Source organism: Schistocerca gregaria, chromosome 6, assembly GCF_023897955.1.
Source record: "Schistocerca gregaria isolate iqSchGreg1 chromosome 6, iqSchGreg1.2, whole genome shotgun sequence".
Taxonomy (NCBI): Eukaryota; Metazoa; Arthropoda; class Insecta; order Orthoptera; family Acrididae; genus Schistocerca; species Schistocerca gregaria.
Window position 1 is genome coordinate 253,770,875 of NC_064925.1, and position 243,228 is coordinate 254,014,102.

The window sequence follows — 243,228 nt, forward strand, 5'->3', positions numbered from 1 at the left end:
GCAGTCTTTAACACTGGTAGCATGCCGCGACAGCGTGGACGTGAACCGTATGTGCAGTTGACGGACTTTGAGCGAGGGCGTATAGTGGGCATGCGGGAGGGTGGGTGGACGTACCGCCGAATTGCTCAACACGTGGGGTGTGAGGTCTCCACAGTACATCGATGTTGTCGCCAGTGGTCGGTGGAAGGTGCATGTGCCCGTCGACCTGGGACCGGACCGCAGCGACGCACGGATGCACGCCAAGACCGTAGGATCCTACGCAGTGCCGTAGGGGACCGCACCGCCACTTCCCAGCAAATTAGGGACACTGTTGCTCCTGGGGTATCGGCGAGGACCATTCGCAACCGTCTCCATGAAGCTGGGCTACGGTCCCGCACACCGTTAGGCCGTCTTCCGCTCACGCCCCAACATCGTGCAGCCCGCCTCCAGTGGTGTCGCGACAGGCGTGAATGGAGGGACGAATGGAGACGTGTCGTCTTCAGCGATGAGAGTCGCTTCTGCCTTGGTGCCAATGATGGTCGTATGCGTGTTTGGCGCCGTGCAGGTGAGCGCCACAATCAGGACTGCATACGACCGAGGCACACAGGGCCAACACCTGGCATCATGGTGTGGAGAGCGATCTCCTACACTGGCTGTACACCTCTGGTGATCGTCGAGGGGACACTGAATAGTGCACGGTACCTCCAAACCGTCATAGAACCCATCGTTCTACCATTCCTAGACCGGCAAGGGAACTTCCTGTTCCAACAGGACAATGCACGTCCGCATGTATCCCGTGCCACCCAACGTGCTCTAGAAGGTGTAAGTCAACTACCCTGGCCAGCAAGATCTCCGGATCTGTCCCCCATTGAGCATGTTTGGGACTGGATGAAGCGTCGTCTCACGCGGTCTGCACGTCCAGCACGAACGCTGGTCCAACTGAGGCGCCAGGTGGAAATGGCATGGCACGCCGTTCCACAGGACTACATCCAGCATCTCTACGATCGTCTCCATGGGAGAATAGCAGCCTGCATTGCTGCGAAAGGTGGATATACACTGTACTAGTGCCGACATTGTGCATGCTCTGTTGCCTGTGTCTATGTGCCTGTGGTTCTGTGAGTGTGATCATGTGATGTATCTGACCCCAGGAATGTGTCAATAAAGTTTCCCCTTACTGGGACAATGAATTCACGGTGTTCTTATTTCAATTTCCAGGAGTGTATAAATAACAATAATGATTATAAAACGTCCAACATAACACTTTCACTTTGTTTTTTCCTTTCTCGAAATACTTACCCCCAAGCTATGCATAGCACAATACTAACACCGCTTCCTCTTTCTGAACTCAACATTTCATTCATTATGCAGGGATGCTGACTCAGTTTTTCAGGATAGCAAATGGGAAGTTGCGGTACAGAAAATGGCCCAGAGATCACTAGTGTGTGTGTGTGTGTGTGTGTGTGTGTGTGTGTGTGTGTGCAGTAGTGACTGATAGTGAGAATGAGTGAACGGTGTGGCATTACATTATTTAATATGTTATTTGTTATCTTATTTTAAATTGGTCTAAACTTGTAAATACTTTGACATGTCCTATATCCTTGTAAAAAGAGAACCACAGATGAATACAGCTACTTCTAAACCAAGGGAGCGACTAGGCTGTGCTCTGTCCACAAAGATGTGGCCACCTACAGATGCATTTAGCTGGTGCAATAGTCTCAGGAGTAAAATGTAAATGTTCTGCCTATAAAAGTTCAACTCCTAATGGATCAGTAAAGAGCCTCTTTCTAGTGACAGTGTCATGTACTAATTAGTGTAACCATGAACTTTACTTTATAAAGTTACATGCCAACCTGTTCTCTTCTTGCGTATGTATACCCAAATATCCCAACTCAAAAAGTGAAATAAATTAATTTCTCACTAATCTGAACATTACTGCATTTATATTCCAGTCCACATCTGAAGCATTTCTAAAAAATGTGATATACAACAAGAAAACCTGGTAGTAAATTGTATGATCAGAACGTCATTTCACATGAGTGCTCACAAACTTAAGAATTTTACAATTGCAACAAAAGAACGGTACTGTCGATGTCTTCCTAGCCACTATTTCCTTTCACTGGTTATTTTGCTGCCTAGGTATATGCATTGAGAGTAACGAGAAGTAGCAGAAATGAGAACAGCGAGAAACTTATCAGGCTTGATGGTCATGAAGTAGATGAAGTTAAGGAATTCTGCTACCTAAGTAGCAAAATAGCCAATGATGGACACAGCAAGGAGGACATAAAAAGCAGACTAGCAATGGCAAAAAGGACATTCCTGGCCCAAGAGAAGTTTGTTAGTATCAAACATAGGCCTTGCCTTAACACTTTGCCGTCCGCACATCTTGTACAAATTTATTCGTTTGGCGCCGGCTGTGCTACTTCGGATTACTTGGTATGTCACCGGCTGCTTGTCACCTTTCCGTTGATGACAAGAAGTGATGACAGACTTCAAATACATTGACTTTTGCACACTAATGTTTCCGGAAATCCTCTATTTTGCCGTATCATTCCACAAACTTGAATTTTCTTTTCAAGTAACTTCTCCGCAAGTTCTACACCATTATAATAATTATCCATGTAGAGTTGATGTCACTTTCCATAAGGTGTCAATAGTTCCACCACTGCTTTTGCTAAAGGTTGTCCAATGCCGGAATATATCTTGAATGAGGAAATGTGTCCCGTACTCGAACTGCACAACATCCAAATAAGTATGCCATATTTCATAATTTTTGATGGATTGCAAACTTTAAAATTTAACTGTCCATGCCACGGTATCATTCCTTCATCAACTGAGATGTTTTGACTTACATTAAACGTTCCTTTAAACTTTTTGGAAAAATAATAAATTACGAATTGCACTTTGAAAAGCCGGTCAGCATAATCCTGTTTATTGTTGTCGGAAAAATGTAAGAATGATAATATTTGTCTGAATCGGTTGCGGGACATCAATTTGCGAAATATCGGTGTGTGTATCAATGGATTCGTTGGCCAGTAAGCATCAATCCTTGCTTTTTTTTTTTTTTTTTTTTTTTTTTTTTTTTTTACAATTCCCATAAGGATAGCATGCCCAAACCATTTTCTAAGTTCGAGTGTCGTCGTCGTGTTTTTGTTGTTGTGTTCTTCTGTCCTGAGACTGGTTTGATGCAGCTCTCCATGATACTCTATCTTGTGCGAGCTTCTTCATCGCCTACTGCAACTTACATCCTTCTGAATATGCTTAGTGTATTCATCTCTTGGTCTCCCTCTACGATTTTTACCCTCCACGCTGCCCTCCAATACTAAATTGGTGATCCCTTGATGCCTCAGAATATGTCCTACCAACCGATCCCTTCTTCTGGTCAAGTTGGGCCACAAACTTCTCTTCTCCCCCAATCCTATTCAATACTTCCTCATTAGTTATGTGATCTACCCAGCTAATCTTCAGCATTCTTCTGTAGCACCACATTTCAAAAGCTTCTATTCTCTTTGTCGTAACGTCAAAAAATTAGGCTAAAAAAAATAAAATAAATTCCAGGTTCCTTCTATTGCAATTGTGACTGTAATGCTTGGTGGTTTCGTTGCTAATATATTCAAATAGATCATTCCCAATTCATAATTCTACAATATCCACGACGCTTTGTGTATCTTTGGGAAATGTGTGTGAACCTGCAGATCCTTCAAATTTATTATTGGTCCTCAGTAAATTGCAGCTTGTCTTCTTTGTCTGATTCATCCGAATCAGTTGGCAACCGTAGAGTTTGCCGACAATTCTGCTTCACTTTCATTTTTTTTATATCCAACGTCTTCTTCCCAATTGGCCAAGTTGTCTAGAACGTCAGACAAGACGTCTGTGCATTCACTGTCAATAATCGTGCGTTTCTTTCGCCTGCCATGATGAAAGTGCACAAGTACCTATAAAAACAAAAAACTTGTTGATGTGTGTGACTTATTGTTTGTTACCTAACAGAATGAAAAGATATTAAAGTTCTGTCACTGGCCACTGCGCGATACTATGCACACGATACCACTGTGGTGTCGCCGGCCGTTGACCACTATTTCGCGCATGACACCACTGTGGTGTCACTGGTTGGCAAAGTGTTAAGGCAGAAATTTCTGAGAATGTATGTCTGGAGTACATTTTATGGTGGTGAAGCATGGGCTGTGGGAAAACTGGAACAGAAGAGAATCAAAGCATTTGGGATGTGGTGCTACAGACGCATATTGAAAATTAGGTGGACTGATAAGATAAGGAATGTGGAGGTTTGTTGCGGAATTGGAGAGGAAAGGAGTATGTGGAAAACACTGGTAAGGAAAATGGACGGGATGATGGGACATCTGTGAAGACGTAATGGAATGACTTCCTTGGTACTAGAGGGAGCTGTAGAGGGCAAAAACTGTAGAGGAAGACAGAGATTGGAATACATGTAGCAAATAATTGAGGACATTGGTTGCACGTGCTGTTCTGAGATGAAGAGATTGGCACAGGAAGGGAATTCGTGGCGGGCTGCATCATAACAGTCAGAAGACTGATGACCCAAAAAAAAGTAAACAAATTCAAATCTGCTTGAGACGAAATGCTTGTGTGTGAGTAATGGCAGCTGGGGCCACTGGCATGGGCCATGTGTGGATGTGGCATGTACCTGACAGTGGGTAGCTGGCTGTGGTGAAGTGGCCTCCAGCATTTAATTTGGATCCCTGGCAAGGAAGCTACAGGTGGACTACAACATGGGAATAGTTGTGGATGGGTCGTGGCAGCAGGGTGGCAGTAATCTGTAGGGCTGGCAGGCCCAGCTATGGTGATAGACAGGTTGGCGTATCTGAGCAACAGGTTAGTGACATTCGTTGTATACAGTATACTTATGTACTTCACCTGTCTGAGGCAGGTGCTGGCAAGACCATGGGAGCAGCGCAAACTCGTAGTGTGGCTCACACACACCTACACATGGACAGTGGTGACAATGACACTTGAACTTGGCACTGACATCTGGCAATGGGGGCTCTAGGTGGCACTGGCTCACATGCAGCACGCACATGAACAGCACGCTGCTTCACGATGTGGTGCAGTGAACTTGTGGTGTGACTCTCCAGCTATGCTGGCTGGCAGGCAGCATGCTTGACTATTCCCCCACTGCTTTGGTGGAGCATTTGAGGCTGCACGATCAGCGGTGCTGCAGCAACCAGGTCTCGTAGTATGAGAAGTGCCAGCATAGTGCTCGAATTTCTCACCAACCACACAGCATCAAACATGAACTAAAATTTCACAGCCTCCCTTTACACTGTATGGTGAGGCATCCTCATTTCTGTCATCAACTTGTAGAGGTACCAGGATGGATGAGGGAGTTGGCATCTGATAAGGATACAATAAGAACAGGAGATTTGAGAGATAAACATGAAATACAGTATATCCAGTGTACAGCCTAGGGAGTGCTCGCTAGCCATCAACCATCAGGGGAGTCATCATAGCAAGCTTAAAATTGACCAAGGTCAAGAAAGTAGGACGGTGCAGAAGAGAGTGGAAATCCATCTTGCCAGTCCGAAAACAGAGTCCAGAGAGAGCAAGTGTCTTTACTGGCTGCTCTGGATGTGTGTCCGCAGGTTGCATGTGATTTTGTTCGCAAGTGCTCTATTGGTTGCCTACTGGTGTCATACAAGTGTCGGTAACTCTTATTAGAGTGAACTGCCTCTGTCCTGAAATGTAGATTGGCTTGGCACACAGAACACGTGAAAGAGTGCCAGTTATGTACAGCAGAACTGTCAACAAGAAAATGTAAATTATCAATAAAATACTCTCTTTAATCCTCTGGAACGGATGGTGGCCTGCACACTCATTTTGAGGAATGAGCAACTGTACTCATTTAAATTGTATTTGTGATTTGACTTTAAATGATTATAATTTTAACAAATGTTTGCCATTATATTATAAAGAACTGAAAAAGAAAGGGGGAAAACATTCTCATAATAGCACTACCTATCAGCTAGCACTTGGGTCACTGCAAAAAATAAATTTGAGGTAAGTTTTGGTCCTTTGCAGACTGATAATTTGTACCAAGCACCTCTCATTCTTACAGTCCCCTGATCTTGATTACAAATCCAATGATGGCAATAACTGAAACAACGTTATAAATAAAGTAATACATAACACGATTAGATTTTTTTCAAATTATTTGTTTCACAGACACATGTTTTGGCTTAATTGAAAACTCATATTGGCATTTACTTGAAGCAACATTTAACTCCATATCTAGCTGTTGTGATTTTAATTTTTGATAGGTCTTGGATACATGGAAATTCAAGACATGACAAGTTGAGACCCCATGCATCAGTAAAGAATCCATACAGGAACACAAAGTATGTGGACTGAACCAAGGATGTACTAAGTGCCCTCACAACCACAGCTCCCCTTCCACAGCTCCTCGGAGAGGGGCTAGGTGATGCTATGCTAGTAGGGAATTTGTGTCGGACGGCCAAGGCACTAAGGCAATGGCTTGCATTAAGCAGGAGATCCAGGTTGGAGTCCCACTCTGGCACAAATTTTCAGCTGCTACAATTGATTCATTTCAGTGCCCTTTCCTGGGATGAAAGGAGGAACCAACAGAAATCACTTCCTGCCCCATTGCACAGGCACATATCAGTTCAGTATCAGTTTGATGAGACAAAATGTGTAATGAATGCTGACTAGTAGCAAGTAAATCCAGAGCCATTTGTCATGAAATTTCAGACCTATATAACAATTTACTGTGGAAATTATACACTCAGTTACAGGGTCCATTCATGGCAAGAACTATGAAACATATTGATGCCATTTTGATGTTTGTGATCTAGCTCACTGAGAAAGCAATTGGATTGGAGTGAATCCAACTACACATTATGAAAACAAAATTGAAAATATCTTCTGAAAGGCATGTGATAAATCAGTGAATCCCTAGCACATACATTTCAGTTTTCTCTATATTTACATAAATATCAATGTTTAAATAAAGGTTTTCAGTGGTAACTTTATTGGGCATTGAAATGAATCAATGGCAACAGCTGAAAATTTGTGCCGGACCGGTATTCAAACCTGGTTCTCCTGCTTAACGCAACCTGTTGCCTTAAGTGCCTTCATTTGAGCACGCCTGCCATCCAACCCAGAGTCCCAGCCTATTATGCACTACTAGAATAGTGCAGCATAGCACAGCATAGCATCACTTACCCATGAACCCTTTACTCTATTTCAGATGCTCACTAGATATCAGGTTTGAACTCACAGGGACACTATGTCAGTTGGAAATTTGCTTCAGTCACGGACAAAATCCAGATGGCCAAAGCGGTTAAGGCGACCCTCATGAGATGTGGTAAATCTGGGTACAAACCTTGGTCCAGCATAAATTTTCACCTTTCTTCACTAATTTATTTCAGTGTCCACTAACAGCTGCAGTCTGTCTTTCCTTTGATTCATATTTATTTATTTATGTTAAAAATGAATCCTCTTAAGTAATGGCAAGCTGCATATAAGTGTTGGATTTCTTGTGCTAATTTCTGAGTGAAGGGAAGAGTCTTCTAAGTCAATAATTCTTGTCATTCTACTCTTTCTTAGTCTGTTTATTTTATCTTTAATAGATTCATTCTTCCAATGCAGTGTATTAAATATTGTTTCAAAACTGAAATAAAACTCATAAAATTATTTCAGGACTGTTCTGCAGTTCTTAAAACTGTCAGTGCCTTTATGTACACTTTTTGCTAGATCTTTCTCAATAATATGCACAACCATTTTCAAGTTTTCCTAATGAACATTGTTCTGCCGTCTTAATTGCCTATTCCTTATTGCATCACTTTGTGATTTCTAATTTTTTAACTAAGTATTCAAGTACCTATTATGCAAAACAATCTTTTTTAATACTGAGAATGAATTGTTATATTTTCAGCACCTGACAGGTAGTGTGGATTCAGTTACTGCACCTTATTTGGAAGTTTTTTATAGTACACTGACTTGATAAAAAAATGTTTTCAAATTAAATTTTTTACAATTAGTGAGAGAAGACACTCACTAGGCTAAACATATTGACACTATTTTAACGAATTATGTTTTTGAAGATGCACATTAATTTTCTTTGGTTTTAGGAGTTTCTGATCATTCAGCATAATTCATTGAGCTGAGATCAAGTAAGGAAATTTTGTGTGACTAAGTCTACATAAAAAGGAACATTATTCAGGAGAACATGATTTCATTTAATGACAAGCTGAATGAGACAGAATGGCACTTGGATCAAAATATTTCAAGCAGTGCAAATTTGGAAGCATTCTTAAGTAGTTTTTTAAAATGTTTTCAAGGAAACTTTTCCACCTAAAACTTGTTTTAATAAAGCAACAAAAATAAATAAATAAAAAATTAAGGTATAAAAACCTCTAGCGGCGCAAAAAGACGACTGCTTTATAAACTAAGATATAATAAAATACGAACTTTGTTGAATATGTTAGATGATACAAAATTACATTTAAGGAAGTTGTAAAGGCAGCAAAGCAAATGGCAAATAAAAGTTTAATGTTAAAGCATGAGAATGAATCAAAGACAGTGTGGTCAATTGTGAAAACTGAATTAGATATTAAAGCCTCTCTCTAGTCATGAAATTTGTAAAATCGAGCTTGGAGATGAGGTTATTGTAAATCCAGCTCAAATTTCAGAATGCTTCAGTGAATTCTTCATTAATGTGGTGATGTCATTGTTGCTGATTACCTTCAGACTATATCAAATGTCTGAAAGCCTCACAAAATTTGAAACTGTGTCAGAAGTAGAAGTAGAAAATATTACATTAACACTGAAAAATAAAATTTCTGCAGTTTGGGATGGTATACCCACAGAAGTTCTCAAATTTGTGCGTAAAATAATAGAACACCCACTATACATAATAATAAACCAATCTTTTGAACATTGACGTTTCCCAGATGTGCTAAAGTATGCAGAAGTAAAACCGCTGTTAAAAAAAGGGTCGAGACGATATGGGAAATTATCATCCCATATCTCCTCTTCCAGTCATGTCAAAAGTATCTGGAGACAATGCTGTCATCCAGATTCAAAATTCTATAGAAAGAGATGAGATTTTGAAAAATCAATTTGGATTCCAGTGTGACAAAAGCACTTTAGATGCAATTAACAAGATTGTTGACAAGATGAGCACATTGTTAGACAATAAAAATAAAGTTGCCAGGATATTTTGTGACCTCACAAAAGCCTTTGACTCAGTAAATCGTGCATTTCTTATACATAAACTTGACAGGTATGGAATTTGAGGTAGTATTCTACACTGACTTACTTCATACTTGTGCAATAGGAAACAAAGGGTGGTTGTTTCTACAAATGCAGCAAGTTATTCTTCCAAATGGAAGACAGTAAGGTTCTACCGTAGGACCTTTCTTGTTTCATTGTTTACCAAGTAAAATCACCCAACAGCTGTATGTTTTGAGGAAGTTTTTATTTAAACAAACAGTTTCAGCATCTCACTAATGCCATTGTCATGCACCTATGCACTCCATGTATAGACCATAAGATATATTGATACTTGCATAACCTGGAACCATGAATAATTGGATTCAGCAAATTGGTTTATGGAGTGTTTATTGCAAAGACTTGACAACAACAGAGCACACCCGCAGTCCGCAGGGACCACTTTCTTGGACTGTACGTGTGCTCAGTCGTTGTCAACTCTCCGAAATAAACACTCCTAAAGCAAATACACAGAATCCAGATATTGATGGCTCCAATTATGCAAGTATCAATACAGCTATTGTCTGTCTATATAGGGAGTGCACAGGGGCCAGAAGATGACATTAATGACATGCCAAAAATGGTTGTGTAAATAACATAACTTCTCAAAACATACAGTTGTTTGGGAATTTTCCTAGGTAAAAATTTGGCAGACTGCTGTCCCACATCATCAATGGATCAACAGAGATTATTTTGTTTCTATTTTATGTTCATGACCTATAATCAATATAAATGCCCCATTGACTTTATTTGCAGATGGCACATCTGTATTAACTGGGAAGCATGAGCCACAAACTGTCCTTTTCTGCATCATCAGTACAATAGACCATTTAGAAATATGGTTTCATCTCAATGGATTAACCCTGAATATCCCAAAAACAAATATGATCCAGTTCAGAACAAAACAGTCAACATCCCAGGAAATTAAAATAAACCATAAAATCAAAATATAGAAGAAGTAGATTCCGTGAAATTTTTTGGATCAAACTTAGACAAGAATTTAAACTCGAACCAACATGTGGAGTATCTAGTAAACAAACTATATAGTTTTGCATTTGCATTGCAAATATTGGCAAATGGCACTTAAATGGAGACAAGGAAAATTATGTAGCATAGCTATTTCCAGTCAGTTTTAAGGTACGTTATTGTTTTTGAGGGAAATTCAAGTAACTTAATGCACATACTGAAATTACACAAAATAATTACTAGAAATGTCTACTGTTCATCCAGGGAAGTCATGTTGCCCAGTATTTAAAAAAATTGAAATTATTAACAATACCCTCCCTATGGTATTGTCATTTGTTATGTGACTGTGTGGTGTCTGTTTTATTGGACAAATTTGTATTCATATAACTGATTCACCTAAATGGGCAACAAATCCACCTTTTTCAGTGTGGATGCACAAATACGCTTGACCTTCTATGGGAATCTCTGAGTAGCAAGCATGGAGAACATGGGCATGGACAGGGACTGTGAATAGGTGGCACTCGATGAAAGTGTAGGTTGGCCGAGAGACACACCGAGGTAGCCCATGCCATTGAGATTAACATTATGTTGTGGGTGGTGCAGTGGTTAACACAACTGCCTAGCAAGCAGGAGACCCTGGGTTTGAATCAGGTCCAGCACACATTTTCACGTGAATGTCCTGATGCAGCTGACATCAATAATCCCTCCCCTTTCCTTTCCCTTACCCCCCCTCCCCCTCCCCCGTCCACCTTCAATTTGGATATAATAAACGATGATGTCAAGGTTGGGCACTATCGTATTAGATATGATGTCGAACATGATTACCACAATGCTGGATATGTAACAGATACCTGCTGGCAATCACTCTGTGTATAGTAGCAACAATAAATATTTTCAACTATTAGAACTGTCCTTTGGACACAAAAAAGAATATTTAGAATAGAACATTATACAGAATATACTTAGGCATACACAATAGGTCCAAAACCATGAATCTGACACTATTCAAGAAAGAGGGTTAATTATAGCCTTTGATCAGTAAACACAAATCATAGCAAAACTTAACATTTATTTTACTCTTATGGACAGAGAGATGTGTACATAACTTCTGATACAGTAGCCAGTAATAAATATAGTCAAAGTTTCACAATTAAACTTAACTTTCCTAGCTATCACAGATTCTCATTACTCAATCTGTAAAATTTTTGTTTGGTAATATTTATCCAACTTGACCAATTCTGAACTTCTTGTTCATATGCCGACTATCGCTTCTGTGAATATGATGAAGTAGTTTCTCTTCAATATGATTCACTGCTGCCAATGTGAGCACAAGCGTGTTGTGTTTTAACATACTGTAAACGTTGAGACCTGAAATCAAGCAGACGATATACCAGCTATAGTTATAGAAATATATATTTTTAAAAACAATTAACTGAATGCAAGAAGTTCATGTGGCTCATGTGGAGGAAAAGATACAATTGAGGAACAATCTGTTCAGTATGTATATTGACTATAGTGTGCCATTCCAAACACTCATGCTTGATGGATTAATATTACAAAAACATTATTGTAACAACACAGCTCAATATTACGGATCTTTTAGAACAGAATATGTTTGGCACCTGCCATCTGGCCAGCCACAGCTTACAACATGAATCCTATTTCATTCTCACCTCTTCTTTAGTTTCCATAGTATCTCTCGTTTGCTGTGCCCATACCAACTCCATACAATATCTTTCCTATTTTTGTTTTGTTTTACATTTGTGATTTCTTGTTTTGCACATCTCTTCCTAGTTCTGCCCCAGTACTGTTTCTATTACAACCTCTGTCTTCCTTTTGTTCTTATCCACATTTCTCTTACCACTTTATTCTACTCTTTTCTTTGGCCACAATTATTATATTACTTTATTTCAGCTTTCTTGTCTATTTATTTCACAGTTAATGTTTCTTTCCAGCTTAACCTACAAATTGGAAATGGAATTTTCTCCCCTTGCATGTTTGTAGTGAAAATTGAATACTCCAATTTATAAATCACCAGATTTAAAATCATTTGGAAAACATGATATAGGTGCATAAAAAAAGAGTTGCATTATTAAGGATTCATGCTGAATCTGTCAAAATTCCATTTACAACACTACAATAAGCAAAAAAGAACAAAAATGCCACAAACCAACTCATTAAAAATAATAATTAATATAGTAGAATGTTAAGTAGGTATACAATTTTAACTTAACTACAACAATGATATATGACAATTACATCACGGTCAAGAGAAAAAAAATCCAGATAAGCATGAGTAGGATACATACACACACACACACACACACACACACACACACACAACACACACAACACACACACACACACACACAACACACACACACACACACACACCAAGGGTTCCAAAAAAATTAATTGTGTGCCTAGACAGTCCATCCATCCCAGTAATTACGAATTTCGACCATTGTTGCCTATTATTGGTATTGATACTTGCATGATATCAAAATATGACACAAATTCCATATATTTTGATTGCACTATTGTAGAAGTTTAAGTTGTTTACACCATCAAGGAATCGTGGACTTTGGTGCATGACATAACTTTCAACTTGATACAGCTGCCCATTCCTGAGAAAAAGGCTATTAACAACTGGACGGATGGACAGACAGACAGATAATACGATGCAAAATATATATTTTCTCATGTGATATAATTACAAATTAACAGTTTTTGGATCTTTTTCTTTACTTGTACTGTAAAACCTTCCTTTTTGCTAACTTTAATGATTCTAGGTCAGTCATTGTCAAACTTTGTTGCTCAAGAGCCAATACTGACACTGTGGGGTGGCACCTTGGGCCACGTAGATACAAACCCAATTATTAATTGGTGATGGTAGTGGTTGTTGTTGTTGTTGTTGTGGTCTTCAGTCCAAAGACTGGTCTGATGCAGCTCTCCATGCTGCTCTATCTGTGCAAGCCTCTTCACTTCCAAGTAACTACTGAAACCCACATACTTCTGAATCTGCTTAGTGTATTCATCTATTGGTGTGCCTCTACAATTTTTACCCTCCATGCTTCCCCCCAATACTAAATTTGTGATCCTTTGATGCCTCAGAATGTGTCCTACCAACTGATCTCTTCTTCTAGTCAAGTTGTGCCACAAATTCCTCTTCTCCACTTCTATTCTCTTCTTTATATACATTTGTCGTAAATTTTTGACTTCCACACATGGCTACACTCCATACAAATACTTTCAGAGAATACTTCATGACCCTCAAATCTATACTCAATGTTAACAAATTTCTCTTCTTCAGCAATGCTTTCCTTTCCATGACCAGTCTACTATTTAAATCCTCTCTACTTTGACCATTGTAAGTTATTTTGCTATCCAAATAGCAAAACTCATCTTCAGAGTCTCATTTCCTAATTCAGCATCACCTGATTTAATTCAACTACATTCTATTATCCTTGTTTTGCTTTTGTTGATGTTCACCTTATATCATCCTTTTAAGACAATGTCCATTCCATTCAACTGTTCTTCCAAGTCCTTTGCTGTCAGACAGAACTACAATTTCATTGGCAAACCTCAAGGTTTTTATTTCTTCTCCCTGGATTTTAATCCCTACTCCAAATTTCTCTTTTGTTTTCTTTACTGCTTATTCAATATACAGATTGAATAACTTCGAGAATAAGCTACAACCTTGTCTCACTCCCTTCTCAACCACTGCTTCCCTGTCGTGACCATAGACTCTTATAACTGTCATTTGGTTTCTATACGAATTGTAAATAGCCTTTCGCTACCTGCATTTTACTCCTGCCATCTTCAGAATTTGAAAGAGATTAGAATAATCAATATTGTCAAAAGCTCTCTACAAATGCTATGAATGTAGGTTTGCCTTTCCTTAATGTATCTTCTAAGAGAAGTTGTAGGGTCAATATTGCCTCGCGTGTTCCTATATTTTTACGGAATCCAAACTGATCTTCCCTGAGGTTGATTTCTACTAGTTTTACCACTCATCTGTAAAGAATCTGTGTTAGTATTTTGCAACTGTGACTTAGTAAACTGATAGTTCGGTAATTTTCACATCTGTCCGCACCTCCTTTCTTTGGAATTGGAATTATCATATTCTTCCCGAAGTCTGAAAGTATTTCGCCTGTCTCTTACATCTTGCTCACCAGGTGCAAGGCTATCAGTAGTTCTCACAGAATGTTGTCTACTCCTGAGGACTTGTTTTGGTTCTTTCAGTGTTCTGTCACATTCTTCAGACAGTATCATATCTCCCATCATCATTTACGACCTCCTCCATTTCTGTATTATTGTCCTAAAGTATACCTTCCTTGTATAGACCCTCTATACACTACTTCCACCTTTCTGTTTTACCTTCTTTGCTTAAGATTGGTTTTCAATCTGAGCTCTCGATATTCATACAGTGGGTTCTCTTTTCTCCCAAGGTCTCTCTAATTTTCCTGTAGGTGGCATCTATCTTACCCCTAGTGACATATCCTTCTACATCCTTACATGTGTCCTCTAGCCATTCAAGCTTTGGCGTTTCACTTCCTGTCGATCTCAGTTTTGTGACTTTTGCATTCCTTTTCACATGCTTTATTTATTGCATTTTTTATATTTTCTCCTTTCATTAATTAAATTCAATATTTTTTATGTTACCCAAGGATTTCTACTAGCCTTCGTCTTTTTACCTGGTTGATCCTCTACTCCCGTCACAATTTCATCTCTCAAAGCTACCTATTCTTCTTCAATTGTAATCCTTTCCCCTGTTCTTGTCAATCATTCCCTAATGCTTCCTCTGAAACTCCTTACAACTTCTGCTTCTTTCAGTTTGTCCAGGTTCCATCTCCTTGAATTCCTACCTTTTTGCAGTTTCTTCAGTTTTAATCTACACTTCATAACAATAAATTGTGATCAGAGGCCACATCTGCCCCTGCAAATGTCTTAGAATTTAAAACCTGGTTCCCAAACCTCTGCTTCACCATTACGTAATCAATCTGAAACTTTCTAGTGTCACCAGGTCTCTTTCACGTACACAACTCTCTTTCGCGGTTCTTAAACCAAGTGTTAGTGATGATTAAGTTATGCTCTGTGCAAAATTCCATCAGGTGGCTTCCTCTTTCATTCTTTATTCCCAATCCATATTCACCTACTACTTTTTCTTCTGTTCCTTTTCGTACTATGGGATTCCAGTTCCCCATGACCATTAAATTTTTGTCTCCCTTAACTATCTGAATAATTTCTTTTTTCTCATCATACGTTTCTTATAATCTCCTCAGCATCTGTGAGGCTAGTTGGCATATAAATGTGTACTACTGTGGCAGGTATGGGCTTCATGTCTATTTTGGCTACAATAATGCGTTCACTATGCTGTTCGTAGTAGCTTATCCACATTCCTATTTTTTTTTATTCATTGTTAAACCTACTCATGCATTACCCCTATTTGCTTAATTAGTGAACTACATAAATTAGTATTGTGTTGTACACTTTTTTTGAAAACAAATTTCTTTTTGTCAAGATTGTTATGTACACACAATTACTGTATTACCAGTTTCCGCAATATATATTGCCATCCTCAGGACCATAAAATTGGGTAGTGGTAGTTTCATCACAAAATGCTTACACCACTCTGTCACATGAGCACTATACAATATGCATAAAGAAGTAGAGGCATTAAAGTGACATGCTACATGTACAAACATGCCATACCATTCACACTCGAGAGTTGTACATACTTTATGATACAACATCTGACATGCCGTTGTAATGCCTCGACTTTTTTATGCATATTGCATAGTCCACATGTGACAGAGTCGTGTAAGCACTGTATGATGTAACTGCCACTATCCGCTTTCACGGAGCTGAGACTGCAACCAGTAAACCAGCAATTGTGATTACATAGTGATCTTGGCAAATAAACTGGTTTCCAAAAGAAGATTACAATACAAAATTATAGATCACCTCCTGCATTGACTAATATCTTCAGGTAACCATAAATTAGTATGTTATGTGCCTCGAATGGACTAGCTATAATAAGGGTGCAATAAATTGGCTGCCAGTTCTGATAATTAAAAGTTGGCACCATTCACAATACTTTATGATGACTGCTCTATTTCAAACTGCTGCCACTCTTAGTGACCCCAAAGTTGTGAAACTGTAATTGCCTGAGGAGTGCTGCTGCGTTATCTCTGTGAGTGAGTGATTAATTGAATAATAACAGTTGCTGTGCTTATATGTAAATGCATTATGCAATATGAGTCACAATCACAAATATTTACAAAATGTTTTCACTGTCACATTTCTCGTACTTATTGTGTTTTATTACAATAACATTAATTGCTACAAATAAGTAGCACATGTGAAGATTGCCATGTAATGAGCATTCACAAAGCCATATTACTTCTGTGTCCAAATTTAAACCATAGCAGCTGATCGGTATGAGCTGCGTACACTTGTGAGTTGTCAGTACTGGAATACAAACAATAAAACATTCCTCCCTCTCATCCTCTAACCCCGCAGTGGCTGACCACTTACCCGTTTGCACCTCAGATAAGTGGCCAACTTTATGTAGCTCACAAATTCACCAGTGTCAATTAAATACGCACATCTTAAAATATTAATGTCTTAGTAAGTACTTTTGCTTGTTACTGAGCAGGAAAACTACACTCTTCAAAAGCTCTTAACATTAGTTGACATTTTAGGATTTGGTCGTTAATGCTAGATGCATATTATTGTAAAAATACAGCTGAGAACCATCGGCCACATGAATACTTGATTCGCACCATAGTTTGACAACCGCTGTTCTAGGTCAATAGAAAGTATCCTATAGGTTTTGATGAGTGAGTTTGTGAGTATCATAATATGTGTCATAAATGGCTGTACCTTTTGATTGCTTTGTCTTGAACCTTTAATTTTTTACACCAAAAAAGGACTGTAGAGTTTAGCATGTGGTATAAATTTCAATTTGATACGTCTACATGTTCCTGAGAAACAGGGTTCTTAACTGGCTGGCAGACAGACAGACAGACAGACAGACAGACAGATGGGCAACAAAGCGGTTTGGCCAACTGAGGTTCGGAACCCGGAAAATAAAAGCAGGGGAGGACCTGAGCAGTATTGCATGGACAGTTGGTTTCCAAATCATACCAGAAAAGACAGAAGTGATGGAACTACGCTGGATGAACCACAAAATGCCTAGGGATTTGCAGGTGAGAGAGATGAAGTTGAAAGGGTGAGAACTTCAAATACGTTTGGCATCATACTTCACTCAGGGGAATAATGTCCAACCAGAAGTAAACCAACAAATCATTAGTGCTTCCATATCATACAACTGACAACCAATCATGAAATTGAGGGTAATCTTAATGAAATTTAAAATTAAGTGTGTAATGCAATAATTCAGTGCTGTTATATGGCATAGAAACATTTGCTATCACCAAGATTGACTCAGAAAAACTTATGGTGTGTGAGAAACAGATCATAAGGATTTTGGGCCACCACAGGAAGGATAAGGGTGAAGGAGACTGAACAATCAAGAAATATATGATGTGAACAATCAGTCCAATACTGTACTGAACAGGCAAAGATTAAGTGACTACAGTGGGCTGCAAAGGTATGAGGATAACTGATTATGCTACCGCAAAAGTAAAATTGGTAGGAAGGCCAGAGGAAAAGTGTCCCTCTAAGTGCCCCCCCCCCCCCCCCCCCCTCAGGGAAGGCCAAGAACAAGATGGGAGAATTGACTATGGAAAGACTTGCAACAACTAGGATTCACAGGAAACTGGATGAAGCTGCACAGGATAGTATACGGTGGAGATAGTCTGTAATGTCAGCATGTGATCCGTTGCATTCTGGCATATGTCCTATCATCATCTTTGGACCTGTGTGGCGCAATCAGGATGATGATAACTTCAACAGAATGAGATGGAGGAAGTCTCCTAGAATGTTTAGTACAAGTGATTTTGGAATGGAGAAGTTGTTGGCTTTGTAGGAAGGGAATAAGGATGTGAGCACTTAAGGACCACTTTAAGAACAATTTATTTCCAAATAGTTCAGCTTCACTCAGAGTGAACCTCACTCAGAGAGGTGTCTTACAGTGGTTTCATATCTTTGCAATTCAATGAGATACCCTATCACTCTATATGTTGGTCCTTTCCAGCAACTTCCTATTCCTAGGTTCTACCTTTCACTATCAGAGACGAGCTCTCTACTTGCAAACTCATTCTAGTAATATGCAATCAAATACTTTAATCACAATGGGAGACAACTGTGAAACATTACTTGTTCCTCTTTATATTCTGACACACAAGACGTATCATCTATTACTCGTTGCTACAACTGGAGACAAACTGTGCAGAGCCTATACTTTTCTAACAAGCAGAAAACTCAATATTGTAATTGCTGCTAGATATTTATCAGGAACTCAGTTGTCCTCCTTTGAATATGTACAGGCTTCTTGTAGTTTCTACTGCATCAGCATCAAAGTGTCATTCTATAGTGACAGCTCCCAATGACTCTGCTCTTTTACTGTTCCTAGCTGCTTCCTGATACCCCTTCTAACTCATGGTACTGACTGTTTTGGCCTCCATCACTAACTGTTCAAATACTGGTTTTGCAGGAACTTTAGTATGAGTTTCTGCCCTAGAGATGTTCCCACCTGACTCTTTCAAAGGTTTGCTAAAGATTCTTCCAGAAGACTCTCGAACATTGTGGCTGCATGCCAGCACCTGCTAATCATATTGGTGCCTGAGGTCATTGTCATTACTTTTTCTGCCACAAGCTGTCAACAACTCTACTTTATACAGTGCAGTGGCCCGCTTTTTGATGTCCATGACACTAGGCTTTGTGAGTTGTCTTACGATTGCTCTTAATAAAGTTTTCCCTTTCCTAAGCCATAACACTTCTTACAGTAATAAAATTCTATAGCCATGACTGATTTGCGAAGTCCATATTTGCCGTTAGTAAGTAAATATGTAAGTAAGTATGTAAAAAAGATGTTGAGGAATGATAAGAGAATGCACAACATACCGTAAGCAGGCATCAGATTGATATGATTAATTGCATCTGTTGCTGCTGTAATATTCCTGGGCATAATATCCAATCTGGAATGAAAACATCAAAATTTTGGTAATGTTATTGCGAAATTACTTAAATGATGGTAGCTGTAATTACAGAGAATGCACCAGAGACTTCAAATGAATATCAGTGTAAATAACATAAAATGCCAGTACAAGGAGAGTAGCATGCACTTTCCTGATGGAAAAACATATTAAAAACAAGACCAAGTGATAAATCATGAAGTGAGGCAGAATTGTTTGGTGGGTGATACTGGTGTTTACAATACTTGAATACAGAAATCTTATGTTGCACCAATATATACGAGGGGGGACCCAAAACAAACCGGATTGTTGTCATAAAAAATTTATTAACAAACCTTTTTACAAAATTACTTCAGTCACCTTCAAAATACTCTCCATTACATGCAATGCACTTGTCAAGTCTCTTTTCCCACTGTTGGAAGCATGTTTGGAACTCTTCAAGTTTGATATTGTCCAGTGCCCTTTGCGAAGCTCTTTTTACCGCCTCCACATCATCATAACGCTCCCCTTTTAGCATTTTTTTCATTCATGGAAATAGGAAAAAGTCGCATGGGGCTAGATCCGGGGAATACGGAGTGTGGGGAATGACAGACCACCTCTGAGATGCCAAATAGTGGGTCACTCGTAAGGCCGTGTGTGCTGGAGCGTTGTCGTGATGCAGAAATCAGTCACCTGATTGCCAAAGTTCCAGGCATTTCCTCCTCACATCCTCTCGTAGACACCTTAAAACATCCAAGTAAAAGTGCTGGTTAACAGTCTGGCCAGGGGGTATGAATTCCCGATGCACAATTCCACGAACATCAAAAAAGACAATGATCATCATCTTCACATTTGACCTCACTTGCCTTGCTTTTTTTGGTCTGGGAGAGTTGGGAGTCCTCCACAGGCTTGATGCTTGATTGGTTTCTGGGTCATACCTGTGTAACACCAACTCTCATCCCCTGTAATGACTTTGTTCACGAAGTTTGGATCACATGCAATCTCTGTTTTCAAGTCCTGACACACATTCATGCAGATGGTTTTTTGCTCCTGTGTGAGAAGGTGAGGAACAAATTTAGCAGCAACACGTCTCATGTGCAAATCGTCACTCAAAATCCGCTGGCACGAGCTCTAACTGATTCCTGTCTCTGCTGAAATTTGGTTGATCGTTTGGCGATGATACTTGTTGATCTTTTGGCAGACTTTTTCAATGTTCTCCTCATTTCGCAATGTTGAAGGGCGTCCAGAATGAGCTTGGTCTTCAACACACATCTCACCACGTTTAAAGCGCCCAAACCACTCGAAAACCTGTGTATGGCTCATAGCGTCCTCCTGGAAAGCTTCCTGAAGCATTTGGTGCGTCTCCGTTGCAGTTTTTTAAAGCAAGAAACAAAATTTCACACACACTCTTTGTTATTTTAAAGTTGCCATAACGACTTTGCAGAGGTAACCCGCCAACAGTCAGAGAAACACAATACCACACTCCCACGTTCAGCTCTACACTGACGCTGTCTGCACAACTGTTTCATGAAGGTCGCAACTAACACCATGTAGCGTGAGAACCCTGCACTACATCTACGAGTAGCTGCGCCCTCGGAGTCCGGTTTCTTTCGGGTCCCCCCTTGTATACCTCTTTTTACTATTTGTCTCATGTATGTACCAGTTCAGAATAGAAAGCTGTGAACACTCTCTCTCTCTCTCTCTCTCTCTCTCTCTCTCTCTCTCTCTCCCTCCCCCCTCCTCCCTCCATCCCCCTAAGATGTTTACAAATGAGCGATAGTTAACTGGTGTGTTAAAATTAGGAAACACAAAATAGTAAAAATAATTTCATTTTGAAGATTAGACCGCTTCAGCTGTAAGTCCTTTCTTTATAAGAATGACTGGTTTCACAGCATTTTAGCTGCATCATCAGGTACAATAAAGTCAAGTCATGTTCCCAATGAGATTCTGATGATGCAAGCAGCTAAAATGTTTTGAAACAGGTTGTGCTTATTAGTAAAGGACTTACAGCTGAAGCGGTCTTATCTTTAAAATGATATATCCTGGATGTGGCTGCCATGATTTTAAAGTCAGCTGCACAAAAATAATAAGCTACTGAAAAAGGTAAATGGGAAAAGTTTACTAAAGAGGGCAGTTCTACAATCTGCACTCATCATACCTAGTTAAATGTAATCAGAACAGGAGACCATGAAAAGATGTAGGAATGATTACAGATGAAGGCAAAGATTACTCACAGCATGATATATATTCCTCTTGATAAAGATGTTGTCTTCTCTCTAGGAAGTGATTCAAGCACTCTATTGGCAGTCTATCCCATTCCTGATAATGGTTTATGGCAAGTTTGGAAGAGTTATTGGTGGCAACTGAACACTGTAATTCATTGTTTCAATGTATCCCAGACATGCTGCATAGGACTGTGACATGGATATCTCACTGATCAGTCCATGTGGTGAATACTTTCAGCTGAGAGAAATCCATTCATCAGAGCAACTCAATGTGGATGAATATTATCCATGAAGAAGTAACCTGGACCAACTGCTACTCAGAAGTCACACTCATAGTTGTAAATGTCCAACATTATGCTTCCCAATAACAGTACATAACCAACACAAGCCAGGTCAATTTTCATGATGTTCCTGCAATTTTGTCACCTGCTGCATTGTCTCCTGATGAATATTCAAGAGCCTTCTGTTCTCAGATGTCCACCCGAGTGCAGCTATGGATGAAAGTTGAGATTTTGATAGTGTACCTTGTTATCATCTTTTCACTTTTGTTCAGTAATACCTCATTAAGTCTCCTGTAGCTATGCAGTATTTTGCAGCTGCAGATTTTCGGGGTAGGTTGATACTGGTTTGTCTCTTGTCCTCCTGAGACCAGGCTTGGCTGGATGCCTGGTTTATGGAACCCTGAGCCATGTTTCACTGCTCATGTTTTGGGAGTTGGACAAAAATGCATTTAATGTTATGCCAAGCCAGGAATCTGCTGATCTTATTCGAAACTTTGTCAGTGTGCAGTAGATAGGCCTTTGTTTAATTCTCCTCGTCATGTTCTGTTTAATGGGCCTGTACCTCCCACCTGAAAGCACAAACTGGATTTGAGATATCCATTTTTTTTAAATACGTCTTTAAAGTGGCTAAGCTGTGTTCTTAGTAAGATATTGCCTGGCTCTTGAGGACCAGTGTACATAGAACAGAATCATTCTGTGAACTGAAGTGGGATTCATCTGTGAAGATAACACTTTTCCATTCATTCATGGTTCAATCTCACTGTGACAGTCTATACAATTAATGATCCCATAGGTGCACTTCCCTGACTGGAGCACATACTTCTTTCCCTGGCTGGAGCACATACTTCTGGGCATCTGGCATACTATTTATATAGAGTGAAGGGAAACTGCAGCTCCTGAGATAGCTGCACATATGAACTTCGCTAACAATGTCTTTCTGGATTCATTGGATTTTTTTTGAACTGTTAAGACCAGATATTGCATTTGGTTGGCCTTGTACTGATCACTAACAACAATTTGCTCTAAGCTGTACCTGACACTGGATCCTTTATGGCACATTCAACACTACTGAGACTATGGTTTGACCCTGGCCTGCTTCAAGGCTTCTCAGAATTCTGCTAAGGAAACAGAGTCCAAATGGCATCTTTGATGGGCATCACATTGTTAACTTCACAAAGAGGCTACTCTCTGCTCCTGACAAAAGTACAAACTGACAGATGCCTAGTTAAACAGGAAATTATCCTTTACTACACATACTGAATTTTGGGGAAATGGTTATTTTTATTGAATGCATAATTTCCTATTTCTGTTTTCCATTTTCCTACAACTGGACTCGATTTTTGGGTGCATTTTTTAGCTGATTTGGCAGAGGCCTTTTTTTTAGGACAAATCATGACAATAGGTTTGCCTCCCTTAAAAGTATCTCAGCCAGTTAAGAGATTTCTTCATTGCATGTACAGAAGATAGAATGTAACATACAGGAGGGCACAAACACCATACAGCTGCCTGGAATTATCTGTTGTTCTTCATCAAAATGTGCAGTCCATTAAAAATTAAGTACAACAGCTTGAAACTGAATTAAAGTCATTGAACAGGATGGTGGTATGCATTAATAAGATCAATGGCATAGAGATAATGAAACACAGCATATTGTGCTACCATCATAGGAAGGTGCAAGCAAGTCGCTACTCTAAACATAACTTAAGGTGGGTAGGGAGGAAATGTTTGTTTATCTCAGAGGTGGCACACATTTTAAAGCTGGAGCAGATCTAATCACAATTAGTGTAGATAAACATTTTGAATTGGCAGCCATTAAACTGATGAAGCTAGATATCTACAAGAAGTTAATCATTCTATGTGCATACTGCTCACCTAGTGGTAATGTGGACACCTTCTTTACTAAATTAACTGAAGACCTGGCAAGAGGTTCAGCCCCCCAAAACAAACATAATACTGTGTGGGGCTGAATATGAACACAGGTGTTGAGGATGAAATTAGAACTAATTTCTACACATTTTGAGCCCCTTTAGCATGGCACAGGTTGTAAACAGAGGGCTATTAGGATATCAAAAAGTACAGCACCAATCTTAGACCATACATTTACAGATATCAACAGTGAAACTCTTAAAATTTTTATAAAATATCCTGGCCTTTCTGATCATTACTTCAGACAATAAAGCTAATGACAAGTTTGGTAAAACCCCCACAACTGCTGGCACAGCTACAAAAGAATCTTCTCCGAGAGTAATATACATAATTGCTCTAGTGCACTGGCAAATCAAACCTGGTGTATGAAAAACAATGTGGATAGTACACTACTGGCCATTAAAATTGCTACACCAAGAAGAAATGCAGATGATAAACAGGTATTCATTGGACAGATATATTATACTAGAACTGATATGTGATTACATTTTCACGCAATTCGGGTGCATAGATCCTGAGGAATCAGTACCCAGAGCCACCACCTCTGGCTGTAATAACGGCCTTGATATGCCTGGGCATTGAGTCAAACAGAGCTTGGATGGCGTGTACAGGTACAGCTGCTTATGCAGCTTCAACACGATACCACAATTCATCAAGAGTAGTAACTGGCGTATTGTGATGAGCCAGTTGCTCAGCCACCATTGACCAGACGTTTTCAATTGGTGAGAGATCTGGAGAATGTGCTGGCCAGGGCAGCAGTCGAACATTTTCTGTATCCAGAAAGGCCCGTACAGGACCTGCAACATGCGGTCATGCATTATCCTGCTGAAATGTAGGGTTTCGCAGGGATCAAATGAAGGGTAGAGCCACATCTGAAGGGTAACACATCTGAAATGTAACGTCCACTGTTCAAAGTGCCGTCAATGCAAACAAGAGGTGACCGAGACGTGTAACCAATGGCACCCCATACCATCACATCGGATGATACGGCAGTATGGCGATGACGAATACAAGCTTCCAATGTGCATTCACCGTGATGTCGCCAAACATAGATGTGACCATCATGATGCTGTAAACAGAACCTGGATTCATCAAAAAAATGAAGTTTCACCACTCGTGCACCCAGGTTCGTCATTGAGTACACCATCCCAGGCACTCCTGTCTGTGATGTAGCATCAAGGGTAACCGCAGCTATGGTCTCCGAGCTGATAGTCCATGCTGCTGCAAAACGTCGTCGAACTGTTTGTGCAGATAATTGTTGTCATGCAAACATCCCCATCTGTTGACTCAGGGATCGAGATGTGGCTGCAAGATCCGTTACAGCCATGCGGATAAGATGCCTGTCATATTGACTGCTAGTGATAAGAGGCTGTTGGGATCCAGAACCCACCAATTCCATATTCTGCTAACAGTCGTTGGATCTCGACCAATGCAAGCAGCAATGTCACGATACAATGAACCACAATCGCGATAGGCTACAATCCGACCTTTATCAAAGTCGAAAACATGAAGGTATGCATTTCTCCTCCTTACACGAGGCATCACAACAGCGTTTCACCAGGCAACGCTGGTCAACTGCTGTTTGCATATGAGAAATCGGTGGGAAACTTTCCTCATGTCAGCACATTGTAGGTGTCGCCACCGGTGCCAACCTTGTGTGAATCCTCTGGAAAGCTAATCATTTGCATATCACAGCATCTTCTTCCTGTCAGTTAAATTTCGCCTATGTAGCACATCGTCTTCATGACGTAGCAATTTTAATGGCCAGTAGCGTAAATTCTCTGAGTCCTGCACATGGTTTAAATTAATTTCTGAGCAGAAAATTCCAAAAGTAGCCACTTCTACAGCAGCAGCAAAAGAAAATAGATGGATAACTGGAGGTATAACAAAGCTCTCACAGACACTTAACTTTGTCAGTCTTTACAATTCCACTACACTAACCCACAGTCACTTGTTTACTATTAAAAGTATAAAAAATGTACAGGAGAGAGCTGCTTACTGGACAAAAAACAACATTCAATGACAAAATAATAAATAGTGCACAAAATAAAAGCAAAGTAATTTTGGGTGTCATAAAACAAGAAAATGGAAAAGACAGACACAAGTTTAATAACATACAAATAAAATATGAGGATAGAACAATAGAAAATCCTTAGAACTTGTCAAATTATATAAATGACTACTTCTCTGGTATTGCGGAGCAGTTGCAAAAAAATCTTTCTAAAACATATGTAGCACCCACAAGACTTACACAGCAAGCACATCCTGCGGATTTGATGGAAAAATTAGGTCAGGGTCATTTCTTTTCAAAAGCTGATCTCCAGGAGGCCTCCCTGCAGCTACCTTTAGATGGAGAGTCAATTCAGCAGTTCCCATTCAGTAGCGCTTTCGTCCCAGCTACTTTCTAAAGGATCCTTGAGCAACTCACACCACAAGAACCTTCTTGTTCTAACTATCTAGGTGATATAGTTGTCTCTGGTCGTACACCAGCAGGACAGTTACCAAATTTGGAGGCATTGTTTCAAGTACTGTTCAAAGAGAGACTGACGTGCAACTACGCCAAGTGTTCCTTCTTTCACACGGAAATTGAGTACCTTGGCCACGTGATTAATCTATCTGTCACACTAACACATAGTGGCTATTTGTGCCTTGTTTTCACCAACCAATCTATCAGAATTGCAAGCTGTAATGAGGAATCTAACCTATTACATCCATTTTATACTGAAAGTTGCTCAGATCACAGTACCTCTGAATATGGCATTGCACGAGCAGTCTGTTCATATGGTCATCCGAATGTCAGAATGCTTTCCAGTGGCTGGAAGAGGCACTACTAAGTGATCAATGTTTGGTTCGCTTTGACCCCAGCAAGCCTGTGATTCTTGCAGTAGATGCCTCATCTTATGGCACTGGTGGAGTGTTGTCAACCTGCATGGGCTCCAATGACAGACCAACCGCATTTGCGTCAAAGACACTGACTAAGGACCAATGCAACTACAGCCAATTTGAAAAGGAGGTTTTGGCTATCATTTATGGGGTCGGTCACACACTTCCATCAAAACCTGTGCAGCTACTGTTCTCTAGTCACGGACCACAGACAGCTCTGTTTAGATCCTCCCAGCCTGTCCAAGCACATACAGTACAGAAGTTACAACAGTGGGACCTTCTCTTGTGGGCATATTGGCCCACTATCAAACACCCTAATGCCTGTCGAGGCTCCCTATTGGCTCTGACGCTGCATTTGATTCCTCCAAGGACTCTTGTCATCACATTGATTCAGAAGAAATCCAGCTTTTGGAAGGTTTTCTGGTCACCTTCCAGTGTGTGGCACAGGAGACAATATTGGACCCAGTTTTGCAGGTGGTGCCCAAGTTTGTTCGTTGTGGGTGGCCGCGGAGTCTGAAGGAGATATGCCACCCAGTGGTTCATTGCTATTTTACTCATCGCATACCATCTCTGTACAGATCGGTACCTTCCTGAAGCACACTGAAAGTGGTGATGCAAGATTCATGGTCACTCAGTCCCTCCAGCGAATAGTTCTTCCATTGTTGTATCAAAGACTTTGGAGTATTGTCAGCACCAAGCAGCTGACAAAGTGCCACTGTACGACGCCAAGAATGGATGTACAATTAGAGGTCATGGCTTCACAGTGTGCAATGTGTGCAGGGTATCACTCTGCTCCCTCACGGCAGTACTTTGAGTGGCCATATCCTGACGGACCTTGGCAATGCCTGCTCATAGATTCTGCTGAGCCATACTGGAACATGCACTGGCTGATGGCTGTTAATACATATGGCAAGTTTCCCTACATTGTTCCACTGAAGTCTACTACTTCAGTCACCACAGTATCAGCTCTTACGTCAAATCTTCTGCACTGGAGGCTTACCTCAGGTGATAGTGTCAGATAATGGACCGCAGTTCATATTTTGGGAGTTGGAACAATTTGGTGCAGACAATGTCCTTATGGCACCCTTTCATTCACAGGTGAATGGTGAATCCAAACGCTTTGTAAGGACCTTTAAATCACACATAAACAAGTTATGAGCCATCCACTCACGGGACCAGTCTTTGACAGTTTTTCTGTTGTCATATCGCTCCCTGCCCAAAGATGAAAGTCATCAGCAGAGCTCCTGCATAGTCAACACCACAGGATTTCACTCCATTTGTTATGTCCATCACACAGACCTTATGTCTCTCCTTCTGATTCACAGTTTTGATCTCAGCAACCACTGTTATTTTGTGCATTTGGCAGGGGTTGGAAATGGGAATGGGGTGTGGTGTCTGAGGTGGTATCTCATTCGACCTACATAATCCATGGTCCAGCAGGCATCAGAACAAGCTTTGGCCAAATCCACTCAGCAGATTTTGCTGCTCTCTTTCTGTTCACAGATCCAACATGCAGCCAGGGCATGCAGCAGCCACTGTCATAGTTGCAGATGTCACTTCCAGCAGACAGTTGTCTCCGCAGTGCGAGACATCCATGGACACTGACCTGGCACTGCTGCCAGCATCATAGTTGTACTGGCTCCTCTTCACACAGCCAGCAACAGGGTCACATTCGGTTTCCTGGCCGGATGCCCTGGAGGGCGCAGATGTAATCGTTAGCAGCCTGCCTGTTGCGTCATCTACCTCTGTGCCTATGGCCACTGAAGCGCACCCTGTGACTGGTTTTCTGATCAGAATTTTCAGCCACAGGCAGTGAGTATACTGCATTGTGGGTGGGTGCTTGGCATCGACTGAAGATTTGTTGACACCTACCTCCTCAATTATCTTGGGGTTTTCACTTCTCTCCATTTTCGATGCCCCCCCCCCCCCCAAGCTCTTTCCCCTGCCGTCCACCTAACCTGCACCACTTCACTGTCCACCACCCCTACCATACTATTCCCCCCCCCCCCCCCAGCCTCCTCCATACCCCCACCCAGTCGCCACTCGTATCATACACTGATGCTGCTACTCGCGGTGTGGTTTCAGTTGCCTGAGACTGCAGTTGTTTGTGAGAGTTGTGTGTGTGTGTGTGTGTGTGTGTGTGTGTGTGTGTGTGTGTGAGAGAGAGAGAGAGAGAGAGAGAGAGAGAGAGAGAGAGAGAGAGAGAGAGTGAGTGAGTGAGTGAGTGAGTGAGTGAGAGAGAGAGAGAGAGAGAGAGAGAGAGAGAGAGATGAAGGTCTAAAGGACTGAAAGCATTATTTCTTTTTGTTGTGCCTACCTGTGACTCAGCATCTCTGCCATATGGTGAGTAGCAACTTTCCCTTTCATAACATTGTTACATTCCATCCTAAATTCTCTATTGTTTGATTTTTGCCTGACGGCTTTTCTTTGATCATAACCCAGTGCTGTTTTCCTATGTTACTATTTTCTTATGCATCACTATACTCAATGTTTGTTATTCTTTCTTTTCTTTCCTGTGTTCCTCTTGTTGCCTTACATACCACACTGCACACTCTACTTATGAGCCATACTGTTCAACCATCTCAGCCATGCACAAGAGACAGCTACAAGACAACACTGATTGTCGGTGCAACATCTTATGTGCCACATTACTCTTGCCAATATAATTAATCCTTTACTTTCAAACTGATCACTCTCCCTGTGTCACTCTTCCGTATTTCCACATTATTTCCCGCAGCTTTCAACAGGCTCTGAGCACTATGGGATTTAACATCTGAGGTCATCAGTCCCCCTCCCCCTCAGCTTTCAGTGACACATGACCTTGTATCTCATTCTATGAACCCCTCCCCAACCCCACTCTTTCTTTGTTGTATCCCAATTCGCACCCACTCATCCAGTCACATCCGCCGTCCCCCTTCTTCACACTTATCCACCTTTAGACCTGTACTGATACTAATAAATATTTTTTTATTATTTATTCTTTACTTTGATTCTTGTGACTTATCTCCAATTTTAGTGAGTTTTCGCCTTTCACTATCGTCGACTCCCTCAGATTTCATCTTGTTTCCTCCTTTTGCATTCATTTCATCATTTTCATGAATTTTCAGACATATTTGGGTTTATTTTTGCAAATTTTTTCTGATGTAATTCTATGTTATTTACTAATTTTTTGCATTTTTTCCACAAGCATGGATCCTTGCTCCTTCCATCTGCATTAATACAGAAAAGTTTCCTTATCCCTAACAGATCCAAGTCCCACATATTGTTCCGGCATTGTTGCTTGGCTCGTGGAATCCCCCCAAATGGCCTTAACCATCAAATTACCCATCTCTGGCTGCCACCCCTCCTCCCATAAAGACCTCCCTCCACCTGTTCAGATTCCGCCAATCCTTAGCCCTCATCAACATAGTCCTACAAAACTGTATCTACCAAGCACAAACCTCCTTGCAGTAACTTTTCTCCATCTGCAAAACTCTCCTGGCTATGCAATCCCAAATTCTTGGAACCCATAACACACACTGAAACTCTTGCTCTGCAGGAACTTGAGCAACATGCACAACAACTCCTCAAAAAGCTCTCCATCCTGATCACTTCCTACTCCTGCCTTGGAGTACCACTGTCCACCACCTCTACAACAACTTCCAAACCTCCCCCACGTCCCCTCATAGCTGACAAACCTTGTCTTGCAGACCCACTACACTTACCCCACCCTACAAAACTCCATCCCACCACCACACAGAATTCAGAACCTAAACAGACCCGTATAACAGTGATGATTATTTACTCCAGAAGCTTTAGCCCCATGGAAATTTCAGTCCTTTCCAAAGGATTCATCTTTGCCCCACTTCCAAATTCAATAATGCAGAACTTGTTAAAGACCTTCTCTCCTTCTCCTGGTCCCTACAGTTGAAACACTTTTTCGCCACCAACCCTAACAATCAGATTCAAACAAGGACCAATAATGAACCATGCCTAACTCAGTTCACTCCTCCATCCAGCTGTGATCCACCCCACTGTCACCAAATCACCCCTGTTAACTTTCCAGAATTTCTTAACCTCAATCCTTGCCTTGCCATCATTCCCCAAATTCCTCAACATGCAAACTAACCTTACATCCAGATAAAGCACTGCAGTCCACCACTTAAAAAATGATCTTGACAAAGGCTCCACCACTGTTGAATTGAACTGCAAGGATTACCTGGTGGAAGGATTCCACCAGCTGTCAGATACTTCCACATACAAACCTCGCTACAGTGACCCCATTCCAGAAATCCAGCAGGATCTCCAGTCACTACTCAAATCCTTAGACCCATCCCAAAGCTCGTGACAGAGTCCATCTCTCTACTCGCCTCTATCACTCCCTGCACTCCTACCTTCTACATGCTTTCTTAAGTCCATAAACTTAACCATTCAGGACATGGCCGGTTACTGTGCTCCCACTGTGAGAATCTCTGCTGTCATAAACCCACCTTCAACCTATTACCCAGAACGTACCATCCTGCATAAAAGATTGATGCCACCTCCCTTTGCACTAACATTCCTAATGCCCACATCCTAACTGCTATTGAACACTATCTTTCCCAATGCCCGACTGATTCCAAATCAACAACCTCCTTCCTTGTCGCCAAGGCCAACTATATCTGCACCCACAATTACTTCTCCTTTGAAGGCATTACCTACAAACAAATCCGGTGTAAGGCTGTTGGCACCCGCAGAGCACCATCCTATGCCAACCTATTCATGGACCATCTGAAGGAATCCTTCCTAAAAACCCAGAATCCTGAACCCCTCACCTGGTTTAGATTCACTGATGACATCTTTGCGATCTGGATTGAGGGTGAGGACATCCTGTTCACATTCCTCCAGAACCTCAACTACTTCTCCCACATTTGCTTCACCTGGTCCTACTCAACCCACATGTCACCTTCCTAGATGTTGACCTCCACCTCAAGGATGGCTACATCAGTACCTCCATCCATATCAAACCTACTAACCACCAACAATACCTTCACTTCAACTGCTGCCACCCATTCTATACCAAGAAGTCCCTACCGTACCGTCCGATCACAAACATAACCTATCCCATCAAACGCAGGGATACCTGTCATGTGATACCCGTCATGTGATCTACAAACTAAGCTGCAACCACATGCTGCATTCTATGTGGGCTTGACAACCAACAAGCTATCTGTCTGCATGAATGGCCACTGACAAACTGTGGCCAAGAAGCAAGTGGACCACCCTGTTGCTGAGTATGGTGCCAAACATCACATCCTTCATTTCAATGACTGCTTCATAGCCTGTGCCATATGGATACTTCCCACCGACATCAGCTTTTCTGATTTGTGCAGGTGGGGACTTTCCCTGCAATACATCCTACATTCCCATAACCCTCCTGGCCTCAATTTTTGTCACTGTCCTCACCCACCCAGCACTACACACCCGTCATTCCACCATCACACCCAGTCTTTATAATTCTCTCCTTTTTCGCTACTCCCCTCCCCCCTTTCCCCAACTCTCCCCTGCCCTCTGTCTAACCTGCAGCACTTCACTCTCCACCACCACTACCATTTTAGGTTGCCCCACACTTTTTTCCAGGTCAACGAATCCTGAATGTGTCTTGATTTTTTTTTTTCAGTCTTGCTTATGTTATCAACTGCAACATCAGAACTGCCTCCTTGGTGCCTTTACCTTCCCCAAAACCAAACTGAACATCATCTAACAAATCCTCAAATTCCTTTTCTATTCATTGTATACTATTCTTGTCATGGATGCATGAGCTTTTAAGCTGATCTTATGATAATTCTTGTACTTGTTGGCTTTTGCTATCTTTGGAACTGTGTGGATGACTTTGTCCAAAAGTAAGATGGTATAAGGCCAGTCTCATAAATTCTGCTTACATGAATATTGTTTTGTTGCCCCTTCTCCCAAATGACTTTAGAAATTCTGATGGAATTTATCTATTCTTTCTGCTTTATTTGATTTTAAGTCTTCCAATGCTCTTCTCAATTCTGATTCTAGTACTGGATCCCCTATCTCTTCTCTATTGCTTCCTGTTTCTTCTTCTGATAAGTCATCGGACAGTCTTCGCCCTCATAGATGCCTCCAATGTACCCTTTCCATCTATCCACTCCCTCCTCTGCATTTAACAAAGGAATTCTCATTGCACTCTTAATGCTACCACTCTTGCTTTGATTTTACGGAAGGTTGCTTTGACTTTTCTATGCACTGAGTCAGTCCTTCCAACAATCTTTTCTTTTGCAATTTCTTCACATTCTTCACGCAGTTAATTTGCCTTAGCTTCCCAGCACTTCCTATTTATGTCATTCCTAAGTGACTTGTATTCCTATATTCTTGTATTTCCCTCTACTGTTGATCAAGTGAAGTATTTCGGGTACTACCCACAGTTTCATGGCAGTTACCTTCTACTCATATTTTTTCTTTCCAACTTCCATGATTGGCCTTGTTAGAGATGTCTATTCCTCCTCAGTTGAACTGCCTACTGAGCTATTCGTTATTGCAGTTTCTATAGCCTCAGACAACTTCAAGCACATCTCTTCAATCATTCGTACTTCCATATACCACTTCTTTACCCACTGATTCTTCCTGACTAGTCTCTCAAACTTCAGCCTACTCTTCTTCATCACTGCCTTACTGTGGCATAACTTAACTCGAATCTTCTCGTATCTCCTAGCCTTTTCCAAGAATACCTCCTCCTCTAGTGATTCTTGAACGATTATTTGCTATTACTAACTGAAATTTAATGCAGAACTTAATTAGTCTTTGTCCCCTCTCATTCTTAATATCAAACCCATATTCACCTGTAACCCTTTCTTCTACTCCTGCCCGTACAACCGCATTCCAATCCACCAAGGCAATTCGATTTTCATCTCCCTCTATGTACTAAATTACCTGTTCAGTATCCTCATATAGTGTCCCTTTCTCTTCATCTTCTGCTTGCAATATTGGCACATATATCTGAACTAAAGTTGTCAGTGTTGGTTTTCTGTTGATTTTGACGAGAATGACACTTTTACTGAACTTTCCACAGTAACTCACTCTCAGCCCTACCTTCTTATTCACAACAAATCCTTCACCCATTATACTATTTTCTGTTGCTGTTGATATTACCCTATGCTCATCTGAGCAGAAATCCTTGTCTTCTTTCCACTTCACTTCCCTTATCCCCACTATATTAATATTGGGTCTTTGCATTTCCATTTTCAGACTGCCTAGCATCTTTGCTACATTCAAACTTCTGTCGTTTCATACTCTGATTCATAGAACATTATTCTTTTGTTGGTTATTCAATCTTTTTCTTGTGGCCACCTCCGCCTTGGGAATAACCCCCTTGGAGATCCAAAGGGGGGACTAGTCCGTAGTCTTTCGCCTATGGAGAGATCATCATGACACGTTTTCAATTACAGCCCCCATGTCCTGTGGATACACATCATGTCTTGAATGCTGTGGTTTCCTTTGCCCTCTGAATCCTTGTGCCACTGATCATTGCTGTTTCTTCTACCTCATATGGCCAATTTCCTACCCCAAGGGCTAGAAAATGCCCTGAACCTTTGTCTGCAACTCTGGCCACTTTGACAAGGCCGCTGGCAGAAAGAGAGTGATGTCTTATGCTGTAAGTCCTTGGTCACCATTGCTGATGATTTTTATTCAAAATTTTAGCAGTGGTGAGGTCTCAACCAGGGACCTATGATGTTTTGAGTACTAGTCAAAGAAGGTACTCTTTGGCTTGTTTATAATGTGTAAATCCTGTATTCGTATCTGTGGCTAAGTGTGTTCAGCGATGATTACGAAAAACAAGATATATGTTTCCAACAGTGCCTCATAAAAGTAATATACATCTAGAGAAAGTTTTAACTTGTGAAATTGTGAAAAACAAGAACAACAATTGTTTCAAAAATACGTCCTAAAAGAAATATATATACCTGCAGAAAGATTTATCTGTAAGTAACACCTCAAAACGTAAATTAAACTGTAAATATTTCGTGTAACTGTACCACATGTAGTGATTATTTGCTCTTATACGTTAAACATAAATTATGCTGTAAATATTTCGTGTTACTGTACCACATGTAGCGATTATTTGTTCTCGTTTCTGTCTAGCCACAGATACTCAACCACCCACACAATGGGTACAAAAAAGCACTAAATGTATATACCATCTGATGATGAGTTGCTAGGCAGCTCGAAACCGGTCATGGTTAAATAAAATACATCTACATAAAAGGCGACTGGTTGCAGTAATTTCTGAAAAACTTTCAGAAATGACTTCCTGACACTTAAATTTATACTCGATGTTAACAAATTTCTCTTCTTCAGAAACACTTTTCTTGCCATTGCCAGTCTACATTTTATATCCTCTCCACTTTGACCATTATCAGTTATGTTGCTCCCCAAATAGCAAAACTCCTTTACTACTTTAAGTGTCTGATTTCCTAATCTAATTCCCTCAGCATCACCTGACTTAATTCTACTGCATTCCATTATTCTCATTTTGCTTTTGTTGATGTTCATCTTATACCCTCCTTTCAAGACACTGTCCATTCTGTTCAACTGCTCTTACAAGTCCTTTGCTCTCTCTGACAGAATTACAATGTCATCGGCAAACCTCAAAGTTTTTATTTCTTCTCTATGGATTTTAATACCTACTCTGAATTTTTCTTTTGTTTCCTTTACTGCTTGATCAATATACAGATTGAATAACATCGGGGAGAGGCTACAACCCTGTCTCACTCCCTTTCCAACCACTGCTTCCTTTTGATGTCCCTCGACTCTTATAACTGCCATCTGGTTTCTGTACAAATTGTAAATAGCCTTTCACTCCCTGTATTTTACCCCTGCCACCTTTAGAATTTGAAAGAAAGTATTCCAGTCAACATTGTCAAAAGCTTTCTCTAAGTCTACAAATGCTAGAAAAGTAGGTTTGCCTTTCCTTAATCTTTCTTCTAAGATAAGTCGTGGAGTCAGTATTGGCTCACGTGTTCCAATATTTCTACGGAATCCAAACTGATATTCCCCGAGGTTGGCTTCTACCAGTTTTTCCACTCATCTGTAAAGAATTCACGTTAGTATTTTGTAGCTGTGACTTATTAAACTGATAGTTCAGTAATTTTCACATCTGTCAACAACTGCTTTCTTTGGGATTGGAATTATCATATTCTTCATGAAGTCTGAGGGTATTCCGCCCCTCTCATACATCTTGCTCACCAGATGGTAGAGTGTTGTCAGGACTGGCTCTCCCAAGGCCGTCAGTAGTTCCAATAGAATGTTGTCTACTCCCGGGGCCTTGTTTCGACACAGGTCTTTCAGAGCTCTGTCAAACTCTTCACGCAGTATTGTATCTCCCATTTCATCTTAATCTACATTCTCTTCCATTTCCATAATATTGTTCTCAAGTACATCACCCTTGTATCGACCCTCTATACACTCCTTCCACCTTTCTGCATTCCCTTCTTTGGTTAGGACTGGGTTTCCATCTGAGCTCTTGATATTCATACAAATGGTTCTCTTTTCTCCAAAGGTCCCTTTAATTTTCCTGTAGGCAGTATCTATCTTACCCCTAGTGAGATAAGCCTCTACAGCCTTACATTTGTCCTCTAGCCATCCCTGCTTAGCCATTTTGCACTTCCCGTCGATCTCATTTTTGAGACGTTTGTATTCCTTTTAGCCTGCTTCATTTGCTGCATTTTTATATTTTCTCCTTTCATCAATTAAATTCAATGTTTCTTCTGTTACCCAAGGATTTCTACTAGCCCACATCTTTTTACCTACTTGATCCTCTGCTCCTTCACTACTTCATCCCTCAGAGCTACCCATTTTTCTTCTACTGTATTTCTTTCCCCCATTCGTGACAATTGTTCCCCTATGCTCTCCCTGAAACTCTGTACAACCTCTGGTTTAGTCAGTTTATCCAGGTCCCACCTCCTTAAATTCCTACCTTTTTGCAGTTTCTTCAGTATTAATCTACAGTTCATAACCAATAGATTGTGGTCAGAGTCCACATCTGCCCCTGGAAATGTCTTACAATTTGAAACCTGGTTCCTAAATCTCTGTCTTACCATAGGTCCCAGTTAAAAACATAGCAGTGTATTCTAATCTCGGTCGATCCTTTATAATCGAGTCCCAATATAATGACACATGAGCAAAGGGCCTCATCTTTTCAAATATCTTGCATCCGTTCTCCTGGCAATGTTCCGCCAACCTCCCTTTCCTTGATGTGTCTTGTATTTTCAGCACAGCACCCAGCTACAGTGCTAATATCATGACCTATCTAGACACTGCTGCATTTGCAAGGGACACCATGCACATGGGGCACTCAAAGACCTCCTTCATCACAAGGTGTAACATATCTTGTGTCTTGGAGGTGGGCCTGAACACTTGTCTCATCCTACATCTCTGCAGCACGCATTCTGTCTTGCTGGTCACTGCGTCATACTATGGATGCATCCAGTTAGGGACTTTCCGCCAATTCAGGAGGCATACTTTGTTGGTGGTATTTGAAAGCAGTTTAAATGTCTCTCTTGATGCAACCATGGTCGGTAAACATGAGTCCCAAATCCTACAATTCAATGTGTAGATGGTTGTCATCAGAAATCATCTTTGCTCTTTGAATTAATATGTTCAGACCACTGTCTTGTGTACAGGGTGGAAAAAAACTATTTGTGTTCAAGTACCAGCCACTTTGGTTTCCCATACACTAAATGACCAAGCTGCTCAACTAAAACACCCAAGAATTTTATGTTGCTATGAATGTTTTTAATGTGATCAACAAACTGCTGCAGTGCATTTTCACAGTTAGGCCATATGAGGAATGTGTTATCAGCATACTTTAGAAAGAAAGATGGAAGCAATGTCACAAGAGTTCATGATCGATGGAGACAGTGATGATCCATTGCTGTGCCATCTGTCATCTCAGAATATTCATCATGGTACAGGTAGCACACTTTCATTACGGCATGGTGGAACAACTTGACAAGGTGCAAACTGTTGGTTCAAAATATCCAGCATATCTTTTACAAGCTCTCTCATAAAAAGTGACAAGACATCCAGATAATTATGGCGTTTTGCAATATTTTCATTTTCTAGTGTCTCACTGTTTGCGAGTTAACAACTTGCATTTGCAGTGCCCTTCTTTAAGCGCTAATAAGCCTACCAGTCTGTTGGTGGGTGAACTGACTGCATCAAAAATGGGCTTAAGTGGGATAACTTCCTTGTATATCTTCATCAATCTACAAAGCTGGGAATGTCTGGGGAATGTGGCATTAATTTCTTCATTCATCCTGGTAAACCAGAATCATCCTAGAACTTTCCTGCCTTCCTGACAAGGGCCTGTGTTGGATCAAAACTAAGCTACCAGCATGTATTGTCCTCTAAAAGTGTAGCACTTTATGGTGGCAGAATTCGTTGTTCATTGTTCAGAAATCCACAGTGGCATTTCCTTTATCAGCTGGCACAAAAGCTAAGCCTTTGAACACACATAAAAAGCATAACCCTTGTTGTTTCTCAAGGCTAATATTAAATTTGGGTGGCTCTGCTAGTGGTCAGGATGACATCCTCAGCTGTTTCGTGCAGAGATGCCTACCACAGTGCTGTATTCCACTAATAATATTCAATATTGGTCATTCCCAGTCGAATAGCAAGTTGATGATGGAAATAAATGACAATCAATGAGGTTTTGGAATTAGTATCACACTGATACTTCATGTGTCAGATCTACTATCTCATTGTGGCTTGACTAGCCTTCTTTAAAATTCTAACTGCAGCACTAACTTACCCAGGTAGCTTTGCAAAATCAACTGATATTACTTTCAACTTATTTCAGAATATATGAAACATCTTACCACGTACTTTAAGAGGAATCACTTGTAAAAACATACCCTCATGTTTTCATATATTTGACTTTTTTGTGAAATCTGGTTGAATTTCATATTATTTAGCTATCACTGAACTAAATGTTTATACATAAGCAGTCGCGGAAGGAAGAAGATATAGATGACTAAGCTGATTTTTTTTATTATCCTGGCTTGCCTAATCATAATTTTACTGTAACAAAATTAGAAAAGAAATAAAACAACCAAGAGACTCACTCATCCACAAACAGTACAGATGGGCCCCAATTTCTGCATTCCAGTAGATCTTCTATAAACTTAGGGTCATCATTTGGTATTTCCAAAGAGCTGACAACGTGAAGATCATCCTGAAAATAACAAAATGTAAATTCATAAAAAATTGAATATATGAAACCTCTAAAATTTTTATGTTAACAAAACTTTTAAATCAGATATCAATAAAAGAATACAATCATTTCATTGCCAAACTTAATGGAAACATAAGTAATTAATAAGAAGTGTGATAATACACGGAGTAATAATAACTGATGTTTCAGTTTTAAAATGCTGTAAAGAAAGAACCACTGCTCAGAATGACATCAAATTTGAACGGAATGTTGTTAAAGAAGCAGAGAATTTTACAAGGGGGGGGGGGGGGGGGGGAGGGGGCACTAATATAAATTTTCACACTGTATGGTGCTGTAAATGTTATAACAAATGGGTTTGGCTACAAATGACAGATGAATCACACAATACAATGACTATGGTGTGAGTTCCACATTAAACCAACCATAATGTGAAAAATATATCTAAAAACAAAGATGATGTGACTTACCCAACGAAAGTGCTGGCAGGTCGATAGACACACAAACAAACACAAACATACACACAAAATTCAAGCTTTCGCAACCAATGGTTGCTTCGTCAGGAAAGAGGGAAGGAGAGGGAAAGACGAAAGGATGTGGGTTTTCAGGGGGAGGGTAAGGAGTCATTCCAATCCCGGGAGCTTAAGACTTACCTTAGGGGGAAAAAAGGACAGGTATACACTCGCACAAACACACATATCCATCCGCACATACACAGACACAAGCAGACATTTGTAAAGGCAAAGAGTTAGGGCAGAGATGTCAGTCGAGGCAGAAGTACATAGGCAAAGATGTTGTTGAAAGACAGGTGAGGTATGAGCGGCGGCAACTTGAAATTAGCGGTGGTTGAGGCCTGGCGGATAACGAGAAGAGAGGATATACTGAAGGGCAAGTTCCCATCTCCGGAGTTCTGACAGGTTGGTGTTAGTGGGAAGTATCCAGATAACCCGGACGGTGTAACACTGTGCCAAGATGTGCTGGCCGTGCATCAAGGCATGTTTAACCACAGGGTGATCCTCATTACCAACAAACACTGTCTGCCTGTGTCCATTCATGCGAATGGACAGTTTGTTGCTGGTCATTCCCACATAGAAGGCTTCACAGTGTAGGCATATCAGTTCGTAAATCACGTGGGTGCTTTCACACATGGCTCTGCCTTTGATCGTGTACACCTTCCAGATTACAGGACTGGAGTAGGTGGTAGTGGGAGGGTGCATGGGACAGGTTTTACACCGGGGGTGGTTACAAGGGTAGGAGCCAGAGGGTAGGGAAGGTGGTTTCGGAATTTCATAGGGATGAACTAAGAGGTTACGAAGGTTAGGTGGGTGGCGGAAAGACACTCTTGGTGGAGTGGGGAGGATTTCATGAAGGATGGATCTCATTTCAGGGCAGGATTTGAGGACTTGGTGGAGTGGGGAGGATTTCATGAAGGATGGATCTCATTTCAGGGCAGGATTTGAGGAAGTCGTATCCCTGCTGGAGAGCCACATTCAGAGTCTGATCCAGTCCCGGAAAGTACCCTGTCACAAGTGGGGCCCTTTTGTGGTTCTTCTGTGGGAGGTTCTGGGTTTGAGGGGATGAGGAAGTGGCTCTGGTTATTTGCTTCTGTACCAAGTCAGGAGGGTAGTTGCGGGATGCGAAAGCTGTTTTCAGGTTATTGGTGTAATGGTTCAGGGATTCCGGACTGGAGCAGATTTGTTTGCCACGAAGACCTAGGCTGTAGGGAAGGGACCGTTTGATGTGGAATAGGTGGCAGCTGTCATAATGGAGGTACTGTTGCTTGTTGGTAGGTTTGATGTGGACGGACGTGTGAAGATGGCCATTGGTCAGATGGAGGTCAACGTCAAGGAAAGTGGCATGGGATTTGGAGTAGGACCAGGTGAATCTGATGGAACCAAAGGAGTTGAGGTTGGAGAGGAAATTCTGGAGTTCTTCTTCACCTTCTATGTGGGAACGACCAGCAACAAACTGTCCATTCGCATGAATGGACACAGGCAGACAGTGTTTGTTGGTAATGAGGATCACCCTGCCTTGATGCACGGCCAGCACATCTTGGCACAGTGTTACACCGTCCGGATTATCTGGATATTTCCCACTAACACCAACCTGTCAGAACTCTGGAGATGGGAACTTGCCCTTCAGTATATCCTCTCTTCTCGTTATCCGCCAGGCGTCAACCTCTGCTAATTTCAAGTTGCCGCCGCTCATACCTCACCTGTCTTTCAACAACATCTTTGCCTCTGTACTTCTGCCTCGACTGACATCTCTGCCCAAACTCTTTGCCTTTACAAATGTCTGCTTGTGTCTGTGTATGTGCGGACGGATATGTGTGTGTGTGTGTGTGTGTGTGTGTGTGTGTGTTTGTGTGTGTGTGTTTGTGTGTGTGTGAGCGTATACCTATCCTTTTTTCCCCTAAGGTAAGTCTTTCCACTCCCGGGATTGGAATGACCCCTTACCCTCTCTCTTAAAACCCACATCCTTTCGTCTTTCCCTCTCCTTCCCTCTTTCCTGACGAATTTTGTGTGTTTGTTTGTGTTTGTTTGTGTGTCTATCGACCTGCCAGTACTTTCGTTGGGTAAGTCACATCATCTTTGTTTTTAGATACATTTTTCCCACGTGGAATGTTTCCCTCTATTATATTCAACGATAATGTGATACGTGCATGATCACACATGATCAGCCTTCTACAGTAATGACACGGTTAGTTAAGTAAGCCCATACACCAAGGCAAGGCCATAATGCATCAAATGGGAAAAACCAGTTTTTAAGTTCCTGAAACAAAAACTGCATAAAAAGCAATAAGAAAATCAGTTTTTCATTGTTGTGCAACTGACGCAAAACATGCTTCAATACCCCGTCCACCATTTTCTGCCACAAAGTTAAGATTGAGAAACAACAAGCTCCACAACAGATCGGAGAGTCTCAGGGGTCACATTCAGAGTATGTTGCACAATGTGTGCCTTCAATTCAGCTACGTTTGGAATTAAAGCATTTAATACAGCACCTTTCAGATAAACACACAGCCAAAAGTCACATGGATAAAGATCAGATGGGCTCGAAGACTGTAGGGAAAAGATGATTGATAATTCTAGCATTTCCAAAACGCCAATGCAGCAACTGCTTCACTAGCTGTGCTATGTGCAAAGCAGTGCTATCTTGCATAAAAATGATCCTGCCCACTCATCCATAGCAGTTGAAGGGTTGGGATAATGTTGATGTGCAAAAGACTCTCATAGTATTTGCCAGTGATGATATAGGGGACAGGACCTGCAAAAATCATCTCCTCAAAAAAATGTGGCCCGAGGATAAACAATGCCATCAAGCCACAATGCATAGTTACAGGCTGATAAGCGAGCAGATTTTCTGTTGCCTGCAATTCTGTGAATTGTAATGTTCTTGGCAATGGAAATGGGGTTTGTCTGTCCACAGAATATTCCTTGGCCATTCATTGTTCACTCCCATTTGAGTAAGAAAGTTTAGAGTTAATGTTTGTCTTACTGGTAGGTCAGCATGAAGCAACTCTTCAATGTGGGTAATTCTGTATGCATAGCAGTGCAGGATGTTTCTAAGGAGCTGCACGTGAATGGACCTCAAGTACAGGTGGTAAAGGCAAGCACCCCACTTCAGACAGAAGAAACTGGAAACAAACTCCAATCCTAAGCCCTGACCTGGGCCGCCGATGCAGGAGATGAACCGCCATGGGTGCGAAAAGGAGACGCTAATTCAGATACTCAAAAGAACTATGAATGTGTGCAATGTAAGTGGCGAGCAGTTGTGCATGCCTAACCTTCAATGGAGGGACTCTGGCCTCCACCAGGACACTGGTCAATGGACTCATCCTAAAAGCTCCTGTTGCCAGTTGAAACCCACAGTGGTGCACTGGGTAGAGTAAACACAACACTGAGGATGCTGCCGAACTGTAAACCAGACTCCCATAGTCAAGATAGGATTGAACAAGGGCTCTGTAGAGCTGCAGCAGCGTAGAGCGATCTGCATGCCAGTTGGTGTTGCCCAGGCAGTAGAGGGCATTGAGATGCTGCCAGCACTTCCGCTTCAGCTGACGAAGATGATGAGGCCACATCAATCGGGCGTCAAAAACCAGTTCTAAGAATCAAAATGTCTACACTACAATGAGTGGTTAGTCATTAAGGAAAAGTTCTGGTTCCGGATAAATGGTACGACACCGACAGAAGTGCATGACACACGACTTCACGGACAAAAACTGGAAGCCGTGGGCTAGAGCCTATGACTGCGCCTTATGGATGGCTCCCTGTAGACGCCGATCAGCAACACCAGTACTGGAGGAGCAGTACAAAATGCAGAAGTCGTCTGCATACAGAGAAGGTGAGACAGATGGCCCAACAGCTGCTGCTAGACCGTTAATGGTCACTAGAAATAGAGAGACACTCAATACAGAGCCCTTCAGGACTTTTTATAAGCTGGCAAACACGGGCACGGAGCAATTTAAAAGCTATTAGGTGCTCTAGGGAAGAGTGCCACTGTAGGGCTTGCTGACGCTCTTTAATTTCCTCAGAAAATTCTGACGACCACTAAGGTACTGACTTTCGCTGGGGGCACTCTAAAGAAGAAGGGATTGTGTTTTCCGTTGCAGAAACTATTGTTCTGGTGACCCACTCAACCACAACATCGATGGTACCATGTGAGGGAGATTCAACGGTGGCAGCAGAGGTGAAAGCTTCTCAGTCTACCTTGTTTAAAGGTGTGTGTGTTTTTGAGGTTTACGAGCGCTAAACAGCGTGGTCAGCAGCGACCAAACGCATAGAAACAGGAACAGATGCAGTGAAGGGACTAAGATGGACAGCGAACAAGGAGAACGGCTAAAAGACGCAGACCTGACGCAGGTCCACATCCTCACAGACAGAAGCAAAACAAGAGGAGAAGAAACACACTAAAAAAGGAAAGGAAACACAAGGAAAAGAGAACAGAAACCGAAGGGAAACAAGGAGGTAATCGTGACTGGCGGACCTCTTACCTAAAACCTGGGTGATCCAGTCACCCAGCAGCACATTAAAAACCTCTCCCTAAAATCTGAGGCAACAAATTGGACGGGACAGAAAACCACAGTCCTTGCGTCGACTTGCAAAATAGAGGGCAAATCCGGTGGCAAATAAACCACCGCCCTCTGGTCAGAGAATAAAAGACAGTCAAGTAAAATGTGGCGGACAGTAATCTGGACGCCACAAGCACTGCAGATTGGGGGGTCCTTCTGCCGGAGTAAAAATCCACGCGTTAAGGGACTGTGCCCGATGCGGAGGCGAGTGAGGAGAACCTCATCCCACCTGCATGATTAGTAGGATGTACGCCATGGCCACGTGGTGCCCTTGACCAGATGCAGCTTATTTTCACTGACTGCCAACCACTCCTCTTCCCACTGACGCATAACACGAAAATGCGAAAGGGAGGTAACAGCATGGAGGGGGACAGCACATTCAACAACGTGAGGGAGGGAACATGCATCTTTGGCAGCCACATCTGCCAGTTTGTTTCCCCTAATATCCACATGCCCTGACAGCCAGCAGAAAGAAACCTCCTTCCCCTGCCGTTGCAGGTGAAGTAGGGCATCATGGATGTTCTGGACGACCGCATCCGCTGGGTACAGGTGTTGCATGGTCTGAAGGGCACTCAGGGAGTCAGAACAGATGAGAAACTTAAGACTGGGAACACATCTCATCTGCACCAATGACCGCAAGATTGCAAACAATTCGGCATCAAAGATGGTAAACGCCGCAGGAAGCCGTAGCTTGATGACTCGATCAGGGAAAACAACAGCACAACCAACAGAGTCCCCCTGTTTAGAGCCATCCGTAAATACTAGTGCATGGTCGGGGTGCTGGTGTAAAATATCGGAAAATAAGGAGGTAAAAACAAATGCAGGAGTGCAGCTCCGCCGGTACTCTGACAAGTCTAAAAGGACGCTGGGCCTCTGGAGCAACCAGGGAGGCAGGTGGGTAAAACCTTGAAGTTGGGGGGGGGGGGGGAGGGGGCACACGCCCCACACCAAGGGACTCAAGCAAATGCTTGGCACGAATCCCAAATGGTCTCGTTGCCCTGGGACGACTGGAAAAAGAGACATTCCATAGGCAGTCGGGCAATGGTAGGGTACGCAGGAGAGGTAGGACAGGCAAGGAATTGACACACCTGTCGCACCATGAGGACTTTCCACCAGATGGCGAGCGGCGGTTCCCCCGTCTCAGCACACAGGCTGGGGATGGGACTGGTACGGAAGGCACCAGTGGCCAGCCTGATACCCTCATGGTGTAATGCGTCAAGAATCTTCAGAGATGAAGGCCTTGCTGACCCATACACGGTGCAACCATAGTCAAGACATGATCGGACGAAAGCCCTATAAAACTGCAGCAGACATGCCCGATCTGCTCCCAGGACCGATGTCTCAGACACTTCAAAATATTCACTGCCTTCAGGGCCCGCACCTTGAAGTCTTTAAGGTGAGGCAACCACAACAACTTGGAATCAAAAGTGAGGCCCAGGAACCTAACAGTGTCTCTAAGGAAGAATGGTGTCCCTCAGACGCAATTCAGGGGAGGTAAAAAGATGTCGAGAATGATTAAAATGAACACACACACACACACACACACACACACACACACACACACACACACACTTGTCTGCAGAAAAGGTAAAACCCGTCTTCACAGTCCATGCCTCTAATCGCTTTATCGTAAGCTGCAACTGCCGACTAGCAGTGACAAGACTGGAGGAAGAACAGAAAACAGCAAAATCGTCCACAAACAAGGAGCATTGGGCAGGACTCCGGATAGTGGACGTGATACTGTTAATGGCGACGGCAAAGAGGGTGACACTTAAAATGCTTCCCTGAGGAACACCATTCTCCTGCACGTACAAATCAGATAGCACATTACCAACCCGATATCGAAAGAGGCGGTGGGAAAGAAAGGACCGAATGAAAATGGGGAGACGGCCACAAAAGCCCCACTGATGGAGTTGAGTGAGGATAAGGCGGCGCCAAGTAGTGTCATACGCCTTATGAATATCAAAGAATACACCTAGACAATGCTGGTTACGTAGGAAGGCCTGCTGGATGGCCACCTCAAGCAGCGTCAAGTTGTCTATAGTTGAAAGACATCTCCGAAAGCCACACTGAGAGGGGCTAAGGAGCTGCATGGTCTCGAACAGCCAAACCAGGCAACGGTTAACCATATGTTCCAACGTCTTCCTGACACAGCTTGTCAAAGCAATACTTTGATAACTACTGGGATGCGTTCGGTCCTTCCCCGGTTTGAGGAGGAGAATCAAAATCGCCTCCCTCCACGAGTCAGGGTACGTGCCGGATAACCATATCATATTAAAACAATTCAGGAGAACTTCCTTGGATGGCAGCAACAAGTGCTGCAGCATGCTGTACCAGATTTGATCATGACCAGACGCAGTATCATGAGCCACAGACAACGCTGAATCCAGTTCCCACTTTGTGAAGGGGCAGTTGTAGGGTTCAGAATTTGGAGACTGAAAGTCCAAGTGACCCCTCTCGATGGCAGTGCGGTAGCGGCAGAAATCTGGCTCACAGTTAATAGTGGCGGTAGATTCCGCAAAATGCATGGCCAGTGTATGGGCAATGTCTCTCGGCGCCATGAGGAGACATCCCCAATGCAGCAATGCCGTGACAGGTAGTTGGCTGAGTTTCCCGGAAATCCTCCTGATGGCTTCCTATACTTTCGTAGAACTAGTGGAACGGGAGATGGAGTTCAAGAACGATTGCCATGACCATCATTTGCTCTCTTTAATCACTCGCCACACTTTGGCCCTTGCCACCCGAAAGGCCACAAGATTGTCAGCTGAGGGACGGCACTTGAAGCGGCGCAGAGCTGCACGGCAGGCTCGGATGGCTGAGCAGCACTCAGTGGTCCACCAAGGGACAGGACGCCTCTTGGGATGACCGGATGACCGTGGGATTGACAATTCAGCAGCATGGGAGATCATGGCTGTAACATGGTCTACCCATTCGTGGACGCTGGCATGGTGTTCCAAAACAGCCACTTGGCTGAAAAGTGTCCAGTCAGCTCTGCAGAGGTGCCACCGGGGTGGCACTGGTAATGCCACAGCCTCATCCAGGAGGCGAATCCAAAGCGGGAAATGGTCACTAGAATGGAGGTCAGCAGCAACCTCCCACAGAGCAGAACCCGTGAGTGCTGGTGAGCAAAAGAAAAGGTAAATAGCCGATGATGACCCGGAAGCAGTACAGAAATTAGTGGGAGCACCAGAGTTGAGGATGCACAGTTCTTCAGACATCATGAGGCTTTCCAGAATGCGACCCTGGGGCAAGTAGTCGAAGAGCCTCATAAGATATTATGAGCATTCAAGTTCCCCAGAAGAAGAAATGGGCAGGGGAGTTGGCTAATAAGGTCTGTGAGAGCCTCAGAGTCTAATGCATCCTGCGGCGGTAAATAAACTAGACAGACTGTGAGCCTCCGACCCACAAGAAGGTCAACTGCAACTGCTTGCAAGTCTGTAATGAGAGGGAGCTCAGATGAGTGGTGCATGTTATGGACAAAAACTACAACACCACTATTTGCCCTTTCCCCCGTCAGATCATCTTTTCGATATACGGTATAGCCCCATAAAGAAGGAGCATCAGTGGCCCGAAAATGTGTCTCTTGGAGACATAAGCAAAAAGGGCACTCTCGTATCAGGAGTTGTAATTCAGCCACATGCGTCCTGAACCCATTCAGGTTCCACTGTAATATGGGAGCCAGTGATCAGGGTGGCTGAACTTTCACCCTGCCTCTGTGCTTTGGAGGAGGGACCGTAGTGGCCGGAGATTTATTCCTGGGGTGAGAAGATCACCCCCCGGTTGACATCAATGTCCATCAGCTCCGATGATGACCCACAGATGTCAGAAAGTATGATGGCCTCGTCATCGGACAGACCCTGACTAGGCTCCTCAGGTGGCAAAACCTTCACCTTCGGTGTCTTTGTCTTGGGGGGGGGGCCTTAGAGTGCAGAGCCTTGTCAACAGTTGGAGCTTTACTCGCCTGGGCAGAAGGCGCCATATGGGGAGAGGCAGGAAGTACCCCAATGTCAGCATCCACGGCCTTGTCTGACGTTGCGGGGAGAGCCGCAGGTTTCAAAACAACCGCAGCTGCACAAGTGCACTGGAAAACGCAGGTATTAGTGCTAACACTAGCAACCTCCGTTTGCGTAGCAACAGTGGCCATTTGTACCAGTTTTTTTAGAGTGGAAGCGAAAGATGTTGTAAACACAGGAGGTTGCATGGCCTTAAAGAGCTTCTTGGCCTCACCATAGGGGATGCACTTAGATGTTTTAATCTCCTGTATCTTCGGTTCTTCGAGATAGATGGGGCAGACCCGGCTGCAGACAGGGTGACTCCCAGAGCAATTCACGCACTTCACAGGCGATGAACAATCGGCTCCTTCATGGGCAGGCTGACCACATTTACCACAAGTTGCTAACCCATTGCACACCAAAGTAGTATGCCCAAAGTGCTGACATTTAAAACATCACATTGGGTTGGGGAAATATGGCCGTACCGACAAACGTAAGAACCCCGCTTTAACATGCTCTGGGAGTCTCGGGCAACTGAATGTGAGAATAAACGGGTCAGATTTGACTAGGTTCCCATCGACTCATTTCATAATATGCTGCACATCAACAATACCTTCGTCAGCCCACTCAGATTTTAACTTGTCTGTGGGCATATCCACCAAGTCCCTACATGTCACAACGCCCTTACTATAGTTCAAAGTGGAGTGGAGCTCGGTCTCGATAGCGTACTCTCCGAGACAGGTTGCTTTCCGAAGAGAAGCGACTTGACGGGAACTAGAAGTCTCAACTAACAGAGTCCCATTGCGCAGTCGCTTCACAGATTTCAGTGTACCTGCAATTCCCTCAAAACCCTTGTGGATGTAAAAGGGAGAAACCTTCTCAAAGCTACCCTCCTTCCGTTTAATAATCAAAAACACATTCTGATTGTCAGCATGTGCTCTGTTACGACAGTCTGATAAATCTCTAGCAACATCAGGCACTGGAGGACTCTCAGCACGAACTCGCTTTTTCGATGGGGTGTGTTTTCCTACCAGTGGCCCACCCAATCCACTGGTAGGGGGAAATGTAGAGATCGAAGGGTCCATTGCGGTCCCACAAACAGCTAGGGAACTAAAGGTCTGGTCAGACAGAGCCCCACGTGCCTGAGTAAGCCTTAAACAACTGGGGTGTGGCAGGTGCCCCAGAGGTTGCCCGCTTGTGACTGTTCCACCCCAACAGCCATGCATTTTATAGATGCGGAGCACACCGTAAGATTGAGGGGTTTTTATAGAGGTTGGCCTTCCTCACAATCCAGGTGGTCAAGCCCAGATTACCATTCCCCGCAGCTTACAACATTCCACTGTTGCGCCATACGGTGGTCGCTGAAGCATGTCCAGGGGTTACGGTGACAGGAGACTGGAGGCGCTGACCAGTCCCCAGCTCAGGACCCTGGGGTCGCCAAGCCTGTACTCAGCAAATGAATGCTGAGCCCCTGGGGGCACCTTGTTTAAAGGCCATATGTGTAGATGTCAGGGGGAATGGTACTGGGGGGATGACAGGAAGATGGGAAAATGGTCAATACCACCCAAGTCATTGTGGGCTCTCCCACGGACAGATGGGAGAAGTCCTGGGCTGCAGGGGGATAAATTGATGAGCCACAATGTAATGTGTGGGGCCCCCAGTATTTAAGAGGCAGAGGTTGAGTTGAGATAGCAAAGTTTCAACATCTCTACCTCTACCAGTAAGCACGGTGCCACCCCACAAGGGGTTATGGGCGTAAAAATCTCCAAAAAGTTGGAAAGGTTTAGGGAGTTGATGAATCAGTGCAGCCAATGTGTTCAGGGATACTGCACCATCTGGAAGAAGATATACATTGCAGACAGTTATTTCCTATCTCGTCCTTATCCTGACAGCCACAGCTTGAAGAGGGGTTTGAAGGGTTGCAGGTTCACTGTATACTGAGTACAGAACATAGACACAAATTCCACCTGACACTTTATTATAGTCGCTACAGTTCTTTTAACATCCCCTATAGCCATGGAGGGCAGGGGGCCACATTGCCGGCAACCAGGTTTCCTGGAGGGAAATGCAGAAAGCAGGTGTAAAGCTTAACAGTTGCTATGGCTCAGCCAAGTGGTGGAAAAAACTGCAGCAATTCCACTGGAGGAGGATGTTATTGTGAGGCTGGTAAGGCATGAAGTGTGCAGGGAGGCAGGTTATGCCTCAGGGTCACTTGCTGCCATTGATTATGAGTATCCATTCCTATTGTGGATGAGGCAGCAGTGAGATCCAGACCCTCAGGGGACACTACAATCCCCACATCTTCAGATGCAGAATTGGTAGGGAGTGGTGGTGTTTGGGCCACTGGAGGGTCCTTTTGCTTAGCAGACTTCTTCTTTGTTTGCTTGCCAACTCACTTCTCTTTAGGGGCTTGCTGGGAGGACTTCTCCAAAGTAGCTTCTCCAAAAAAGCTCTTTGTCTAGCAGCTTTTGGCTCCTTTAGCCACTACTGAGTATCCTCTGTGGCATTAATGGAAACCTTGGGAGAGTCTAGCAGCTTCTGGCTCCTTTAGCCACTACTGAGTATCCTCTGTGGCATTAATGGAGACCTTGGGAGAGACGATCCCAAGGGACCCCTTCCGCATGAGAGGAGCCGAAGGAGACTGTTGCTTCTCCAGCTAGGAGGAGGGGACCAATGTACCCTGCATTTGAGGGCGATCTTGCTCCAGAAGTAGGTTCTTTGGAAGCAACAGAAGGAGATTTGGTCCCTACCGCCAAAAGGGCAGACGTATTCTGGCGACCTGGATGGACCACTGTTCATGGCACAGAGTGTGGCACAAGTGTACCTGTGACAGTGATGATAATGTACCTGCAGCATATTGTGGACATCAACCCAACAGTGTGTAATCATTCACATTTACGTTTAGCCTCTTGGTAAATCAACTGGTCCAGGGTCTTGTACGCCATGATTTTCCACTCCTTGTGGAGTACTGTGCAGTCTGGCGAGCAGGGGGAGTGCTGCTCTCCACAGTTGATACAAGTGGGACGAGGCGCACATGGAGTATCTGGATGCATTGGACATCTGCAGCCCCGACATGTGGCACTGGAAGTGCAGCAGGAAGATGTGCCCGAATTTCCAGCACTTAAAGTGCCACATAGGGGCAGGGACGTATAGTTTAATGTCACAGTGGTAAACCATGACGACCTTTTCAGGCAATGAATCATCCAAAGGCCAAGATGAAGGAGGCACTGTTAGCAACCCTATAGTCTTTGGATCCCCAGTAAACATGCAGTATGAAATGAACAACCTGCCATTCTAGACTGGTGCGGAGCTCTTCATCAGACTGCAAGAGGAGGTCATGATGGAAAATAATCCCCTGGACCTTGTTGAGACTTTTATGGGGTGTGACAGAAACAGGAATATCACCCAACTGGTCACAAGTGAGAAACACCCGGGATTGGGCTGGGTATGCTGTCTAAATCAAGACTGCACCGCCTCTCATCTTGGACAGTGCTGTCACTTCCCCAAACTTATTCTCCAGATGTTCAACAAAACATTGAGGCTTCGTAGGCAGACAGGAGTCCCCGTCCATTCTGATACAGACTAAATACTGAGGTGAATAGGGCTCTCTTCTTTCTGTAGCCCTACATTCCTCCCATGGTGTGGTGAGGGAGGGAAACGATTTTGGGTCATACCTGTCAGCACTGTACTCGATCTTGCCCTTCTTAGCGACTGCTGGTGCCATTCGGTCACCAACAAGAGATGACTTAGTCTGCTTCATTGTGGGTCATCCACCCTGATGCCACCCACTCTGATCAGTGGTTCTTCCCCACAGGCTCCACCCAGCCACAGCAAAGGCCAACTGGCATGATGGCCGTTGCCGGGAGTCCTGATGCCCAGGGCATACGTGGGGAGTTTACAGCTCAGGCATCAGCAGTGCGATCCCTGTGTTGTCAGGGGGCTACCAACAAATGGGTACATGACAGCCCCACCACAATGGACTGGCTACCGTGCTGGATATTGGGCACAGAGAAATCCAATATTGTCATGGGAGTGAAAGAGGACAGGAGACAATGGAAGAAGATAACATGACCCGGGAAGTATCCTCACCCAAATAGTTGAATTGTAGGTGGAGGTGCAAAGCCATGATGATAAGAGGTTCAGGATATCGAATCTAAGGGCACTATGGATAACTCACGCACCACATAAGACGTCATTCTCCATATGACACGCATTTCTGAGATTTTGGGAAGTGGTAGGCCAAACCATGAAATGGGACCTGAATTTACAGACTCTGTTAGTCACTGTTAGTCACCTCTTACGACAGGCAGGAATACCTTGGGCCTATTCTAACCCCCGGACTCGCATGGTGCGGGCGGGAGGAGGGGTTTGCGATAGAAGAATGTTACAGATTTGATGCGTAAACTGAATAGTAAATGAAGTGGCACTAAAAGGAATTGGAAAAAAGAGAAATTTGATTTGTCACACAACTTGACTAAAAGAAGAGTTTGATTGATAGGACACAATCTAAAGCATCACAGTCATCAATTTGGCAACAGAAGGACATATGGGGGTAAAAATTGTAGAGGGAGCCCAAGGCTTGAATACAGTAAGCAGGTTTAAATGGATGCCACTTGTAGTACAGGGTGTCCATAAAAGAATGTCCTAGTTATAAATTTTAATAGTATCAACTGTATGCACAGTAGTGTATTCGTTCAAGGTAACAATTAAAGAGTACCTCAAAGTTTTAGATAAGCACATGTGAGAGTACTGATTTTTTGTTCCCCCACTTGCAGCACTAGTCACGCACAATGGCGGCTCATGAGCATAAAGCATTTTGTGTTCTGCAGTTTGCTACAAGAAATTTGTAATTTGTAATTCCAGTTCAACAAGTATTTCTTTTAAAGTTTCATTGGCTACCCTATGTGGCAAAAAAATTCCACTGATGGTATAGTCAATTTCAAATGATTGGGTGTGTGTGTAAAGGGAAAAGCACAAGACGACTGAAAGTTTCCGAAAGGGATGTGGATCGTGTCAGAGCAACATACCTTCGTAATCTTAAGAAATCTATTCGGAAATCAAGTGTTGAACTTAAGAAGCCAGAGATGATATTGAGGAAGGTTTTAAGAAAATGTATACAGGTGTGTCCATGCTGGTTACTGTTAGTGCATGCTTTAAAGCCACGTGACTATGGCACACACCGTCAGGTGGCTTGCGGAGTATGGATGTAGATGTAGATGTAGATTCGTTATAACTTTTCAGATGAAGTGTTGCAGTGAGAAGATGACTTTCTTGATCATGTGTGTTCACTGATGAGGCAACTTTTCATCTAAACAGAAGTTTGAATTGAGTGCAACAGTTGCAAATGTTTCTGTGTCACAAGGTACACCCATTGCTAATATAGTACCAACTAAACTGTGTACAAGCACATTAAAAGTTGTTTCGCATGACATACTACCAGCAGGTACAGAAAAGTTTATTTGTGTTATGATAGATATCAGTGTCCCACAACAAGCTTTATGTTTAATAGAACCATTGTCAGGTATAGCACATGCTAGGGAAATAAATGGCCAGGTTGTGAAGACGACATTGATGGATCAGAAATAGATTACAGTGTTGAGCAAACTGTCAGCACATCACTGTTACATCATGGAGTCATTGTTACTTTGGTACAGAGATGCGTTTAATTGAGGTCCTTTACCAGCCACAACCATAATGCTGCACTGCATTCCAGCAGGTAGCCCTGTAACAATGCACTGTAAGCAATATAGGCCATTAACTGAACATTTTGTAGATCAACAGCTTAAAGAAGGAATAATGGAACACAATGATAGTCCTTGGTCAGCAAGCACAGAAACCATGCCGAAAAATTCACCTGATGGAAGAAGAAAACATAAATTCTGTTGTGATTATAGTTTTTTAAATGAACATACAGTAAATGCAGATCCATTCCAAATATCGCTGAAATTTTTGATAACCTGGGAAATGTACAGTCTTTTCTATGATATATTTACGGAGTTGGTATCAACAACTGAACTGCATCCAGAAAATAGCCTGAACACAGCTTCTACAAAACCATATGGTCACTACCCACAGAATGCTTTTGGGTTAAAAAAAGCCACCTGCAACATTTCACCACTTGTTAGATTGAGTTCTTCGAGGTTTAAAACCAAAAACACACATCATCTACTTGGTTAAAGACACTTTTTTTTTTCTTTCTTTCTTTTTTTCAAAAGATCTAGATGAACATTCAGAGTGCCTAAGTGAACTATCTGATTAACTGCAAACACAAAAATGGATGGTCTATTTGGATGATGACCTTTCTTTCTCCCCCCCCCCCCCCCCCCAAAAAAAAAGATCTCGATGAAAATGCAAAGCATTAAGTGAAGTATTTGATACAATGCAAACAGCTCGTCTCACGTTAAGCTTTGATAAATTTTGTCCACCCACAAGTTACTTACCTGGAGCATATTATTAGGAAGATGGAGTGAGGACAGATCATCGTCTTACTTTAGCTGTGCATGATTTTTCAGATCCATTAACAGTTGAGCAATTGCAATCAGTTCTTGGATATCGCATATTATTACCGAAAATTCATAAAAGGCTTTGTGGAAATTGCACAACCACTGACTAGATTATTGAAAAAAGGGGTTGCGTTTCAGTGGACACCAGAATGCCAGGCAGTGTTTCAAAATTTGAATGATATACTGATTTCAGATCCTATATTAATTTTTCCTGATTTACTACAGGATTTATATTATTATGTGATGCAAGCAATACAGCTTTGGGCTAAATTTTAAGTCACTCTGTAGATGGAGAAGAGCATACAGTAGTTTATGTGTCTTACCAGCTGAATATGGCTTATTGAAATTATTCTACTACAGAAAACCAGATGTTAGCATTGAATTTCTGTTGCTGTCTATGTAGCCGTAAAGTTGAAGTAGTTACAGATCATACAACCTTGAAGTGGTTACGGAGACTAAAAGAACCTTTACATCATTTAACAAGACGGGCTGAAATTCAATGAGTTTTAGTATGATCTAGTTCATACGCCTGGTTCAAGCACACAAATGCGGATACGCTCAGTAGAAAAATTACAGTGTTTCAAGTAACAGGATTGAATTTGGTAGATTTGAAAAAGGCACAAGCAGTGGATACAGAATTCCAAGTGTACAGTAAACAACCACATATCTTATGCAAGAAGTTGTACTTTGTAAGTCAACTAAAACAGACCATACATTGTTCTCCTGCAGCACTATAAACCAATGTGTTATGAAAAGCACATAATCATGTACTATCAGGAGATGGATGTAGGAGTAATGGCAGATGATCACACACACATTTTGGTGGAAAACATGATGTAAAGATGAGGAACAAAATGTAAAAAGTTGCAGTTCATGTGCACAATGAACAAATTTGAGTCACCAAAAGATACAACTTAAATTTCAGAAATTACGAGACTTGGAAAAACCTTTTCAAATGATAGGAATCGATGTGTTAGGACCATTTAATAGGAGTTTATTGGTTAATAAGTATGTACTGACAATGATTAACCATTTTTCAAGATACCGTGTAATAACAGCAAAACCAGATCAGAAAGTGAGCACTATATCTCAAACCATGGCTAACAACTGATTAGGTTGGTGTACCAGAAACTACAGTCACAGATCCACAATCCAGTAATTGTGGGCTAGTCAGTTCCAATCACAAGCTAATGGTTTTACAGAATAAGTCCACTGTACCACAGTGAAGATGTTAAGTCACTATGTGAATAGTCAACTTTTAGACTGGAATGTCTATTTTGGCTAAGCAGTGAGTATGTAGAACTCAAAAATTCACATAGGGAAGGGTTTTCACCATACAAAGAGCAATGTATGTATGACAGATGTAAACATTTGTTGATTAAGTGTATCCAAAGGTAGGAATACAGAGCGAACATATGAAGCAATTTGCAAAAACATTAAAAAGGAGTTTGTCAATGAGTGAAATGTGCAAACACAAAGGCACTGGAGTGTCAAGAATGGATTGGGCAGGGTACAAATAGATTACCTCGGTAGAGAGTAGAACAATGAGTTCCACTAGCAAACCCATACATCCCAAAGGGTAAAAACCAAGAAATTCTTAACAAAGTTTTAAGGACCATACCAGGTAGTGGAGATGACTTCACTAGCAAATGTCATGAAATAACCGATGAAAACTTCAGTTGTACATGTTAGTTCAGCTAAACCTTCTAAGGGTACGGTTGACGTGTTACTGCAAATACCTGCACCATTATCACATAAAAAGAAATTACAACTTGGAATGAGAGTACCACAGAGCTTGTATGTTGTCTTTAATTTTGTGTTGGGTTACCTACATTAATATTATTGGAACATTGGAACAAGAGTAACACAGATTATACCTTAAGAGCTTAAGTCTAGGTATACTTGATAGGATAACTGTGTATTGTGTTTAATTTTGTGTTGGGTTATCTAGATTAATATGTTTTTAGTTTGCTATACTAAGTTTTTGTAGATACACTTTTTTTCTGAGGAGGGAGAGGATTCAAGGTAATTCCTTTCTGCTAAGTGGTGTTGGAGAGGTAATTAAAATCCAGCTGTTGGAAAATGGGATCTTGTTCTGATGACAACCAGATGTACTTCTCATGAACCACAAATGGTTCAATTAAAATTCACTCTGAAAGGTAAGAAATAAATTCATCGTTTACAGAATATGTTCATAAATATATCTACGGAAGTGGGAAGAGGGGAAATGCTAATATATCTACAGAAACTTCGGGCTCAGTTACAACAGATTACAGAGATAATCCCAGATATGCTAGAATAAAAGAAAAGAGGTTGGGTAGATGCTGGTGGGAAACTTTTAAAACTGATGTTAGAGACAGCAGATAATGATGACATCACAGATTTAAGTAGCACAATAGGGAAAGTGTAAGAAATAGCAAGGAACACAGAAATAACAGTTAGCTGGCATATGAGACAAAATACAAATATAGAACTGGGGGTGTTAAACATAATGAGAACAATGCACAAAATAACAAGAGTTTAGCAACAGTAAACGAAAATAACAATGGGAACATTGAGTGAAGACTTAAGTGCGGTACAGAATCAGTTAAGGACACTAGGTGAAAAGCCAATATCAGCCAGAGTGCAGCGTGAAGTAATGAACAGCTTGGGAGGTGCGAGAACAGAAACTGAAAGGGCACAAGAAGTGATACATCATTCCACACATGGAAGTTAAGTACAAATTGTTGACACCACAGCAGTTTCTAGTATGATTGCAGAAAGCAAAAACATAATTCCAACAGGGATACGGCACATTGTACCATAATGAAAAGCGATATAGCACTCTTCTTTCAAATTTCTACAATAAGTTTATTCAGATCAAGCTAGAGCATATATTAATGTATAGTTTCTAGTTGCAAATTTAAATTCTCTTACCAGTGTTTCACATTTCATCCAGATTTGGTCAAATTGAAAATTATTGATAAGTCGATACAAGTGCAAACTAATAAAGAGTTACTTGTGGCAGGGCAAAGAGATACACATGCTGTTATGTCAAAAGGAGATCTTAGCAACTGTGTCACAGAATTAGTCACCATTTGTCTAGCACAGGTAGTTCGAACAGACAAATGATTCAGTTGTTCCTAAGGAACATGGAAGCACAAGACTAAAAAAGTAGTATCAATGCTGTAGCGACATTTTCAGAGGACTGGCAATCGCTCGTTATATTCTATGATTTCACCAGACACTAACATTAAATTGCTAAAATAACATTCACGGGGATTACAAAATTAGAGTTAAAACAAAGTACATTATTAAGAAACGGAACCAAGTGTGAAACAATCAGAACAAAGTTTCATCTTCCCGCTTCAATTATAGGTACCATGATAAGTACAGGAACTCAACCAGTATTGTATTGGCCAGAGAAACCTTTTAGCATGTTACACATGCAAAACCTAACCTTCCTAAAAGCTACTTTAGAACGCCTTTTAATACGGACAATAGTGGATTAGTCATTGCATAAAAACGACAAATTTCACTAGATCTAATGTTACAGCATGTTTGAAGATATCAAGGAAAGCACAGAAAAAATATCTTGACAATCAGTGTATCAACCACCAGTTTTATGGTGATACTAGCTTTTATTTGAGCAGTCTACTTTTGCCTCACAAAGAGAGTAAATCGTGCAAGGGAACAATCATTACTGAAATTTCTTTGGAATGGATTCATACTAATATGTAAGAGACTTTAGAGTAAAGGGTAAAAAGAAGTAAGCCTTGAAAATAATGCTGAGGTAGGATTAGATTTTTTGTGATCAATTGAACAAAAGGTTCAAAGTGAATGTAAATATGTAAGACAGTTAACAAGACAGACAGAAAAAGGGGAGGAGAATGTTATGGACACAGTTAGTAAGAAATTCGAATAATCAGTGTTAATCATGTGGAAGTGTTGTCAGCTGTCAGCCAGGAAGTGTAAACATTTCAACACTGTTTCTGGGTCAGGAAGACAGTCACCTCGACACTCTTAAAACAAACCGAGGAGAAATTCAGCAGAAAATAGTTAGAACAGTGCAGACTGAACTGCCTTCACTACTCCTGTAACATTACTTTAGACAAACTATACTCTGTCCAAAATTACTTTAGCGAGTATGGAAGCGGTAAGGGGAGAGAACCATGTGGCAGACACAGGCCACTTTCTACCAATAGCATGCTACCTGCAGCTGCAGCAAATCCCCGAAGTTGCCAAATCTTTATCCCAAACAACACTTCCTGCTTGCAGTGGGCTTCATTTGCAGCCAACTTGCTGTCCTGTGTGATTGTTGCGCCCTGTAACTTTCTGTGTATTAGTTTTTAGGGTTGTAGGAATTGTTACTGTTATTTGTTGTTACTGTTGTCCATTGTGTGGTACTCAATAATGTCAGTGGGAAGTTTGTTGAAAGTTGTAAGTGCGAAATTTTAACGTTCTCTTGGCCAGAGGATTGCCAAAAGAGGACAGTCAAGAGTACTGATTTGTGCATTATGTGTCTACTTTGAGAATGATAAACTTAATGGTGGCACTCCATTACCAAAGTGATAAACAAAACTGCTGCAGATTTCAATATACACAAAAACACTGTTGTGAAGATTGGGAAGGAATTGTTCTACAAAGAAAAGTAAGCTGAAGAACCATCAAAAGTTAACACCCCTGGGAAAAAAACATAATATGGGTAATCAGATTATCAATATTGATTTATCTGCTGAGGATATGATTCATTGTTTTGTTTATGATTACTATCACAAGAAGGAACATCCAAAGTTCAGGAAGTTACTGATCACACTTTAAAAAATCAGGACTTTTTCAAGGCAGTCGCACATCCTCATCCACACTTTCACACAACCTTAGCCTTCACAATATGGACATTTCTGTGGGCATAAACTGCTGATGGAGAGGGAGTATATAGATGCATGGCGATGCCAATTTTCCTTGTATAAATATCGACGAAGTGATGTGGCTTGACAAAATGTGGGTCAGTTCTGGTCACGTTGTCAAGGAGGGTTGGACAGACGACACAGTTAGAGGAACAATGGCAATACCTTCTGGCAAAGATAGCAAACTTCATGCAGGCACTTTCCAGGGTCTTCTCCCAAACAGACCCCCTACTACCCTACTAAAAAAAAAAAAAAAAACCAGGAGCTTATCACAAAGAAACGAACCATATTACAGTTACACAGTGGTTTTAAGATTCACTAATACCCACTCTTAGAAACCAGTCAACAATTGTATGAGATAATGCACCTTATCATTCAATTGTTGTTGTTGATTTACTTTCAAATCTTTCAGTTATTTCTCTATTCCAGGTGTGGTTTTTACTATGATGGCCATATGGGAGTCTGTCCGATGGTCAAATGATGGTATGTTTGTACAATTCTCCCGTGTGAATGATTTCTTGAAAGTGAAATTTAAAAGTTCAGCTTTTGTTTTGCTATCTTCAACTGCCACACCTGACTGGTCAACAACAGTCTGAATAGAAGCCTTTGACCCACTTAGCGATTTTACATACAACCACAATTTTCCCGGGTTCTCTGCAGATCTTTTGCTAAGGTGTGACAGCGGTAGTTGTTGTATGCTTCACCCATAGACCTTCTCACAGACGCATGAATGTCTACTAACCACTGCTTGTCATCATTTATGCATTGCCTTTTGAACCGGCAGTGCAACAGTCTCTGTTCCCTCAGCAACCGCCTGACTTTGTGATTAAACCATGATGGATCTTTTCCATCCTTTATCCACTTACTAGGCATATAACTCTCCAGACCACTATTTACAATCTGCTTAAACTTTGGCCATAATTCCTCTACATCCATCTTACGGGAACTAAGTTATAGCAATTTACTGTCTAAGTGTGATGTTAATAACTGCTTATCTGCTCTATATAGCAGAAAAACACTCCTAGACTTCTTGACTGATATATATTATCTTTTGTAATCGTAATTGCTATAATGACATCATGATCGCTACAACCTGTTTCTATACTGACATTGCTGATGAGGTCCAGCCTATTTGCAGCTACAAGGTCTAAGGTGTTTCCATGACGTGGGCTGCTGTGCTAGCTTCTCAAGACAGTTTTCAGAAAACGTGTTGAAAAGTATTTCTGTAAGTCTGTCTATACCCCCTGCAATGAATCCATAGACATTACAGTAAATAAGGTCTAGCCTATTGGCAGCTACAAGGTCTAAGATATTTCCAGTGTGTGTGAACTCAACAAAATTTTCAGAAAACATGTTCAAAAGTATTTCATATGATCATCTGTCTGAACCCCATGCAATGAATCTATAGACATCCCAGTTCACACTTGGTCAGTTAAAGTCGTCTCCAAACAGTATTGTACGATCTGGGTGTTTATGGCTATTGACCGTAGGCCTCACAATTAACTTGGTTTCACCTACACCTCTTATACGTGATCAGATGACTTCACTGCCACACTCAACTTTGACCTTAATACAGACAATATCTTTGTGAACTGCAACGAACACTCCCACCTATGGCATGTAATCTGTCTTTTCTATATATGCTTCATGACTTGCTAAGTATCTCAGAGCTTTCCACTTTGAGTTCCAGCCAGCTCTCGGTCCTGAGAATAATTTGAGATCAAGAACTTACCTGGAGGGCAGTAAATTCTGGAACTTTATTAAAAATACTTCAACAGTTTACTGATAAATTGTGAAAGTCGAACTTTATTCTGAGCGCTGTTTTACTTCCCTTGCTGCATACCGACTGGCAAGTGTTCATCAGAGCAACTTATACTACTGCCTAGCCTAAAAACCCATCATGTCACCACCCCACAAGTACTCTTCTACCTGATTACCCGCTTCCTTTGTGCACTGTAGTGCACACCTGACTTGTCCATGGGAGTCCTACAAAGCCCCACACGATAACGCAGATCTAGAAATCTGCAGCCAAGACTGTCACAGAGTCGACGAAGCCTTTAGTTAAGACTCTCCACTTGGCTCCAAACCAAAGGACCCCTATCAAATCTGGGAACAACGCTGTTAATTGCGCTCTCTGCTAGCACCCCCTGCACAAGGCCAGCAGTCTTCACCACCTCCATCAGCCACCTGTGCGAACTGAGGATCACCTCATAATCCATGTGACAGGTGTCACTGGTGCTGACATGAGCCACAACATGCAGATGACTCCACCCTGCATGCTTGATAGCCACAGGCAAGGCTGCCTTCACATCTCAGATGATGCCCCACAGCAGACATACCAAGCACACATAGGCTTTCTTCCCAGCCCTGATTGCTATCTACCTAAGAGGCTCCATAACACATCCTATCTGCGTAAGAGGCTCCATAACACATCTAATTGGAGCTCCCAATAACTAGTAAATCACCCTCCCCCGTGTCCTCGCTTGGACCTTGCTGAAGGAGTGCACACCTGAGTAATTCCATGTCAAATCAACACACTTTAAATAAAAATTTCACCTCACCCTCTTTGATTTTGCTGAAAGTCGGTATACTTATGGTGGGTGCTGAAACTAAGAAAAATACCAAATTTCAAACCATTCCTGAAATATGGTGATGTAAACTTTTCAAAAACTGGCCAAAAATGTGTGAACGGACTTTTTTTAAATTGCCCTAGGAGCTGCCCTAATTGAGCTAGAGAACTGGGAAAGGTGTCATTTTGCAGCATTTTTCATGCTCTTTCCCGTGTTAGACAAAAAACATAGCTTCTAATTAAAAACCTTTTTCAAAATGGTAATTAATATTTTGATTTAATGTTTTTACAAAAAGTACATAACTGAAAATTTTAAAAATATTTCCATAACTACTTAATACTGTTGTAAATCACATGGCAAAATATAAATGTGGGATGATGATGGGTTCAATGTTAAAAAAAAAATTATTACGGACTCTTGTTTTTCACTAACGGCCCTAGTTTGACCAAACTGACCTTTAAAGTAGTACGTCAGTAGAGGACCGTATACATAGGGCTTGATGTCTGTACAATAATTCAGAGACTGGAGCCATTGTTGAGATGATGTAGTCTGCATTGTTACCTTCTAAGGCTTTGTGTGCCTACAGCATTATTGTGCACTGTGGTTTTAGTGCAAATCAGTTGTTACCTCTGTGTTGACCAGTCTGTATCTATTATATTTAATAGTTTATTTTCAAGTAAATCTATACATTGAAGGACAGTTTATAAGTGGTTTTTGTATAAATATGGAACCAAGTAAAAAGTGCAGTGCTGTAAGAGTGCAGTGTTGTAATCCATTGAAGAAGTCAAATAATTTTATTAGAGACGGGAAAAAAAACTGAGAAATGTCACAACATGGATGCCCAAATTATTTCCTCAAATACCAAGTGGTGCCAAGATTTGTAATAAATATAGGAAAGATGTAACCAAATTGAAAAATGCACCAGAGCCCATCAGTGATGAAAGTGTTGAAGAAGAAGCTTCTGGATCAGAGATAATCATCCGAGACCAAGACCCTGACTTCACTCCAACTTCAGTAGCTGTTAAAACATTTAACAAAACACTTCAAGAACTAGGTGAGTCCCCAATTGACAAGAGAAAATTAACATCTAGGCATTACGCCAAATCAAAAGTGAAGAAAATCTCATCAATGACTCACAAACTTTTTGTTGCTCCTGAAACTTCGTCAGATACTGATAATCTGTTCTTGAAAATCTTAAAAGAAACTTTAAAAATTCTCTAAGTAGAGCAAAAAACTAATGATTCTTACAAGTTTACCTGAAAAGTGGAGTGTCAGGAAAATAATGAGGAAATTTAATGCTCCTAATTACATTGTTCAGCAGCCCAGAAAAAATTTGAAAGAGAGAGGGTTCATGGAAGGTCCAAATCCAAAACCAGGGAAGTGTTTACCAACAGAAACTGTCAAAACTGTACATCCATTTTATGAAAATGATGAAGTTGGCAGGCAATGCCAGGTATTAAAGATTGTGTGACAGTTACAGAAAGAAGTGGAAATAAAACAAAAATATCAAAAAGATTTATTTTGTGTAACCTTCAAGAAGCTTACAGACATTTTAAAGACAAGTTTCCTAAGATAAATTTAGGTTTCTCTAAATTTGCTGAGTTGAGACCAAAAAATTGAGTATTAGCTGGCCGGAGTGGCACACACACTGTCTGCATGTGCACAACTCACCAAAACATAAAATTAATTATATAAAATGCCAAACTAGATACAGTAACAAATAGCAGCTTAAAACAATTATAAGCTGTGCATTGCAAAAATGCTTTGCAACACATCATCAGTTGATTGCAACATGGGAAACTGTGAATACTGCCCAAGAGAAACTGTCATACATAAAATTTTAAAAGACTCTTTTCATGAAAACTTAATTGAAAAAGTTCAGTTTCGACAGTGGATGTCAGTTGACTGATGTAATCTGGAAATTATTCAGAAATCTTCTGAAGAATTCATAGATTCATTTTGTAGTAAGATGTCGACTTTTATTTGGCATGACTTCATTGCCAAGCAACAACGAACATTCCTTTACTCCTCAAGAGAAAACCTTACGGAATCTGAATTTGTTGTCATATGTGATTTTTCAGAAAATTATAGTATAGTTCCACAGGATGAAGCTCAGTGTTTCCACTGGACAAGACAACAGATTACCATTCATCCTTTTGTTATATATTACAAACAAGAAGACAAAGTTGAGCATATGAGCTTTGTCATTGTTTCTGATTGCCTCGAGCACAATACAATTGCAGTTTACACCTTTCAAAAGAAGCTAATTTCATATCTAACAAATAAATTTCAAAAGATTCCAAAAAAGATATACTATTATTCTGACGGTTCTGCCACTCAGTATAAAAATAAGAAAAACTTCCTGAGCCTTTGCCTTCATGATGAAGACTTCAACATAAAAGCTGAGTGGCACTTTTCAGCCACACCACATGGGAAAGGATCTTGCGAAGGAGTAGGGGGTTCAGTAAAGAGACTGGCAGCTCGTGCAAGTTTGCAAAGACCATACCAAACTCAGGTCCAACCTGCACGAAATCTATTTGAGTGGGCAGTAGATAATATCACAAATGTTGATTTTGCATATTCCACTCAAGAAGACTACACTGCTTCAGAAATATTCTTAAAAAGCTGACTTGAAGAGGCATTGGCAATCAAAGGAACACAGCAATTTCATGCTTTCATTCCGAATACTACATCAAAATTAATAGTCAAATACTTCTCAGATGATATGCAGAATTGGGAGAGGGAAGTAACTACATCACCAGACAAACAGAAGTTGCAAGATGTATCAGGCTATGTCACCACTGTATATGGCAGAAACTGGTGGCTTGGGTACATTTTAGAAAAAGCGAAGAACTTGATGAAGTGAAAATTACTTTTCTTCATCCATGTGGACCAGCTAAGTCATTCTCTTATCCTACACGTGCAGATGTCCTGTGGGTGTCAGTTGTGGATGTTCTCACAAAAGTGAAAACATTTACTCCAACAGGGAGAACATAAATTCTTAATGAAAGTGATGTAAACCAAACCCAGTCAGCTTTATTAAAATGTAATATGTAAAGTTCCAAGACAATTTATTGGGAAACTGCTTTCAACTCAAAACTTAATTTTTGTCTCAGGTTAGTGTTAATGTATATTTTATAGAAAGTTGTTTCAAAATGATTGTTAGTACCTATTGTGTTAAATTTAGCTATGTACAAATACCTGTTACTCAAAAGCAAGCATTACATATTTAATTTGTTTAATAGTTCCATTTCAAACATCATGGACCAGGACTATTATGTAAATACTTGTACTTATTCATACTTTATTTCAGTTTGTAATTAAATGCTCAATTTCTTGTTTTTGTTATATTGGTTAATGTACTGTTAGTGAAGTTGTTATAAATTAAAATAAGCAATCAACTTAATAAGAAAGTATGATTAGTTTTGGTTTAATAAGGTGATGTTTTGACATTTCTAATACTTTTTTTACTTACCTTTCAGTATATTTTAAAGAAATTCCTGTTTGTTAAAGGTCAATTTTGTCGAACTAGGACCATTAGTGAAAAACAAGGGTCCGGAATAATTTTTTTAAACAATGAACCCATCATCATCCCACATTTATATTTTGCCATGTGATTTACAATAGTATGAAGTAGTTACGGAAATATCTCGAAAATTTTCAATTATGTACTTTTTGCAAAAAAAAATTAAAATTAAATCTAAATATTAATTAGTATTTTGAAAAAGGTTATTAATTAGAAGTTATGTTTTGTTGTATATCTCTGGAAAGAGCATGCAAAATGACACCTTTCCCAGTTATCTAGCTCAATTAGGGCAGCTCCTAGGACAATTTAAAAAAAGTCTGTTCACACATTTTTGGCTGGTTTTTGAAAAGTTTACATAGCCATATTTCAGGAATGGTTTGAGATAAAAAATTGAAATTTGATATTTTTCTTAGTCTCAGTGCCCACTATAAGTATACCAACTTTTAGCAAAATCTAAGAGGGTGAGGTAAAATAGGTGTGTTGATTTAACATGGACTGACTCACCTGCCCACTCACAGGGTGATTGGGCAAGGCCAGGTGACCAGTCTACACACTGGCCCACCTCAGTGAGCAACCATCTTCCACTCACCCTGCTGTGAGGGCAGATCCACTGTGTCTTGTGCACTAGGAAGTGCCTTGGAAGCATAGCCTGTGGGCAAAAGAAGTGACACCTCAGGTGCCTCATGTAATGCGCCAAATTCTCCACTACTGCTACACCATGAGGCAGCAGGCTGATGGTGACTGACCGTAGCCAAAAGTGCTTTCAGCTGTTCATGAACCACAGCCAGCTCCTCCTGCATCTGCACACTGTATGCACACATACTAGCCATCCTAGCAAGACTAACTGAAGAAATGAAGTACAAAAGCAGACAATCCTAGATATGCAACTTGCTACCTTCCTGATTTGTCACCAATGGAAGCTGGTGTGTTAATGAGCTACATAGCAGGCTGTTCAGTGAGCAACTACAGCGCTATACACTGAATAAATTTACACTTACAAAAACATGAGCTTAAACCTCTAAAGTAGAGAAACATGCACGAAATGCACTACATGGAAAACACAGGAAAAGATAAACACTTTACTTGCTGCTCTGTACATGTGTATCAGCTAAGAGCCGGAGCCTTATTTAACTCAAATTATTTGGGATCTCCAACACAGTTCCGCTTTTGAACATATGAAAATATGATGCATTCTTAAGATTTCACTCCCATAATGCATTCTCCTTACTTCAACAACAAAAAAGTTTCCCCAACCATCGAAAATTCGGTAACATCATGAGAAAATGTACTTTCCTAAATTGTCCGAATATCACCTCAGTAATGTGATGCTGCAGATGAAACTAAAATCAAAACATAGTGTAATTTTTTCAGAACACACTGATGCAAGTTCCATATTCATAAAGTGAACAGTTTTCCTGCTGGAGTGAGTTGAATGAAAAGTAAGATTGCATGTGTATTTCATGTGTGATGTGGCAAGTCTGTTCCATGGCTCCACACGTTCCCGCCGAAGTGTCAATTCAACAGTAATTTTGGTCAGACTAGAAGTAGGCTGCAACAACATCTAGCAAGTGTTTAATTAAGCAGTAAATATCCTGTAACAAATTGCGCGTAGTATATGTAGCAGAAATGAAGACAACTGATGACTTGGGAAGAGCAGAATTGATTCGGTCATTACAGATGATGTCAGAGCAGAACCTTTCCTCAATGACACAAATACTCCACCCCCACCACCCTTGGCACACAATCAGTGAAGTTCAAATCATTCACACTCAATTCTCAGGTTATGGTATGGTAACATATTGTTTGTGAGAATATTCTAGTGCTGGCCTTCCAGTGGTACCCTATGAGACAATCAGTGATCGGAAGTCACGGCTGATTAGAGTCCAGCATCTAGTACTGATGTCAACACAAATCTGGGGGTCTACGAACATTACTCTGGTCTAGGGCAGAAGATGGCCTTAACTACAGCCATCACATAGGTCTAAAGGCCTACAGGACCAGTGGGCCAGGTTCAGCATTCAGCATAACTACACAGCATCTGACATCGTCATCCACCTGTGAGGACAATGAAGGCAGTGATCTGGGAGAAATTGAGTATCCTCAAAATATAGTTTGACTCAAAACACACATAGTGGCCACTGTTATCGTCAAGCTGAGCTACCAATGGGGCCAGCCTATCTCACCAATAGCTGTCAAAACTGCCACATAAGGGTGTTACCAATTTCCACTATGAGCTGCTGCAGTGTCCTCAGCTACCATGAGTCCGATATTGGATTCTTCTCCGGTTTACATAACTGCCAGTTGACACAGGAGAAGCAACAACTTGTATTTTCAGCAATAAATGGAATAATTCTGACTGACTTCAGACTGCATCCTGATGGTTTCCACCCCCAGAGGATGGCCCTTACAATAAACAGGTCACATAACATTTGCAGAACCAGGTTTTGTAGTTATGTGTGGGTTCCTGGACTTACTTTGAAGTATATAGGTCAAGTAAAATTTCCGATACAAGTTGTTGTTGTTTTTTTTTCTTTCTTTCTTCTTTTTTTTCTGAGGATTTTATTTGCCTTATTTTTGCAATATTATTTGCACTGGTATGGCTTCATTGTTAGAATGTCTGTATTATTAGTTTCTTCTACACCCCAAACCATTTAATCCCTGCAGTTGTCCCTTTAGTTTTCATGTATCTCTGCAATTATTTGTTTCTTGGAATGAAACTTTGCAGGAGATTAGAACTGTATGCCGGGCTGGGACTCAAAACAGGGACCTTTGCCTTTCATGGGCAAATGCTCTAGCAACTGTGCTACCTGAGCACAATTCACAACACAACCCATCCTCATAGCTTTACTTCCACTAGTATATTGTCTCCTGCCTTCCAAACTTCACAGGAGGTCTCCTGTGTAACTTGCAGGAAAGGAACTCATTGAAGAAAGGATATTATGGAGACATGGCTTAGGCTCAGCTTGGGGGTTGAATGAATTTTCACTCTGCAGAGGAGTTTGAGCTGACATGAAACTTGTTGGCAGATTAAAACTGGGCAAGGCCTGGAACTTTTGCCTTTTGTGGGCAACTGAGATACCCGGGCATGACTCAAGGCACACAATTTTCCCACCAGGAAGTTTCACATCAGTGTACACTCTACTGCAGAGTGAAAATTCCTTGAATCAATCCCCCACACTGTGCCTATGCAATATCCCCACAATACCTTTTCTTTCAGGGGCGCTAGTCCCGCAAGCTATGCAGGAAAATTTCTCAGAAGTTTGGAAGGTAGGAGATCAGATATTGCTGCTGGGTAGCTCTGTTGGTAAAGCACTAGCCCACAATAGGCAAAGGTCCCTGGTTTGAGTCCCGTCTGGCACACAGTTTAAACCTGCCAGTAAGGTTCATATCATTGCACATTCTGCTGCAGAGTGAAAATGCATTCCAAAATGGCTTGCATCTGTTTGCATGTGCAATAACCAATACTTTAAAAAGGGGTGTCCACTATCTTGATGATGTCATGGGTCAAAGCTGACAGGTGGTACTGCAATCTTTGGTTTAGCTGTTCTGTCCTGCTTTGATAAAGAGTAATGGATTACTTCTGGAGTCTCTAACTGACTGCTGCGTTTGCCTGGTTCTGTAATGATAATGGTGGAGGGCATTTGGAAGGAAAATTAGGCAAAAGACTAATCTGCAATGCAGCTCTATGTCTTGGGTAGACTTTAAGGTGATAGACCTACTTCTCTGATTATGAATTTGTGAAGAAATTAACATGCAACAGGAAGTTGCTAGGAATATGACAGTTTGGTTGATTGTTTTTAAAATGAATGGAAGTGGTATAACATGAAGCCTGACTGAAGTATCTAAACAGCTTCAAAACTGATCAAAAAGAAGTCACTGGTGAAAGAATACTTAAGCCTCGAGGATAATTGCTATGTTCATGGGAAAATAGCCTGCACTTGTAACATTTATTTATTGGGCTATTCTATAATTCCTACATTATTTTCCTATTTGTGATAACGTGGCAGCAAGACTCGTGTAACAATACTATACTCATTATGTAAACTCAAATGCAGTAATCAGATCAGATCTCATATGTGTTCTTTTCCACTAAGGATTATCAAGCATGACATTTGTGCTTTCCTGGATGATGTCTATTTGAACTCATCCAGACTTGAACTAAAACAGATTAGGTCTACCACTGACATCAGGCTTGTTCTATGTGGTATGCAACACCTGCCCACAAAATTTAGTTACTGAATTAAATCACGGTTCAGTAGAAGAATATGTGTCAGAGACATTTACCTGTGCAAGTTTCACTGACAACATACTGATTAATCCATGTATTCTTGTGTAAAATGGTAACATATAAAAGTGTGGCGTCGGAGATCGTGGTCCATGTGCAACACCACCGCCTTTCCATATGGGTGATCGTATACTACCATGTCGAGCTCTTCCCAGTCCTTTCTGAGGCCACGGTTTCCGACCGCCTCCACGAACTTCTGCCCTAGTCTTCGTGTGTGCGTAGCTCTGCCAACCAAAAACAGAAATTTGTACAAAATTTCAAACTATGCGAATATTTGGAACGTCTGTTACATTCTACTAAACTTACAACAAATCTGTACATTCGCTGCCACCTTGCATTTTCATGTATGATATCTATCCTCGGTGGTGCACCAAAAACTTCTGGATGAAGGTTTATAATTCCCAATTTTCGTTCTTCAGCAGTGTCCATATTTTCCACCCATGCCTCTCTTGGCTTCTCAAAACGCGGTGGAAAATTCAGAGTTCTTGGCGTTACAATGGGAATTGTTCCGACAGTCTCGCTGCTCCGAACTACAACACACAAATAACTAACTTACTACAGAAGAATAAATCGGCCCGCAAGTTTCATTTTCAACTACAAATAAACAGACCATTATCTAATATACTACTAGCGTCTGAAGACAATGCACGAATGCCATTTATGCCTTTACACAGCAAAAACTGTGGCGTTATAACCCTCAAATACATTATAGCAACATACGGTGCGTACAAACTGAAATAATATAAACAAGGATGTAAATAAAAATAAGCACTCTGGCGTTCTCCAAAGTTATTGTATAGTACTGCGGTATGAAGATAAACCGAAAAGTTACTCAGATACTTCATGCCATTAAAGTGACGCCACAGCAGTGGCGGGTCGAGGTTCTGTTTCCATACGCTGCAGCAAGACCGACCTTAATATCTAGAAGTATTTGAATGAAGCGATTACTTTTTAATATACGTTCTGTTCTATAGGCTAATCGAACCACACAAATATTTCTAGACATCAAAGTAGGCTTGGAGTTACCGAAATCTTTACTGGAATGGATTTTATTGTCAAGTAGTTATAGTTTTGAAGTAAGCTCTTTGTGCGAACCGCTGTACCTGACAGAAGCGAAACAAAATGCTGTGACAGTCGGGTTAATGCGTACAGGGTTGAAAGATAGTTCGGCATAATGGCGAACAAAAAAATTGTCTTTCACCCTATAATTAGTCCCATACAGAAAATAGCACTGTATGAAACCAAGTCTGTGAGTTGCACTTTTTCAGATTGGTGTACGACACATAATAAAGCTCCTTATATGTTATAGACAGTATTGTATTCTGGCATAGGTGTTATTGTTATTCCTCAGTCATATGAAGTTGCACACACAGAACATAATATTACGGTATGGTTCATGATACTTGTCTGTTCTATCATCGACATGCACTGCGGGACAAAGACCTATTCTAGGTGTATCCATACGTTATATTATTCATCTTTGCGCATCCATCTAGTGTCATCTTGCATTAGGCCGTCGTCTCGATCATTTCTTACCTTTTGTAATTCACTCATTTCAATTTCATGACGTTTAAAATTTCGTCGTCTACTCGGTTCGTTTATTGCCTACCTGCCCTGTCGATTACAAACGTACCTTTCCAATCCTTGCCGAGGAACTCTCAGGCTTTGAATGTTTTTCGCCAGAAAAACTCATGTTTAACTTCAGCACTAATAAATTATAAACTTTAAACGATCAAAAATTTTGGATGAAATAATGAAAATATTGTCATTAAATTATAAGCTTTGAATTTAAACACAATGGAAACCTATTAGATGCAGGCCCTTGTATGCAAGCATTAATCATATACCAGCCTGAGATAAACAAATTCATCCAACTTATTTTAGCCAATTATATCCCGCCCAAGCTGGTGATAGGACTCTACTATTTATCATTGTTATGATGGAAATATGAACACAGTGATCAGTCACAATTTTGTCAAGTCAACAGTTCATTTTGGTGTTTCTAATCCTGAACTTGAGCTGGTCATAAGATACAGGCATAAATTTGTTATGCAAATGCCACTCCCGTGAAGAAAACTGTTGTACAATAGGCCTATGTTCAAAAAGGAATTAAATTTATGGAAAGATTACATTGGAGATATTCTATCTGCTGTAGGCCTATTTGTCACCGCTTACTGTTATGAATGAAAGTGATTAACAGAATGCTGCCTGTGTTTCATATCATTTCAAAGAAAGCCTACTTTCTTTGGTTTTAAGTGTCCCAAATTTCAGTTACATTTATTTTTATGTATATTGTGAAGCACCTTTAAATTTATGTGAAGCAGAAAAAATATGTTATGTACACAACTAAGGTGTGTTTGCTTATAACTTTCATATGAGTGCTTAACCTGTTACCCAACCATCGGTTTGCAAATTTGTTTGGACCCCAGTATCCAATTGTTGTATAGTGCTAAGCTAAAGCGTACTCCATGTGTGTCTTTCTAATGGAATTAGTATAGATAATCACCGATGTAGTAGGTACTGAGTATCACTTAGGCACACAAACAAGAACTGGAATATGGTAGCTCAACTTATGAATCTCTGTTTTTCATAAACACCTCCAGCCCCTCCCCCTCCCAGAGAGAGTAAGAGTGAGACTGTTAAAAAAGGTTCATTAGCTGGACTACCATGACCGAGTGCCTATGTGACTCTTAAGTCTCCAATATATGATGAGTGGCTAATTTTACTGATCCATTGTTTGTATTCCATCCTGAATGTTGTGCATTATATTAATTGTTCTTTCTGTTATTTGTACTCAGGATGTGTTTCTGGTATTCTGATTTTCTAAATCTGTTTTCAGAGATTCTATTTAATGGGGACAAATAATACACAAACACGATTCAGGGTCTTAAAGATTGATCGTATGGAGCCCAGAGAACTGATTGTTGTAGATGACAAAGTTGAATATTCTCAAGAAGAAATAAGAGATTTAGTAACAAGAATTGATGTTGGCAACAGAACACGTGTTGGACAGAGGCTGAGCAGTAATGGGGTAGCTCGTATAGTTTCAGCATTTGGGATTGTTGGTGAGTGATATCTTAATTAATAGTATTTTCATTTAAAAAGGAGCAGTTACTTTTCTATTAACTACACTGTCGTTTAGCTAGTGCTACACTTTGCATTAGCAACTAAATGAGAGATGAATAAGTAAGGCACTGGAATCTAAAAGTCTGCATTGAAAATTCTCTGTCATGTACAAGTTCAAAAGTTTCATAGTTGTAAATATGTTTGAAAGGAAGTAGCTGGATGAAATACAGCTAGTCACCTCATTATCTGCAAGTTTAGAGTATTTGGTTGATTCACTTTGAGTATTACTAAGGTTTCCATTGGACATTACAGCTTGTTCAAAAAATAATATTGCTGTGAAAAAAGTGTAAATAAATATGAGTAAATCTCAGTTTGTATTAGGGCCTACAACAAATTGATTAAGACTCAAAATACTTCAATGAATCTCATTACTTTGTTGGTGAGGCCGCCCTTCAACATATAAACTCACTGGACTGAAACGTAGAAATAATAGTAGCTTCATTCATCAGCAGATGGCATTGAACTGGATGGAATCAGGTGCAACTGCATAAGAGGAGTAGAATAGGGTCCATGATGTTATACTTTTTCCTTTTTTGGTATTGGGTGTGTTGAAATTTGATGGTGTAGACTTTTTGTAGATCTGATCATTTGCAGCTAAGATCAAATTATCATTGGTCTGTGCTGGTACAGTTATGAAGGATTTTGTCACCGATGCAGCCTTGCTTACACTGGAATTGAAATGCTTCAACAAATAGTGACTTTCTATAAATGAATTCAAAGTGTTTTTCCTGTAATAAACCTTGCATGTACAATAACTCAATTTAAAACATTACAGTATAGGGAACTTCACTTCTCCAGTCGTAGCAAGTTCATTTGAAAGAATGAAGTTAGTTAATGTTTCAGTCGATTTCCTCTGCTTTGCCCTGACATAAAAAAGTATTGTCACTGTGCCTGCTTTTACTTAGTGGCACACCATGATACTCCAACCTGGGATGACAACTAAACGAGAATACACAAAGCCCACACTAGTACAACGATTTGTGGTAAAACTGCAATCAACACCCAACCTTGAGGCCACATGGTGGCCCTCCCTGCATTTGTCACAAGCAAAACAGATAACAAAAACCCTCAAGCAGCTTCATAGTCTTAACCACTAAACTGTTATATGGTCTAAAAACATCATGTTTTGGCTAGGTAGACACAAGGCTACACATGTCACTACCTAAGTTGTGTGTAACACCACACCATTCACGAAGAGGGTAGAGTGGATTGCCTGTCTCATTTGCCATTTGGGATATTGGGTGCAAGTTCTGTGTGATGTAAGAGTTAAGCAAAGTGATTGTCTTGTGCCAGACCACACATCATTTTGAGGAAAAGCTGGCAGGTTTCAGAGATTTACAATTGCCTACTGTCCTATTGGTTACTGTTATATTTATATTGAAGTAATAAAGTGACTGAAAGCTACATTTTCACAGGCCAGCTACCATAGCTACAATCAATCAGAGAACTATTTTGGTCATGCTTTCCATTTGTTCATCATTTCATATCATTCTGTTACCTCAGGTGCAGTTGCCACAGTCAGTTGCGGATTATTCTTGTGACCGTTAATGTAACAGTTGTAATTAATTTTCATTGTTTCAAAATATGCAGAAAATTGATAAACTATTACCACCCTGCTAAGCATACTCAATACTGCTTATTAACAGGCAGGGTGTGAATGTATCCAAAATCGAAATACCCAGCTTTCCTGTCACAGCCGTATTCTGTGTGCAGATGAATGTGACCTGACATCACCCCCTCCCATGCTTGTCTTTGTCACTTTGTTACTTTAAGGAGATATCCTTGTAGACATCCTAGTCTCAAAAGAATGTGTATCAGAATTTTGACTGCAAAACAGTTGGACCCTTCTGGAGGACTACCACTGTGCTTCAGAGCTTTTGGCAAAAAATTATAACTGCGAAGTAGGAATCACTACAAAAGTCAACTCTTGTCTTTCCATACAACATCCATCCCACATGCAAGTAACTTTGGGCATAGCCCAAGGGAGTTTTGTAGGACCATCACTTTTCTCAGTATATATAAATAACATAGCACTTGGATAATGTCTAAAGTTCCATGAGACTTTTTGTTGATTATGCTACTGTATACAGAGAAGTTGCAATGCTCGAAAACTGTAGCAAAATGCAGGAAATCTGCAGAGGACAGACACCAGGTGCAGGGATTGGAAATTGACCCTCAATATAAACAGATATAATGTATTGTGCATAAATAGCCAGAAAATTCCATTATCCTATGAGTACATAATTACAAAACATACACTGGAAGCAGTGACATCCATAAAACACATGGGAATATGTGGTGAATTATAATTGAATAACAATATCCAACTAATCATAAGTAAGGCAGATACAGATTCTGATTCACTGGGAAGACATGTCAGGAAATGTATTCCATCCACTAAGAAAGTAGCTTCAAAACCCTCATTCAATCAGTTCTTGAATGGTGCTCATAAATCTGGTGACCCATATCAGGTAGGATTACTGGAGAAAATAGAGAAGATTCAAAGAACAGCATGTTTCATTACAGGTTCATGTAGTAAGGAAAAAAGTGTCGGGGATATGCTCTGCAATTGCAGTGGTAGATGCTTCAAGAGAAACATTCTGCATCATGATGTGGCATACTATAAAATTTCTGAGAGTGTATATTCTCAAAATTGTCGACCAATACACTGCTTCCTCCTATGTATATCTCATGAAAAGACTGTGAAGGTGGAATTAAAGAGATTTGAGCTCACACAAAGGCTTTCCAGCATTGTTCTTCCTGCAAACCATTCATGACTAGAGCAGGATATGGGGGAAGTGACAGTGGTACACAAAGTACCATCCGCCGTACACTGTAAGATGGCTTGTGTAGTATAGGTGTAGATGTAAATATACGAGGGTTGCCCAGAAAGTAATGCCTTGCATTTTTTTCTTCAACAATTCTTTGTTGAACATAATGAGAATTACACACATGACAGAATGGTGTTTTATCTACATGCCATATTTTTCCATGTAATCTCCATATTGTTCCATGGTCTTCCTCCAGTGCGAAGCAAGGGCATGTATGTCCTGTTGATATGAGTCCTTGTTCTGGTGGTACTTCACTGTGTGTGTCACTTCCTCATCACCCTCAAATTGTCTTCTACAAATGGCATCCTCACAAATGACAATATCAGCACACTGCAACATGTCAGGTGTGACAGCCATGGATGGTCTCCCCGGCCACTGCGAATCAGGAGCTCCACCAAACCTACTCCTGATGACCTCACACTCCGAGTCCTGTGATTAACTGTACTTCTTTCCACAGCGGACACTCCATAGACTTTGCACAAGTGTTTGTGATTATTCCCCACAGTGTTTTTCTCTGCAGTGAAAAGTTCAGTGGTGGCACATTTTCTTGTAATGTACATCACCTACAAATGCAATTTTGAAACTGTCCTGCAGGTACACTATCTGTCAGAAATGACTGAAACTTGGCATGCTCACTCAGGAGGCTTCAAATAGTACATATATAATGTTTTGTATTCATGGCATTGTTTTCTGGGCAACCCTTGTAGATGTGGATCTAGACTGCAAATAATGGTGCAGTATAAGAGAGACACACTGCTGCTGAGAGTGGTCTGTTGGCTGGAAGCTTAAATGTATAGCAATCTTTTTGTTGTGCCTGACTGTGAGTCGACATCTCCTGTATACAGTGAATGGCAATCTATCTTTTTCATAATATTATCATTATGGACTTTCGATTATCATCTGTTACACTTGTGTAATTAACTTCTTTTGTTACGTACTTTAGAAATAAATAAATCTTCTGTAACAATAAATTAAAATTTTCCGTTATTCCACAAAGCTAAACAATAATAGTACTTGATAGAAATTAATAAAAGCATGAGTTCCTGATTGAGTTTGATAAAAATCCAAGCACAACTACTTTGTTATTCATGCATATTAAAACTACATTACTGGCCTTTAAAATTGATACACCACGAAGATGATGTACTACAGATGCGAAATTTAACCAACAGGAAGAAATTGCTGTGTTGTGCAAATGATTAGCTTTTCAGAGCATTCTCACAAGTTTGGCCCCGGTGGCGACACCTACAGTGTGGTAGCAATGAATTGGGGTTTCCCCATATGACAATTTCACAAGTGAATATCAGGAATCCGATAAAACATCAAATCTCTAACATTGCTGTGGCCGGAAAAAGATCCTGCAAGGATGGTACAAAAAACGACTAAAGAGAATCGTTCAACATGACAGAAGTACACCCATTCCGTAAATTGCTGCAGATTTCACTGCTGGGCCATCAACAAGTGTCAGTTTGCAAACCATTCCACGAAACATCATCGATGTGGGCTTTTGGAGCCCAAGGCCCACTCATGTACCCTTGACGACTGCATGACACAAGGCTTTACACCTCGCCTGCGCCCGCCAACACTGACATTGGACTGTTTATGACTGGAAACATATTGCCTGGTCAGACAAGTCGTGTTTCAAGTTGTATCAAGCCTATGGATGTGTACAGGTATGGAGAAGACGTCATGAATCCATGGATCCTACATGTCAGTAGGAGACTATTCAAGCTGATGGAGGCTCTATAATGGTGTGAGACATGTACAGTCGATGTGATATGAGACCCCTGATACGTCTAGATACAACTCTGACAGGTAACACGTAAGTAAGCATCCTGTCTGATCACCTGCATCCATTCATGTCCATTGTGCATTCCGACGGACTTGGACAATTCCAGCAGGACAATGCAACACTCCACACATCCAGAATTGCTACAGAGTGGCTCCAGACATGAACATTATAGAGCATATTTGGATGCTATTCAGAAGAGATCTCCAGTCTCTTGCACATTTATGAACAGCCTTGCAAGATTCATGGTGTCATTCCCCTCCAGCACTACTCCAGACATTAGTAAAATCCATGCCACATTGTGTTGCAGCACTCTGTGTGCTTTTGGAGGCCCTACACAATATTATGCAGATGTACCAATTTCTGTGGCTCTTCAGTGTAGAACCATTTTGATATACCATTACAGACCACCAAAAATGTTGGCTATCGTAAATATTCAGTGTTGCAACATTAGTGATTATTACATGGTAGAGAGGGTGTTATAACTCAGTTCAGTTTATAAGTGTATACAGTGCCTGATTATTAAAAAAAGAGCTTCCAGTAGTGTGACACTCTGGAGGGATGTTTTTGAAATTTTGGCTTCTTAAAAAGTTATATTAACACTTTTCTGTGCATTTTGAAAGTGCGAATACAGTGTTTGCACTGATAAAAAAAAAAAAAGCTCCACCGTACCACATTTCAAAATCTGTGTTTTTTCCATCTGAAGTACTGGTATGGCGTACCAGTGTGTACTGTTACAAATCAAACATTGGTTCTATAAATCTGTGAACTATCCTCCACAAAGTTCTCTCCTACGTCTTCCACTTCTTCAGTTTTTATTGTGCACCCCCAACCCACAGTTCTTTTTTACGTGGTCATTTACTGATCAGTACTTCCACAATACAGCTGTTGATGATCTGTTTTGATAGTGTGTTTGTGAATTACATAACCAATTAAGGAATATTCTAGAGCCAAACACAAAACAAATTCAAGTGCCATATTAATTAAATGTGCTAAGTTATAATTAATTTGCCATATTTTGTCAGTGTTAACTTTCTACACTCTTTATCATGAAGAATTAATGTTACTTTATAGGCATGCTTCCCTAGATGCTAGTAAGTGCACTTGTATTTATGGTACCCATTCAATAATGCCAATGCTGTAAATTAGTAAAATGTCACACTTGATGTAACAAATTAAAAAAAATAGTAAATAGTTATCTCATGACTGCAAAGACCTTTAGCACTCCACCATACTAACAGTACATTTTGATCTGCATGTGTGTGTTAGTCATGTAGGTGCTAATGTGGTTAATTGTGGCAAACATACATGGTACTGAAGAATTAGTTGTTGGCACCTGCATTAAATTCCCCATAAAATTCTGTGTCTCTAAGTGTGACATTTCTCTTAGCTGTAGTGCTTTGCGTGTTGAAGAAGAAAGAGACACCATACAGTTTGTGGGATAACACTGTGTACACTTTCACTCATTGTTAGTATTATAGCTTTCCATGCTTTAAAATGTGCTGCACTACCACCTTTATTTGGTGGTCTTATTGATTGATTAGTGTGTAATTGATTAGTTATTGCTTGTATTATAAGTGTTATTTTGATGATCTGTTTATTGAGTTGTTGTTATTGTTGCACAACAGACTATAGCTGTACTTCTTATATTTTAAACTATTCTTCACAGCTGTCTCTTGTTGCATCCTTTTGTGTGTTACACTTCACTTTTATAAAAATCAGTTATTAATATTAATTCAGTTTTTATTGTACTGCAGGTCATGTTCAGATACAAGCCTGATTTTTTTGTCCACTGCCTACTTAACACAATACTACCACAAAATATAACACTAAATCAGATGTTATAGGGTGAAAAAACTTATTACTCATTTGCATCTGTTTCCTGTGTTGCTCCTGTTGGTAAATGATGAGCAAGAAAAAAGTATTTTTATCAGTATCTCTATTTCAGTTATGTTATTACACCTTCAGCATCCATGCACAAATATTGTCCCACAACACAGTATGTCTATGGTGTAAAACTTTTAATCTGCCTAGGCAGGAATTTGCAACATGTTATATCAAAGATTGCTTCTTCCACTTGGACCTCTATTTTCAAACAAGCGGTCACACCTTTTGGTACACAACTTTCTTATATTTACTTCAAGTCTTTCTCATTTTAGTGGCAGTAGCAGACACTTAGCTTTGAAGATTTGTATCAGGATGAAATTCTTTTCAGTTACTTGGATTTTTCTGTTATTGCATTTTGTTTACTTTGTGGATTAGGGAATAAAGTAAGTGAAGATGAAGTTGCAACAGAAGATGTAAACACAGACATTATAAAAGATTCCAGGACACATCAGTCAAAAGTTTCCCTTTGGCAGTCAGTTTGGAAGCGTGATGTTTTCCCACGACTAGTGCCAGCATTTGGGTTACTTGGTAAGGGTGAGAATTTCTACATCATGTAACATGCTTTGCAGAATTGCTTGTTTGCTTTTACAGCTCCCAGCTGTATACGCATCCTCTGCTGCTTGTTGGGTGAAGGGTATTTGTACAAATGCATTCTCATGTGTATTCATTGTAGGTGCTTGTAAAGTGTGGAAGACTTTTAGTAAATGGCTGCATACATTTCAAACATGTTACATTGATTTAAAAGAGAGTCTCTCCTCTTTTAACTCTTACAGAAACTTGAGTGGAAGCATTTTTATATACATTTGGTAGAGAATCGATAGGCAGTTTAGTTGTCTCATAAAATACAACCACATTATGTAACCAATATGGTCACTTATATTCATGAGTAATTTATTCTCCAAATTTACTTTGCAGATGTATCTCTTTTTTGAAATGATATGTTTCCATCATACTTTCTGCAGTAGTATTGTTACTTTGAGCAGTAATTGAAAAGCCTCAAAATATTTAGAAAGTGAGTGGTAGTGGTGAATATTTGTCAGCCTTCAGACATTATATTCTTTTCATAGTCATTTGTATTATGCTTTCATAATGCAGTTGTATGATGATTCAGATTTTTTAGCAATTTTGTGTTTCCAAAGAGTTTCAGAATTTTATACCAGTGTGAAATAAACTGAATAATTTAAGGTAGCTAATGTTCATTCTGTATGTCAAAAATCATACAAAGATATTATTCGGTTTACAAACAAACATACATGTATATTCAATTGTTTACCCAACTAGCTTATTTTGTGTACTTTTGTTCCCTATTGCCTAACAGAAGTATGCCGTGCTGTAGTGCAGTTATGAATATTAGGTGAAGTAGGCATCCTACAGAGAGCTCTACACTGTTTCCCACTACACTTTTATGTAATGGTGGCTGTGACTGATAGTATACACCAGCTTTGGATGAACATTGATATACAAAACCACAGTAATAACACAAATTTTATGTGCTTTTTGTTTGCCAAAAAGGAAACATTTATTTTGTATAGACAGGCTATCTACATATATCAAGCAAAAAATTGGGAATCTTTTTTAAATTCAGATGAGAATTTAATCAATGTCTTGTTCAATATATACTTTATAAATTTCAAAGACTGGAAAAAGAAATTGTAACCACTCATCATATTAGTCAGGCATCAACAACTGACACAATAGTCCCATAAACAAGACTGAAAAACGATTAACCTCTCATGGCTGACTGAATGTTGCTGAGCTTTTGAATAGTGTCCTTGTGAGTTAAATACTATAAAACACATGTATACATACAGATGATGCCACTGTAAACAATGCAATGTTCTTTATAGTATTTTGTTCATAGTTCCCCATCATTCAGAGGATACTAGTCTCAATTTTGGAAGGGCTAATTCCATGGAAGTGCAAAGGTAGCAATATCTGTTCTCACAGTATACTCCAGAAGCTGCTTTGGTCACTAGATGACAGGGAATCAAGCTCTTATGAGAACAAGAAAAATACATCTAGACCAGACAGTGCAAAATTGCATAATTTACCTGAAAGCCTCAGAAATGTTCACAGTCTTGTTTAATGTCTCAACTATATGAGGAGTAGTTACTTTTTCTCCTTTCACTGTTCATATTGTACACAGGACTCCTCACGAATTACCTTATTAAGTTAACTCCTAGATTGCAAGTTCACTTTAGTAGCGATGTTGCAATAATTTTCATTGCAGACAGGCATGCCATTTTTATGAGCATAAACAACTATTATTGTTTGACACTTATCACCATAGTCGTAAATGCAAAGCATGTGCTAGCCCATGAAAACTGATCGGTGTAACTGCAAAATCAACAACTTTTCCAAGGTAATGGCCTTGCTGCTAATGATGTAAGATGTTCAGTTATAACCTTTTTAAAAACAGACCAAAGAAGATTCTCATTAATGATAGTTAATTGTTATTAAAGCCTTCATAAGTGTTTTGTAATAATTTTTATGTTAGTTTGTTCTTTGTTCAAATTATGGATTTGGTAATGTACTTGAACATAGCTGCAACCTTATTACATGATTAGTGCATTTTTAAAAAGACTAATAAGTAAAGTGTCATGTGGTGCTGATGGAGTATAATGAAATCTACAACTGTCTTTGTATTCAAATCTTAAAAGAAAAATTCATTTGAGAAAGATATGAAATTACACAGAGAGAGAGAATGGCTGGGCCATACTTAATAAGAGGAGAGTGCCACTCCTTTCTAACCTTCTCCAACCCCCTTCTCTTTCCTCCCTGAGGAAGTTAACTAATAATTCCTAAAGGCAGGATTAGTATTTTCACTGTTAACTGTGTCTGTTGGCAGTACTAGAATTTTGCCCTCTTTATATTGAACGAAAAAGATAGGCTGCTACTTACCTTAACAAACTGAGTTGCAGAAAAATGCAATGAAAAGACTCTTACAGATTTAGCTTTCAACCAAATCTTTCTTCAGAAAAGAAATCACACACATTCATTCACACAAGCAAGCATATCTCTTGCACATCTGACTGCCATTCCAGCAGTTAAGCAAGCATGCATTTTTGTTAAAAGTTGTTATTTTTAATGTGTATGAGATGGTTCCTACCTATCTCACAACATTGTATTTTTATCGAATGATGGCAGAACCAAGAGCACAGTGTTACCAACAGAATTGCTTTCTTTTGATACCAGGAGGTCCTTCATTTGGTAAAATAAAGGTAAGAGGCAGATGAGACTCTGTGTGTGTGTGTGTGTGTGTGTGTGTGTGTGTGTGTGTGTGTGTCAACATCTCCGCTATATTGAAAGTAGCAATTTGGTCATTATTTCATCCTGGGTTTTACATTGTTTGAAGAATAAATTAGGAAAGTCACTCAAAAGCATGGGTCTGGGGAGCTAGAGTAGAGCAGGATGTGAGGGAAATAACAGCAAAAGTGTAGAATGAGACAAGATTTAATAGCATGAGGACCATATACGATGAAGATGGCCCGTTTAAGAAATATGGAGCGAGGGGGATCCTGTAACACGTATTTACAGCTTGCACTCTACAGTCATTGCTACCTCACATGAGACATATGGTGAAAGCTATTAGGATTAACTTTACAAAGTTAAAGAATAAAATATGGAAGCTGCTGAAGAGCATTGAGGTTGAATGAGGCATTGGGGAAACAATAAAATTCATAAAGACAAAAAACAGTGAAACCAATATGGGTAATTGCTACCTGCAGGATCAATTATCTTGTACAAGTATGTGAAATCTTGACCAGACTATTGGAAATTTTTCATTTTATTTATTGATTAGCCAATAAAGTGAAACACTTGATCCACATATATATTGAACCAAAGAAATTCATCAGAAACAAGACTGCTGCAGTATAGTTAATAATAGTATGTAAGACCTGACATCATTTGGTGATGGAGATATAGTGATCTGTACTATTTGTTAAATTCCTTTTAGTAGTCTTGATCACAATAAAACATAAAGTTGCAATTTGCTGATAACTGCTTTCCGTTGATTGCCAACCATCTTCACAAATACGTTTGCTAAAGACTCAGTTCTGTATACAATCTTGGCCACAACACTATTATTACTTAGTATAACTCAGAACATGCTTGCCAACGAAGCTGTACTTAAGTACAGTATTCGCTGTATTGTTCTTGCTAAGTGTAACACATCAATAATAATTATAATAATGATGTGTTACACTTATTAATAATTATTGTTGTTATTATTATTAGTGCTATTAATAATAATAATAATAATAATAATAATAATAATAATAATAATAATAATAATAATTATTATTATTATTATTATTACTAGTAGTAGTAGTAGTAGTAGTAGTAGTAGTAGTAGTAGTATTAATTTTATTATTGCTTTGTTACACTTAGTAATGATCATATGGCCAACATTGTATTTAAGTACAGGTTCCTTAGCAAGCATGTTCTTACTAGTGATGGTGTTGTGACTAATACTGTACATAGACACTGGGTCTATTGAAAAATGGTACCATGAAAATGTCAATCAACGAAAATCAGTTATCAGCACATTGTAATTTTACATTTAATTGTGATCACTTCCATTAAAATGTTTTAACAAATAACAGTATGCCCAGAAAGCTGAAAAGTGTCTTGCAGACTTAACACTTGTGTTAGAAATTAACATACAGTGTCAATGCACAGTACACACAGCATAGCAACCATCTATTCACTGTAAGAGGACAATGTTACATACTGTTATGGGTATGAACACACTCTGGAATGACAATTCTTTGTGTTGCTCACACAGACAGTTTGAAGGTTCCTTGATAGAAGGTATTCTCTCATTCAGTATGGCTCTCTCTATGGTATTTCATGATCATGTTTCTCCTCAGAAGCTTGAATTCTGTATTTAGCTAGTTGTTATGAACTTTTCTCATCAGCACTGATTGTTGTACACTTTGCTGCAAATTTCCCTCACAGTGTCTAGTCACAAGTTTAAACTCACTGAACAATGTACTGTTTCAACTAATGTAGCTTTATTGCCATTGCAGTCACCATTAATATTTCATTGCAATTGACACACTTTGAGCCAGATAGTGCCAGGTATAGAATGAAGTCCGTTTCTGACACCACACATCTAGCTCACTTTCTGTCCTCATGTTGATTACAAATATCCACTGTACCCCATTGTATTATTATTTCTATTTAATTTTTATATCTAGCAAAGCCATTGTGAGTTTTATTGTAATTCATCCTGCTAGGCAGTTGAGTGTAACCCATTTATGTTTACCTCTGACTTCTTAAAGCAGTATACAGTGTCTAACAAAAAAAGTGGACCACCCAAAAGCAAAGAAGGAAGCAAAGTTGGTCCCTCATTTACTATTGAGGACAGATCTGGGGATCTTGTTGGCCATGGGAGTATCCCAATATCACACAGACATTTCACAGAAACATGTGTCATGTGTGGACTTGCATTGTCCCATTGAAAAATGGTACCATGATACTGAGGCAACATGTGAAGGTGCAGGACATCAATAACACACCATTGTGCCATCAGAGTTCTCTAAATTACTACCAAGCCATGACCTGAAGTCATACCTGATTGCTCCCCATGCCATGATGCTAGGATTAGCACTGCTGCACCACTACAAAACATTGGAAGAATGGGACATCTTTCCAGGTTGCTGTCATGCTTACTGACAGTGGTCATTTGGGATAGTGCACTACTGTGATTCATCAGTGAGCAAAATGTGATGCCATTCATCAGCAGCCCATGCTGTTTCTTTGTTCCACTCCAAACACAGCTGTTCATGTTGTGCTGTTAATGGCTGCTTACATGTGGGACAGTTAGACAGAAGTTCCATATTCCAGCTACTGCTTGTCTCCAACCAGTGACATGGGATGTTCCAGCGAGACCATTACTTGTTCTCAAAAGCCAGGTGCACATGTGAAAGGGTAATGATATGCTTGTTGCACAATATGATACTCCTCTCTTGTGAAGGTAAGATGTGTTCAACAATTAATATGCCTGCACTCTTGTTCCCGAACTGTCTGGCATCCGTCCACTGCCATTTATGAAAGCCCCACGAATCTGAATATTGCATGATTTGACCAGTTGAACAAATGGAGACTCCCAATAGGCCCCATTCAAACTCTGTCCCATTCCAACTCTGTCAGGTGCTGATATTACTGTCACATGTGAGTATGTGGTATCTCCTTGTCCTTCACAGTGATCACTCACTATCTGTCACTCTTTATCCCCTTATACACCCTTCCAGATCTGGTAACAACACTGAACATGAACAATAGAACTGCATTCAGGTGGTTGTTCTACCTCTCATAGAGCATTGCAACTCTAATCATTTACATACCTGCCGACGGTGTGTACATATATGAAGTTTTGTTGACAGCTGACTGTGGCTTGTGGGTGCTTCACATTTTTATCAGTCAGTATGTATAAAATAAACACCTGTGAAGATATGGCAAGGAAGCCCCTTATCGATAGATAGTGGTAAAATACATCAATCAAAGCACCTTGCAGTGGAGAGAGGGGGATCACTGTAGTGAACTTGAAAACTCTTGATCTCTTATTTGACTTTCTGAAAGAGTAATCTTGTGAAAGGAAACTTCAATTTAGAAAGCGACTAAATATGAGACTGGGTTACTGGCCATTGATTATATTCAGCAAGCAAAATGTTTAGTACTGCTGATAGACACATACAAAAATAACAGTTATGGCATCATTTTAATTTTTGAAGTATTACTTCTCTTCCACAGGGAGGAGAGAGTGATCAACTGGGGAAGGCTTCCCACCCTATCAATCTCTTTTTCCCTAAAAAAATGTGATTTTGAGAATTGTATTTGTTTTGTTGACCAATGATAATATGGCAAACAACACTGAAATACACAATTAATGTGGTACTGAATTTAAATAAAATCATATTTTGAGCCAGTAAGAGGCTGGATAACTTCATAAAAAAAGATTCAAACCATGCACAGTGAAACTTTGATTTTACATTCTCTGATTTTATGTTTTTGTGGTCCTACACCATAAATTCATAGCCCCTGTGAAAAACCCATAAGATCAATGCTAAAAATTCCCTGATTTATACATTTTTTCCTGGTAAGGTTTACTTCGATTCTAAGTTCTTTCTCAACATCTGGCTTGACTTCATCCTGTTTTCTTCCTATTTACATTTCATGTGACTGAACAAGATATAAGTGGCACTAAAGACGGATGGTTCACACCAAGGGCGGTGGCAGAGTTAAGGGAATGTTTTAGACTGTTGTGTAGAGAGGAGATGTGAGAGAGGGAAAGCTGTTGTAATCCACAGTTGGTGTTGCCAAGCAACTTGCACCATTTAGCTCCACCACACAATTACTGCTAGGTTGCAACAGTAATGGAAAAACAAGACATTCGATGCAGTGTTCCGGACTGAGCCAATATGTGATGAAGGGCCCCAGTCACCACCTTTTCTTGTGCCACTTATACCTCAGTCTCATCTTTTCCCATGTATTTCTGCTGTACTGTGGTCAGTATCAACATCAATCATCAACCTTTTAAATTCAAACACCGAGTCTTGAAGAATATGCTTGGTCATAATTGAGGAAATGTTGTCCATTTGCTGCTAGTGAACTTTATTGGTTGGTGACTTGTGGAGTCACACAGTAGCCAGCACCGCCACCTCAGCCACCACACAATACTAACACATGTAAAATGAGCTCACTTACTGGAAGTGTGGAGAACTGACCCTTCAGTGACAGGAGTGCTGGTAAGGGGGGAAATATTTTGTGAAGTGCTGAAAATATACTCTTTGTGCAGATGATGTGTTATGACAGAGATTTCACACAGAAATAGAACAAGGGTTTTGCGATAGCACATTTTAAAGACTGTGATGTTCAAATCTGACAAGATGCAGTTGCAACTACATACAGAGCTCATGTATATACTTTCCACCATGCACACCACACACAGTAGATTGTAAAGATTGGCAGCAGTGATAGAGGGCATGAAGCAAAACTGTAGCACCTGAACTTTCTTTCAGATTTAAATTTTACACAATGTACATAAATTCTCTGAGATGACTTCTAATAAGCTTGTAATATCAATTGAGGAAGCAAACTCATTTTTCCACATCTGTTTCTCTCTTTAATCCTAAAATAACACTTTAATGGTGGTGACCATACAAAGTGTGGCTCATAAGAAAAGCAATAAATAATAACAGCAATGGTGACAAAGTATGTTATTAAGCAGATGTCCACTAGTTTATGATTTAACCACTTAGCTGATATGGTGTATTTGGTTCAACATGTTCATCAATTTTTTGCTTTTCTCTGGATGAGCACAAAGGATGAGCTCTCAAAAAATATGTTTTAAATGTATGATTTGTGGTCGTAGCATGTCGGAAAACAGCTCGATTACCTTTTCTTGAGATACCAATTTCAATTTTTCAATGAGTTTTTACTTGCTGTTACACATCTGTGATTTTTTAAGAACTGATGAAATTCATTACCATAAATTATTGTACAAACATTGTATTGTACATTGAATTTCCTTCACTTAGACAGATTTTATGCAAAGTATTGGAGAGGATTGCGATTTTTAATCATATATGCCAATTACATGTGTTTTTGATCATATTTTAGGGGTTTTGGCATTTTCCTCACTTCTGCATGTTCCTCAATTTTAGGTATTTTAAGTCTGGACCACACAAAAACTTAAAATAGGGGTTTCATTATTTCAGTTTTGTTATTGTTTTGAACAGTGCACAACATTTGTCATTCTGCTACCTGGTGACGGTACCATATAGGTCCGTGCTTGGATTACCACACTACCAAAACAGCCGTTACTGATTATATAAAGACTGGAGCATAAATTAAATCAGGACCATTGTTGTCAAAAGTGTTTTATAGAAAAATTTGAAACTATTTGCTGGTCCTGTTACATCTCATCCCCATACTGTCTGCCCCCAGAGGGGAGATACTACTAGAGGGATCTTAATGATGAGAGCAGATTTTGTTTTGGTTTTTGTGGTGGCAGTTTCTGAGAGTGGCAAAAGAGCATAAATTATGAGTGAGTCTCAGATAGGAACATAGAGAACCAACTTTGGGCATAACAGTGTGACAGTAATTGTAGCCTACAGTGACTGTACAACACTGATGTTGAGGAAACACTGAACAGTGTCATAATTTGTTGCTGTTCTTGCTATTCCTGGGAGTGCATAATGAAAACTTGTTTGAATTTTCTGTATTACAATTTCTTCCTTTCAGGAAAAAAAAAATGTTCTAATGCTAGGGTTATTTTTAAGCTGTTTCAGAAATTCAGTGACATGTAACTGCATGCAGTCAGCCTTTTGCCATGATGAAAAGCGACTTTTCTTTCCTTTCGTGTCCATGCCACCAGGCACCTGAACACTATTGTCAGTGTTTGAGGCTCCTCTTGCTTACTTCTTCTCAAGATGCCTTAACTGGTGTCATAAATAATAGTAATATCAATAACAGGCATGTTGTAGACTTCGTAATATCACTGTTACCACACACAGACTTTTCAGCAGAACAGTACTTTGCTATCTGACCTAAATCCTGACACTTGACGCATCAAGGTACCACAAAGTGGCCTGTCACTGTTTTTGTGTTGTGTGTCTTATATATTTATTGCACTATTTGACTAAAAAAAATGTAGGTTGACAGGGCATATCATGAGGCAACAAGAAATAGTTAATGTTGTGATGCATAAGTTTGGAGATGCAGGAAGACTATAGAGGCCAGCTAAGGCTTGAACAAAGTAAGCAAGTGGACGTAGCCTGCAGTAGTTATGCAGAGATGATGAAGGTACTTACATGCTATAGTCTGTTGTGGAGAACTGGATCAAACCAGCTACTGGACTGAGGTAACAACAACAACAACAAAAAATTGTTCCATCTTACTGAATTTCTTCTTCAATTCCACTGATATTTCAACAACAAGGTAAAAAGTTTGCTTTTAACGTGCATATCAGTAAATTGTGTTATGTGGCTGTTGTCATTCTGTGGTGGTTTAGCCAGGGTTAATTTGATCTTGTATCATAGCCGCAATGACTTTTATGTTTGCTGATCATGATGCTGATGGGTCTTTCCAGCCATCTCAGTATAATCTTTTATGTAGCTCCATATCACCTTTATTCTTTTCCACTCTGAGGCATCATTGGAACCTTTTAGTGGCTTTGGTTTATTCTTTTCCATTCTGAAGCATTGATTGGCTCTGGTTTATTCTCTGTCATTCTGAGGCATCCTTGGAACCACTTGATGGTTTATATACTTGTATTGTCTTTATGCTGCTTTCGTAATATTCAGTTTGTTCAGTGTGTAAGCCTTGAGCTGTACTGCAAATAAGCTTATCTGAAAAACCCACTTTTCTGGGTGTTAAGAGATTTATATGAACAGAAAGAATTCCACTGAGTTATGTGGTTGCCAAATCTCTTTATGGAGGAGTCGGGAAAGCAGACTTTGCCTGCAACATCTAATGGTATATACAGTCATGGTGAGAAATGGTAATGCGGTTTCCAAAACCACTTGAACAATGTCCATGCCAGAATTCAATTCATAGCTAAGATAAAAAAGAATAGAAAAAAAAACAGAAATTCTTCTTAGTTGTGTCAAGCATAAAGCAATGACAAAAACTATAACCCACATCCTTTCATCTTTCCCTCTCCTTCCCTCTTTCCTGATGAAGCAACAGTGAATTGTGTGTGTGTGTTTGTGTTTGTTTGTTTGTATGTGTATCAACATACCAACACTTCTGTTTGGTAAGTTACATCATCTTTGTTTTTAGATAAACTATAACTTTTGTTGGATTTGAACACACATTACTGTAGCTAACTCTAGATCTAGTGTTAGGCGACAAAGTCATTGACAGAGTAACAATTACAAAATTAATGGAGATTCGTGTTGATGAAAACTTAAATTATAAGTAAACAATGAAATCTGCACAGATGCTCAATTCAACCTAGTTTAGTCTTACAATTATCACAAATGTTTCCATCTTAGAAGTTGCCAGGATGACATTTTTCAGCTATTGTCTATCTCTTACAATATGTGGAATACAATTTTGACATTCCACCAATTGCTACCTAAAACAATTTTTTTCATTACAGAAGAGTGCTATCGAAATAATAACAGTCGATTGGTCAGTCAGTCCTCTGCAGGCTCCTGCAATCCCATACTCAGACTGCTTAAAATGCTAATAATATCTTCACCACACACACACACACACACACACACACACACACACACACACACACACACAAACACACACACACAATTGTATTTTATATATCATGGCCCACATTGCAGATTTTCAGACAAATGCTGATATTCATGACTATAATACCCAAAATACCACAACATTCCATACTCAAAAACACCACACAAAGGTACATGTCACATACTGGTATTAAAGTTTACAGCAGACTTCCAGTCTACAGCAAAAAGTTAGGAGGAAAGAATAAATTTCAAGCAGAATTTAAAAAATTTCTACCCCAACAAAATTTTCTCTCAATAATTGACTATGTTGGCCAATAACATTTTTCTGATCTCATTTATATAACACAAGACTGATAATACTGTCTTTCACTCCTTAACTTTTTTTGTAAGATTTATAGATTTAATGGACAGCCATTGTTTAATGCAACATATTTACTGAGTCGATGTTGTGTATAAAAGAATTTGCTGGTTAGAGAGAACAAAAGTTAAGGCCTATGAAAAACAGGCTAGCAATTCATAACAACTGAAGCTTATATGTTATAAATTTGCATTAATATGTATTGTAAGACTTCGTATTATTTTGTGTGTGTTACTTTGTATATGTATCTGTTTGACCCATTTCCTTATAATAATTTCACGTAAAATTTGTGTGTAAATCTGGACAGTACTCATACAATATTTGTTGTCTGTGGATGGGAAAATAAATAAATAAAATAAAAACAAGTAAAAAATATATGTGTAAACTTACAAAGTCATCACCAGGCCTATATACTATGTGTTGTTGATACCCTTGCGATCTCTACAAGACAATTTTTTGAGCTGCAGAACATCTGATAGGAGATGTACATCTAGAATGCAGCCTAAAGAAAATTAATTTCCGTTAAAGAATATTAGTATCATTGCATACAAGAAAAGTCAACAGACAATTATTACTAATTATACAAAGGTGAGTCAAATGAAAACGTTAAATTTGTAGTAACAAATCGAAATTTTGCGCTGTTATCCTGTAAGTTTGTAAGCGTGCTACAAACAACTTGCAGAATGGCCTGTAGGTGGCAGCATAGTGCAGGTGCACACATACCGTCAAGATGGCCGCCCCTCTTGCGACTTGCACCAGAGAAGAACAGCTTTCTGTTATTCAGTTTTTGCGTAGTGGAGGTGTGAAACCTATTGAAATTCATCGACAAATGGAGGTTCAGCACAGTGATGCATGTTTGTCGCAGCAGCAAGTCTACAAATTGAATAGAAAGTTCGCAAATGGTGTGACTTCAGTGGAAGATGCTCCTTGTCCAGTTCAGGTACAACGAGTTGTGACTCCACAGAACTCTGCAGCAGTTGAAGCCATAGTGGAGGAAAACTGCCGACTGACACTGAATGACATTGCAGCATATTTGCAGATTAATCATGTGTCAGCACACCACATTGTGCGTGATGTGCTCCAGTTTCACAAAGTGTCTGCAAGATGTGTGCCACGGCAGCTTACTCCTGAAATGAGAGAACGACGTGTTGATGCTTGTGAAGAACTTCTTCGGCACTTTGAACGAGAAGGTGATTGCTTCCTTGCAAGAATCATTACTGGGGATGAAACCTGGGTTCACTTCCACCAACCGGAAACAAAGAGAGTGAGCAAGGAATGGCGCCATCCATCATCACCAAAACCAAAGAAGTTTTGAACAGAACCATCAGCAGGGAAGGTTATGCTGAGTCTCTTTGGGATGAAAAAGGCGTCATTTAGGAGCATTACATGTCTAGAAGGACCACTGTTACCAGTGCACCATACACAGATCTCCTAAAAAATCATCTGCAGCCTGTAATAAAATCAGAGCGATGTGGATTGCTGTCGGCAGGTATCCTTTTGCAACATGACAATGCAAGGCCCCTCACTGCCCATACAACAGTTGCAATGATCACAGACCTGCATTTTGAGTGTCCTCGTCATCTACCATACTCACCAGACCTTGCCCCAAGTGATTTCCATATGTCTGGACCACTCAAAGACGCAATGGGAGGAAAGAAGTTCTGTTCTGATAAAGAGGTGCATGAGTGGTTGTGCGGACTACCAAAAGAATTTTTTTCTAAAGGAATTTATGCTTTTTGTAGGTGCTTGGAGGACTTTCATTGAGCGTGGGGGAGATTATGTTGAAAATTGATTCAGCTTTGTACCACTTCTGCATAATAAACAATATTTTTAAAAAATTAAGGTTTTCATTTGATGCACCCTCGTAAATTCATCAGTAAAAGAGAGACACACCATTCACACATACAAGCAAGCATATCTTATGCACACATGACTGCCAACTCCAGCGTCTCAGGCCAGAATGCAACTATCAGATGGGATGCAGGCAGCAATCCGGAGGAGTGAGGAAGGGGAAGGGTTAGTAGTATTTGGATGGGGAGAGAGATGAGTGCTGTCTCGTGGATTGTGGAGGGACTAGACTGCGTAAAGGCACAGTGTCAGGAGGTGGCGGGGCACCAAGGTGCTGGAAACAGGAGCAAAAAAAGGAGAGGAGTGGGGGAAAGATGGGCAGATGCGATGCAAAGAAACAGGGTGGGAGAGAGAATGGGGAGGAGATGATAGGACAGAGGGGCGAAAATTGTTGGGTGGAGGGTGTGGGGACAGGTTAGCGTAGGTTGAGCCGGGATAATTATGGGAACAGAGAATATGTTGTAAGGATAACTACCATCTGTGCTGTTCAGAAAATCTGGTGGATGAGGGGAGGATCGAGATGACTCGGGTAGTGAAGCAGACATTGAAATCAAGTGATTTCTTCTTTACAATTAGTAGTAGTCTGTCTTTACCTATATTGTCTATATTTGTACCTGGAGTTTCCGTTGTTTGGGTATTGTAACTTGCAAATTAACAGGCTTTCAGCTAATTGTATTATATTCATTTTACAACCCTTATAAACACAAAAGAATATGATGTATGGTCTTTAATTATAATTAATTATAGGCTTTCAGCTAATTGTATTATATTCATTTTACAACCCTTATAAGCACAAAAGAATATGATGTGTGGTCTTTAATGATAATTAATTATATGTACAGTCTACAGAAACAGCTGCTGTTAAATTCATTAATTTGAAGCTATTATTTATCTGCAAGATGTTTATTTGCTTCACTAGGATAAACAAGAACAATCAATCAAAGAAATGCCATTCAAGTCAAACAAAAACTGAGAGCAAACAAATAGGAAATGTCAGAAACACATCTCTTCTTTGCTGCTACGGAACTTTAGTGCTTCAGTAATGTCACATTGATTCAGTGTCATCCACCACAGATTTATTACTATGTCTCTTTCCCCACATGTTTGAAGTTTCCTTCTTAGTTAAGAAGTCTACAGGAAATAATTTGTGTGTGTTGCATATAACTGGAAAAATAAAAGTAAGGATTACTTGGCCATTGTCATTGTGGCTCAAGAAACCAGTTCATAAATAAATTTTATGGTGTGTAAAGGCGTACATGAAGATAGTAACTGTTCTCGAAAGAGCAGCTACTGTTGATGATCGTGCAGCTTCTCTAGAATAAATGCTAATTAATTGAAACCCTCAGCTGCTGACAGATGTTGACATTCTTGATGGGGACAGCTGAAAATGTGTGCCCTGACCGAGACTCGAACACAGGCTCTGCTGCTTACATGGCAGATGCTCTATCCATTTGAACCACCGAGGGCACAGAGGAATAGTGCGACTGCGGTGGCTCAGATGGATAGAGCGTCTGCCATGTAAGCAGGAGATCCTGGGTTCAAGTCCCGTTCGGGGCACACATTTTCAGCTGTCCCCATTAAGGTATGTCAACAACACCTGTCGGCAGCTGAGTGTGTAAAGACATTTGTGAGCTTCAAGTTTTGTGACTGTGGAGATCTACATTGGATGATCTCTCTCTCTCTCTCTCTCTCTCTCTCTCTCTCTCTCTGTGTGTGTGTGTGTGTGTGTGTGTGTGTGTGTGTGTGTGTAGCTCATCTCATTTCTTAAATTCCTTCAATTTTGTTTCTTCTCTGTGTTTTCCACATCTTTTGATGGAGTTTTCTAAGGGGGACACCATGTCATTGAATACTGCCGTCACATTACTGCGCCTTCCTCTTTGTACTTTTTGTGGCTGAGCATAGGGGAATCATGATAATATACTATATGTGCTTGGTTCATGTACATATCACATTATAATATACTGGTCATTGAAATTTACATAAACATTGTAAGATTTTCTTTATAAAACAAATGAGTTGTTATGCTAAGATACGTGATTGTATGTATTCCATTCTATGTTTTTGTTATTTTCCCTTGCTCTGCAGGTTTCATAAGATTTCTGGAAGGTTATTACATAATTTTAATAACAAAAAGACGACTTGTAGCAGTTATAGGACATCACACAATTTACAAAATAGAAGACACTAGCATGATATACATTCCAAATGATGGTGTAAGAATTTCCCATCCCGATGAACCAAGATATGTTAAGATGTTTCAAAATATTGATTTGTCCAGCAACTTCTACTTCAGGTAATTCCTTAACTTGTGTGGAAAAATCTTAACATTGGCTTTATTGTGAAAGACAACACATGAATACCTGAGTGTTAAACATTGTAGGCATAATTCATAGCTATAAGTCAAAACAAACACACACTATATTTCAGGTGTTTAAACTGAAAAAAAAAATATATATATCACCACCTGTGTAGCAATATTCCAAACATTAATAACCCATGGCCACAAGAAGGCAATAGAATATGTATTTGATTGTACAATTTAATCCATGCACTTTCTGCAAATGATTGGAGGAAAATATTCAGTCAGTGGTTAATACAGGGCAATTAAAAATGGTGAACTCAATTTCATACTTTGATATTTAATGAAGTATACATCATATGTGAAAACTGTAGTATCTTCTGTGGCTCTACAGCCCTTATGAAGTATATGTGGGCAATGGTCTTAAAGTCTTATATGGATAACTAATTTAGTAATGGGAGACAGGAGCCTTGAAGAAGAAAGCTGTATTCCCTGGTACTAGTCATTGTTTAATTCATTAAGAAATATCCTTGGTCTGGCTCATCCATAAGTAATTTAAACTTTGCAACTCTCTGAAATTCATAACTAGATATAGGCTAATTACTTACAATTGCATGTTTTTTGTGTTTGCTCTTCCGTAAGCCATGTGTTTCCTCATAGACCTCTTGGTATTCTCTCCCATATTCCTACCAGTTTATTTTAATCTGATGAGTCCTCCATTTCCCTTGAATATCTGGAGGCTTTATCAATGGGATAGACTAATATTTCTATTGACTTGTGGACATTCATCCCCATGCTCATCGGGTTAGCTTTTATTATCACATACTAGTGTTACAAAAAATTTGCATGCACCATTGTGAAAACCCAGTGGCTCTTACAGTATTCCTCAATGCTTTACTCTGCTCCTCACATTGTTCATTGCCATTCTCACGAATTGTGCCAGATTCTCAGGAAATTCATTTTTCTTTTAGTAGAATATAATCTCCTCCTATGCACACAGTCATATGCAGCTTTAAAATTGATGAAATGGTGTGTCCAAATTCCACACTCAATTATTTTCTAGTATTTCTCTCTAGGTAGAGATCTCATCAGTTGCTGTCTTCTTTGGAAGAAATCCACATTGATATAGACATTTCTCTTACCAAAGATGGTGAGAAGATAAAAAATGAACTACTCACCATATAGTTGAGATGCTGAGTTGCAGAGAGGCACAACAAAAAGACTGTCACAAATAAAGCTTTCAGCCAGTATGGCCTTTGTTAAAAATAGATAAAACACACACACACACACACACACACACACACACACACACACACACGCGCGCGCGACTGCAGTCTCAGGCAACTGAAACCACACTGCGAGCAGCAGCACCATTGCGTGATAGAGTGGCAACTGGGTGGAGATAAGCTACATTCCATTCTGGATTTTCCATTGTTTGAAAAATGAAGCTGGAAAATAAGGAAAGGAGTAGAGGGGGAAAGGTTGAATAAACATGTGTCCGAAAATACATTGTTGCCATGGCAGATGGCATAAACTAATGACTGTGCCTCTGACAATGTTCCGTGTCTTCCTTGTATGTTGCAGATGTTAGGGATAGTAGTGGTTGTCATGCAGGATACACGCACTTGTACTTTGGCTTACACCATGTTGGCAGGCCACTTGCCTAGATCTTGTACTATGGTTCGTTTCAGTATCCTGCAGAACCTGGTTCTCCAAATGTGGTGTACACACAGTCCACATTCTTCCTGCATGTTTGTCTGTCTGAAAGAACCCCTGACCACACAAAACCCAAAAAGGGCTTTAAATATTGTGTAATGTGGTTGGTGTCTATGAGAGTACTGGTACTGGTATAACTGTGCTGCCTCTCGACCGTTTCCACCTGCTTGAAAACACAAAAACACCATCTTGGCTTGTTCCTGGCTTGAATAACAGGCCATTCTGCTGCTTACAGTTTGCTATGTCAATGACACTACCTGCAACATATGAGGAACACATGATACATGGTCATAGGAACTGCCATTCATCAGTGTCATCTAACATGGCAATGATGCATTTCCAGACGCTTGTTCATAGGACCTTTTCTTCCTTTTCTCCTCCATTTCGAATCAGGAATCCATCGTTGCTTTTTTTTTTTTTTTTTTTTAATTAATGTCCACCCTGTATATCATTGACAAATTCTGAATATCTGTGTGCCAATGGTATTAAGATCTGTCTAAACTTAAAAATGAAATTCTGTCTACATCTACTTCTAAATCTACATCTACATAAATAGTCTGCAAGCCAGCATAAGATGCATGGAGGAGGGTGCTCTGTACCAATACTTGTCATTTCCTCTTCTGTTCCATTCACATATAGATCAAAGGAAAAATGATTGCCTGTATTCCTCCGCATGAGCCCAAATTTCTCAAATCTTATCTTCATGGTTTTACGTGTGATGTATGTTGGCAGGAGCAGAATCGTTTGGCAGTCAGCTTCCAATGCTGATTCTCTAAATTTTCTCAATAGTATTTCCTGAAAAGAGCACTGCCTTCCCTCCAGGGATTCCCATTTGAGTTCCTGAAGAATCTCTGTATCACTGAAGTTTTGTTCAGACCTACCGGTAACAAATCTATCACTCTTGTTTTTGGGAATAAATCTGTTTTGCAGCAGAGTGACTGTGAAAGGTGCAAAGTGGTTAAGGCACTGGAATAGCATTTGAAAGATAGGATATTCAAATCCTTGACTGGTCATCCATACTTAGCTTTATTCTATAGTTTCCTCAAATCATTTATTGTGAATGTTAGGATGGTTCCTTTGAAAAAGACATAGCTGGTTTCCTTCCCTATGTTTGTATTATTGCAACTTGTTTTTCTTGCTCAATAACAGCAAGGCATGAACTAGACATAAAACCTTACTCTGTTTCCTTTTGCTGTGTTGTAAGATACAGTATATCAGTAGTCACGTCTTCATAAAAAAAAAAAAAAGTTCATAACCCGTTGTTAGCAGTATGATGCAAAACACATTCACATTCATCTAGTCCCTTCCATAATCAAAGTACTGAATGGGGATTTTGCAGGTTTCAAAAGGGGATATTGTGTCCATTGACATTCTGACTTAGGTGACAGTTATTTTGATGTGAAAATTTAAATGTTGCAGACCATTATCATCTTGTTCCATATTTGAAGCCTGTTTTCACAAAATTCCACAAACGTGTCCTTGTTCACTTGACAATTGATACCAATTGTATGGAGTATGATTTGAACACCTCCTCATTACATTCTGGGGCAAATGTTTGCAGTAGGGCAAGATATCTACTTGCTCTTCAGAGTCCTTTTTGTGGTGTATACTCAAAACATTTCATAATTTGTGTGATGTTCTCTTCTGATACCCAAGTGTACATACAAGTTTCATTCCAGTCATAAATGCTCTTGTTGCCAGTGGAATGTTGAAATGTGGTTCAAAGTCATGCTAATCCATGTTTGCCAATTTGGTTTTACTGAATCCATGAATGAAAAAGGAACTGAGCTCCATTGTAACTAACATGCTCATAATAGAAGTTTCTGTGCACCAAGGGCTTCACAAGTGTCATTGAATCAATTTATATCTCTCAATTTGTCATACCAATACTGTATTTATAGTTCATATCTTTTCATTTTCTGGTGGTAGAGTGCAGACTTTTACAGTTTTATTTGAAATGTTTTTTTTCAGTTTATAATTTCAACTAGTGCTCTGCATTTAATAGAATAAAGGAAGTTACAATGTACTAAAAACTATAAAGGAACTGTAAAATCCATTTTGCAGCTATAGCTATGACATAACACACACACTGCAAAGCAACATGACTCCGCCACGTAGTGTTATTCCAGACCATGAAAGTTCTGAGAATGGTGAAGGGATGTTTGATACAAAGGGTAATTCACACCAGTTTTTTGGTGAGTATTTTATTCTCAGCACCTGAAATGTGTCAATAAGTTATATCACTAATAACAGCAACAGATCTGCTGTTTTATATTGTGCTGTAATCAATAAATTTATCACTGAAATAGAAATATTTGATTGATGAGGAATATTACTTGCTGCACCTATCAAGACTTAATTTGGGAAGAGATTCTAAATTCTAAATGTTCTTGTAAGTGCTTTAGCTTCTAAGTACCTCATGTTGTATTATTGCTGGTAAAAATATAACTACTGTATTTATGATTTTCTTTTTTATCTGTGTGCACCACACAATTAGTACAAGTGTGGCCTTAACAAAATGCAAAATAAGTGTGGCCTCAACAAACAAGCAACTGCCAAGAAGGTCTCAGATTGATTTGTTGTTTCGCAGCACAACTAAATTAATGTTAATAAGATAAAAAAAAATAATAAATGGAATTTAAATAATAATGTGTTGCCTGCCCACAACTCACTTTCCAGAGATTGTAGAAGGAAGAGTAGGATTTAATGTATTGTGGACAGTGAGGCAATCAGAGACACAGCATAAACTAAGATAGGAGAAGGAAATTTGCTGTACCCATTTGAAAGAAACTATCTGAACATTTACCTTGTGTAATTTAGTAAAACAACACAAAACTAAATCTTAATGGCTGGATGTGGATTTGAACAGACGTCCTCCTGAATATGATCTTATAATATAAATGGCTTTCAGAGCCAGTGGCTCATTCTTTTGACAAAAGAGTTGGAGGGAAAGGAAGAATGGTGAAGGTAAAGGACTGGAGAGGCTTAGGGAAAGGGGTACAGTTAAGAGAAAAATCACCTAGAACCCCTGGTCAGGGGAGACTTACCGTACAGGATGAGAAGGAAAGACTCATTTCAAGACTTATTTATCTATCTGTTTATATTATATTATCAATAACTGATTATTTTCATTGAATATGAACTTAAACTGTTAACCACTTCACCATCTCACTGAGTGCTAAAATTAATATAGAACTTTAAAATCATATAAACGTGTACTAATTTCTTTTTAAAGGTCTTGAGGTAGTGAACTCAGTGGAGCTTGCAAATAAGATAAAAGATGTATCTATGTACCACAGTGATAAATTAGTATCCTTTAATGTCTGCAGTTTGTTTTCTAACATACCAGCAGGGGAAAGTATTGATTTTTTAACAGCATTAATGTGCAGGTCAATTGTCAACTCTGTGGAACTAAATGACTTGAGACTAGCCACTCAGTCATGCTTAGTACAAAGCTATTTCCATTTCCAAGGGACTCTGTATAAACAGTTAGATGGCTTAGCTGTCAGGTCCTACTTTGTCCACTTTTGACCAAAATATTCATGGACCATTTTGAACAACATTGTTTTGAATAAAGAACCTTTTGAGTGCAAAAATTAAATATTGATTTAGATATGAGGATGATGTGCTGTCTATGTAGACTGGCAGTACAAGACACTCAGTACATTTTCACATAACTTAAACAATCAATATAAAAATATTTCATTCACAATGAAGATTGGCACCAAATCCATAAACTTCCTAGATCTAACAGTTGACATCAGTACACAGACACGTTGTTTCAAAATTTGTAGAAAAACGACCCTGCCATGAACAATGGACCTTGCCGTGGGTGGGGTGGCTTGCCTGCTTCAGCGATACAGATAGCCATACCATAGGAGCATCCACAGTGGAGGGGTATCTGTTGAGAGACCAGACAAATGTGTGCTTCCTGAAGAAGAGCAGCAGCCTTTTCAGTATTTGCAGAGGCAACATTCTGGATGCTGACTGATCTGACCTTGTGACATCAAGCAAAATGGCCCTGCTGTGCTGGTACTGCAAATGGATGAAAACAAGGGGAAACTACAGCCATAATTTCTTCTGAGGGCATGCAGTTCGACTTTATGGTTAAATGATGATGGTGTTCTCTTGGGTAAAATATTCCAGAGGTGAAATAATCCCCCATTTAGGAAAAACCAAACTGGCATTCTGTGGACCAGAGCATGGAATACTAGATCCCTTAATCGGGCAGGTAGGTTAAAAAATTTAGAAAAGTAATTGGATAGGTTGAAGGTAGATAGTGGGAATTAACGAAGTTCAGTGGCAGGAGGACCAGGACTTCTGGTCAGGAGAATCTAGTTTTATAAATACAAAGACAAATAGGGTTAATTCAAGAGTGGGTTTAATAATTAATAAGAAAATAGGAATACAGGTAAGCTACTGTGACCAGAATAGTGAGTGCATTATTGTTTTCCTAGATAGACATGAAGCCTAAGCCTACCACAGTAGTAAAGGTTTATATGCCAACTAACTCCACAGATGATGAAGAGATTGAAGAAATGTATGCTGAGATAAAAGAAATTATTCAGATAGTTAAAGAAGACAAAAATGTAATTGTTATGCATGACTGAAATTTGATAGGAGGAAAAGGTAGAGAAGAAAAAATAGTAGGTGAATATGGAATGGAAGAAAGAAATGAAAGAGGAAGCCACCTGGTAGAATTTTGCACGGAACATAATTTAATCATTACTAACACTTGGTATAAGAATCATAAAGGAGGTTGTATGTATGGAAGGGACCTGGGGACAGTGGAAAGTTTCAGATTGGTTATGTAATTTTTAATGCAGAGATTTAGGGACCAGATTAAATTGTAAAACATTTCAAGGGAGAGATGTGGACTCTGACCGCAATTTGCTGGTTATAAACTGTAGATTAAAACTGAAGAAATTGCAAAAAGGTAGGAAATTGAGAATATGGAGCCTGGATAAGTTGAAAGAACCAGAGGTTGTTGAGAGCTTCCAAGGGAGCATTAGGCAAGAGGTGACTTACACAGGGGAAAGGAATACAGTAGGAGACGAACAGATAGCTTTAAGGCAGCAGAGGAAGGTAAAAAGACAAGACCTAGTAGAAATCCTTGTATAATGCAAGGGATACTGCGTTTAATTGATGAAAGGAAAAAATTTAAAAATGCAGCAAATGAAGCAGCTGAAAAGGAATACTAACATAAAAAAAAAGAGATTGACAGGAATGGCTAGAAGACAAATGTAAGGATTTAGAAGCATATTTTATTAGGGGAAAGAGAGATACTACCTTAGAAAAATTAAAGAGGCCTTTGGGGAAAAAGAGTAGCAGCTGTATCAAGAACTCAGATGGAAAACCAGTCTTATGCAAAGAAGGAATAGCTGAAAGATGGAAGGAGTATGTAGAGGGTCTATATACGGGAGATGAACTTGAAGACATTATAGAAATGGAAGTGGGCATAAATGAATATGAGAAGGGAAATATGATACTGTGAGAAGAATTTGCTAGAGCTCTGAAAGATGTAAGTGGAAAGAAGGCCTCGGGGTAGGTGAATTCCGTCACAGTTACTAATAGCCTTGGAAGAGCCAACCATGAAAAAACTCCTCCATCTAGTGTGCAGGTTGTATGAGACAAGCGAACTACCTTCAGACATCAAGGAAAATATAGTAATTCCATTTTCAAAGGAAGCAGTTGCTGACAGATGTGAAAATTACCAAACTATCTGTTTAATAAGCAATGGTTGTAAAATAGTAAGACGAATTCTTTATAGAAGAATGGAAACACTGGTAGAAGCAGACCTTGGGGAAGATCAATTTGGATTCTGGGGAAATGTACAAACATGTTAGGCAGTACTTACCCTACAGCTTATCTTAGAAGGAAGGTTAACTAAAGGTAAACCTATGTTTATACCATTTGTAGACTTAGAGAAAGCTTTTGACGATGTTGAGTGGAGTACTCTCTCTGAAATTCTGAAGGTAGCAGATGTCAAATATAGGAAGAGAAGGGCTATGTACAACTTGTACAGGAACCAAATGGCAGTTATAAGTGTCAAGGGGCATGACACGGAAGCAGTGGTTGAGAAGGGACTGAGTCATGGTTGTACCCTGTGCTTGATGTTATTCAGTCTGTACATTGAACAAGCAGTGAAGGAAACCAAAGAAAAATTTGTAATAGAAATTAAAGTTTAGGAAGAAGAAATAAAAGCTTGGAGGTTTGCCAATGACATTTTACTTCTGTCAGAGACAGCAAAGGACTTGGAAGAGAAGCTGAACAGAATGAACAGTGTCTTGAAAGGAGAATATAAGATGAACATCAACAAAAGCAAAACAAGGGTAGTGGAATGTAGTCAAATCTGGTGGTGCTAAGGGAATTGGATTAGGAAATGAGACACTTAAAGTAATAGATGAGTTTTGCTACTTTGACAACAAAACAACTGATGATGGCTGAAGTTTAGAAGTTATAAAATATAGACTGGCAATGGCAAGAAAAACATTTCTGAAGAAGAAAAATTTGCTAAAATTGAATATAGATTTAAAAGGTAGGAAGTCTTTTCTGATGGTATCTCTCTGGATTGTAGCCCTGTATGGAAGTTAGACGTGGCCGAGAAACAGTTTAGACAAAAAGAGAATAGAAGCTTTCGAAATGTGGTGCTACAGAAGAATGTTGAAGATTAGATGGGTCAATCACATAACTAATGAGGAGGTACTGAATAGAATTGTGGAGACAAGAAATTTGTTGGACAACTTGACTAAAAGAAGGGGTTGGTTGATAAGACACATTTTGAGGCACCAAATGATCACCAATTTAGTATTGGAATGAAGTGTATGTGTGCGTGTGTGTGTGTGTGTGTGGGGGGGGGGGGGGGGGGGTAAAAATCATAGAAGGAGACCAAGAGATGAATACAGTAAGTAGATTGAGGAGGATGTAGGTTGCAGTAGTTATTCAGAGATGAAGAGTCTCTCACATGATAGAGTAGCATGGAGAGCTGCATCAACCCAATCATTAGACTAGAGAACACAACAATAACAGAAAACTACTATTAGACACAATAATACATTCTTGCTCACAACACCCAGTAACCCATAAACGTGCAGCTTTTCACTCAGTGGTACACCGTCTCTTATGTGTTTCCATGTTCAAAGATGATTTCAAAGCAGAGTTAGGTACAATAAAATTTATTACCTCAACCAGTGGCCACAATCCTGTCCTGATAGACCACATCTTGCATAGGAAACAAAAATTGAAAATTATGCCCCTTTTCTACACTCCCTGGGCTGCCCCTTCCACTGTCAGCAGGAAGTGATGTACAATACCATACCTAGGACAGGTTGTATAAAAAACACTGACATTCTGCGACAATAGGATTTTCTGCTGTGTGAAGATCACTGCAGCCCAATGTATTTTCAATGGCAAAGGTAAGACTAAATTATTAGACAACACTAGGGTACACAAAATTACTTGCCCCGATTGTGATAAGTTTTTTATTGGTCAATCAGGCAGACACATAGCAATCAAGCTGGCTGAACATGAACACAGCTGGAGGTTGCAGAATTATGACTCCATATTTGTACTTAGTGATGACCACAGCTACCAGCTAAAGTTCCATGTACTTCACTTACCAAGCAAAGACCAAACACTCAACCTGCTGTGAGCTCTGGAGATCAACATACCTCCAGCCGACAGTTATGATTTAATACTAAATGACCAAACACAGTTTAATACTACCTCTCTTCCGAACTTTGTGTAATCATTTTAGTTTTCCAGTAGTTCCCACACTGCTTTTTCCTTCATATTCTTCCATTTTCCTGCCTTTATTAATTTCTTTTTATTTTATTGTGTTTGTTTACTCCATAGATTCTGTTGTTACAATTGTTAATTCTTTCTTTTAACCAGTTTCTGCATCACTTTCCATTGCAGTACTGCTTGAAGTACTAATTTTATTTTATTGTGTTTGTTTATTTAATGTAAACTATTATACAGGCAAAGTTTTCCAGTGTAGCATTAATGGTTTTCCCATTTTTCTCCCTTTATATATGTTTATTGGTCAACTTTTTACATTTTTAAGTTGTATTACCATCAAAGTGTTATAGATGTCATTTAGTATGTGTTTGTGACTCAGTTTAGATGAATAACATCTTTTATAGTTTTGTTTACAAGCTTTGTAACTTTTTTGGTGATGACAGTCAGTTCAAGTCTGATGATGGCCTTGTAAGCTGAAAACTATGTAACCTGAATTGATTAATCCTGTAGAATATACACAATATACTGCTTTTGATTTATTAATTACAGTCCACAAAATCTTTTGTGTACTGTAAATAAAACTTAAAAAATACCAAACACTTTTAGAAAGATTAACTTCTTTCTTTTAAGAAACTTTTAGAAAGCACGCACAACTGTCTGCTGTAACTAATAAGGCCACATACCTTGCACAACATTCAGTCTGTTGTCAGTAAAATTATGTCTCTGTATATATCATTGTCACTACTTAAAATATGTAAATAATAAATACACCAGACAAGTTTTGCTTATGCACTGGTTCAGCTGTCATGTTAAAATATACCATTTTTGTTGAGATAATTAGTGAATAATTGGTTATAATTCATCACCCATCATGTACATACTTTTTAACTAGTAAAACCCATGCTAAAACTTATTACCACCACATGAATTATATATGTTAGTTAATGAGAATTTCACAAGTTTTCATGGGGTGTATTTTGCTTTGTGATATGTAGTATATTATTGTAACTTGGAAGAAAAATTTCAGGTTATTCTTAATTAACTACTTAAATGTAAGGCAAATAGTAAACTGACAAATTGCTGTTTTGATAACATATTCCATGCAGCCATGTTAACTATTGTTTTTTCAATTTATGTTGCCTTAAGTTAGAAAGTTAGCAATTGGTTATTGGAAACAGCTTTCTCATTCATTCAGAATATTCATTTTGTAAAAAATTTTGGTTCTTTATTTTGATAGTGCTGTTCAGTCACTCTTAGAGAGAATTTTTTTTCAATTGCATGAGTTTTTTGGAAGTTGTTAATTTTGTAAGTGCAGTGATATGATTACATCTTTAATTGTTGCTAGCCCTCAGGGGCTCAGCATTCATTTGCTGGGTATGGGCTTGATGACCCTGGGATTCCTGAACTGGAGATTTGTATGTGCTGCCAGTCCTCTGTCACTGCATTCAAGGTGACCGCCCAGATCATGAGGATGATAAAAACCTCTATAAAAAAAACCTCTCTATCTCAAGGAGTGCTGCATACTGGTGATATGCATAACTGTTCATGTGGAACAGTCATTAGCAGGCAACCTCTAGGGAACCTGCCACACCTCAGTTGTATATGGCTTATCTAGACACACTGGGCTCTGCCTCAGTGGACTTTTCTTTCCCTTCAAAATTTTCTCTCCACCTCCCAACAAAACTGGTGGGCTGCTGGTAGGTACCAGCTCCCAGTCCAATAAGAGGGCTTGTGTAGCCAGTCCTCCAGACTCAGGGATGTTTTAGAATTCTAATGTCTATAGTAATGGAATGCGTGCTGCTAATTAGTTTTTATTAGTTAAAAGGAAAGAGCCAAGCTTTGAAAATGTCTCACCTTTTTTTACATTTAGAAGGTTTTAGCAGGGACTGCAGTTACATTGAAACCTGTTAACCAGTTGTGGAGTGGGACACTGTTGGTCAAAATCCCAGGTTCCCAAAAAGTGATAAATCTGTAGGAGGCCAAAAGCCTTGGGCATACACCATTGAGATTGGCCTCTATACCACCTTAAACTTCAGTAAATCTGTTGTGACATGTAGTGATCTGGTGGATATCCCAAAAGAAGACCTAAAAGTTGAGTGGGCCCAAGAAGGCATTCTAGTCATGCAGAATATTGTGAAAAGGGTGGAAGCTAGTCGGATCAAATCCAATTTGTTCATCCTCATTTTTAATAGTACCAAACTCCCAGAGAATATTAAAGTGGGTTTGCTTAATCATGCGACCCTTTGTCCCCAAACCAATGCATTGTTTTAAATGCCAGTGCTTTGGGCACAACACTCTTGTATGAAAGGGAGAAGCCACTTGTAGAAAATGTCATAAGGCTACCCACAAAGGAGTCAGATGTTCATCCCCTCCATAGTATGTGATTTGCTCAGGGGCTCATGCTGTCTGGAGTTGTGATTGCTTCCTTGAAGGATAGAAGATACAGGAGCTCAAAATGACAAAATTGGTCCCCTATGGGACCATACAGCCCCCCCCCACATTCGCTACCTCCTTTGCTTTGGTTATTAAACAGCTGGTTCAGAAAACCGATGCTGCTACACAAGCTGAGGTTCCTAGGGTCAGCACTAGTATTTGCGTTTGTCAGTGCACTTGTGCTGCTGCAGTTACTTCAAAGCCTATGCTTCTTTCCACAACATCAGACACGACTGTGGTTGTCATTCTTGCAGAGCACCATACACCTCTGAAGGCTTAAGTCTGGCTTGCTGTCCAGCACTGCACCTAACCCTGCCATGATTGTGTCTCCGAAGCCTAGCTGGGGCAAAAAATGAAAGGCAAAGACAAAGACTCAGCTGGTGACGGATAGCGGAGGTAAGCAGTGTGATGATTTTGATGTTGCTCTCTCTGACATATCTCATGATTTGTCTTTGGAGCAGATGGAGCTTGATGTTGGCCTAGGGCACTAATCTCACCCCAAGACTGAGCCTCCATCTACTATGGGTCACACTTCTGGCAGAAGGAAAGGATGAAAGTGCTGCAGGAACTGAAACTCTTGGCACAGGCACACCCCCTGTGCCTGTGTTTACAGGCAGCACATTTTAAAGGTACTGATGCCCCTGCACTATGGGGCTACACACTCTACTGAAAGGATGACCTGACTGTTACAGAGCCAAAGTAGGTGTTGCTATGTTTGTCAGTAACACACACCATTCATCTGCTGTCTCCTTGTTACTGACCTACAAGCAGTGGCTGTTGCTGATCATTTGGCTCAGATCCCTTCCTGCCCCTTATATTTACCTCTGCAGGGAGCAATAGACTCTGAGGCTCTCACAGGCCTTATTTTACAACTCCCCCACACATTTCTCATACTAGGTGATTTCAATGCCCATAATGTATTATGGGTCTCGGACTATACGTGCCCCAAAGGTCAAGTCTTAGAGTACCTCATGATGTCTCAGGAGCTATGCATCCTCAAAACAGGCAGTCCCACTCATTTCTTGAGTGCTACTGGGTCACCCTTAGCCAATGAACTCTTTTTTTTCTGCTCTCCAGCCCTTGTAGACTCAGCACAGTGGGAAGCGACTGATGACCGTCATTCCAGTGACCACTTCCCACTCAGGATCCATGTACTGGCTGTAAGGTTGCTTGGGTAGAAGCCTATGAAATGGATGGTCAGCAGGGCTAACTGGACACTGTTCAGCTATATGGCTGTGTTTGAACACTGAAAGAGCATCCAGGAATGGTTGGACCACATCATGTGAGTGATCCATAATGCTGATGACTTATCCATCTCAATGTCTTTAGGTCGTCTTAGGAGGCAACCTGTACCTTGGTAGACTGATCTACATCTACATCTACATCAATACTCTGCAAACCATTGTACGGTGCATGGTGAAGGGTACCATGTACCACTGCTAGTCACTCCATCCCCTGTTCCACTCGCAAATAGAGTTAGGGAAAAATGACTGTGTATATGCCTCTGTATGAGCCCCAGTTTCTCATACCTTACCTTCGCAATCCTTATGCACAAAATGTGATAAGTGCCGTTCAACAATCTGGGGCAGGCATGCAGCTCTTTGGCAGTTTAAATGCTACCCAACAGCAGACAACCTCACAGCCTTTTGAATCATGAGAGCCAACGTCCAACGTATAATCAAGGATAGCAAGATAAGGTAGTGGTAAGCATTCCTGGTCTCTATCAACTGTTCAACTTGTTCCACAAAAGTATGGGAAGGTACCCGGAGGATTTCCAGTAAACACAGTCATTTACCAATAGCAGCAGTACTGAAACAGTGTCTCCAAACAGTACCTGTAGACATTGCTCAGACGATGGGAGAGGATTTTGCAGTGCTTGCTGCCAGTGCCAGCCAAGATCAGGCATTTTGCCTCTACTGTGTGACTGCAGAGAGGGGCAAGTTGGACTTCAGATCTCACAATTATGAGTTTTACAACTGCCCATTCTCCATGTGGGAGATGGAATCGACACTGTCTGAGACTAGTGATACTGCACCTAGTCACAACCAAATCTTCGACATTTGCCAACAGCACCAAAGTAGTTCTTCCTTGATTGTTTTAATTTGGTATGACGGACAGGTCGATTCCCTAGCACATGGAGAGAGGCAATTTTGATAACTCTACTCAAATCAGGAAAGCTGCACATGTCCCAGTAGTTACTGGAGTGTCACCTTAATGAGCTATGTAGGAAAGACTCTGGAGCAAATGGTCAACTGTCATCTTGTTTGGTTAGAGACCAGGCAACTCCTTAGCCACTCTCAGTGTGGATTCTGGAGATTTCAGTCCACTGTCGACAACCTGACCCTAATAGAGGTGGCTATTCAGCAGGCTTTCCTATGTAAACATCACTTTGTTGGTAAGTTCTTTGATATCGGTAAGGTGAATGACACGACTTGAAGACATAGTATTCATGTGCAACTCCATCAGTGGGGCTTTCATGGCAACCTCCCCTTTGTCATACTGTCCTTCCTGTCTAAATGCTTTTTTCGGTCCTGAATTGGTGACATACTGTCAGATTGTTTTGAACAGGAGAACAGTGTTTGTCAGGGCATTGTTTTAAGTGTTACCCTCGTTGCCACAGCCATAAACAGCATCATGTATACAGTAAGCAGTAGAGTGCTCCTTCCTTGTGGGCAATTTTAATGTATTCTGTTCCTCCTACAATGCTGCAACAGTGACCCGTCAGTTGTAACTTACAGTGCAGAGATGAGAGGAGTGGGCTGCAAAGATGGGTTTTCAGTTTCCTGCAGATAAGAGAGGGAGAGGGGGAGAGAGAGAGAGAGAGAGAGAGAGAGAGAGAGAGACAGAGAGACAGAGAGAGAGAATGTGTGTGTGTGTGTGTGTGTGTGTGTGTGTGTGTGTGTGTGTGTGTGTGTGTTCATTTTAATCCTTCTCATCTATTTTTAATTTAACTGACTCGCATATGAGGGACCAATTTAACATTTTAAAAATTCATTTATGTTTCTGGTCCTCATTTTAGACTTCAAACTGTTATGGTTAGCACACTTGAGAGACCTGAAAGCCAGAACCCAGAAGGCATTGAATATCATAAAGTGTCTTAGCTACAGGTCCTGGGCAGTAGAGAGGGTGTGTCTGCTCCAGTTTTATAGAGCTTCTGTGTGTTAACGGCTAGACCATGGATGCACGGTGTATGGATGAGTGGTGCTATCTTACCTGAAGATTACTGATGATGTCCACAATGAGGTGATTAGGGTGCCCACAGGATCAGCTCCATACCCAGTTTCTGTGTTGAGGCTGGGGAAACACCACTCACTGTCTGGTGGCAGCTCCTCATGGTGTGTCAGGCATGAAAGTTCCTCACTGTTCTGATTTCATCTACATACCACATTGTTGCTCATCCACCCCAGAACCCTTTTCTCCAACTGTCCATGAGCAACAATGCTTTTTGGAGCACGTGCTTCGGTAGCTTAGTCGGTAGAGCACTTGCCCCGCGAAAGGCAAAGGTCCCAAGTTCGAGTCTCGGTCGGGTACACAGTTTTAATCTGCCAGGAAGTTTCATATCAGCACACACTCTGCTGCAGAGTGAAAATCTCATTCTGTGGGGGACTGTTGGTTGCTCTGTGTTTTTGCTTGATCTTGTCCTCAAGATCCGACTGCCTCAAGAATTTACTGCTTCAGCACAGAATTATATGCAATGTTGCAGGCACTGGAGCAGATGAGATGTGCTTCAAATACTAAATACCTTGTCTGTTCTGATTGTCTGAGTGCCTTTCACACACTACAATGTTTGTACCTGACAGTTAAAGTAGTCCATAATATCCAGGACACCCTCCTTTTAACTACAGTGGCTGGTGGAGAGGTGTCCTTCTGCTGGGTACCAGGGTCCATTGGTATTGCTGGGAATGAGAAGGAAGATGTAGAAGTGAAGGGGGCATGTCGTGATCCTCAGTCATTTCAGTGTACCATCCCTTGCAAGCTGTCACCTCGCTGTTGATGTACAGAGTCATGCATCGATGGGAAGATGAGTGGCTGGAAGTGACAAATAATAAGCTGCATGTCTTCTTTCCACCACAAATATGGGATGAAGTCCTCCTTACTAGTCTTTGCATAGGCCACAGTCCTCTGAGGCATGGGTTCTAGCTCCATCACAATGAGCCTCCAGTGTGTGGTGGTTGTGGGGTAGAGATCATTGTACAGTGCATTTTACGGAACTGTGTTTTATTTTAAGATCAGAGGGCAGATTTTCCTTTTTTTAAATGATGCTCAAACGAATGTGTTGAGGCTTTTAAAGTTATTTGATTTGTCCTATTTGTTTCCAAATATTTTAGGGAATGTTCTTAATGTGTTAGCAGAGTGGGTGGCTCACCCTTGTTATTTGTAAATGGTCAGCCAGTTACATACCATATGCCATTATTTTAGCTCCTCTGTCATTTTCCTTCTGTTTTCTTCCCATGTGTAGTACGTTTCAACGTGTCTCCTTTGTTTTATAGCATGTGGTATGGAGTGCTTTGTGAATCAATGCAAGTGAGATGTGAGTGAGTGAGTGAGTGAGTGAGCCAACATGTTTAGCCTATTTAACCATATCAGTTTCTTTTAATATTTGTACAGGCATTGATAACCTTGCTGTTGAGCACATGTACACCCAGAAAACAGCATAATTGCTGCTAATTAAACATTGTCCCCCTGCAGAGTGGATCTTAATGAATGGATACTTGCCCTCATTTTGCTCTTACACATGAAATTACTCCCAATGTTGTTGCTTAATTTTTTCTGTTTTTATGATTGCACTAGCCATTACATGGGTTATGGCTCACACGGGATTTTACCTTTCCAGCCCCTGAAGCCTTACCCCAACATCACTCAACTGGGAAAACAACATGCAGTAAGCCTTCACATTACCTAGTGTCCTTTGTTAATGCCATAGTTATTTCATGACCTCTATGTCCCACCAATGGCAGTGGCTTTCTAAGATCTAGCAGATCTCATATGCCACCACCTTGGGTCTTTGTGTGCCAACACACTGCAACATGCTATATGTCAAACTTGTGTGACTATCTTATCTATGCCTTGTTGCCTCAAACTGTGCACTACATTACTTCATATGCTTTGAATCCAGCTGCAGTTAGCATAATGAAATATCCACACTTTGTCTCTGCAGATACACAAAGGGATCTGTGATAATTATCTGGGGCTGTAGTAATTCCATCTTGTGAATCACTGTGAATTTGAGTGTGATGTGACATCTTTGTGCAGTTTCTCCTCTGCTTTTTTCAGATTTGACATGATGATTCAAGACTCTTCCTGGCTTTCCAGCTTAGCCAAAGATGTTAGTTGCTCCTTGTAGCTAAATTCATTGTCGTCAGGAAACATATTTTGCCCAGACCTGATTGAAAACTTTTTCTGCTATGATTGACTTGTTGGTTCCATATAGACATCAAATTCTTTTGTGTTTCCCAAAAATTGAGTACTTACATATCTGTTGTGCCAGAAGAGATTCTGCCATAATTACAAGGGATATTGTCTCACCAACAGTGTTTATACAGCCATGTCCTCGCCACATAAGTAACTGTGTCGCGTATGGTCCGGGGTTCAGAAGGCGTCATTTATTTTTTTGTTTATTCATCCTTTGATCTCTTTTTAGAGGAATATTGGATATATCAGTATACTTTTACAATTGCAGTTACAGTGTAAATTACAATTTTAGCGTATTATATTATTTTGCAATAGACTTACATATATCTGTATAGCAGTTAATGAAACTGAGCAAGGTGGCACATTGGTTAGCGCACTGGACTCACATTCAGGACAATGACAGTTCAAACTTGCATTCAGGCATCCTGATTTAGATTTTCCCTGATTTCCCTAAATTACTTCAGGCAAATGCTGGGATGGTATCTCTATAAGGGTGTGGCTGACTCCCTTCCCCACCCTTCCCTAATCCGTTGGAACCAATAATCTTGCTGTTTGGTCCCTTTCCGCAGATCAACCAACTAACCAATTAATGAAAAAATAGACTAAACAAAAGCTTTATTACTAATTTACTTCACTAATCTGTTACAGTGCTTGGATGTTGATGAAACATTGAAAACTTCATGGTTACTTTTTGTTGATACATTTTATGTAGCACATTTCTCTGGAGATTGCCTTAATACTGCATTTTCTTTCTAGTTATTTTGGAGGAATCCCAAAATATTCCTTGGTACTGTACACACATACTTGATACTGTTTTCAAGTATTGTCTTGGTTCTGTTTTGAGGATTGGTAGTATTTTAGTGTTTTATAAACTGTTTGGTAATCTGTTGTATAATAAGCACCTAGCTTTAGAAGGTTGTTTATCAGATAGTTGTAGTCAGTTACTGTTGAAGTAATAATCATTTGTAAATCTTGTACTGTAATAATTGTGTAGCTCTCTGTTTAGCATCAATGAACAATTTAATTTGAGCAGCCTTTTTATATGCACATTTGTGGCCTACCCCATATTGTTACACAGTACAAGAAATGTGAATGAATTAGTCCAGAATACACCTTTAATAGCTTATCTACTCACTTTTCAGAAGAGATTTTCTACAGAGTCCACCAGAAAAATGTATACGCTCTTTGTCAGGTTCTATCGAGATATCGATATTTTCGTTTGATTTGAGTTATGAGTGTGTTGTTGTATGGTCTTTGGCTCAACAGATGTTGGTACTTTCATCTCAGTATTGAGAAAACAAGATGGCTGGAGCATGCTTGACATTCGAGCAACAAAGATGTATTGTGAAGTGGTTTTTCAAGTCTGATAATGCCTGTTGAAGTGCAGCATCAGTGGAGGCGAGAGTTTGAAACAGAACCGCCAACCCCCCTAACACGCATCATTGACAAGTTAGAATCGCGTGGAATGATTTGTGACATTCACAAAGGAAGATCAGGAAGACAGCATACAGCTATAATTCCTGCTTTGTCTGCTCTCGTGTTGGAAACATTCCCTACATAAGTCTGCTATGCAATGCACATGTGAAGTGGGGGTTAGTGGTACAAGTGTACGAGGAATTGTGAAAGCTGCAAAGTGGAAAGTTTACATTCCACAATTACTGCATGCTATTAATGATGACGATCTTGATTGCTGAATGCAATTTTGCCAATGGTATCAGCAAATGGTAACTGACGATGAACAATTTGTGATGAAGGTAGTGTGGTGTGACAAGGCACAATTTAAACTTAATGGAACCATGAAACAGCATACAGTGTGCACTGGCCACTGAAAAATCTGCATGTTTATGTGGATAGAGCGGCCAGTCTACTAGGGGTTCATGTGTGGACTCCTGCTTAGTAGGACCCTTTTTCTTTGACACTACTGTCTCCGGAGAAGTGTACCTGGAAATGTTACGCACATCAATTTTGCCATGTATATGTGTCGTTAACGGAGCTGATGAGGATGTCTTCTACCAACAGGACAGGGCACCACCACACTGCCACCTAGCCGTACGACACTGGGTGACAATTTTGTGAGGCATTGGGTTGAGAATTTTCTCCACCCGGAAACTGGATGTTTGTGTTGTCCTTATCATTTCATGATATTCATGAAAGTGATAAGACTAGACTGTCTAAAGATTGGGAATGTGTACAGAAGCTTATAACTACACAGTTGAGTGCCCCACAAACCAAATGTCATCATCATCATCATCTTTCAAATCTTACTGCAGATTACTGGTATTAAAGTTCACTACATCCTTGCAGTTAACTATCCTTTTTGAGTAATGTATTACAGCATGTAGCTCAGTAAATATACCTCACTCACAGAGCAATGTGGCATTTAATAACTAGCTTACAGAAATTTTTCACCTCTTCACTGAATTAAGAGACCCAGAAGGTGCCATATCTGTGAGTCACCGGATACTGGTGCACGTGTCAGAGAAAGGTGAGAAACGATGATAATACGAGGCGGGAAGACCGCCTGCAGTTGTGGGAAGACCACCTGCGGTCGGGGCTCAAACTCACGCTGTAGTTGAGCAGCAGGGCAGGTGAATGGTGGACCTGACACAACAAGAGCAAGGCAATAGCAATCTGGGCTACAACAAAGTGCGAAAAACTTTTGACACATCACTGTCAACGGATAAAGTGTGAGCCACAGTCCACATTGAGACCAGAGAGGAAAATCAATATTAATGCAAAGTCATTGGCAAGCAGTCAGTAACGTGGTGGAGATAGTAACGAATACTATCAGATGAAGTACGTGACTGACTGAGCAGTCAGTATGTGGCAATATTTATGCTGGTTGTGAGGCACCCTATTGGCTAGTGTATTCACGTGGCAAGATGGTGGTGCACTCACTAGAGGAATGCAGGCTGCAGCAACACTGACCTCTATCAGCCATTGACATCCATTTGTTCTGGAGGGCATTCAACTTCTGCATGGCTCGATACCAGAGAAAGCATGTACAGTGTTTTAAAAATGTAGAAATAAGAAAATGTTTTGAAGATACTGTGCTGTCTTTTTATGCAAACAAATATGTTACTCACTGTAGTCTGATACTAACATTATTTTCTATCGATTCAGGATACTTCATTGGTAGGTTATCCACAGGAGGTTTCTAGAAGGACTGAAAATGTGTACTGTCCAGTGACTATTCACACCATTAGCAGTGTTTATCGTTTAAACTGTGGGCTCAAAGACATACAAGGAGAAGCTAGGGATATATAGCCCAATTCAGACTGAGCAAGGCTAAAACATTCAGATTGTGCCAGGTGGCCTAGAAGTTATTTGATAACATTTGTTTCATCTCAGTACCCATTCATCTAATTGGTACATGCTCACCATGACATTGAGGAATTTTATGCAGTTACTGTCTTCATGATCTGGGTGATTAAGTCAAAAACCCTTCCTTGCACACACAACATTCCCACTATCACAGCAAATGGCAGTCATTAAAGGAATCTCAGGATTGGCAGTACTAGAGGAATGGCACTGCTCATCAGTCTACTGATCTAGAGTCCTAGGTTTTGTACACCTGATTTTTGAACCCTTTTGTTTCTTATCAAGCCCGTAGACAGACTCATCATTTGATACATACGTATGATAAATACAAACAGGAATGAATCAAATAAAACAGAATGTGGAAACGTAGTACTTACAACATGACAAAAAGAACTGACTTACCTATGTGAACTGTGTTTCACTTTAAATCAGTATTATGTAAATATAGTGGAGAAGCTAATGAAACAAAAGGACGCATTGACTAAAAAGAATATCGTTTCACAAGGAATAACAAATTACCTATTCCTATTTCAAACAGATGAAACAGAAGTTATAAAGATAATTAGTAAAAAAATTATAGAGGGCACAGATGGAGTACTTGTAAAAGTAATCACTGCCAGCAGTATCTAACAAAGCCTCTGACATTCCTAGTAAACTTGGGAATAAAGGAGAGTCTGTTCCCAAGACATCTGCAAAAGTGTAGAAAAAGCTATTAAAATTGGAGTTATAAAATTCATAGAAAAACAAAATATTGTGTATGAACCACACCATAGATTTGGTAATGGAAAGTCCACAGAAACAGTAATGGCTAGTTCCAAGACACACACAACCATAGATTTATAAGAATGAAAGAAAGTTTGTAGCATATTCCTGGATTTCTCAAAGCCTTTTACTGTGTATGCCAGACTAGTCTCTCATATAAACTACATAGATATGGTATCAGAAGGAATACAACCAGTCTAATAAAATCATTTATAGAAAAGAGAGAAGAAAGTTTGGATTTAAGATATAAGGTAAACAATAAGGTGGAAACTTTTTACTTTGATTTCCAAATGTAAAGCATTGGGTAGCGCAAGGCTCAGTACCCAGTCAATCAATGTTTATATTGTGTATTTATGATATGGCAGCATTAGTAAAAGAAAAGGTAATCATTGATGCAGCTGATACATCCTTCATTGTGAGCAACAACTCAATAAATAATTAGAATCAAGAACTATCATGGGCATAAAGAGGGCGAAAGAATATTTCAGTGAAAACAATATAATTAGAAGTGAAAAGAAAACCTTCATGGAAGCACTTTCAAAAAGAAAAGTAAATGAAGTGATACTAAATGTTAGAGCTAGGGACACATTAATAACAGAAGTTGGCAGCTACAAGTTCTTGGAATTTACAGTAGACAGAGTTACGATGTGGGAAAATCATATACAGGGTCCACCAGAAAAATGTATACACATTTTAAGGTACGAAAATTATTACTTGTGTGTTTATTTTAAATTTAATAATTGATCACACATATTGTACAACCTTCAGTTTAGCACATGATTACATTAAATGTTCAAAACATTCACTGTTGGTTGCTATACATATAACAGAACAACAAGCGGTCCCCATAACTACGTCAGTCAATTTTACAGTGGATGTCGCTGCACATGTCACTGTAACCTTCTGGCGAAGTTCCTCCAGCATGCGTGGCTTACTTCAACAGAACATTATCTTTCACATTTCCCCACGAATAAAAGTCGATAGGTGTTAGATCTGGTGACCATGGAGGGTTATGGGAATTTAGGATGCAGTACAGGGAAAGTTCCCACCCATGCAATTCAGAAAAGCTGGTGTTAGTGGGTAGATCTATATGGTGCAGGCTGTGAAGCAGTTATTGCAGGATGTCACATTTGGCAGTGTGTTCAGCAACAGGGTGGTCCACTTGTTTCTTGGCCACAATTTGTCGGTGGCCATTCATGCTGACAGACAGCTTGTTCATTGTCATGCCCACATACAATGCAGCACAGTGGTTGCAGCTTAGCTTTTAGATCACATGACAGGTTTCACAGGTGGCCCTGACTGTCATTGGATATGTGGTGTACATGATCGGACTGGAGTAGGTGGTGGTGGGAGGATGTATGGGACAGGTCTTGCATCTAGGTCTTTTACAGGGGTTGTGAGCAGAGGTTATAAGGATTGACGAGTATACTGTGTAGGTTCAGTGAATAGCAGAATACCACTGTGGGAGGGGAGGGAAGGATAGTGGGCAGGACATTTCTCATTTCAGGCCACGACAAAAGGTAGTCGAAACCCTGACAGAGAATGTAATTCAGTTTCTCCAGTCCGGGGTGGTACTGAGTTATGAGGGGAATGCTCCTCTAAGGCTGCATGGTGGGACTTTGGGAGTTAGTGGGAGACTGAAAAGATAAGGAATGGGAGATTTGATTTTGTACAAGGTTGGGAAGATAATTGTGGTCTGTGAAGGCTTCAGTGCGACCTTCAATATATTTCGAGAGGGATCACTCGTGACTGAAGATGAAATGACCATGGGTGTCTACTCTGTATGGAAGGGTTTTCTCAGTATGGACTGATGGAATGGGTGGCAGCTGTAGAAGTCGAGGTGTTGCTGGTGGTTACTAGGTTTGGTATGGACGGAGGTACTGATATAGCCATCTTTAAGAGGGAGGTCAATATCTAGAAAGGTGGCTTGTTGAGTTGAGTAGGACAGATGAAGTAAATGGGGGAGAAGCTGTTGAGATTCTGGATGAATGTGGATGGGGTGTCCTCACCCTCGATCCAGATCACAAAGATTGTCATCAATGAATCTGAACCTGGTGAGGGGTTTAGGATTCAGGATTTTTAGGAAGGATTCCTCTAGATGGCCCATGAATAGGGCACAGGATGGTGCCTTGCGGGTGCCCATAGCCGTGCCCCAGATTTGTTTGTAGGTAATGGCTTCAAAGGAGAAGTAATTGTGGATGAGGACACAGTTAGTCATAGCAACTAGGAAGGAGGTTGTTGGTTTGGAATCTGTTGGGTATTGGGAAACGTAATGTTCAATAGTGGTAAGGCCTTGGGCATTAGGGATGTTAGTGTAAAGGGAGGTGGCACCAATAGTGATGAGCAGGGCGCCGTGTGGTAAAGGGACAGGAACTGTGGAGAGTTGGTGGAGGAAATGGTTGGTATCTTTGATATAGGAGAGTAGGTTCCAGGTAATAGGTTGAAGGTGTTGATCTATGAGATCAGAGATTCTCTCGGTGGGGGCACAGTAACCGGCCACAGTAGGGTGTCCTGGGTGGTTAGGTTTATGGACTTAGGAAGCATGAAGAAGGTAGGAGTGTGGGGAGTGGTAAGGGTGAGTAGAGAGATGGACTCTGGGAAGAGGCTCTGGGATGGGTCTAAGGATTTGAGTAGTGATTGGGGATCCTGCTGGATTTCTGGAATAGGGTCAATGTGGCAAGATTTGTAGGTGATAGTATCTGAAAGCTGGTGGAGTCCTTTTGCCAGGTGATTCTTGTGATTCAAAACAACAGTGGTGCAGCCTTTGTCTGCAGGTAGGATCAATTTTTAGATGATGGACTTGTTCTTTCTGTGGATGTTAGGTTAGTTTGCATGTTGAGGGATTTGGGGAATGATGGTCAGGCAAGTTTCAGGATTAAGAAATTCTGGAAAGTTAACGGGATGATTTGGGGGCAGTGGGGGTGGATCACAGTTGGATGGAGGAGTGAACTGATGTAGGCATTTGTCTTTGGTTGAGTGTGATTGGTAATGTTGGTGACGAAAAAGTGATTCCACTGTAGGGACCAGGAGAAGGAGAGAAGGTCTTTAAGTCTTGATTGAATTTGGGCATGGGGCAAAAGCTGATGTCTTTGGAAAGGACTGATATTTTTGTTGGGCTGAGGTTTCTGGAGGAAAGATTCATTATTGTGTTACGTGTCTGTTTAGGTTCTGGATTCTGTGTAGAGGTGTGAGTGAGTTTAGGAGGGTGGGGTAAGTGTAGTATGCCTGCGAGACAGGATTTGTCAGCTATAAAGGGACGTGGGGGAGGTTTGTATGTTGTTGTAGAGGTTGTGAACACTAGTACTCCAAGGCAGGAATTGGAAGTGAGCTGGATGAAGAGCTTTTTGGGATGGCGTTGTACATGTTGCTCTAATTCCTGCAGGGCAAGAGTTGCAGTGTGGGTTATGGGTGCCAGGAATTTGGGATTGCATATTAAGAGAATTTTGTGGGTGGAGAGAAGGTATTGTCAGGAGGTTTGGGCTTGGTTGGTATGGTTTTGTAGGACTATATTTGCAAGGGCTAAGGATTGGCGGATTCTGAGCAGGTGGAGGTCATCATGGAAGGAGGGGTGGCAGTCAGAGATGGGTAATTTGGTGCCAATAATAGCGAAAGGTGAAAACTCACTAAATTTGTGAGAAGTCACAAGGATCAAAGAAAAGAATAAATAATAAAAAATATATAAATAAAATAGAAAGAAACTTCCACATGGGAAAAATATATTAAAAACAAAGATTCCAAGACTTACCAAGCGGGAAAGCGCCGGCAGACAGGCACAATGAACAAAACACACAAACACACACACACAGAATTACTAGCTTTCGCAACCGATGGTTGCTTCTTCAGGAAGGAGAGGGAAAGACGAAAGGATGTGGGTTTTAAGGGAGAGGGTAAGGAGTCATTCCAATCCCGGGAGCGGAAAGACTTCCCTTAGGGGAAAAAAAGGACAGGTGGACACTCGCGCACACACACACCCACACACATATCCATCCGCACAGGTATGTGCACATACCTGTGCGGATGGATATGTGTGTGGGTGTGTGTGTGCGAGTGTCCACCTGTCCTTTTTTTCCCCTAAGGGAAGTCTTTCCGCTCCCGGGATTGGAATGACTCCTTACCCTCTCCCTTAAAACCCACATCCTTTCATTTTTCCCTCTCCTTCCCTCTTTCCTGACGAAGCAACTGCCAGTTGCGAAAGCTCGTAATTCTGTGTGTGTGTTTGTGTATTATGTTCATGTGCCTGTCTGCCGGCGCTTTCCCGTTTGGTAAGTCTTGGAATCTTTGTTTTTAATATAAAAAATATATATGTATTATTGTTAGTCGTAAATCTAAGGGGGGATAAATGTGAAGGAGGAGGGCGGCAGATGTGACTGGATCAGATGGAATTAGTGGGTGTGAACTGGGATAGAACAGAGAAAGAGCAGGGGATGGGGAGGGGTTCATAGAATGAGATATAAGATTGTGTGGCACCAGAAAGGTGTGGGAAATAGCGTGCAAAACTAAGGGAGATTAACACAGGGAGCATGATTAATTGGAAAGTATAGAATTAATTATATCAGTGGGGTTAATGAGGAACATAAGATACTGCACCAACAGTCAGCACGGTGTTGTAGCCATCTGTTATGCATGGCTGAGACAGTCCATACAAGGTGGCTTGTAAGTAGAATGTCCAGTGTGGTTTGTCGGTGACTAGAGAAACATTGGAAAGTACAGAAAGACGGATGAACATTGATGCAAGAAAAATAATAATAACAAAGGAAAACAGCTCTGGATTCGGATTGAATAAAAGCCATCAGGCAAAAGTCAAACAATGGAAAATCCAGGATGGAATGTAACAATATTATGAAAAGGGAAGTCGCTACTCACCATATAAAGGAGATGCTGAGTCACAGATAAGCACAACAAAAAGACTGTAACAAATAACAATAGGTTTAGACATACAGGTACATGCATGAGTGCGTGTGCGCGCACGTGCAAGCAGAAGCACCAATGCATGATGCGAGTGGCGACTGAGTGAGGGTGAGGAAGAGGGAGGGATAGTATGGTGGGGATGGGCAGACAGTGAGTTTCTGCAGGTTAGACAGAGGCCAGAGAAGAGGTATGTGTGCGTGGGGGGGGGAGTAGCGGAAAAGGAGAGAAGACAAAAGACTGATTGTGATGGTGGGATGATGGCTGTGTAGTGCTGGAATGTGAACAGGGAAGGGGCTGGTGGGTGAGGATAGTGACTAATGAAGGTTGAGCCTATGAGGGTTACAGGAACATAGGATGCATTGCAGGGAAAATGCCCACCTGCACAATTCAGAAAAGCTGATGTTGGTAGTAACAATCCATATGGCTCAGGCTGTGAAGCAGTCATTGAAATGAAGGATGTCATGTTTGGGAGCATGTTCAACAATAGGGTGGTCCACTTGTTTGTCAGTGGCCATTCATGCAGACAGGAAGCTTGCTTGTTGTCATGCCCACATAGAAAGTGGCACAGTGGTTGCAGCTTCACTTGTAGATCAAATGCCTTGTTTCACCTTTCCTCCAGAAGCCTTAGCTTTGCAGAAATATGTGTCCTTTCCAAAGGCCTCATGTTTGGCCCCACTCCCAAATTCAATCATGCAGGACTTGTTACAGACCTTCTCTCCTTCTCCCAGTCCCTACAGAGGAAACCCTTTTTTGCCACCAATTCTAGCAATCAGACCCAACCAAAGACCAATACTGAGCCCTGTCTAACTCAGTTCTCTCTTCAATCCAACCGTGATCCATCCCCACTGCCCCCCCCCCCCCCCCCCCCCCAAAAAAAAAAAAAAAAAATCATCCCCTGTTAACTTTCCAGTATTTCTTAACCCTCAAACTTGCCTGACCATCATTCTCCAAATCTCTCAACATGCCAACTAACCTAACATCCAAAGAAAGAACTGAAGTCCATCATCTAAAAATTGATCCTACCTGCAGACAAAGGCTCCACCACTGTTCTTTTGAATTGCAAGGATCACCTGGCAAAAGGACTCCACCAGCTTTCAGATACTACCACTGACAAACCTTGCCACATTAACGCTGTTCCAGAAATCCAGCAGGATCCCCAGTCACCACTCAAATCCTTAGACCCATCCCAGAGCCTCTTTCCAGAGTCCATCCCTCTACTCACCCCTACCACTTCCCACACTCCTACCTTCTACGTGCTTCCGGAGTCCATAAACCTAATCATCCAGGATACCCTATTGTGGCCGGTTACTGTGCCCCCACCGAGAGAAACTCTGTTCTTGCAGACAAACACCTTCAATCTATTACCTGGAACCTACTCTCCTATATAAAAGATACCAACCATTTCCTCCACCAACTCTCCACAGTTCCTCTCCCTTTACCACACGGCACCCTACTCATCACTATTGATGCCACCACCCTTTATTCTAACATTCCTAATGCCCATGGCCTTACCACTATTGAACATTACATTTCCCAATACCCAATGGATTCCAAACCAACAACCTCTTTCCTAGTTGCTATGACTAACTGTGTCCTCATCCACAATTACTTCTCCTTTGAAGTCATTACCTACAAACAAATCTGGGGTACGGCTATGGGCACCTGCATGGCACCATCCTATGCTCTATTCATGAGCCATCTAGAGGAATCCTTCCTAAAAATCTTGAATCCTAAGCCCCTCACCAGGTTCAGATACATTGATGACATCTTTGTGATCTGGATCGAGGATGAGGACTCCCTATGCACATTCCTCCAAAACTTCAACAGCTTCTCCCCCATTTGATTCACCTGGTCCTACTCATCCTGACAAACTACCTTCCTAGATGTTGACCTCCATCTCAAGGATGGCTACATCAGTACCTCCGTTCATATCAAACCTACTAACCACCAGCAATACCTCCACTTCGACAGCTACCACCCATTACATACCAAGAGGTCCCTTCCGTACAACATAGCCGCCCGTGGTTGTTGCATCTGCAGTGACAAGCGGTCCCTCTCAAAATATTCCTGAATTCCAATCAAGAACAACTGCCAAGATGAGAAACATAGAAGTAGATATTCTTGGTGTAGTAAAGCAGCCTGGATCACCCAAGAAAGGCAAGGCCTCCAGTCCAGATTGTATACCAGTCAGATTCCTTTCAGAGTATGCTTATACAATAGCTGCATATGTAGCCAATAATATACAACCACTCACTCACAGAAAGTTCCGTACTGAGAGACTGGAAAATTGCTCAAGTCACACGATTACCCAAAAAGGGAAATAGGAGTAATCTGCTGAATTACATGCCCAGCTCACGAAAGTCGATTTGCAGTAGGGTTTTGGAATGTATGCTGTGTTCAAACATTATGAATCACCTCGAAGAAAATGATTTATTGACACACCGTTAGCACGGATTCAGAAAACATCATTCTTGTGAAACACAGCTAGCTCATTATGCTCGTGAAGTAATGAGTACTATCGACAAATTGATTCCATATTTTTAGGTTTCCAGAAGGCTTTTGACGCCTTTCTTTACCAGCGTCTTCTAACCAAACTGCATGTCTATGGAATATTGCCTCAGGTGTGCGACTGGATTTCCTCTCAGAAAGCTCACAGTTTGTAATAGATGAAAGTCATTGAGTAAAACAGAAGTAATAACCGGCATTCCACAAGGAAGTGTTGTAGGCCCTCTATTGTTCCTGATCTATATTAATGGCATAGGAGACAATCTTGAGTAGCCCTATTAGATTCTTTGCAGATAATGCTGTCATTTAACGTCTTGTAAAGTCATCAGATGACCCAAACAAATTGCAGAATGATTTTATAAGATCATGAGTAGTCCTATTACATTCTTTGCAGATGATGCTGTCATTTACTGTCTTTTAAAGTCATCAGATGACCAAAATGAATTCCAGAATGATTTAATAAGATATCTGTATTGTGCGAAAAGTGGCAGTTGACCCTAAATAAAGAAAAAGTGATAAGTTATTCATTTTAGTATTTAAAGAAATCTGCTAAATTTCGATTACACGATAAGTCACACAAATCTTAAGGCTGTAAATTCAACTAAATACTTAGGAATCACAAATAATCTAAATTGAAACGCTCAAATGGATAATGTTGTGGGTAGAGCAAACGAAAGACTGAGATTCATTGGCAGAACACTTAGAAGGTGCAACAGGTCTACTAAGGAAACTTCATACACCCTGCTTGTTTGCCCTATTCTGGAGTATTGCTGTGCAGTGTGGGATCCGCATCAGGTGGGACTGGTGGATGACATCAAAAAAGTTTATAGTTGCGATGGGACCTTCTCAAGAAATTTCAATCACCATTTTTCTCCTCATATTTCCCATGGGCCTTTCGAGAGTGGGACAGTAGAGAGACAGCTTGAAGGTCGTTCATTGAACCCTCTGCCAGGCACTTTATTGTGAATAGTGGAGTAATCATGTAGATGTAGACACTGAAGGTCTCACTGAAGCCTTCACAGATTGTAATTATCCTCCCAACCTTGTAAAAATAACAAATATCCTGTGCCCTATCTTTTCAGTCTCCCACCACCTCCCAAAGTTCCATTGTCCAGCCACAGAGGAGCATTCCCCTCATAACTCAGTACCACCCAGGAATGGAACAACTGAATTATATTTTCTGCCAGGGTTTTGACTACCTTTTGTCGTGCCCTAAAATGAGAAATATCCTGCCCATTACCCATACCACCCCTCCCACAGTAGTATTTTGCTCTCCACCAAACCTACACAATATACTCGTCCATCCTTACACAACCGCTGTTCCCAACCCCCTTACCTCATGGCTCACACCCCTGTGATAGACCTAGATACAAGACTTGTCTCATACGTCCTCCCACCACCACCACCACCACCACCACCACCACCACCTACTCCAGTCCAGACATGAACATCAGCTATACCATCAAAGGCAAGGCTACCTGTGAAACCTGTCATATGATCTAAAAGCTAAGCTGCAACCACTGTGCTGTATTCTATGTGGGCTTGACAGTGAACAAGCTGTCTGTCAGCATGAATGGCCACCAACAAACTGTTGCCCAGAAACAAGTGACTATCCTGTTGCTAAACATGCTGCGAAACATGGCATCCTTCATTTCAATGACTGCTTCACAGCCTGTGCCATATGGATTGTTCCCACCAACACCAGCTTTTCTTAATTGCACAAGTGGGAACTGTTCCTGCAATACTTCCTACGTTCCCATAACCGTCCTGGTCTCAACCTTCGTTAGTCACTGTCCTCACCCATCCAGCCCCTTTCCTGTTCCCATTCCAGCACTACAGAGTCGTCATCCCACAATAACATTCAGTCTTTTTACTTTTCTCCTTTTCTACTTCTTAACCCCCTCTCCTTCCCACCTCTCCCCTTCCCTCTGTCTAACATGCAGCACTTCACTATCCGCCACCCCCACTGTACTATTCCTGCCCCTACCCACCCGAGTGTCGTCCATACTCCCACCCAATCGCCAGTCCCATCATGCACTGGTGTTGCTGCTTGCAGTGTGGTTTCAATTGCCTGATACTGCAGTCATGTGTGTGAGTTGCATTTGTGTGTGTGTGTGTGTGTGTGTGTGTGTGTGTGTGTGTGTGTGTGTATTGTTGACAAAGCACCTTTGTCTCTTTTCCATCTCTTGCTCATGGCATTCAGTGGGAAGGTGTCAGCTACCTGCACACCTGTGACCATTTTCTTGAATTGGATGTACCTGTCAGATAAGTAGAAAGCCAGCAAGAAGAATGCTTAGGAAGGCAAAGTGGAAGTAACTGGTTGTGTTTCAAAATGAGGACAGTTCCCAATGAGTGGATCATATAAGCAGTAGCAGTATCTGCCACAGCTCTGTTCTGTTGGCTCAGTGCTGGTATCCCTATGACATCTAAGAAAGGCAAACAATTTTCTGATGCATCTGCTGGAATCTTTGCATCCTTCTGAGTTTCAAAAGCAAAAACCACTTAGTTATTAAACAGTGGCAAGAGGGAATCATGGCAATAGTACATGAAATGTACCCATGTTCTCATTAAAGCACCCTATGTATGGGATACCATTACAATGAAAAATTCTGGTAGAGATAGGAACAATGACTGTCAGCCAAGATGATGTCTATAAGACCAAGGTGGAGCATTCTCTCAACCATCTGCAAAGAGCAGGCAGAATCCAGCTTTCTGCCACTGTCAAATGATTGCTGAAAGCTTAAGTTGCAGCATCTGATTCACTGTTAGTTAAGTTTACAACTGAAACTACTTCATGTGCTATCTGGATTCAGCATTGCTTGTGGCTAACGTGTCACTGGGTCATTACAAGGTCCACAATACAATACTGAATCACCTCATCAAGAATGCTTAAGAATCATCTTTAACCTGTGTAATGTCAGATGAATGACATGGCTTGTGGAGAGAAACATTTTAACTTCCTCTTGAAACCTAGTAAGGATTATAGCTACCTGAGTTGGTTTCATTTTATTGCGTCAATAGCTGAATGGGAAAGGCCATGAAGTGATAGGTTGACTGCCATCTTGTCTCAACATTAGAAAGTTGATATCTCATAAGACAGTACCATTGCAGCTGCAGGAGATACCATTTAACACTGATAACAAGACCTCTCTGTGTGCATCTGTATAGAGATCTTCCAGTGCTGCTATCTCTTACGAGTTGATTTCACGTATCTTGAGAATGCCAATGATATGTGTACATTAGGTTCAAAATGTCAAGTGTGCCTCACATGTTGTTGAAAAGATAGTTCACTAGGCTTAACCAATGCTTGTAGTATTTCACTTAAATGTAGCTGCAGAGGCGCTTCCATAGTAGTATATTATTAAGGTTCAGTAAATATGTCATTAATATTCATGTGATGTATGCCAATGTTGCATATACTTCTTGAGTCTGACTCAAGACTGAAAGTAGTCTTGGGAAAACAATAAATGACAACACATGCAGATACTTTGTTTTATTTTAAACATACGCACAGACGTAAGACGTATTCCTCTCTGCATGTACCAATAATGTATTACAACGTAAAATGAAGCTGAAAGCTTAAGATACTTGCTTGAAAATGGACCAAGGTTGAAACTGGCACAGATAATAAAATGAGTACAGCCTGCTTTAACCATGTTTTAATTCACAAAAAATGATTTTATCATTTTCAATACCTAAGATTCTACTTGGAGGTCTCTTACACTCAGATAACACTAAGCAAGTGGCTTAGTAGGTGCCGTTTTGTGAATATTTTCCTTCCTTTCCTCACCTTATTTTAGATATAAAGCTTGTAATGTCGCGTTAAATCACTTTGAGAAAGGCAGTCTCCCTTGAGGTAGTTTTATGATGTGATTGTGTTTCCAGTTGTTGTAGATATAATTGCATTCACAGAAAGAGACCCCATTTAATGCTTTTTTTAATGAACAACTTTTCTATTTTTAGTTCTTACTCTATTCCTACTGTTACAGATGACAGATGGTGCTTAGTGAGTTTTATTTAAATTGGGAAACTACCTCAAATTTGTGTACAAAAACCACGTAAGTTACAGTGCAGGCATGTTACATGAGGTTTTCAGTATTCTCTTGCTCTCTTTTTGCAAACTATCAGTCTTAAAGAAAAAAATGAATAGGACCAGTTTTTGTAGGAAATTTAATATACCGGGTGATCAAAAAGTCAGTATAAATTTGAAAAGTTAATAAACCACTGGATAATGTAGTTGATAGGTAAAAATTGACCCACATGCTTGGAATGACATGGGGTTTTATTAGATGCAGGATGCAGGATGGCACTCCACCCCATATTGCTAGACACGTGAAAGATCTCTTGCGCGCGTCGTTTAGTGATGACTGTGTGCTCAGCCACCACTTTCGTCATGCTTGGCCTCCCAGGTCCCCAGATCTCAGTCCGTGCGATTATTGGCTTTGGGGTTACCTGAAGTCGCAAGTGTATCGTCATCGACCGACATCTCTAGGGATGCTGAAAGACAATATCTGACGCCAATGACTCACCATAAATCCGGATGTTCTTTACAGTGCTGTTCACAACATTATTCCTCGACTACAGCTATTGTTGAGGAATGATGGTGGACATATTGAGCATTTCCTGTAAAGAACATCATATTTTGCTTTGTCTTACTTTGTTGTGCTAATTATTGTTATTCTGATCAGATGAAGCGCCATCTGACAGGCATTTTTTGAACTTTTGTATTTCATTGGTTCTAATGTAACCCCATGTCATTCCAAGTATGTGTGTCAATTTGTACCTCTCTATCTACATTATTACGTGATTTATTAAGCTTTCAAATTTATACTGACTTTTTGATCACCCAGTAGTTGAATTTTGAGCTGTGATGCATTTTCACTAGAGGCTGCAGGCTGCAGTTTTTCAAATGTTCAAGAAAAGCATACAAAATTGACCTTCAACCCCCCCCCCCTCCTCCTCCCTGTTTCCTCACATCTCCCTCCCTCCTTCCCCCACACCAGTCAGGATTTTTAGTATGTTGTTCATGACACTTCCTCCTATGACATACAAAAATTTGCACCTTCATTAATTATTTCACATATTCGACCTATTTCAGTCTAACTGAGTGGGCCCTTCTGTCACCGGCTTAGTCGACTATCTCCTTCACATTACTGTCTCCTTCACATTACATTTGTTTTATTTAATACAAACCATTGAGAAATGCACAGAAGTATGATTTCCAACACATACTTATGTTCTTTTAAATAAAAACCTGTTGTTATTTTAACACAACTGAAAATAGAAAAAAAAAAATAATCAATGCTGTTTCTTACATTGTAAAATGTTAATTACGTCCAGAGTAATTTGTAACATAAAGTTGACACTTGAGTAACTCCTCAGCAGTTCAGCCATGTGTATCAGAGAGATCCAAATTAATTAGGAATACAAAAAGAACAGTGATGCAATATAGGTACAGAAGAGACATGAGCAGCACATTACAGCATGCTAACTTTTTTTTCTTTCTAAGCATACTGTATGGCACTGATTTGTTAGAAGACAATTTACATTAACATCAGAATGTAGTTAAACTTACAAATTTGATTTTTGTTTTTCATTACAGAATGTAAAAGAGAGTATATAACGGTGGAAGAGCAGGAGAATGGGCTGACCAATTTATGCGTCCACCACATACTATGAAACGTCCATCAAACATTCTGTCAAGGGTCAGTGTTGTGTTTATTGCAGAATGTGCAGGAGCAGCATCATGTTGATAACACATACATCTATGCATTTCCAGTGGGACATTTTCTAGCAACTTTGCCAGACCATTTTGTAGAAATTTCATGTATTTTGCAGCTGTTTGGGTGCCTTCAGTGAAGTGAAGACCAATGAGATAATTGCCAATTACTCTGCACCATACATTTACATTCCATGGTCGCTGTCGCTCTACCTGTCGAAGCCAGCAAGGATTGTCCATGGACCAGTAATGCATGTTTCGTAAATTCGCTGCACAATTGCTTGTGAAACCTGCTTCATTGGTAAACAGGTAGAACTGCAACGCATTCTCTGTTAATGCCCATTGACAGAAATTCACTCGGTTATTAAAGTCATATCCATGTAATTGCTGCTGCAGCGACGCATGATACGTGTGAAATTTGTGATGATGAAGTATGCACATTACACTACTTTGACTCATTGTCCTGCCTCTACCATTGTCACATGAATTCATGTGTGGATTCATGGCAACAGCAGCTAACACACCAACCACACCTGCTTCTCTTGTGATGGGTTTGATCTCTGTCCAGCTACTTTTCTGTATACAACCTGCAGGCTGCAGCTGAATTTTGTCTACACTAGCCATTGATGGGTATCATCTCTGCCTTTTCAGAGTTAGTATAAACCATTTTCACAGTTCTGATGGCACTGTACACACTGTTGTACATGCGACCTTCTCACATTCCTACTGTGCATACTTCTGTTCTTGCTTGTGTACAGTTCACTATCACAGACATTCGGCAATACAGTGTACTACAGTTATTCTGATTACAAGGACTAATTCAGCAAGTGCTACCTGCGGACACTGAGACAGCATAGCTCATAAACATCATAGTCTTCGTAAAAATACCCCTACAGATCTTGTTTGTTACAACACATGACTGAACTTCTGAGGTTTCGAGTGTCAACTTTGCATTAAAAATTACTCCGTATGTACTTAACATTTTGCACAACTATTCTTAGTTGTGCTAAAAATAATAATGGGTTTCCATTAAAAAAAAAAACAGAAGTATGTGTTGAAAATCATTCTTCCATGCATTTTTCAATGGTCTGTATTAACCAATTCCAACCCCCCCCCCTCTGCACCACCACCACTTTTGATCTGTGGAATTGGTTTTTTAGTGTTTGTTTTGGTTTGGTAGGTGTTTTCAGTGGTAATGTTAGGTGACTCACTCTGTATGTTTGTATGTATGTATGTATATATATGAAATTATATGTATATATAATGTATATATATGTATATATGTATATATATGAAATTATTTTGAGGTATGCAGTAAATTTAGTATTTAATCTCTATTCAAAGAATGCCTAAAAGCCTCCTACACAGTCAAACTTATCTTTAAAATTCACTCTTATTGATTTGTCAAACAAGCCCATACACGATCCAACAAGTTTGTCAGTTTAACCTCACTTCTGAAGCAGATGCTGTTTGTGTGTGCTATATTTCGACGCTATTGGGAAATGCTAGATATGCAAATGAACCATTCCTAACCTTAACTCTGGCATTGTGTTTAAAGAAAAAGAAGAAGAACAAGAAGAAAATGCTGGTCCAGGTAATGGTTTAAAATGGAAGAGAATCATAGAATGGACAGTGAAACTTTTAATGATTTATTTAGAGCTAATGTTGCACTCACACTGAAAAGAAAGACACAACTTTGTGAAAATTTATTCACTGCTACGTGATCCTCTAATGAGAGTTCATTAAAAAAGCCAGAGTGTGGAAGCATAATCCTACATTGTTTGTGGAGGAGCCAGAGAACTTTGATTTTTTTTAAATAATTTTATTGCACTCCTGCTTGTATGTTGTGCATAGAATATTAATTTTCTTCTTAACCTCTTCCTGTGTAATATATGGCTAGGAAAGATGAGATGCCTCTATCGAACTGTTAACTGCCAGAGCTATTGTTTTTATTCTTGATCATAGTTTCCATAGTTGTGGAAACTCACAATATAGATAGGGAGATAAATTGTGATAACACTCTTTACCACTAGGCATATGCAGTGAAACATCAATAAAAAAGCATCATATTGCTCTTTTCAAGTTTTTCTGGCAATCAGAATTTCTCTCCAACATGTAAAACACACACTGTGTTTGTCGTCCATGTCAGACATGGTCAAATATTGGCAGACATAGTAAAGTTTGACAAATTGGTGAATCGTGTACTGGGTCCTGAACATTTATGTTGACATAAAAACATTTTTGACATGTTACTGAGTCTGTGAAGACAGTACAAGGTGGCAGGACAAGAGCATGAAGTGTATTATCTAAATAGTTATTAATTATTGAAATAAATTTGCAACACTCCTTGGAAAAGGTGCAGAAATAAATGACAACCTACATAACCTACTATTAGCACATAAATACAAGTTGCCATGACCAAAAGAATACACAAATAGTGCACTTTTTGGTCACAGGGGCATAAAAGTGTCATTGCTCTTTGTCTTTTTTTCATTTGATGGAGCATATATGCTTTCTCTTGGTGGAAGTGGAATAAACACAAACACAACCATTTTGTTTACATTATATGTACATCTACATCTAAATGACTACTCTGCAATTCACATTTAAGTGCTTGGCAGAGGGTGTATGTCTTTCATATGAAGCAGGGACTGTAGCATAGAACTTTTTCCTGGTGCTACTCTTCCTCTTCGAAGTAGCACATTTGCAGTTGTATGCACTGCAGCTCTTAATTTTTGTTTTACACCCTCCACAGCCTCACAAAACAGCTTCATTAGAGACCATCTGATCCTGACAGTCATTGTCACCCTGTCAGTGCTACACAACAGCAGCAAGACTGTGCATTCAACTTCCGTACTAAGTCACAACCATCTTTACAGTATAGCATGCTTCAGTGAGAGAGAAGAGTTGATGAGTAGGAAGTGACCATAGAACCACCATTTGTGGGCTCATCATACTTGTGGAACTGTAGTGGAAAGAAAGGAAGCCACTGCAGCACTGACATAACAGCAGCACCTCGATTTCTAATGAATGCATCCTTCAACATTGGACCCATACTACCTCCATTTCTGATTTCCGATGGTCGTGCTTATTAAAGCACAGTTGTGTTCATACTAACCTTTTCTTCTGTGACAGGGTTATCTACCTTTTGTGTGGAATTAGAAGTTTTCCACATATGGGAAGGCTGGTGTATGAAAATTATGTGGTTGTAAACTACATAATCATGATATGACATGAAAAATAAATGTGTGGTATAAAACAATGTTTTGAAAACACAGGTGTCTTATTCTTTTTGGTGTGCTTGGTGTGAAAAGGTTTTAACAACAAGGAATTTTGACAATTTATTTGAACACAGTTTTAATGCCATCTCTGTGAGTAATTAGGCTAACTGTCTTATTTTGGTAAGAAGCTAGTACCTTCTGTAATACAGTTTGATTATGTGGGAACTTGTATACAAGTTTATTTTTATAGCTATGAGGGTTAATTTAAATATTTGGCTCTTGATGTGATTGTTATGCATATATTCCACAATTATGAGATTTAATTATTGGGTACTGTAATTTTTTTTAATAAAGAGTAGTTTCTTACAGGGGTAAGACAAGATTTTTGCAGCATTGAGACTTTGTATTCTGTGAAATTCAAACAACAGAATGAAATATGTAGTTGAAAGATGATAGTTTATTACTGATTTTAGATTGGAAGTCTCTCTGTGCATTGGATTGTGCACTGTTCTGAAACTTCCTGGCTTATCCACAGCTTAGGGATTGTTTCTAGATTATAACATGATATTCTTTCCTCTAGGAATGCTTGTTCAGAGATGTGTGCTGGAGAGCTTTTATCAGTTTGGAAGTAGAGGAGAGGTACTGACAGAACTGAATCTGTGAGGACTGGTCTGGAGTTACACCTGTAAAGTTCAGTCTATGAGAGTGTTGGCTATGAGAGACTAGATTCTAGGTTCGACTGTGGTCTGTCACACAGTTTTAATGTGACAGAAATGTATATATCATTATTAAAATTATTCACTAATGACCCGCCCCACCTTCATACTACTTATCTACTGCTGGATGACTTGTCTAGCATAGCTGCAATAAATTATATACACAGACATCCCTTTTATATATTAAAAACAAAGATTCCAAGACTTACCAAGCGGGTAAGCACCGGTAGATAGGCACAATGAATAAAACACACACACACACACACACACACACACACACACACACACACACACACACACACACACACACAGAATTTCGAGCTTTCGCAAATCGGCGGCTGCTTTGTCAGGAAAGAGGGAAGGAAAAGGAAAGATGAAAGGATGTGGGTTTTAAGGGAGAGGGTAAGGAGTCATTCCAATCCTGGGAGCGGAAAGACTTACCTTAGGGGGAAAAAAGGATAGGTATATACTCGCGCACCCGCGCGCGCGCCCACACACACACACACACACACACACACACACACACACACATACATCCATCCATCCATACATACATACATACATACATACACAGACACAAGCCTATGTGTGTGTGTGTGTGTGTGTGTGTGTGTGTGTGTGTGTGTGTGTGTGTGCGCGCGCGCGCCAGTGTACACCTGTCCTTTTTTCCCCCTAAGGTAAGTCTTTCCGCTCCCGGGATTGGAATGACTCCTTACCCTCTCCCTTAAAACCCACATCCTTTCGTCTTTCCCTCTCCTTCCCTCCTTCCAGAAGAAGCAACCGTAGGTTGCGAAAGCTAGAAATTCTGTGTGTGTGTTTGTGTGTTTTATTTATTGTGCCTATCTACTGGCGCTTTCCCGCTTGGTAAGTCTTGGAATCTTTGTTTTTAATATATAAATAATTTATCAAGTAGACTCAGCCGTACTGTAGGATTGTTCACTGTCAGTGGTGTTGCCTTCAGGAAAGTCTCATTACTGAATGGTTGTTAGAGAATGCAGAACAGTTTAGATAATATTTCTGCTTGGCTAACTGATGGCAGATCTCTTAAAATGTAAATAAATGGAAGATTATGCCCTTAAACAAGAGAGAAAACAAAATAGCATTTAATTACAAGATTAGTGTTGAACTTGTGGAACATATCACACCATTTGAGTATTTAGAAATAATGTAGTGAAGTAAAGTGCAATGTAATGAACACACGAAATGAGTAGTGGGGAAACTGGATACAAGACTTCTGTTTGATTTGAAGACCTGCTCTGGTGCATGTTGAATGCCTGTATCTCAAGTAATAGCATCCACACATAATTAGCCACAACGTAATTTAATTTTACAGTACATACTAAGCAAATGGTTCTGTAATCCTGTGGGCATAGACATGCTTTGTTCTTCCAGTAGCATGTACTTCAACAGATTTTTCCAAAAACAATTTTAGTGACTTGGAAATTGGGTCACATTCTGGGCATAGTTTCTGTAAAAGTTAAAATATTTCAGAACCTGCTAAAAAAAAAAAAAAATCACTTCTTATTTTCATTGCATATTATGACATATTATGTAGTATCTGCATGCGTTGAGTAAATTAATAACATTAAAGTTATTCAAATTGGTCAGTGTATAATCTTGTTCTCTATTAAGAATTAAACTTATATTATTTACTGCACATGTTTGATCTTACAGAGTCGTCTTCTTTTGCTGCCAGTGATGAAATACAATCTGCTGCAGATTACTTCTCAGTCTGGTCTTTTGGTGAACAAAATGCAAGGTAAAATGCTGTACAACTTCATAATTGACAATTGTACCGCGCACCTCTCTGTGTAACAGGTATGATTGCTGTTACATTGACATACAAATAGAACTTTCTCTGCATAACAAATGTTTAGTGGGATCTTCCAATTATGTTAATGTAGCTGGGTTAATTATGTGTTAACCCTATAAGCCACTGGACTAGGCTGTTCTAATAGTGCAGGAGCACTTTGGAACATTCCCTGTCTGAAATTGAAGCTCAGAGCTAGATGCTCATGTGGTGGAGAGTGGAAGTTGGAGGATTGTGCACACTTCCTCATCAGAATATGAAGCCAAAATTGACTTAACAAGCACTTCCAGTCAAGTCTTCTGATAATGACGGCAACATATATGATTATCCATGAGTCCTGTACTTGTATCATGAGAGGAATCATTTCAGGTTAGTGTTGAGATGGACATCTGTGGAGTTTGTTATTTCACAAGGTACTGAGTTCTGAGCTACAAAGTCATTTGAAACAACGAGTGGCAAACCATTTTCGGTGGGACCTCTTGTAAAATCGTATTTGGTGGGTGTTTCAGATTATTTATTTCCAAGGAAGTTGAAGATGATTGAGAGAGTTGTCTTTCAAAGTGAATACTGTCTTGTGGAATCCTGGATTACTTTGCGACAGGATTTTCTATTTTTGAAACTGTTTGTGAATCGATGGAGAACATGGATGTTCTCCAGGATACACGCCATTCTGTAGCTACAGAAACTGTACCACAAGTGGACAGGTCTCACTTGGGTGTTATCTCTTGTGTAAAAAGTAAATTCTGAAACAAATCGAGGATATATGTGTTGACTTTTCGTTGCTTCATTCATCAAGTGATATTATATGCTGAAACAGTAGAACTCCCCTATGTAAAGAAAGTTGTGGCAAAGTGTCAGAATTTTGTGTGGTCTCAAAATGTAAATGAGCACCAGTTCAGAGGATCCTCTGCATACATTTCATTCTTTTTATCTGTTGTTTCACAGTGTAACATGCTGCAGTTTACTGAACTACACTGTATAGTTGCTTTTGACAGTCAGTAGCTGAACTTGATACATTTACTTCAGTAAGCAACAAGAAAATAAATATCTACTAATCTGACATATACATCCAGGTATGCAGAGTTGCATAATTGTAGAAGAAAATTGGTGCCGGGGCATTGAGCTTTTGTTTGGCAGTACCATGTGTACAAAGTTCAGAGATACACTTATCTCTATTTACAGAACTGTATTACTATTAAGATTGAACCAAAGCTATAGGAGCCATGGGCCTCTTTTTAACTTTCATACTAAGTAAACAGCCCTACTTCTAGGTGTTTTATACCATTGTTTGGAGGACAAAAATGTCCTTCATGTGATTGAAAGTATGTTCAGGTTTCTACAGTTTTAAGAAACTATTTATGACTGTTGAATTCAACTAAAGACCAGTCTTATTAATATGAGTTAGCTACAAAACAGACTCTTTTTTCTCATCCTCTAGTTGAATTAAAGTTAGTAGGCTGTAGATGTATGATCTTGACTCTCCCTTTTGTTAGTTCATATTTACTTAAGCCTGATTTAAAATGAGTGTTCAAATCATACTTAACCCTTCAGTTTCTTGATATAAAAGTTGTGAGTCTGAAGTCACTAAACAGTTTCTAGTGTTGTGCTATATTATACTACTTCGCTTTTTCAGTTTGCACTAATACAAATCACACAGTATGACCTCAGTTTCATTCTAGCTACAGTTACAAGGATTGCTTTTGTTTTAGTGAAGCATACATTTTGGTGCCTCACTGGAAGCATTCAGGGCAGCAGATTTTTTTCAGAATCTTTACTTTTTATGACAATTGATAATTTATTCCAGATTGAGATTTAAACATATCTCCTGCTTATTGCAAACAGTTTTCTTAACCTGTTAGGCAATTTGAGCACACCTGTGGGATGGATTCAAATTTGCCGTGTCATTTACTACTTGCAAACACTACTACCACAGATTTTTCCAAGGGGTATGTGCAAATAGAATCACTGTGGAAATGGCGCGCACCTGCAGCCACAGTGAGAGTCTCATTATGGCCATGGGTATGTGTGCTTAGGTGTCTGTGTGGTTTTGTGTGGGAATGTGTGTACATTTTCTAGAGAAATAGCAAGAGCTTGGAAGCTAGTGTTGAAAACTGTTTTCTGGTGCATATTTTTGTGTGCCACACATCAGCCAGCTATAAGTGAGTGGCTTCCTGTCCTTTATTTTATGGGCTACTCAATCCAGGAATTTCCCTTGTTGTTAAATATGAAATTCAGAAATATGTTAAGAGGAACAAGAACCCAGACTGCTTTTAAATTAAAGCAGACACAAGACCTGTATTTATTTTATTTATTTATCAACAAAACAACAGAAGATTATTTTATTTACAAGACTGAGTTGGTACATACCATTTATGGAAGCCATTTCACATTGGTTTTATCTTTGGACTGGTAGTTGTCACAGTCCTACTTGTTGCGAAGGGGTACTTTGTTCCTTGGTTCTTAGGGCCCATGTCATCTCAACCCTGAAAGTTTGTTAGCTGTGAAAAAGTCACCTGTAGCGAAAGATAGAGTGGATGCATGTTGCAGTATCGAACAACCATGAGTGATGAAAATAATGATGTGGCCCCTAAGTCTGTGGTCTTTTTGTTTTATACCAGTATTATACAGTATTGGTCATATTCTGCAGAAACATGGTGTGAATTGTGTTTTGACCACTATCTAAGTTTAGGGCCCTATAAGGGCTTGTAAAGGATAATCTTGGTTTGCATAAGGTAGGTATCCATTGCATTGCTTCAATTTGTGCCATGTCATACATTGGTCAAACTGTCAGGACTGTGGTGAACCAATGCACTTCCAAGAATGGTCATTTCTTGTGTATCCATGATTTTTTTCTATTTTTTGATACTGTTGGGATGAGGGGCATAGTTACCTTACACTTGTCTTTTTTATTGTATAGTGGAATAATCTTGGAGATTTGGAGTTGTTGAGTTAAAAAGTCCAGTGCTCATGGAGCTTAATGGTTTTACTGTTTTGTTATATGGCCATCCATACCATCAAGTACAGATGACAGGGAATTTGTTATATTTTCAGTAATTCAAAGATCATCCTTCATAGTTGTAGACTATGAGTGATTTTTCTGATCTCATATATATGCAAATGTGTGCTATGTCACCAGGTCATATTTGTTATTAGTAGAGACTATCTACAATCCATTCCCATTGGCAGCTTAGCAGTCACTGAGTCAGTATATGAAGCTCTGAGTTGCGATTATGATCCAGCTGGTATATAACACGCCTCTTCTTTCAGATTAGTCTCGGAATGTGAAGTTGGGTTGGTGATAAAAAAAAAAAAAAAAAAAAAAAAAAAAAAAACACTTGAAAAATGATAGGGAGCACAGAGTCTTTGTGAGAAACCACGTTGATTCTGTGTGCACCAGTTGCGTGAAAAATGACTTGCTCTCATTGTCTATGAGACCCAAAAGGCTATAGGTTATCAGCCCCAAGTTGATGCATGTTTATTGACTTCTGAGACCATCTTAAACAGAAGTCACAATTTCAGTTTGAAGTTATTATCAGAAGTGTTATTAAATGTTGGGATCAGTCACACCTAGAGAATATATATTGGTTCACTAGATTAGATTTGATATAATTTTCATTCCATAAATCCATAGTGAGGAGGTCCTCAAAATATGGAACATGTCATGAATCAAGAAGAATGTAAAGTAAAACAAATACATCAGTTGCATTATAGGGAAGATATATGTTAAACAATGGAAACTCCTTGTAGGAATATCAACAATGTAGGAAAAGAGAGATTGCTCCTTACAGCAAATAAGACACATCAAATTGCAGACAGGCACTAGTAAAAGACACTTACATGAAGCTTTTGGCCACAGCCTTTTCAGTCAGCACAGAATGCTCATGAACTTTATCGGTATGGGCTAGGTGTTATAGTGTGGGCAAGCTTTGCCCATAATGGCTGAACACCACTGCTAGGTACCATTACAGTACAGCAGTATTGGAGGAAGATTATTCTGGGTTATGTATATCTGTTTAGCGTTGTGGTAAGTCCTGATTTTCTGTTTATGGATGAAAATGCTGACCCACATAGGACTGTTGAGGTCTCAGAAACACTGGAAAGTGTAGATATTGAACACAAGGAATGGCCTGCATACTCTAAGCCGTAAACCCAATAGAGCATGCTTGGTGTGCTATTGGCAGACATGTTGCTCAATGAACTGTGCAACAATTGCTTACTGCCTTGAGAGAGGAGTGGGCGAATATCCCCTCCAAGGACTCCTCAACAGTTTCATAGCCAGCATGAATAACAGGTTCAAAATGTGCATTTTTGCCCAAGGAGGGCATTTTCCTCACTGAGAGTCTGAGACCAACCTTTATATTGGGTGTCTAAGCTAAGTCAAACATCAGCATTATTTATGTCTGTTATCTCGCTTTCCCAAGTGGTAAAATCTCCACAGTTTTTCGTTATATCCAGTTGGTGCATAAGTTTGCACCATTTTTATACATCTTTAATAAACACAACTGATACACATAACAAAGACTTTAGTCATCAATAACATAGTCTCCTTCATTATTTACAACAGTCTGTCAATTCTAGAATAACTTTCCGATTGTAAAACGGTAGAAATCAAGTGGTTTTGAAGCAAAGAACTTGCCAAGCCATGTTTGGAGCACATTCTCATCCAGAAAAGAAGTTCCTTGAAGGTTGCTCAACAGAGAGCAGAAAAGGTGAAAATCTGATGGTGCAAGATCAGATGAATAAGACGGGTGAGGAATGACTTCCCAACCCAACTCCTGTATAGTGTTTTTTGGGAGGATGTTGTAATATCATGCCTATATTTTATTCAAAATATTACTCATGACAGCATTGTATGTGTAATGTGACTGAACTTTGACCATATTCTTATGATACTGATAAAAGGTACTTCATCATTAGTAAAATAATAAATAATTATTGTCAATGACATAATTTAATATTTTGTAAAAAATTATATCTCAGAAAATACTCATGCAAAAAGATAATGAAAATCTCAATCTTTTGTTATCTATTATTTTTGTAGAAAAATCCTTCTTCTTGTTCAAATTTTGTACTGATAGGATGTGATTTAAGTTTCGTTACACAGAGATCAGTAAAAAACTGTACTAAAGTATTGTCATGTTGATAATTGATACTTGAGAATAGAGATTATGTGTTATTGAAATGAATCTTCTTTGTTTGGAGTTTTATTTCTTTGTAATTCTCATCCTACATAAATGTTAAGTTTTCAGCTCAAATACCAAACAGAACAGCCATTAGCGGTATTGATCTGCAGTGCAGTTAGTTTATTGGTAAACAGTGAATGTTAATGTATCACGAAACATTGAGAAATATTTTCGAATGTTAATGCATATAGTGAAGGTGAGAAAAGATTTAATATAAAACATTTATTATGAGTAAAATACAGCCTGAAGCAGAATAGATAAGTGAGTGTCTTATGCTAGCCGCCGTCTTAGTGAAATATTGCAGCAGCAGTTTTAAATTGATTTTCTATACAGACTTAAATGTTGTTAGTTATAATTGCAATAATAATTGTGTACTAGTGGCCAAGGACCCACTCTAAGCTGATAAATAGCAGTTAGAATGTAAACGTGTCAAACGTCTATGAATTCAAACAGCATCTTGCATGATATAAATTCTTATCTGCTTATGCATGAAGTGTGGCAATTTTGTAACAACTGTTATGAAATATTTTGACAGGAAAATACATCAGTGTTGTGTACATGTGGTACTGTGTGACAAAACTGTTCATTTTGTTTAAAGAAAAGCGTTGCCACCTCAAGATAACAGTATGATAATTTCGATAAACGATCTTGCAACTAGCAAAGAGTCGTTTAAACAACAGCTCTGAAATTACTAAAAATCATTACTCTTCTTTAGTTCAGATTACTTATCACACATTTACCTTGTTTGTTGGTTATAAATGATTACTTTTGTGAATGATGTTAGTGACATTTGCACTGTTTGATAGACAACGTAGGTAGATGTTCCCAGGTGGAGATTTCTTTAACAAAAAAGGTTTATTGGCCAGGAAAAGCAGTGATTAAATAAAACCTGATGTTACATTAATAATAAGTAACTAGTTTTATTGTAATCTGGCTGAAATTGTACAACACAATTCATGTAATTACACCACATGCCACAATGTTATTGTGGAGTAGCATGACTTCACACAGTCTTCCTGGTTTTTGTTCTTGGATTTCACCTGGAAGGCACCTTAGTTGTTGACAATAAATGTTGGCAGTGATGGTTACATCTTGGGGAAGCAATTTGTTGTAAACCGCACCATCACTGTTCCACCAGATGCGTAACATTATCTTTTGTGGATACACACAGGTCTTTGTACAGGGAGTTACTGCTTTGTTTGGGCTCAACAATTCGTTTCTTTTGCTTCTGTTAGCATAAATACATCATTTCTTGTTACTATTAATGATACAAAACAGGAATGGCCAGTGCATCTTCATGTTTTCTCAGTGTAAAGATAGTTCCATAAAGTTTCATGCTTGCAGCCGCATAAATTCAGCTTCTTCTTCAGCCATTTTAGAGTGAGCTGAGGTGACTAATGCTCCTGCACTTGCTCCATCCTTTTAAACCTGAGGACCAAATCACTTTGTATGCGGCCAAAGACAATTATCAATATCTTTGGCCGCATACACAATGGTTTGGTCCTCGGGTTTAAAAGGTCGTAGCAAGTGCTGAAGTGTTAAGTCATCTTGGCTCATTCTGAAGATGGATGGACAGTATTCAGCTGAAATATTAAAAGAAGATGATGAATTTATGCAGCTGCAGACCCGAAACCTCATGGAATAAGAATTGTCTGTGTTGTTCACGAGCAAGTTGGTGGTAAGCAAGCAGAGATGTACATGTGTGACCACCTTCTGCTTTCTTTCATTTTGGCTTAGAGCATGCATTACCCATACTCCTGTTTTTTGAACCTTCCCCATGGTAAAATGATGACAATTCATCACATTTGCCAGTTCTTGAGTACATTGATGTGGATAATTGTGGGTTGATGTGTTTAAATGATCTTCATCAAACTCTGCAAATGTCTTCCTGAACATGAAGAGTCACTAATGTGAAAACAATCATCCTTTAAATGAGAAAACCATTTTCTTCCATGTTCTGTCCAGTGGCATTATCCTCATACACAGCACAAATGTTTCTGGCTGCCTCTGTTACTGTCACCTCTCTATTGAACTTAAACAGAAGATTATATCAGAAATAATCTGACTTGGCACTCCATTTTACAGCACGCACAGCTCCATCCACTATCTCTAAATGAGAAAATGACAAATTTAAAACTCAAATAGCAACTGGAATACCAACATGCAAAACAAAACCACTATGAAACTTTGCACCACTCTAATAAATATACCATCCCACCTCTGTTATGTATATACTGTGTTTCATGTCATCCATCATTGCCTACAACCATTCCTGTCCAAAACATCTCTCTTCCATAGCAATTATCAAGCAGTGCATAATACTAGTGGTGTAATATTCACCCACAAAATCTCATTTTACTGGATCATGAATGTTGTTTATTAGGCAGCGAAGCTTATCAAGCTGGATTAACAAAAAGATTGAGCAAATTCAAAGAAGAGTTGTACAGTTTGTTGGTTTTGCTTCATCAGAAAGTGTACTTCACAGAAATGGTAAGCACTTCCCCGTGAAGAAGCTGAAGAAAAGATTATGCTCTTCTTTAAAGACTTAGTCTTCTATTTTTTTCAGTGCATGTTTCAAGATAAGTAAAGAAACATTTTATTTTCTTTTAAATAAATCTCATGTAATGATCATGATGGCAAAATTACACACACTTGGTCTCACATGAGAAGAGCTCTTCTTTCTCAAACAATGGAAACTCCATGTAGGAATGTCAACAATGTCGGAAAAGATGGATTGCTGCTTACTGTAAAGAAGAAAAGTCAAGTTGCGGACAGGCACGATTAAAAGACACTCACATAGAGCTTTCGGCCACAGCCTTCATCAGTAAAGAAAGAGCGCGTCACACACACACACACACACACACACACACACACACACACACACACAAACAAGCACACCTCAAGCACACATGACTGCCAACTCCAACATCTCATGCTACACTTTACATTAAACGGATATAAAGGGGATGAAATAACTACATTTTCTCCCTGCTATACTCAATATAGTAGCTTATGGAGTACAAATGTACTCATTGAGATAGAAATTATAGGCCATGCATAGAAGCTGGTTAAAGCATTTCTGATCATGGTCATATTGTGTTGTGATTGGCACATCTACTTTTGAAGGCCTGGAACATCAACTTCTGAAACAGTCAGATGGAGAACTGCAAGCTTTGAAGCCTATCTCTGTATGCGCAAAACAAATCCATTTCTGGGCATATATGTTTACTGCAAACAAGAAGCTGGTGCCCTCTTTTTTGGTGTAAAGCTTCTAACTGTGTAAACTATGGGTATGGTTGCATTTACAGTGTTTTTAATGTTTGCTGTAGGTGTTAAGTAATGCTTCTATAAAAATAAAAATGGCAAAGAACAATCTTTCTCAGTTAATTAGCTATTTTCGTGTTTTATGGAGCAAATGTCCAAACTCTAGTTATTGTGGAACTTTTCAATTGATTTATGGGAGTAATATTATTGCTTAGTGATTATATGGTAACACACTGATCATTCCCATGCATAGTTTGCATTTATTTAGAATTATACTTAACCTCTTGTTTTAAACTAACATAAACAGTCATGCACACACACTGTTTTATTCCTGGCTAAATTTACAATTCAGTTGGGAATTGTTATGATTTTCAGTGAAATTCTGAATGATGATAAAAATAAACCTAATGAGGGACATCCTGAAGTTTTAAACTATGGAGTCCGGAACAGTCCCAACTACAGATTTGTGTGGAATAGCTATCTTCTGAGTAAAGTAGAGAAGTCTCTGCATCCAGATTGGATCCTTTATGTAACACATGGCTTTGTGGGGCAGTCAAATATAAGCATCTTTGGAAGATCTGTGTACATCACTCTTATAGCTCGAAGATCAAACAGATATGCAGGCACAAGGTTTCTTAAGAGAGGAGCTAATTTTCAAGTGAGTATGAACCTACACAAATAAAAGAAGTTTAGTATCAATTTATATGTTTCTAAATTGGAGAATGTTTTTAACTTCTCATTACTCTAGCAATGGTATTGTTTTTTGTTATAAAATAGAGCAGGTCAGGAATACTAGAGGTGAAACATTTTACAAAATATGCTTTTTTTCTTTGTAGGGTGATGTAGCCAATGAAGTTGAAACAGAGCAGATTGTTCATGATTCAGGGCTGTCCTCCCTGATTTTGGGCCATTTTAGTGCCTTTGTTCAACTTCGTGGTTCCATTCCTGCTCAGTGGAGTCAGGACATTAGTAAAATAGTTCCTAAGCCTGCCATCAGCTTTGACTTGAGTGATCCTTTTGCTGAAACAGCAGGTACAGTACATACATAATCTGTTCTTCCAGGTGTTGCTCAAAATGTTTGATGTGAGGGCTTACAGAGAATAATGGTATGAACTTTCCCCACAGGTTCTTTGATAGATTCTGGTCTGTATGTTGCATATTTGAAGAAAGTAAAATTTTGTCTATAATATGCATTAGTGTTCATAGCATTTCCTTACATTATAGTTTTACTTGATTTTACATACCATAAAATTAAGTTACTGCAGGATGAGCAGATGAGGGCTCTGAAACAGTGCTGAAGAAATCTGAGGGGTCTAAAGTCCTTGATGGGAAATATTGTCTGTTATGAATTTAAGAAGTGACAAACCTTGTAAGATGCTGTATAAGGGGAAAAAAATTCACCTAACAGCTACCAAATATGATTTTATTGCATAGCAGTTTTGGAGCATTGTAGCTTTGTCTTACATGTAAATGATTCATTTCAGGCTGTGCAAGTATTGTACAAACGCCATGTCTGAAAATTGTACTATCAGCATGTGGTGGCCCACCTCACCTGGCCCCAATTTCCTCTACCAAGTGGAACCCAAAGAAGACAGTACTGTTGTCATGTGGCTTTGAAAGCCCTGACCTTTGACTGTAATGAGCTTTACTGTCTATTCCAGAGACAACCATGGCATGCAAAAGTTATGCTCGAACAATGCGTTGCGTACGTGCAGTCCAAGGTTTGGCTGGTCCCAACACTACTCAGTATATCTCGGCCTTGCTTGGTCCTCCTTGGAATTACTGAATACAGCATGACATTTCATTTAGCTGTGGGATGTGACACTGTTTCTTTCAGCATTTGGTGCAACATTTTTTAGACGGCATGAATTTTTTCAGCTCGGCACACTCATAGTGTCAGCATGGTTTAATTTTGATATTTGCTCATGGTATAAAAGAAGTTCCAAGGTCCTGTTGCTGTTTGCACAAAAAGAGGCAGTCTATCAATCTGTCATCACAAGCCTTTAAAAATGAATGGGAATCACAGTTACTTTTTCTTAGAGAAGGATGATAATTCTCAATATCTATTATTAACTCACATGAGGACAGATACTGCAGATTGCTATAAAACAGCATTTAACACCATGCTCAAAAAATTTAAAGATTTAGTTAATAATGCAAGAGCAAAAATTTACATTAATTGACACACTATTTGTATGGAATTCATCATTCTGTACATCTAGGAGGACTTTGCGCTACATTTGCAGGCATGGAGCAAGTGATGAAATTAGTGATATGAATAGTAAATTTTCTAAAGTTGCTTTTGATGGAAATGAATGAAGCGTATGGAGACATTATATTTACTGCAAAGTACATTGATTAAGAGATGGGGCATGCCTGGAATGATTTTACAAGTAAGACCTGCAGTTGTTGAATTTCTGAAGGACAAAGGATAGCAGGGATGAAAATTAAAACATCCAGAATGCATACCTCATATTTTAAGTGGGTGCTTGACAGCACATGGTCCACATTAAAATGTTACAATGTGAAAAACAACTTACTTCTAAATTGATGTGTATGCATTTAAAAGGATAGTTGCAGTGTTGATGGGACAACTTTTGACAAAAAGCACTATTCATTTCCTGAAGCGTACTGATGCTAAAGAAAATGCAAATTTTGCAGAATTCGTTGTGGTATCAAAACATACAACAAGAATAGTTTTGCTAAACTTTTTGAAGAGACTGCCAATCATACATCTGTTTTTGAGACTGTTTGCCATTTCAGTTGAAAACATCCCTGTGCGTTTGCTGACAGAACAGAACTAAAAGATGAATTACTTTGTTAAAAATGTCCTGCAGTCCTGTGTTGTTTTCCTTCAGTGTGATTTCCCATATCTCCATAATGAGATGATACAATGTTTCGATCAACGTAGGTGCACGAAAGGCTTTTTTCAATTGTGGAACTAAATAACTCATGATTACAGCAACCTGAGTGATGAAAATCTATAAAATCATTTACATCTCTTTGTATGTTGACAGTTTGTACCAGGTATAAATTTTATTGTGTCTTCAGTGCACCAGAAATAATTTAATAATACTGAATTTTTTTTAATGATCTGTGTAGCTGAATATGAAATATGCTATTTCACATTCCTTGTGGAACTGCATTGCCATTTAATGTGGCACATTCATGATTTCATCCTCTTCTCACTCTGGCAGCATGGAGTGGAAATGGTGGACGTGTGCACTGAGGTGACAGGGACCACTTGTGTGTGTGTGTGTGTGTGTGTGTGTGTGTGTGTGTGTGTTCCAGACACATGCAGAATTCTTAGCCATCCCTAATGTACTTACTTTGCCAGCAGATTCTAAAGTGCATTCTGTGGACAATTAGCCTATCTCTGTTGATCAGTGGAATCCTGATTTTCCTTTGGTTTAAAGAACTCCACCAGAAGAATCAGGAGGAGTAGCCACAATTTGCCTGTTCTGTAAGAGCAGATAAACTTTCAGGAGAAACTGCAGTGCCCTTATCATGATGCCTGAGCGATTAATAGTAGCGCTGTCAGTTTCACCTTCTACCACCTTTCATACCAAATAAGCATAATTTTCTGTTGTTCGATGCAGTTCATTACTCACCACTTCCTGCTACAACATTTCTCCTAACAGGAGCCGAGGCCCCCACTGATCTCTATTGATTTGGAACTTGTTCATTGCTGAGAGAAGGTCCAGCGATCCTCCTACAATCTGGGTTGATACCGTAATTAGTTGTCTATGTACCCAGTAAGTCATCATCTGATATAGCACAGCTGTAAGTTCCTCTGATTCAAACAACAAGTCTAGGTGATGCACTAATGAGACTAAGTGCAAGAATAATTTCCACAACATCCCATAATTCACTTTGTAATGAGGGCCTGTCATCACGTGACACTTAACATACTGTTGCCAGCTACACCCCCAGTACTCTGCCAAAAATTTCTGCACTGGGTAATTCCCACAGTATTTTCCTGTAATGTCCCATTATAGTTTTGTTTCATCTGTGAGGTGCTGGCTGAACCAATGGGTTTGCTGTAGATTGGATAACGTCACAGTTGTAAACCACTTCTTAAAGTTCTCAATTAACTATTTGTGATACTTAACTGACTTATCCCCCCCACCCCCCACCCTCCCGTCCCCCCTCCAGTCACCCTCCAAATTTCAGTCATCTAGGAATGGCACTAAGAGTTGATGCTTGCCATGAATGGAATGGCCTATCATTCTTCATCAGATTTCCTGCTTCATTGTTCATTGCACCCCCTCAGTAGGCACTAACCAGACAGACAGTTCAACAGTACTGGGGTTTGCCCATTGCTCATGTTCCCTGTACTCCAGTTGAACCTGTGGATCCATTAGCAAGTTCATGCAATCTGTTAACTATCCATGGATTAGTTCTACTCAGTCAGGCTGCTGCCTGGTGCGCAGTCTCACATGTCAGGCTGCTCTCAAAAACTGCTCACACGTTTTTCAAGCTCGGCCTGTTGTATGGTGACAAATGCTTCGTGTTGGTGGCCATGCACTGAGTTCATGGACGTGCCTGTCTATCACTACAACACATTACCTCAATCTCTTCTCTACTCCTGAAATAAAAGTTGCACAACTAGTTTGCAAACTATTGGTTTATTGCAGTTGACAAGCAGAGTTTTGATTAACTATCATGACAGGGGTTCACAGTCATGTAAAACATTATAAAAAACATGATATTCACCATTGACTGCTGAAATCATTTATTTTTCTCAATTACAGTTTTGGCTGAAGGTTATTATCAAGCGGCATAATGCAAACCACTGTGCTTCAGCAGATGCCGAACTTTAAAAATCCTCTGACGTGTACACATGTTATTGTCATTTCTGAACCTTATAACAGTGTTAATAGTGTTAACACAAATCCAATAAACCACTGTCCTTGTGCATTAGTTACATGTCAACATTGTTTTTTTTTTGTCATCAGTCTACTGACTGGTTTGATGTGACCCGCCACGAATTCCTTTCCTGTGCTAACCTCTTCATCTCAGAGTAGCACTTGCAACCTACGTCCTCAATTATTTGCTTGACGTATTCCAATCTCTGTCTTCCTCTACAGTTTTTGCCCTCTACAGCTCCCTCTAGTACCATGGAAGTCATTCCCTCATGTCTTAGCAGATGTCCTATCATCCTGACCCTTCTCCTTATCAGTGTTTTCCACATATTTCTTTCCTCTCCCATTATGCGTGATATTCCTCATTCCTTACCTTATCAGTCCACCCAATTTTCAACATTCTTCTATAGCACCACATCTCAAATGCTTCGATTCTCTTCTGTTCCAGTTTTCCCACAGTCCATGATTCACTATCATAGAATGCTGTACTGCAGACGTACATCCTCAGAAATTTCTTCCTCAAATTAAGGCCAGTATTTGATATTAGTAGGCTTCTCTTGGCCAGAAATGCCTTTTTTTCCATAGCGAGTCTGCTTTTGAGGCCATAGCGAGTCTGCTTTTGATGTCGTCCTTGCTCCGTCCGTCATTGGTTATTTTACTGCCTAGGTAGCAGAATTCCTTAACTTCATTGACTCCGTGACCATCAATCCTGATGTTAAGTTTCTCGTTGTTCTCATTTCTACTACTTCTCATTACCTTCGTCTTTCTCCGATTTACTCTCAAATCATACTGTGTACTCATTAGACTGTTCATTCCATTCAGCAGATCATTTAATTCTTCTTCACTTTCACTCAGGATAGCAATGTCATCAGCGAATCGTATCATTGATATCCTTTCACCTTACATTTTAATTCCACTCCTGAACCTTTCTTTTATTTCCATCATTGCTTCCTCGATGTACAGATTGAAGAGTAGGGGCGAAAGGCTACAGCCTTGTCTTACACCGTTTTTAATATGAGCACTTCGCTCTTGATCGTCCACTCTTATTATTCCCTCTTGGTTGTTGTACATATTGTATATGACCCGCCTCTCCCTATAGCTTACCCCTACTTTTTTCAGCATCTCGAACAGCTTGCACCAATTGCTATTGTCAAACACTTTTTCCAGGTCGACAAATCCTATGAACGTGTCTTGATTTTTCTTTAGCCTTGCTTCCATTATTAGCCGTAACGTCAGAATTGCCTCTCTCATGCCTTTACTTTTCCTAAAGCCAAACTGATTGTCACCTAGCACATTCTCAATTTTCTTTTCCATTCTTCTGTATATTATTCTTGTAAGCAGCTTCGACGCATGAGCTGTTAAGCTGATTGTGCGATAATTCTCGCACTTGTCAGCTCTTGCCGTCTTCGGAATTGAGTGGATGATGCTTTTCTGAAAGTCAGATGGTATGTCGCCAGACTCATATATTCGACACACCAACGTGAATAGTCGTTTAGTTGCCACTTCCCCTATGATTTTAGAAATTCTGATGGAATGTTATCTATCCCTTCTGCCTTATTTGACCATAAGTCCTCCAAAGCTCTTTTAAATTCCGATACTGGATCCCCTATCTCTTCTAAATCGACTCCTGTTTCTTCTTCTATCACATCAGGCAAATCTTCATCCTCATAGAGGCTTTCAATGTATTCTTTCCACCTATCTGCTCTCTCCTCTGCATTTAACAGTGGAATTCCCGTTGCGCCCTTAATGTTACCACCGTTGCTTTTAATGTCACCAAAGGTTGTTTTGACTTTCCTGTGTGCTGAGTCTGTCCTTCCGACAATCGTATCTTTTTCGATGTCTTCACATTTTTCCTGCAGCCATTTCGTCTTAGCTTCCCTGCACTTCCTATTTATTTCATTCCTCAGCGACTTGTATTTCTGTATTCCTGATTTTCCCGGAACATGTTTATACTTCCTCCTTTCATCAATCAACTGAAGTATTTCTTCTGTTACCCATGGTTTCTTTGCAGCTACCTTCTTTGTACCTATGTTTTCCTTCCCAACTTCTGTGATGGCTCTTTTTAGGGATGTCCATTCCTCTTCAACTGTGCTGCCTACTGCGCTATTCCTTATTGCTGTATCTATAGTGTTAGAGAACTTCAAACATATCTCATCATTCATTAGAACTTCCATATCCCACTTCTTTGCGTATTGATTCTTCCTGACTAATGTCTTGAACTTCAGCCTACTCTTCATCACTACTATATTGTGATCTGAGTCTATATCTGCTCCTGGGTACGCCTTACAATCCAGTATCTGGTTTCGGAATCTCTGTCTGACCATGATGTAATCTAATTGAAATCTTCCTGTATCTCCCGGCCTTTTCCAAGTATATCTCCTCCTCTTGTGATTCTTGAACATGGTATTCGCTATTACTAGCTGAAACTTGTTACAGGACTCAATTAGTCTTTATCCTCTTTCATTCCTTGTCCCAAGCCCATATTCTCCTGTAACTTTTTCTTCTACTCCATCCCCTACAACTGCATTCCAGTTGCCCATGACTATTAGATTTTCGTCCTCCTTTACATACTGCATTACCCTTTCAATATCCTCATACACTTTCTCTATCTGTTCATCTTCAGCTTGCGACGCCGGCATGTATACCTGAACTATCATTGTCGGTGTTGGTCTGCTGTCAATTCTGATTAGAACAACCCGATCACTGAACTGTTCACAGTAACACACCCTCTGCCCTACCTTCCTGTTCATAACGAATCCTACACCTCTTATACCATTTTCTGCTGCTGTTGATATTACCCGATACCCATCTGATCAGAAATCCTTGTCTTCCTTCCACTTCAATTCACTGACCCCTACTATATCTAGATTGAGCCTTTGCATTTCCCTTTTCAGATTTTCTAGTTTCCCTACCACGTTTAAGCTTCTGACATTCCTCGCCCCGACTCGTAGAACATTATCCTTTCATTGATTATTCAATCTTTTTCTCATGGTAACCTCCCCCTTGGCAGTCCCCTCCCGGAGATCTGAATGGGGGACTATTCCGGAATCTTTTGCCGATGGAGAGATCATCATGACACTTCTTCAACTACAGGCCACATGTCCTGTGGATACACGTTACGTGTCTCTAATGCAGTGGTTTCCATTGCCTTCTGCATCCTCATGTCATTGATCATTACTGATTCTTCCGCCTTTAAGGACAATTTCCCACCCCTAGGACAAGAGAGTGCCCTGAACCTCTATCCGCTCCTCCGCCCTCTTTGACAAGGCCGTTGGCAGAATGAGGCTGACTTCTTATGCCGGAAGTCTTCGGCCGCCAATGCTGATTATTTATCAAAATTTAGGCAGTGGCGGGGATTGAACCCGGGACTGAAGACGTTTTGATTATGAATCAAAGACGCTACCCCTAGGCCACGGGTGATGAATATAATATTGTTATAAGGCTTAAATATGACTATGATGTGTACATGTCAGATAATTTTTTAATGTTTGACATGGGCTGAATCACAGTCATTTACAGTCTACCTTTTGATAATGGCCTTATGGCCAAAATTTCAATTTTGAAAATAAATACTTATACACTCAATGTCAAATATGATCTCATATAAAGAGCAAAATATTTTTCTAACTGAGTGGTCTTGGAAGTGGAAACAGTTTCTACTGATTTCATCTGATTTGAAAGTTAGCTTATTTTTCCGCATTCTCCCAGACTTTCTTCAGAACATCCTCTGTATTCTTGTTCAGAGTGAACAAGGTCATCTCCTATACATCTCATGTGATGTTAACAGTTTTTACTTCAATCTCTACTTCTATGCTGAAATTTGCAGTTTTTTTCATCAGCGACTATTTCTGAATGACTATTTATGTCTTAAGACCTTAAATTTGAACCAGCCTGCATAATTACATTTAAATATTGAGGCTCTTTTCTTATATTAGTTTTGATATCCAGCAAAGCTGTTCACAGAGGTTCAGAAACAATGATTGACATTTCTCCTTTGGTTTGATACCGTCAGGGCCACTGACATTGGCAGTATGGGCATCAGCGCTGTCAATGTGCTGACCCTCAAGTCTCAAAGCCTTGGCCTCCGAGTGCATGATGGCTCTCACTGCTGAGGGGGGGAGGGGGGGGGGGAAATGCTGGGACTCAACATGAGCCTCTGTCAAAGTGTCCTTTGTTATCCTCTGGGATAATTAGCTCTTACTGAAATGACTCATTTGCTCTCACTGCTATCTCCTGCCACTCCACTGAATGTAGCCTCAAACCCAATATCTATTGCTCATGTCTACAGATAGGAAGGTTTGTCTTCTTTCAATAACCACAGAGACTGAAAATGCCTGCCTTATCTGTTTTATGTTGTAGCAGAATTTTTCAGCCAAGTTCAGTGTGGGATGCAGAAAACCAGTTTCCTATACCCTGGTATCTAACTGGCCTTTCTGACTCAGCAGGAAGGGCTCTTCAAATGAGTCCTGTCATAATCGCCTTGCTTGTGGTGGTTCACGTTTTCTAGCCCCCATTTAGTCTAACAAGCCCAAATTGAAACTGTGAATCAGTTCTAGATTCAAAGGTCACTTATGGTATACCTTTCTGGGGTTTGTCAAGCAGGAAATATTTAGCATGCCGGAAAGAGTTATCGGTACAAAACACCTGCATTGTTAGCTGCCTCATGTGGAAGATAAGCATAGTTGTGTGTCAGAATTTTTGCTGTCTTTTTAGAATGGTAAACTGGCTCCAAAAATTTTACATGTAATGTAGGAGAGATCATAAAAGAGCAAAATGCAAAATTAATACCTTTCACATATTTACTTATATAAGCCAACTTCAGGTATTTCCTTTGTGTGGGAGTGAGATTACATGTGTCAGATAAATTCACTTCAAAAATCTAGATTTAAGGGGGGGAGGGGGGGGGGAGGGGGGAGGGGAGTTTGGTGGCCAAAGTACTATCGTAAACTCATCCTAGTGATCTTTGAACCGCACACTTATAGTGCAAGCTGAGTCGCATTGCCCTACTGGTAGATCCCATCATGCCAAGGAAAGCAAACTGCATGTAGGGATGGACATGGTTCTGAAGGGTAGATCCTACTTTTGTTGACCCATTATGCCTTCCAAAATGAGGTCATCACCCAGTGAAAGCCATGAAGACATTTCCCAGACTATAATGACCCCTCCTCTGGCCTGGACCCTTCTGATGATTGTTGTTGGTATTTGCTGTTAGACATTTCACACCAATGGGGCATCAAATGTGACTAATCTGAAAAGGCCACCTGTTGCCACTTATTGGATGTCTATTTGTGGTGTCGGCATGTAAATTCTAGCCTTCCTTCATCACCATTGAACGGCGGTCAGCATGACTGTATGAACCAGGTGCTTGCTGCGGAGGCCCCTATGCAGCAACTTTCACTGAACCGTCGTTGAGGAGAGACTGTTGAAACCTCTTGGTTCATCTGGGCGGTCAGTTGCTCAACAGTTGCACCCCTATTTACCCAGATACATCTCTGCAACAGTCATTTACCTCTGTCATCTAAGGCCCATAGTGCATCACAGTTGCACCGGCACAGATTTTGGATAGGGCTGTTTAGCTGTGCATGCTATACTTTAACCAAGACAGCACGTGAAAAGTTCAATAACATAGCCATTCTGGTGATGCTTCCACCCTTGTCCCAAAAGCCAATGATCATACCCTTTTGGATGTTGGATAAATCGCTTCGTTTCTGCAGTAGAACAATGATTGCACTGTTTTCCATGCCTGCTGGACTTGCTATATACAGGGTGTCCCATTTATCCTGACCACCCTAAATAACTGTTTGTCCAGATGCAAATTACAAAATGTTTCAAGCAAATTGTAGCTTTGTTTTTTTACAAAGATATGAACAGCAGTATGACTTTTTAAAATGGCACTCTGTATATCTTATTTGGTAATTCATTTGCTCTCCTAAAGACCTATTCAAAAATGTATCACAGTGTACTATTCACTGAAAGATAATATTATTAATTACATAACACAACATTGACGTTGACACTCCCAGAGCTTAGTGCAGGTACTCGGGGTGATGAAACATATCCACGTGCTGACGCTGACAGAGGACAAATGTAAAAATAAGTAGAATGTACACCCATCATTCTGTCAACTATCATCAGTTGAAGAGTTGTGCGAGTAGGATGTACAACAACGAACAGAAGGTAGAAATGCTGCTCATCTGTGGAGAATGTAAGTTAGCAGAACAGTAATTGCAATACTGTTGTCTTATGTTTGGGTACATTTAGTAAAGTAGTTTAGTCCTTTTAAATGCTGTTGTGTAGAGTTGGCATACAGTAAAGACTGTCCTTCCTACAAACTGCATCAACATAGCGTTTCTTTTATTGTTGTTGTTGAAGGTAGACGAAATGCTATGCAGGCAGCAGAACTGTGCATAGAACAATATCCTGACAAGAACACACCTTTCCGATGGATGTTTTCTCATCTTTTTGCAACACTTCAGGAATCAAACTTTCAACTCATGACAGCGCAATTGTCATAGCACTCACACAGATGAAGCTGCTGATGTTACTGTTTTCGCTTCTGTTGCTATGAATCCACATGTGAGTACATGACAGCTTGAACACAGGATTGGCATTGCTAAAACCAGTGTACCATGTATTCTTACACATCACTGGTTCCATCCTTACCATGTACACCAACATCAAAAATTGCATGGGAGTGATTTTCAGAATTGTTTACAGTTGTGTCAGTGGGCACAGCAGCAAATCCTTGCAAACTCTAACTACTTCTCCAATGTTCTATTTACCAATGAATGTTCCTTCTCAAACAATGGACAAGGAAATACAAGGAACATGCATCATTGGTCTGCGACAGCCCACGATGGCTTAGACTGGTGGAACATCTGAGTCAATGGAGAGTTAATGTCTGGTGTGGGATGCTTGGTACTACAATTATTGGCCCTTATTTCATCAATGGTAGTCTAAATGGCACAGTGTGTGCAACTTCCTCAGATGAATTCTTCCTCCTCCTCAGGATGAAGTGCCGCTAAGAATTAGCATGCTTATGTCATATCAACACGATGGATGTCCAGCACATAATGCCTTGCGTGCATTTCTTGTTCTGAACTGAAGGTATTCTGCCAGATGGACTGCTCATGGAGGAACAGTTACTTGACCTGCTAGGTCTCCTGATTTAAATCCTCTGGACTCTTTTTTTTCTTTTCTTTGGGATACATTAAAGACGTTGTCTATCGCAATAGTCCAACAACTCCAGAGGACATGCAGGGAAGTATTGTGCTTGCTTGTAATTCTCTTCAGCAGACAGCTTTGGAAGCAGTAAATAATAATAATAATAATAATAATAATAATAATAATAATAATAATAATAATAATAAGGCCCGGGAAAAGAATAGGCCTCCGGTATGTTCTGCCAGTCGTAAAAGGTGACGAAAAGAACAAACCACTAATAGGGCTAACCTCTCTTTCAGTGTGATTAGTTGGTTCAGGACAGAACTAATGAAGCCTCGGGCAAGCGCTGTCATGGTCGGGGACGACGCTTGAACCCTATGCCCGTACACAATGGTAACGATACTGCTAGCCACACGGAAAATGATTTAAATCCAAATAGAGGTGTTTTGCAGGATATTCTTCTTACAACCACTCTAGAAGGAAAACAGAGACAGAGGATGAGATGGTCAGATGAAGTTAACCGACACCTCATGCTCTGTTATTACCAAGCAACAAACTTAGGAACAAACACAACTGGATACAGATCACAAGTATACACAACATTTATTACCAGATACTCAGAATTAAAATTTTTAACAGAACAATGACTAGCTGATCAGATCCGTGTAATAATAAAAAATAACAGGATACCCCAGTCAGAATTAGAAAACATCAAACAACAAGTACAACAAATACTGGAACAAAATAATGTACAATCAAAAGAAAAAGAAAATACAGTAATGGACTCAAACATCCCAGAGCAAACAAACAAAGAACAACACGCATCAGTTAAACAATCAGAGGAAAACGAAATCTTAAGACAGCCACCAGAACAAGCACAAATAGAACACAAAGTGACACACATGTTAGATATAGAAGAAAAATTTCAGCTGACATATATAGAATACAAAGACACACATACAGACATTAGACCATTCTTGCATAGACCACCAAATAACCCACAAGTCGAAACAACAATAACAACTATCAACACAATCATACCCAACAAAATAAATGAAAATACAACTATGGAAGAGTTACAACTACTGATTTATATAGGAGCACTCACTACACTAAATATACACACTAGGCAGAGATCAGAACCAACCAACACGCAGAAGAGACCTACAAAACCAACATGGTAACACAGGCAACAGATCAGAATAGAAAAACTGAGAAAAGACATTGGACAGCTAACACAATTTATAAGAAATGAAATACCAGACAAAAAACGAAAAAGGTTAGGTAAAATCTCACAATAAGCGATAGAGCGGTTAGATGAAAAGAAGCAGAAATTACAAGCATTGGCCAAATGACTTAGAAGATACAAAAAAAGTGAAAATAGAAGGAAACAAAACCAAACATTCAACACAAACCAAAAGAAATTTTACCAGACAATAGACAATACACACATTAAAATAGACAATCCACCAAACATAACAGACATGGAACACTTCTGGAGCAACATATGGGCAAACCCGGTACAACATAACAGGCATGCACGGTGGATACAAGCAGAAACAGACACATACAAGATGATACCACAAATGCCTGAAGTGATAATTTTGCAACATGAAGTCACCAAAGCAATTAACTCTACTCACAATTGGAAAGCCCCCGGAAAAGATAAAATAGCAAATTTCTGGCTAAAGAAGTTCACCTCAACACATTCACATCTAACTAAATTATTTAACATTAATGATGATGAAATTAAATAGAAAGAAACTTCCACATGGGAAAAATATATTAAAAACAAAGATTCCAAGACTTACCAAGCGGGAAAGCGCCGGCAGACAGGCACATGAACAAAACACACACACAGAATTACTAGCTTTCGCAACCGATGGTTGCTTCTTCAGGAAGGAGAGGGAAAGACGAAAGGATGTGGGTTTTAAGGGAGAGGGTAAGGAGTCATTCCAACCCCGGGAGCGGAAAGCCTTCCCTTAGGGGAAAAAAGGACAGATGTACACTCGCACACTCACACACACACACACATATCCATCCGCACATACACAGACACAAGCAGACATTAAATATGTCTGCTTGTGTCTGTGTATGTGCGGATGGATATGTGTGTGTGTGTGTGTGTGTGTGTGTGTGTGTGTGCGTGCGCGAGTGTAGACCTGTCCTTTTTTTCCCCTAAGGGAAGTCTTTCCACTCCCGGGATTGGAATGACTCCTTACCCTCTCCCTTAAAACCCACATCCTTTCGTCTTTCCCTCTCCTTCCTGAAGAAGCAACCATCGGTTGCGAAAGCTAGTAATTCTGTGTGTGTGTTTGTGTGTTTTGTTCATGTGCCTGTCTGCCGGCACTTTCCCGCTTGGTAAGTCTTGGAATCTTTGTTTTTAATATAAATTATTTAACAGTTACATTGCAGACCCATACACATTACCTGATACACTTACACATGGAATAACTTATCTGAAATGTAAAGATCAAGCAGACACAGCAAACCCAGCTAAATATTGCCCCATAACATGCCTACCAACAATATACAAAATATTAACTTCAGTAATTACACAGAAATTAATGACACATACAACACAGAACAGAATTATAAATGAAGAACAAAAAGGCTGTTGCAAAGGAGCACGAGGATGTAAAGAGCAACTGATAATAGATGCAGAGGTGACATACCAAGCTAAAACTAAACAAAGGTCACTACACTACGCATACATTGATTACCAAAACGATTTTGATAGTGTACCCACTCATGGTTACTACAAATATTGGAAATATACAAAGTAGATCCTAAATTGACACAGTTCCTAAACATAGTAATGAAAAATTGGTAAACCACACTTAATATCCAAACAAATTCAAATAATATCACATCACAGCCAATACAGATTAAGCTTGGAATATACCAAGGAGACTCATTAAGTCCTTTCTGGTTCTGCCTTGCTCTGAACCCACTATCCAACATGCTAAATAATACAAATTATGGATACAATATTACTGGAACATACCCACACAAAATAACACATTTGCTATACATGGATGATCTAAAACTACTGGCAGCAACAAATCAACAACTCAACCAATTACTAAAAATAACAGAAGTATTCAGCAATGATATAAATATGGCTTTTGGAACAGACAAATGTAAGAAAAATAGCATAGTCAAGGGAAAACACACTAAACAAGGAGATTACATATTGGGTAACAATAGCGACTGCATAGAAGCGGTGGAAAAAACAGATGCCTATAAATATCTAGGATACAGACAAAAAATAGGAATAGATAATATAAATATTAAAGAAGAACTAAAAGAAAAATATAGACAAAGACTAACAAAAATACTGTCAACAGAATTGACAGCAAGAAACAAGACAAAAGCTATAAATACCTATGCTATACCAATATTGACCTACTCATTTGGAGTAGTGAAATGGAGTAACACACACCTAGAAGCATTCAATACACTTACACGATCACAATGCCACAAATATAGAATACATCACATACATTCAGCAACAGAAAGATTCGCATTAAGCAGAAAGGAAGGAGGAAGGGGATTTATCGACATAAAAAACCTACATTATGGACAGATAGACAATTTAAGAAAATTTTGTATAGAACGAGCAGAAACTAGCAAAATACATAAAGCAATCACTCATATAAATACATCGGCTACACCACTACAATTTCATAACCACCTCTACAAACCTTTAGATCACATAACATCAACAGATACGGAGAAAGTAAATTGGAAAAAGAAATCACTACATGGCAAGCATCCGTATCATCTAACACAGCCACACATAGATCAAGACACATCCAGCACATGGCTAAGAAAAGGCAATATATACAGTGAGACGGAAGGATTCATGATTGCAATACAGGATCAAACAATAAACACCAGATATTACAGCAAACATATTATTAAAGGTCCCAATACCACAACAGATAATTGCAGACTTTGCAAACAACAAATAGAAATAGTAGATCACATCACATGCGGATTTACAATACTAGCAAATACAGAATACCCCAGAAGACATGACAATGTAGCAAAAATAATACATCAACAACTTGCCATACAACATAAACTAATAAAACAACATGTTCCCACATACAAGTATGCACTGCAAAATGTACTGGAGAATAATGAATACAAATTATACTGGAACAGAACCATTATAACAGATAAAACAACACCACATAACAAACCTGTCATCATACTCACCAACAAAAAGAAGAAATTAACACAACTAATCGAAATATCCATACCCAATACAACAAATTGTTGTTGTTGTTGTTGTGGTCTTCAGTCCTGAGACTGGTTTGATGCAGCTCTCCATGCTACTCTACCCTGTACAAGCTTCTTCATCTCCCAGTACCTACTGCAACCTACACCTACATCCTTCTGAATCTGCTTACTGTATTCATCTCTTGGTCTCCCTCTACGATTTTTACCCTCCACACTGCCCTCCAATGCTAAATTGGTGATCCCTTGATGCCTCAAAACATGTCCTACCAACCGATCCCTTCTTCTGGTCAAGTTGTGCCACAAGCTCCTCTTCTCCCCAATCCTATTCAACACCTCCTCATTAGTTATGTGATCTACCCATCTAATCTTCAGCATTCTTCTGTAGCACCACATTTCGAAAGCTTCTATTCTCTTCTTGTCCAAACTATTTATCGTCAATGTTTCACGTCCATACATGGCTAAACTCCACACAAATACTTTCAGAAACGACATCCTGAAACTTAAATCTATACTCGATGTTAACAAGTTTCCCTTCTTCAGAAACGCTTTCCTTGCCATTGCCAGTCTACATTTTATATCCTCTCTACTTCGACCATCATCAGTTATCTTGCTCCCCAAATAGCAAAACTCATTTACTACTTTAAGTGTCTCGTTTACTAATTAATTCCCTCAGCATCACCTGACTTAATTAGACTACATTCCATTATCCTCATTTTGCTTTTGTTGATGTTCATCTTATATCCTCCTTTCAAGACACTGTCCATTTTGTTCAACTGCTCTTGTATGTCCTTTGCTGTCTCTGACAGAATTACAATGTCATCGGCGAACCTCAAAGTTTTTATTTCTTCTCCATGGATTTTCATACCTACTCCGAATTTTCCTTTTGTTTCCTTTACTGCTTGCTCAATATACAGATTGAATAACATCGGGGAGAGGTTACAACCCTGTCTTACTCCCTTCCCAACCACTGCTTTCTTTTCATGTCCCTCGACTCTTATAACTGCTATCTGGCTTCTGTACAAATTGTAAATAGCCTTTCGCTCCCTATATTTACCCGTGCCACCTTCATTATTTGAAAGAGAGTATTCCAGTCAACATTGTCAAAAGTTTTCTCTAAGTCTACAAATGCTAGAAACGTAGGTTTTCCCTTCTTTAATCTAGCTTCTAGTATAAGTCGTAGGGTCAGTATTGCCTCATGTGTTCCAACAAACTGATCTTCCCCGACGTGGGCTTCTACTAGTTTTTCCATTCATCTGTAAAGAATTCGCGTTAGTATTTTGCAGCTGTGACTTATTAAACTGATTGTTCGGTAATTTTCACATCTGTCAACACCTGCTTTCTTTGGGACTGGAATTATTATATTCTTCTTGAAGTCTGAGGGTATTTCGCCTGTTTCATACATCTTGCTCATCAGATGGTAGAGTTTTGTCAGGACTGGCTCTCCCAAGGCCGTCAGTAGTTCCAATGGAATGTTGTCTGCTCCCGGGGCCTTGTTTTGACTCTTGTCTTTCAGTGCTCTGTCAAATTCTTCACGCTATATCAAATCTCCCATTTCATCTTCATCTACATTCTCTTCCATTTCCATAATTTTGTCGTCAAGTACATCGCCCTTGTATAGACTCTCTATATACTCCTTCCACCTTTCTGCTTTTCCTTCTTTGCTTAGAACTGGGTTTCCATCTGAGCTCTTGATGTTCATACAAGTGGTTTTCTTATCTCCAAAGGTCTCTTTAATTTTCCTGTAGGCAGTATGTATCTTACTCCTAGTGAGATAAGCCTCTATATCCTTATATGTGTCCTCTAGCCATTCCTGCTTAGCCATTTTGCACTTCCTGTCGATCTCATTTTTGAGATGTTTGTATTCCTGTTTGCCTGCTTCATTTACTGCATTTTTATATTTTCTCCTTTCATCAATTAAATTCAATATTTCTTCTGTTACCCAAGGATTTCGACTAGCTCTCATCTTTTTACCTACTTGATCCTCTGCTGCCTTCACTGCTTCATCCCTCAAAGTTACCCATTCTTCTTCTACTGTATTTCTTTCCCCCATTCCTGCCAATTGTTCCCTTATGGTCTCCCTGAAACTCTGTACAACCTCTGGTTCTTTCAGTTTATCCAGGTCCAATCTTCTTAATTTCCCACCTTTTTGCAGTTTCTTCAGTTTTAATCAACAGTTCATAACCAATAGATTGTGGTCAGGGTCCACATCTGCCCCTGGAAATGTCTTACAACTTAAAACTTGGTTCCTAAATCTCTGTCTTACCATTATATAATTTATCTGAAAGCTGTCAGTATCTCCAGGGTTCTTCCATGTATACAACCTTCTTTCATGATTCTTAAACCAAGTGTTAGCTACGATTAAGTTGTGCTCTCTGCAAAATTCTACCAGGCGGCTTCCTCTTTCATTTCTTAGCCCCAGTCCATATTCACCTACTATGTTTCCTTCTCTCCCTTTTCCCACACTCGAATTCCAGTCACCCATGACTATTAAATTTTCGTCTCCCTTCACTATCTGAATAATTTCTTTTATTTCATCATACATTTCTTCAATTTCTTCATCATCTGCAGAGCCAGTTGGCATATAAACTTGTACTACTGTAGTATGTGTGGGCTTGGTATCTATCTTGGCCACAATAATGCGTTCACTATGCTGTTTGTAGTAGCTTACCCGCATTCCTATTTTTCTATTCATTATTAAACCTACTCCTGCATTACCCCTATTTGATTTTGTGTTTATAATCCTGTAGTCACCTGACCAGAAGTCTTGTTCCTCCTGCCACCGAACTTCACTAATTCCCACTATATCTAATTTTATCCTATCCATTTTCCTTTTTAAATTTTCTAACCTACCTGCCCGATTAAGGGACCTGACATTCCACACTCCGATCCGTAGAACGCCAGTTTTCTTTCTCCTGATAACGACATCCTCTTGAGTAGTCCCCGCCCGGAGATCTGAATGGGGGACTATTTTACCTCCGGAATATTTTACCCAAGAGGACGCCATCATCATTTAATCATACAGTAAAGCTACATGCCTTCGGGAAAAATTACAGTCGTAGTTTCCCCTTGCTTTCAGCCGTTCTCAGTACCAGCACAGCAAGGCCGTTTTGGTTATTGCTACAAGGCCAGATCAGTCAATCATCCAGACTGTTGCCCTTGCAACTACTGAAAAGGCTGCTGCCCCTCTTCAGGAACCACACGTTTGTCTGGCCTCTCAATAGATACCCCTCTGTTGTGGTTGTACCTACGGTACGGCTATCTGTATCGCTGAGGCACGCAAGCCTCCCCACCAACGGCAAGGTCCATGGTTCGTACAACAAATATACAGAAGAAAACAGGAGAAAAAATTGAAAAATACATCCAACTGGCTGAGGAAGCCAAGGACATGTGGCATCAGGATAAAGTTGACATTATACCGATTATACTATCAACTACAGGAGTCATACCACACAATACCCACCAGTACATCAACCCAATACAGCTACATCCAAACATATATATACAACTACAGAAATCTGTAATTATTGATACTTGTTCAGCTACCCAAAAGTTCCTAAATGCAATGTAACATATACAGTACAGTTAAAAGGAAGTCACGCTCGATCAAGATCCACGTCACTTTCCATTTTTAACCAGACATAATGTTTGAGAAAGAAAAGAAATAATAATAATATGAGTGCACCAGTGTATTGGTGTCCAGGGTCACCACTTTCAGCACCTTTGAATGTTCTACTCCTGGGCAATGGTTCAGGAGAGTCAAAGTCAATTTTGTATTATGTTTTTTACTTGGCTTTCATTTGTTTTCTGACCAATGCAGCAAGTGGATGGGTTTGTGATCCTGGGCTCAAAGTCAATGTTGTGTTATGTAATTAATAATGTTGTTTCAGTGAATGGTACACTCTGAAGCATTTTTGAATAGGTCTTTAGGAGAGGAAATAACTTATCGAGTAAGATATACAGAGTGCCATTTAAAAAAGTCATACTGCTGTTCATATATTTGTAAAAAACAAATCTACAGTGAAACAAATCTACAGTGAAGGCAATCATGCTGATTGATGTCCTCCTGATGGCTAAAGAACATCTGCTCGAAACATTTTGTAATTTGCATCAGGACAAACAGTTGTTTAGGGTGGTCAAGATAAATGGGACACCCTGTCTATCCTCCTCTGCTAGTGCTGCCATCTGCCATTTGTGCCTGGTTATTGCATATTGATGTCCAACAGAGTTGGTAGTCACATTAATGTCACTGGACTGTGTACAATGATACAGGTAATTTGTTTCATCCAAAGACATCAACCATTGTGGTGCACTTGTAAAGTTCAGGTGTATACACCAAAAAGTTAAGGGATTTAATCCAGCTCAGATCCTGGAATATACCCATCTGTCTTTAACCTAGCCTTCACCTCTCAGTGATGTGCAGACTTTTCAGGAAGGACACATAGTTTGAATTTCACATTAAACTGCATGTTCCATTTCACTGCTAGAATTACTAGTGTAGGTTATGGACATGTACTCATAAGTCACCAGTGTGACATCTAGTTGAAAGACTTCCACAGGACATTGAGATGCATGGGATTATTATTATTATTATTATTATTATTATTGTTGTTGTTGTTGTTGTTATTATTATTATTATTATTATTTGTTCTTTCTTTCCACTAGCTAGGGACCACATCAATTCAACTGTCTCCTTTTCCTACCTTTAGCTGATGCTCATTGCTCCTGCATTCATTTCTGGTGTTGTTCTTTTCTCCCTTAGCACACTGGCTTCCATGTTTTCAGCTTTAGCTTTTTCTGGAAACCCTTATTTGTTTGTAGCTCTTCCTTAAGCAGATCGCATACTGAGATACGTCTAGGACAAGTGTCCACTTGTCATAGATATGTTTCAACTTGTATGGACTATGCCCCTTTGGTTTACTTATCTTCAGTTGTTGTTGTCTTCAGTCCTGAGACTGGTTTGATGCAGCTCTCCATGCTACTCTATCCTGTGCAAGCTTCTTCATCTCCCAGTACTTACTGCAACCTACATCCTTCTGAATCTGCTTAGTGTATTCATCTCTTGGTCTCCCTCTACAATTTTTACCCTCCACACTGCCCTCCAATGCTAAATCCCTTGATGCCTCAGAACATGTCCTACCAACTGGTCCCTTCTCCTTGTCAAGTTGTGCCGCAAACTCCTCTTCTTCCAAATTCTATTCAATACCTCCTCATTAGTTATGTGATCTACCCATCTAATCTTCAGCATTCTTCTGTAGCACCACATTTCAAAAGCTTCTATTCCCTTCTTGTCCAAACTATTTATCATCCATGTTTCACTTCCATACATGGCTACACTCCATACAAATACTTTCAGAAATGACTTCCTGACACTTAAATCTATACTCGATGTTAACAAATTTCTCTTCTTCAGAAATGCTTTTCTTCCCATTGCCAGTCTACATTTTATATCCTCTCTACTTTGACCATCATCAGTTATGTTGCTCCCTAAATAGCAAAACTCCTTTACTACTTTAAGTGTCTGATTTCCTAATCCAATTCCCTCAGCAGCACCCGACTTAATTCGACTGCATTCCATTATTCTCCTTCTACTTTTGTTGATGTTCGTGTTATATCCTCCTTTCAAGACACTGTCCATTTCGTTCAACTGCTCTTGTATGTCCTTTGCTGTCTCTGACAGAATTACAATGTCATCGGCGAACCGCAATGTTTTTATTTCTCCTCGATGGACTTTAATACCTACTCCGCATTTTTCTTTTGTTTCCTTTACTGTTTGCTCAATATACAGATTGAATAACATCGGCGACAGGCTACTACCCTGTCTCACTCCCTTCCCAACCATTGCTTCCCTTTCATGCCCCTCGACTCTTATAACTGCCATCTGGTTTCTGTAAAAATTGTAAATAGCCTTTCGCTACCTGTATTTTACCCCTGCCACGTTTAGAATTTGAAAGAGAGTATTCCAGTCAACATTGCCAAAAGCTTTCTCTAAGTCTACAATTGCTAGAAATATAGGTTTGCCTTTACTTAATCTATTTTCTAAGATAAGTTGTAGGGTCAGTATTGCCTCATGTGTTCCAACATTTCTGCGGAATCCAAACTGATCTTCACCGAGGTCGGCTTCTACCAGTTTTTCCATTTGTCTGTAAAGAATTCGCGTTAGTATTTTGCAGCTGTGACTTATTAAACTGATAGTTCAGTAATTTTCGCATCTGTCAACACCTGCTTTCTTTGGGATTGGAATTATTATATTCTTCTTGAAGTCTGAGGGTATTTCGCCTGTTTCATACATTTTGCTCACCAGATGGTAGAGTTTTGTCAGGACTGGCTCTCCCAAGGCCGTCAGTAGTTCCAATGGAATGTTGTCTACTCCGGGGGCCTTGTTTCGACTTAGGTCTTTCAGTGCTTTGTCAAACTCTTCACGCAGTATCGTATCTCCCATTTCATCTTCATCTACATCCTCTTCCATTTCCATAATTTTGTCGTCAAGTACATCGCCCTTGTATAGACCCTCTATATACTCCTTCCACCTTTCTGCTTTCCCTTCTTTGCTTAGAACTGGGTTTTCATCAAAGCTCTTGACATTCATACAAGTGGTTCTCTTTTCTCCAAAGGACTCTAATTTTCCTGTAGGCAGTATCTATCTTACCCCTAGTGAGATAAGCATCTACATCCACATTTGTCCTCTAACCATCCCTGCTTAGCCATTTTGCACTTCCTGTCGATCTCATTTCTGAGACGTTTGTATTCCCTTTTGCCTGCTTCACTTACTGCGTTTTCATATTTTCTCCTTTCATCAATTAAATTCAATATTTCTTCTGTTACCCAAGGATTTCTACTAGCTCTCATCTTTTTACCTACTTGATCCTCTGCTGCCTTCACAATTTCATTCCTCAAAGCTACCCATTCTTCTTGTACTGTATTTCTTTCCCCCATTCCTGCCAATTGTTCCCTTATGCTCTCCCTGAAACTCTGTACAACCTCTAGTGCTTTCAGTTTATCCAGGTCCCTTCTCCTTAAATTCCCACCTTTCTGCAGTTTCTTCAGTATTAATCTACAGTTCATAACCAATAGATTGTGGTTAGAGTCCACATCTGCCCCTGGAAATGTCTTACAATTTAAAACCTGGTTCCTAAATCTTTGTCTTACCATTATATAATTTATCTGAAAGCTGTCAGTATCTCCAGGCTTCTTCCATGTATACAACCTTCTTTTATGATTCTTGAACCAAGTGTTAGCTATGATTAAGTTGTGCTCTGTGCAAAATTCTACTTGGCGGCTTCCTCTTTCGTTTCTTACCCCAATCCATATTCACCTACTACGTTTCCTTCTCTCCCTTTTCCTACTGACGAATTCCAGTCACCCATGACTATTAAATTTTTGTCTCCCTTCACTATCTGAATAATTTCTTTTATTTCATCATACATTTCTTCAATTTCTTCGTCATCTGCTGAGCTAGTTGACATATAAACTTGTACTACTGTAGTAGACATGGGCTTTATGTCTATCTTGGCCACAATAATGCATTTACCATGCTGTTGGCAGTAGCTTACCCACACTCCTATTTTTTATTCATTATTAAACCTACTCCTGCATTACCCCTATTTGATTTTGTATTTATAACCCTGTATTCACCTGACCAAAAGTCTTTGTTCCTCCTGCCATCGAACGTCTCTAGTTCCCACTGTATCTAACTTCAACCTATCCTTTTCCCATTTTAAATTTTCTAACCTACCTGCCCGATTAAGGGACCTGACATTCCACGCTCCAATCCATAGAACACCAGTTTTCTTTCTCCTGATAACGACGTCCTCTTGAGTAGTCCCTGCCCGGAGATCCGAATGGGGGACTATTTTACCTCCAGAATATTTTACCCAAGAGGACACCATCATCATTTAACCATACAGTAAAGCTGCAAGGCCGTTTTGGTTAGTGTTGCAAGGTCAGATCAGTCAATCATCCAGACTGTTGCCCCTGCAACTACTTAAAAGGTTGCTACCCCACCAACTACTTATCTTCAGAGTAGGTTAATATTAGCAGATATCCTTCCTGGGAAAATTTGTATCATATGGCCATAAAAGGTAGTCCTTATGTTCCAAATCATTTCACTTATCTTCTTCACATGCTTATACATTTCATAGTACTTCTGTACTTGCTGTTTTCTGTGATGGAACCCAAAATTTTTCATTCTTTGGTCTCAAGTTTCTGCATTAGATCTTTATTGTTTAGTGTGAGAGTCTCAGCATCATACACAGCCTCTGGTCCAATAACAGCACAGTAGTATCTAATTTTGCCATTTAAGTATGTCGCTTTCTTTTTGTATTGCATTGGTGGATAAGTTTTTAGCATTTTCCCGTAAGTTTAATAAACCCAACAAATACACATAACAAATTTTAGCTACCAATAATATATTCTCTTTCAAATGATGGGAAATTGAGAATGGAATAACAACAATATTATGAAAAGGTTAGATTGCTACTCATAGTATAGTGGAGATGTTGAGTCGCAGACAGGCACAAGAGAAAGACTACTAAACATGTAAGCTTTTGGCCAGAATGCCTTCTTCTGAAATAGGCAAAACACACACGCACACACACACACACACACTCTCTCTCTCTCTCTCTCTCTCTCTCTCTCTCTCTCTCTCTCTCTCTCTCTCTCTGGCTGCCGAGGCTGGTGTGGACTGAATAGCCAGAGACAGTGTGTGTGTGTGTGTGTGTGTGTGTGTGTGTGTGTGTGTGTGTGTGTGTGAGAGAGAGAGAGAGAGAGAGAGAGAGAGAGAGCTGTGTTTGCGTGAATGTGTAGGTGTATATGTATGTTGTCTGTTTTAGAAGAAGGCCTTCTGGCCAAAAGCTTACATGTTTGGTAGTATTTTTGTTATGCCTGTCTGTGACTCGACATCTCCGCTATATTGTGAGTAGCAATCTATCCTTTTTGTAACATATTTTCCTTCACATTTACAAAAGTCTGCCAGTGCTGGGGTAACTTTTCAATTCTGCAACTGTGCAATTCACATGGTTTTGAGCTGAAGAATTCATTGAGTCCAGTTTGGAGCACATTTGCACCCAAATAGGAATTTCGTTGAAGACTGTATGATAGGTAGCAAAAAAGTTGAAAATCTGAGGGTGCAAGATCAAGTGAATAAGGTGGGTGTGAATGACTTCCCAATGCAACTTCTGTGTAGTGTTTCATGTCAGCCTAACAGAATGCGGGAAGGCATTACCATGGAGTAAGATCACGTCACACAGTCTTCCCTGGTCACTGTGCTTAGATTGCGACTGCATGACATCTCAGTTGTTGACAAGAAATATCAGTAGTGATGGTTACACGTCAGGCAATTTGTGGTAAACCACTGTTTCAGCAGATGCATAACATTACCTTCTTTTGGATGCACACAGGTCTTTGTACAAGTAGTTGCAACTTTGTTTGGACTCAATCATTCCATTCTTTTCCTTAGGGTAGTATAAAGACATCATTTCTCACCACCAGTAGTGATAGAAGATAGGAATGATAGGTGCTGTTCACTAGCCAATTGATGACAAGCAAGCAGAGATGCACCTTTGCCCACCCTCTTATATTTGTAATTTTTACTCAGAGCATGTGGTGCTTATAGTCCTGATTTCTGAATTTTCCACATTGCATGCAAATGTCGCATGATTGTTGAATAATCATAGTTCATCCCATTTGCCAGTTCTTGAGTACACTGACATGGATCATTGTGGATTAATGTGTGCAAATGATCTTCATCAAACCCCAAAGGTCTTCCTGAATGTGGATAGTCACTGATGTCAGTATGATCCTCCTTAAAATGAGAAAACATTTCCTTGCTTTCTCCAAAGACTGGTTTAATGCAGCTCTCCCTGCTACTTTATCCTGTGCAAGTCTGTTCATCTCCAAGTAATTACTGTAACCTACATCCTTCTGAATCTGCTTGCTGTATTTGTCTCTTGGTGTCCCATTATGATTTTTACCCCCCCCCCCCCCCCCCCACTCTTCCCTCCAGTATGAACTTGGTGATCCCTCGATGCCTCAGAATGTGTCCTACCAACTGATCCCTCCTTCTAGTCAGGTTGTAGCTCAAATTCCTCTTTTCTCCGATTCTGTGCAGTACATCCTCATTAGTTATGCGATCTACCCATCTATCTTCAGCATTCTTCTGTAGAAACACGTTGCAAGAGCTTCTATTCCCTTCTTGCCTAAACTGTTTATCGTCCGTGTTTCCCTTCCATACATGGCTTCACTCAATACAGATACTTTCAGAAAGATCTTCCTGACACTTTAATCTATACTTATGTTAACAAATTTCTCTTCTTCAGAAAGCTTTTCTTGTTGTCACCAGTCTACATTTTATATCCTCTCTACTTCGGCCATCATCAGTTATTTTGCTCCCCAAATAGCAAAACTCATCTACTACTTTCAATGTTTCATTTCCTAATCTAATTCCCTCAGCATCACTTGATTTAATTTGAGTGCATTCCATTATCCTTGTTTTGCTTTTGTTGATGTTCATCTTGTATACTCCTTTCAAGAGAGTGTCCATTCCGTTCAGCTGCTCTTCGAAGTTCTTTGCTGTCTCTGACAGAATTACGATGTCATTGGCAAACCTCAGAGTTTGTATTTCTTCTCCCTGGACTTTAATTCCTACTTCAAATTTTTCTTTGGCTTCCTTTACTGCTTGCTCAATATACAGCATGAATAACATTGGAGATAGATTACAACCCCATCTCACTCCTTCTCAACCACTGCTTCCCTTTTGTGCCCCTCGACTCATGTAACTGCCATGTAGTATTTGTAGAAGTTGTAAATAGCCTTTTGCTCCCTATATTTTACCATGCCTTTTTGAAAGAGGATATTCCAGTCAACATTGTCAAAAGCTTTCTATAAGTCTACAAATGCTATAAACATAGGTTTGCCTTTCCTTAACCTCTCTTCCAATGGAAGTATTATAGTCAGTATTGCCTAGTGTGTTCCTACATTTCTCCAGAGTCCAAACTAATCTTCCCAGAGGTCAGCCTCTACCAGTTTCTCCATTGTTCTGTAAAGGTTTCACGTTAGTATTTTGCAGTCTTGACCTATTAAACTGATAGTTCAATAATTTTCACACCTGTCAGCACCTACTGTCTTTGGACTTGGTATTATTACATTCTCCTTGAAGTCTGAGGATATTTTGCTTGTATCCCACATCTTGCTCACCAGATGGAATAGTTTTCTCATGGCTGGCTCTCCCGAGGCTATCAACAGCTCTAATGGAATGTTGTCTACTCCTGTGGCCTTGTTTTGACTTACGTCTTTTAGTGCTTTGTCAAATTCTTCACTCAGTATCATATCTGCCACTTCATTGTCCTCTACATCCCCTTCCACTTCCATATTATTGCCCTCAAGTACATCTCCCTTGTATAGACCTCTATATACTCCTTCCACCTTTCTGCTTTCCTATCTTTGCTTAGGACTAGTTTTCCATCTCAGCTCTTGATATTCATGCAGGTGGTTCTCTTTTCTCCAAAGATCTCTCTAGTTTTCCTGTGGGTGGTATCTATCTTACCTCTAGTGATGTATGCTTCTGCATCCCTACATTTGTCCTCCAGCCACTCCTGCTTAGCCCTTTTGGACTTCCTATGTTACACATTCCAAAAGATTGCTGCACCTGTAATGGAAAGGGTGTCTAGTCATAACTAAAGGTGAAAGAGAAGTGTGTCTCCTTCGAGGCAACAAGAGAAACATAAAAAAAAATTATTTAAACAAAATACATGAAGAGCATAATTAAAGGTTCTAAATGCAGCTCTTTACTGCTCTGTTGATATGGGGTTGTTACAGGGTTTATGGTTTTCAAGGTGTGGATACAACTATGGATTATGCTTTATAAGAAACCAATGCAAGTATTCTTACTACAGCAGGTCCACAATGTTAAGGATGGTGCTTAACATGGCTGCCATCCCACTGTCACGTGTAAACTATGGTAACTGACATGACTTAACATTGTTTATTGCTTGATGAAATATGCACATTTACATAAGGAGTAACACCTTTTGATGTGTGTTTCCATTCAGAAATGTGTGCAGGATATTTATCAGAGTCGTATGTATCCACATAATCCTTCGATTCATACAGGCTCATTCCTGGAAAGCATTTTCGAGGCATGACCACTGCATGTGTTATGACAATAGACAGCTATGTTTGTGGTAGTTGCCGCTGTTTACTTGCCCACATTCTGCCAATGTTACCACTAGCTAGAATCCAAATTTTGCGGTAGAGCTGCTATCCCTCAGATTATTATGGAACATTCAACTAATAGCACTAAAATGCATCACTTACTATGTTTTGCATTCAATATCTCAGTTTCCTATCAAGTATTGCTTACCATTGTTTGCAGCTGAAGTCTTCAGTTATCTTCTCCCAGATGTACTCTGCAGTTATTGAACACTTTCGTACTAATGTTTCATTATTCTTTGTTTAGGTGAACACTTCAATCAATTGTTCCAGCGTTATGGTGCTCCAATAATAATATTGAACCTTGTAAAAAAGAGAGAGAAGAAAAAACATGAAAGCATGTTGAGTGAAGAATTTAGTACAGCCATTGCGTATTTAAATCAGTTTCTACCTCCTGATCATCAAATACAATACATTAGTTTTGATATGGCACGCATATTTAAGGGGTGAGTATCAGAGTATAGTTAATGCAGACCATGTGTTGTACATAGCCCCTATCATTAAGAAAATAATGAATTCTTTCAGTATTGAGATGAGCATTTGAGAGGTGGTGCTACTGGCAGTGGTATATTAATGTCTGAAATTTAGTTTTAGTATCGGCAACTGCCATTGCAGGAAACAGAAAATCTAAAATCAGGAAAAATTTGGAAGTAAGACAAGAATGCAGTTTGTCTCCATTTCTTCTTTAATTTGTATGCTGACACTGTGCTGAGGCAATGGATAAGTAAATTAATTTTTTAAACTCATGATTTCAACAAAAGGAATTATTCCATGACATTACTTTTTGCTGTTGATCAAATTGTGATTGCTGATAGTAAGAACGCACTCCAAACAGCTGCTCATATTTTATCCACAAGAGTCAAATCGTAATTATGATATGTAGTATCTTCAAAGAAAATATATTTTATGATTTTCAAAGGCCAGCAAAATAATAATAAACAGTCAGAAAACAGAAAGAGTAAATTTGTTCAACTTCTTAGTAAATACTATTTCATTCATGAGAGAAATGGACATACAAAAGAAAGTAGAAAGACTTGATCACATTAACTGAATAATTAATGAACCCTCAGAACTGAAGTAAGAGAGGAAACACTTCTTAAGTTCTACAAAATGATGACAGTACCAACCATAGCATGTGAAAATGAGGATATAACAAAAAGAAATGAAGTACAGGCATCTGAGATGTAATTCCTGAGAAGAGTAGTTGGGTACACACTAGCTGACAGGTGGAGGAATGCTGGCATCAGAGAAAACTGGGAGTGAAAAGCTGAAATGAGCAGATTAAAGAATACAGAAACAACAGGAAGGATCATGTCACAAGAATGGAAAATGGCAGAGTACTAAAATTAATGACAAAATATTACCCAGTGTGCAGAAGATATTCAGTAAGACCAACGAATAGGTGGAAATATCAGTAATTTAACAAAGGGGATGTAACTGGCAGATGTCTAATACATGTAAGAAGGAGGGAGATGAGGAGGAGGAGGAGGAGAGGGGACGAGAAATGTGAAAGATAAAGAATATTGCTACCTTATGAGACAGTTGGCAATTTCTGTTCACTCACTGTGTCAGCTGAGAATTGTCCCACTGGTTACTTCTGCTAATTACAAGCTTAGATCTGTGATAAAAATTTTCAGCACACAGCATGTAGTACCAATCAAATTGTACAGTCACTTATGTGGAATATGTAAACAAGGCATCAGTAGGCAGCAGTCGAAACATTGTTGGTACTAGTTATTTTTCCATGGATAATCAACATGTCCTTGATGATAAGTGCAATGAGTAGCTATGAATAAAATGTGGCTGGTTACTATGGAGAACCATCATTTTATTATTGTGGATGTCAGGGACAGAATTATTACATATAACAAAATTTAGATTGGTAACTTTATCATACACAAATTAATGCATTGGTGTCAAACTTGATTATCATAGAAGGCCAAATTCAGGCAGACAAGTCTTAGTGCAGAACTGGATGTCCTTGATGTTCTGGGACACATTTTTCTCATTGATACACTGCCAAGAGATGGAACAAGTAAAAGTTCTTGTTGTTATATTACAGAGTATGTTTACTGACAGTGCAATAGGCAAGGCTACTGCAGAGACTTTTTGGCCATTCTTTATAGCTGACAGTTGTGGTCATGACAGTAAAAAATGCTGAAAAGTCTTCATTGCAATTGTCAGAGTCACCTTTTAGGTCTTTATGAATGACAGTTACATATCACCATTGAGATGTAATGCTACAATTGCTTTAAAAATTTTCATTTGTTATTATTAAAATAATAAAATTCAAAATTGAGTTGGTGGCATGTTTACAGTAAGTATTTATAGAGACATTGCTGTGAAAAAAAATGGAAGATCCATTTGAAATTTTTCATTGGATGATTATAATGATTTTTGTAAAGGCCTAACTCAACAACAATGCCTTTAATCACTTTGTTTAACTCTTAATAAACAGTTGTCTTAACAAAATTTATACAATTTGTTTGCAGAATTTTTTGTGATTGACCTTCCATCAGTGATTAATTGTGGGAAGGTTGACCAAAAGTTAGGCATACCAAAGTCTGCAGTAAAATGTAGTTGTATAGATAAAAAAATCTACTCACCACTTGGTTGCAGGAGAACACACATATAAAGATATTAAAATTGACAAGTTTTCAGAGTCAGTGGCTATTTTTCTGGTGGAAGGGTTTAGGGGGGAGGAAGAGGGGTGAAGGAAAAGGACTGATGAGGTTTGGGAAATGGGAGAGTTCAGAAAAGTTGGCCAGAACTGCAGGTCAGGTAGATTTACTGGATGCGATGAGAGGGAAAGAATGGTTGTTGGGGACTGCAATGGATGATATTTGAAAAACTGAGAGCCTAAAGATAGAAGACAGGGTAATAAGCAAGACAGAGATTACTGCCTAAACATCATGCACAAGTTAATAAGAGCAGAAAGCTAAGTGCATTGTATGTGATAGAAGTGACCAATATGCCTCATCTGCTAATTTCCACTCCACCACTCGACTCTCACCCTTCTGCAAAATCCTGCTGTTGTCTGCCACTTCTGTTTCCTTAGATGGTATCATCCACCAAGCCAATTTCAGACAGAAACCCCAGCCTTCACTACTTCCTCCCAGACTAATGATACTTCATGATCACAAGAACCAGTCACAACAGTATAGTGTTCCCAACTTTTCACTAAGACACTCTCACCTACTGAATTATCTATATTATCCAGAGAATCTTACGTTCAGCCCTATACCTGCATTTAATCATGTTGCTTTGGTGAAGGACCTACTTTCCTTAACTTACGATGGCAACTGGAAATATCAATTTCCAACCCAGTCCCAAAACCTTCCCTCTAGCAAACCTGACATTCAATCCTGCCTTCAACGGTTTGATCACAATCCCAGCTTGATCCACCACCACTACCTCAAAATCATCCCTTACAAGCCTATGCCTTCCAAGAATTCCTTACATCCAGCATTGCTTCACAACCCTCCCTCTGATTGCTACAATGCAGCCCTAACCTGTTATTTGTAGATCTCTAGGCTCTTCATTCACTAAAAACTGATGAGTCCATCACTATCTTCTCAGCAGACATGATGTACCACTGTGGTTCTTGACCGAAGGGAGTATGTAAGCGAAGGTCTATGCCAACTATCTGACACTTCTACATACAACATCTGCCATCAAGATCCCATCCCTGTGATTCAAACTGACTGCAGTCCCTTTTTAAAACATCAGGTCCCTCACAAGGACTAACACTTAAATCCCTAGAACTCCTTGCCACAACCAGGCTATGAACACCCACCTTTTACCTTCTACCCAAGATCCACAAACCCACCACCCTGGCCATTCCTTAGTCACTGGCTTTAAAGCACCCACCAAATATATATCTGTCTTAGGTGGTCAAAACCTGCAACCTATAGTTTCTTTCCCTCTGTATTAATGACATTAACCGTTTCCTAGATCATATGAAATCTGTGCATGTCCAGCTCCCACCACTCACATATATATTTTGGGTGTCTTTGCTGCAAGAACATCAAGAGTTCAGAAGAATGTTTCTTTCCTCTGTGATTTGATTTGTCTTTTCTAGCTAGCACAGAGATAGCTTAGATTGTTGTGAAAGGCAGAAATTTGACATCTTTTCTTGATTATATGTAATTAGTTAAAACTGAACAACACACCAAGCCTCATATTGTTAGTGCTGTACCATTTGAGCTACCTGAGACTACCTCATGGAGTAACTTGAGGATTCATCTATCAACTAGCATTCTCTATTCTTTCCAACTCTATACTCCAAATGAACATTTAAGTTTATTTGCAGTCTTGATAAAGTTATGCCATTTGTTCAGACATTAATACTTTCTTTGAATTAGCCACCAGATTACGTAAGCAATAATTATATCATTAGTGGATAAGATCTTAAAAAGATAATATAAGGTTATAAACAACTATTTATTTGTACATTTCTTTTGTGTACCCACAACATTTACGTGTATATCAGTGTGTGTGTGTGTGTGTGTGTGAGACCTGGTTTTTAATGTTTGTTCTCTGAATCTGTGGGTGTATTGTATGTTAGAAAATTATCTTGAATCAATGTCTATTCCAGGAAAGAGGCCAATGTAATGGGGCGTCTTGGTGACATTGCCCATACAACTGTATGTAAAACTGGAATATTCCACAATCAGCCACCATACTACACTCAGAATTCTCATGCAATACTTGGTCTTGTTGATAAGAATGAACTTAGTTTTGGAAGACGCCTTCAAACTGGTGTCATTAGAGTGAATTGTGTTGACTGTTTAGATCGAACCAACACAGCACAGTTTGCCATTGGGAAGTGTGCATTAGGATTTCAGGTAAACTTCTAGTGATATATTTTTGTATCTCTGTAACAGAAATGCCAAACCACTCAATACAGACTTATACACACTTGTCAGAATGAAGTACAGTTCCAAAAAGTCAGTACATATTACTTTTACTCTCTTGCAGAGTGTATGCTGTACTTATTGTATATGTTAACATCCCATTCTTGCTTTTTCATCTAATGTCATAGCTTGTTTTTGAACCATAAACCAATGAGCCGAAACATTATGACCAACTGCTTAATAGCTTTTTGTCCATCTTTGGAATGAAAAACATTACTTAGTCTATGTATCAGGGATCTGACAGTTTGTTGGTAGGCTTGTGGAGATATGTGGCATTAGATGTATATGAACAGATCATGTAATTCACAAAAATAACAGACTACTGATTTGTGTACACAGTGATGGCACCTGATAGAGACCCAGATGGATTCCATAGGATTTACATCAGGCAAATTTGTTCACCAAGACAGCAATGTGAGTTCACTATAATGCTCCTCAAACCACTGTACCATGGTTCTGGATCCAAGACATAGACAATTACACTGCTGAAAGATGACATTGCCATTGGTGAAGACACAAAGCATGAAGGGATGCAAGTGGTGCACAGCTGTTGGCATGTCTTCAAGTACAACCACAGTTCCCATGCAAGCACAGGAAAACGTCTCCCATAGCATAATACTGTTGTTACCAGTTTGCATTCGTGGCATGCTGCATGTTTTGACCCACAGTTCACCTCGATGATGGCATTTGTGGGGATGACCATTGCCCTAGTAGCAAAAATGTGAGTCACCCAAAAAGCCGACACATTTCCATTGATTGAGGATTGAATACATATGGTCTTGTACTCACTGGAATCATAATTGACAATGTCGTTGGGCCGACATGTGAACACATAGGGGTGGTCTGCTGCAGAGCTCCTGTTCAACAACGTATGAGGAAGGTGTGGTCCAGAACACCAGAATTGTGCTCTTTCAGCAGTGATGCCACAGAGCACCATCTATTGTACTTTACAGAGCAGAAAAGCCTCCTCCGAAGCCCATGTTCTGTGAAGAGTTGTGGATGTTCAACCATTTAGCACCTAGTGGTAGTTTCACTGTCCTTCTACCTCCTTTAGTAGATGATCATTACAGTAGCACATGAACATTCAACCAGCTTCACCATTTTCAAGATTCTTGTTCATGTTAATGATCTGCTTTATGTCAGAGTTGCTTATCTCAATGGATTTCCCTATTTGCAGCCCATATCTTCACTAGGGTGAACCTCCATTTGTCTGCTCAGTTTACATACTTTTGCTTCATGTCACATGCTCTTAACACCATCAGGCAGCATCCATAATTGCAAGTGGCTGTTGTCACAATGTTTTGGCGTATCAGTGTCCATTGCATACTATCAGATTGTTTCTTGTGTAAAGATCTAGCTGATGTTCCCCCTTGCAGTTCTACTTTTCAGACAGTAAAAGCCTAAAATGGAACCATATTCTGTTCACTAGTAAGCCAACCTCTACACAGACATTGCCTACTGAGCATCCTACCTCAGAAATGTAAATATGAGCCACACTACATTTTCTTCAACCTAACCGTAAGCATCTATTTCTTGAAGGAGGTGGACTTACTGCAAGAAGCTGGTACTGCAATGAAAACTTAAACTCGTGTTGCTGTTGGCATCTCCATGTGGTCCCCTTACCTGACATAGTTTCCATTTCTTGGTAGAATTGCTGGGTTATAAATGAAACTGCTATTAAAATGCCAGCTACTTAAACAAGTCATCAGTGCATCTGTTATGCCAATGCACTGTTTCTAGTCATATACTTAGCCATGCCACTAGAGCCCACTTGTGGAGGAATACTCTTGCCTGCACTGCAAGGACTGTGCATTACTTCGAACAAAGCTGACCTGTCTTGAAATAATTCAATGGCTCAGTTGCTGTAAATCGAAGGACAACCATCTTCACTCACCAGCTACCAGTGACTACTGCAATATTCCTCTGTATATTATTACAGATTTGCCGAAAAAATCGTAGTGGACTACACTCCCCCCTTCTGCAAAAAGACTCAGCCCCTTAGGCCTCACTTAAGATGAATCTACAACGCATCTCACACGTACAGCATAAATTTCAGTTATACAACTGCCTAGAACCCCAATCCACAAGGTTCAGATACCACATTTAAGTTGCAAACCTCATTTGCTAGGTTTCCTCTTACACAACTAAGCTGCTCATTTGTACTCCATTAGTTCCCTTGGAAAGCACAACGAATCATGCCATAGTACTTCTCCATCCTGCCAGTCATGTGGTCTACGAAATTGTCCTTGCAGACGAGCATGGCACATTTCTTGATCTTATATCTTGTTAAACTGCGGGACATATATTTCTTATCAGCATTCGCACTACAATATTCCACATCCCCTCACTTTCATGCTCTAGGGATCCAGTGCTTATCGTGATGCTCAAGACAATTGTCACTCATCGTTGGCCTTCCCTAAGTTCCTTAACATACTGCATCAATTGCTCTGCTGAAATCTGTCCTTGTTGTGCAGCTTTTAATTTCAATGAGGTCTTGTTTTAACATATTGTTTAGGAAAGTTAGATTCTGCTTTGGGAGCACCCACTAGTGATTCGCCTGGTCACTATACTTGTGGCTGATTCATGTTCAATTGGGTTTTCGCATGACCATGGCTGGTAGATGGAAAGTTGGCCCCATTATATCACATGCTGTCTCATTAATGAACAATCTACTGCCCCCCTCAGCCCCACCAGCCTTTCTTCCACAAGCCTTCCATGCCCGTAGCAATTCACCACCACTACCATGTTATCACACACAGAATAAATCCTGTGTAAAACCACTTAATGGAAATAAGGTTTACATTGCATAATGTCCCTAGGACAAACCCATCCTATTCTACCCATGAATAGCTGCACCAAAAACGTGTTGGTGCAATTTTGGATCACCTGGGCTGGATGTACTGTAATCTTTTCCCTCTCCCTCTTCTATCATCATGACAACTTTGTCCCCATCTTCAGAGATCAACACCACACTGCCTGTCCTTGCTTGTACATACTTGAATAATTGTTCTCTGCTCTATTAAATTGTCTTGATGTGAAAGCCTTAGGATGTTCCTCACCGTTGATCTCCTGATTCAGGATACATCCCAAACTATTGTCAAATGTGTCACAAAATAGTATAAACTTCTTCTGGAAAACCAAGAAAAATAAAAACTAGATTTGGCATTAAAACGTTTTTCATCTTTCTGAATGCATCCTGACACTCCTCTATCCACATCAGTTTTGCACCTTTTTTCTACTGTTGTATGAGTAGTCACACTGTATCAGCGAACCCCCTCACAAATATCCTATAATACTTAGAGTTCCAAAAATGTTTACAGCTCAATTTCAGAACCATGAAATCCTGTACTGCTCATACCAGTCTCAGATCAGTTCTCATACTACCTTTACTAATCATATGCCCTAAAGAACCTACTGCCTCCAACACAAAATTTATGTTTCTGTACTTAATGTCAGATGTGCAGCTCGCAATCTCATAAAAACTTCTCTCAGGCATTGTCTATGCTCCTCTACATCTTTCAAGGGTACAGTTGTATCATTCAGGTAGCTTAGACACCGGTGAGGCTGCAGTCCCCTCAATATGCCTTCGAACAATTGCTGAAACATAACAGCAGCATTCTTCAACCTGAATGACATCTTCCGATAGTGATAATGGCTTCAGGGTACTGAGAATGCTGTCTTCAGTTGATCCTTGGAACCACCTCCAACTGATGGTATCCACTTCTTAAATCTTTGGTAGAAAAATACTGGTACTGTCCCAGGTTGTTGGTGGTCTCCATGATGTGGGGTATGGGCTATTGGGTTATGCATCTGTTGGCTGTCTTACTATTAAGGTAATGGTAATCATAATAGAATCTGTACTTCTTGGACCATTCCTTAGACTTCTTGGGCAGAAACACAGTTCATACTCTCCTCCCTATGGACTGTTGCTCTCTTCTATTAGTCAAATGCTTGTTAATAAACTCCTCCATAATTGGTTGCAAATACCGAGGTATCTGTTACTGTTTTCAATACACATGTGCCTCATTTCCCATCAGAATCCAGAGCTGTGTAATGCTCATCACTGGTAACAGACCCTGAGGGAAAGAAACTAATCTTCAGAGTACAACAACTACTTTATCCTCACCTTCTATACTTACTTTAGATACTCCATCTTTTTACAAAATGCAGCCTTAACAGCAGCCTGTGGGTGCCCACTATTTACATCCTCCATGCATCAATCATTTCTCCTTCAGATTCATGTGTACTACCTTCCCACCATCTGTTTTCTGTATGCATACAATAATCCTTTTAACGTAACATCTTGTTGAGTTCAAAATATTGTTCCCTTCCAATGACTCAGTTTTGTACAACATATTGACATGTAGGTTGGCTCCATACTTACCCAAAGTGACTTTTTGCTACCACCTGTTACATCACGATGTGGATCAAGCCTTAGTATATTTGTACGCAGTTTAATTTCATATACCAAAAAGTTATATGCACCTTGTGATAGCTGTAAGTGGGTGGTTTCATAAAAAGTTTCATAAAAAAAGCAAGGAAAAATGTTTGTTTCATAAATAGCTCATCTTACTTCTCGACATAGTCTCCTTTGTGGGCTGTACACTTGGTCCAGAGATCCTCCAGCTCTTTCATCCCAATAGAAGAAAAGGTTCTGTCAAACTCTGAAAAATACTCATTGACTGCAAGTATCACTTCCTTTTTTGATGAAAGTTTCTTCCCAGGTAGCAAAAGTTCCAAATTAGGAAACAGGAAGAGGTCACTTGGGGTTAAGTCTGCTGAACAGGTTGGACAAGGGACCAATTCAAAGCCCGTTTCATGCACTTTCACCATTGTTACAGCTGATGTGTGAGAAGGTGCATTATCCTGGTGAAATAACACTTTTTTATGTACGAACACTGGTCTTTTGTGCAGCCATCACAAATTTCTAATGATCTGACGATGAAGCGTAATTGGTTCCAGTCATGGTTCAGCCATTTTCAAATAATCTGTGATGATTATTTCTTGGGAATCCCAAAAAATGAAGTGATCACCTTTCCAGCTGACAAAATAGTGTTTCCCTTCTCCGGTGCACTAACATCAGCCTTTAGCCATTGTTTTGATTGGTGTGGCCATTGTTTTAATTGTTGTTTTGATTTTAATTTGAAATGATGGATCCAAATTTCACCAACAGTCACAAATTGGTGCAGAAAGTCTTGCAGACTGTGATTAAACATCACCAGACATTGTGCACTCAGTTGAGATGCCTACAGTCTCAGCAATCTTATGAATTTTTATTAAGCAGTCTATCATTACCATATTGTGGATTTTTCAATATTTTCCTTTGTGGTGACCACAATTGGGTGGCCAGAGCAAGCCTCATCTTCGGTGCTTGTCCAGCCATGTTTAAATTCATTAATCGCCGCTATGTGGCCAACAGAAAATTATACTCCTTGCTCCGTACAACTCATACTGCTGCACATTCTGTCATAGCATATCTACTTGGTGCATCTAAGGCTAAAGGGAATGTCTATGCATTTAATGGTTGCCTATTTCCTCCATGCCCACCCCTTTTACCATTGCCAAAATTCTGTTGTTGAGACATATTACCTCTATCCCACTGAGGCTGGCTGCAGTGCCTCTGAATGTGCCCAGTATGCCCACATCTGTAAATCCTTAAATTTGGGGAAAACATTGTATGCCTCTCAAGTACACCTCGGAACATATTGATCTCCTCATATTCTATTGTAAACCTTAGAAGCCTTTGTCTCCGCGTTACTCAATGCTTCTGTACACCTTACCAATGTTTTTACCTTTCCCACTAGGCTTAATTTTGCCATCCATAATAACTGATTATCTGACCACACCTGCTATGTCATCAGGTCCTCCACAAATGACACTACATCCTCAGATGAGCTTCTAGAAGAGGGAATGATTAGGCTAGCAGCAGATGAATCTATCACATGATCTGGTACTTGGAGCAATGCTGTGTGTTCATCCTTACTTGTATTGTGGCTCCGCAACTTCCATGTTATCTGCCCCCTCCAGTGCTAACTTTTCTGTCAACAAATACAGTGCCTTTGGCTCCAAAATGTGTCACATCTCTGACTCTGCCATTGCAACATCTTTACCTCTTATTCACACACAATGTGTACAGAAAAATCATTCACAGACCAACAGATTACACTTTACACCTTATCATTAACTATCTAGACTCCCTGCATTGCCTCACAACATGACTATGACAGTGGAATATAAAATGAGTTACTGATAGGCTCAGTACATAGCACAGCATGCCCAAGCAGATTGTGCCATGGATGTTTGACAGGCTCTGACAACTGCTCATTGTAGTTACCTGAAAGTGTGACAGCTCAGTTGGTTTGTCTGGCCTGAACAAAATAAATCACAAGTTATGGAGATACTCCCTCCTAGATCCCATTCTTGTCATGCACCCAAAAAATAGCCAACAGTTCTCTCCCTCACCCCACTATCTTGATACTGCAGGCATGGTGAAGACGTAATGCTCCATGCATGACAAACCATCTGGTGTCCACTGAAAATGACACCAACATTTCCGACGCCAAGTATACCCAACCCCAGGGGTGGAGGGAGGCTGCAATGTCAGGATGACAGGTGGCAGAGTGTTGAGGTGGAGTAGCAGGCCAGTGGAGGCACAGAAAGATGCAGGTATCAAAATTAATATTTAATTTCTACTCAAATGTTAGTGCCATGTCAGTGTGGAGTAAAGACAATACCCCCACTACAGGGAAAGAGGACCGGGTGGCCAGCGAGATGTCAGCCAGTGTCCTGGCCAGCTGGCTGCAATGCATGTGCACTCAGATTTGCTGATGCATGTGCTCAGTGTGTAGCTAGTGACCCCATTGCATGAGTCATGCCACAAACTTTTGTTGTCAGTGGTGTATGAAGACATTCAGCAATCTGTCTGTGGTAGCCAGCTCTGTAGTGCATGGCTGGCAGAAGATAGGTGCCATACACGGGATATGACCTGCTGCCCCTGGGCAGGAGTCCAGCTGCTGCTGAAGGGAGCCAAGAAGTCTTGCTGCCATGTGTCAGTTAGTCTGGAGGGAGGACTTAGTCCAGGAAGCTGGTACAGCAACAGAGACTCAAACTCATGACTTGGGCTGGTGGCTCCCTGTGGTCCCCTCGCATCGCAGAGCCCTGACATCCTGGTAGAAATATTGGACTGTGAATAAAAAGACCTACAAAAATGAGAGCTATGTACACAAGCTAGCAGCACATCTGTTACGCCATTGCATCACTTCCAGGCATGTACTTGGCAACATGACCAAAACCCGGTGATGGAAAAATGCCTTTGCGTGCACTGCAAGAACTGCTTATTACTGCTGTGCTTGCAGGTTTCACTTAGTGAGCCTGGATTATTTTGCAGTGATTCAACAGCTCAGTTGCTACCAGTGGGTGCTGATTCTTATAGAGTTACCCAAAAAATGTCAGTGGCACTACTTACCTGTTGATGGCAGATAATCTTTAAATTTGCAGCATAATAGATAATAATGAAGAAATAATCATATAATGTGAATGGTGTGTTGTCCATTGCAAATAACATGTTAAAAAATTGTATTGTAGTTATGGAAAGGCAAATTTAGCAGGAGTAACTACTTTCTTTCCATTTCAACATTTAAACATTGACAAGCATATCCATCTAAATGGACAAGTGCTCTGATAGAAAGAATAGATTTAATTTGAGTTGCCAATCTACTATTATGTAGTAGGAGGAAATGTACATTTCATCATTGATCAGTTCCATGGTTGCCAGTCCTGCAATTAAATCAATTTACACTGAGATGTATAAGATGGATAACAATCCAGCTCATTTCCAAACAAGGCACCTACAGCTTTGAGAGCTCTGGAGTGTATAAGACACATTCAATTATGAAACTCCTCATCTTTTCTGATTCCCAAAATCACTGCAAGTTACCCAAAGTGAGTATCCACCAGAGAAATCAGTCCAGTCCATCAAAAACATTGTGCCTCAACTGCACTAACTACTAGGGAAGGAAATTATTTGCTGATGGGTTCATGGCTGTTCACAGTGACAAACTGATGGATGCAGAAGCCATGGAGGCATGTACAATATTTGCAGAGGGAGATTTCTGAGACTGTTAGGTGCAGCATCTTGCTGTTGAGTTCTACTCCGCTCAGCTCTTACCTAAAATTTTTGAAAGGACCATTTACATTGGCTGGATGTAAAGGCAACATTATGCCTGCTCTGTGTTCTGTCCATGATGAGTGATCCAGTGCTAACTGGCAGCTGTGTTATCCATTGCCTTTGTAGCATCATTTGGATGAAACATGGAGGGATGTGGGATCATTAAAATCTGCTCTCCCAGGTGTTGCTGGCCGGACCTTGGAAATGCTACTTCTCACTAAAGCAGCTCCTCAGTTGGCCTTCTGAGTCTGGGTGCATCTCACTCGAGAATCATATCTACATCTACATCTACATTTACATTGTGCAAGCCACCTAAAGTGTGTGGCAGAGGGCACTTGAGCTACACTATCTGTTTCCCATTTTCTTGTTCCCATTGCCGATGATGCATGTGAACAATGATCCCCTGTAAACCTCTGTATTAACTCTAACTTCCTGGATTTACTGGCTGTGGGCCTTTCGTATGACATACATAGGAGTAATATGTTGCTCGACTCTTTCCAAAATGTACTCTCTTGAAATTTCAATAATAAACATCTCTGTGATGCACAATGCCTTTCTTGTGGTGTCTGCTGCTGGGGTTTGTTGAGCGTCTCCACAGTGTTCTTGTATTAACTAAATGATCCAGTGACAAAATGCACCCTTTTTAATTTGGTCTTATCTATTAAACAGACCTGTTAAGGGTCCCAGATTGATGAGCAATACTTGAGAATCAGTCAGACAGGTGTTTTGTAAGTACCTTCCTTAGTTAATGAATTCAATTTCCGTAAAAGTCTTCCTATGAGCCTGATTTCTTGGTATTTGTTTCATGTAGCTATTCCACTTTAGGCTGCTCTGAATGGTTACTCCTAGGTATTATGTGGCAGTTACAGTTTCCAGCAGTTTGCACCAATAGTGTAATTGTGCAGTAGAGAACTTATTTACCTATTTATGCACAATATGTTAGATTTATTTATGTTTTGGGTCAATTGTCAGCTCCTACACCATTCTTCAATCCTTTGCACCACTTCCTGCAGTTCACCATAGTCTGCTGGTGTTGATACCTTCTTATAGACAACCACATCATCTGCTAAAGAGTTTCATGGAGCTTCTGAGCTCCTTCACTACATCATTTATATGTATCGTAAACAGTAATCATCCTATTAAACTTCCTTGGGATACTCCCAAAATTACCTTTTACATCTGTTGACTTTCTTGAGTTCTGTCTACGAGGAATCCCATATCCACTCAGAAATCTAGTCCAGTACTTGGTAAACTCATATTTTTTTTCTAACCTCTACATCTACAGCTGCATGACTAATGTGCAATTCGCACTTAAGTGCATGGCAGCTGGCTCAATGAACCAGCTTCAAGCTATTTCTCTGCTGTTTGACTCTCAAACAGTATGCGTGAAAAACAGTTGCTTAAATCTTTCCATGTGCACTCTGATTTAACTTACTTTATTACAATGATCATTTCTTCCTATGTAGGTGGGTGCCAACAAAATATTTTCACCTTCAGAGAAGTTAGTGTGGTATAAAGCCTTCCTGGGGCCAACGAAAAGGACATCGACCTGAGGGCACGCTATCTACAGTGCTGTGGATCTCAGGGATGAATGGAGCGAGCTGAGTTTGTGAGATCTCTATTTTGTAAACCCATATTGACTTTTATTGAAGAGATTTTCATTCTCCAATAATGTCATAATAAATGAGCGAAAACCAGGTTCCATAATTCTACAGTGGATTGACATCAGTGATAAAGCCATATAATTATGTGTATTTGTCCTCCAACTCTTCTTGAAAATAAGAATGACTTGCACATTTTCCAGTTCCTAGGTGCCCCTCACTGCTCCAACAAGCTGTGGTAAACTACTACTAGAAGGGGAGCAATTCCTTATGCATAATCTCTGTAGAATCTTAGTCATTTCATATGATACAGAAACCTTTGCAATATTAAACAATTATAGTTGCTTTTCTAATCTATGACAATTTATTTCAATGTGTGGCATTTCGGTGTTCATGTGATGATTGAAAGGAGGGAGTGTATTATTACTTTCTGCAGTGAAACAATTTTGGAAAACCATATGCAATATTTCTGCCTTCTCTCTGCCATTTTCCATTTTGGTATTACTATGAACACTGAGTAGATGATTTTGATCTACTTACTGTTTTATATAATACCAAAGTTTCTAATGGTTTTCTTTCAGATCAGTTGGAAAAATTTTACTTTCAAATTTGTTGAACATTTCTCTTATTGTGCTCCTCATGCTCATTTTCATTCCTTACAGCTTTTGTTTGTCAGATAGATTTTTTTGACCTCACTTAAACCTGTATAGCTCTCCTTGCTTCTCTAGAAATTTTCTGACATGACCATTAAACCAAAGTGGGTCTTTCCCATTGTTTAAAATCTTGTACAGAAAATATTTGTCTGATGTATATTTAACAATGTTTTTGAATTTTATTCATTTATGCTCCTTATCTTCATCCTCAAAGCCGAGTATTTGATGTTTACTACTGAGGTACTCTTCATATAATATCCTGTAGCTTTTGTTAAGTAAAAATATTTTCTTACATTTCTTAACATTCCTTGTAACATCTTTACTCATCGAATCTGTCACAGCCTAATGATCACTGATGTCCTCTTCTGCATTAACTGATTAGAGAAGTTCAGATTTGTTTGTTGCTAGGAAGTCTGTTACTGTAGCATGATGGGGAAACTAATTTACAATATTCTGCAAGTTCTTTCTGAAGTGCTCTGCCACTATGACTCCTGATGCTAATGGCCTGTAAAAGCATCCTGTTACAATGTTTTCCCCATCTTTGATGCTTAACTTCACCCACATTATTTCACATTCAGAATCCCTAATAACCTTACAAGATATTAAAGAATTCTTTACTGCAGTAAATATGATGCCACCATTAGCTTCTAACCATCCTTGAGAGATACACTGATCAGCCAGAAAATTATGACCACCTACCTAATAGCTACTCTGTCCACCTTTTGCATGGATAACAGTGGCTACCTGTTGTGGCATTGCAGCAGTGAGGGCTCGGTAGGTCACTGAGGGAGTTGTCACCGCATCTGCACACACAAGTCACCTAATTCCTGTAAATATCAGGGAGTGGAGACCATGAGCTCTGATGCCACATTCTGTAACGTCCCAGATGTGTTCAATTGGGTTCAGGTCTGGTGATTTGGGAAGCCAGCACATGAACTTGAATTTGCTGCTGTGTTCCTCAGACAACAACTCCATCACACTACTGGCCTTATTGAAAAATGATCATCATGAAGGTATGTATGTGGTCTAAAACCAGTGTTCAATATTCCTTGGCTATCGTGGTGCCTTCCACGAGTTTCACTGGATCTATGGATGCCCACGTGAATTTTCCCCAGAGCATAATGAAGCCACCGCCACCTTGTTTCCATCATGCAGCACAGGTGTCAAAGAGCGGATTTATGCCCTCCCTTCGGCATGATGAAGAAGGTATCAGGATTCATCAGACCATTCAGTGCTCTGCCACTGTGCCAAAATCCAGTGCTGATGGTCAAGTGCCCATTTCAATCATAGTTACCAATGTTGTGTTGTTAACATTGGCACATGCATGGGCCATCGACTGCAAAGGCCCATCGTTAGAAGTGTTTGGTACAGTGTATATTGAGACACACTTGTAGTTTGCTCAGCAATAAATTCTGGTGTTAGTTCCACCACAGTTCATTGCCTGTTCTGTTTTGCCAGTCTGCCAGCCCACACAACATCCGCCACCTGTAATGAGGGGTGGGCGCCCAACCCCATGATGTCTCGACGTGGTTTCATCTTGGCTTCGCTATGCATTGAATACACACCACAGCACTCCTCAAACACGTGGCAAGTTGTGCAGTTTCTGATATGCTCATGTCAAGCCTCCGGGCCAACAAAAACTGTTGTCGGTCAAACTCAGACTGATCATGAGCCTTCCCCCTTCTATACACAGACAGCATGCTCACTGATACTACATCACTGTGTGTGTGTCTGACTAGCTGTCATTTCTCACCAAGTGATGCTATCACCTGGATGGGTTTATGTCAATAGTAGGTCAGTGGTCATAGTGTTCTGCCTGGTCAGTGTAATTCCAATCTATGTTTAGGATTTCATGGCTGATCATTTCTAGTTTCAACCAACTTTGTGTTCCTCAAAGTGTTTGGGCGTTATTACTTTTAATAAGCAATACTAATTCTGCACCCTTGTCTTGGATGTTCCTGCACTTAACGGGGTGGGAGCAGGTGGGGGAAGAGGGCAACAGTGCATGTCACACCTACTCTGGTACTCTGGTAGTCACCTGCTGTGTGTAATGTATGCCTGACTGTTTGAAGGGTCCCTACAATCTTCCACACAGTAACAGAGGTTGAGAAATTCATGTCCAATATCATCTAGAATTGTCGAAGACTCTGGTTTAGACCTCTCACTCTGCTCCAAACCAGAGGACTGTGATTGACTCTGAATAAGATGCTACAAACAGTGAGCTAAGCTTGTTCCACATGGGTGATGCTAGCTGCCTTCACCAATTCAGCCAGCCACCAAAAGGAGCCAACAGTGGTCTAAGAGCCCAAGCAGCAGACATAATTTGTGCTGACATGAGGCACAGTTTGACCCACCAGCGAAAAAGTACATGGCAGCCTGGGGGAATTAACCTGGATAGTCCACACGGTGGTCAGGCATGGCAAACACTCAGCTACTTGAGTGGATCAGCAATTACCCATTTCCCATTTTTTTGTCATGATATTTTTGTGCACTTTACCTTTTTATGCATTAAAATATTTTGTTTTTATTAGTGATGTCATTATTCATTTTGTGCATAATCTGTCAAATGGCCACATAATTATTTGAGTGTGATTGCAGGTGCTAATAACCTTGCTGTATGCCCTGGTAACAACATAAACAACAACAGTATCCAGGATGGAGCGTAAAGACTGGCTAAAAATCAAAATTAGAAAGTCACGATAATATAAGTTAAAGAAAATCAGTATCTGATAAACAAGCTTTACAAATGTCTGAAGGAAGAATAATGTTTTAAGAGAAAATTGGCACTGGTTTTTGGCAAATATACTAATTAATGTTAAACATATGCATATAATTATGATAACAGTTACAAAAAGGTGTTGTATGAAAATCAAGCATGGGTTGTGGCAGAATTGTGGAATCAAACTGAAGCAGTTGAAATGTGGAAAGTTAATAAAAATGGCTAGATAATGTACGATAGGGCTTGAAATGATTAGGTGATGGACAAATCGCCCAGAGATCCTTTTAGGACACAAACTGATTGGCAGAAAATGCGAAGACCTACCGAAGTAGGTTGGCACTGAGTGGAAAGAAGTTGCAGGAACAGAGACCTTCGCTAAACCCCCCTCCCACCTGCGTTGCTGTGCTGGTACTACGAACGGCTGAGAACAAGGGGAAACTACAGCCACAATTATTCCTATGAGTATGGAAGTTCTAAGGAATGACGAGATACTTTGAAGTTCTCTAACACCATAGATACAGCAATAAGGAATAGCGCAGTAGGCAGCACAGTTGAAGAGGAATGGACATCTCTAAAAAGGGCCATCACAGAAGTTGGGAAGGAAAACATAAGTACAAAGAAGGTAGCTGCAAAGAAACCATGGGTAACGGAAGAAATACTTCAGTTGATTGATGAAAGGAGGAAGTACAAACATGTTCTGGGGAAAACAGGAATACAGAAAACAAGTCGCTGAGAAATGAAATAAATAGGAAGTGCAGGGAAGCTAAGACGAAATGGCTGCAGGAAAAATGTAAAGTCACCGAAAAAGATATGATTGTCGGAAGGACAGACTCAGCATACAGGAAAGTCAAAACAACCTTTGGTGACATTAAAAGCAATGGTGGTAACATTAAGGGTGCAATGGGAATTCCACTGTTAAATGCAGAGGAGAAAGCAGATAGGTGGAAAGAATACATTGAAAGCCTCTATGAGGATGAAGATTTGCCTGATGTGATAGAAGAATAAACAGGAGTCGATTTAGAAGAGATAGGAGATCCAGTATTAGAATCAGAATTTAAAAGAGCTTTGGAGGACTTACGGTCAAATAAGGCAGAAGGGATACATAACATTCCATCAGAATGTCTAAAATCATTAGGGGAAGTGGCAACTAAACGACTATTCACTTTGGTGTATAGAATATATGAGTCTGGCGACATACCATCTGACTTTCGGAAAAGCATCATCCACACAATTCCGAAGACGGCAAGAGCTGACAAGTGTGAGAATTATCGCACAATCAGCTTAACAGCTCATGCATCGAAGCTGCTTACAAGAATAATACACAGAAGAATGGAAAAGAAAATTGAGAATGCGCTAGGTGACGATCATTTTGGCTTTAGGAAAAGTAAAGGCACGTGAGAGGCAGTTCTGACGTTACGGCTAATAATGGAAGCAAGGCTAAAGAAAAATCAAGACACATTCATAGGATTTGTCGACCTGGAAAAAGTGTTTGACAATAGAAAATGGTGCAAGCTGTTTGAGATGCTGAAAAAAGTAGGGGTAAGCTATAGGGAGAGGCGGGTCATATACAATATGTACAACAACCAAGAGGGAATAATAAGAGTGGATGGTCAAGAGCGAAGTGCTCATATTAAGAAGGGTGTAAGACAAGACTGTAGCCTTTCACCCCTACTCTTCAATCTGTACATCGAGGAAGCAATGATGGAAATAAAAGAAAGGTTCAGGAGTGGAATTAAAATACAAGGTGAAAGGATATCAATGATACAATTCGCTAATGACATTGCTATCCTGAGTGAAAGTGAAGAAGAATTAAATGATCTACTGAACGGAATGAACAATCTAATGAGTACACAGTATGGTTTGAGAGTAAATCGGAAAAAGACAAAGGTAATGAGAAGTAGTAGAAATGAGAACAGCGAGAAACTTAACATCAGGATTGATGGTCACGAAGTCAATGAAGTTAAGGAATTCTGCCACCTAGGCAGTAAAATAACCAATGATGGACGGAGCAAGGAGGACATCAAAAGCAGACTCGCTATGGCAAAAAAGGCATTTCTGGCCAAGAGAAGTCTACTAATATCAAATACCGGCCTTAATTTGAGGAAGAAATTTCTGAGGATGTACGTCTGCAGTACAGCATTGTATGGTAGTGAATCATGGACTGTGGGAAAACTGGAACAGAAGAGAATCGAAGCATTTGAGATGTGTTGCTGTAGAAGAATGTTGAAAATTGGGTGGACTGATAAGGTAAGGAATGAGGAAGTTCACGCATAATGGGAGAGGAAAGGAATATGTGGAAAACACTGATAAGGAGAAGGGACAGGATGATAGGACATCTGCTAAGACATGAGGGAATGACTTCCATGGTACTAGAGGGAGCTGTAGAGGGCAAAAACTGTAGAGGAAGACAGAGATTGGAATACGTCAAGCAAATAATTGAGGACGTAGGTTGCAAGTGCTACTCTGAGATGAAGAGGTTAGCACAGGAAAGGAATTCATGGCGGGCCGCATCAAACCAGTCAGTAGACTGATAAAAAAAAAAAAATAATGGAGCCCTACTACATAATTAAATGATGATGGCATACCCTTGGATAAAATATTCCAGAAGTGAAATACTCCCCCATTTGGATCTCTGGGTGGGACTACTCAGGAGGCCACCACCACCACAACAACAACAACAACAACAACAGGAACAGGAACAGGGACAGAGAACTACTGAAATATGTAGTGCTGCTAATTGTAGATGTGGAGTGTAATAAACATGCTAGGTATATAGAACAGAGGATAGCATATAACTACTTAAAGACTTATGACTAAAACGTAAATTAGACCATCTGCCAACATGCTTAAAATATTTACATATGTACTGAAAATCATTAACTTTATGCCAGTTTTTCTTTCCTTTCCCTTTTTCATGACTGCAGTTTGTTTAGTCCATGCAAAATTTATATTTAACAGCTGTGTGCCTTGGGTGTCTTGGATGCACCACGTATTGATTTTGATTCGGACTGTGTGCGTATGTTGGAAGAACTGTATGAGGACCATGGAGACACATTGGCATTGCAGTATGGTGGATCACAACTAGTGCATCGCATCAAAACATATCGAAAGACAGCACCATGGACATCACAAGGCAATGATATAATGCAAACATTGAGCCGTTATTACAGTAATACATTTTCTGGTGAGTGATATACCATTTTTATATATAAATTAAATCCTTAACATATTTATTCATCAATATATCTAGTCTTTAGACGATAGGGCCTTTGTATTTTGATGCAACTACAGTAAAATAAAAGCCTTCATTTAAAGATATTATGCATTATAGCATGAAAACGGTAACTAGAACGAAGCATTTCAAATAAATTTACTTCAAAATCTCAGAGAATCATACTTTTGTGGCAACAACATGTAAAAACAAATTACAAGTCAAAACAGTCTGAACGTTTGATCTTTCATTGGAAGCTTAGGACATAAGCGGGAGAATGAAAAATAGTGCCACGATGATAAATGACACATTGAGACAAATAAACCAAGCAAGTGCAGTGCTATTCTCATATTCAGGATGGCTTTTTTATGGGGATAGGTTACATGGTACTTTCGGTGAGGAACACGACAAAGAACTGTTACAGACATACATTGCAATATGAAATACAGTAGTCAAGATTGTGGCAGTAAGTGGAATCTTTTGACAGTGTAACAGTTACTTAGTTAAAACCATTCATCAGTGGTGAAAAAATAAGCCAGTTGAATTCTTACGGGAATCATCACCTTAGTTGGTGCGAGTAATGAGTGAATGGGTAAATATCCTTTAGGAACATTATGAATGTGGGTTGTGGACAGTTGGGAATGTGGGTCTCACGGGAAGCATGCAAGGGATAAGTCCCTACAGTCACGCTATCCTCTGTGCCCTCGGTGGCTCTGATTGATAGAGCGTCTGCCATGTAAGCAGGAGATCCCGGGTTTGAGTCCTGGTCGGGGTACACATTTTCAGCTGTCCGCATTGAGGTATATCGACAACACTTTGCCCGAACTCTTACAGGAATCGTCACCTTAGTTGGTGCAAGTAATGAGTGAATGTGCAAGTATCCTTTAGGAACATTACAAATGTATGTTGTGGGCAGTTGGGAATGTGGATGTCATGGGAAGCGTGCAAGGTATAAGTCTCTGCAGTCGCACTGTCCTCTATGCCCTCAGTGGCTCAGATGGATAGAGCACTGGCCATGTAAGCAGGAGATCATGGGTTCAAGTCCCGGTCAGGGCACACATTTTCAGCTGTCCCCATTGAGGTATATCTGCAACACCTGTTGGCAGCTGAGGATTTTGAGTAATTATCATTTATTTCTACAGAAGCTGCATGGTCATCATTGGTATCTGTTCTTTTGGAACAGTTACTATCTTCATGATGTAGAAGTGAGAATTAGACCTAGATGACAGTGGCAGGAAATAATTGAAGGGAAAAAAAGGAATTACAATCAAAAGGGAAAGAAAAATGAGGTATGATTGACAAAAAAGGAAAGGGACTATGACTTGAGAAATGAAATAGAATCGTTATAGCTATCATTTATCTGATGAGCCTTTACCAGTTAGCAGTGAGTGTAGTAGTTCTTGTTTTTACAGTCCTAGTTCTCATTGCTGCCACTGAAAAGTAAATGCACGCACAAACAAAATTCATGGTTATTATCTGCTCATATCTCAGGCATTTAAACAATGGTACTGTTTTTATTTATTTTTTTAACCCTGTAACACATACAGAACTTTGCTGTTTGATTGGATAATTTTTGCAAATTATCAGTACATAATATACGTCAGGCCAATATATCTGGCCCATGACCCATTTTTTCTAATTTTGTAAGCTTTATATTTGTTATCTCATAAAACATCGAAAAAAAAATTGTAGTGAGGTAACTGACAAGGATTATCCATGCATTTAGGCATTGTTTGAAGAGCGATGTGTGCTTCCTTAACACTCATTATTAAGAAAGTGCATAGTATAGCTAAATGTCTTAATGTAATATCTTAAATTCACACATCAATTTCCTTAGATCAGACTCTTTTGTAGGCCAATTCTCAAATTATCACATGGTAGTGTACAAATTTATATTGTGTCTGCGCTGAAAAGGGCCATTTTTGTAGCTAGGACATTGTTTACTTAAAGCAGTTGCTCGAACTGGCAACCCTCTGACATGACACAAGCTTGGTAACATTGAACGGAGTTTTGCCAACACTTTCCAAGATTCGTGGCATTGCTCTGATTTGTTTGGTGGTATGCTGAATGCAGTCCATTAATTCCTCTTCGTTTCTAGATGGTTTGCATCCGGGTGGGTGAACTAGAACCTTGAAGAACCCCTCAGGTAAAAGTCCGGTAGCCTGAGATCTGGTGATCGCAGGGGTCATGTCTTATGAGCGTCTCTACCAATTACCTGGCTGTCGAAGAGTTCATTTAAATATCTGCACACAGCATGACTGTTATGTGCAGATGCAAGCACATGCATAGCCATATGTCCAGGGGAACATTTTCCAGCAGGCTGGGTAGAGTTTCTTGGAAAAATTGAAGGTAATTTGCCCCAGTAAGTTGAGGAGGTAGACAAACCAGCCCAATCAGATGGTCACCCCAATGCCTGCCCAAATGTTGAGTGAAAATCATTCCTGGTGTTCGTGGATGTATGTGATGTGAGGATTTTCCCTTGCCCATTAATGAATGTTTGAAGTGTTGTAAAGGCCATCCCGATGGAAGGTGCACTCATCCGTAAACAACAAAATGGTGGGGAAGTCTGGATCTCATGCCACATGTTGCAAAAATCACCATCAAAACCCTAGCCTGCATACATAGTCTGCCACAGTATTTAGGTCTTGGACAGGGTGGAAACTAAATGGATACTGGCCATCATCCCTCAAAACCTCCCAGACTAACTGATGAGTGACTCCATGTTATGTCCAACTGCTCGAGTACTTGTTGTAGGTGCTTCCTAGAAGCGCCCGAGAACAGTCTTTTCAAATGCAGCATCCCGTCACGTTCAAGGTCTTCCAGCATCACCATGATATCCTGCTAACAAGCCTGTTTTGCCTAGTCGCCAGTGATTTGCTGTAAATGTTTGTGGGTATGGGGGATGTCTTTGTAGGTACCATTTTCCTCATTCAACCATTGAGCTTCATGCGCATTACTGTTGGCTAGTACATAAACAAAAACCATATCTCGTTGTTCTTCAAATGAATATTGTGCTGCCATGTTTGCTGTAGGACTAAATCACAGGGGTCGTGTTTGTGCTCTGAAGCAAAGCTTACACAGTGAATGACTCTGACATGAGGTGGAGACAAACAGCAAGACCTGTTCAACACATGAGTGTATCACGTTGGTAGTGACAGGGCAAGGGACATGTGTATGTGTGAACCGACAAACGCAGTGCTGCCTGTCAACTGATGAATGGCAACAGGACAATCCCATGACCAGTTGGAGTGCATGGTGCCAAGTTTCCATAGTTTAAAAATAGTGTGGTGTCATCTTAAACAACACTAGTAATTTTGGTTCCTACTGGCATCAGCTATCCAGGGTTAAAATTTCATAACACAATTTTTCTACACCCTGTATAAATAATACTGGTTGTGAATTGGCTAATGTAATCTAAATGGCGTAGTTGCATCGGCGATGCTTTCTCTGGTTTTACTGCAAAGGTGTACATTAGCGGCTTGTGATCTGTATAAATAGCGAACTGTCGGACCTCTCGTAAATGCCTGAATTTCTTGACTGTAGCTTAAGCTGCATACAGTTCGCAGTCATAGTTCGCCCAACATTGCTGTGAAGGTGACAACTTCTGACTGAAGGATGCTATGGGCTGCTAACAATGCTCAATCTGTTTTTTCAGTACAGTGCCAATGACTGCAGATGAGGCATCAACCATAAGTGCAAGTGGAGCCTGTACCATGGGGTGTGCTAATTGTGCAGCCTCTGCAATTGCGGGTTTTATGGCTTGAAAAGCGTCATCTGCTTTGCTTGTCCAATGCAGCTTGTCATTTGGCTTTGGTGTGCTCTTAGAAAATTTATTCAGAGATGCTGTTATGGATGTGTAATTGTATATAAATCTTTGGTAAAAATTTGGACCCCTAAAAACTGGCATAGCTATCTGATTGTTATTGGGTGAGGATACTTATTTATGGCTTCCACTTTATATTATGGCGGTCTGCCATATAACCTAGAAATTGCACTTCATTGCTCCAAGAGTACACTTTGAAGGATTAACTACTAAGCCCTGTCTGCATAAATGATTAAATCTTTGAGCCAGATGATGTAAATGTTGTTATATGTTGCAGTGATCTCATCCATGAAACGCTGAAACATCTGTGCAGCGTTGCATAGACCAAAAGGCATCGTAGTGAACTTGAATAGACCGAAAGGTGTGATTACTGCTGTTTTGGGGATATCTTCTATGGCAATGGGGATCTGGTAATACGCCCAGAGTAGATCAGTAGTGGAAAACATAGTCTTACCATGAATTTTGGCAGAGAAGTCTTCTATGTGTGACACCTGGTACCGGTCTGGGATGATCCTTGTGTTGAGCTGCCGGTAATTGTCACATAGACACCATGTTCTTCTTCTTTGGTACCACATGCATTGGGGCTACCCAACTGCTACTTGAAACTCTTGCTGTCCACTTGCAACTTCTCTTTCATCAAATGTCTAGGCCTAGCAAGGTCAATATGTGATGTACCATTGTGTGTTTAACCAACAGGAGAGTAGACGACTTCTGCATGATTTCGGGAAATTCTTTTATTAATCGTGTGACAGCGTATCGCAAGCTGTGCAAACCACACCAGGTTGTGCTGCCAGAATGGTGGGGTTTAATTGTGACCCTGTTAACTGTACTGTGTGATGACTGGTGGATTGTCCAACTGCTACTTGAAACTCTTGCTGTCCACTTGCAACTACTCTTTCATCAAATGTCCATTTTCATGTGGGAATGTGCTTGGCATGACTGACGCAGAAGTAATGAATGTTCATGTATGATGCAGCACAGAATGCTGAAGCTGACATGGTCGTGTTATTGTGTTATTGTCAGGGTCACCAAATATGTGGTATCTGGTAGAATTGAACATATATTTCCACAAAAAACACGTCTATACGGGATAACTTACAATTGTGGAAGGCTGAACAGTTAGCTGTCAAAAGAGGCGTGTAATTGTTTATGTCGCTAACATCAAAGAGTAACTATAATGGCAAATACTTGTCGCATGAAATGTTTGTACACTACTGTACACTCGTGTTTGTGGGGATAGGATGAGATGCTACAGAGTAATTTCCTTCTTTTCTCTGAACTGAAGAAATGGCTATGAAGGCAACACTTAGCAAACTAATGAGGGCTTCAAGACAATGTCAAGACTCATTTCAAAAGTAACCATAAACATTCATAACTTTTAGTAATGAAATATTTTTTTTTTATTTATAGCCTATCAGAGGTTGGAGAGGGTATCAGGTAACTGCAGGAGCATCCACAGAGGTCACACAACTAGTCTCGTTTGTAGATGGTAATAATTTCCACATGTACTGGCTGAAATCAGATGTTAATAGCAGCTAAATTCTGAATTCTGATTGAAATGCATTTCACAAAGATAGGCTCGGATACTGGTGGTAGAGAAATTTTTATAGTTATAGGTAATAGAATAACTGTGAGGTTTATACTGGTTATGAATAAGAAATAATGTGGATGAAGCTAAATGTTAAAGGTGTATTGGACATGGTAGTTGGATGCTTTTGTAGACCTCATGCCTCAGTCCCTGGTCATGTTATATCATTAGAACAGATTTCAATACACTATCTGTAGATTGGGAGGCTCGAGCGATTGTGGTAGGCAGGAGGGACGGGGAATCATGTGAAATTGTTCTAAATGCCTTATTCGAAAAGTACCATGAACAATTAATCAGAGAACTGGGAAATACAGATAAGATCTTAGATTGTGTATTTACAAGGAGGCCCCATCCTTTTGATTCAGTTTGTGCAGAACAAGCAATCACTGATTACAAGGCCATTACAGCATAGCTATCTTCAAGTGTCAATAGTGATGAAAGGAAAGGTGGGATGAAACGTCTACTTAGTGAATGGGACATGAAACAGACTTCAAAATACCTATGAAATCACTATCAAACATTCATCTTTCACTGAAAATTTTGAGTATGAATGGTCAAAGTTGAACAATATTGTACAAAATTTATTAGGAAGGTACATGCTGAGGAGATTTATGAGGGATGGGAAAGATGTGTGTGGTTTGACAGCCATGTTAGAAAGCTAATCTGAAAGCAAATAGGGATCCACTGCAGATTTAAATGCAACCAAAGCCTAGTTGAGCATGAAGAGTTTAGCATACTTGAAAGTATAATTCTAACTACTGATTTGCAGAATACTGTAATAAGTTTTGGTCTTGCATTAAATCAGTAAACATGTTAAAACCATCTGCCCAGACACTCGATCAATAATGATAATGACACCAAACCAGAGGATGACAAAGAGATGGCAAAGTTTTAAATTCTTTTCTCTAAGATTGTTTCTCTAATGAAGACTCACTGACATTCCCCCTTTAAATTTTCATGGTAACTCCAAAATGACAGATATCAAAATAAGTGACCACAGGACAAAAACCCAACTGAAATCACTTAACAGAGGAAAAACAACTGGACCCCATGGCATGCCCATACAATTACACATATGGTATGCAAAAGAAATTGCATCTCTCCTAGTAGTCATCAGGTATAGGTCACTGGTAGAGGTCAAAAATAGAATGAGTACAACTCCAGTGTTGCGAGTTACTAGAACTCAAGGTGCCACTGTCACATTGGTACTACATTGGCTTTTCTCCTTCCTGCTGTAGTTCCATGAGTATGATAAGTCAGAACAGAGACACTGCAGCCGCCTCCTGCTCATTGAATCATTGCCTTACTGAGGCATGCCTAGTAACACCTAAACTTCTCTTGTTGCCACATTGAAATTTGCATTTTTGGCAAAGCACAGCACAGTACAGTTTACAGAGATTCATCTCACTAAAATGCTAATGCAGTTGCAACTACAGTAGAACCCTGAAGCAGCAACATCAGCCCTAAATAAGCAATTAAAGACAAGTCAGGTCAATAGATTATGAAAAAGATCATTCTTTGTATAAAAATAAATGTGCAATTTCTTCACTTACATTTTTGCAAACCCGCACCTGGCCCCATTTCCCCAGCTATCATGGCCCATAAAAAATAACATCATGGTATAGAAAAATCTGTAGTTACTTGTATATTGTGGTAGACAAGGAAGTTCTGCATATTAACTGCTTGGCAAAGTACTCTCCTCCTTGCTTGTTATCTTGCATATTAACTGCATGCAAAGTACTCTCCTTCTTGCTTGCTATCATGTACCAAAAACTCATTTCAATATCTTGAACCATTTATGAGATACAATGGATGTTTAAATAGTTATTTTTGAGCACAGTGTGGGGAAGTGAGTGAGCTCCATACCAGTCGATTTAATTGAATTGGAAGATAAATATAGGTGTTGTCATAGGTTTTAAGAAAATTTTGGTACATCAGATACATTTCATATGCATCAATGTATGACCTAATAATGACTCCTGTTTGGTGTTGCAGACTGTTTAAATTTCATGAGTTGGGTTACTAAATTTTGAATTATCACAATAACTATGACAATTAATGAAAATATAGGTAGTTTAACATGATCTTGATGAATAAGACTGTAAGATATGAAAGAATCAAATTGCTTTACTCAACATTTTCTTTAAAATTGTATGAGATTGATTCCATAGCAGCCAGTGTGTGCATGCTGCCATTACCACTGTGTAGCAGGTCTGCCATCTGCAGTGCCAATGTGGCGAAAGAATGTCTCATTCATAACTGCTGCCCTCAGAGCTGCCACCTGCCTGCCAGTATGTGCTGCCCCATTGTCCACCATGATGTACTAGGGAAGCTGAGAGCATGATCTTGGTGTTGTAGTGTAGCACTCACAAGGAGAAAACAACCTACTTCTGGGATCAGGTGGCCTTTAATAAAGCTGTGTCTTGTGAGACTGTGGATAATGTGATATGGAAATTAAGTGGTGGCATGTACACAGCTGCAAATGTGCTTGAAAATAGGAAGTGTGATGTATGAAAAAAGTTCAGTGCTATAGTCCATGCTTCAGATGGGAAACCTACAAAGCTTATCCAATGCTAACAAAATGGTTATAGTCTTGTTTACTCCACTTCCATTATGAGGAAACATATGTGCTTGAAAACAGGACATACAGTAATATCACTGTTAATCACTGTGACCAAATAGGGAATGTGTTGTGATTCAGTGGCACTCATTTGCCACAAAGACCATAGTCTTCAGTATGGTTCATTGGTCACATTTCAAAAAGGTAGCACAAGCATTAATATCTGTAGGAACTGAAGTGGATTGTGAAGTTGAGATAGAAGCTGTACTACCTCATATGTTTGCAGACATTATTAAAAAGGTGCTGGTACCATGATTTATTGTTGTTATTGCCAGTAAAAGAACTTTTTTCCAAACCGATATTTGGATGGATGATGCATGTAAAACAACCTACACTAAAGTGACAGTATTTATTATTAATTAAACATGGCATTGGGAGAACCGCCTCATTTCCCAGTGAGGCAAAAACGGCAACTAACATTTTATCAGAGCTTGTTGTGCTGTTTGAAGTCCTTGTGTATTTCTGAGCAATTAAGGAAGTCAGTACCTTAACAGATCCTGGTGTTCATCATGCCATTCAAAGAAGCTGTCAATAATTTAGAACAAGACAATCATCCTACTCTCCTCTTGACACTTCTTTGGTTGTGTAAACTTCTGGATGATCATCTGAGCCCTAATGAATTATTGATGCCGTGGCTATACTTCAGTTAAGGTACATGAGTTACAGAATGGAAGGAATGATAAGATTAAACTACATTTGTACCACAAGATCACTTCATTTTCATTTACTCCATATCATGATCTTTCGACGCTGGGCACTGTAGACACAGAATGTTTCCAAAGAGGTTAGTGCTCTGTAAATATTTCTGCAATCCCAGAACATGATTAGGTGTGAATTTTGCTCCAAATTGCAACTCTATTCTTTCTAGTCACTCGTAGTTCACACAAAAGTACAACAGGCCTATGAATTGCTGCATCTGTTGATGTTCCAGAAGAATGAGAGAAGTCTGGAGCATGTGAACAAGCATCTCTCAGTTGCTGTTACTGTAAAGGGTGTAAAGGCAGAAAAATATTCTTGAATGATGGAAAGATCTTGAAAAGGCAGTATCTTCCCTAGTGTATGTAGCTAAAAGCATACTGTTTTTTCTAGCCTTAAGTGAGTCTGGTGAGAGGAACTTCAGTACTGTAGGTTGAACATCACAGTAACCTGGACCACAATGTTGTGGATGACATTTTATTGATTCTGCAGAGGCCAGAGGTGTGACCTTCATGGTGGTGGGGGAGACAGCTATGTGAAGGTCAAGCCCCATGACCAGGACATGGGTTGAGAGTGGTCATGGTTACTGGAAGTGAGTGACGGGTTGCTAGTAAGACACCCAAGGTTGAATTAGACTTGTATTCATGTTAAGCATAGGTGTTTGTTCACTATCGACCCCAGGATGACGTAGTGAGCTGCAGAGCTCTGTGAGCCATTGTCAGCAGCTATGCCTGAACAGCAGTGTGTGTGAGCAACATCACTTACTGGAGTCAGTAGGATAGCTATAACTAGCAGAGACTGTGCACGGCACCTGATGGAGGTCAGCCTCGTTCAGACTGCTGGCTGACCCAGGGTTACGGAATGCAGCACATGGTGAATGGTACTCAAACTGTAGCCCTCACCATGATTGACATTGAAGATGTGTGCTTCTCTTGGGCAATAATCAGCTTCAGTTGAAGCCTCCAGGAGCCATTGCACAGAGACAGAGAGATCAGGCCACCCCCAGGTTGGGCTTAAACAGACATTCCACTACAGAGGTGGCTGCCAGCAGGAGGTAGTCACCCAGAGAGAGACCCAGTGGTGCAAAGGTAAAATCAACTACATACTGTCCCAGCACAGACAGTTAGCTGCTGCTACTGGAGATGAAGCCCTTGATAGATGGCTAGATACTTCATCTGCAGCAGTAACCATCTCACGTCAGTAGTTAATGGAGACAGCAGTGATTGGCATCATGTACATACCTTGATACTGTTGTGTACGGAGAATGCCAGTGAGGATATCTGATAATAGCTGAGTACTTATGAAAATGAGAGTCTGATTTGGGAGATATTTATGAAACTTTTCTGACAATTGTTTCTTCAACAGCAGCACCTCATCCCGGTAGAGACAAAAGGGCATAGCCACTGGCTATTGTCACCGGGTGGTGATGACTTTGTTCATTCCACTCTTCGTGATTAGTCACTTCTTGAAGGACCCTAGTTTGAGCTGTAGTATTGTATTAAATTACTCTGTTCTGGGTTTTACCATGCAGCTATGAAAAAGCATGCTAAAGAAACCTCTATACTGCACAAGGTACACTACAACCTTAATGGAACAATATTGTTGATATATACTAGTAAGCCAAGCGTATCAGTTCGTGTATTCTTCTGGTCAAGGCAACTTATGTTTATAGACCAATAGCATGTTGTGTCACATATCATTCATTTCTGTAACTTTTTCAGACTATTGTAAATTTATTTTAATACAATGTTTAATCGCTGTTCAGAAAATACATTTCATTCTTATGTCCTGTTTTCTTATACTGTCATCACATACTTGGTGCCTTGTCGAAAGTCTGTGTATGTCAGTGTAATTGTTGACATTCTTCACTATTTCTGCCAGAGTGCACTATTCCTGACAGACCGTTGTATCATATCATTCCTACCCCTTCACTGCTTCCAAAGTGTCCAAATCATACAGCTTTCTGGCATACACTTTCTCTTTCAAATATCCCCAGAGAAGGAAGACTAATTGTGTCAAGTCTGGATTCTTCAGTGACCACTTAACAATTCTTTGATGTCCAATAACACAGTCTGGAATAGCAATGTAAGCCATTCTCATGAAATCATTGCAAAGTGGAGAGGTTCGTTACCTTGCATAGAGTGCACATTGTCCACATCACTCCTCTTTGCGATGATGGGATGAACAAACTGACTGCAGTTTCTCAATTGCAGCTTTATGATTCCTTTTGCTAGGGGTCAAATAATACCTGTTATGGAAGTTTATGACATTTGTTTCCTCTTCCACCCATTGTAACAGGAATTTAACAAACTTTAGCCTAACATCAGAGTCCTCCAGTGACAATGTTTGGATTATGTGTTGTTCCCATGGCCTCCAGACAATCTCCTTCAAATTATATGATAATCTGGATTCCCTTTGGTACTGTCTCAGTGACTTCTTGGGACTTCGTGTTAACACCAGAGCCACATTAGCTCTAGCCTCTTCAAAGGTCACTGTCTTTGGGGGGTCCAGCATCCTTCCAGGAATAACTGTACCCATTCTCAAGATATATGCATACAGTCTCTTGTAATGTTTTCCTGTAGAGAATTATGTTTCTTCCCAACTCCCACCTCCACCATCTCTGTACCACTGTGGGAAATGCTACATACCGAGCAAGGTGGCACAGTGTCTAGCACACTGCACTCACATTCGGGAGGATGACGATTCAATCCCACATCTGTCCATCCTGATTTAGGTTTTCTGTGATTTCTCTAAATCACTCCAGGCAAATGCCGGGATGGTTCCTTTGAAAGGGCATGGCCGACTTCCTTCCTCGTCCTTTCCTAATCCAATGAGACCGATGATCTCGCTGTCTGGTCTTCCCCAAACAACCCAAACCTCCCAATTGCTACATGCTGGCTGCTGTGCCTAGCGGTTCTAAGCACTTTAGTCCAGAACCGTGCTGCTGCTATGGTCACAGTTCGAATCCTGCCTCGGGCATGGATGTGTGTGATGTCCTTAGGTTGGTTAGGTTTAAGTAGTTCTAATTCTAGGGGACTGATGACTTTAGATGTTAAGTCCTATAGTGCCTTGAGCCATTTGAACTATTTGAATTCCTACACGCTGTTAGTTGCAAATCAAGCAAGGTCAAAAGCATTTAGCCTTTGTGCCATCTTTACTTATGTGTGGTTAGTTAGGCCTGAACCAAAAAACAGTTATGTAACAATTATGTTACAGTTACATAATGACATAGACAGATAATAATCGTCTCACCCAATGATTGCGCATGTAGTAGCAGTGATGCGAGTCCTCGGTTGTAGTTGTGAACTTGTGTGCTTACTCTCCTTTCTACACTGTTATAGAGTATTTTTAACAAACAACAGGCTCAAGTAATGAGTTTCCAGTTAAATGGGCAGTGGCAGAGACTGGCGAGTGTAGTCTCTGAGTGTACCGTGATGGCAAGTTCAGAAAAGATGACACAGGACCCACTGGCTAGTTTAAAAAGAGTATACAGAGTTCATATGTGTTCTCTAACCACCGGAAGAAAGAGGCATTTCAGATATTTTGAAAAATGTTGTCATTCCTGTTTTCAAGAAGCGTGGTTAAACAAGCGTGCAAAACTATAGGTCTATATCGCTGCTATCAGTCTTTTGTAGAATGTTGAAGCATGTTTTATGATTGCTCATTAAGACTTTTCTGGAGACCTAAAACTTCCTTAGTTGGAATCAACATGAATTCCACAAACAATGATCCTGTGAAAACCAGTTTGCCCTCTTTTTCACAAGACCACAAAGGCAATAGATTCTGGCACCCAAGTTGATGCTGCATTTCTTGACTTCTGGAAGGCATTTGATACAATTCTGCTCTGGCACCTAGTGAAAAAAATGTGTACTTACGGAATATCAGACAATCTTTGTGCTTAGATTGAAAAGTTCCTGGCAAATAGAACACAGCATGTCATTCTTAATGGATAGAAATGCTCAGAAGTAAAAGTAACTTCAGGCATACCCCAGGGTAGTGTAGAAAAATGTAGGGGAATGCAGGAAGACCTGCAGAGTATAGATGCTTGTTGCAGCAAGGAGCAGTTGACCCTTAACATAAACAAGTGTACTGTATTGCACAAAATAGGCAGAAAGACACATTGTTTTATGATGACACAATTACCAAACAGCAGTCACATGCTTTAAATATCAGTCAGTGTGCATATTTAGTGATCTAAAGTGGAATCACCACATAAAACTAATCGTAGGAAAGGAGATGCCAGACTGATGTTTATTGAAAGATTCCTCAGTTTCATGTAGTCCACCTACTAAAGTGGTAGTGTATAAAACACTCATTTGACTGATGCTTGAGTAATACTCAGCAGTCTTAGACGCTTACAAGATAGACATCTGAAACAGAAAAGGCCCAAAGTAGAGTGGGGTGTTTCGTCGTGAGTTTTTTTAGTAAGTGTGAAAATGTCACTGAGACGCTCATCCATATCCAGTGGAATACACTACAAGAGAAACATTCTACAAAAGAATGTGATGTGCTGTTAATATCCTGAGCATATGACTCCAGAAGACTGAATGAGTATATTCTGTTTTCCTATGTACATTTTGCGAAAATGCCATGAAGGCAAAATTAAGAGATATTTAAGCTCATGCTGAGGACAAAATTAGTATGTCCATTGACAACGGAGCATTCTGTGCTTACTAGGCAACTACAGTGTCCACAGACTGCCTTTGGGATGAAGCTCATCTTGTTATCCTGTCAAAGTTTGCTTTGCAACACCCTACAGGCATTTTCCATCACTGTGCAAAAAAAATCATCTACTCACCATGCTTGCAAAAGAAGGAAAAGTAAACAAGATGAGCTGATTCTACTGGAAACAAAAATCCTGCATGATTGACTGTTGGCAAGATGTTGGGAAATCACATCAACATAATTTTCTCATAAATCTCTCAAGATCCAAAATTATAGTGCTGAAGGCTACAAATGTAAAATATGTTCATCTAAAGGAAACTGTGTTGCTGGAATAAACATTAGTCACATAACTCAACACAACACTCAAAATTTCTCATTTTACTAGAATGCAGTCATAATGTTGCCCCTGGATGGGATTTCTTGTGGCATCACAAGCAATAATAGACTATGGAGGATTGGAGCTTCACATTGATGAATCTAGTCCAGCAAGTTCATGCAACAATTATTCAGGGTGATTGTCTACCTTTACAGACATACTTATCCCACCCGTTTCCAATGAAACAATTTCTAGTCAACAGCCTGGATGCTCAGTTAAACTGTGAAGCTCTAATCAGATGCTAAGCAGTACTCAGCCTCACAAAAGACATAATATGCTAGCAATAATTGTGATGATACTATGTGGACAAGGAAGAGTGCTCTAGGTCACCAACTGCCATGAACACCCACAACTCTCATGTAAGGATATTTGCATAGGGATAATTGAACCTATTCAGGAAAATGACCTAGTGCCTTTGATGGAGAATCATGCTAAACTGCCATGATTGATGACTCATTGGAGGAATCCATTACCCAGCCACCAATGTGTCATGACTTGACCGAGAACATGTTCAATGAGTGCCGACCATTATGTGTCAAATATTGATGAAGATACATTTTTTTTTTATGTTTAGCACAAAGGACATTCACACTGTGTGTCAGCTGTCACATACACTCTAGTCTGGAGTGGAGACAAGTCAAAGCACATGACATGGTGTGAGTTGTCATATCAACATTGGACTTTTCGTACATGGACATCACTGTGGCTGTAGTAAGGCTACCCACCCACCATCTTCATGGAAACTGAATGCAAACAGTACCGTCCTCTAAGAGTTTGTATTGCTAAGGTGTGAACAGATACAAAAGCATCAGTGTATCAGATGTGCAATAGGCATCCAGCAGTGGTTTTAATATGCCCTGACTAAATCCAATTAAATGGCTAAAGATATTTGACCTTGTCTCTAAATACAATAGTTGGGTTGATCCAGGATGTTGTCTTGGACAGTGAGAGTTCATCAGAGGCAAAGGTATTGTCAGGAGTGCCCAGGGAAGTCCGATAAGACCACTCTTGTTCTTTCTCTACCTATAAACAGTCTTTTGGGGAGGGTGAGCATCAGTCTGCAATGGTTTGTGTATGAGACCATAGTGTATGGGAAAGTGTCATAGGTGAGTGACTGTAGGGTGATACAGATAATTTGTACAGAATTTGTGCTTGGTCTCATGAATGACAGCTTGCTCTAAATATGTAGATGTGTTAGTTAATGCACATGAATAGGAAAACAATCCTCTAAAGTTTGAATATAGTATTAGTAATGTGCTGCTTGACACAGCTGTGTCCAATAAATTTCTAAATGTAACATTGCAAAGCAACAACAAATATAACAAGCATGTAAAGTTGATTGTAGGGAAGAAGAATAGCCAACTTCATTTTACTGTGAGGATTCTAGGAAAGTGTAGCGTATTTATAAAGGACACTGCCTACAGAACACTTATGCAACCCTTTCTTGTGTAGTGCTCAGTATCCAGATCTGCACCGGGTTTGATTAAAGGAAGAACCAGAAGCAATTCAGTGGTGGGCTGCTAGTTTTGTTAGTGCTTGGTTTGTCCAACACCCAAGTATTACAGAGATACTGCTTGAATTCAAATGGGAATCCCTTGAAGGAAGAAGACATTCTTTTCATGAAACACTATTCCGAAAATTTAGAGAATCAGTGTTTGAAACAGACAGCTGAATGGTTCTAATGCAACCAGCAGGCATCTCTCATAAGATCTACAAGACAAGACAAGACAAATTAGGGCTTGTATGGGAGCATATGGACAGCCATTTTATCTCATTCTATTTGTGACTGGTATGGGAAAGGGAGTGACTATTACAGATATTAAGTACCCTTCACTGTGCACCATATGGCAGCTTGTGGAGTATGTAAGCAGATGTACATTAGGCGCTTTCCCAGTGTCTACTTTTAATTGAATGGTACAGCCCAGCAGTGGGTTCAGAAACAGGAGAAGCTTGAGAGCTGTTTCAGGTTGAAGTTAAGAAGACATTTGGCCACAACTAGCAACATAACCAAAGATTAACTGAAGTACAGTGCTGAACACTAGAGGGAGGCAGCACATACTGAAAATTTTGTGATGGCATTAGACAGTGAACCCAGACATGATACAAGCTGGCAAAGTGTAAGATGTGGCTGAGGATAACTATCGATCACTTTTTTTGAAGGATGTGCATACATAACAAGGCACTGTACCAGAAAAGAGTATACAGAAAGGCATTCAAGAAACTTTTTAATGTTGTATCAATGGTAGTCACCTCATATGGCTAATATAGCAAACAGTCAAAGAAGAGTTAGTGTGGAAGTCAGATATCCAGACGTAACAGTGTAGAATGGAAGTGGCATAACTAATTACTAATTCAAGAAGAGGGTTGTCAAACATTAGCACCAATCAGCTATGGGCCTTGGACACTGAGGATAACCATTATGAATGCTATGTTGCCAAACAACCACCTCTAAGTAACAAATCAGACAACCTAAATTGGATTTTTATATCTATCCAGAAGATTAAATTATAAAAAAAAAATATATTAATTTGCTGCCTTAGATATACTGAATTGTATGTCACTAGTCCAATGTCGCCTCACAAGAATTATGATCCTGCATTGGGGAGACTAAAGCATAGATATGTTTTCCACCTCATTTTCGTGAAACCCTATTACAGTTCTGAAGTGCAAATTGAAGATATAAGTCTTATGATACATGGTACATGAATACCTGTTCAAAAATCACTTTGTTGTATTGAGAGTAACCCTATTTTAATACTGCAGTGATCACAGGGATGTGAGACCACTACCTGAATGTGGGGAACCTCCAGTGCCACTACATGAAGGACAACTGACTAGATCTAGATGCAAGAACCTATAGTCCACTCGAAAACAACAGATCACTGCTTTCTGAGGAGGGGAAGCAATGATGCAAATTGTGCAGTATCAGAAATGCTGTTGTGGTTATGGTTGCTGGCTGCCAAAGTTCCTGTCACAGGCTTAATTTCTGCCTCCAGGAAATTTTTATCATTCAGTATTTGTGGTTTCTGGAAGGTTATGTGACTTAAATATTTGCATAATCTTGAAATTTTCTATGTAAGGACAAATAGGACTACTCTCTACTAAGGCTGACTGCTCTGCTCTGTGGGTAGTTTCTGTGTTTACTCAACAGACATGCTTTCAGTATGAATTGTTAGTTCTTGTTGAAAACCATGCTGTCATTATTGGTACTCTGATCTGTGTTGCACATCACTTTATTATAGTATGAAAGTTTTTATCTGTGTTTATAATACTGTAAACAGAGTTCCTTGTATGGTAGGGTACTTGATATTTCTTGCTTCTCATTTCATCCTCTCCCATAAACTTACTCTCTCTAATAACCATTGCACTATGTCTGTTGTTTCCTGTGTAGTATTTTTTATGTAATTCTATATTTCATACTTGCCATAGTTGTGATATATAATTATTTAATTAAATAGAGCAAAATATTTATGTACAGATGCAGAGAAACAACACACAATCAACCTGTTTCTGGGGTTATTTGTACCTGATGAGAGTCGACCTCCTATATGGGAAATGGCAACTGACTACTATTTGCATCACAAGCTAGACATTCCAAATAAACGTGCACGCAGCCAGTGGTGGGATACAAGTGCAGTGCAGTTCCTTCCACGTGCATATGAAGAAGTGAATAAACGCTGCCGTCAGTTAGTACCCATTTCAAGTCCACATGATGAAGCTGTTGACAGTTATGCTGACTATTATCGTCCCCATGAACTGAGTGTACTGTGCAGCACTTTTGCTTTCAAAATTAGCCATTCTGTAAGGTAAGTATTAATCATTTTTGAATATATGCCATTTATTGGTCTGATGCACAAACGTTTACCATTTCTCCAAATTAAAAAAAAAGGAAAGAAAAAATGGTGAGAAATATTGATTAAAGATTATGTGAATATTTTTTTAAAGTTGTTACTAAATGTAGCACTGGAAAATTTCAGATTGAATGCAATATATGTGTGCTCAGCAAATAGAAGAGGCTCTGGAAACAGTCCTCCTTCAGAGCTAACAAACTAGCACATATAATTCACACACATAATACCACTTTTTCCAATTCTACTATTTGACAGGGATGAGTAACAGTCTTGGCTGTGGTCACTAATGGTAAAGTGTAGGATACATAGAACGGGGAGAGGGCTATGAAAGATCATGCTGGAGAGAAACAGTTGTACCGTAACATTTGTTATCCCATTTCATATCATTTTATTCGTTTTTTATCTCCCTTTGGCAATCATATTTATTTTAGTATTGCTGATGGCATCACATCCCACATCTGATGTACCTGTTTCTCAGTCAAGGTCAAGTCTTTTTACTTTCAGTTTCTCCAGTTTGTTATCATACCCCCATGTTGTCCATTTCTATATCCATACATACAATATCTAATCCTTTGTTCATCAAGCCCACTGAAATTCTAAATATATGATTTACTAGTAATTTTTAGTTATTTCTTACTGCTATGCATTTGCTCCTCTGATTTCTGTGATACAAGTAGCCATTCACTTATTTTAATATCACTGAATTACTGTATGAGCAGTGGAAAAGTCTAGAATGGGGTAACAACTTCAATTAGAATAGATTGCTGCTCACCACATTGAGGTGATGTTGAGTGGCAGACTCGTGCCACACAGTGCTTCCTCTGTGTAGTGAGTAGCAATCTGTTCTAATTCATATAATTTATTCATCACCGTGACGTCTTTGAAAACCATCACTTTCGATATTAGGTATCAGGGAGACTTCTGTTTCTTCATTTAGTTTATGAAGAAATTTTAACCATATGTAAATGCTGTCAGTGCCCAAGCACTTGTGGATAACACAGGATCTAAAATTGGGGATAACAGTGCAAAAGCAGAAATGCGTCTTCAAATGTACCTTTAACAAGGAAGATACAAATGACTATTCCAGTTTAATTCTCACACAGTTGGAAAGATGGGTGATATATACGAGGTTTGGAATTTAAATAGTGGCAACTATTTATTCACAAACGATACAAAAGAGTTATATGTTTGCACCTATTACTGTCCTTCAGAGTAGTCACCAGCATTGTGTAGAACCCGTTGCCAGCAATGTGGAAGGCGTAGTATACTATTGGCAGAGCCTGTTCTATTGATGGTGCGAATGGAGCGATCTACTGCCTGTGAAATCTCTGGAACAGATCTTAAGTGAATGCCACAAAGTGGTTCCTTCATCTTTGTAACCAAATCAAAGACACAAGGACGTAAGTACAAGGAGTACGGTGGATGGTACAATACTTCCCAGTCCCATCAACGGAACAGAGCAGCCATAGCTTGTGCTGTATGCGCGCGCGTATTGTCATGCAAAATGGTGTGTGGGTTGTGCAGAAAGTGTCACTGCTTCTTTTGCAAAGCTTGTCACATGTGATTTAAGTCCTTTGATTTGATTCTGAAGATGAAGAAACCATTTTGTGGCATTCACTTCAGAACTGTTCCAGAGATTCGACAGGCAGTAGACTGCTCCATTTTGCACAATCAACAAACAGAACAGGCTCTGCTAACAGTGTACTACACCTTCCACATCACTGTCAATGGGTGCTACACAACACTGGTGACTACTTTGAAGGACAGTAACAGATGCAAACATGTAACTCTTTTGTATCAGTTGTGAATAAATAGTTGCCACTATTTAAGTTCCAACCCTTGTAGGTAATAATGTCACTGATGTTGGGAAATGCCTAAAATAATTAAAATTAAGCAAGATTCTAGGGCACGATGGAATCCCTGTCAGATCCTATGCATAGTTTGTAGCTGAATTAGCCCATTTTAACCATAATGTGTCATAGATAGTTTGAAAAGAAGGTCAAACCTGTTGACAGGAAGGGTGCAGAAGTGATCACAAGACTGTCATCTGATCTCAGTGACATATGTTTGACAGACTTGTGCAATCTTAATGGCAGTATATGTAAATACCTAATAGATTTGTGTACTGTTCTTGCTGTGAATGGCTGAAAGATCAGTTCTTGTTTTGTGTGTATTTCAAATATCCATATTTTTCATCCTAAAGTATTCCATGCTTTTATTTTAGTTTCGTATTTTCTCCAATCTGGGAGATATAAAAGGTATATTTTATCATGTATTAATCCTATTGGGTGTTTATTTTATAGGGATTTTATGCCAAATTTTACAACAAACTTTAGTCCATTTGCTGTGCGTGTTCGACCAGGACGCCGCAGAGAAGAAATGGGAGCTAAAGGAAGTTCTATGAAAAACCCATCTCTCTCTGGTCAGAGCTCTAGTAGTTCCACCACATCGAGTGCAAGGTAAGTGATAGTCTTTCTGAAAGTATTCGAAATAGGTCTGCTGCAAATGTTAAAAGTTTACAACATACTGAAACAAAGAGAAAAATGTTCACGAGCTATATCGAGAAAATTCTTGAGTAAACATATTAAATTGTAAGAAACTTGAATTTTGTAGTCTAGGAATCTTCCTAGCCCCATAAAACAGTTAGTACAGAGTGGCTGCCCCCTAGTGGTATTGATACGGATCTCCCCCCCCCCCCCCCCCCCTTGCCCCCGTAACAGAATTATGCTTCTGCATCAGTTTTGATAAAGTGTATCTAAACTGATTTTTCCATCACAATGCTGTTCAGTAGAGGAGCACATTGATGTTCCTCTTCTCCACTTTGGAAAACCCTACCAAAATTCTCTGTTTGTAGATGCTGTTTCTGTATCATATTGTAAGACATAAAAAACAGCATGGCCATGATGAACCGAAGTTTATTCTTCTTCCACATACAAGTGAACAACATTTGAGAACACAGACACAAATATATAAATGATCCAGCTACTGACACAAGCCATTTCTGACACTGAGTATGAACACAATATGAGAGTGAGTTCCTGCTGCATTATTGTTATAAAATGGACAACCCCAGTAGACAGTGTGGCAGATGCTGTACTGTGTGCACAAGTTGTGTGGCTTACCACGGGAATCCTCTGGAGACTGGTCCATGCAGATGCCATTGGCAGAACATTCGAACTGTATCACACCTGCAGCCTAGTGCTGCAGTGCATTTACAGCTATTACATAAAGGGTTATAGCACCCCTCTCCCCTTGGGGAAACAGCGCTCCACCGACGCTTGTGTCAGGGTGACTGTCGGAACACCCATGGCCTCTCTGGCAGACATTACAAGCAGTGATGGCAGCAGCAGAAGGAGATTTCAGGCTGGAATCAGTTTTTAGCGGCAGAACTTGCACATCCATGGACATGTGCAGCAGCCCCCTGCCTTCCCCCCTCCCCCCGCCCCATCCAAAGCACCGTAAAAGAGGAATTGTGACAAGGGTGCTGGTAGCACCATCAGTCTGATCCCTTGACATGTTAGCACTATGCTGACGATGAAAGTGCTGGCCACTTGGTTGAGGATGCTGGTGCTGAAGGAAATGAAGGTGCTGGCCCAGCTGTCAGTGGAATTGCTGCTGGCAGCGAAGAATTGCAGGAAGGCCTGGCAGCAGTCACCGGGGGCTGGTCCCAGGAGGAGAGGCAGAAGGCGGCATCATCCACATAGAGAATAGATCCACCCCACAGCAGGGATGCCCAGTGAGGCCAGAACAGGTGCTGGGGTAGGAGGTGGAGGTGGTGGTGGTGGTGGCAGTGGCAGACTCAAAGCCCTTGCTGTGGCATGAGGATGCATTTGTGCACCATACAGATGTGGCAGCTGTGGACCATGGCCAGAATCCACTACAGTTGATGGCCGAATGCGTGAGCCCAGATGGTGGAGCCAGCAGGAATGAACCACTCTGGCTGCCAGGGTGATGGATATTGATGGGGCGGTATGAGGCGATGCAGGAGAGTATGTGACTGGTGACCATTGCACATCTCAGCCAGACTCCAGTCCAGCACTGGTGTAAACCTGTAGAAACTCAATAAACATGTCTAGGTGTTGTCCATGGCGAAGCTTACAACATACTTCTTAATTTGAACCTTGTATGTGTGGACGTGATGTTCCTCTTCACCATTAGCTTGGGCATGAAAAGAAGGAACAGTCATGTGACACATTCCTTGACAGGCGCAGAAATTGTGGAAGGTATGAGACACAAAATGTGGACTTTTACCCTTCACAAGTGTTTAAAGCAATCCTGCAATAGACAAAACTTTGGAGGCGGCCTGAATGATAGCCTCAGTTGACACTGAAGGACAGCAGCTAACATATTGAAATTTGGGGAAGAACAGCATTTTACATATTCTGATTTTATGTTTTTCATGATTCTACACCATAACTTCACAGCCCCTTTAAAAAAAAAAAAAAACCATAAGAACAGTGCTTATGAGTATGATTTACTTGGTTCTATGTTCTTACTCGACATCTCTCTTGACTTCCTATTGACATTTGATGTGATTAAATTAGTTATAAGTGGCACAGTAGACAGAATGTTTGCATGGTGAATGATGACAGAGTTAAGGGAATATTCTAGACTGTTTCGAAGAGGGGAGGAATGAGAGAGGAAATGCTGACATAATCCACTATCAGGTTGCCAACACAACTTGTAATGTTTAGCTTCATCACGCAGTGATCATGGGTGGAGTACATTTCACACTATTTTTTGCAGAAACTGATGTAATCATAATGTGGTGGCACCATCAAGGCTACCAGGAATGAGGCTATCGATTTGTCAATTGCTATAGTGTCAAGTTGATGTTTATGGCTATGTTAGTGACAGGAGAATCTCAATTGTAGCATTAACTCTTTTTAGGAGGATATGTTTGTGGTAGTGCAACATGAAAAATACTTGTGACAAGAAAGAATATGAATATTATTGCTGCTCGTTTCACTCGCATGAATGTAAGCTATCCTCTTAGGTTTCTGTCTAACTACACACTCAGAAACCCCCACACATTTGGAAATAAACAGAAAAATATTTATTTCATCCCTCGTTCTCTGACCAGACAGAAATGTTTAACATCATCAAATATTGCAGAACATATTATATTACAATCATAACGAATGTGATAACAATGCTAATTTAAAAAAATATATTGGCGTGGAGCAAGCTGCAATCCAATAACCTCTGTCAGTATGACGTTATCCATTACACTACAGGTTCCTCGACTGAAATTTGTATTGTGTATTAGTTATCATAAAATCTGCTGAATCCTTACATCATTGATGCTTTATTAGTCGACATTAAATGATAAGTGTGAGGTATTTGTGATATATTTTCCATGCACTTTTGCTTTGAAATGACATTGTGTGCATGTTTCATGGTCTACAAAGGAAATGAATAATCAGAATGCACTCAGTTCACACAGGGTCATTTACAAGTGCTGGCAAAAGTTGATAGTCAAAAGCCCACTAGTGGCATCACAACTGCAAAAAGTAGTGTGAAGCTGTGTCCACACGGCCACTTAAAACATGTCTGTTGAAAACATTTTTTTCTACTGTATACCACATCTGTTTACATCTTTGTTCCTTGTTTCTGTCCATACTGGCAGTAAACATGTCTCAGTGTATTGTTTTCATATTGTCTGCCATGTCATGTCTAGAGACAAGAAAACTGTAATATATGAGCTGCATTATTAATACTCGAAGGTTCATACAAACACAATGAAAGACTTCGTCATTGTTTATTCTTTTTTTATTTATACATCATGACTTGTGGTCTGAAGGTCATATGCATCTCTCAGTGTTTCATAATTTTACAGAATAAGGTTGCATTTATGAAAGAATTTTGTAATTGGTTTTAAAACAACAATTTTATTTTTATGGAGTATTTGTATAGTAGTTGGTAATGTTTCATAAAATTGGATTAATTGCTGGAAGAAATGGATTTGTTGGTTTGCATATAAGTCGTCATCTTTGGTGAGCAAAAACTTACTACACAACAACTGGTGGGAAAAACTTGCTACATAAGGGAACTGAGTATGGCGGAGCTCTAGTTTCTGTAATTTGACTTGGGTGTTGTTGTTGTTGTTGTGGTCTTCAGTCCTGAGACTGGTTTGATGCAGCTCTCCATGCTACTACATCCTGTGCAAGCTGCTTCATCTCCCAGTACCTACTGCAGCCTACATCCTTCTGAATCTGCTTAGTTTATTCATCTCCTGGTCTCCCTCTGCGATTTTTACCCTCCAGGCTGCCCTCCAATACTACATTGGTGATCCCTTCATGCCTCAGAATATGCCCTACCAACCGATCCCTTCTCCTAGTCAAGTTATGCCACAAATTTCACTTCTCTCCAATTCTATTCAAAACCTTCTCGTTGGTTATGTGATCTACCCATCTAATCTTCAGTATTCTTCTGTAGCACCACCATTAGTTATGTGATCTACCCAGCTAATCTTCAGTATTCTTCTGTAGCACCACATTTCGAAAGCTTCTATTCTCTTCTTGTCTAAACTATTTATCATCCACATTTCACTTCCATACATGGCTACACTCCATACAAATACCTTCAGAAACGACTTCCTGACATTTAAATCTATACTCGATGTTAACAAACTTTTCTTCTTCAGAAACTCTTTCCTTGCCATTGTCAGTCTACATTTTATATTCTCTCTACTTCAACCATTATCAGTTATTTTGCTCCCCAAATAGCAAAACTCCTTTACTACTTTAAGTGTCTGATTTCCTAATCTAATGCCCTCAGCATCACCTGAATTAATTTGACTACATTCCATTATCCTCGTTTTGCTTTTGTTGATGTTCATCTTATACCCTCCTTTCAAGACACTGTCCATTCCATTCAACTGCTCTACCAGATCCTTTGCTGTCTCCGACAGAATTACAATGTCATTGGCAAACCTCAAAGCTTTTATTTCTTCTCCATGGATTTTAATTCCTACTCCAAATTTTTCTTTTGTTTCCTTTACTGCTTGCTCAATATACAGATTGAATAACATCGGGATATCGGGATATCATCTAGCAATGTTGAATTTCTGGCAAATATGGTAACACCGTTTCTTAAAAAAATAAAAAATAAAAAAGAGAGACAGAAATTTCAGGAAAGCAGTTACAGTCAAACATACCGTTAGTCTTATTTTTTTTTTGCAAAGTGAGATTCACTCTGGAGCCTTGAGTATTTATTTCACATTTTGAAGAAAACTATGACACACAATCTTATTGTGTTTTCTGTGCAATCTTTTTCAATATTCTACCAAACTTAGCAGCATTCTTTTGCAGAGCACCTGCTTTTATTGCTGTTCTTGTACTGTTTGCTTCATATAGCCAGTCTGATACAATAGTAGCAACTCAACAGTCTGCTGTCTCGTCCACCACATATTTTTATTTATTTTATTTTATTTTATTTATTATTATTATTATTATTATTATTATTATTATTATTATTATTATTATTATTATTATTTTATTTATTTATTTTTTGTTCTCCAGGAAAAGTTAATGATATGGCAAGAGAAATCAAAACACCCATCTACCTCTTGACAACAGATAACACAATATGACATATAAACATACATTTAAGCCGTGCAGTGGTGACATGCGATAGCTCGCCTGAAACATTGTTTCTTTTGATCTGTACTGACACTGCTTTGAATAGACGTTTCCATGTTTTGAAAGATATTTCTAAGTGGTGTCCACATCAAGTAACTGGAAATATATTTTGAAAACATGTTTAAATCTTAATTTGTAAGTGGCTTGAAGTCTACTTGACTCAATTAAACTACCGATGGCTGCAGAAGTGAAACACACACCAGCATGTTACATTCCAATGCCTTTCATCATACTTCAGTTTTTGGTTTAATTCACCATGTTCATCAATTTTTTTTATTTTTTACTGGTTGAACACAAAATTGGGGTTTCGCTGCTGTTCTTTTTTTACAGTCATCGTGGGGGGTGGACCATTTGCTTAATGTTTGACCCCCAGCAATGGCAGCCTGTCCAATTCAGATTTCACTTGATCACACAAAGCCACAGGAATAGTGCATGCACAGAAAAAGCATGGCTGCTCTGTAGGTTCCAGGATAATGTGGGCCTCAAAATTAAGGGCACAACCTAACCTACCCAAGAAAAGAGACGAGAACACAGAACACAGAGAATTTAACTGCTCATAAGGGATCCGGTCGGGAATGAGATGCACCAGTACTAAATGGAAAAACAAAAAGCATTCAGACTGGTCAAATTTGTGGTGCCAACATCATCCACTACCAAAAAAGTCAAGGAGCAAGCCAAACCAAACAATGGAAAATCCAGGGTGGAGTGTAACAATAGTATGAAAAGGAAAGTTGATACCCACCATATAGTGGAGATGTTGAGTCACTGATAGGCACAACAAAAAGATTGTCACAAATAAAGCTTTTGGCCAGTAAGGCCTTCATCAAAAATAGAAAACGCACACACACACACACACACACATACACACACACACACACACACACACACACCAATACACACATGACACTAGGCTTAGGCAACTGAAGCTACACTGACACACACACACACACACACACACACACACACACACACACACACACACACACACACGACTCTAGGCTCAGGTAACTGAAGCTACACTGCAAGCAGCATCACCAGTACATGATGGTGACTGGGTGGGGGGTAAGGAGGAGGCTGGTGCGGGGAGAGGGAGGGATAGTAGGGTAGGGGTGGAGGACAGTGAAGTGCTGCTGGGAAGTGTGCAGGGACAAGGTGCAGTCGGGAGTGTTGTGCATTTTGGCAGGGAACAAACGACATATTTATGCACAGGAGGAGCTGTAAATTGCCCCAAACTTTGATTATGCTGCTTATTGTAACTTGCCAAATGTTGAGTAACAGGATGCAATGTCAAAGATACCTAAATCACGTAAGATTGTGAGTTCAGTAAAGTCACGGCTGCACCCACATCCACTTGCAGTCTGAACTCATTGCCAATCGCTCGCACTTCGATAAACTGTGTGTTATGAAACGTAAACATTGGAGACACACAATTAACATCCATTTCCAAGTATGCAGGAGGAGCTTGGGAACTACATACAGATGTTATATGTCTTTTTTCTCCTACAGTTGTTGCTAGTCATCTAGCACTTAGGGCACAAGGTCCTACACAAAACAGTATGCACAAGATAAGATATCCCTCCCTCTCCCCGCACTATCCTCCTCCTTACCCCCCACCCAGTCACCACTCCCATCATGTACTGGTGATGCTGCTTGCAGTGTAGCTTCAGTTACCTGAGCCTAGAGTCATGTGTGTGTGTGTGTGTGTGTGTGTGTGTGTGTGTGTGTGAGACACACTGGCCACTTAGCTATGTACACGTATTTTATAGCTTCAGTGTTCTACTATAAATTAATGATACTATTTGTAATATCATTGTTGGATTCTGCAGGTGTTTTTAACCACAATAAAACACAAAAGGATCTTATTAAAACCGTTTGTAATATTAAAATAATTATATCTAGGTTTAAATTTTAGTAGGATTTTACACTATTTGTTTGAGCTAAATGGTGTACAGACCCTCAACCTAGAATTTCTCAAGACCCAGAATTGGAAAATTGATTGACGATGTTAATTTTAGTTGTTAAGCGCATTTCTTTAGAGCCAACTTGACAATAACTCAGTTCCCCATAATAGCCAGCCTCACTTTAGCCACTGTATAGTAAAAGAATAATTCCTCTCTGTCTTTATTATTAAAACTGTCTTTAAGTGTCTTTCAGACTTATGTTATTGTTATGTTTGTAAAAGAGTCCAAACTGTGGCAAACTGCTCACTAGTACCACTGTATTTCTCAGTTGTCATATCAGAACTTTTGACAAAGAACATCCATTGTGCATGGTACAGGACTACATGTCATCCCAAGATGTATTCAAGATTCCTTATCTGCTCTGTATACCCTAAAGCCCCACCAGAAATGCAATAAATATTTTCAACTATCATAATGCTCAAATTGTTTCCTGAATAAACCCATCAGTCACGATTTCAGTGGAAGGTGATACAATTCTCCTGCTGCATACTGGGGCATGGAAAAAGAGAAGTAAACGACATTCCTATAGAGTGCTGGCGTAGTATACTTATACTACTGTAATAAGTATGTATAACTTTTACTCAAACAATACACTGAACTTCATAAATATTTTTAGAAATATGATTACAAAAAAAGTAGCTAACGGAGGTAAAGGTTTCTTCAAATGTTTGAAATCCCACCCTTCAGCCGAAATCTTGTGGCAGTCTTTTCGTTGAGTCTGTCTGTGACTGAGTATCCTCTCTATATGGTAAGCAGCAATCTTTTCGTAGTGTTGTCAATATATGCACCAGCTAGAGAAGAAGTAGAAAAGAGAGAAATTGTACACATGGGCCAAATTAAAAACAAGGATTAAACATATGGACTGAGAAGTTAAGAGGACATTATAAATAAAAACAAACAAGATAAATTAAGGTGTTTAGATAACATGATAATTGAAAATTCTGAGGGGATTCTTGAAACAAGCAAACATAAAGCTTTGAGCAGTGTTAAGTGATTAATAGTTGACATGACTGGAGTGCAAAGATTTGGATTTAAAATTTTTCAGAAATTAATGGGGTGAAACATTATGTCAGGCCAGAATATTTGTTATATTGGATGAAGGGTGAATCAGTTATTACAAACAGATGTTAACTAGTGGAGAGGAACCACATTACACAGATTGTAAGACAATCAATGCATTACACAGATATAAATGTAGTGGAAGCACTTGGGAATGATAAAATTAATTTATTTGTGGTGAATGCTGAATTCCATGGCCATTGTTCAATTAGAAACTGTTGTGATCTCCCTCAGAAGTTGATAGCATCAACATTGAAGGCAAAAACTATGCAATCCTAAAATGGGAAGAGAGATTTCTACAGCTATTAGATTATATTCAGAGCTATGAGCAAATTCAGCATGAATGGAGAATTTTGAACATCATTGATATATGTGAGAAATTCAGTAGGAAGATTATGAGGATTACAGGGACGTGGTACAATTGAATATCATCTACAAAGTATATGAACCATAATTAAATCAAAATTGCAACAGAAAAAAAACATACTGCAGAAAGATAAACATGGATTCAGAAAGGGAGAGTCATCTACTGATGGCCAATATTTGTAATTTGGAGAAACTGGGGAAAAGATCTTCCTGCGTTTATGTTATTTTTTTAGTTATGAAAAGCCATATGACATGGTCAACAGACAAAGATTGAAGTTATTAGAGCTATATGACATGCTAAATCATTTTAAAAAAATGACATTAAGTCTCTTTGGGTTAATAGAATTATAATCATTAATAATTATTTCCTAATAATTAATCAAAGACCTAAAAAAGATCATTCTTTTATACTTTTTAACATTTACATGATACAGTCACACAGGAATAACATTTGTGTAATACAATCCCACTGGAATGGGAACAAAAATACGAATTTGGTCAAAATAAGTAAACAGTATCCCATATAATGATGATGAAGTACAATTAGCTTATTCTAAAAACCATATCCACGGATATATGACAAAATTAAGCAAGATATCAAAAGGTCCAATGTGAATTTTTCAGCAAATACAATGAAAGCCAATGCCATAAAAAGGGTGTAAATGATTGTAGATGACCAAACAGTACAACAGACAAATTCATTCAGATATTTGTGATGTTAAATATCAATTTCTAATAAATTATGAGTCAGAATTCCTGGTGATACTTACCCTCAGGAAGTAAAATGTGTAGCTTTGTTGACTGATCCAAATAAAAGTTGTGGTGACTACATGAGATTGGATGCTGGGCATGCAAGATCAGCTGATTGCAACCAGATGTCAAAGAGTTTGTATGCCTGATACTTGGAGCACTGCCTGATGCTTATTCTTTGCTGTGTTGTGGATGCTCTATGAATTCGGTGGTTTACTGATTAATTATTCTATTGTTCTTGACTAGTAACTAGTTCTTCCACTACTGTTGAAGGAAATAAACGTTCATATTCTCTCTCCTGTTTAAGTTTATTACACAGAATAGCTGGAAGCAGCTTATGTTAACTCACAGCAACAAATTGTTGAATGCAATAACTGCCATCTGTAGTCCTCATGATAAGCAAGTCAAAATAAGCTGTGGCCTTGTATTCCTATGAGATTAGCAACACTGGTCACCCTGATGTGAATGTGCCCAAGAATATGGGTTACAAGATAAGATATTGTGTGTCGCACAACAGAAACCTTATGGTTAACGACACACCTGTTACTTCAGGACTGGCAGTATGACGTTCACCATTTTGGTCAAGCAACCCCACACTGTGGTTTGCACAGGTGGAGGCAAGTTTTCTGTGGTTTGGAATAATGACAGAGTCTACCAAATTTGCACTAGTGGTTAGTCAGCTCAACACTGGTATGCAGCAGAGGTACAAAATATTATAACAGCGCCACCGGAGACAGACAGAAAGTTGAACTCATACATCGAGTATCCACCTCGCTGGAAGAGAGGTTATGACAAGTCCTCACCCAGTACAATATAGGTATCAGAAAGCCTTCACTACACTTTCACCATCTACGAAGCATGGTTGGGGAGCACATTGTCTCGGACAAGCTACTACACATACTATGAAGCAGCAGACTGCCAGAACAAGTCAAGGCCACAATCACGTCTCAGATTGAAATGCCCGTGGACATTGTGGCTGATCTGATAAAGGACGCCATCGTACCTGACGGTGATGTGCAACAGTACTTCGGCAGATGTTAAATCCGATTGTGACAAGTTGACAGAAAAAGTTACGGCACTGGAGTAGCAGGTGAATGATGACTTGTTGAACAAACACCATAAGCAAACCCTTAAGTGAACTTCTTACTGACTGCCATTTACAGGTAGGTATCAACAGAGATGGCAGAGTTGTTATACATCCAATGCTCCTCGTCGTGATGACTCACAAGCACCTAACATATGCGGGGATCATCAGTGGTTCAGTGATTAAACACATAAATGTAGTCTGCCATGCATACATGTTAACCTTAAGTGCCAGGCAGAAGTCTGTGCATCAGATTGTTCCTCTGACCACCTGTTTATGTCTGATCACAAGATGGGACACAAATTTTTGTTCGACGAAGGATAGGTCTTGAGTACTTTACTGAGAGACAAACTGCAAAACTGCCACCCAATGACAAACTTCAGACTGTCAGTGCATAACAGCTTCACCATCCAGATATACGACATGCAACATGTGGAGCTAGATATGACATTTCGATGTGCCTTAGCATGGAATTTCCTTGGGGCGGATGTGGCAAAGCCAATATTCAGGATGGATCTCCTAGTGCACTACTGCCTGCTCCCGGGTGTCGCCAACGCCCGCTTACTGGAAACTGTCACTGGGCTGCTATGGGCAGGTTCTGACACCACACAGCTGGCTGTGATGCTATAGTCATCCAGGTTGCAGAATGAGAGTACACTAAACTACTCAACCAGTTTCTGTCACTCACAAGGTCTCCAGGGCCCCACAACAGGTATGCCATCATACTGTACATTCTATCAACACCAAAGGAAGCCCCCCTGGTGCCATGTTGGCCTAGATGGCTGGTTCCAGTCAAATGCACCATTGTGAAAGTGGAATTTGATACCATGCTGGCCGAAGGCATCGTTTGCCTTTGGTTGTCACTCCTTCATCTTGTACCCAAGAAGAATAGTGCATGGCAGCTATGCAGTGATTACCACACCTTAAATGCTAGGACCATCCCTGATCGTTCCACTGTGCCATGTTTGAAAGACTACAGTCACACATTAAGTGGAGAAGAAGTGTTCTGTGTGCTAAATTGTGCCAAGGTGTACACCTTGATCGATGCTGCTGAACAGGAGATATTCCTAAAATGGCCATTATAACACCTTTTGGCCTGTTCGAAAGTTTATTTATGGCCTTCAGCTTGAGCAATGTGGCACAAATGTGGCAGTGATTTATAGACTCAGGGCTACAAGGCTTACTGAATTGTTTTGCTTACTTGGACGACATCCTCATCTTTTCAGAAACACTGTAGAAACACGAGTGTCTGGCCACACATGGTATCGTCCTGAAGTACTTCCTTGGGCCATCAAATTTCATTGGTGGTATCATGCACCTTACCAAAGAAGGTCGGGGCCATATTAAATACTCCACATCTGGTAATGGCAAAGGAACTACACAGATTTCTTGGCATGCTCAACTTATACTGCAGCCACCTACTGTGGGCAGCCAAACTGCAGGAGCCACTCACAGCTGGACTTACCAGTCCAAAAGCAAAAGACAAAGCACTCTTGCATTGGACACCATCAGTGACTGATGCATTTGGAGCTCCCAAAAAGGCATTGCCAACACTGCACTCCTCGCTCATCCAGCAGCAGATGCACCCCTGACACTAGTAGTGGATGCTAGCCAGGCAGTCATTGGGGCTGCACTCCAACAGTAGATAAGCAAGACATGGCAACCCCTTGCCTTTTTCTCAACTAAGCTAATGCCAGTGCAAAGACATTGGATCATGTATGACAAAGAATTGTTGGCCATTTACACTGTGATAAGCTATTTCTTTGTGCAACTGGAAGTGAGAGTATTTACAGTATATACCTACCTTAAACTTCTTCTGCCAAAGCAGAAGTACTCACTGAGACAGTTTAACCAATTTGAATTTAAAGCACAATTTTTTACAGATTTCCAGCATGTCTCGAGGCTGAATAACATTGTTAATGACTGCTTACCATGAGCCGGTGCCATCACAGAGACTGTGTGCAACAATCTGATCAGGAGCTCTGCAACCTACTCAGAGACAGTTAGACAGGGCTTCAACTCAAACTCATAAATGTGCCAGGAAAAGATTTGCAATTATACTGTGACACAATCACTCAAAAGACTCACCCATATGTGCCAGCAGAGCTCTGCAAACACATATTTCATGGCCTTCGCAACCTGTGTCACCCAGGAATCAGGGCAACCACTAAACTTGTCTCTGTGCATTACGTATGGCATGGGCTACAGAAGGATTGCCAGCAATGGGCTTGCACATGCCTAGGCTGACAATGTAGTAAAGTTTCATGCCCTGTCCATGTGTCCATCATAAACTTTCCAGAGACAACTAAGAAATTTGCCTGTGTTCACACTGACATTGTGGGACACATGCCACCGTCAGATGGGCAACACTATTTGCTAACAATCACAGACAGATTTGTGTGTTGGCCAGAAGTGATCCCAGTGGACAACACCTCCACAGAGACACTGGCAGTGGCATTTGTGTCTCAGTGGATTGCATGTTGTGGTCATCCACTACACATTACTACCAACCAAGGATGCCAGTTCAAGTTGGAGCTACTCCTGCATCTCAGAAAGTTTTTCAGTGCAACCCATCATTCTACTACCAGCTACCCTCTGGTCAGCAATGGTATGGTGGAGCGACAGCAGAGAGCTCTTAAGATGGTGGTCATGTGTTATGACTCCAAGTAGACCATAGCCTTACCATTTGTCCTACTTGGCCTACACACAGTGCAAAAGCCAGAGCTCAATGCAGCTTTGGCAGAAATGGTTTATGGCAAGACACTGCAGCTGGAGAATTTGTCGATATAGTTGCCTCCATGGCGGACGATTCACATTTGCTGGATTTTATAGCGCAGCTGAGAGAGCAAATCTCTCAAATCCAGCCCTGGCCAGCATCACATAATGGCTCACAACCAAAATTTGTGCAAGAAGTTGTCTTAACAGTACTCACATCATGCTCCATAGAGACCAGCACTAACGTCTCCTTGTACTGGTGGCCCCCACCATGTTGTGGCCCATTGTGACAAGACATGGGACATTTTAATCACTGGCAAATAGCACACCATTTCCACTGACTGTGGAAAGCCTGCATTTGTTCTAGGAATACACTCACTACTCCCCAGCCATGTCACCTGCCTCAGCTGTTGTTTGAAAACGATTGGCTGCCTTCCATCTCTTCAGTGCCACAGCCACTGTGCCAAACAAGGTCTGGTCGTCGTGTACATTTCCTTCAAGATTCTGAGATGATGCCAAGCCTGGTGGACGCTGCAAGGAATGTTAAAAGAAAGGGTAGGTCACTCAGAATGAGAGGGGCCCTCATGAATCTATAGACCTGAAAGTTACTATGTGTCCAACTTTTACTTTTATGTGGGGCTGTCAGCTGTACTATATAGTTTGCCTCCCAAAGGTGAGTTTAATCTGGTAGTTTTCTCTGTTGAAATATCAATTTACTTTAACAGCCAAGATTCAGAGAAAAACACACAAAAATACAATAGAATAAATGAATATATAAAAGGATATTTGGGGAAAAATATGAAGAAAGAGCCAAGAACAAGGTTTCATAATGTTGCATCAAACCTGCAATTCAATATGCAATTAGAACATAGATTCTGAAAGTCAATGATAAAAGAAGATAAGATTTATGGTAAATGTGAATTTGGAAGGTGAAATTACAAAATGTTGACAGAAATGACTTGAAACTGTAAGAGTTTAGCAGAAGATGTGAAAGAGTACCAGCTAAATATGCCAGTCTCACTAGGACTACCACTGCTAGCATTCCACTGCACACCAACAGGCTGTGGGACACAGTGTATAAAACAGTGGAGGGAGCAGTTCTTCTCTCGACTTCTCAAAGGAAAGTTTAACCCATCCCTTGTTTTGCAACAACAACAACAAAAACAAAAACAACAATTGATAGTATTGTATATTAGATAAATACACACAGTCGGTAAACAGTTGAAATCTTTATTCTACAAGGTACATTTTTTCTTAGTCACCTCCCTCCTTCAATCTTTCATCTTTCTTCACCTCTCACCTTTCCATTTTCCTCTTCTCTTTACTAATACTCCGGCTACTATTACTACTTTTGCCAAAGTTCAGTACAGGGGCTTAAGACTTGTACAGTTTCAAAGGCTCTGATTTGTGCTAGAGATGTTGAAGCATTAAATATTTGGAGAATATGTCTGCAACATAAATGCAATTCTCCTATCCAGTCCCACTCTCCTATCGGATGTGGACATGTGACCTTTGGGCAGTGTACTATTGGTGGAATGTGTCTCCAAGTGCAAGCAGGGAGGTTAGGTGTAAATTCCTGATATTATAAACAAGGGATCATCCATCAACAGTAGAATGAATGTGGACATTAATGTTCCCATACTGTAAAAATCTTCACTTTTAAGAAACTGAACAAGAAACTTCAGAACCAATATAACAGACTTGTAACAGCAATGAATATTTTCTCTTGAATAAACAGCTGCAGATCTGATTACTTTGCTGAAAACTGATGGACTTCATTAAAAGAAGGGTAATATGGGAAATATTTTCATCTGTTAAATGTGGAGACAGTGAACAATGAAGGAGTCTTACAGGGTGTTTCAAAAATGTCCGGTATATTTGAAACGGCAATACAAACTAAACAAGCAGTGATAGAAATACACCGTTTGTTGCAATATGCTTGGGACAACAGTACATTTTCCGGCAGACAAACTTTCGAAATTACAGTAGTTACAATTGTCAACAACAGATGGCGCTGCCGTCTGGGAAACTCTATAGTACGATATTTTCCACATATCCACCATGCGTAGCAATAATATGGCGTAGTCTCTGAATGAAATTACCCGAAACCTTTGACAACGTGTCTGGTGGAATGGCTTCACATGCAGATGAGATGTACTGCTTCAGCTGTTCAATTGTTTCTGGATTTTGGCGGTACACCTGGTCTTTCAAGGGTCCCCACAGAAAAAAGTCACAGGGGTTCATGTCTGGCGAATAGGGAGGCCAATCCACGCCACCTCCTGTATGTTTCGGATAGCCCAAAGCAATCACACGATCATCGAAATATTCATTCAGGACATTAAAGACGTCAGCCGTGCGATGTGGCCGGGCACCATCTTACATAAACCACAAGGTGTTTGCAGTGTCATCTAAGGCAGTTTGTACCGCCACACATTCACAAAGAATGTCCAGATAGTGTGATTCAGTAATCGTTTCGGATCTGAAAAATGGGCCAATGATTCCTTTGGAAGAAATGGCGGACCAGATCAGTACTTTTTGAGGATGCAGGGACGATGGGACTGCAACATGGGGCTTTTCGGTTCCCCATATGCGCCAGTTCTGTTTATTGACAAGGCCGTCCAGGTAAAAATAAGCTTCGTCAGTAAACCAAATGCTGCCCACATGCATATTGCCATCATCAATCCTGTGCACTACATCGTTAGCGAATGTCTCTCGTGCAGCAATGGTAGCGGCGCTGAGGGGTTGCCTCGTTTGAATTTTGAATGGATTAGAGGTGTAAACTCTGGCGCATGAGACGGTACATGGATGTTGGCGTCATTTTGACCGCAGCTGCAACACGGCGAACGGAAACCCGAGGCCGCTGTTGGATCACCTGCTGCACTAGCTGCGCATTGCCCTCTGTGGTTGCCGTATGCGGTCGCCCTACCTTTCCAGCACGTTCATCCGTCACGTTCCCCGTCCATTGAAATTTTTCCATCAGATCCTTTATTGTATCGCTTTTCGGTCCTTTGGTTACATTAAACCTTCGTTGAAAACTTCGTCTTGTTGCAAACAACACTGTGTTCTAGGCGGTGGAACTCCAACACCAGAAAAATCCTCTGTTCTAAGGAATAAACCATGTTGTCCACAGCACACTTGCAAGTTGTGAACAGCACACGCTTACAGCACAAAGACGACGTACAGAATGGCGCACCCACAGACTGCATTGTCTTCTATATCTTTCACATCACTTGCAGCGCCATCTGTTGTTGAAAATTGTAACTACTGTAATTTCGAAAGTTTGTCCACCTGAAAATGTACTGTTGTCCCAAGCATATTGCAACAAATGGTGTATTTCTATCGCTGCTCGTTTAGTTTTTATTGCCGTTTCAAATATACCGGTCGTTTTTGAAACACCCTGTATGTAGTGATGGGTGGACATTGGATTACAAACATCATGAGAAGAAAGGGGATCCAGTGACTGCTCATACGACAAGGCAGTCTAAAAAGACAATATTCAAGAGCTATGATAGAGAGAAAATCACCACATGATTGTATTGGTGGTGTGAGCTGGAAAATGCCATAACACATCTGTTCAACTCAAGAGTTTGGAGACACCAGCTCTAGATCGTTGTAGCTGGAGACAATTAGTCTTATTTCTTTGTTTTCTTTCTTTTTTTTTCAAAATTATGTTTATTTTCGTTCAGTACCCCAGCAGTTCAGTATATGAAAGTTAAGTTCATTTATCATTTTGCATGGGATTCCTATAATGTTCTGTAAGACATCTCCTGTTACATCTCCTAAGGATCCAAGTGCAATAAACAAGTTGTTTTAATCATTTCAGTTTACTTAATTGTTTGATAGTTAAATTTATTCATTCTTTTCTATAGCATATGTTCTACAAAAGTTTCAGTATTATGAGATGGAAAGTTTCTACTCACCTTACAGTGGAGATGCACAACAAAAAGACTTTCACAATTATGGTTTCGGCCATTAAGGCCTACGTCAACAATAGACATTCACAATTATGGTTTCAGCTGTTAAGGCCTATGTCAACAATAGGCAGACACACACACACACACACACACACACACACACACACACACACACACACACACACATGCATGACTGCAGTCTCAGGCAACTGAAACCACACTGTGAGCAACAGCATGAGTGCATGGTGGGAGTGGTGACTGGTTGGGGGTAAGGAGGAGGCTGGAGTGGGGAGGGGGGGGGGGGATAGTATGGTGGGTGTGGTGGGCAGTGAAGTGCTGCAGGTTAGACTGAGACCATGGGAGAGGTGGGGGGGGGGGGGGGGGGAGGAGGTAGCGGAAAAGGAGAGAAATAGAGAGACTGGATGTGGTGGTGGAATGACAGCAGTGTAGTGCTGGAATGGGAACAGAAAAGGGGCTGGATGGGTGAGGACAATGACTCATGAAGGTTATGCCAATCTGCGACTCAGCAGCTCCACTGCATGGTGAGTAGCAACTTTATTCTCATAATATTATTACATTCCATCCTGGATTCCCACAAAACTTTCATTTTTATATAGCATAGGCTTTAGTTTGTTAGGCCTTTACATAGTAAAAAATTACAACAAAGTTGTTAATGCAGCACTTTGGTGTATATAGAAGCATTATTTCGACAATTAAATGATAGTTTAACCTCATTTTCTATATTGCTCATATTGTTATTGCAACAGTATAACAAACATTATGAATGTGCTATTAGCAGTGGTTTATTTTTTATTTGTGTTGGATCGTAAGGTATAGATCTACTGCACTTTTTTTTTAAGAAGAAGATTCTCATATAACATCAACTAATTCCATTTCTGTTATCATCTGTTCTAAAATTATTTTTTTCTTCAGCAACACCTGTTATTTAACATAACCATTGACCATCCTGCTCAGTAGTGGTTCTTTTATGGCAAAAGTCAATGAACCAAAACAACTGTTGTTCTCGAAGGAAATGTGTTCCTGCATTCCTGCTTTCAAAGAACTGACTATTTTTCGGACCCACAATACAGCCATGAAAAAAGGATAATTGTATTGCCAATACTATACTGATACTGTTAGACTTCTACACATTGTGCTTGTTTTCACTGATACATATATGTTCTCCACTATGTTATGTACCTCTTTATGATACTGTGGCTGTATAGTGTAAATTACTGGTAATTTTGGCTTTTTACACAGCTCAACATCAGATACAGAAGAATCAGAAGAAGAAGAGCATCGAAGTGACTCACAACCTACACCCTCCAAAGACAGTTCATCAGACTACATTACTTTTGAGACACTTTTCCCACCAATGAGACAAGTTTATGGGATGGAAATTGAAAATCCAAAGAAAGCTGATATTGCACTATACAAAAGGTAAGTTCTGAACTAAGTTCTGGTACTAAATTGTTTTACTATGATATTAATATATTTAATTCTTATGCTCTAATCTATGACTGCTTGTGTATGGTCAGCTTACATGTACTATCCATAAAAAAAGTGTAAAGTTCCTGATGGACTGAAATGTATGTTCTTGCTGCAGGTTGAAAATATGATCTCTATGCCATGCTGCAAAGATTCATTATAGCAGTTATTCCTGCCAATAACTGTCTCCAAACAGATGTTTGTAGTCTGCAGTGCACCCAAAATAGTTAGTTAGTTAGTTACATGTTCCATTGGTCAGTCTCATGGTAACCGGTATGATGAGAAATGCACACATGAAGAAGCTTAAAACTTTTTTTACATACCCCATGCCCTTAAATGGCACAAAATACATATATATTATATCTATTGATTTATTTAATCCTATTAAAAATTCATCTGTGGTATAGAAGGAGTTGTCAAGTAGATATGATTCCAGTTTATTTTCAGAACTGTTATTTATTTCTTTCTTTCTTTACATGTCAAGTTCCGTAGGACCAAATTGAGGAGAAAATTTCCAAGGTCATGGAACGTGTCAGTACATGAACTTACAACATAAAAGTAATAACAGATAAAAATAAATGTTCATGAACCTGAAAGAAAATCAGTCCATAAGTTTAATCAAACGCTATCAGCATTACAATGAGAATCAGCTTAATTTTTCAAGGAACTCCTCGGCAGAGTAGAAGGAGTGACCAATGAGGAAACGCTTCAGTTTCGATTTGAAAGCACGTGGATTACTGCTAAGATTTTTGAATTCGAGTGGCAGCTTATTGAAAATGGATGCAGCAGTATACTGCACACCTTTTTGCACAAGAGTTAAGAAAGTCCGATCCAAATGGAGGTTAGATTTCTGCCGAGTATTAACTGAGTGAAAGCTGCTTATTGTTGGAAAGAAACTAATATTGGTAACAAGAAACGACAATAAGGACTATACACATTGAGAGGCTAATGTCAAAATACCCAGACTTGTGAACAGAAGTTGACAAGAGGTTCGTGAACTCACACCAGTTATTCCCCGAACCGCCCATTTCTGAGCCAAAAATATCCTTCTAGAATGGGAAGAGTTACCCCAAAACATAATACCATATGACATAAGTGAACGATAATATGCAAAGTAGACTAATTTATGTGTCAAAGCATCACTCACTTTCGATACCATTCGAATAGTGAAAATGGCAGTATTAAGTCTTTGAACAAGATCCTGAACGTGGGCTTTCCACAACAGCTTACTATCTATCTGAACACCTAGGAATTTGAACTGTTCAGTTTCACTAATCATATGCCCGTTCTGTGAGATTAAAACATCGGGTTTTGTTGAATTGTGTGTTAGAAACTGTAAAAATTGAGTCTTGCTGTGATTTAAGGTTAGTTTATTTTCTACAAGCCATGAACTGAGGTCATATACTGCACTACTTGAAACCAAGTCAAAGTTGCACACAACATCCTTTACTACCAAGCTAGTGTCATCAGCAAACAGAGTTACCCATAATACTAGAGGGCATATCATTTATATAAATAAGGAACAGGAGTGGCCCCAACACTGATCCCTGGGGCACCCCCCACTTGACAGTATCCCACTCAGAGCCCACATCACAACCTTTATCAGCATTGGGAATAATGACCTTTTGGTGCCTGTTGCTAAAGTAAGAGGTGAACCAATTGTGAGCTACTCCCCTTATTCCGTAATGATCCAACTTCTGGAGCAATATTGTGAGCTCAACACAGTCAAATGCCTTTGTTAAATCAAAAAATACGCCAAGCATTCGAAACTTTTTGTTTAGCCCATCCAGTACCTCACAGAGAAAAGAGAATATAGCATTTTCAGTTGTCGAACGACTTCTAAACCCGAACTGTACATTTGATAGCAAATCGTGTGATATAAAATGATCAATTAACCTTACATACACAGCCTTTTTGATAACTTTTGCAAACACTGATGGCATAGAAATAGGTCTAAAATTATCTACATTATCCCTTTCTCCCTTTTTATAAAGCGGCGTTACTACTGAGTACTTAAATCGCTTAGGAAACTGACCATTCCTAAAGGAAAAATTACAAATATGGCTAAATACAGGGCTAACATGTGCAGCACAGTACTTTAATATTCTACTAGACACTCCATCATAACCATGAGAGCTCTTAGTTTTCAGTGATTTAATTATTGATTCAATCTCCCTCTTGTCTGTATCACAGGGGAGTATTTCAGATGTCAATCTCGGAAAGGCATTTGCTAAGAAAATTATATTATTTCCTATAGAAACTAAATTTTTATTTAATTCACCAGCAATGCTCAGAAAATTGTTGTTAAATACTGTAAATATATCTGATTTATCAGTAACAGAAATATTATTACTACGAACTGACTTTATATCATCAACCTTGTGCTGCTGACCAGACCCTTCTTTCACAACTGACCATATCGCTTTAATTTTACCATGGGAATTAGCTATTCTATTTGCATACCACATACTTTTTGCCTTGCTAATAACATTTTTAAGCACCTTACAATACTGTTTGTAATGGGCCATCGTAGCTTGATTGTGACTACTTCTAACATTTTGATATAATTCCCACTTTGTTCTACGTGATATCCTTATCCCACTAGTCAGCCAACTGGGCTGTCCATTACTGCTAGTACCCCATTTAGAATATTCTAATGGAAAGCAACTCTCAAAGAGCATGAGAAATGTGTTATGGAAAGCATTGTATTTATCATCTATATTATCAGGACTATAAACATCTTGCCACTCTTGTTCCTTGACAAGTTTTGAAAAACTCTCTATTGCTCTTGGATTAACTTTCCTACGTAGTTTGTAATTAAATACAATGTTGGTTTGAGTACAAAAACCTTTTAATGTTAAAATTTGTGCATCATGGCCTGAAAGGCCATTGACCCTTTTACTAACAGAATGCCCATCTAGTAATGAAGAATGAATAAAAATATAGTCTATGTCTGTGCTACTATTCCCCTGCACCTTAGCTGAAAAAAACGCAGTTTGCATCAGATCATATGAATTTAGGAGATCTACCAACATCCGTTTCCTTGCACAATCATGTACAATATTAATATTAATATTAATATTAATATTAATATCAATATCAATATCAATATTAGTGTTACTGCTGTCTGTCAGACATTTTATTTCATCTGGTTTTACAGCAGCATATTGTACCCATTTCTGTGCCAAAGGTAGCTTAAGTAGAGGATAGTGTAAGTCTTTCTTTCTTCTGGTATTATAATCATGAATGTCACTGTTGTTTTTAAAGTGGTCCATGTTGTTGAAATAGAGAAATCTTATCAGTCCATATGGCAAGGTAGAACTGAACTAAAGGGGTTATAGAAAAGTAGCCAAAAGGACCCATGAAGTTCTGGGTGCTGCTGCTGGTCCATTCAAACATGTTCACTGGCTTAAGAACTCTTACTCTAAGATTCTATAGGTGTTATTACTCAGATGTATACTGTTAAAGACAAGATTTAGGCATCTCACATTATAAATGTGCAATATTTCATAGGCACAGCTCAGAAAAATTAAAAAAACATATGTGAAAAGTGAAAATCGACAGAATTCTTTTGTGGGAAAACCTAAATCTTAAAGTTGTTGCATGGATTTCTCTTAGTTGTTTGGTCACAAATACAATTGAGAGACCATGCAAAGTGTTGTTGGTTGAGGGGGAGGGGGGAGGTGAGTAAATCAAGCACAAACAAGGAAGTATTTATGCAGAACACTTCCTTGAGATAGGCAGATTTTTAGAAGTTATGAAATTGATTTTAAGGGTGTCTGTAGAAATTCCATCTGGTACACTGTTGTATGTGATTGTACTTAACCAAGTTGTAGGAATAAAATTATACTTATGTAGTAATCAGGTAAAGCAATCTATATAATTTTAGTTCCTATTGCCTCTCTTACACTAAACAGCAATTCAACAGCTGTTCAAGAACCATGGATCACTCAGTCGTTAAGCAGAACATTATAAATGCCTCATAGTGTGCATTCCTTCACTGTCTTCATTGGTGGGATTATAATCACTTCATTCCACAAATTTCAGTACTGCTCTAAGATCAGATGTTGTTGGAAAGATCAGAGACTGATCTGTACTGTTGTTTATGTAGTGTGATATGTTAGTGGTGTATGACAGGGACTGTATTATGAGCTTCAGCTCTTACATTGAGAAAGGCCTTTGTGAGCTTGTTATTTGAGGGAGCATATATCTGAAGGCCCCATTACATGATCAAACAATTTATCAAACTTTGCATGTTTGTCAAAATATTTGGCTGCGTCCTGCTTCATTTGACATGTCTGTCAAACAAAGATGTTCAAAGTGTTTGAGAAAAATTTTAATGATGACAAATAGGATGCACTGTTACACTTGGGTTTGTCAAAAACAAAAGCCATTTGCTTGCCACACCATACATATGTTGATGTTTCACTATGCATTTTGAGCAAAAAATGTTATTTAATTGCTATTTCCCTCTCTGTATTTTGTGTTTCCAAAACTGTGGAAACTAAAATCAAAGTAATCTGTGTGCAAGAGCAAAAGATTGTAGGCCATTATAAATTTTTATACAGGAAAAAAAATCGATATTCTACAAACAACATAAATGATGGTGTAACAAAATAATATTGTCATTTTATACTTCATTTATTGCTTCATGTATTTCCATAATAATGTCACTTGTTGTGTAAGGTGCAATACAAGATACATATTTTAAATCTTTGATATCTGGTCCAGTTACCAGGTATCTTGGAGTTACAGACAGTTATTGGGAAACTGGAATAGTACTAAAAGCAATGCAAGAAATACTTTGACTGCTTTGGTAGCCATTCACATTAGTGTAAAAATACTACATGATGTGATACACAGGAGAACACCTTTAAAAGTGAGGTTTTAATTTGACAAAGTTGCTTAATACATCTGCGTACCTTAATTCAACATTCTTGCAGCTGTATTTCACTGTCTGGAGGTGGAATTCCTGTTTTTTATCAAGTGCTTTGTGATGAAAATATCTTCTGAGCTGTGGCAAATGCAGAAGTTAATAGCTCATCTATGCTCATTATGTACAAAAGTTTCCATGGCCGCATCTGATTAACTCTAGTAGTCAATATTGTTGAAATGAAACAAGTTACAGAGTTCAGAAACTCATGACATGACTATTTCCTAATTTCTTCATTTATGTAGTATGGATCCATGGCATCACTGTAGGAGAATACTGGAGGTAAAACTGAATGCTACACTCTAAAATGAAAAACATGAGGTAAACACACAAAATAGAAAAATAAACATGTTGGATGGCTGTAAATAGGTACATGGAAAATAGACTGACAGTTTGAAAAATGAAAATGCAAAAAGACTTTACTCTGTAGGCTATAGCTACATGGAAAATAGATTGACAGTTTAGAAAATGGAATGCAAAAATACTTTACTCTGTAGGCTATAGGATGGTCCTTTGGTATGGGAATACTTTTGTGTGCTGTCACTGAGCATGCAGAAAATGTTACCAAGAAATGACATTTGTTCAAATATACAATGTGAAATAATGACAGAGATGATGTTTGGAAGAGAGGTGTAGAAATTATTGAGTAATCTGAATTGGTTTAATTATTAATTAATGTTAACTGAAATCAGGTAGCCACTCAAGGAGGCTTAATGTTAATGGCTGCATGACAACATGTGTCATCAGGATTCCCTCCCTTGCCACACATCCTTATCCACTATCTGAAAATAGCAGCTTATCTGAATTACAGCTGTAGAAATTGTCCTTATGACACATCCTTTGAAATTGTAAGCCTTGTGACCCAAACTTTGCGCTACCCCCCTCCCCCCCCCCCCCCCCCCTCCCCTCCTCCCTCCATGACCACATCCACAATCCACATCGAAACCTAACAAGCCATCATACAGAACATGATGGAGGGTAACTTTTGCCATTACTTATCATTTCCTTTCCCATTCCACTCGCAAATAGAGTGAGGGGAAAATGACTGACTGTATGCCTCCATATTAGCTCTAATTTGTCATATCTTATCTTCACAGTCCTTATGTGCAATGTATGTTGGCGGCAGTGGAATTGTTCAGCAGTCATCTTCAAATGCTGGGTCTGTAAATTTTCTCAATAGTGTTTCTTGAAAATAATGTCACCGTACCAGAGGTTTCCATTTGAGTTCCCAGAGCATCTTCATAACACTTGTGTGTTGTTCGAGCGTACATATAACAAATCTAGCAGCTGGCCTCTGAATTGCTTCGATGTCTTCCTTCAATGTGACCTGGTATGGATCCCAAACAATTAAGCAGTACTCAAGAATAGTTCACCCCAGTGTCCTATATGCAGTCTCCTTTACAGGTGAACCACTCTTTCCTAAAAACCACCTACCCCTTTACCTGTTAACCTCCTGCACACTCCCACCTTTTCTCCGCTTCACTCTTTCTACACTCAGACTCTCCTCTCCGCAATGTATGTGTGTCCTGAAAAGTAGAATTGTGAGAAAGCTTAGCAGTGTTTTTGAGCCTATCAATGGCTTAATGCTTTAACTGTATGGTGAGTTGTTACCATTACTCCTTGCATTATTTATTTTTCATCCAGAAATTTCTATGATTACATATATTCAGTAAGTTCAAGGTGTGCAGTGGTAGCTTTGATTAATAAAATTCTTTTCCGGGCTATTATGCCGTGGTCTGATGGATTTCGCATTGTAACCCAACGTTTCGTCCCCATCTGCGGAGGACATCTTCAAGGGGGTTCGTGGCTTCTGTTGAATGACATCTGGATGCCGGTGCTGAAGAAGATGTGTACCAGTCTTCCGCCATGGGATGATAGCAACAGCGGACGGCGGCAACCGACAATGGCCAATTGCGCTCGCGTATTCAAAACATGTGACGTCATGCCTATGCGCGGGAGCACGCGAAAACAAAAATTTGCTGCAGTCACTAGTGAGACAGTGTGTGTTTCGGAAGTTAACAGAAGCCACGAACCCCCTTGAAGATGTCCTCCGCAGATGGGGACGAAACGTTGGGTTACAATGCGAAATTCATCAGACCACGGCATAATAGCCCGGAAAAGAATTTTATTAATCATGACAGTTCTGGCCGTGAAAGTTTACATTTTACAATCAGTGGTAGCTTTCTCGTGTTCAGCCAGTTATGACTGAAGCACTTTATAATATATTGTTGCAGCACTGTATTTATGTGATCACTGATACAAATGTAACACGCACCATAAACATTCTTATGCTTAAAAATAAATAAAAAACTGTTTTCTTAGAGACAACAAGGAACTAACTATCCCCATAACAGGCATATCAATTAGTAAAGTAAATAAGGAAAATAAAGCTTAGAAAGAAATAAAACATGTTCTTTCCAGTACTGCAAAACAAATTTATGTGGTATACCGTGTAGTTCCTGCACCTTGTGAAGTACAGGTGTAGATGTAGATGATGTGGTTTATACATATGAGAAATACTTCAACTAAGTTTTTTCTGTTTCTTTTTTAGGTTTGCTATGTTGGGATTACATGCCAATAATGTGGAGTCACCACAGCCATCAAAATCTGTGCGTCTCATACAGCAGAGTGCATTTTCCTTGGATTCTTCAGTGAAAGTTTCTCCGCCACGTGTAAGCCGTCCATCAGTAGAAATTTATAAACAATATGTGAATCGTGGGAAGTTTGGTGCTACTGATCCCAGCCCCACTGATCTTATGAAATATCAGAACTTTGTCAACAATACTGTCTTGAATAGTAATAGCTGGGATGACTCAGTATATTGATGAGCTGGAGAGAGAGAGAGAGGGGGGGGGGGGGGGGGGGGGGAGTAAGTATTACACAAATCAGTGTGCATTTCAAAGTCAAAGTGTAAAATTTTGAGCTTATTGTTTGTACAGTTTGTATTTTACATGTTACTGATGTAATGACAGGCCTCATGCATTTTTTATATTGGCCATGTTTTTGTAAATAAAATGTTTTGCTTATTTCATATTTAACCAGCTTTATGAGAATGTGTTTTCAGTTTATATACATTTATATCCATACTCTGCAAACAACTATGAAGAAGATAGAAGGACTTCCATTATAGTAAGTAGGCCTATTAGATTTTCAGATTATGCTATTTGTGTCTGGAGCCTGAGAAGAAATACTGTTGATATACCTGTGTGTGTGCACTGTAATTAGACTAATCTTGTCTTTGTGATTCTAATGTGCTAACGACTTTGTGTGAGTGTGAATTTAGGTTATATCAGTTTATTCCCCCAAACCACCTTACACTTCTTTATGAGGTGACTTACTTGGAAAATGCAGCCATTCTTCAGTACTGGCTACCCAGCTGCTCGAAACCCTCTTGACCTCTTCTCCATCGAATAACACTAGGTACAGGAATTTTTAGACTCATTCTACTTATGAAATAAGTAGACGTACAAACTTTACTTTTCATCAATTAACAATGTATTTGCCCTTCATATACAATAAAACTCTCACATTCCACATAAATGTGTAACTTCCTGTTAGTGTCTTGTACAGCCAAACATCAGAAACAAATTGAATTACAGTTGAAAAGAAGTTGGCTTAGATACCATAACTTTTCTTAAAATGAATCAGAAAAAAAGGCTTGCCTATAGCAAGCTTACATCAAGAGTTTTCGGGTTCTTTTCAACTGTCTTTGTTTTAATAACAATAGTCAATGACACAATAAGCTTAGAGCTGCATATAAACTCCATGGTTCTTCCTTACACACTCACTAAAACATCTATGGGTTGCCCGACTGGGACTTGTCAGTGCCGGTCATCCGCCGCGTCTACTTTCTTCCTGTGACTGATTTTAAACGTGCACACACAAACATGTGATGTGCAGTAGGTAGGATCCTACCATCCCATATGCAGAATATCGTGTGTTCAAGACAGTAGAAGGCTGAGTGGTTCTAGAATTTACACAGAAATTCTTGAATCACTACATACCCCCCCCCCTCCCCCCTCAGATCGAACACGTGATGTTTTACACATAATCAATATGCAAATAATATCACTCATAATAACATTTCATATCTTAACAGTATACATTTCTTACATATGTTTATGTACATATCTTTCCTTTCAGTATCAATTCTCTGTCCTCTCTTGAACAGTCCATCACTTATTGTTTCTCTTTTCTTTTTCTTATTTGACTTTGTTATTAAGTTGTTAGTCAGCTTAACTAATATTTAGGAATTGTAAGGTCTCTTTAAAAAAAAATCATAAACTTCCAGTGTTTATGACATGAGTAATCTATTTTCTGTTCTTATCTTTTGTACTACCTTTTTCCTAGTATGTACTATTTTCATTATTTGTAGCTCGGAGGAACTCTGGATGAAATGAAAGTGTTCTTTTGACACTCATTTGTTTCCGTGAAACCTAATAACACAAGTCGTTCGTAGAATTCACACTTCACAGCATGATCCCTATGAAATTTGTGACTTGTCACGACACTGTCCCCTTCTCCTAGGATCAGCACCTATTCCTTGCTTGTGGGTTGGCATTATGAGAGCACTTCCTCTTCCCATTCTGGTAGGTACGCCCCTTACAAAACGTCCCTATTTTTTAGGCCACAGATTGTCCTATCTGCACGTAGGTACACCTGCCCTTTTATACTTAATGAATGCCGGGTGTGCCCCCCTTATCCTTTCTGAGTAGGCCTGACAGTTCATTACCCTAGTATAAATTTCTGTGTATACCATAATTAAGTATCTTCTGGTAAAGATATAAATCTATTTTAAACTTCGGATTCATTCTTTAATACTAGAGCCCTCCTATACTTGTCAACTTCTATATTTTCATTTGATACTACGTCTACATATACTATTTATATCCCACTATCCTTCAATTCATTGGAGTACTTGTTACACTGACGTTTCTTAATTATCAACATGACTCTTTGCCTTTAAATATGTCTGCTTGTGTCTGTGTATGTGCGGATGGATATGTGTGTGTGTGTGCGAGTGTACACCTGTCCTTTTTTTTCCCCCAAGAGAAGTCTTTCCGCTCCCGGGATTGGAATGACTCCTTACCCTCTCCCTTAAAACCCACATCCTTTCATTTTTCCCTCTCCTTCCCTCTTTCCTGATGAAGCAACTGCCAGTTGCGAAAGCTCGTAATTCTGTGTGTGTGTTTGTGTGTTTTGTTCATGTGCCTGTCTGCCGGCGCTTTCCCGCTTGGTAAGTCTTGGAATCTTTGTTTTTAATATATTGACTAATTCCTTTCCTACTTTTGTTTTCTTTCTTTGCTCATGCCTCTTTCTTATTTGTCCAGTCGTCATTACTACAGTACAGTTGTTCATTATGTAGCATTTTTGTTCCATAAACTTATATGCTTTTGTGTCTACTTGCGTATGAGTTCATTGTGCGTATTCCAATCTCTATTTAGAACTGCCACTTTTCTTTGTTTATATGCACCTTGTCTTATGTACATTTGATGCAGAACCAGCATAGCTTCCTATGTATAGGTGCATATTCCCATATGTACACACATTTTCCCCCATAATACCTGGCGGTTCTCACATAGTGACACACTTTGTCTTATGTAATTTAGTGTTTGTGTAGAAGTGTATATATATATATGTGTGTGTGTGTGTGTGTGTGTGTGTGTGTGTGTGTGTGTGTGTGTGTGTGTGTGTAGTCTGATTTTTCAGCCTTCTTATCTAAAAATAAGATTTAGGTTTCTAGTAAACACAGAAATAAGGAAGGACTTCAGCGATAAAAGTTTGCGAATATAAAAAGAGGGAAAAAAATAGACAGGTCCTCAAATGAGAAGTAAGAAAAGAAGAAATAGATGTGGATGCTAGGATTGAAGAAGTAAAAGTAGATAGCCCCAAATACAGGAAACCCTTTGAACCCCCCTTCCCTAGGACCCCTATTCCTCAGATACTCAAGTGAGACGCCGGAGGTGGTCTGCCTACACAACAGACTTGTCCCACTTTCACCCTTTGAGGTCCCCCGAAGGAAATCCTAGCAACCCTATGGAAATGGCAAATGATTAAAAAGCAGGCACACATGTTTGTGAGGGTTGTTTGAAAGGTTTGAAAGGTATGTTTTGTGTTAGTCGTGATTTATATGTTCTTTTAAATCATGGTTTTAGCTACAATACCCACCCCTTTCCCATCTATATCACATAACATAAAAGGTATAAAATACTCTATACAAAATAGAA

The 243,228-nt window shown here is 39.8% G+C and overlaps 2 protein-coding genes across 4 annotated transcripts; one reads left to right on the plus strand and one right to left on the minus strand.

The window, feature by feature from the left end:
* Positions 1–11,255: 11,255 nt before the first annotated feature.
* Positions 11,256–70,692, minus strand: LOC126278056 (39S ribosomal protein L4, mitochondrial). The gene is made up of 6 exons (XM_049977874.1): positions 70,259–70,692; positions 69,955–70,178; positions 69,648–69,872; positions 38,709–38,818; positions 19,240–19,313; positions 11,256–11,574 (listed from the first exon to the last, which is right to left on the minus strand). Exons 1-6 carry the CDS (start codon positions 70,491–70,493, stop codon positions 11,426–11,428), a joined length of 1,017 nt encoding a protein of 338 aa, XP_049833831.1. The 5' UTR covers positions 70,494–70,692; the 3' UTR covers positions 11,256–11,425.
* A 57-nt stretch (positions 70,693–70,749) lies between these two features.
* Positions 70,750–240,039, plus strand: LOC126278057 (polyphosphoinositide phosphatase). 3 transcript variants are annotated; one of them, XM_049977875.1, is made up of 15 exons: positions 70,750–70,897; positions 72,488–72,713; positions 79,657–79,809; positions 94,795–95,002; positions 98,789–98,919; positions 135,136–135,220; positions 144,094–144,376; positions 144,555–144,750; positions 172,450–172,648; positions 176,800–177,049; positions 193,217–193,442; positions 210,716–211,043; positions 213,392–213,547; positions 231,841–232,020; positions 239,553–240,039. In XM_049977875.1, exons 1-15 carry the CDS (start codon positions 70,823–70,825, stop codon positions 239,824–239,826), a joined length of 2,970 nt encoding a protein of 989 aa, XP_049833832.1. In that variant the 5' UTR covers positions 70,750–70,822; the 3' UTR covers positions 239,827–240,039. The 3 variants fall into 3 exon arrangements, with proteins under 3 accessions (XP_049833832.1, XP_049833833.1, XP_049833834.1); XM_049977876.1 differs by lacking the exon at positions 79,657–79,809; XM_049977877.1 differs by lacking the exons at positions 79,657–79,809; positions 94,795–95,002; positions 98,789–98,919.
* The last annotated feature ends 3,189 nt before the right edge of the window (positions 240,040–243,228 follow it).

Excerpts from the sequence above, each read along its gene's own strand:
- LOC126278057 (XM_049977875.1), top strand. The coding sequence starts at position 70,823 with ATGGCGAACAAAAAAATTGTCTTTCACCCTATAATTAGTCCCATACAG. Across the intron at positions 72,714-79,656 it reads TTCAGCATTTGGGATTGTTG|GGAATAAAGTAAGTGAAGAT; the intron begins GTGAGTGATATC and ends TTTGTGGATTAG. Across the intron at positions 193,443-210,715 it reads TTACAGTAATACATTTTCTG|ATGCAGAGAAACAACACACA; the intron begins GTGAGTGATATA and ends ATTTATGTACAG.
- LOC126278056 (XM_049977874.1), bottom strand. The coding sequence starts at position 70,493 with ATGAAGTATCTGAGTAACTTTTCGGTTTATCTTCATACCGCAGTACTA. Across the intron at positions 70,179-70,258 it reads TAGTAGTATATTAGATAATG|TTCGGAGCAGCGAGACTGTC; the intron begins GTCTGTTTATTT and ends TGTGTGTTGTAG. Across the intron at positions 19,314-38,708 it reads TCTGTACTGTTTGTGGATGA|ATTGGATATTATGCCCAGGA; the intron begins GTGAGTCTCTTG and ends TTTTCATTCCAG.